Source organism: Podarcis tiliguerta (assembly GCF_965153285.1).
Source record: "Podarcis tiliguerta genome assembly, chromosome: 1".
Classification (NCBI taxonomy): domain Eukaryota; kingdom Metazoa; phylum Chordata; class Lepidosauria; order Squamata; family Lacertidae; genus Podarcis; species Podarcis tiliguerta.
Window position 1 is genome coordinate 90,758,033 of NC_139534.1, and position 209,158 is coordinate 90,967,190.

General features: G+C 42.2%; 5 protein-coding genes across 13 annotated transcripts; 2 read left to right on the plus strand and 3 right to left on the minus strand.

Annotated features, from left to right (window-relative positions):
* Positions 1-934: 934 nt before the first annotated feature.
* Positions 935-75,259, minus strand: MIDEAS (mitotic deacetylase associated SANT domain protein). 5 transcript variants are annotated; one of them, XM_083398144.1, is made up of 14 exons: positions 74,957-75,259; positions 34,973-35,133; positions 31,216-32,964; positions 27,892-28,203; positions 25,614-25,959; positions 24,839-24,905; positions 21,086-21,228; positions 20,742-20,845; positions 18,315-18,390; positions 15,020-15,108; positions 12,884-13,033; positions 11,853-12,047; positions 11,353-11,570; positions 935-8,285 (listed from the first exon to the last, which is right to left on the minus strand). In XM_083398144.1, exons 3-14 carry the CDS (start codon positions 32,755-32,757, stop codon positions 8,057-8,059), a joined length of 3,471 nt encoding a protein of 1,156 aa, XP_083254270.1. In that variant the 5' UTR covers positions 32,758-32,964; positions 34,973-35,133; positions 74,957-75,259; the 3' UTR covers positions 935-8,056. The 5 variants fall into 5 exon arrangements, with proteins under 5 accessions (XP_083254270.1, XP_083254272.1, XP_083254269.1 ...); XM_083398146.1 differs by having other exon boundaries at positions 34,973-40,001; positions 74,957-75,141; XM_083398143.1 differs by lacking the exon at positions 74,957-75,259 and adding an exon at positions 54,817-55,479.
* A 4,198-nt stretch (positions 75,260-79,457) lies between these two features.
* Positions 79,458-99,800, plus strand: PTGR2 (prostaglandin reductase 2). 3 transcript variants are annotated; one of them, XM_083398952.1, is made up of 10 exons: positions 79,458-79,564; positions 84,879-84,958; positions 87,751-87,869; positions 89,337-89,528; positions 89,629-89,799; positions 91,237-91,446; positions 95,275-95,396; positions 96,255-96,342; positions 96,860-96,899; positions 97,677-99,800. In XM_083398952.1, the coding sequence occupies exons 2-10, from the start codon at positions 84,922-84,924 to the stop codon at positions 97,739-97,741; spliced, it is 1,044 nt and encodes a 347-aa protein (XP_083255078.1). In that variant the 5' UTR covers positions 79,458-79,564; positions 84,879-84,921; the 3' UTR covers positions 97,742-99,800. The 3 variants fall into 3 exon arrangements, with proteins under 3 accessions (XP_083255078.1, XP_083255080.1, XP_083255079.1); XM_083398953.1 differs by lacking the exon at positions 79,458-79,564 and adding an exon at positions 79,802-79,821; XM_083398954.1 differs by lacking the exon at positions 89,629-89,799.
* TMEM62 (transmembrane protein 62) lies at positions 98,175-119,918 on the minus strand. The gene is made up of 15 exons (XM_083398759.1): positions 119,365-119,918; positions 118,088-118,199; positions 114,299-114,436; positions 113,260-113,305; positions 112,065-112,206; positions 109,497-109,621; positions 109,254-109,376; positions 108,583-108,738; positions 107,922-108,081; positions 106,522-106,635; positions 105,922-106,006; positions 105,378-105,482; positions 103,855-103,973; positions 102,432-102,753; positions 98,175-102,169 (listed from the first exon to the last, which is right to left on the minus strand). The coding sequence occupies exons 1-14, from the start codon at positions 119,545-119,547 to the stop codon at positions 102,436-102,438; spliced, it is 1,926 nt and encodes a 641-aa protein (XP_083254885.1). The 5' UTR covers positions 119,548-119,918; the 3' UTR covers positions 98,175-102,169; positions 102,432-102,435.
* A 2,162-nt stretch (positions 119,919-122,080) lies between these two features.
* Positions 122,081-181,552, plus strand: UBR1 (ubiquitin protein ligase E3 component n-recognin 1). 2 transcript variants are annotated; one of them, XM_083432755.1, is made up of 47 exons: positions 122,081-122,329; positions 128,928-129,184; positions 131,006-131,084; positions 135,054-135,164; positions 135,471-135,601; positions 136,229-136,370; positions 137,642-137,704; positions 137,998-138,121; positions 138,980-139,087; positions 139,454-139,542; positions 140,574-140,672; positions 141,981-142,138; positions 142,961-143,060; positions 143,799-143,927; positions 145,239-145,419; positions 146,075-146,136; positions 147,196-147,306; positions 148,664-148,729; positions 148,832-148,933; positions 149,910-149,973; positions 151,356-151,480; positions 152,102-152,154; positions 153,648-153,750; positions 155,162-155,210; positions 156,354-156,508; positions 157,283-157,382; positions 158,084-158,193; positions 159,782-159,871; positions 160,555-160,736; positions 161,036-161,238; positions 161,655-161,748; positions 162,294-162,446; positions 163,141-163,238; positions 164,820-164,913; positions 165,360-165,508; positions 166,216-166,271; positions 167,874-167,970; positions 168,240-168,307; positions 168,593-168,743; positions 170,160-170,247; positions 171,811-171,944; positions 172,705-172,813; positions 173,892-173,948; positions 174,893-174,970; positions 176,269-176,439; positions 177,501-177,602; positions 178,046-181,552. In XM_083432755.1, exons 1-47 carry the CDS (start codon positions 122,246-122,248, stop codon positions 178,185-178,187), a joined length of 5,271 nt encoding a protein of 1,756 aa, XP_083288881.1. In that variant the 5' UTR covers positions 122,081-122,245; the 3' UTR covers positions 178,188-181,552. The 2 variants fall into 2 exon arrangements, with proteins under 2 accessions (XP_083288881.1, XP_083288882.1); XM_083432756.1 differs by having other exon boundaries at positions 122,089-122,329; positions 136,232-136,370.
* Positions 181,553-185,106: 3,554 nt separating this feature from the next.
* Positions 185,107-193,437, minus strand: LOC310657830 (photoreceptor outer segment membrane glycoprotein 2). 2 transcript variants are annotated; one of them, XM_083398912.1, is made up of 4 exons: positions 193,123-193,437; positions 192,687-192,924; positions 190,404-190,650; positions 186,736-187,507 (listed from the first exon to the last, which is right to left on the minus strand). In XM_083398912.1, the coding sequence occupies exons 1-4, from the start codon at positions 193,265-193,267 to the stop codon at positions 187,247-187,249; spliced, it is 891 nt and encodes a 296-aa protein (XP_083255038.1). In that variant the 5' UTR covers positions 193,268-193,437; the 3' UTR covers positions 186,736-187,246. The 2 variants fall into 2 exon arrangements, with proteins under 2 accessions (XP_083255037.1, XP_083255038.1); XM_083398911.1 differs by having other exon boundaries at positions 185,107-187,507; positions 192,687-193,437.
* Between the last annotated feature and the right edge of the window lie 15,721 nt (positions 193,438-209,158).

Sequence of the window (209,158 nt, forward strand, 5' to 3'; positions counted from 1 at the left end):
ATCTTTGGGTTCATACTGTGGCACTCCAAGCTTGAGCAGAAGCTGCGCAATATCTGCACAGTACACCAAGTCCTTCTCTTCCGAGAAAAAACGGAGGTACTCTTGATGCCTGTTGCGGAGGAAGCTGATGCGAGCACTGTCAGAGAGGAGGGTTTTTTCCTTCAATCTGGATGCCAACAGTTTGGCAGAGTGCTTTGACAAGCTGAGGTCGCGAACTAGATCATTCAACTCCTTTTGGGAAAATGGACGTCGAGCATCATCTTCAAGAACTACTTCTTCTTCTTCATGTCCTTCAACACTGGAGGCATCTTCGTCACTAATGTCAGGAAGTTCTCCGAAGATAGGCACTGGAATTTCATCACAATGAGCTACAGGACGATGTGCTGATTGAAGATCAGGATACTTGAGGCTGCTCTGGTTCTTTCTGTTGATCCCACCAATTTATGAAGCCGCACCAATTTATGGAAGATTTTGAGGTTTTATGACATAATCACCCAGAACTATCAGACCTGAATACTTCTTGTCATTAAAACAATCATTTCCAATCAAAACAATTATTCGACATGGCATTTTACCTCCACCAACTTCTTCTAAAATGCTCCACACAAGCGTACATGTGAACAAAAACGACATGTGCCCATAGCTCAAAAACTTGACCTGATTGAGCAAAACCAATGTGATTTTTGGATTTAGCGCATCAGATTCGTCCTAAATCAACTGAAAAAACGCAGACAACAAATTTGTTGTTGACCAGTGTAATCATACACAAAAATCAAAACTGCCAGCAGGAAAACAACACCTACTCCTTGGCGCACACGGATCATATTTAATGATGTTAAAACAAACCAAAAGCACCTTAGTAGATGGAGAGAGAGAGCTTACCACCCTCTCTCAGATCATTTAATAATAATTTTAAAAACTTGGGTTACAAAAGTTGCTTTTAAACCTTATTTAATAAAAGGTTTGAAAAGATACAATGGAACATTCAGAAGTAAATAAGTTACATGAGTACATTAAATCACATCAGCAAGACTTCTTAGTGTATTAATGTTTTGTAAAAAAACAAAAGCACAAAAATAAATTGTCTATCACATCTGTACATAAGAGGTATATAATATTTTTGTATGTACAATATTTTAATATGTAACAGTCTTTTAAAAGGTGCAGTAAATACACAAAAGGCAGTTCCTGCATGTTTGTTAAAATAAAAGCTCTATATTTTTTTGATAAAAAGCATTTATACAATAATTACACAAAGACAGACTATTTCTGTACACCACAAAAACTCTAGCATTACGAATTAAAACATAGACTCAGGAAAGCCAATTTGTACCAAATCTGAGCTTCAGAACAACCATAAAACTTGGAAGATGCAAAAAAAAGAGGTGGTATTAAAAACAAAAGCCACAATTATATTTTACAAAAATATATATTCACCTCTTTCTCATGATAAGCAGCTGGGCATCTTTATAGGTTCAGCTGTTGATATAAATCCCATATTCCAGAAAGGGGGTGGGTCGGGGCAGAAGAGAAGGGAAATGTAAGCAGCTGGAGATTAGAGCCATAGCCTATCATGCCAGTCGCGCAACCTTCACTCATTTCAACGCAGCTTGGGGCAGGAATTCTGAGCAGCCCCTCTGAAATGAATGAAGTTGCACAGTCACTGTTCTGGGGGCATTTCAGCTCCAGCATAGCGGCATATAGAAGGGATTAAAGGAACAGCTGAACCCAGTGGATGGGTTTAAGATCTGGGGTTCTTGGGGGGGGGGTGCAGGGGGAAGAGACATAGCCAAGGAAGCAGAAGCATTTGTGCTGTTTCCCTATCCTCCAAAAATACTGAATTAACTCCTATGAAAGTGCTCACTAGAAGACCATTTGTGTGAACTTGCAGTAGAGGAAGGAAGCGCATGGGCAAGTCTTGGGACACAAGTATTGACTGACAAACAGAAAAAGCCTTAAAAATATACCCTTTGAGATACACTTTTAAGAACCCTTGCTAGCAGGTGGGGAAATGGAAGCAAAGCCAGGTGAACACAGATAAACACCCCACCACCTCTTCACTGTCTTAAATGCAAGAGATAACTGAAATATGGTTCTCTACACCGGTGATTTGCTTGGTTATGCTACCACAAAACATGGGCACGGACTGGCAAGCTGCTGTTTTCCCAGCGACTGAGAGGGCATTAATTTGAAGCGTCAACCATCTTACGTTAATTTGGATATGCAGCATGTTTTCTAAAAATGCCACAAAACCCAGTGGGTCTTACTCTCTAGTAACTGGGCGTAGACTTGCAGCCTTAAGCACACTTATCTGCTCTTCAGTAAGGCTGGCTACTGAGTAGACATGCATATTTTGACCAAAGTGGTATTACAGGAATGCAGTTCAGCCAGGAAACTATTTGCCTGTCCAGTTCCTTTTCAATTAAAGAAGGATGCACAGCAATCAGAAATTAATGTCTGCTGCAGGACCGAGCCAGTTTCCCAAATTCGCTAACCGCCTTGAAAATAACTTTTTAAAGTGCTGTGCTGAATGTGAAACTGCATCATACTGTAGAGCTGCAGCTAATCCTCAAGAGAGCGTCTTCACAAACATCCTCTCTCACAGGATGTTGACTATTACTCAACAGAAAGGCACCAAATGGGGAGTCTGCCAGATTCTCCACATACCACTGGCAGCTCAATAGCAGGAGTGGTTATCATCAAGAGCCATACATCCAGGTTTGTAGATAGCCACACACTTGATTGTCTGTGGTGAAGGGAAACAGCTGCAAGGTAGCCAGCCAGGGAAGTATCTAGAAACAGGAAGATTTCCCATATCCCTTCAGGTCATTAAAAGGAACCACAAATTATTAACGAAGATGGCTGGGTAAGTGGACTGGTCAAAAATTGTGGGCTACAACATTTTGTGAACTTACCTGTAAGGATTTTCTCATTTATTAGGACCCGACTATAAAATATTTCCACTGACCAGGCTAAGACATAAAACAGAGATATTGCTAGTTTCTAAAATAACCTCAAACTCCAAATGAAGACCACTGGCCATAAAATAATGTCAATTATAGATGCACTGTAATATGGGAAAAATCAAGATAATGGAAGTAGGTATCCAAGGCGAGTAACAGTTGCAACGATTTAAAGATGGCGTTGAGCATTTTAGAACCAAGCACGCTAAACCCAGCATTTATACCACTGATTTCCCACCCAGTGTTGAAGCAAATTCATTTTCAGACAGCAATTAGCAACCTTTTGGGATTTGGGACACACTAGTTAATTTGGGGGAGCCGTATTTGGGGAACAACTACTTAATTTTTAGTGTGTATTTTGATTTATGGAAGTGGTGCTGTTTAGACCCACCTTAGGCTAGACTGTGACCCAATACTTGAAATCCAGTGTTATAGAACACAAGAACTTTGTTCTCGCCTCTGTTTCATAAAGGAGGGGCCAGCATTTGCTAACTCCTCCCACAATTTGCATGTGTGGATCTCTGATCACACTAAAGATGCCTCTGCACATACTTCTCCTGGATACATACATTTGTACATCCACTGTTTTCATTTTAAGATGCTCCCACAGGATTGAGGCAAAAAAATGCAGAGTTCAGCATCAGTCAGCATAATTGTGCTCTGCCCCTCCATGTACATCAAAAGGAAGCTAAGAACAGGGGATAAAGACAATTCAGTTCTGCTTTTGCTTAAAGGAGCACAGTCAATATTAATTTGTTGAATTGCATCCATAGCCAAATCAGGGGTCAGCAACCTTTTTCAGCTGTGGACCAGTCCACCATCCCTCAGACCATGTGGTGGGCCGGACTATATGGGGGGGGGGAATGAACAAATTCCTATGCCCCACAAATAACCCAGAGATGCATTTTAAATAAAAGCACACATTCTACTCATGTAAAAACATACTGATTCCCGGACTGTCTGTGGGCCGGATTTAGAAAGCGATTGGGCCGAGCCTTAGGTTGCCTACCCCTGGCCTAAGGCCATCCAAAAACAGTGGAATGGGAAATAAAAATCAGAGCTTGCTATGAATTCCCATTTATTTCAATTGGATTAAGTCGTGGCTAATCTACTGGATTATGTCCCATGCCTTTGAAACAGACATGACGCAGAATCTACTCCCATATAAACGTGTTTTCCATTTTGTTACAATAAAAAATAGACCATTAAAATTTATCTCTTGCAAAGTTTAACAGATGGGGATAATTAACTTTTTTCCAGACTGACTCGTGATCTTTCTTATTCATATACTATAAATAAGATTTTGAAGTCATATCTGTGGAGCCTCTTCTTTCATAGCTACAAGACAGGACACAAGGAAGTCCGAACTGCTCTGTACTAGATTGTGCAAATTGTATTTGGGAAGGAAGCAGATCAATCACATCTACATTCCCCACCCCAAAGAAGAGAGATTTGCTACTTAGATTCACACACACCACCTTTTTCTTTCAAGTAAATGCCCAGTGGTTACTTTGTTCACTTCTATAAAATATAGTCTCTCTCAGCATAAAACATTGTTTTAATTTCATTCCCACATTTAAGGCAGACCTTTTTTTAAAAAAAATTAAAAATATCAGTTTCTTATCTAGACCTCTTTTTCAGATCATTAATGCATGGCCAGGGGGCAGATGACAGAAATCAGTTTTCTAGTGAATATCTTAACAAAGCTTTTTGCGCAGGAATAAGTCTTAGGTTAAGTGCAGAAAGAAAAGAAAATAAGAGTTGAGACAAGAAATTTCTAGAAGATGCAATTAAAAGCTACACACTCCAGAATGAGCAGGTTTAAAAGGGGGGAAATATACTTCTTTACTATGATGTATCAAAAATGATTGTGCAATTTTTTATCATCTGAATGCCAAAGGTTCAAATCAAAACAAAGGAGTGAAGAAAATAGTCTGATTGCATTGACAAATTTCTGAAACTGCCCCCCCCCAAAAAAGAGTAAAAAGAAAAAGCACAAAACTTGGCCCATCTCATTGAAGACTGTTTTTATGATGTGCTGGAAGGACTCCTATAAGCAATCTAGTGGAATTTGCATTATACTAGTTGAAAAATGTTCAGACAGTAATTTTTTATGTGTATGCGAGTTTTTCCATTATGAAGCACTAAACACATTTTAACTTGCCTTATACAGAATCAAGCCTATTGGTCCATCTAGCGCACTACTGTATCTTTTGACTAGCAGCAGTTCTCAAAAATCCTTAGGCAGATGCATTTCTTAGGTCTGCCTTCGTAAACTCTTAAATGCAGACACCAGGGGTTAAAGCTGGAAGCTCCTGCTTGCAAAACCATGTGCTCCGTTACCAAGGCCACCACTTTCCAAGTTGGAAGTAAAGGGTATTTGCTCTGTCTGTGCATTTTTTAAAAAATATGGATGACAGCATTAAAATATGCAATCATGAGGCTACACTTTTAATCCAGTAAAAACTACAAAAATACGATTCTTCTGGTCATGCAGCTCAACTCTCAGAATGTCAACAGCAATCTAGCTGAGTTAGATTGAACCTTATTACGCTTTACTCAAATTAACCAATTTCTTCAGAGGGATGAAGTATTTCAATAATCACTTGTGAATCAGATTGCCACTGGCAATGGGAAATGATTTAAAGCTGAAGTTTACAGCAACCTTTTCCATCACTTCTATGTACACTTCTAGAGAGTTGTGATTTCAGCAGTTTTCAGGAGATCCAGAAAACCACAAAGACACATTCCCATTGTGACACACTCAAAACTTCCGATGCACAATGTTAATAATGCAGTTTACAAAATTCTCAACATCTTAGCTTTCACTTTCCTCACAGTTTTAGAGGGCTAAAAAAAACCTACTCATGGGGCTTGCATCTGCTAACAGCTAATGAAGATTTACTTCCTCCTCCTCCACAGTTAACAGCCCTTTATTTTGGATCAACAGTATTTTAGGAGCAAATAAAACACCAAGTTTGACAATCAAAACTGGCAAATAAATTAATTCATATTTGCATAACTAGGAGGTGTGATCTGTGAAGTCAGGAATTTTAGTGCCGAGTCCTAGACCTTCCAGAATATAATTTACAGATATAGTCACTAAAAAGTCATAATCCTCGGGCTACCCAGTGGCCACACATCATTGCTGTCCCTCAGCATTATAATAAATAAACCAGCCTTACTACTGACAGCAACATTTCAGTTTAAGTGTTCTTAAACACTTTCAGTTAAAGTGCTCTATGTATATCTATACCAATTCTTGACAGGGCATCTTTTTGGTGGACAGAAATGCCTTCCACTTTGCTTCTCCCTCCACTGCAAGATGGAAAACTAGTACACTTTCACCTGCTGATATGTGGCGATAGCTCTCTACACAGTGTAAGATGACAACTGCAAACACTGCAGTCAATGATAGCACAGGTGCCAATTAAAGTACAGCGGTACCTGGAGTTACAAACACCTCAGGTTACAAACTACGCTAACCTGGAAGAGTTACCTCAAGTTGAGACATTTGCCCCAGGATGAGAACGGAAATCGTGTGCTGGCGGCGCAGCGGCAGCAAGAGGCCCCATTAGCAAAAGTACGCCTCTACTTAAGAACAGTTTCAGGTTAACAACGGACCTCTGGAACGAATTAAGTTCATAACTAGATGTACCACTGTACTAATGCTTTCTTCCAAAGAGAGAGATCCTGGATCGCTATCACTGCAAGTCTAGTTTCCCCCCTCCCAATATTTTTTTTTTTAAAAAAAATCTATTGGGTCCATGGAGTGCTAGTTGTGCAAGTTCTGAATGAAGGTTCTTCTTTGGTTGGCAAATGATAAGCACAGCAGTGTGGGTTGCAAAATGCTTAGGAATGAATGAATATATCAGTCAAGTGTTCTCATAAGGGTATTTTGAAAGCCTTTTTTGGAAGAAGGAAGGAAGGGAAGAAGGAAGGAAGGAAAACATACAATGCTTAATCTTTTTCTTTTAGTAGCTTTTCTTTTGTGGAGGTATTGAAAAAGGACTGAACAGGTGAATCAACAACATGATCCCCAATCTAATTAGGCAGCTTCAGGGTGAAATCCAAAGGCTTCCTCTCTGCCACTTTTTGCCAAAAATACCACAGTAGCTGCAATGTATGAATATTTACCTGCCTTATACCAAATCAGACCATTGGTTCATCTAATTCAATCTCATCTATTCAGACTGTCAGTGGTTCTCTAAGATTCTCTATCCCCAATCCTATTAACCTGAGCTCCTTTTATTCATAATCCCAGGGACAGAAGCTGTAAGAAAAGCCTGTGTTCTGCACTCAAAGCTATTGACCATTCCAATAGTTTAGGTGTCAGCAACAGTCCCTGCCTCCAGTAGGCAGAAGTGTGTGCAAGATATATGGTCATCCCTGCATGGCATTTCTAAATTCAACAGCCAAGGGGGAGGCTGAATTAATGCTAGCAACATATGTGGCTTCCTGTGCTTGAAAAGACAAGCCTTTTACTCTCAAAGGTCATCCCACAGAGGCTGCTCCCTACCAGATTTTTCTGGACATCTTTTTCCTTTGGAAAATAAATTCTTGTAACAAAGGGTGGAGGAGGTAAAACATGTATTGGCTGGAGCCCTAACCAAGTAGACGAAAAAAGTTAATGAGTGTGGAACTGCAGGTAAAACTTGGAGGTTGGAAAAGGACGAAACAGTATGGGAACAAGAACTGATGCCCAGCAGATTTCTCACCCTGACGCCCCACCCTCAGCCCGGCACTGCTCTCATGACTCCCAGAGATCCCATGGAAGGGCAATTTGAACTGAAGGAAAGCTGAATTCCATGCCATGATCATTTGTTCAAATAGGTACCGAAACAGTTAATTTATAAATAAAGCGATTCATAAAATTTTGGTTTTCTTTAAAAAGTAGAAACTTCCAAGGTGATGGTTTTTTCTTTTCTTTTCAAAATCCACCAGTCTGTGCTAGTGAGGCGAGGAAGGAAGTGGAAGCAAGAGGGCTGCGCGTCTGTTCAGATGTGGAGCTACACAGCTGCAGCAAGTGGAAAAGATCTTCCCAGGTTCAAAGGGCCAGCCCAGCTCTAGCATCCTCCTCCCGTGTCCCTCTGCTACACCTCTCCGTCTTCATCTGAGCTGCTGCTGCCGCTGCTACTACTGCCACTGCTGCTCCCGCTGTCGCTGCTTTCCACCTGCTGAGCTCGGCTGCGAGCCGCCGCCTCAGCCGCTGCCACTGCCTCGGCTTCTTCCTTCTCTCGCTGCTTCTGGGCCGCCGCCTTTTTCTCCTGCTCAGCGTGACTTTTCATGTGAGCGCTGCGGCTTTTCACCTTGTAGAAGATTCTGGAGGAAAACACATAACAGCGCCGTTACTTACTCTAGCTCACCTTGGTTTCTTTCGTTAATCTGAGAGATTCAACATCCTCCCCAAAAGATGCTAACTTGCCCGGGCAAGGTCACCAGTGAAAACTGCACTGCAGTAAACAAAACTGCTCCCGTGTTTTTCTTAATGTATGCTCAGTGTTGGCCATTGGGAAGGATAAGTGAAATGGGAGGCCTAGATAAAAACTTGAGTCTTCCATGATTATGTGCTGCAATATCTGTAGCAAACCATGTTGTGCTTGTGGCGCAGATTCTGTGAAGTGATTGTGGACTCAACCCTTGTGATTTCCTTTAGCTATGTATTTGTACTTAGCCAACATACTAACTTAATCTGAGGTACAGGCAGCTGTGGACACAGATTAATGGTGAGTCTAGTCCAGCATTCTGTCTCCAGCAGGGGCTGGTCAGATGCCCCTAAAAGGATAACAAAAAAACAGGGCCTGGTGGAGAGAGCTTTCCCGTTTGTCCCTGGCACCTGCTGATCAACGAACATGGTTGTTTCCAATCTTAGCTTTATGCTAATAGCCACTATTGATGTATCTTTGTTACAGTAAGCTGCCTTTAAAGAGAAAAAGGCACAACTTAAGACCTAAAACAAACCCTGAATAAGATGCACAGTTACCGAAATACAATAAGGGGAGAAATCACTCAAGGTATATCATATCCAATAATAGTACACCCAGTTGCTTCTGTGATTATCCTGGCTTGACTGACATGCCTCCTGTCATTCTGCAAAGCCTGAACTCCATTCCAAGACCAAGCAAAATAAATATATATGCATGTTGCACTCTCCTTGTTTAATCCTGTCTGCTGAACAGGGCCTGTCTCTTGTCCAGGGCTTCCTAGGAAAGAGGTAAGTGTGTTGGGGGGGCATATGCATGTGAGTTCTGGTCTGGATCCAAACAACCACATAATTAGCTCCATATGCCCAAGGAAACTTTGGACTTGCATTAAAAAAAATAAAAAATCTTTTGCACAGCAACTTCCTCCTGCCTAACACCAAATGAAGTTTCAAAAGCAATTTATGCAATGGCATAGGCATCTTGAATAATTCCATGGTGCATGTTTAAGACACTGACTCTACCTATAGTAGCTCTTTAACTGTCTAGTCAGCCTAACCCTCCTGTCACCTGGGACCAGTGTACATCATCATCCATGACTGGCCTAGGTTTAACAGGCCCACAAAACAGACTATGATCTTATTTGTCTATGAAAGCATTTTCTATGCCACCATAGCAAATAGCAAGGTGGGGTACAGTATGAAACATCATTACAGAAATATAAAAAGTCATGAAGGTGACTAACCAAAATTTAATCTTATAAGCAAGGTGAGACATGCCAGCTGTCTCTCATAAAGCATGGCACTTAGTAAGAGTTCTGTGGAACTGTTACGATTTTCACTCTGGTTTTACACCAAACATTGTCTAGATTGTGTGGCTGCCTGCTTTCTAGAAATGAGCTCTATGCCAAAAACAGAAATGGGAACCTAGCTGGGACACAGAAAGGGTCAGGCGCCTTTGTATAGGTATTCCCCACGGGTCAAATGTTTTTTTGAAACATCCAACTGGTCCTTAACTTGATATGAGCAGCTATTTAAAAAAAAGAAAATCTCTTGCTAGCAGATTAACGCACTGAATAGGCTTCAGCTAGATGCTTTACTCCTATTCAAATGTGCCTGGAAGTTTACAAGCAACAAAAAAGTGAAAGTGTAACACCATTACTCCAATGTAGGAAGAAATCATCTGCACCTTGTTCCCTATCTCCAGCAATTGTAATTTGATCCTAAAATCAGATTTCGCATCCTTCCATTTCTGATCTAGTTACTTACTTGATGCTCATTTTCTTAGCAAGCTTCAACAAGAGATTTGGCTAACACTTTTTGAAAATCCAAGTATCATGACTATCTTCTATCCACATCAGGGTTGGGGAACCTCCAGCTGTTGCAGAGTCCCAGCCAGCACGGTCCCTAACCAGGGATGATGAGAACTGCAGTCCAACAACATCTGGAAGGTATCATCCTTAAAACAGATCCAGCTGACCCTCAATATTATGTCTACGGCACTTTCAGAAACAAGTGCAAGAAGACAGAACTTGGAATGCTAGTGAGCCTTCACCTCTTTTGCATCTGGGGAAGTGACTGGAAAACAGTGTTGACTACCAGTCAACACAATTGTGAACACAACAGATAGTGATCGCCAAAGAAGGATAGTGATTTCACTCACTTCATTTCATCATTTTAAGTACTAGGTAAGGCTCACAGTTCACTGGGTTTATGCAAACCTGGCAGAGAACAACACTTTCTAGCACAACGGACCCTGCAGGCAACACACATTCTCTTAGTCTACCTTCAGTAGAAGCCTACATGTTCAATCCTGAACTAGTATCTGTTGTTACAGGAAAATATGACGACTTCAGTGTCGACTGAAAGACTCCTCTAAAACACTCCCTGAAGCATCACATCTCTGCAGGAATCATACCATTCATATCGGCAAAATGTACATACTTCTGAAATGGACCATGACATTTTTCTGGCAAGATGCACATGTACACTAGAATCATAGAATCATAGAGTTGGAAGAGACCACAAGGGCCATCAAGTCCAACCCCCTGCCAAGCAGGAAACACCATCAGAGCACTCCTGACATATGGTTGTCAAGCCTCTGCTTAAAGACCTCCAAAGAAGGAGACTCCACCACACTCCTTGGCAGCAAATTCCACTGTCGAACAGCTCTTACTGTCAGGAAGTTCTTCCTAATAGTAATTTTAATAGTAATATTAAGAAATCTCTACAACTGCAGGAAGCACCTTTTGTTTTTTTTAAAGAAAAGTTATTTTATTTCAAAAGTTAACAAGACTGAATGAAAAACTACAACAACATAATTATCGGAGCTGTTAAAACACCGATTAACAGCGCCTCCACCCAGCAAAATAGGCTACCACGTCTTTAGTTCTACATTTCTTTTACTCCCTCCTGTACAAAAGATACAATGGAACCCTTGTTTTCGTTTCTGAGTTTTCCCACTCTTACCTTCCGCATTTTTTACATGGAAATTCCTCCTCTTGGTTCTGGGCTTTGTTGACGGTGTCCTGTTTGGGCTTTGGTTTTCTTTTTCTCTTTTGGGCAGGTGGAGAAGTCTTCCGATATTTAATGGGCGTCTCCTTTGTCCTCCTTGAAGTTCTGCCTCTGGCTTCTGCGGCTCTTGGAGCACCAGGTTCCTGCTGTTTTTCCACGAGGAGACTTCCAACCTTCGGAGGAAGGAAAAACTATTGCAAGAAGGAACAACTAGGAATCCTATGGGAGTGGATGCTGGACAATGGCCAGAGATGAGGATTTTACCAATCAAATCTATATGACGGTGGGATGAATCCAGTGACTAAAGCAAGGGGATTAAATATGTAAATATATAAATTAACAGTTTGGGGTTTTTAAAAACAAATTACAAAATAGAAAGTTTCAAATAATACAGGAAAACATGTTGTAACACAGGATCCCTCTAGATGTCATTGCACAAGTCATTCTACACTTACCTGGTCCTCAGTGTGTAGCGTCTGTGTGGGTTTGGGGTATGCAGTGTTGCTGTTCTTGTCATGAAACTCATATGCGTCTACTTCTTCCTCTTTTATAACCAACCGATCCTCTACTTCCTCGTCCTCTTCATCAGTGTTTTCATAGTCTTCGTTGTACGTTCTGGGAGGAAGAGTTCGCGTAAGCCTATGGGAGCTCTTCATAAGAGTAAAAAAAAAAAAAGCGGAGAAGGGAAGCAAGTCAGTTTTTTAAAAGAAAAATTAATGCAAAGGCAGAATCCAGGAAGGGGACCTTAAGAAGTCCAATGGAATCCAGTCAGCACCATTCCAACAGAACCTCCTCAAGTTTTAATAAATGTGTTGGGAAACTTGAAAAGGCTCCTCCTTAGACTTGATTTGTATAAAAGTACATTAAATTTGTTGATGCTGTATATTTTACTTGTACTACATTGTATTCTTACGTGCAATGCTCATTTGAAAGCGGGGTAATACATGAGGCAAAGGATCATTATGATGATTGTCCAGTAGCACCTTAGAGACTAACTTTGTTTTGGGTATAAGCTTTCATGCGCATGCACACTTCTTCAGACACACTTCTTCAGATATGCACACTTCTTCAGATATTTTGGGTGCATGAACACAAACGCTTACACCCAGAACAAACTTAGTTGGTCTCTAAGGTGCTACTGGACAATTTTAAAATTTATTTATTTCAACTGCATCAGACCAACACGGCCACCTACCTGAAGATAAAATGAACGTACAAGACAGGAGTGCTCATAAATTACATTGTTGGATACCATCCTTGCTTCTCTACTGTGCTTTGCGAAGCAGAAGCTTGTGACTGACATGATTTTTGTGGTTATATTTGTTGTTTGCAAAGTTTAATGAAAATAATAAAAATTATGAACAAAAGAACCTAATGGACTACTTGTGTGCTCAGGCTGCATAGTCGTCTCGTGCAATTTTACACAAAATGTTACAGCTGTAGGCAGCGTAATTTTGTGGGGTGAAGCTGACATTCTGAACATTACCTTGATATCGACTTCCACTTCATCTTTAACCGCTTTTTCGCTGGCTCCATCAACATCCCCAAAGATCAACGCCCCGTTCCGGCCTATTTTTACTTGCTTTTTGTATGTATAATAGAACTCCACACACTGAGCCACAGTCTTTGTTTTAATCTGTAGAATTTATTGAGAGGAGGCGGGGAAGAGACAAGGGAGGAAATGGGAGGAAAATGAAAATAATAATAATCAATAAACATGTCTGTCGCTCACACTCATACACCCCCACACCTATTGTGCTTCAAAGCCACAGGCCACAAGGCTAAGAGCTCATTCATGTCTATCCTTTCTGAAGGCTGGCATGATTTGACTTTTCCTTTTGTTTCCTGGCTTGCAGAGCTTGCTTGCAACATGGGAGCTGGAAGGGGGATAGGTTGTTGCAAGTGAAGGAAGAGATTCATAAATTCTACTGGGAACATGCAATAATAGTGTATCCTGGCTTGCAGTCAACTGTCTGGTGCTTTGCTTGATCAACATCAATCACAGACTTACAGTGCAATTCTAACCACGTCTACTGAGACGAAAGCCCTGCCAAATAAAACAAGGCTTACTCCCAGATGATGTGAAGATTTCAGACGTAGGTATAAAAGTAAAAATTATGGTTGGTCTTCAACTTCGCTGACTACCACCCTTTATTGATATAGATTTTAATTCTAGCGCATTCCAAAGACTCAGAAAGCTAACAATATGAGGTGGGGGGGGGGGAGGAATCTAAAGTTGGAACGTGTGAAGAAGAAGAAGGAGGAGGAGGAGGAGGAGGAGGAGGAGGAGGAGGAGGAGTTTGGATTTGATATCCCACTTTATCACTACCCTAAGGAGTCTCAAAGCGGCTAACATTCTCCTTTCCCTTCCTCCCCCACAACAAACACTCTGTGAGGTGAGTGGGGCTGAGAGACTTCAGAGAAGTGTGACTGGCCCAAGGTCACCCAGCAGCTGCATATGGAGGAGCGGGGACGCGAACCCAGTTCCCCAGATTACGAGTCCACAGCTCTTAACCACTACACCACACTGGCTCTCACCACTGTGAAGAGGAGGGCAACCAAGATGATCTGCAGATCAAGCCTTATGAGGAACAGTTGAGGGAGTTGGGTAGGTTTAGCTTGGAAAAGAGGATACTGAAAGAAAATACGACAACCATCTTCAAATATCTAAAGGGCTGCCACAGGCAAGATGGAGCAGGCTTGTTCTTCTGCTCCAGAGGCTAGGGCCTGAACCAATGGCTTCAAGTTGCAAGAAAGGAGATTCCAACTAAGCATCAGGATTGTTGACAGAAAGAGCTCTTGACAGTGAAATGGACTCCCTTGGCAGGTGGTGGACTCCCCTTCCTTGGAGGTTTTTAAGTAGAGGCTGGATGGCCACCTGCCATGTATGATCTAGTTGAGATTCCTGCATTGCAGGGGGTTGGACTAGATGACCCGGAGGTCCCTTCCAACTCTACAATTCTGTAATTCTATGACTACAATTCTTCCAATGTTTCATAATTTTGGAAGAAAAAAATGCGTAAGGGGGGAAAAATACCCAAAACTTCAAGTCTCCCCAACGTGAATTCCCACAACCACCTTCCTATCACTGGTCCAGTCCATCTTTCACATAATGGTGTAAAACACCCTGAGAATTAGATGAATATCAGGCAATGTAGATACTGACAAAACTACACCTTCAGCACCCTTCATCTTTCAATTTCCCTTATTAATATTTTAAGATGTGTTTTGCAGGTCTCACACTGGTTTTTTTGATTTTTTTTTGTTTGTTTTTTTGTTCAGAACTGATGCTCCTTCTGTTTCATTTGTAGTTTTTTCCCTCCACAGGTATAATCTCCAGAAAACTACGTTTTAAAGTATGTTGTGACTATATTTTGTTGTTACAGAGATCGGAGCAAATAAAAACTTGTCACACTGCACTATGGATGCAAAAGCATAAAGGCTTCTACTGAGGAGAGAAAAATACAGAAAAATCTCACTTCCAAAGTGGCAGTGAGAACACAAGTTCCCAGCTAGAGGATGAAGCAATCCCCAAGGTTAATGATCCGGTGACACTTGAATATTTCCTGCAACCACAGATCAATAATTTTGCAATGCACTCAGGAAGCAACAAGCAACTCACAAGTTTCTGAACCAGGAAGAAGTCTTTCTTGTAGATGGCAATCCCCTTATTGAAGAGCTTTTTCTCTAGTGTGCTCCACTTATCTGATCCTGAAAAGAAAGAGTGGAACACAACTTCATTACCTTTTCAAGATTATTTCCAGACATTTAAACGTTTTATTGTTAAGGTGTGTATCTCTTGCATATCTCTGCTGCCCTGTCTGGATTGTACTGATGTTATTGTTCTTATGTGAGCACCTGTTTTTCAAAAACCTTTTTGTAGGAAACTGCTATGACAAGCATATTTGAAGCTATACATTGGGGGGGGGGGGAATCCTAATCTTGTGTTCTTTTTAGCTAACTCTTTAGTATTAAGTAATCTACCTCTATTAACTAGCCCACTCACCATAAAATTATTGTGCATTTATACAGAACCCTCCTTTTTAGTTTACTTTAAACAAATTATACCACTGCATACCCAAAATACTTTAGTGAGTCTCACTACTGGTGTGTTCCAAACTGGAACGTTCCAAACTGGAACGTGTCCAGAGGAGACGTTCCAAACTGCGTTAAAACATTTTTTCTCCTGCGTTTAAAACGTTCCAAACTGGAACGTGTCCAGAGGAGGGCAACCAAAATGGTCAAAGGCCTGGAAACGATGCCTTATGAGGAACGGCTAAGGGAGCTGGGCATGTTTAGCCTGGAGAAGAGGAGGTTAAGGGGGGATATGATAGCCATGTTCAAATATATAAAAGGATGTCACATAGAGGAGGGAGAAAGGTTGTTTTCTGCTGCTCCAGAGAAGCGGACACGGAGCAATGGATCCAAACTACAAGAAAGAAGATTCCACCTAAACATTAGGAAGAGCTTCCTGACAGTAAGAGCTGTTTGACAGTGGAATTTGCTGCCAAGGAGTGTGGTGGAGTCTCCTTCTTTGGAGGTCTTTAAGCAGAGGCTTGACAACCATATGTCAGGAGTGCTCTGATGGTGTTTCCTGCTAGGCAGGGGGTTGGACTCGATGGCCCTTGTGGTCTCTTCCAACTCTATGATTCTATGTGTCTCAAATGATAGCATACTCCCGCAACATACAAAACTGAACCATATACACATAGACTTGAATGCCATCTAACCCTTAACAAACAGAAGGGCTCCTTCCATTCACTAAGGGAACTGGGATCCAGTGGAGCGTCCCAATGGAGTAAGGGTTGGGGTGATATTCTGCACCAATCTCCCCCATGCAGCCTCCTGCACTGCCTCCCATGCTGTTCCCCCAATCGTCTGCCATAAATTTTCAAAGAGCAAAGGCACTGCTGGGGGAAAGTAGAGACTGGTGAAAATCACCTCCCTCTCCTTCTGCTGGCAGAAGCATCCCCATGAATGAAACCTCTTCTCACTGGGTGTTCCTACCAGTATAACCTAACTTAGGATCAAACCCAAAGTCCAAAACTCTTTGATTACTAGAGAAGTGTTTAGTGTTACTTTCTCCTTCACAGCGTTACAGGGCAAGAGTGAATGTGAACCCCAAAACACTTTCTCCTTTCATGAAAGGGGAGATATCCAATATTAGTCAGAATAAATGCACTGAAATCAATGGACTTAAGTCTACGGATTTCAGTAGATTTAGTCTAAGTATGGCTTAGTTAGATGTCACCCAAGGTTCAAAAATGAACATATTGATGATGACCTTAGAAATAACTTCCATTTTCTAACACAGAAGTAAAGCTTGCAGTAGGAGCTGATTTCTGTCTATGAGTGATAGATAACTTTGACACTAATGAGGCAGACAATACCCATACAATGATTCATTTAAATTGTACCTAGGACTCTTAAGATTTTAGTTGTCCGTTTCCTTTATTCCATGTCTCTATTCATCATTTTCACAAGTTCACACGCACCACATTAGATACAAAAGGGTATTTTTAGCATCTTTTCTAAAAAGCAGCCTATATTGAAATCAGCCACGCGTTGTCATAGATACTCCAGGATCTAGATGAAAGCATTTTGGTTCCACAGGAAAAACAACAAGTACCAAGAAGCAACTGATGATCCGGAATGGTGCTTGTGGATGTTCTACACCATTTGTATCTTCACAGCAAAATGCAGAAAAATAACTTGACAAATAACATAATTCAATTTTGCTCCGTGTCTCCCTGCTGTCCAAATATCTAGCAGGGTGGGTGTTCAAAATGTTTACCATTCTCTCTCTCACACACACACAGCTTGCACGCTGCACCTGTCCTTGAACTGCTTCTTCCTTTAGCTTTGCTCTACAGATGACTGTGCAACGAGTACAGACTCTTTGCCAGTGTACACACCCTAACATATAGGCTGGCTGCCCTCACTGAAAGGCAATTACATGTTCTCATGAGACTGTAATACAATACCATTGTATTTATCGCATTTCAAATTACGCACGTGATCTATTGCATTGCACACATAAGCCTCTGTTTGACCTTGATTAGTCTTGGTGAGAACAAAACCTTCCTTCCAACTGGCCCTGTCCAATTGATAACCTGATCAATAGCCATTTGCCTCTCCAAAGGTTGATGTCAGACACAGGTAACAATTACTTGGAAGAGATAATTGTAAGTGATTCATTCATTCCATTTCCGTCCTAACTCTTGCTGTCTTGTCTGCCCTTGAGTGGGTCATATTTGTGTCATTTATATTCTACTATCCCCCCGCTATATCGAAATTTCAGTGCAGCCCACTGGATCCTCAGCGCCACTATCACAGCAATGATAAGTGTATCCGCCATAGCAAAGATAAGTATTGTATAGTTAATTGTAAGCTGTTAGCCCAGGGTTTGGGCAGCCTGTGTACAGTTTTATTCTATCCATTTCACTCTTCCATAAATATAGCATTTGGTGATTCCAGATGCAAAACCAGTTTTACTCTCAAATGCCATTTTGGTGCCGTTAAGGAAATAAATGTTTTCTCCTCAAACCTGTAATAGGGATTCAGTGGTTCCTGCTAATTACCCCAGCTAAGTAATCCCAACTAAGTTATCCCATGGCAAGCAACAACTCTGAATAAACAATCCTAATATACCACACCTCCATGGTTATACGCGTTTGTTTAATGTGCAGTTTGGGATACGTGAAGGTGAGCTTTGCACCGATCTCATTATGAGCTGAGGCAAAAGCAGGGCAGTAATATCACCACCCAATGCTGCTAATTCCCAAATACATATTTAAGGCTCTCCCAGTATTAATCAAATTATATTCCCCCCCCCCAATGCATTAACAGTAATTATCAGAGTTAGAAAATGGAGGGTAGAGAAGCAGCTGTCCCCACTGCCTTGCTCCCAGGCATACCTGTGTAGTGATAGTCGGCCAACGTGTGGTTTGCAGGCCACAAAGACCTCCTCAGCAGCAATTTGGTCAGCGCAGCCTGAGGTGTGGGGGAGCACACACACAAAAAGCCTTATCAATAACAGTAAAACCAAACAAGTGCATTTACATCAAGAAGTCACAACCCTTGTTGTTTACTGCAGGGATGTATTTAGAGCCCACCTGAGGTTCAACGTGACCCATGTCTCCTTATTCATCCTTGTAATTAACCTTTTGAAGTAGGTGGCATGGGAGCTGTTAAGTCTTTTTAGCAATAACAAGGATTGGGGGCACCTTAAAAAGGCTAACAAATACAGTGGTACCTCGGGTTACATATGCTTCAGGTTATATACGCTTCAGGTTACAGGCTCCGCTAACCCAGAAATATTACCTAGGGTTAAGAACTTTGCTTCAGGATATGAATAGAAATCGTGCTCCGGCGGCATAGCGGCAGCGGGAGGTCCCATTAGCTAAAGTGGTGCTTCAGGTTAAGAACAGTTTCAGGTTAAGAACAGACCTCCGGAACGAATTAAGTTCTTAACCCGAGGTACCACTGTACACAGTAACATAATGTTTTGTGAGCCAAAGCCTGTTTTGCCACATACATCCCTTTTCATTGTTGTTTGGAGTTGTTTTCCTCAACCTGGGGACCTCCAGGTGTTTTGGACTACAACTCCCATCAGTCCCAGTCAGCATGACTTTGCCAGTTGAGGCTGATGGGAATTGTAGTCCCAAACCCCTGGAGGGGAAGACTGATTTGGGCTGAAAAGCAGCGTATTCTAAAAAGGACAGCCAGAATAGTTAGCCTGTCTCTCTTTAAAACAGAATTTCAAATAATCCAATCACAATCAAAGGATTACATTTTGTCTTATTTTAAAAAGATCCCTCTCCCGCATGGTTTTAGCACTTCATGCCTACCCACGAAGGTATTTGAGGCACAATTAATTACATTTCTTCGCCAACACAGCAGTGTTACCTCAGCTGATAATGGTACCTGTCAGCACGTGTCCAATTACAGAAGAATTCCCACCCAGGGAATGAGTCATCTGAGAGCCCATTAACGCCCGTGTTTAATCAAGTAAACAATACTCCAAAGAAAGGAGATAACTGGAGTCCAAAACCATTCTCAGCCCTCCAAGAAATCAGCTGCTGTGACTAGAGCTCAGGCAAAATGTAGGGAAGAGATACTATTAAAGTTGTATCTGTACTCTGAAGAGACTTACCAAGAAACCTGTAAGCACTTGTGCTGGTATTACTGAAGCAGTTTCATTACGCAGCGATAGGTGGACTTTAAAATTAAGTCTCCCTAAGGTGGCAGGAGATGCTAAAGTACTTATTTAATTCTTAAATTTATATTCATCTTTCCATTGGTAACAGTCAACAGAGCCAATTAATAAATAGGAATCTGATCCAATACTATACAGGGGAAACTTTCCTATTAGATACAGCTTCCAACAAGTGAAAAAGTGAAATTTTACTTTAATAATAACAATAATAAAATATTAATTATTATTATTATTATTCCCTACCCATGAAGTTTCCAACACACATAAACACATTTCCTGGGATGGAATGGGAGTGAGGATGGCAGTGAGGACATAGTGGTTCAGGCCCACTGGCAGAGCTAATCTGGAGCTTCTAGCTGTGCACCTGCACTTTTATTTTTGGACCCTTCTTCTCAAACAGCTAAAAAAAATGTTTTCTAACAGAACCAGACATTTGCAGTTCACATGAAGCTGTCTTATACTTTGCATCTTTGGGTAAGTCTGGGAAATGCTCCTGCCTGAAACCCCCGAGAGCTGCTGCCAGACAGTGTAGACCAGGCATCCCCAAACTCGGCCCTCCAGATGTTTTGGGACTACAACTCCCATTATCCCTAGCTAACAGGACCATTGGTCAGGGGTGATGGGAGCTGTAGTCCCAAAAATCTGGAGGGCCGAGTTTGGGGATGCCTGGTGTAGACAGAGGTGAGCTAGATCAACCAGTTTAAGGCAGCTTCCTATTTTTTATATACTGAGTAAGGCCATTGCTCTCAAGCTCAGAAACATTTGCTCTGACAGGCAGTGTTTCCCAAGGTCTCAAGCAGGAGGCCTTCTCAGACAGACCTGGAGATGCCAGATGTTGATCCCACCCCCTTACGCATGCAAAACAGATGCTCTACCACTTGGCTAAGAGGAAGATGCACCATTAGCAGTGAAACCAGGAGGCATGAGTGAAGAAAGGAAGGAGACTGCCAAAAGGCACATTCTTCAAAAGGCAGGATTCTAACATAGACACTCCTTGTAGAAGGTGAAAGTGTGCAGAGTGCATAAGTTTGGCAAGTACTTGGCTAGTACTTCCCTCACTGAGACCAATACAAACAGCCTTCCTGCCAAATCCAATTAGACGCACTGACGATTGCTGGAGACTTACCAGAACATTTCCTTTCGTTTCATGTAAGCAGTGAAATGCCAGCTCTTGGTTGGTGCCACCTCCAGGAAAGATACTTGAGCAGGCAGCAGTTAGCAGGTTCTCCACTGTCACAGAACAAAACAAGACAAGCAGTAGGTGCAGGTCGGAGCGGAGGGGAGAGAGAAAACCAAAAGGTCATCTTATACATCCCTTCACACCAATTTCCTACCTAGATTTCCCTTCATATTTGGCAAGCCTCAACCTTTACAGTGGCTCAATGGTCAACAGAAATTAGTGGCTGACCACACAGCAATTTTAAAGACTTAAACCATCACAGACAGTAGTTCAGTTTCCAAGCTCCTTACCATTCTCTTGAGTAGATACATCCGTTTCAAGCTCTTCCCATGGCTGCCACACCAATTCAGCCTTGGCCTTGTCAGAGGCTGCCAGAGATCGATCTCTAAGAGGTGGGATTTCTGCTTGAAACCGGGAGCCCACATTGATCCGTCTATCAAAATAAATGCACATTTAAAAACGACTCACCCTGCAAGTTCTAATACGATAATTTGCTAAAGTTAAAAGCTTGCCTCCGCAAAACAAGCTAAACTCCAACTGGCGCAACAGGCAGTACGCAATTCCATGGCTGCTGCTTCTTCCAGTTTAAACCAACACTAGGTTTCAGTTTCAAAATACAAGTTTTTTGTCTTTGTCTTTTGGGCCCCTCCCCCACTACTGTATAGGATATCTAGGAGCATGGATGCTAAAAACGGAAAAGCAAGATTCGGAAGCCGCCCACAAGCAGCACAACTGTAAGTTCCTTTACTTACATGTAACAGCATGTGAGAGCCAAATATGGCAAATTTCTTCGCCTACTCTTCACACATTCCATGCATGCATCCTGCTAAATGATAGCCATGGAAGACTCAAAGGTCCAGTTCAAATCTACAAATGCAGTCATACCTTGGTTGACAAACGACTTGCGAGCCAAACGTTTTGGCTCCCGAACGCCACAAACCCGGAAGTGAGTATTCAGGTTTGCAAACGTTATTTGGAACCTGAACGTCCGGTGCGGCTTCCAATTGGCTGCAGGAGCCTTCTGCAGCCTGGAAGCTGCGCCTTGGTTTCTGAACGTTTTGAAAGTCGAACGGACTGTATGACTATATTTTCATGGCAAGGGTGGGAGAATCACTACAGCATGGATGGCTAATGGATGACCATCCAGATGTTTGTTCAACTCCAGCTCCCCTCTAGCCAGTATGACCAACAGTCAGGGATGGTGGGAGTTTTTGTCCAAGGTCTGGAAGGCCACAGGTCAGACTAGAAGTTGCCAATGTGGCAACCTCCAGATGTTGGACTGCAACCCTCATCATCCCTGACTACGGACCATACTGGCTGAGGACGATAGCAACTGCACTCCACACCATCTGAAGGCAACCCCTGGTTTAGCCATCCCCAAGCCTGGAATGTGGGAACTTGAGGTTCAAAATCCTGCTAACCTGCAAAGCTTTCTTTGAAGTCTTCAGCTAATATCAATATAAGCTACTTCACAAGATTGGTGGGAGCGCAAGATGGCACTCAAAGCTCCTTGAACAAGCATCAGGATACAAATTATATAAACAGACAGAAACTTTTAAACAAACAGAAATATCATGGTAACGGGGGGAAATGGGCTTTATTGTTCTGGTATTGAGATATATATATATATGTGCGCAGCAGGCCTGAAGCCTGCCAGTATGGCTGAACGACATTTACTCACATGTTATGCTGGAAAAGAATGCTTTATAAGGAATGCTGTGAGATGCCAGTTTGTTTTATTTTGAAAGTGGGGCGAATAAATCTGTTAACTTGGAGACTGGCTAAGGTTCAGATTTCAACTGCTGTTGCTGAAGAATTAAAACACAAATTGTTCTCTTGCATGTTGCTTATTTAAGCCTTGAAACTATTTTTTTTTCTTATCAAGCACAGGAAGGCCCTGAAATGATCCAAGGGACAACTCCTGGACTCAAAGACATAGGATCAAATTCAAGTGCTACCTCCCCATAGTTTTGGTGCCACATCTTGAAAAAGTCACCCACCACCGCAGGCATGTGGAAGGGAGCTCACAGAAGCAACTTCCATTCACAGATATTCTTGCAGGTTTAGGAGCTGCACTTGCAGCTTACATGTTCACATCTGCACTGCACTGTAATATAAGCATGCTTTGCCCTTAACTTCTGGGGGAATCCCAGGCTGCACCGGGCAGCAGAGGTGTGAACCCCTTTCCTGGAAACAACTGGGATTGAGGGCTGTCAGTCAGCTCTCTGCCTGTTTAGCACATGTGATGTCCTGCCAGTCTAAGAACTGTGCTTCTCACTGAAACTACCACCAGCTGGATTACAGCACATTCTATAGGCCAAGGGAGATCATGTCAGTGCAACGAAAGGGAGAGCCTTGTTTCTGCACTCTCTGCCTGCATGTTCCTTAGCACGAGCACTAAGCTCTGATAATCTCTTGGAGAAGGAGAACTTCTGAGCACAGCATTTTTATAGCCAGTTTCCTCCTATGCTTCAAGCTCTTCCAAGGGGGCAAAGGAAAGAGAACTTAAGGCAACAGTCCTCTGCACATGAAACAGAGTAAAACCCATGGAACAGAATGGGTGTTTGTTTTTTGAGTGAATTTGTACAGAATCAGGCTACAATGCACCAGGTAGTAAGCCCCCATAAAACTCAGTGGGACATACTTCTGCATAGTCTTGTTTAGGACTATGCTAAAATAACATGTAGGTATTACTCTGTGACCTCCAGGATGCAATTGCCGTTATGGGGAAAAAAATAAAATCAGGTAGCAGGCGTTTGTTTCCTGTCTGGTAGCTCTCAAACATCATCATTAATCAGTTCCCTGTTTAGGGAAGCTTTTAATGTTTGATGTACTATTGTATTTTAATATTTTGTTAGAAGCTGCCCAGAGTGGCTGGGGAAACCCAGCCAGATGGGCGGAGTATAAATAACATTTTTAAAAAATTATTATTATTATTATTTGATTGTTGTTAGCCGCCCTGAGCCCGGCTTCGGCTGGGGAGGGCGGGATATAAATAAAATTTATTATTATTATTATTATTACCAACGTCTGCTATTCAGAGCTACAGAACCTCTGCACACAGAGGTTGGTTAAAGTGCTTAAGCTTCAAATACAGCAAATCCCTATATTCCTGTAATTGGAATGTTGTGTGTTCCCATTAAAACACACACATAAAATTGTCAACTCATTACAAGTTTCAGAGACCAGATGGTGGAAACAAATTGCTTCTATAAAGACACAGTGTTTTGGGGGTTGTTCTTTTTTTGGCTTGAATTGTCTTGAGCCCAGTAGCTGCTGCCAGAGAGAGCAGAGTGAGAACTGAACGACTGAGGAACCACAGGGCTGTAGCAAGAACAAGACTGAAGTCCTCCCACCTTCCAAGCCAAATATTTCAATTCATGTTGCAGTATGGATGGAGATGTGCTGCATGCAACTGCATCTGGGATCTAGCTGCTTGGAGGATGAATGCAATACAGTGGTACCTCGCAAGACGAATGCCTCGCAAGATGAAAAACTCGCAAGACGAAAGAGTTTTTCGTTTTTTGAGTTGCTTCGCAAGACGAATTTCCCTATGGGCTTGCTTCGCAAGACGAAACGTCTTGCGCCTTTTTTAAAAAACCGCCAATGCATTCCTATGGGAAACCGTCAATGCACAGTGGTGCTTCGCAAGACAAAAAAATTCACAAGACGAAAAAACTCGCAGAACGAATTAATTTCAACTTGTGAGGCACCACTGTATATATGATTGCACACTTTTGCAGAATGCTATATATTAACAGCAAGGGAGTCATTAGAATAATGTCAAAGGAAATATGCAGAAAGAGCTTTTTATGTTTCAAAGGAGAAAACACTGGATAAATTCATGGAGGCTATCAAAGGCTACCAGCTGTTGACTAGGACTGGTTATAGGCAGGGCTCTGTTTCAGCCAGAACTCGCTGGAACTCAGTTCTGGCACATCTCAGGTGGGTGCCATTGCCATTCTAAGAGAACTTCTTTTTTGGAAAAATAACACTGGAGCTCAGTGGATGCACTGTGCTCCCCCCCACAACTGAGTACTTACGGTTCAATGCTGACAGGAGTACACTCTCCCATTACTGAAAGGACAGGAGGGGTGACTTCTGCGCTATCTGCAAGTCAAGATGACACAATTAATTCATGGCCCTGCTTCTACTTAAGGATGCTCTGATATCAGCCTTGCATTTAACAACTCGTGAGGTAGCCATCAGTAACTCAGAACCACATACAGGTGAGTGGGTGAGCTAGTAGAGGAGGGATGGATCACTCCATTTCTCCTTGGTCTCCTGGGTTTCCACACTTGGTGTGTGGAAGGAAAGCACAGAAACTCAGCAGGCATGGAGGACTGATTGCTCTATCCCATCAGACCACTTAGCAACACCCCTTACTTTTTTAAGGTAGTCTGCTAGGAGGCAAGTAACCTGTGCTGGCAACAGAAAAAGGGCTTCTCCCTACTTCACAGTCAGCATGGAAAAGTAGCTTATTAGCAGGCTAGTAAACTTCTTGGCTTATTTATAAGGTCAACTAAATTTTTTTGTTTGACAAAGTTACATATGGCTATAAGAAGGGTGGGTCTTAATCTTTAGCATGCAATCTTTTTGTTATCTAGCATTCTTTCAAATGCAGCAACGATACTGTTCCAATACCATTTTCTAACTTAAGAAGTCATCACGGTGCATGCAGTCCAACCTTCCACAAACAAACAAAAACCCCAACATGTGAGGGGCCATCTATCTACAATTGCCGAGTTATAATTTATTTCCTCCAGCTGTGATCCTCCTCCCATTTTACCCTCAAAAGGACAATACATGGGAACTTACTGGATCTGAGCAGCGTCCTGTGTGCACTTTTAGGAGTCATAGGAGGTGGAACTGAGTTACCACTAGCAGAAAGGATGGCGTTGAAATAAAGTCCGGAACCCTCTCGTACTGGGCTAAGTATTGGCGGGGGAGTGTAAGGAGGTAGCTCAAAGTTCCTGTCGGAAGGGTGATCTGCCAAACGGACAGGTGAGCGCAAGTGGCTCTGGTAGGGTGTGATATTGGAATAGACAGGCGGAGCAATGAAGGTGCCAGCTTTCGGCGGTATGAAGAGAGGCTCTGGCCTGGGCCGCTGTTTCGGTTTCCGTGCAAAGCCTTCCACTTCTTCTTTTGGAGCAGGGCCTTCATGCTATGAAAAGGAAACAAGTTTTGGTTCACACAGCTCAAAGTACTTCAGTCTAACACACACACCCCACAAACATCAATACGGTGGACGCTTGGGCTGCGAACATGATCCGTGCAGGATGCACGTTTGCAACCTGCGTCTGTGCACACGCGGGTTGTAATTTGGCATTTCTGCGCATGTGCGACCGCCAAAACCCGGAAGTAACCCATTCCGGTACTTCTGGTTTCGGCAATCTGTAACCTGAAAAAACGCAACCTGAAGCGTCTGTAACCCAAGGTATGACTGCATCAACCAAATGGAAATAACATGGCTGCTCCACCAGCAAATTCCATGAACTGGTATGTGCTTGTTTTAACTTATGTGGGTATTGTTGTTATGTATATAGCACCATCAACTCATGGTGCTTTAAAGCAGGAAAAGGAAGCTCTCTGTCCTGAAAAAACACAAGCTCTAATTAGGACTACCACAAAAGTATTGCATTCAATCCAAGAATGACACACCATCAATTAACAACCAGTTGTACTTCTTGGCTTTTGCCAATCCAGAGTGAAGTTGAAGTGGGACTGGCAAATCCAATGTTCAAATTCCCACTCAGCCACAACTGGCTGACCTGAGCCAGTTACTTTTTCTTAGCCTAACCTACCTTAAACAAATACAATGGTACCTTGGTTCTCAAACTTAATCCGTTCCGCGAGTCCATTCGACTCCCGGAACTGTTCGAAAACCAAGGCACGATTTCCGATTGGCTGCAGGAGCTTCCTGCACTCAAGTGGAAGCTGTGTTGGACATTTGTCTTCCGAAAAATGTTTGCAAACCAGAACACTTACTTCCGGGTTTACGGCGTAAGAGTACCAAACGTAAGAGTACCAAGGTGTTTGAGAACCAAGGTACAACTGTAAATTGTAGTTATCTCCCCCTTTTCCTCACAAGAGCCCAAAGTGGCATGCATAGCTCCTCCCTGCTCTTATTTTATCCTCTCAACAAACTGGAAGGAAACATGCATGTCACCTTGAACTCCTGGCGGGTGAGGAGATAAATGTAATAGTAAAATTTGTTGGAGCTGTGAGAAACACAATGTGGCCTTATAAAGACATCAGGCTTGGACGATGTAGCACAGATAAGCCTCTCTCAGAAAACCTTTTCTTCGTGGAAGATTGTATTCTGCCAGTCATTTATGAGGCCAACAAAACCATAATTTTCCCCATCAAGACCTAGGTAAATAAGATGGGGAAATGCCAGCTGTGACTTCTTAGTGACCACATAATGCTTATAGGCACAGTGAAAGTTTTATGCAAGATCACCATGCCCGACTTACATTTAGGAAAATCACTTGCGTAGGAAGAAACGTAGAAAAACAAGATGTAAAGTCCTCATATTCAATTATTTACATTTGCTTTCTATGGTCTCTTCCGACACATAAGTGCTTTCACAGTCTCTCAAAAAAGATTAATTTCTATACAATTCAAAAACAGTCCACATACTTGACATGATAAAACCTCCTTGAAATCACTCTCATTCAAATGAAAGCTATTTATTCAACCTATCCAATTCCTACCACCAAAGATGACTTGGCTTTCATATCCTTTGCTTCTCCTTTCTATCGTCAAAGCAGCCGGAGAGGTTTCACCATTTTAATAACAGATACAGCCAGAATTGATTTATTCTTTTTAACAAGTCTGCTTCACCTATTTTCTCCAAGGAGAAAATAGCCCCTTTTCCCTGGCACCGTGGAGGGTGCCATTTTGTGGTTCACCTCAGGTGCCAAAAAGTCTTGGGCCAGCCCAATGAGAACCAGAGAAGAAGAGGGATGACCTGAACCAATAAGCTGCAGCCTGTTCTGTGGGAAAGGTGCCACAAATAACCAACAAGAAAAGACCCAGTAAGATTCACTTTACTGCCCCATAACCACAGTCAGGATCCCAAACACAAACCTACCTGAGTTGGCACGTCCATGTTCAAATTGCGGTTCGACCTCCTCCGGGTGACAATTACGGAAGGTTTGCTTTCAGCGAAGCTTCGGTCGTTTGCCACGAACCGCTGTGGCTTCCCTTCCTCTCCCTTCTCACTACCGATATCATGAGAGTCCAGCCTCCTCACAGGCACAGACACGGGCATGATGAGAGGCACAAGGCTGCTGTCTTCCCGGGCTCTCTTGGGGGCTGGCGAAGAACCGGCAAACTCTACAACACTCCTGGGTGCAGTGACTGCTGCCTCACTCCTGTTCCTTTCTTCTGAAGTTTCTGGCTCCTTAGAACAAAAAGGTCACGTGAGCATTAAGGTATCTGAATAAGCTAACAAGAAGCTATGGTCAAAGGATTTCTCTGTGGTGGTGACCCATATGTGGAACTTCCTGCCCCAAGAGGTTAGGTTACATAAGAGATTTTGATTCTACCCACGTACCTACAGGACCGCCTCTCCTGGTACGCCCTGAGGAGGACCTTAAGGTCCACAAATGACAACACCTTGGAGGTCCCAATTCGCAAGGTGGTTAGATTGGTTGCAACTAGGGCCGGGGCCTTTTCAGTACTGGCCCCAACTTGGTGGAATGCTCTGTCACAAGAGACTAGGCCCTGTGGGACTTGATATCTTTCCGCAGGCCCTGCAAGACAGCACTGTTCCACCTGGCCTTTGGTTTGGACTCAGTCTGACCCTTATGTTTCCCTCCCCTTATGGTTTTGATTTATGGGCTACTATTAAAATGAGGCTGCATTTTAAATTATATTTTAACCTGTATTTTAAATTCGTGTTTTGTTTTGTTTTTTAAAAAAGTAATTTTACTGGTGTTAGCTGCCCTGAGCCCGGCTCTGGCCGGGGAGGGCGGGATATAAATAAAAAATTATTATTATTATTATTTGCTCATTTTTTAAGAATTTGATTTATTGCTTTTTATTTTTATTTTTTTGCCTTTTTATATGTAAGCCATTTCAGGCAACTCCTTTGGCGGAGGATAAATTTTGAAAACAAACAAACTTGCTACCCTGCTAAACCCTTTGAATTCAAATGTGATTTACCACACATGCATCCAACTGCCCCCAGGTTAAAAGTGGTACTGCCAGTACAGACAAGTGTGGTAATTTTCTTGACTTGGGAGAGATGATGCATGAAAGTTTATGAGTCTGGAACTACAGCAAGGGAAAGTAGTAAATAATGGCAGCATCTTCTACCAAGGACACCAAGGCATGCAATGAAGAAGAAAAAGGAGCCAGCTGTCTCTCTCTTGCGTACACAATCCAGGAGTCCAATGCATTTATCCTCCTAGAACTTCGGGTTGATTGTTTTGCATACTCAAACAGATGTTTTTATAAGGATACTGAGTGTAATCCAAATGTTGTGTGAGCAGACTTCTGGTCACACAATGGGATTCCACCTTCCTGTGTTTCCCTGTGCAGCCAAAATTTGCTCCCAAGTCACCTACCCACCCACCTTCCAGAGCAGATTTTGAGAGTCTGCAAGGGCCTGCAGGGAGAATGTCAAGTCCTATTGCTTAAGTGGAAGTCTGTTTTGCTTGTGCATGGGCAGCACTGGATACTGCGCCCATTACCAACTATCAGATCTGATTTCCTGTTGCCTTCTTTGGATTCATGCCCTTTTACCAGGGTGAAATTATCTCTCCTGATACAATCTTCTTGGTGAAATGGGGCCTATCAGAGGACATGATTGCTTGACTGTATTTGTTCTAAAGGTGAAGGGACCCCTGACCATTAGGTCCAGTTGCGGACGACTCTGGGGTTGCGGCGCTCATCTTCCAGGTCATGTGGCCAGCATGACAAAACCGCTTCTGGGGAACCAGAGCAGCGCACGGAAACGCCGTTTACTTTCCTGCCGGAGTGGTACCTATTTATCTACTTGTACTGTGTGCTTTCGAACTGCTAGGTGGGCAGGAGCTGGGACCATTGCGGGGATTCGAGCCACCAACCTTCTGATCGGGAAGCCCTAGGCTCTGTGGTTTAACCCACAGCGCCACCCGCATCCCTGTATTTGCTCTAGCCAGATATTTAAAAACACACACAAACATACCTACACCACTATGTAGGTGGTCCATCCGGATAGTGAATATTCTGTGGCAAGAGGGTAGAAGGCAAGCTTGGCTGTATTACTGTTTCAGATTCCTGCATACTACCAAGTCTCGAACTCCCATGTCCAAATCTAACACACTAGTAATTACACCATCCAGGCCAAGCATCCTATTGCTTCCTCCCAATCCTTTACTAATCTATGGGACTAATTCACAATGACTATTAGCATGGGGAGGATGCAAGACTACTTTGAATCCACACTTCAAAGTTAACTGATTGTCATATGATAGCTAAAGGTCACATTCAAACCCTCTCAGTTAACTAAAGTTATTAGCTGAAACTCCCCACAGGTTTCCAGTTTCAGCAGGCTATACACTTGATGAATTCCCATCTTTAAAAAAATGTAAGCTCAGACATTACAAAAGTTTGGCTGAAAACTCCCAAGTGTTTATGCTGGAGACTTCCTTAAGTACTGTGGCAGGAGGAGGGGAAAGAGAGAGATAAGTGTTCTGTCACACAGCAGTTCCTTCTCTTCATTTTACAGCCTTATCCCATTCCACGGAAGGGAGTGGCAAAGCTAGCCTGGCTACTGGGAGATGGAGCTAGCTAGCATTTGCTCTCTCTTTATTCAGTTGTCGGAGATATTTGCTAGAGAGGAAGAGGGAACCAAAAATAAGGCGAAAAGCTTAGCACATGCAGAGACACAAACAAACAAACACACACACACACACACAGAGAGAGAGAGAGAGAGAGAGAGAGAGAGAAGGTGCTTTGTGTTTGTTTTCCAAATGGTGCAGTTAAGTGTAGAAAGCCTTGTACCTGGCTATGATGTTAACAATTGGTAAACTTGGTTCCATGACATTAGAGACGTTAACAGGTGGTATTCAGCTACATTTCACTCAGAGCAGATGTACTGAAATTAATTGTCCTAGCTTAAGTCATGTTCATAGTTTTCAATGGATTTACTTCAGGTAAAACATCCTTGAGTACCACCCAACATCTTCAGAGCAAAATGCAACGGACAGGGTAAAAATCACCTGTTCCCCAGAAACTACACTTGTAAGTCCTATGCTCTTCAAAAAATATGATGAAGCAATTTGCTGACTATTATTATTATTGTTATTTACAAGCTCTTGCTGGGATTATGCTTTCTAAGTGGACAAATGTCTGCTAACATTTTTAAGGTGTTGCACCCCGTGAAGTGAGGCAATAGTCACGGTGCGAGTCGGGAAATGCCACTTACTTTGAGATTCTGAAGAGAAGCCAACTCCACAGCCTTCTGAGCCAGGGTTAGCAAATTGGCTTCCTGAGAAACACGCCGCCTCCTCCGCGTGCTCTGGATGACGCCGCCTCTGACCCCACCAAAGTCGTTGGCTCTCTGGCCGAGGCCCTCCGTGGCACCCACTGGCTTTTCTGCCTGGCTGGCGTTCTCATACACGCCCGCTTTCTCCGCTTCGGGCTGGGCGCCAGCTGGCATCTCCCCATGCTCCAGCTCCGCTCTGCCAGGTTGCAAATAGATCTCCTTGTTGTGACTGAACGCTTCGGGCTGGTGTCGAAACTGGACTTCTGGGTGCTGCTGCGGTTGCCAGTGATGGGGCAACACACCGCCAGAATACTCCTCAGCTGGCTTGGATGCCAAAGCTTCCTCCGCGGAAGACGCTGGCAGGACACCTTCCTTGGAAAGCCTCCGTGATCTCCTTGGGAGAGGGATCTGGGCCTGGGGAAGGACAGTCTGTGGATTTGGCTCCGTCAGCGCCTTCAGCAGCTCCTGGTTCCGCTCGGTAACCGGGTGGAACTGATGGGAAACCATATGATGCTGAGGAGGCTGGGGTGGCCCTGCCCCATGAGGCTGCGTGACAGAGGCAGGTTGCTGCATGCCAAAGCCTTGCACAGCCGCCTGCTGCTGCTGCTGCTGATGGTGCTGCTGCTGCTGCTGCGGATAAAAGTTTTCAAACAGCTGCAACTGTGGAAGAGCTTGTTGCTTCTGCTGGGCGGTAAAGGCTGGGCTGGAAGTAGGAGGAGCTTGCTGAAAGACATGCAACAGTTCAGGGAGACCCTGCTTCTGGCCCTGGTGGCCAAAGGCAAGCTGGAAAGGTTGCAACGGGAGGGTCTGATTCTGCTGCTGCTGTTGTTGCTGCTGCTGCTGCTGCTTCTGCATTTGCTGAAAAGAGTTAATCTGGGCTTGCTGCCTGACCAGGGCTTGCTGTTCTAACTGGGCTTTATGAGACATCATCTGTTGCACAGCATCTCCATACAAGTCCAGGTGAGACACCACCACACCTTTCTCCCGGTTCCTCTTCAGGGGATCTTGGTGGCTGAAGAAACCTGGGATGTTGGCATTGGGGTGCCCCCCTTTCTGGGCACCCCCATACACCATCCCGTGATTCCAGCCTCCAGGTTGAGGCTGCCAGCTGGCATCGCTGCGCTCTGGTAACCGGTTCCCCACCAGAGAGTTCTGCCACTTGGCAGCAGCCAGCTGCTGGGGGATCATCCTCGCATCGCCTCTATCCTGATAAAGAGAGTTCAGCAAAGCAGCATTGCCGTGGACGCCCCCGTATACACCTGGCTTGGATAGCTCCATGCCCTGGGAAGAAGGCACATTCCCCCCATGGTTGAAGTACTGCCCTTCTTTAAGCAACTGCTGCTGCTGCTGCTGTTGTTGCTGTTGTTGCTGTTGTTGCTGCTGCTGCTGTTGCTGCTGCTGCTGAACTTCTTCCTCATTGAAAAAGGCAATCCGCTTCCCAGTCCTCTTGCTTGAAGACTTTGGATGGGCCTGCAGACTCATGGTTCAGTCTATCCTCCCGGGGATAAGGAAGAGACAAGATATCTCAGATTAACAGCCAACCCATTGCTAGTGCTTGTGCACAAAGGAGAGGGTAAGTATAAAGACAGCAAAAAAGAAATTCTCCTCTCTTCAAGTCTAGTCCATGCAGAGAGGTAAGAGGCACGTTTCAGTCCTCTTTCTATTCGGCGGTCCACTTAGCTTCAGCGCCTGAAAAAGAAAAGAAATAAGCAGAAAATTAAACACCTGCAACTCAGGTCAGGACAACCAGTTATCTCAACACTGTTGCGTGAAGCTTTCAAAAACTCAGCCAGTCGATCTATCCCCGTCAGGGACTTGGAGCCACATTCCCCTTCTTCAAGGGGACTCCAAATCCAAAGCGGACAAGAAGGCAGGACCAGATCTAGAAGTGCTTCCACAAGACAGGAGATAATGCCCCTCTGGCCCAAGGATGTGGAACTGCCAACCTCAGACTTGGAGCACTCCATTGCAGAAGCTCCAGTGAGATCAGAGGGGAATTGAGAGTGCCTGGTTTTGCTGCTCCTGCCTTTAGTTTTCATTGCAAATTAACTTGTTTATGTTGTAGTTTGTTTAGTTTTAGATTATTAATTCTTGGTTTTAAATGTATATGTTTTCCCCCAGGACATTTGGGTGAAGGGCAGATTATAAATGGCCATAATAAAAGCAAATTGTGCTGTATTATTAAAACTGCGGTCCCTGGGCTGGGGCCTTGCTTGCCTCTTTGATAATCTAACCCTGGCCTCAATCCCCATTGTTGGAAAAAATAAAAATAGTGTGCAAAGCTAAGTGCAGATATATCTGGCTGTTCTGCAATTCTTTTGTAGACCAGCTGATTTGAGCTCATGGATAAGGAGTCTACAGTTCACGATATGAACACTCTGCAGTCCTTTCACTAGCCTAAGGTGGAGGAGCATCATTTTTTAAAAAACTTGTTTAAAAGTCTGACAAATCAACGTACCAAATAAGTGTTCCATAGCGTATCTTAAGCCTGTTCCCATATACTGTAAGCCAGGCACCATCAACCCTGCCCAAATGGAATTACCCTGTTTGAAACTAGAGACAAATGTTTGCTTTGTAGAAAGAAGCACTAGCTGCATTCCGTGCCTCTGCTGCAAGCAGAATGTTCTCTTCTCCAGTGACTCAGTAGAGTGCATTGTCGCATTACACAGATAGCCCAACTTCATTTGCTGGCTACTACTAGCAATGAACCTTTCTTGACCCGTACTTAAATAGCATGGTTCAGTTTGCCAAGGCATGTCTAGGTCTGGTATGACCAGAGAACCAGAGGCGAGCCTAACAATGGATTGCTTTTAAACAGAAAATGTAATAATTGATCTAAATAATAGCTTGGGTAGAGACTAAGGTTAAGTATAAATAACTCGCCGCACAGAAACACTATATAAACGCACAGTACGAAAAATATCAGGAGGTTACCAAGGAGCCTTTTTCAGAGCCTGCACAGATGTGGGGGTTTTTTGCACCAAAATCTCCTAGCTCCCAATTAAGATCCTACTTCAGGATGTGATGGAGTGTTCTGCTCCTCCCTCCTGCAACAAACGCTACTGTGCACCCACTGGCAGTTCTTCTGCTCCAAAACAGACCGCCTTGAGCATTGTCAGGCAAATGAGTTTGCAAGAAAGGTTGCTCTAGTCTTACAATCTGCAATGCTAAAGCAGCAGCAGCAGAATCCCCTGAACATAAAGAAAGGCACTAACAGGTTGGTTCCAGAGTGTCCCTTCAGCAAATGGAAGAACTGCTTCGATCTGTAGAAGGGACTGAGATCGAAAAGAGGATGGGGAAGGAGGTAATTTCCACCATATTCTCCTTCCTCCTGCATGCCCATTGCCCCACCAACTGCTCTGGAGGGTCACCCAAGCGGCTGCAGCAACTTTTCATATGGCACAGGGTAGGAGTGGGGAGAAGAGCTGCAGGAATCTGCAAAGATCACCTCCTCCCTTTCCTTCCAGCAGATGCCTCCCATAAGGGGGGCTCAACTCGCAGGGATTCTGAATCCAACCCAGCATGCTTTACACACAAGGGCTGATAGATATCCAGCTGACAGATATCCAGTGAATGATCCACTGTTATGAACTATGTCTCTGAGAGCAGAAGATGATGCAGCCAGAAACTTCTGCAGGGACTGTCAAACTGCACTTGAGAACAGAGCTTTCTAGAGAGCAAGGCCACATCTGCTCACTTTTTTCAAAGGGGCTTTCATAGAAATTTGATGCTGTCATTTCTGCTCAGGAATTTCCCAGTTTCACTGCTTCCCATTCTTCGAGTAGCTGCTTAAAGGCTTGCTATATTTTCTTTCAGCATCGAGCAATATACAGTAAATAGGAGGGTGAAGGAAAGTACCTAAATGCAGACAGAAAAAAGGATCAGTCCCTTTATTTGCTCCCCAAAATATCACAACCAGAAATGCCAAACAGAGTTTTGTCACAGACACAGTTTGCCGTACCCTCAAACCACCAAAAAACTCAAGTGCCAAGTGCAGCGCACAAAAACTGTTGTAAAATTGGGCAAAGATATAATGAAACAATATTCACAATTTTAAAAGTAAAAAAAAAAGAAGCTCTCTGATGGATTGTGATGTTACAAAGTCAAGGCAATTAAAAAGAGCATGATGAATCATACCAGGAAGCTTACCAGCTAAGACACAAGAATACTAAATACCATTGCTAGATAACATAAACAAGCAGCTTGCTTGATAAAGAACAGAGAAGATAGGGATAGAAAAATTCTTTTCTGTGGGATAGAAATACATTCTGGTGCCTGGTGGGTTTGACTTCCAAAGACTGATAATAAAGCAGAGGTAATAGTCAATCAGCTATTTCCCGCCTTATGAATTGTCTCCACTCTCATAGCAATAACTGACACTTAGCCAAACATCTTGCACGCACATTAAGATTAATTAAGATTAAAGCCAACCCTAGTCACCAATGACTTGTCACCAATTAACAACCTGGATTTTAACATTATTTCCAACACCTGCAGGGCTACATGAGGAAACGGAAATATCACCCTTCGCTTTTCTGCAGTACAAGTGAAGTAACATATAAAAAGTATTCCTATCTGAAGGCAAATAAAATAACTGGTTGCGCAGAGAGGAGACTAGATAATGCACTTGGAAAAGCTGAAATCAACATTAGCTAGGAAACCACCTGAGAACATAGTGATGATTCAGAATTCTACACCTAACACAATCTCAATACAGAACTCATAGTTGACATCAGCTCCTCCAATAATACATCCTGAGGATTCGGAGAGATGCAGAAACTACTGGGAAACAATGCAAATGTCAGTATCTGGCACACAACTGTAATGTCAGTATTTGGCATTTATTATGTGGCACAAGTTTATCGTACTGCATTTTGTTTTATCTGATCAGCAGATCCCCAATGTGGACTGTTGGCTGACTTGTATTCATCTGCACTTGCAAATACGTCAGCAGAAGTTATTTGTCCGTATATATTTTCAGGAGTTCACCTAGCCACACACACGTAGCCATTTGTGTGCATCAGTGAAGAGTAAGAACCATTAGCCCTTCACCCCGACTTCCCTGCCTGGTTAAGTGGCTGGTGGGGAGAGTCTTGCTCCTCAAAAGTGTCTATCTGCTTAGTGTCTGTTCATAGGCCTGCATTCAACTCCACCAGTGCCTCTCTGCACAATTAATTTACTTTTACATATTTGAAAAATAATGTGCATTTCTGTCTTAAACTCCTGTTGGCAGAGCCTTGTCAAAAACCGTAAGACAGCTTAAAAGGTAGAGATGTGAAGAAGGGAAAGTAGCATGCAAATAGGGTTGTTAAAAAGAAAGGGGGGGGAGGATGTGGCAAGCACTGGCGGGGGAGGGGGGGGTTGATCTGCAACTTTTACCTTATAGGCCGACTTTACTTCCTTGCATGTGGATCATGGGCCTGCATTTTACTGACTCATTTCCTCATCCATTCACGCTTACTGTTCTCCCTCCCTCCCTCCCCAACACGGCTGCCAGCAGTGGAATCCTGCAATCCAGCATTACAGAGCCAGGGCGTTCCTTCAACAAGTATAAAATGCTCTCAGCTCATTTTTCCACTCCCCTCCAGACAGCACAAAAATATCTCCGGGAGAGAAACGGGACCCCGAGAGATGGAAAAAATTCTGCTTTTAAAAATGCATCTGATACACAACCTACTTATGTTTATGAAACCCTAGCAAGAGAAAGAACCACAAGAGAACAATTCTTCTTTTACAGGACTTAAAACAAATGCCACTGGGACTCATGTAAGAGGCCTGCGAAAGGTTCTATCCTTCCGTACATGCCCCTTTCACTTCTTGCTTTTTGTGGCGTTGCTAAAAGCAGTAAACAAGGCTGCATGTGACGCTGGAGCAGAAAGCAACATGCTGGCAATAACTGATTGCAAAACAAAGAAGGGGTTTGATTTCTCAAAAGGGTGGCAAGCCAACCCCGCAGTATCATAGAAAAATTAGGCATAATCATTAGTCATCTGCAAACTCATCTTCTGTTTCCTCCACCGAACATATTGACCTCAGACTCTGCACTCCATTAATTCCCTCACTTGAACATTTCAATACAAAATCCATCCTCCTTGCACTGACCTGAAATTACTCCCCCCGCCCCCTAGGGCAAGCAATGGAATATGTTTTGGTGCTTCATGTTCTCCTCTCCTGTCCTCAGGAGACAGCTTTGTTTTTTATGATGACAGAATTCAGTTTCTAAGAATTACAGCTTTGGCCAAACCAGAAACTTTGTGGTCAATCATCCAACCTTAATGCTTAGCCAAGTCTCCTAGAAATCAGTCTTCCATTTTCATTTAGCCTCTACTAAGGACTCAGTTATCCTCTTTGAAGTCTGGGCAACTCCTGATGTCATCACTGCCATCATTAGACCAACTTATCATTATTTTTTTAAGTATTTAACACAAGAGTCATCCTGCTGTCAAAAGAGTAAGCAATCTTAGGTCAGCCAATGATATCATACATTACTGAAATTGCTCATTCTCTCCCCGAGGTACTTTAAGTTTCATATAAAAAAAATATTGTTTGCAAGATTTGTGAGTGGAGTGGGGATACCAAGGGTGAAGGTTCCTTTATGTACACACAATTACACTCATACACAAGCCAGAACAACAGTTTGGGTCATATAAGAAAACGTTAAGGAAACTGATTGGGAAAATATATTCTGGGAGGGGTGGAATCCTTTCTTCCCTCCAAGTGTCCAGAATGATAACATTCATTTTGTTCCTCAAATAAATAGGTTGAGCATTATGGACGGAGGACAATTTATTAATCTCAAGAGGTAGCAACTCATGTTAATGTGATTGCTTCCTCTGGACATAAAGGACTAATGAGAGTTCATGTGGGTCAGAGGAGTGTTTTACTTTGGATCAAAGTTCAATTCATGCTCTGTGCTCAGTTTAGTATGACCTGAATGAGCAGCAATGAGCCTTGGGCTCACCCACTCCTTCCTACTCGCTTGCTCCTCTTCCCACATTGTCAAGGAATAATTCGGAAGATACCACTTTTGATGAAGCACATATTGCTATTCCTTCCAGACATGGAACTGTGGTTAATCTTTTCCATGGTTAGTTTAAACAAGCCAGCTTCAGTAACTTTAGTCTGAAGTTGGCTTGTTTGAATCCAATCATAGTCCAGGCAACACAACAAACTGTGGTTAAACACAACCGTAAGCTTTTGATCACCCCCTTGCAAAAGAGGAGAAAGAAAGTGGGTAGCGTGGGAGACCAGGGCTCACTGTGACTCATTTATGTCTTTGCAAATTGTGATAGCCTAAAAGAAATTATTGTTTCCCCAGTTGTAAAATAGGTTCCACCAATCTACAGAACTCTGATATCTCATCAACTGTGTCCTCATATTTGCACATTAAAAATAATACTTTTGTAAGTGTGTTCCAAATTTCCAGTCCAACTTGATGCCTTCATTCTGGTTCATACAAAAAATAATAATAATTTTAATTTGTGCTGCCATGTTTTCAGCCTTTTCAAAACACTTTGCACTATGGCACCAGAGCAACAGATGTTCAAAGCAAAAAATCCCCCTGGGGTTGCGCAAGTCCTTCAGAAGTAAATCAAAATCATCTCTTTGGAAACAAACTTTTATAACTAATATACAAAGAAAAAAATTGCTTCTTGCCCACATATTTTTTTAAAAAATTGGTAGAAAATGATATCTGCCTCATTTTAGGCCAAGGAAATTGTGGCATCTCTCCAAGGTAGTTCCCTGAGTGACAACCCCCCCCCCCCAAACCAAAAACCTAGTATAAGAGCTTCAAAAGCACAAACCAAAGGGTCCCTGATGCAACATCTTTTTAGAAAATACAGTAAAATTAAAACAGGAACTTAAAAAAAATAATGTGACGACCATCTCTAAACATTTTTAGAAGTTCAATGAGCTACTGTAACATAGCCACAGACAGCCAAGTGGATGCAAATGCTGGATCAGACAGGATAGATCTGGCTTCAAATAATCCACGAAGCTCACCGGGTCACCCTATACAATCATCTTCCTTACATACCTCTTAAATTTGCTGTACACTCTTCCGATTGCCTTATTCCTGACTGATGTTTTATGGCCTGGACTGTGGTATCTCATTGCTGTGGCTAATGCTTTAATTGGCTGGCTGAATATTTTATGGACTGTTCTCAGAGTGGAGGGAAGGAATTTGATGGTTTGATGGTTGTTGCACTGTTGCAATTTTTTAATTTTTGCAAACTGCCTCGGACAGGCATTGCCCAGAAAGACAGCCTAGAAATATTTTAAACAGTTAAAAATAAATACACCATCCTTAGCTCCTTGGAAGAAGGGTAGGACTACAACATATTAAATAAAAGAATGAGCTGTAAATCAGGAAGTTCCTGGTTCACCTCTCATCAGATATGCGCTGGGTGGAATTAGGCAAGCCACTGCCACCCAACCTTAATCTGTCATATCGGGAAAATCCTGACCTGCCTCAATGGGTTGCTGTTAAGGATTTATTGAGATAAATGCAGATGAATTGCTTTCCTACAGAGTTCAATGGACTTAGTCACAAGAAAAACTGTAGTCCTGTACACAAGCTAGCCAGTTTCTGCAACTGTGATCATGAACCACATGGCAAGAACAAAGTGCTCCTCACCTGACACAACTGCTGTGACCTGAAGGAGCTTCTTTCACACAAGTTTATTTGTTCCCTCAGGTCACCTGGACAGGTACTGCTACATGCCCTATGTACCAAAACACAAAGTGGAGACTTTTCAGAAGTGGCCCCTATGTTGTGAAATAGTCTCTGGAATAAGCCCACCAGACACCTTCATTTCCAGTCTTCAGCTTAGACCTCTGCCTGAGTAGCGTATTTACCTGTGGCTTGCTGCTATATTATTATTATTATTATTATTATTATTATTATTATTTTAAAGCACACCCCACTTTCCCCCACACCTGGGTCTAAAAGCGGTTCACAAACAAGCAAGCATGTAATATACAAAACCTCAAACATTTATTAAAATATACAAGAGCAAAACATTTACGATGTATAGGCCTCCTGAAATAAAGCCACTTTAACCTGGCATCTGAAACTTAGCCTGCCCGATTTCCCAATTTTCATCAGAATCTGTGTGAGAAGTTGACAATTTCAACAGCATTCCCTTCACATTAATTGCCTTGTACAATACTTCTTTAAAGATCTTTAAAGGATTGTTCTGAAAAATTAACTATTCCTCTTCCTTTCAAATATCACTTTCTATTTAGCAGGCATATCTGTTCTACTGCAAATGCCAAGTTCATGACCTCACATCTAGTAACATTAAACTCCCATTTGCCTACCCATCTGTTGAGAGCCTCGTGCACGAGTTCTGCCTTCTACTCAACGGCATCTGCTATCTCACTTATATCTGGAATCACAAGCAGGCACATAGCTATGCAGACCTTTGCAGTGCAATTCTATGCATATTTCCACAGTGTTCAACTGAGCTAACTCACAGGAAACTGAACAGCACTGCAACCCTCATACCGGGTTCTTTGATAAGGCATAGGGCCTTTTCCTTTAAGAACACTTTATCAAAAGCAGTGTGCTAGAGTAAGGCTGCAATCCTGTATCCACTTATCCGGAGCAAGACCCTTTACACTCAACGTGCCTTAATTTTGGGTAGATGCAGACAGGAACATGCTGCAAGTATCATGCATTGCTGCTCCATCTATCTCAACACTTTGACACTGAATAAAACTCTCTAGGCAAGATCACAGGAGACTGTCTCTGTTTTCAGCTCTCCCCGTCCCCAAAAGACTGTGGTAGCATCTGAAATAGCATCTGAAATCAGTCGAGCAGGTAAAGGGTCACTCACTTATTTGTGGCCTAGTAAGAACCACTGCCAGGAAGCATTCATGAGCTAGAGAAGAGTCTGCTTTTGATTTTCAGAGCAATGAAGTGCCCTAAACAGTATGCGCGGCTAGGGAGGATAATAAAAAGTAATCCCTGGGATAATAACCTTTGTGACTTATTTACAAGACTGTAATAAAATTCACATGCAGCTATTAGTTTTGCCTTCAAGTTCCGTTTTGTTTTTGTTTGTTAGATAATCTACATCAGGATTTGGTTAAAATATCTGTACCGCTTTAAACCTGAGCAATGTGCTCTGTCCACCATTCCAATGAATGGATTCTTCCCAGGAGGTTGTCTTCTCCCAAGAGATTCCACTCTCTTGACTTCCAGTTTTAGAGACCACTCTCTTCTATCTGCTCCCTCTTCAAGAAGCTGGTGCCTTTACATCCAATCCCTTTTCCTACACCTGCTTAGGCAGCTGGCTATTTCCAGATCACTTCCACCAATTTTTCTGGGCCTTAAAAACTATTCTAAGATCCGCTTTAGCTTCAGTAGGTTGTTTTAAATTCAAGGTTCACACAGCAATGCCAGCAGCACACAGTGAGTGCCACGTTCACACATTAACAGTAAGCCAGACTTATTGTGAATGAGAAGCACGCTCCCCAATGACTCCTGTTTTGCTGCTTCCCCGGGAAGAGCTGGATAAACAAACCAGAAAGCTGCAATTAAGCTGGACTTCCTGTTACATGTGCAAGTTACAATCACTTGTCAGTCTTGAACCATGTCTCATCTTTGGCTTGCAGATTATGGCTTGCTACAGAGCAACAAACTACGAACCCCAGTTGGGACAAAATGGTTGGTTTATCCCAGTTGTACCAGGGGAGGAGCAAAGCAAGAGTGATGGGGCAGAACATTCATAGTAAAGCACATTAAGACCAAAAACCGGGCTTCTATATTGTTGGATAGGGGGCCATAGTTTGTCAGGCGAGTACAGTTGTACCCTGGTTCTCAGTCAGTATAGCATGAGACTCTTAATTTCAGGGTCATGGTTTCAAGCGCCACATTGGGCAAAACATTCCTGCATTGCAGGTGGTTGGACTAGATGACCCTTTCAAACTCTACAACTCTACAATTCTATGATAACCCTGGCATGTCTAGTTCAAACAATTTCAGAAATCAGGAATAAGCAAGATCTCTGCCTCAGGGACTCTGAAGAACTGCTGCCAAACAGTATACAGATGATTCAATAATGGCCTGATCAAGGACAAGGCAGATTCATGTACTAGCAGGTTCAAAAGTTGGAAGAAAAAAACCCCCACAGTTACTAATAGTTAAGAATTTAGGTGCAGTCTTGCTGGATCAGACCAAAAACCAATCTAGCCCAGCACCCTGGACCAACCAGAAGCCTATGGAAGATCTGCAGGCAAGGCAACAGGTCAACAGCCTGCCTCCATTGTTATTCCACAGAAAGTGGTATTCAAAGGTACGGCACCTCTGATCCTGGAGGTAAAACAAAGCCATCATGCCCAGAAGCCATGGATAGACACATTTATTTGGTGGCGGAGATATAAAGCTAATTCTCTTTTAAAGCCATCTAAGTTGATGGTCATCACTACATTATGTGGCATTCCATAGTTTTAACTATGCATTGTGATGAACTAGTATTTCTTTTTCTCAGTACTGAACCTTCCACCATTTAGCTTTATTGGATGGCCTTGGGTTCCAGAATTATGAGAAAGGCAGAACAAAAAAAGCACTTTCCTGAGTCTGGGATCTGCATATAATCTGAAGGCACAGTACCACCTTCCTGAAGCTAAGCAGTTCAGAGCCTGATCAGTGTCTGGATGGGTGACTCCTTGAAAAGCAGATGTGTACAGCCTTGGGTTCCATGATGTCAGAAAAGTGGGCTATGAAATATAAGAAAATGAAATAAACGGAACAAATAACAAACACACACAGTTTTGTACACCTCTTTATAGATAATTATCTCACATTTGTATGCACTAACATTTCCCAAAGGTCCGGAATTTCCTGGACATAGCCAGGAAACACTGTTCAGATTTTGCCGAATTTCCTTAAAAATAACTTTTACAATTGTTTTTTGAGATTTTGCAAAAAAAAGCTCAGTAACTTTTGTGTCTGGATTTTCACTTTTTGAAATATGGCAACCCTACCATACTGTATATCTTTCTTAAAGTATCCTTATTTAATGCACAATGTGGGAACTTGTTATGTGGAGTCAGTTTTTCTATCTGCCCTAAGGTACCACCCGAGCCTTGAAAAATAAAGAAGAAAAATGGATCCCCACAAGCTTCCATGGAAGCATTTCTACGGGTGGCACCATGTAAAAGGCATCTACCTGAACTTCTAAGCCAAATTGTAGGGGAAATAAAAAAAGTCAAGTTCACCTACGTCTGAATATGCTGCATATTTTACCTTCTAGCTTCCTTCTTGTCTCAAACATAACTAATTTTGCAGCATAAAACCTATCGGTGTGATCTAGATTTGGTACGTGGCTTTAACAAAATGGCCTTAGGAAAGGTCAGGCGCAAGGAGGTTGCCATCCTTGTCTTGTTGAGGTTCATGCACACCACGAAACTGCCATCGATAGCGACAGATACTGCTGAGAGCCAGGCAAGCCAGTTAAGGTAAGCAGTGCTCACGCATGTATGGATTAATTATAACTTGGCCAAAATCAGTGCATACCCCTCTTGTCTCTAAAGCCAGCCTCCAGCCACATGGTCACATCAACCCAATTAATGAAAACCACCCAGTTCAAGCTTTGTGAATAGCAGGCACAATTAACATTCCTGCAGGCTGCCTTGCAAACCAGCCTTTTCCCTCCCACTCACCACCCACTGCTCCCTGAAGTGGGAAATGACAGCAGAACAGCCCTCCTACACACTGGTGGTTTGAGTGAGGAATAAAAACTGCCTTCTGTGTGGCAAGAGTCCCCCAAAGAAAAAATCCAGCATTTCTGCAGAAAAGGGGTAGGGGAACCAAACAGGAAGGGGAGAGAGGGGAAAGAAGAAATAATATTTAATCACGAAGGAGGAAAGAAAATGGTTTCTAAAGAGAGAGGGTTAAGCAGTTCCACCATACCAGCAGTGTCCTTCTATCTTCCCATAAGCATTTAGAAAGTCTTAAGATGCAAAGGGAACAGAGGAAGGAAATGCACCCACTGAGCACGTAGGAAAGTGGGTCAGAGGCCACCCCCATTGTAAGGGACTAGAGCAATCTGCAGCCCCTCCAAGCCCTGATCTGGTTTTTCCTGCCATGCACTGTGTCAGGGAAAGCAGCACAGGGCTGTGGAGATAGGCATCAGTACAGGCTACACGAGCCTTCACCCACCTGGGGCCTTCCAGATGTTTGGGAGATGGTAATCCAAAACATCTGGAGGGCCCCAGGCTGGCGAAGGCTATGCTGCACAACAGCTAGACCTACAGGCACTCCTGTCCTTATTCAGAAGTGACACAAACCCTGATGGCTTGTGCCACTTGTGGAAGCATGCATAGGCTGCCCAGTTTGTGGACAGAGAAGCTAAGGTCAAATATTCAGTGGCTTTGCACAGCAAGTAATGCTTGCTTTTAGAAAAAAAATTGCTAAATATTTCGATTTAGAATTTGTGAAGGCTGGCAAGCCTCATTACAGAACTGACGCACCACCTAAACCTTCAGGCAATCACTGCTAACTGAACTAATCTACTTGTGCTCTGGCTTCTGGGCCTAGGTAGGCCTTAGTTTTCACACATGCTCCCTCCAATTTCCCTTTCAGCGAGGACAGAATGAACTCACGAGTCACTCATTTTCCTTGTCTCGGTCACCCTGGGTGCCTTGAGTGGGATTTCCCCTTATCGAAAGCCCCCAAACAGTATTGTTACTAAACCACACCGACTTTTACAAGTATGACAAACTTGGATCGAACTATGCTGCCACAAGACTTGTTTACCCCAGTGTTACAAAACCAGATTGCTCTTTAGTTGTTTCGGCAAATGTCACAGCTTTAGAAAGAAGAGTGTAACCGCTCCACCCGCAGTATCATCTACTCTTCTGGTCTCTTAACACAAAACGTATGGGCTTCGCCTTTATTTATTCTTCACTTCAACAGCACCGCTGCCATTCCTTTCAACTGCTTTAATATGCTCCAGCAACTGGCATGTATTACAGTGGTATCAGAGGGTCAAAGGAGCAACATATGTGACTCAGAGGGTGGCTTTCAGCCAAGTACTTTCACAGAAGGGCCCTGTGCTTTTAAAGTGACATGTCAGTGCAAACTTTGGTCTCCTGCTTCCCCATTTCCTTGTAATAACTGCTTGCAAACCTTAGTGCAACTGTTGGTTGTTTATTGCAAACTTGGCCTGCGGCTCTTATTTGTTTCTACTGGAAGAATTGCTAATGGACAGTGTTCTTCAACAATAGACAATAGAAGACCCTGCACTTGGCAGTAATCCCTGCAAGAAAAACAACACTGGAGTGTGTGTGTTTTTAAGGTGTCACTGCAGAGAGGGGGAGGGAGTACTTATTACAATGTCTAGGTGCTGTTTTGTAGTTTGGAAAGATATTTTGGGAATGGCCATGATAAAAAAAATTAATCCTGATAAATCTCACCATTAATCCCTACTTAATAACCAAATCAAACTCTGTTTGTGTTGCATAAACAGGAAGGTGGTGAGACTTCTCAAACCAGCAGCTGCAAAGAGAGTTTGTTAGGGTGTGTAGCAAAGAAAGCGGCATGCAGAATACAGTGGTGCCCCGCAAGACGAATGCCTCGCAAGACGGAAAACCCGCAAGACGAAAGGGTTTTCCGTTTTGGAGGTGCTTCGCAGGACGAATTTCTCTATGGGCTTGCTTCGCAAGACGAAAATGTCTTGCGATTCCTGGGGTTTTTTTCTGCTCCCCACCCCCTTTTTCTAAGGCACTAAGCTGCTAATAGCCTTTTAGCAGCTAATCCGCTAATCCCTTAAACCTTTAATAGCCGTTAATAGCCGCTAAACCGCTAATAGCGCTAATCCGCTAATGGGCTTGCTTCGCAAGACGAAAAAACCGCTAGACGAAGAGACTCACGGAACAGATTCTTTTCATCTTGCGAGGCACCACTGTACAATGGAAAAGGGAAACTGCACACACCTGGAATAGGGCAGGTAGGCTGGAGATGAGGCCTCCTACAGAAAGGGGAAGCAGCACCGCAGATTTTATTTCAGCAGAACTCAATTTGTTGCATTTGTTTTGTCTATCTACTTGATGGTTTAGAAATCGCTCTGACAAATGAGATAGGGCTCACTTTAGCTTAAGTATTGCTTACTGTTGTGAGAAATACTAGTAATTTGAGCTGGCTGGTGCATGGTCCAGCAAGACCCAGAGAAAGTAATCTATACAATCATGACACAAAAGTACACATTTGTTCCTTTTGGAAACAAGTTAGTTGCTAACGATTAACAGAGCTGTTAACTAGGCTATTTCTGGCTCTTCTCTTTGGAACTGCCAAGAAGGTAGTTGCTACCAACAGAAAGCAGTGTTTACGTCAGCCATGCAGGAACTGCAGCCGGCCCTGGAGTTGGAACAACTAAACATGGAGTTGGCCAGAAGTTCTCCTCGTTCTTGTGTTCCCAGAGCCAAGACAATGCTGTTGCTGCTTGCACCAAGAACAAAATAAACTGGCATAAACAAGCTAAACTATGGAAACTAGAGACAATTCCCAAGCTTAAATTTGCTTTGTTTCTGCATGGTGGTAGTAGGGAGGGAGAGGCAGGAGAATGCAGCCTTTGCAGGAATGCAGGAGAGTATTTGCACGGCAAAGGTAATCTTTGCTCCCTCTTGGACTTTCCACTTCAGTACAAATCAGTATCTAGGCCAAGAGTGAGAAGCAAGGCAGCTTTAAAGCTTTTACACTGTACGGTGGGTCAGAATGTGAAGGCTATGCAGAATCGCTACTGACACAGGGTCCCTCAAAGGGGTAACAAAGCTGTAACAGGAGGTGAGAAGGGGGTGCAGAGATCCGAATCTGGGGTTTGGGGTAGGGTTGATCAGCAACTTTGCTCATTTGCACATGCTTTGCATGCATAACATCCCAGGTTCAATCCCAGGCACTTCCAGGTAGGACAAGAAACAGAAGGAAACTCTCGTTATTGCCTGTCCACACAGATAATGCAGAGCCAGATGGACCACTGCTCTGGTTCAGTATCAGACAAATTCTTATGTTTCTGTCTCCTCCACTGCAACCAGGAGTCGTGGTGAATAAAATCAGAAAGACACAAGTCAGGACTGCCATCATCTGAATCTTAACCCAGCCAATATTTTTCATGTTATTAATATTCTGAATAAGAAAAATGATAAAGGATAAATGTATCTGGTCACTTTAATTAAATTAAAGAAGCAGTTTAGGGTTGATTCAGCCAGACACTCTTATAGACATATATGCCTCTCTGGATACATCAGCCACGAAATCCAAAACTGTTTTTTTTTTTAATACATGGCTACTGATTTAAATTCACAGGGGACCTGAAACTGAAAGGAGGCTTGGTAATGAGAAGCTTGGAACTTATTGCAGAGATTTGACTTCCTCAGAGAAGACACAGTTCACACCATTACTTGCACCAAAGAAAGGCAAAGAAATGGCTGAATGCTTCCGATGGCTCACTGCCATCCTACATCTCATTGTCAAGCCATATTCTCAAACGCAGAGGTTCTGCAAGCTTAGCTTCTGCCCCTTATGACTGAACACGATGACAAAAGCTTACACATTCCCAGCGCTATAATTCTGCTCCACAAGTTCTGTGTTGCAAGCTGGAGGTAGGCAGAAGATGAGGAAGAGGATGTTTCAACACTTCAGGAAGTGACAGCTACAACTGCAGCCAAAGTTCCCGTGCCATTTTTCTGGGTGGTTGTTGTTGTTTTATCCAGAGAAATAAGTTTTCAGCCTTGCTCTTGACCAAATCTAAACAAACCTATAGCATCTCACTTGACACCAGGAGCGATTGCCTACTGGGGGACTATTATTACCAATAACTTAAACTCTCATCAAGATGCACAGAGGAGAAAGTCTCACAAGTGGATATATTTCAAACCCTAAAACACCTTGTAAACTGCATACCTTGGTAAAAAACCGGACATAAAGTATGTATACCAGAGACAATGTACTACATCTAATAAATACAGTATTTCCTTGGTAATCCAGAGTCCAACTAGTCACATTCTGCACACACTGGCATTTTGGAAACTTTTCCAAGGATAGGAACGCCCTATATGGATTTCACTCTAGTAGTCCAGTCAGGAGTCAAAATGACACTGTAAATGGAGCAAGTTTCACAAAGATACTGTTATCTGCCATATCAAGGTGGGGGGAAATGCTTCTGGCCACAGCTGTCACAAGGCAATCAACAGTAGCCCAAAGTCACACATCTCCAACAAATGAAGGAGCCGAAAGCTTGGCGGTTAACATCTTCCAGCTGCTTCTCCTGTTACCGCAGCTTCTTTGGATTCAACTCCAAGTCAGTTCACTTTCATCCAAGCACTTAACAGCCACAGATTTAGCAGAGTGCAGTTCATAAGAACTGGCCACCAAGAGAGGTGAATTAATACAGGTTTCATCCACCCAAACTAAGCAGTTTTGACTTCCACCATTTTCAGTGGAAAAGGACATACACAGATCTCAGAGAAAAAAGCAGGACCTAAAAGTGGTTCAGCTGGATTGTAACTATAATATGCTTTATTAAAAATGAAGTCTTGAGGCACCTTAAAGACTAATAAATTTATAGTGTCAAACTTCCAAGGACTAGAATCCACTTCATCAGTAGCATTTAGTATCGCTCTAAATTGGAAGGTATATTAGGGGTGGAAAAATGTGAAGAGTAGGGTCAGAGGGAAATGAAATGCCAAAATTTTAATACAGTATAAGGTTTTGTGAATGGTAAAAGATAAAGGACTCCTGACAGTTAAGTCCAGCTGCAGATGATTCTGGGGTTGCAGCGCTCATCTCGCTTTACAGGCTGAAGGAGCCGGTGTTTGTCCGCAGACAGTTTCCCCGGGTCATGTGGACAGCATGACTAAGCCACTTCTGGCGCAACAGAACACCAAAACCAGAGCAGCGCACGGAAACACCGTTTACCTTCCTGCCAGAGCAGTACTTATTTATCTACTTGCACTTTTTGGCATGCTTTCGAACTGCTAGGTTGGCAGGAGCTGGGACCAAGCAACTGGAGCTCACCCTGTCACAGAGATTCAAACCGCTGACCTTATGATCTGCAAGCTCAAGAGACTCAGTGGTTTAGACCACAGCGCCACCCGCGTTCCTTTTTTGAATGGTAGCTAAACATTATTTTACATATGCTTAAGCTATAATGTACCTGCCACACTCTGTATTAGTTCTCCTCTGCAAAGTGTCAGTGTGGGGTCTTGCTGAACACTGTACCAAAAGCACCATTGATCAGCAACAATTGTAAACCCCCGTTCAGTGCAGCCCCTGACCAACATAATGCCATCAGGTGTATGACAGGTGGGCATGGCAAGGCTGAGACAACCTCAAGGGTCAAATGTCCTAATGTACCTTATTAGGCCCACACGCCAGAGCTTCCCCAGCACTGTCATAATAAATGTCTTTGTCATTAAGGTGCCCAAGACTTTCTTGTTATTATTGAGACAATAAACTTACACAGCTACCCCTCTGAAAAATGTTGCATTAGGAGTCAGCTGCAAAAGCACTACATCCAAATGTTAAGTACTTCACTTTTGCAACCCGAAAGTGTTTAAGACAAAACAAAATTATCCCCATCTTCATAAAATAAGAGGAATAAAGTGCATTGGAAGGATAAACCCATGGTTATATAATGATGTAGTGGCAGGGATATGTTATATAATCTAAGAATAGCACTCATATGAATCCTAACTGATAAAGGTCAAAGAGAGGGTAAACACCTACTTTCTAGTTACCTATATAAATTTCCCCCTTTTACTTTAGGCATTCACTACCTGTTCTGACAGGCTGTGCAATGACAGAACAATACAAAGGTTTTGTAATTTGTACTTTATAGATCTGTCCTTCAACATTCTACTTGGCCCCATGCAAGTGACCAAATTTTACAATGTTCATCTGCATGGCCGATAGGCCAGGAATAGGGTAAATGATTTTGAAAGTTGCCAGCATCATAAAAATCTGAAAATTACGTTTCCACACTGAAAGCCTGATGAGTGCATTCTTGTTCAGAGCCTTCATCGATGCAGGTTTTTGTTTTTTTTGTTAAATTCTAGTCTTTGTTATTTTTAACTATCAGCACCAATTACAGCTCCTATGTGCTCAAGGTCAACAGTCTTTCTGTGTATAACTGCATCAACTATGAGATGACTTGCACAGCAAGCCAGGCCACAGTGCTACAGGTGAGCACTCCCACCTCTGCACCTGATTCACAGTTCCACCAATGCCCAACAACTGTGGCCTTCAGAAATTATTCTTATCCGGGAATGGATATTCCCCTCATGAGAAACTAGGAACATTCACACCACATTCCTGACCATTTTGAGATTATATACTAAGAGCTCTCTTCATGAGATCTACTGCAGGGTATCCAAATACAACCAAGGTTAAGAAATAATTTATTTAATTTTTAGAAGTCACTTGTTAAATAATACTTTAATGTGTTTTTACATTTCAGTTATGATAAGTATTTTTTTATGGTTCCATTTTAAACAAAGCCCATACAAATGTTAAATTTGAATCTTATCATTCAACTTATGCTCCTTTAATCAAACAGATTTGCAGTTTGCTTTTCTATGGAAAAAATTAAAAATAATGGAGAAAAATAACTGATTTTCAAGCCAGGAATTGTAAATATAATGAAACAATTCATGCATTACAGTAGTACCTCCGGTTGCGGACAGGATCTGTTCCAGAGGTCCAGTTGGATCCTGAGGTTTCCACAACCTGAGGACCGCTTCTGCGCATGCGCACATGGCGAAACCCAGTCAAATACTTCTGGGTTTCGCATCCTGAAGTTTACATAACCAGAGGTACTACTGTATATCAATTATTACAGCAAATTATTAGTATTTAGGACACCAAGCAGTGCAAACATTTACTTTCCATCTCATGGAGAAACACTGTTTTGTCCAATCATTACCAGCCTTTCCTTGCAACATTACCCACAATCCTGCACACGTAACTTTGCACTGGCTTGTGACTTCTCTTCAGTCTTGCATCCTTGCAACTGTACAGACACTTGAACAAAAATCTAATAATTTCACAGTGATCCCCCCCCTCCTTATCTCTAAACAGAAAAAATTGTGCAGCACAAAAGACATGTGGGTTGCATGACCGGACATTTCAGATGATGCTCGTATAAACTGGAAGTATAAAACTCTTTACCAAGTTGCAAACCAATATGCTTTCATTGTTACAGTAAACCAATTAGTATGCATTCTTGGGCAGGAAATGCACAAATTAGAAAAACCATACACTTTGATTTAAATCCACAACAAAATACAAGAACAAGGTTAGAGAATACTGCAGGGCCAGACCTAAAAGTCATGCAGACATGTAGAGAGCAACGGTCACCAAAAAAAGAACCCAGGACAGCACATTCAGATAGATCCTGGAAGTGTGCAGGGAGAAGAGACAGTGTTGTTGCACCCAAATCAATTCCACCGACTCCAAATTTATAGAGATGCAAGACTTGTGTTAACAGCCCACTATACTCCTTCATCAAAAGTTACCCTAATGTCTCAGCATCTGGAGACTTCTATGCCATAGAAAGGTTCCCACAATTAGTGCCAAAGCACTCTACCAGTACATACATAGTTGCATGCCTTCTGCCATTCAGGCCCCTTCCCATCATCCACATAATAAGGAATCCTGTCATCAAGTTCATTCTTTAGTAACCCAAAGCCTCAAGCCAGCATAGTTTGCATAATTTCTGAAGACAAAGGAACAGACTAAAAAGTCATTGCAATCACACCCATGGAGGGATAAAGGATCTCTTTCTCAATCCCAACAAGTTCAATATAAAAGGTTCAGCAAGTTACTAAGCGTGCAAGAAGTAAATGGTTCACCTCAGTCTGCCCACAGCCTTCATCAACATGGCCCCCTCCAGGTTCTACGGACTACAACTCTGTGCTGGCTGGGACCAATGGGAATTGTAGTCGAAACTATCTGGAGATCACCATGTTGGCAAAGGTTGAATTAACTTATACTAAGCTTGGAGACACTTTAAGATTTTAGCAAAGCCACTAGTAGTCTTTTAAACAGATTTCTGCATTTGATTACATTGCCCTGGCAGTCCCAACAAGGTGATAAAAGTTCTTAAGAACAGTGTGCGCATATCTTAAGCCTAGACAAGAGTTAATGTACTTGAAGGCCATTCTTCAGGCATATTCTTGGCTTCCTAGTGTTCCTATTTCTGGAAAATAAGGGGTGTTGACTTATTTCTTTAATGTAGTATTTTTCCAAATTTCTACCTTCAAGAAACCCTTACATTTCCACTGCAACATGTGTACAAAGGATCCTCTGCAATTTTGGCATGGAGTGTGGCCAAATCACTTGGGCTAACCCATCGCAGAGGAAGTCAAACCATGTGTAGTTCCTGTATTGCTTCAGCCTAAACTCTTCTATTTACAGCAGCCTGGAAGCAATCAATGAACTTATCTGTGATTCTGAAGTCAGCCCTAGGCAAAAGCAAACTTTATCGACACATCTGCACACATGAGAGACATTGCACAGGAACAGGCAGTACAACCACCGGGCAAGGCATGAAACCCAAAGCTTTTTTTTTTTAAAAAAAGGTGCATTTAATTCTGTGTATCAGAAGACAATACCTCTCCTGTATAAACATGCAGATTCTCTTGAGATAAGACCATCTAAATGAGCCTTTACACAAATGTCCCCAAGAAACATACTTTTGCTGAAAGCTGCCCATCTCAGAGCCAAAACACAACTACTAGAAGTTGTGGGCTTCCGATTAAACTGCATGTTGGAAGATGCAGGACAGATTTTATTATTTTGAAGTGCTTGTTCACACAGTGCATATCAAGAACTACTAGCCAGGATAGCTATGTTCCACCTCTGCTGTTGTCAGAGGCGTTATGCCTCTGAATACCAGTTGCTGGGAACTGAAGATGGGCAGAGTTGCTTGGGGGTTTCCCACAGGCACCTGGCTGGCCACTATGAGAACAGAATGCTGCACTAAATAGGCAATTGGCCTGATCCAGCAGGCTCCTCTTATGTAGGATGCAGCACTTGTCAAGTACAAGGACCTATTATGCTCCTCTAGTTAATAGCAAATCTCTCTCATTGATTTCTACAGGAACTAGAACAGCTTCGATGATGTCACCTGCCAGAACTATGGCCATACGCCCTGGCAAGTCACCACGACTGTGATTACACATATCTTTCAACATTGCTGCCACTTTTGCTCCAGCGGCTGGTGGATTGCAGGATGAGATCACAGTTCTGGGACCCAGGAGTCACCTGGACTTTAAACCACCACCTTGACTCCCTTCACATCCCTTATCTCATTCTCTAAAAATTTATGAGCACACTGGGACTTAGCTGCCCGTAGGAGCACATTCTACAGGTTTGCTAGCCGTATGCTCCTATGGGCTGAAACAAGTGGGCAATTTAGGAACTAAACCACCCTGTATTTTAAAAAAGAGTATCTCATTCTGCAACCCCAATGCTTGCAAAAAGCATGAGATGCAGGAACCACTTTACACAAGCACAACTTTTAAGCTTCCGGACAGGAATGAACGGCTGCTCTGAAACTCGCAGCCCTCCCCCCCCCCAAACTAGTAAATAAAGACTTGCGGCCCATCTCTGCACGCGCGGGGCGGTGCATGTTGCTCTTAACAAAATGGAAAATCTGCACAAGAGAGTTCCAAGATTTTGTGTGTGTTTGGGGGAGGGGGGAAGTTGGCATTGCAATTCCCCATTAAAATACTGTGGTAACCAGGGGTAAGAGAAGGGAAATCGGAGTGGAGGGGGGGAAAGAGCAGATAGGGGAATCTTGCACGACTTCCACCCTCAGACACAAAGCATTGCTTAAATTCCACTTCGGGATTTACCCATTAATCAGGAGCAAAGGATTAGGGTGAATTATATGCGGCGGCGACCGGGAGGGTGGGGAGTGCATGGAGGCAGCGTCGTTTTGAAAGCGCGACGTCTTTGGTCAGAAATATGTCCATCTCATGGCCAAGAGAGCGAGCGAGCAAAGGCCATTCCAAATCACCTCTTTCCACTTCTTACTCCCGTTTAGAAGCTGCTCCCATCTGACAAAGGGAACGTTTTGCAAAACACACAAACACGAGAGAGAGAGAGAGCACTCCGCCTGCGTCTCATTTCCCGGTTCTGAAGGGAGGAAACCTCCTTTCCGCGGCCGCCCCTGAGCAGCGCCGAACTGCGTAGCTGCACAAACAAGAGTGAGGCAAAACGCAGGGCTCGCAGGAGGCAGACTGGCAGGCTTTAAAGAAAACAGGAAAGGCAAGCCAAAAAGTTCCCCCCAAAGCCCTCGATTCGCCCTCCCCACTCTAACTCTTCCATCCACTCCTTGCAATATATATATATTGCAACAAATCTAAATATATATTCCACGGCTGCAAGCACACAAGCACCCTTTCTTCCCCACACGCTGCGGCTTCTTCTGGTTTCCAGCACCAGCTCTGCGCTGCAAAGAACAAGCGGAAGAAAAGCAGAGGCCCTGCTCCGGACCGTGCAGACGTCCCCCCTCTCGCTTTCAAACTTACCTCCTTGTTCTCAAGCGCCAAATAAAAGCCAGGCGAGTTCCCATCGCTCTTCTTCGCTCCAGTGCTTCTCTGCTGACGGTTTAAGTGCCAAATCCAAAAAGCAACAAGCGACTGAGGAGGAACAGACCTTCCCGCTACCCCCCCCCCCCGTCAAGGCTCTCTTGGAAAGAATGCAGGAAGTTTCCTTGCAAAGATCCCGTGCACAAGTTGTCAGCCTGCTCGGTTGCTCGCTCTCTGCGCACAAAGTCCTGCAGTATTTGCTCGCTGCCGCCCGGGATGTGGAGAGCCCCGGTTTGCTGTTGCTGCTGCTGCCCTCACCGCCGCCAACCGCACGTTGCAGTGTCAGGATTGCAAGTCTCTGAGTCACAGGATTTGAGATCACAGCTTGGGGAGCAGAGCGGTGGGGAGGGGAGAGGAGGAGGAGGAGGAGGGAAGAGAAGCTCCTTAGCTACGAAGGAGGCAGCAACTGCAGCAGCAGCAGCCACAGCAGAGAGCGCTGGCTTCCCACCCACCCGTCTCCCCGCCTCCTTCTGAGAACCAAGAGATTGCACAACTCTCAGGAAAGGAAATTAGGAGCAGCCACCTCCTGCAAAACACATATGCCCTGCTGCAACAGAAGTAAAACCAGCTCTTCCACTTCATCAGCACAACTGGCTCCCGCTCAGGCTCCCCCACCCGGCAGCAGGCCTAAGCCACGCCTATTTCCTGTGGCCATATAAGGCAAATAAAGTTGTTGTTTTTTTAATGTATCATATAATAACCACCCCATGTAACTCAACACTTTCGTTCGTGCGTGCCCGTCTGTGGCTATGAGATGGAGACAGTGGGCCCGTCCGTCCAAAAGGTTCGGTTGCCAGGAAGATCCAGTTGCTCTGGCACGCATTGCTAGCATCTCGATGCAGCTACAAGGTCAGGGGGAAAGAGCCTGATCACGTTACTGGAAACGCTGTTTTGCCAGGAATAGTGCTGACTTTTTCCCGTTTGGAGGGACGTTTACTTTTGCTCTCTCCTTGCTTTTATAGGCTAAGCCCGTAAATCAGGCTTGTGCGTGATTTTTGCATGGGGGGGGGGAGAGACACATCAAAACAAAAGCCCCAGTCAAAGCGCTGGAAACTCACATTTGGGCGCAGGAAATGGAACGGGGCGCGGGGGGCGAAAATGGTGTAGGAGGGCCACCAATATGATTAGAAGCGCAAATTTCCCGGCTGCATCCTGAAGGGGTGCAGGCCGATACCAGGCAAGCACGTGCCACTTCGTTCACGGGGGGGGGTGTTAAGCCCAAGTAAATCTGCGCAGGATTTCCCCCCCCCCCGACGTTATTGCATGGGAATAAAATCCCCACGAAATGTCTTGCGCCCGATCCAGATTAAAAAGGCGTATAGGATTGGGCTGTCAGGACTTTCACAACGAGGCACTCACGCGCCCCTACTTGAACCAGCTACTCTAGTAAGTGCCACGACATTTCCTGCCGTTTGCACAAATGCAAACCAAAAACAAAATTCAGACGGGAAGGTGGGGGTGGGAATTGTCACCAAAAATGTGGGAAGCAGGAAGGGTGAGCAGCCCAGAGTAAAACACATCGCTGGATTCGAGTATCGAGAGGCCTCTGAGTTGCTTTGCTGTGACTCATCGCTTGTTCTTGTGCAACAGCTCCAGCTCCTTTATGTATGTGAAAGAAGGCTATTGATAAGCCCTCCCTCGGAGAGTTGTGAGTTCCGCAACTGTGTGGCCGTCTTCCTTTGGCGCCTCCCACAAATAATCTGCATCTCCTCCTCCACCACCACCACCGCATTTTCAGTTTTTATTTGCATCTTGCACAGCGCGCGGGATATCCATGCAACAGCAGCTTCCGTTTACTACTACAGCAGGAAAGAAACGTGCATTGCAAATGAGTGCAAGAGGAAGGGACAGTGCTGTGGCAGAACAGGAAGGAATCGAAGCCCTGGTAGCGTGCTGGTTTCTGCAGCCGAAAAGGAAAAAGAAGAAGAGGAACAGCAGCCTCATAACAGCTGGGCAAGAGTTCTGTCATGTACCATCTTGCAGAGGCATTCACCGCATTCCTCTTCCCGGGAAGAGCCAAATGGGACAGCCCAACACTTGCTAGACAGATGCCTCTAGTCAGGAGGAGATTTGGAAAATTCAAATCATCCAGCTACAAGCAGTGGTGCAAAGTAGCAGAGTTTAGGCAGGCCTAGGACTTGCGATCGGCGGTTCGAATCCCCGCAACGGGGTGAGCTCCTGTTGCTCGGTCCCTGCTCCTGCCAACCTAGCAGTTCGAAAGCACGTCAAAGTGCAAGTAGATAAAATAGGTACCACTCCGACGGGAAGGTAAACGGTGTTTCCGTGCGCTGCTCTGGTTCGCCAGAAGCGGCTTAGTCATGCTGGCCACATGACCCGGAAGCTGTCTGCGGACAAGCACCAGCTCCCTCGGCCTATGGAGCGAGATGAGCGTGCAACCCCAGAGTCGACCACAACTGGACCTAATGGTCAGGGGTCCCTTTACCTTTAAGTGTGAATTTGCCATAAGGCGACATATAAGGAGATGCCAGAACACAATAAGAAGCTGATGGATCAGGCGAAAAGGACTATCCATTCTTGCACTCTTATGGTCAACCAGATACCCATGCAAAGCAACTGGTATTCATAGACCTACTGTCTCTGATAGAGGAGGTAGAACAACAGCCTGTCTCTAGGGTGGATAGACCTAACAGATAGACCGCAATCCACCAGTGGGCCATTGATCAATTTCTGGTGGATTGCACAGTGTCTGTTGATAAGTTGGAGTCCTGGAAATAACTTTGATTGGATATAGAAAAAAATACTTTTTTATTATTTAAGCTTTTATTGAACTTATTCAAGTAATACTTTTTGCTTTCCCTGACCACCACCCCCTGCTTACAGATAGATAAGCCTGCCAACTGAGGATAACCATTCATGCATCTGATACAGTGGCCTCTATTGGCCTTATGCCATAATAAATTTGTTAGAAATTGCTTAAGTAAATAAATGACTTACACTGCCATCACAATTTCAAAACACACAAATGCAGCAGGAATAAAACACCCCGCTAATTTATAAGCAGCAGCAATGATGTTTCAAAGCACAGCATATGATAATTAACCAAAACAGACTTTGATAAAAAAATGTCTGTTAACTTCTGTTCCCTAGGAAGGGAATTCCAAAGATTAAGAGAAATCAGTAAAAAGTCCCTGTCTCTTTAATATGCCACAAGACTGTTATTTCTGTATAGCACACTAATGTAATTATCCCTCTAGAAGTCATTTAGCACAAATGCATACTCAGGGTTGCCAAACACAGTTCAATTATGCTGTAATTGTTTAAAGATCCTGTATCTGCATCCTTGCTATGTAAATTTAAAACACCTCAATGGACTGGGTATTCAAGTACCAAAAGAAAAAGGGGGGAAAGCAGGCTGCATACAAGACTGAAGTCAGCCTATGGTACAGGGATGAAAAATCTGTGCCTATCCAGACATTGTGGAACTCAACTCCCACCAGTCCCAGCTACCAAAGCCAATAGTCGGGGATGATGGGAGTTGTAGCCCAACAACATCTGGAGGGCAACCCATTCTCCAGCCCTGCTGTATAACCCAGTCCTGTCTTCTCTGACAAATGGTTCCTAGGCAGAGGAGCTTCCCAATCCTGTAATCTGAGGTCCTCTAACTGGTGATACTAGAGACTGAACATGGCATGAAGTACAACACAGACAAAGCATGTGCTATACCCCCATCACTCTTTTCTTGTTGCACACACCATGTTTGCTTCTGGTAGCAACCTATGAGTTCACTGGTTCTTCATTAGACTTGCACGTCCTCTGCCTTTATGTAATCCACTGTCACATCATCATCATACTGCATAGCTTTCAGATCTCAGAGTAAGGCATTTATATGTAAAAGCCTTTGATCGACTAGACTCTGGCTTCAAACACACCATACATTGAAAGCACACATCCACAAATAATCTGGGAACTGTAGCTCTGTGAAGGGTAAACAAGAGTTCCCAGGATTCTTGCAGGGTGTGTGTTTTCAGTGTATGGTGTGTGTGTTATGCAGCCTCTGCAGCCACTGCTTATAACCTCCCACAAAGTGAAATCAAACAGCCTAGCGGCTCACATTCCAAACCAATGGAAAAACCCCAGGTTCCTGGAAAGGATGCCAAGGGTTTTTTGCTCTGTGCACATCTGGGATCAAGTGTTCAGTGTCAAATGAAAATATGAGACTCGTAGCATGATTCGACATTAATTCAAAGGGACTCTGAATGTTGTTAAAGACAATATGCATTTGGTGAAAACAGCAACATTGACAAATTACTAGCTATAATGTCTCCAGCTCTACCATAATTCACAGTATCACTTCTGTTCCCATGGGCTCTTTTATTCAGTATGCAAAAGTGTCAAGTTTGAACACATGCAAACAGGATCCGCAGAAAAGGCCTGTGAAACCACCAGCAGCCTTCTAAAGATACAATTAAGAGTAATTATAAGTCCTTTCTCTAGATAAAGCTCACATTTGCATGTAAGCTTTGTTCTTCTCATTGCTTCAATGCAGGCTTTATCATCAAAATATCCTCACGTTTTGGATAAGTGATATGAGGTAAGTGAGATATGACTGCAGTTCCCACTTAAAGCAGTGTTTCAGATACATTTGTGGAAGGCCTCATTACACCATAATCCTATTTATACACTCAGAAGTAAGGCTTAAATGGGGCTTGTTGGCTTTTTGCAGTATGGTAGCGCTGCAGAGAGCTTGCTGGGGAGACCATGCATTAAAAAGGGACTCAAAAATAACTTAAACAAGGCTTTAATGACAAAGACAAAAACTCCTTTTACACTAAATACATTAACAAACAAACCAGACCCAACCACCAACCCATCCCCCAGGGTAATGGCAGAGCTAGGTGCTGCTCCTTATATACTACACCCAATTCCTGACACGGCTAAATCAATGCAACTCAGCAGCACCTGCTATGTTTCACAGCTGTAAAGCTGGATCTCGTTATTTTGCTTTGGCGTTGCTCTGGCCCCTTAAAGATATACACATCGGGTGAAACAATGATGAACCTTTACATTTAAATAAACAATTCAACAGGGCTTACTCCCAGGCATCCTCAGAGTGTATAAGCAGATTCCACATTTTTCACTGTGCAATTTTTAAAATCTTGAAATGAAGAGAGACATACTTTTGAGAGAGCACATGGCTATTTCTTTAGAAGATGCACAATATATGCATCACCCTCCTAACACCACACGCACAGAGAGAGAGAACAAGCACACTCTCCTTGTAACATCCTCTCATTTATTTGATCAGCAATTCCATATAACACACTTTAATGCCATACCCTCCAACATTTCTCCAAAGAAAATAGGGGCGTCCAAAATGTTCCACGGGTGATTTGGAGTACTTTTTATGTAACATCTTGTGATCTCTGTACAACCCCACAAACAGGCTCCATGTCTGCATATAGCCATCTTCTAGGGGTGCAAAGAAATCACTAGATGTTTGCTGCTCTGAGGGACACCTTCCGACTCAGGTCTTTTGGGACCTTTGTGACAGTGGCAGCTCAGGGGAGCAGGATATGCTTTAAACATTCAGGATACCGGAGCGATTACCTGTAATGGTTCTATGGGTTGCTCGTGCGTAAGCCGGCGCAAACACCTGGCTGTATTGCCTGAGTGAACCTTTTCTGTCCGGACAGCCACTCACCCGTGGCTGTCTCAATCGCTGGCAGAATCCGTCAGTGGGCGTTTCTTAAACTTCTTCCAGCAAAGAAGCTCTTTGACGCCTAGTCTCCTTCTACTCTCTCTGTGCGGAAGCCTTCTGTGCAAGGAGGGCATAGGCAGCGGAGGACCTCTACTCTCCCCGCTGATCCCCGGCAAGGAGTCATGGGACCGCCTCGCCGCTTCCCCCATCTGCCCCCCTTCTCCACTGGTGCTACGCTGATTCTCTTCCCCAGAAGATGAGCTGCCTCTCCCAATCCCGGGACGCTCTCTGGAATCCCTCTGGATTTTGCTCTCTCCCTCCGGCACTGATGGCAGTTCCCTGACATTACCGTACTGTGTATCTTTCCTTGCCAACCAATTCAAGGAGAGTAGTGACAATATATGTACAATAAATCACCCTACGAGGAGGGGAAAAGAAAGGAACACGCACGGTAACATTTTGCTGCTCATTGCTATCACTTTCAGCTATGCCGTAATTCAAATCTTTGGCTCTAGGCACAGAGTACAAAGCATGCAGTCCTGAGCCAGAAGAACATCAATGACATGGATATTTCTCTTTTTTTGTGGGGTTATATGTTGATGATGCTTTCCAGAAAGCTCTCACACAAATTTGTCTTCAGCTTTTCATGACTATCAAAACTTCTCGAAACAAGAGCTCAAAGGTTTAACTTCAGCAAAAGCTTGCTTCAAGTACTGGTGATAGCAGGTTTGCAGCCCAGTTATATATACTTTTACTCAGAATTTCCCAGTTAAAGCAAGATACACCACCAAACAAGTCTGAGTAGGACTTCACCATTATCACTGGTGCCAAGAGACTACCACTCCATATTCACCAAACATTAATCAGTTTGTTGCACTGACAACAATGTTCATTTTCTATTTCCATGCAATTAAATGTTTTTTGTTTGTTTGGCAACAAACCCATGGACCTCTGCAATAGTTTTCAGGAATTACCCACTTCTGCTTTGTTCACACTGTCACCCTTTAATAATTTTGTGTTCATCACATGAAAATTTTAAGCAACTCATGGTGACTTTCCCACTCAATACTTCTTGTGCAGTGTACTCCTCATAAAGCACTGAATAGCAACACATTAAAGCTACTGCCCTGCAGGCCAAAAATTGTCTGGTTAGTTCAAATAAATTAACCATAGCACTTTTGTCTTGGGTGTTTACTGTGGTTTGTCAGATCACAATGCTATGATGACAGGAGAAGCTACATCTGGCAGAATTGTCTTTTCTGTTAAATTCTGAAAGGTAAATAAACACTTTCCTGACAGCACAGATACAATAGCAGAGTATTCTACGTTGAGGCCAAGAATATCCTGAATAGCAAAAATCTAAAGCTCCAGGATTTTGATAAAAGAGAGGCAGTGACATTTCAGTTTTCAAAGCCTTCACACTGTGCCTGACTTGATAAAGTTTCATTGAAATATCTGCATTAAAAAGTCACTTTGGAGTAGGTCACTATGTCCTGCCAATTTATTAGCTCCCCAAAATAGACATGTTGAGTAACTAACCATGCCACTAGACTTTCAGATCCCTTCTGTTTAAGCAACAACATATGACTGGAAAGTGACTTCAATTATACTAAGCCTGCAGGCATGGCCAAACTTGGCCCTCCAGCTGTTTTGGGACTACAGTTCCCATCATCCCTGACCACTGGTCCTGTTAGCTAGGGATGATGGGAGTTGTAGTCCCAAAACAGTTGGAGGGCCAAGTTTGGCCATGCCTGTTCCACAATGCTCTTAAGAAGTGGCACATCACCCCCAAAAAGTTGCGTCATGTAATGTCCAAGTTGCTCCTATATAAAAACTTAATTCAAATATTGATTTTTCCCCCTCCCCACTCTTTAAATACTTAGAATACATCATATTACTTTGTTAATACAGTTGTACCTTAGTTGGCAAACAGAATCCGTTCCGGAAGTCCGTTCAACTTCCGAAAACATTCAACAACCAAGGAGCTTCCTGTACTCAATTGGAAGCCACGGAAGCCACGTCAGACGTTCAGCTTCCAAAGAACATTCACAAACTGGAACACTCAGTTCCGGGTTTGCGGCATTCGGAAGCCAAAACGTTTGAGTCGCAAGGCATTCATCAACCAAGGTACGACTGTATTGCTATTAATGACTTGGCCATGAAACCTGCAGCCTAGAAAGCAGGTGATCCTCTGACCGGGTTAAAGCTAAGCTGATCAGTGCCTGAATCACAGGGCCACATAAGCTGCTCAGTGGCTTCAGATGTTATAGAGAAAAGCTGCCAGCACAGTCTCCTCTCACAATTATTAAGAGGTAACATCTACATGATAAGCAAATGCTTTGTAAGTGAGTTTCACAACAGTTTATTAAAAAAAATATAGAGTGGAGAAGGTGGCAAGACAAAGGCAATTCTTATTTATCCTACAGTCACTAGTCTGTTCTAAATTACCCAGAGTAACTTTCCTCTCCACAGAGGTCCAGCTACATGTTTGCAAGGGTAAATGTGGCACAAACCCCATAAGGAAGCTTGTGGGAAGAGTGGAGAGAATTTAGACAGGGATATGGTAATAGGTGGAGAAAGAATTAATTGCTGCTTCTGTCCTGCAACTTCTCTTATCCTTCAGTTCTCTTTTTCTTTCTTTCTTATTGGGGCTCTCTTACACAGATTTACATCTAATGCGCATGGAGCCCTTTCACGTAGCATTGTTTGCTTAGAGAGTCCAAAGAGGCTCCTGCACAGGAAGTATTATAGAATGCAGCCTATTCTCCTCTCCTACCCAAGATACATTTTGAACATTATGGTCCATCGTCAGCAGATAATGGAGGAAGAGACTGCATAGGGAGCTGCAGGTCCACGTTTGTAATATCTGAAGCTGCTATGAGTTCCTGAAAGGAGGGATAGGATGCAAATGTAGAAGAACCGCGAAGTCTTCCAGTTTTTATTAATGTCAAATATTGATCAAGAATGAACAAGAAGACCACTGAGTCTCTCTCCAAATCACATTACAATTTTGCTTTTCTGTATTTTCTTGTATAAAACTTAGTTATTTTAACACTTCTCCTCCTCAGCTGTTTTAACACCTAGGAAAAGAAACAAGTGCAACAGCTTGAGGACTTTTATACGTAAGATAAAATATGAATGCAAAATGCCCAGTCAATACATAATCAGCATACATTAGTCTTAAGATTAGGACATTGTGTACTTAACAACTCTAATGCACTCTGTCATACAGGAGAAAAACTGTAGCTCAGTAACAGAGCGTCTGCTTTGCACACAGAAACTCCCAGGATCAACACCCAGCATCTTCAGGCATGGCCTTGAGAGATCCTGCCTGAAACCCTGCACAGCTGCTGCCAGTCAGTGCAGGCAGTATTGAGCTAAATGGACCAATGGTCTAACTCAGTGAAAGGCAGATTCCTATAGAGGGTATGCCACTAAGTTGTCCTTGGCGTAAACCCATTCAAACTAATAGATCTAAATTAGTTGTGTTTATTAATTTCAGCAGGTCTACTCTCAGCTGAAAAATGATCTATATTCTATAACATAAGAAGAGCCTGCTGGATCAGGCCCAACAGCACATCTAGTCCACCATCCTGTTCTTGCAGTGGCTGAACAGCTGCCTCTGGCAAACCCCCAGCAGAACCCAATCTGAAGAGCACTCTCCCTTCCTGTGGTTTCTAGCAACTGATATTCAGAAACACCACGATAAGATTATTATTTTACAAGGTAGTGGTAAGATAAAGGAGACTATGGGTTGTGGCGCTCATCTCACTTTCAGGCCGAGGGAGACGGCGTTTGTCCACAGACAGCTTTCTGAATCATGTGGCCAGCATGACTAAACCGCGCTGGCGCAACAGGACACCATGATGGAAACCAGAGCGCATGGAAACTCCATTTATCTTCCTGCTACAGCGGTACCTATTTATCTACTTGCACTGGCGTGCTTTCGAACTGCTAGGTAGGCAGGAGCTGGGACAGAGCAACGGGAACTCACCCTGTTACAGGGATTCGAACCGCTGACCTTCTAATCAGCAAGCTCAAGAGGCTCAGTGGCTTAGACCACAGCGCCACCCACATCCCAAGGTAGTGGTGACCTATGATGGCACTGGAGAGACAGTGATGGAAAATGTATTTTCCATGTTGCTGCCACCACTGGTGGGTATGTTTAAACTAAAAGGTATCATGCACACCATATAATAGCCCTCCCCCTCGCCGCATGGGTGCTATCTAGCAGTCCAGGGCCATGCTATACGAGATGCTTTGATTCCTAGAATTAGGCGTCTCCTCATATGGGCAGCTGGACAGTCTGAAGCTCTGATGAGAGGGAATCTTAACGAGTGCTCTAGAGAGAGGATGACAGAGAGGACCTCCTCCCCAAGCTTCGGATGTTGCTGTTGCCGCCACTCACACAGCTGCTTCTGTGCACAATTGAAAGCCAACCATTAAAACCCTGGAAGATTTGAGACTGTAGAAGCTAATGTAAACACCTGTTTCCATATGAACCTTTCCTGCACACTTAGGTCATTGGGAGAGAGGCCTCTGCTTCAAGTGCCTTAGGCAGCCAAACTCAAGAGGCTTATTAACCTCTTTCTTCCAGGGGCAACCTGCTCTGTCCATTACTTTTTTATTCCCTCAGCTTTTAGTTAGTATTAATACTGCTGACTAATGGGCTGTATGGAAGTGAGAGCTGGACCATATAAAGAAGGCTGATCTCCGAAGAATTGATGCCTTTGAACTATGGTGCTGGAGGAAACTCTTGAGAGTCCCATGGACTGCAAGAAGATCAAACACATCCATTCTTAAGGAAATCAGCCCTGAGTGCTCACTGGAAGGACAGATCGTGAAGCTGAGGCTCCAATACTTTGGCCACCTCATAAGAAGAGAAGACTCCCTGGAAAAGACTCTGATGTTGGGAAAGATAGAGGGCACAAGAAGAAGGGGACGACAGAGGATGAGATGGTTGGACAGTGTTCTCGAAGCTACAAACATGAGTCTGACCAAACTGCGGGAGGCAGTGGAAGACAGAAGTGCCTGGCGTGCTCTGGTCCATGGGGTCATGAAGAGTCGGACACGACTAAACGACTAAACAACAACAACGGGCTATAATTCTTGGCTTGTTTTGAATAGCTGGATAGAAGCCAACTATTTTGCTATTAGCTTAACCTGTATTTTAAGTATTTTACCTGAACCATCTCAAGAGCCCATTCAAAGCACAGGTGCAGGGTATACATTGAACTAAATAAAGACGACACCAAAACGTTCCTTGTTCTTTCTGCTTTAAGTTTAGTTACATGGGGATTTTAACACTCAAATTAGTTAACGCCCCATAGTAGAAGCATATGTACCAATCTGAGCTGGAATTTGAAATGCACACCTCCGCATAGGTATTTTTCCTGTTCTCTTCCAACTCTGTTAGGCCACAGATGTTTATATTGGTTCTAGCCATGATACAGAACTAAGTCACAGAAGTTGCGCAAGTGGAATTGTTTGAGAAACGGAACAGTAGGCTCCCTGAAGGAAGTACCTAAACCTGCCAAGAAGGCAGACAGCAAGACATGCAATTCTGGGGAATACCTGCCTGGAAAATAGGGTTTCTGAAGCAATCTAGTTGCCAGAACAAATAACGCATCTGTATCACTGTTGCTAAAATTCCATAATTCAATTGCACTGCACTGCAGATGTTCAACCAACCTGCTTCTGTGTCTAGATTTTGTGGGTGTGGGGATCAACTATGTGCAGATTATTACATGCACCTTAGTCCCAGGCAGTACAAAAATGTAGCTCTATGTTCTGGTGCAGAATTTATTTATTTAGGACCTATTCATGCCTCCTTCCCCAAACAGCATTAATTTACACCCACATTAAATACAGCAAGATTCACACTGCCCCCTCAGTGGGGTTTAATATTACTGTTCTTTCTCCGTGCTTTTTATGCAAATAAAAGAAAACAGTGACTATTCCATAATTTCTTGCACTGAGCAATTGGCAAACTACATGTAACATATATACACATAACAAAACCTTGATTTCCGTTTTTTAAAAAATGAGAAGCAACCTTGGCAGAGGCGGATTTAGGGGAGCGCAACTGATGGGCCCACACTGGGCACTGAGCCAAGAGGGCGCTGCAACAAGGATCTGGATGGAAGGCGAGGGGCAGGGGGGGCGCCAAATGTTGGAGTCCCCCAGGGCACCACTGAAATTTGAAGGCCCGAAGTCCACCACTGGCCTTGGGAGGCTTTGATTTTGTGCAGAAGGATGGCAAACAGACACCTGGCTGGAGTTGATGGGACTTGTGGCTGAAAACACCTTGAGGGCACCAAATTGGCCAAAGCTGTTCTAAAGAGTCCAGGGAGCCTTCCCATTCTGTCCTCTGCGGTATGCCAGGCTGGGAAATAATGACTGCCCATTACATTGCCAGCCCAGACTTCTTATCTGAATCATGCCGCCACCCCCACAAATAAAGCAACCCCCAAAGTTGCTGTAATTACAGCTCCTGAAAGGGGGGGGGAACATTGCAATCCACCAGAAGCAATATTTTCATGTATCTGTGGCTGCTTTCACGTGGTAGTTTATTCCATTTCCCTAACTGTAATTTTTTGCAATATATTTCAGCTTTCACATGACATAAAAAGTCACTTCTGGAAAATTAATTCAATATATTGTGTGTTTAGCGCTGATTTCTGTGCCATTTTATATCGAGGGAAAAATCCATTTGCAGCCCCCTTAACTAAGAAAATTGTGGGAGTAAAGTGATTAAAATTGTGGCAGTAGACCAGCATACAGTTCTTTTTTGTTATTTCCATGGAAGAATCATGGGGTGAAAAAAGTACGTATGTGAAGATGGGGGGTTAGTGATGTTGTCCAATACTGTTTGTTGTTGTGTCACACTGTGCCCACTGGCCTGGTTTAAATTTAGTTTAACATGCTGGCATATTGATCAGAAATCCACAGCTACGATAAAGGGTCTGAAAGCCACATCTTATGAGGAACAGCTGCGGGAATTGGGTATGCTTAGCCTGGAGACTGAAAAGAGATGTGATAGCCATCTTCAAATATCTTAAGGGCCGCCACATGGAGGATGGAGCTTGTTTTCTCCTGCTCCAGAGGCTAGGACCCAAACCAATGGATTCAAGTTACAAGAAAGGAGATTCCAGCTAAGCATCAGGAAGATCTTTCTGTCAGTAAGAGCTGTTTGACAGTGGAACAAACTCCCACGAGAGGTGGTGGACTCTCCTTCCTTGGAGGTTTTTAAAGAAGAGGTTGGATGGCCATGTGTCATAGCTGAACCATGGTCTAGTTGAAATTCCTGCATTGCAGAGGGTTGGACTAGATGACTTTGGGGTCCCTTCCAACTCTACAATTCTATCATTCTAATGCAATATCTCCTATATCTGTGTAAAATATCAACTTGTATTATTTGTACAGGCCTGCAGATTGGGAGGGTTATTATGGTCCTATTCCTTGGATTTGAGAGTCAAAATATAAGACATAATAGATTTAAGATATAATATATCTTATAAGATATATAGATTTAAAGGTGTTTAAAATTCATTTTAAATATATGGCTAAATACTAGCTCACCTTGATAACTGGCATTTTAAAGCACATCAAAGCATGCTGGCCCTTTATTTATTAGCAAATATGAGTGGGTCAGCATGTGCCAATATTAACAAGTGTTTGGGTCATTGCCTTCAGCCTCAACTGCATCTGTTTCGTAATGCCTTTCAACAGAAGCAGCATGTAGTAAAGCAATTTCCAAACTCACTTTGTACAACAACAACAACAACAACAACAACATACTGCTGTTACAACTGCTGTGCAACTGAAGACCAAATAAGAAGTTTAAATGCTCTCCAATTATATTGACTAGATAGCCCCCCCCCCCCATATAAAGCAACATTATTTATTTAAGACTGATCCAACTATACTCTATTCTAGGAATGGCAAATGTTACTAAAATTCATAATGATTTATAAGAGTATTGACAATCTAATGGCCTGTGGACACAATTGGTTACACTAATTTTGCCAGGGATGGATGAAATGTTTTCCATTTACTTCGATCTCCGATGTGCTCCAAAAGTAAGCCTGAAGCATAAGTAAGCTGAAAGTGAGCCAGGAATCCATCGAGATGAGGAGCTCCTGACTCACCTCTTTAGCATTTTGAGAAATGTCATGATCCCATACTTCATGTAATTGTACACGGTAGCCATAAAGCAGTACTGTAACAGGAAACCCATACCTGTGGACCAGGAGTGTCCCCCTCTTATACAACAACACAAATGGCCCATCAGATTCCTACGCAATGTCCTAAATACATCAGGGGAAGCCAACGTTTTTGGGCCACATTTGCAAACCCAAGCAACTGTCATGGACGTCGTTTCACACCACAACTATCTTGGCAACCCCTGAGTTACATCTTTACAGCTGGATTCAGTGGAAACAAAGAGAAAGAAGGCCTGACCCATCACAATTCACCATAATTTAGCAGTCTAAAAACTGGACAATTTTTGTACATAATATACACCCATTAGATCCAACCTCAACGGCTCCCAATCCTCCAACATCACACCAACATCACATTTGGTGCTGGTTCCCCACCAGGCAGTTGCTCCCGAGTAGTGTCACAATGCATGTGTGTGGTGTGTGAGCAAGAAAGAGAGGGGGAGAGGGAGAAGGAAGGAAGGAAGGAAGGAAGGAAGGAAGGAAGGAAGGAAAGAAAGGTACTTGGGAAGCAGGCTTAGCAGGCCTCCCTACTTAAAGGTTTCTCACAGTTCATCCCCAAAGACAAGCAACCCACTTGCCTACAGCTTTCAGCATGTTGGTAGCAGCAATTGAATAAGGGTTGGCATCAACCCTTTGAGCTCAGCCCTGGAGCAGTGGGGGCGCAGCATTTTTCTTGAGCACTGCCTCACACCAGTGACTTGTGGATGAGCCTAAACAGGCAGGCAGCAAAAGGGTGTGTCTGAAGCTTCCTGTTACAGAATGGCAAGCTCCAAAAAAATATGAAACAAGCCCTAAGATGCATTTGAACACAGGTTATTATCCCATTTAACCACCACGTCCCTGCTTTTGACATGGAGAGATCTGAAGGCAAGGAGCACCAAGCAGGGAAACCTGATCTTCACACTGCACTACAGCATAGCTGTCAATTTTCCCTTTTCTTGCGAGGAATCCTATTCAGAATAAGGGAATTTTCTTTTAAAAAAGGAAAACATTGACAGCTATGTACTACAGTGGTACCTCAGGTTACAAACACCTCAGGCTACAGACTCTGCTAACCCGGAAGTAGTATCTTGGGTTAAGAACTTTACCTCAGGATAAGAACAGAAATTGTCTGCCGGCGGCAGCAGGAGGCCCCATTAGCTAAAGTGGTACCTCAGGTTAAGAACGTTTTCAGGTTAAGAACGGACCTCCGGAATGAATTAAGTTCATAACCAGAGGTACCACTGTATGGAAGAATGGAACAATTAATTGAAGTTTGAGCCTGGGCTCCTCTGGTTTAAACCTCCAGGAATACAGACCTCCCCCCCCCCCCCAAGGCAGATTGTCTATGAGTCTTGGTTTTAAAATTATTTAGACACATGCAGGGGGACTTAAAAGATTTAAGATCAGCATACAAATACCCAGTCAGACAGTTCACCTAGATAACGAATTCATTATTTTTAAAAGAAAAAAAATAGTTTCTAGTCCATGCTAGTGAAACCAGAGGAAATACTGGAAATATGTGGCCAGCATGTTAAGCCCTCAAATGCATCTGAAACACAATAACTGTAACTGTATCTGACTCTCTTGGGTGGAGAGCAGGCACTCCCACAGTTATACAGCATTACTCAGCAAACACTGCACTCCCAGTCTAGTTTAGGAAGCCTGGCAAAATTTACAACACAGGAGTCAAGCGCATCTAGGGCACTGGTTAACTTCGTAACTTTTTTTTAAGGAGGTACCTTTGCACTTAAGCTTTTTATGAAAATGGCACCCTCCAACCTGAGGGTCTTTTCTGTAACACCCGGAGATGTTAGTGGCTGGCAGTAATCACACAAAGTTCATGGAAACCTTCTATATTTCCAACAGCAAAGGTGTGCAGATTACTTGTTTAGTGGGTCAGCCCTGTTAGCTCTGAATATATTACCTGTAGTTTCCCGGCTGAATTTCGTTAAGATGTCCAACAGTCCTGCTCCTGGAGTGAAATTTTATTCCAGTGTGTTTCACAATCAATGTGTTTTGCAACTCTTGAACACACCTGCCCTTTCAAAGTCCCACCAGGGCTGAAGCAACTCAAGGTCTCAGAATTCAAAAGGCGCTGTGCTCCTCTTCGAAATGAAAAGATGCAAACGATGGGACAGCAGTTCAGATGTATCCCCCCTCCCCCAGTTTTCCCAATAGAAGCTTCTAAACCTTCATTTGATTGTTTCTGGGCTGGGGAAGATCCCTGAATGGGAGACTATTGTCCTCCCCACTCCCAGCACGCATCAGGATACAGAGCGGGAACAGAATCATTTGCCTTCAGATCAACAATGTAACTTGAGCCATTCCTGCCTCTCTGCCTTGAAACCTTTGTTCATTCAGTGTGGTGTAGTGGTTGGAGTGTTCAACTAGGACCTAGGAGACCAGGGTTCACATCCCCACTTAGCCATGAAGCTCATTGTGTGACCTTGGGCCAGGCACTGCCTCTTAGCTAACCTACCTCACAGGGTTGTTGTAATGGAAACAGGGGGGGGGGGAAACAGGGGGGGGGGACTCTGTATGTCACTTTGAGTTCCTTAGCAAAGGTGAATCCAATACAGGGGTCAGAAACCTTTTTCAGCCGTGGGCCGGTCCACTGTCCCTCAGACCTTGGGGGGGGCTGGACTATATTTTTTGGGGGGGGGGGATGAATGAATTCCTATGCCTCTCAAATAACCCAGAGATGCATTTTAAATAAAAGCACATATTCTACTCATGTAAAAACACACTGATTCCCAAACCATCCGCGGGCCGGATTGAGAAGGCGAGTAGGCCACATCTGGCCCACAGGCCTTAGGTTGCCTACCCCCCCCCCCCCCGATCCAATACATAAATAGGGGCACAACCACCAGCTCTTGAACTCATTCCTCTAGCTCTCCTTTTAACAGCACTGTGATTTGCAGCAGTTAGCAGGCAATCAACCATGTCATTAAAAACTCCTGATTATTTCTGCCAAAGAGAGAAAGAAAAAGGCTATGCAAGGGGTTTTCTAGAGAGCTTGAAACCTTTACTGCAGTACGTGCTGCCATGCTTGGCAAATATACTAAACTACATGAAGAAGCCCAAAGTGTCGCCACACCACTACAACCCCAATTGAAATGTGTAGCAGTGACATGATCAAAAGGAGGGATCTCTGCATAGCAATTTGCTCCCTTGGTTAGCACCTCAGCACACAGAAGCAGCTGCCACATGTAGCAAGGCAAAGCATCCTCTATGAAGCAGATCTGTGGTGCTGATCTGTATCCACTCTCAGGGCACCTTTCACACTTCAGGGCTGCCGAATGCACCAAAAGTTTGTGTGGTCAAAAATAAATTGGTAAAAGGATTAAATGTGCATGCAGCACATTTCAAACGTTAAGAAACAAAAATCAAAAACGTAATTTCAACAACTTTCATAACAGTCCTGGAAGGACCTGCATCTTGGAATAATGGCTTGCCTATGGCCAAGTAATTAGTATGTGGCGAAGACAGCATTAGAACCCAGGACTTGCCAGCTGCTGCTTAAGAGTCATAGAATTGTAGAGTTCGAAGGGACCCCAAGGGTCATCTAGTCCAACCCAACCTCTCTATTAGGACTCTCCGGGCCACCGCCACCTACCCAGCCACCCATTACTAGCTGTTTTCCACTCTCGTTGGGTATTTTTGCCTGTCTAGAATGTGTTGTTGAACTAAAAAAAAAAGTCTCTTGCTTCCAATTGCTCTATTCAGTTTTGCCTGTGGTCCCTCCCAGCACTGCCATTGCAGCCTCCAGAAGGTTGCTTAGAAGGGAATGTAGCCCTAGGCAAGTTTCCCTACCCCTGGCTTATGCAAACAAAAACTACAGCCACAATATTAACACATGCTTTACCATATTACAATTCGCCATTCCTCCATGCACATGCACCCTGCAGCAAAGCAAGCCCGTCTCAAAGTTCCTATTTTATTTCCCAAGGCTATGCCAATTTCACAGAGGGTGGCAGTGGAGCAGAGCAGAGAATCATTTTTAATCTTCACTATGCAATCGCTTTGAGCACTCTGCTTTCAAAGCTTCCTGAAATGTTAAGATTTTCTTCCTGGACTGCGTTGTCTTTTTTCCTCTAGGGCTTTTATAGGCATATAATTTTCTTGCACCATTCTCTCTCCTCCTTTCCTTTTTTGTAAGTGCAAGTACAACCTTAAATGCACATCTTCCACCTATTATTGGGAAGACTCCAAGGAGGATCATATACTTGAGGTCAAGCAGGAACTTGGCAGCTACCTAAGGAGCAATTTATCAGTTCTTTATTTGCAGCGCAAATCTGCCCCCCTAGTAGAGACAGGGTTTTGCACAACCCTCTTCATGTACTCACCCCCGGAATATTAAAAGATACATGTCAGCTATGCTTGTGAGATCCTCATGGTTTTTATATGATGCAACCAGATAAAACTTTTGATCAGACTCCACGTAATACCCAGAAACCATATCTGCAATAAAGTGCTGAGTGCACTTTGATTGCAGGCACTTATACACCAGCAGCAATTTTTATTTTCAAAAGTGAGAGGCATACGGATCAGCTGGTGCGTCACTTGATCTATAATGTAGATCCGAAACATGCAGTGACTAAGTTTCTGTTGCACATTCTGTCTTGCATTGAAAGTACTGTGGAGCTGACTGAAAGATACCCAGACGCACTGTTAAGGTAGCAGTTGCAGTAACAAAAACTTAGAAGCAACTTCCCACGATACAGAGGTAAACAGTCATGTGTGTCTGAACAGCTTGTTCAGATTGCAGTTATCATTTTTGTTTTGCTTTTCTTTCCCCAACACCAACACCTCTTTGCAGAAAACACAGGAAACTGCCTTATACTTAATCAAGCCATTAGTCCACTGAGCTCTGTACTGTGTGGCTCATCAGTATTTCAGATTGGAGTCTCTTCTAGCTGTACCTGGAAATACCAGGGACTGAATCTGGGGCCTTTGCATTGAAAGCAGATGCCCTTCTGCTGAGAAACAGCAGCTCCCTTCATCTGTCTCAAACCTCAGTAAAACTTTTGTTTTATCCATGCTGATAATACGTATCAATAATACATATAATACAATACAATAATACGTATGCAATATCACAGCAAGCAAGAGCTCAGGGCAGAATTCAACAGAAAAGCAAAGCAAAAAACATGTCCAATGTGCAGCCTGCAAGCCTAATACATCTAAAATAAACCTTCATCCAGGCTTATCATAAGACTTGGATTGTGCAAGGCACAGTCACATATGCATGTGGGTGTTTGGACAGCTTTGTCGACAAACTGCCAAAGTACCCGTCCTTTACAGTTACTGCATGATTAACAGCACACAACATCTGCCAGAAGTGCCGTGCAACAAGCTTTTGTCCTAAAGGTGTCTTTCTGTTTTGTTTTGTTTTGTTTTGTTTTACATTAAAAAAAAACCAGGCCACGACGGGTGGGGGTAGCTCGTTTAAATCCCAAAAGATCCTTTGCAGCCTGATGAGACGTCATCATTTGTTGCAAGAAGGCGGGCAAGGCTGCTTCTGTTTCCTCAGCACAGGCTCGTCCCATATTTGGAAGAGCCACTTCGACTCTCTCTCTCTTTCTCCCACCCCCCACCCCCGCCCCCGGTGCGAAGTCATCAGCAAGGGCTCGTCCAACAGGACTCTTTTGTCTGCGGAATAAACTTGAGCCACCAGCGCCGGAGTAAACAAACGAACGAAAATGCAAAACGTGGATTGTTGTTGTTTTTTAAATGCACGGGCGGATTTGATCCGAGACGAAATACTACTCGCTAAAAGCCTCTTTTGCAGAGACGCTCGCAGGTTCCGGAGAGGAGAAGCGACAGAACCGAGTTAGTCCGAAGAGGGTGGACTTCAGATCCTCCCCCCCCAACTCCACACACACACACACACACACACACACACACAAAGTTCAGTCGGCTGCTGCTGCAGCTGCTGTCACTTTTGCCCCAGCAACGCCAAGCCGTTTTCTCCGCCATCCCAGAAAAACTCCGGATCCCCATTCTGTCTGCTCCACTTCACATCTACCCGAGCCAAACCCAATAATCCACTTGCATCTCTCTCTCTCTCTTTTGGAAGTAGGAAGCGGAGCGGGTTGGAAGTAGCAAGAAAACGAGATCTCCTGCTACACCACCCAGACTATATTAATCCAGGCACCAAAGGACAAGGAAACAAACACGCAGCGTCCAAACCGAGCGCGAAAGTTTTGCTCACCTTCAGTCGCTGCAACAAGTCCTGTCCTGAGTCCAGTCCGGGGCAGAGGAATCCACTGCCAACAAGAAGCCCAAGAAGAAACGGGGGCGGGGGGGGGGGAATCCCGCAGGCAACCAAACCCCAACTTTTGAGTGCCTTTCGCTAGGATTGTGGGAAGGCGTCACTTCCTAGCGCGGTAAGTAGCCGAGGGGTGGATGCCAGAGCAGGCCCTTTAAAAGGCAGCTCCTCCCTCTGCTTGCTTCACCCGCCCTGTGCAGCCTCAGCCACAGAGAGGGCTGCTGCTGCTGCTCCCCCCTCCCAAGTATCGTCTGAGACTCAGGCCCCCTTTAGCCTTCAGGGCCAGGCTCTTGATTCGAACCCACGACATGTTAAGACGAAAGAGAGAACGCAGCTTCAGATTCCTATTGCACGCATTTGTAAAAAGTAAAGTGAGATAATGGAGAAACCCCGGGTGTTTCAGCCAGATTCCCCTGGAAAGCTTGCAGGAGCATGGTGGAAACAGGAATCCTGTTGATGGCTTTTTGGGGGGGGGGGGGTCCTGGTACAGTGGTACCTCTGGTTAAGTACTTAATTCGTTCCGGAGGTCCGTACTTAACCTGAAACTGTTGTTAACCTAAAGCACCACTTTAGCTAATGGGGCATCCTGCTGCCACTGTGCCACCAGAGCACAATTTCTGTTCTCACCCTGAAGCAAAGTTCTTAACCTGAAGCACCATTTCTGGGTTAGCAGAGTCTGTAACCTGAAGCATATGTAACCTGAAGCGTATGTAACCCGAGGTACCACTGTACTGTCATCACCTTCCAATAGATGTCCCGCTGTGCTTCTGTCATCCCCATCAAAAATGCTTGGCCTGCCTAGGGCCATAGCCTTTAAGAACTAGGAGGGATAGTTGGTGTGGATTGCGGTTAATATTGTGTGTACATTGCTTCTCAAATGTGCAATCCCTTGGCAGATCAAAGTGCTCCCCAGCCTCCACTGAGGCTCTCCACTCTGCAGGAAGGTTGGCGGGGAAAGCCAGCATCTCTCTCCTACAACCCAGTTTCCCCAGTTCAGCATCCTGCTCATTTCTCCTTCCTCTGCCAGAGCCAGCCAATCCAGCCCCAGTCTCGACAGCACTGCAAGGGCTCATGACTACTGCCTCCTATAACAACAATTATTTTGATGCAGCTGTTTTGTGCAAGAGCAGTTCTGCACAAGGGAGTTGCTGCTGCTTTTCTTTTAAGCACCATGCACGATGTGCCTGCACGATGTGCAGCAACCAGTGGCTGCATCCTTTTCTTTGGACTGATGGAAACAATGTGGAAGTAGGGATGTGGCAACAGATGGCACCCAGTAAAATCTTGCCGTGTGTGTAAAAAAGGCCAACCTGCATAATGCACATTAGTGCATGCATAGTCAAGTAATATGCAGTTTTTATTGGCTCCTTCCTTTTACTGGATTATCTGTGGGATGGGGAAATCTGCATTTAGTGGGCAGAAATGTGGGATGCCTCTTGGATGAGGATGACGATGACATTGTGTGGATACTGAAAGAAAAAGAAATGATGGGGAGCAGCTTCAAATCCACATTAAACTTCAGTGTATGATTGACCTCCAACTCTAACCCTGTCTTGGAAGTCCCAATTACTTAATATACACTCGGTGAAATAACCTCAGCATAGCTATACTTATACTAACACATATATTTTTATTTATTATTAAGAGTAACTGAATACCTTCTTTCCTACTACAAATCATGTTACCAGCATTTATTCTTGCACAGCTCCCTTGCAGACAGTCTCTCCATGCTTTACATTTCCCCCTTTAAACCCAACATCAGATTTTTCTTTTCTTTTCATTGCAGCAGCTGTTGTTGCCAGGCTGTCCTCACTGTTGCTATGATTTGCAAGGCTTGTGTATTTTCCAGTTCATGATTGTCTTGGATGAACATTGTTCATTCCACACGTACACCCCACCTTCAAGTAATACCTTCCATTTTTGAAATAAACAAGAACAGTTTAACAAACAAAAAGCAGTTTCTGGAAACACAGAATAGTCTGTTCTGGGAGTTAGCATTTGTATCCTCATATAACCTCTCTAAAATGTTTGGATGGAGCAAACTGAAAATTAAAGTGCCGTACAATGTGATAATGTCACAGCTGTTAAAACTATTTGAGAAAGACACAGGTGAGGCTGAGAATCCGAGAACAGGTCAGCACCACTCCTTTCTGCAACTTTATACTCTGCTGGTGGTACCAACTCCTTTGTTTTTAATTCAGGGAAATAACCCTGCTGAAGGCAATGGCGCAGATGGGTAATTTTAGACTGTGACCTTAATAGTCTTTTACACACACACATACACACAAAACCCCTGCTATAATGGTCAAGTGTTGTAATGTATATAAATGAAAACTATCATTTTTTAAAAAAACAACAATTATTTAACCATAATGTTAACATTTTCAGCTTTGACTCCTTTCCTCCTCCTCCTTACATTTGTTTTCGTCCTTTCCTGCATACTTCAACTTGCCTTAACTTATTCTTTTGATCATCTATTCACACACACACACACACACACACACTGCAGGTTTTTACAATAAAATGTGTAAAATGTCTCGATCTGTTTACAATTTGTTTGTAAATACTCAATAAACCATTTCCATTCCTTTCTAAAAAGTTTGTTGTCTTGATTTCTTATTCTTCCGGTGAGTTTTGCCATTTCTGCATACACCATTAGTTTCTGTATCCATTCTTTGTTGGGATCTCTTCATCCTTTAACTTTGGGGCAAATACATAATGGTCAAGGGTTTTAGCTGAGTTGTGAAGCACACAATTAACATACCACTTCTCCTGCTATTCCATGCTTTGCAACTGCTTCCATATTCCTGATATGTAAGAAGAGGAAAACAAACCACTATTTACCAGCTTTGATTTTTATTTTAAATCACTATCATGATTAAAGGGATAAAGTGGAGTTTGCTTCTGCTGTCCTGATACTAAACACGTCCAATCTGCAACTATGTACTGCGTGTGCCATGTCCAGCCAATTTCTGACCAAGGCCGGATTAAGGTGGTTGGCAACTCTGATGCAATCCCCAAAATAAAGCCTCCTACTTCCCAAAAAAGTACCACAAAATAAGTATTGTTGTATCATGAAGCTAGAAGGGGCCATGAGGATAATCTAGTCCAACCCCCTGCAATGCAGGAATATGCAGCTGTCCCATATGGGGATTGAAACTGCAACCTTGGCATAATCAGCACCATGCTCTAACCAACTGAGCTATCCACTGGGCATCTAAAGCTTAACGAATTTATTATCACATAAGCCCTTCCAACCCTGCAATTCTGATTCTGTCACTGCGAAAAGTATTCTGAGCTTCTAAAGTTTCACAGCCACAGCCACAGCACCACACCAAATTAATATTATGAATTAACGGTAAAGGGACCACTGAACATTAGGTCCAGTCGTGGCCGACTCTGGGGTTGCGGCGCTCATCTCGCTTTATTGGCCGAGGGAGCCGGTGTACAGCTTCCAGGTCTTGTGGCCAGAATGACGAAGCTGCTTCTGGCGAACCAGAGCAGTGCACAGAAACGCCATTTACCTTCCTGCCGGAGTGGCACCGGTACCTATTTATCTACTTGCACTTTGACGTGCTTTCCAGCTGCTAGGTTGGCAGGAGCAGGGACCAAGCAACGGGAGCTCACCCCATCGCAGGGATTCAAACCGCCGACCTTCTGATCGGCAAGTCCTAGGCTCTGTGGTTTAACCCACAGCGCCACCCACGTCCCAATAGTATGAATTATGTGTTGGTAATGATACAGTGGAAGCAGAGACAAAAATGCATGCAGCAGCAGTTGGAGCAAAAAAATAATAAAATAAAATAAAAATCCAGTGCCTATTCATACATCAAATTAATACAGTGAGCATGGATTCAACGACACACTCCTATTACACATCCCAGAGGTCAAAGTTCCCAGGTCAGAAGACCTGTCATTCAAACAGAAGAAGAAGAAGAAGAGTTTGGATTTGATATCCCGCTTTATCACTACCCGAAGGAGTCTCAAAGCGGCTAACATTCTCCTTTCCCTTCCTCCCCCACAACAAACACTCTGTGAGGTGAGTGGGGCTGAGAGACTTCAGAGAAGTGTGACTAGCCCAAGGTCACCCAGAAGCTGCATGTGGAGGAGCGGAGACACAAACCCAGTTCACCAGATTATGAGTCTACCGCTCTTAACCACTATACCACACTGGCTGCACCTCTCCTCTTCCCCGATTACAGGCATGCGGCTTTGGGAGTCAAATCCCACCCTGATACATGGAGCTTACTCTCAGATAAGCTTACCTAGGACTGCAGTTTTAAAAGCAGAACAACAAACACGAAAGTGCCTCTGCTCCAAAGCAATGCAAGGCTGCAATTTCGACTGCTCTTTATCCATGGAGCGACCATACCTAAGTGGGAAGGCTTGCCCTTTTTAAGTGGGCCCGCGGTTCCCTGCATTACCCTTTTAAGAGGCAGGCTAGGCACATGCTGGGAAGGTCTTCTCCGGAGGGCTAGTTGCCCTTCGCGCGATTTCTTGGCGATCCGGAGCGCAAAGGACTGGCTCGGGCCTGCGTGCATTACCGACAAGGTGATCGGCCGGTTTCTGCCTCGGGGGGAGAAACGGGAGGAGGAGGAACCCAGCCCCCCTGCAAAGGGCTTTTCCTTTTCTCCTCTCCAGCAAGAAGCATTTGCATTGCAGGGACTAGCAGTTACTAGCTTCTTTGGGGAACGGTAAAATGGCAGTAAAATGTTTGCTTTGCATGCAAAAGGTCCAAGGTTCATTGCAAGGCGTCTCCAGGCAGGCGGGAGCCCCGTCTGAAGTCCCGGGATTCGCTGCTAGTCGAGGTACACAATACTCAGCTAGCATGGTGGACCAGTGTTCCGACTCGGTGCAAGGCGCCTTCTAAAGCTGCCTATGGGACAAACTTTAAATAAGTTTCCTTGCAAAACTGTTGAGTCCCTTGCCTCGCCTTCTGTGCAGCCTGCTCACGCCCACCTCCTGACCACCGAAGCAGCTTTCCTGCCTCTTTTTAGCAGATGCATGACAAGAGCTGCATGCCAGGCGGAAGTTCAGCAGGTGAAGTCCCCCCCCCCCTTGCACGGTGGTGCGGTGACTGAACAGTTTCCTTGCCTAAACTTTCCTTTGTGCAGCTATTAAGTTAGTAGGAACCAGCAAGAAATGAAATGAAAACCTAGATGTGAGCTGCCGCCTCTGGTGCGGTTGACACTTTGGAAAGTGTTACCAATTCTTGCGTAGGTGATCAGCGAGGACGAGGGGAGGCATATAGAAATCAAAGGGCGACATGTTTTGTCTGCAAAATAGAAGAATCATAGAATTGGAAGCGACCATCCAGCCTTCTGCAATGCAGGAATCTTTTGCCCAATGTGGGGTTCAAACTCACATTCCTGAAATTGAGTCACTTGCTCTACCAACGGATCCATCAGAGATTCTCTTGTTGTTGTTCTTCTTGCACATATAAGTCAGGAAATTAGATTATAGGTTTTGGTGGGACCTATCCTGATATTGGGACGCAGGTGGCACTGTGGGTTAAACCACAGAGCCTAGGACTTGCTGATCAGAAGGTCGGCGGTTTGAATCCCTGCGACGGGGTGAGCTCCCATTGCTTGGTCCCAGCTCCTGCCAGCCTAGCAGTTCGAAACCACACAGTGCAAGTAGATAAATAGGTACTGCTCAGGCGGGAAGGTAAATGGCGTTTCCGTGCACTGCTCTGGTTTGCTAGAAGCAGCTTAGTCATGCTGGCCACATGACCCGGAAGCTGTACTCCAGCTCCCTCGGCCAATAAAGTGAGATGAGCGCCGTGACCCCAGAGTCGGCTACGACTGGACCTAATGGTCAGGGGTCCCTTTACCTTTTATCCTAATGTTATATAGGAACTTGGCTCAAAGATGAAAAGTGAATGCCCCTCCTTGGCCCTGCTTCATGTTTTCCTTGAGTTGTCCCCCTGGCCAGAATGTGGCCTTGATCTCTACCTCCTGAGTGGATAGAGACGGCTGTGTGGGGTGTTATAGAAACTAGCCTGCTCAACTAAGGACAAAAAGCTTTGTGCTGCCCACATTTGCCTCTGGCCCTGCTATCACTGGCATGTGGCCCCTGGAAGGGTCACCAGAGGGCAATGTGGCCCTTGGGCGGAAAAATATATTCACCCACCCAAGTAATATCTGATGGTTATATGTCACCAGATAGCATTTTCCAGCTTTGTTATCTGCAAAGCCTGTCGAGCAAAGGGCATTCACCTACAGCTTCTCTTACTAATTACAGTATTTTATTATTATTCATTCAATTTCTATCCTGCCTTTCCTCTCGTAGGAGCTCACCATGTCAAACAGATCTGCAGTTTAAAAGTGAAAGAAAACAAAAGTGTTCTAAAAGAGTTTAAACATTGTAAAGACGATTACTGTTAGAAACATCTAAAAGCAGTGCCAGTTGAAAACATTATTCCACCCAGTGACCTCACGGTTGCCAGGAACAGTTTACTTTCTTTTTTTCTTTTAATGCCTAGGTCTGCAGCAATTCAGAATGTAGTTCCAGTAACATGTCTGCAAGGTCAAGGACCAACCAGAATGTCACAAAATTGTGGCAAGCTTTGAATGCTCCAGATCTCTTCATAAGGCGGGATGGGGTGTGGGGGAGAGAACCTAAAACAAGAAATGTGAGATTTAGGCTGGCTGTTGTAGCTTGTAGATTTAGATCCAAGATAGTCACTCCCTGAAGTTTAACTATCATGATGCATACCTAGAATTCGGGGATAAAAAAGTAATGGCTGATCCCCATCTCTGGCTTGTAAACCACATGCAAGGGTTCTCCCATAGCTTTTTAAAAAAATGGTTTGTGCATCTTGCTTTTCCTTTGCACTTTTAAAAATTGTTATTATAGAATAAAACAAAGCATGACAAATTACAAACAACTGGACCCCCCACCCCGTCACTTTTCATAATATATACATTCAGGCTTGTTGTTTTTTTCCTTTAAAAAACTGGGGTGCCAGTTCTCAAGTGATGTGGGTGCCAGCACAAAATGGCTGCCCTGTGGAGCAGAACAAGAGTTTATATACCTTTGTATGCATTAGTCATAACAACAAGTAATAATCCAGCATGTTTTCTGAGTCTATGCACTACTAGGATTTGGAGGCACGGATAAATAAACTACCCTTCCCTTATGCAAGCTAAAGGAAGTGCCTGAAATTACAAGCTGAAGCTCTTTTCAAGGGCTGCCTCTTGTGCCCTGGGCACTCAGGGAAAGTTCAGAAAATCACAGCGTTTTTCTCAGTATGCACATCCCTTTTGCTTATGGAAGTTTTCCATAAGCTATAGTTTTCCATTTGGTCAGAAATGGGAAACGATGATTAACAGCTTTGAAAACAACCCAGGATATTAATTCACAATTTATTCATTTGAAGTTGGTTTAATATCATGGCTTGCTCCAGAATTGCTAACCATTGTTTCCCAGTTCAGACAAAATGGGAAAGTATAGACTTGGTTTGCTTGCTGGCTCTGAAAGGCAGGGGCATGTGGGTAGTGTGTGCTTCAAAATTAAGCCAAGATCTGATCAAACACTGTCTCGCTCTGTAGGACAGGCATGAAGATGAGAGGATTTCCCCTCTGTGATCCTTGAATTCCATCCCTGTATTTTTGAATCCCACTCCCATGTTGCATTATAATTATTTTGTCCACCTCCTGCTCTGAAATAAGTGTGCATCTGTTTTAATGTGATGACTGAACATTCAATGGAATAAAATGTCAGCTTTAAAAATGCATTCAAAAACATACGAAGACCTTCTATAAATAGTGTAATTATTTGCTAATGCTGTCCACAAAGTAAAATCTCAGTTTGCCTTGATAATTCACCATTCTTCTTTCAATATCAGCAAAGTTTGTCCTTTGCATTTGATTCTGAAGTGTACTTAAGTGTAATGTACATACTACCTGTTGCTCAGTCCAGCTTATCATAATGTGCAACTGTTATTAGAATTGTGAAAACTGCTATTAGAAATGGGCAGGTGTTTCAACATAATGTAGGGCTGCCATATATCTTGATTTTCCAGGACGTGTTCTGGAATTTGCCCCTGGAAATGGTGTCCTGGATCATTTCTGAAATCTGGCCATTGTGTGTGGGGGGGGGGGGGTAAAATTGGGCCAAACATGTCCCAAACATGCCTCCAAAAGCTCAACAACTCTGTCCTGATTTTCACTTCTGGAGATATGGCAACCCTAAGTCTGGTTTTTACTTTTAGAAATATGGCAGCCCTAACATAATGGGTAGTGTGTATGCCATGGTGTTCTAATTTTAGCATTATGTATCTGCAAAAATAGAGCTTGCATAATCCAAAGGTGAGTGCCCAATCTTTACATAACAACATATTACTTTCAAAGGTTGTGTGGTCTAAATGCTTCATGACACTTTGTATCACTAATGTGATATTTGACTTCACAGTCACCTCTACTCCTCTTTCAAGCGGCTAAGGACTGCAAACGTTTGGAAGGATGTACATGCTGTGCAGCTATACAGACATTTCAATTTTCGTTTCTTAAAAACTGAAGATTTCAGCAGTGCCATTGTTTCCCCAAAATGGCAGGTCTTCTAATAAATATAATAAAATAGCATGACTGTCACAGGAATTAGGGTGGGTGTGATCTTTCTTCTACCTGGAACAAGACTGCTAGTTAAACCAATCCAGATCCATAATTTAACAGCAAGAAGACTTTTACCTTCTTCAATTCAGCAGGAAAGTTCACAGGAAAGGATTGTGCTGTTAATGGTGCAGTATCTCTGATGATGATAAAGCCATGCCATTAGTAAGAGTTTGTAGGTGCAGTTCCTCAATCGTATTTATGTTGTTATGGTTAGTTATGTTAATGGTTATTATTATGGATTTACTTGTAATTAAGTCTGCTTAGGATTGCGGCTTTTGTACTTGAAGATCTACCAACCAACGTTGGTTCTTCTCTGGTGTTGATGCTGGAAAATGCATTGTCCTTGGCAGAAGCTTTGACTTAATGCCCATTGAAATCCAGCTGCATAGAAAAGCCAGGTTGCAAATGCTTTTCAACGGCTGAGCTTTGGGTTCCTGCCCATTGCCAGAACAGTTTCTGAAGCATATTAAGACGAAGTGCTAGTGTTTATATTAATGTTATTTTTAAAATGGCTTTTGTTTGCATGGTTCTTGCATATTTTAGCAAGCCTAGCTTTTTCCCTCTTTGTTCTTTACACCATGCTTTTGCAATCTGTTCTTCACCTTCTGTGCCTGCTAACATTGTTTCCCATCAACATACTTGCAAGTCCTAGAGGCCGAGAAGAAAGCACAGCACTTTGCTGGATTTTCGTACCTAAAACTCTGATAGATGCTTAGTTGTTTGTATTTTCTGTGTCTGTGGGAAGCCAATTAATGTCCAAAGTGATAAATCTAATCCCTCTCTTTGACTTCTTGCGTTGGCTTAGTTAGCCCACAACTCTAAGCCATGGTTTGTCTAGCCCAAGTGTGGTTTGTTTGATCCTCCAAAACCTGCCCAACATACTCACCATGGCGTATTTTCTGTCTACAAACTATGATATGAAGCTGTGCCTTGTTTTTGGATTATGAACCTTAGCTTGATTGGATGATGGTTTGGTGTTTTATCTGCTCTCAACAGCCTTGTTTAACTAAATGCTTGCCAAGTTACAAAAGCACAATGCAAGGGCAGCTGGAAAACAAAACAAGCCTTGGTGGAACAAGCCATAGCTTGTTTGCATCTCTGTGAGACAACTCATGATTTGCTGAGCAGACCATGGTTAAAAGAAACCATGGTCTAGTGTTATGTGTGAACACAACCAAAGTCCTCTCGTTTATTACCCTAAAACAGAAGTCCTGTAACCTTATCTGTGTTGAATATCTTTTGCTTTGCAGTGAAACCTACTTCCAACTGTGCAGGATTTTGGCAAGAGGACTGATGATTATACAAAGAGTTGTGTTGAGCTCACGCCCTGGTATGTTTCTACTTGTCGGAGAACGATAATGAGTTTGGTGTGCTTGCATAATGTGGAAGCTAGGCAGGAAAAATGCAACTACCAGCCAGATTTCTGCAGAAAGCTTTTGACAGTCATGCTAAAAAGCCTGTGGTGAAACCTTTTAGCGGCTTATGTAAAATCTTCAGAGAGGCATTCACAGCAGGCATTCTTTTTATACCAGAAGTGTTTTTGAAAATTATCTTTGCTGTTGTTGTAAGAATGCAACAGTGTAAGCAATAGGCTTACTAAGAATAGTATCATCTTACAAAGCGTGGTGTGAACTTAAGACCATATGTTGTAAGTAGCAAGAGCTGCACATGCATTAGTGATTCATACCAATAACAATAGGGAACAATTTAGTACCAGTAACTAGGTATGGGAAAGAAATCCAGTTCAGTCCACCTTTAAAGGCAAACCTGCTTAATTCATGCTTTCTGAAAGGATACGTTAACTGAAACCACAGTCATCCTCTGAAATCTGCAGGTCTCCAAATGTTACAATTCGCATGCACAAAAACACATACAAAAGTGCACATACTAGGGTAAAGCATGCATAAAAATGCACCTATCCATCAAAATAACCTGCAAAATGCATGGTAGGAAAACTTGATTTGTAAACATATGTATCATAGGCTAAACCTGCATATAAAAATGTGTAAATTAGTATAAGTTATCACTAAAATGCTAATGAATTTTCATGAGGACTTTCAAAACAAAAATCATAAGCTGATTTCAAAATGTGGAGAACTGAATATTGGAAAATGGGGAGGAAGAGAATGATTGTACACCACCTTGAGATCCTTGGAAGATAAAATGTGTTTATAAATCTAATAAATGAAATGAAATGAAAATGAAAAATTAAAAGTTAAGATTTGAAAAATGACAGAGAATCTGAAATTGGCAAATTGGCCAATCCCTACAAAGAAGTAATTGATGAATGGCTAAGATGGCTGCATATATCCTTCTAGCCAGTTGTTCATTTCTCTTTCCTCTCAAGTTTATTAAGCATCCTTGCTCTTAAGTTTTCATTATCTTTTCCCAACTTTTTCCATTTATGTCGCTGGCATATTGGAAAGATACCTTTAAGTAGTTCCCAAGCTCCTGAAATCCTGTATCTAATTCAGATAAGTCCCAGAGTTTTTTCCAGAGCTTGCTTTATTTATTTATTTATTTATTTATTTATTTAAAAAAATTCCATAACACTGTTCATTTAAAGAAAAGAAAAAATCAGAGGGCTTTACAACAATTACACATAAAACCAAATATGATTAAAAACCATGCACGGAAATCAGGAATCGATTAACTATTGAGGAAATAAGCATTCTTAATTGCCTGCATAATTCTGACAGAATAGAAAAGTTTGCAGCAGGCGATTTGAAAGCTGAAACAGACGGTACCTGCTGAAACTCATGTAAGCATAGTTAGAATATCATTGAACTAAATATGCTTTGTCAGGCCTGGAGTCAGCAGACAGCAATGGCAGGCGGGTGCTGGGGGCCCCGGAGGGCCGACTTCAGCTGATGCTGGCTCAGACGGATCTTCATTGTCCTTTTTTTTTTTTAAGTAGGCCTCAATGCTTAGAGGAAAACACAGGCGGCTACAGTTGCCTCAAGGCCCAGAGAAATTTTTTGGGGGGGAATGAAGATAGTGGTGATTGCAGCTATCTGGGCTGGTGCAGTGCTTCTGCTCGGTGGATTGTGGGTAATGCTAAGAGGAGTACTTGGCAGCTGTGGAGCACTTTTGGGGCACCTCCTGCTCCTCTAATCCAGGGCTCCCCAAACTAAGGCCCGCAGGTTGGATAAGGCCTGAGGGACTCGTTTATCTGGCCCACGGCGAATGCCGCCGCCACCCGCTCTTACTGGCACTGCGCTGCGCTGCGCGGCTGCCCACTTCCGGGTTGGAGGAGCACTGGAAATAGTTTGTGCACATGCGCAAGCGTTATTTCCGGTGCACATCTGGGTCGGAGGAGGCCTGTGCACATGCACACAAGCTATTTCTGGTGCTCCTCCAACCCGGAAGTGCGCTGGAAATAGCGTGTGCGCATGTGTATGGCCATGTGCTCCCCCGCCCTCTGGCCTGCCACATGGTCAGTGCTGGAGGCACTGGCCCGAGGCGTGGTAGGTTTGCTGACCCCTGCGCTTCTTACTGCCTACCCAGTCAGCTCTCTGGTGCTGCCAGGAGGGGGGGGGTACTTGGGGGAGGACCTCAAAGGGCTCAGGGCCTCCTCAGATCTGTTCCTGGCATATGTATCACACTCAATTCACAAGTTTTAGAAATAATGGAGGACTGCCTGGAGGAAGCAAGCAGGGCAGGCAGGAATAGCAGCGAGATGGAGAAATATACAGTACTAGGAGGAAGGGAAGTCAGAGTTGAAACATAAGGAGACAGGGAGGAACTGATAGGGAGATGCCTGGGGTAGGAGTTCACAGGATGAGGCAATAAAGTTTACTGGAGTTCAGTTATTGGTTTGTTTTGAGTCATCTGAGCCCAGATGTAGATTTAAAACTCTTATTTAGCTGCTCTAGCCGCCCTCCGCAGCTGTTCTGACAACTGCCTAAACCAATATGTGACGGACGGGGAACAAGCTTGCTGGGCTTTTCCCTCATTCCCATCCCGCCCCATGCAAGGAAAGGTGCCTGCTTGCTGTCTGAAGTTAGAAATATAACCCTGCTTTCCCCTGGCGCTTGCCCAGTTGCTGGAACGCTTGAGGAGGGTGAGCATCTGGCCAAGAGAGAAATTTTGCCATTCAACTTGTAACCTAACCCATTCTAGGTGTCAATGGAGAGCCAGTTGCAGGAAACTTTCGTATGGAGGAAGCTACCCTACCGGATAAAGTTGCTGAGGGTCAAGTCAAAGTTCGTACACATTATCTGTCTGTTGACCCGTATATGGTAAGTATGTGTGGCAGGTGTGATAAGCATGCAATAAAATTTGGAGCTCACAGAAGCTCAGTTTGCCAGTTGTAGCATTTAATGTGATCAAAATTATTCATATTGGCTTATGTACAGTTTTGATTTGGCGGTCTTTTGGCCAGCATAGATAGCTATAAACTGAGGTCCTGAGCATGCATGTGCAAGATATGTATACACATACTTGTCTTTGTTTTCCTTGGTGTGGCCCATATAAATTGCCTGAGTGTTTAAAACAGTTAGGTGATCACAGTAGTCAGGATTGAAAGTAACATAACTTAGGGTTCCCATATTTCTAAAAGTGAAAATCTGGACACAAAAGCTTGGCAAGGTTCTGAGATTATTATTTTTTTGTAAAATCTAAATAATAATAATAAATGTTTTTGAGCTATTCTTAAGGAAATTCACCAAAATCTACACTTCTGACATGGATTGCCATACGTCCGGACGCCATATAACCAGACCCTAACATAACTGCTATCTGTGTATGTGTGTGTGTGTGTGTGTGTGAGAGAGAGAGAGAGAGAGAGAGAGAGAGAGAAGACTATCGGGATCTTGCTTTGCTTCTGTCATGAGAATGTGGACATCCCATAGTGTTACATGTATGAGCCAACCATGCAATCTCCCAAGTGTTGTTCATAGCTAGATAGCTTTTCTTTGAAGCCTGCTTGAGTGCTTCCAGTTCTCTTAAAATTCCTTCACTGCTCTACATCACAAATATAGAATTATGAGGGAACAAGGCAGGAAATAAATAAATAGATGATAATCAGTATTAAAAATCGAGATATGGAATCTAGGAGCTAAATCACACTTTAAACTTAGGTTATGGGTGCAACAAGGGAATATCTAGGCTCGCTTTTTTATAACCAGAGTACAAAGCTGAAAGTGAATGAACTGCAGCTAAAATCTTATGTTCATTTTTCACATGGTCTGATCCTTATCTGAAGACTGCAAAAACAAAGCCATGCTTCCCCTGCCCACTCACCCTAATATTCTTAAGAGGGTCTCTTCTCCAGTCTTCAGAGAGTGGCTGGAAGTGGGGAGGCAGAAAAAGGTCCTCCTTTCTTTCCACTATACAGTTTTAATCTGAAATTTTAGGCACAGTATTGCACCCAGAGCTCAGAAACTGCTCGCGCTAATGAAATTCCCTGTCGCAAAACGCGCCTAGAACAATGGGAGTTTTGAACGCTGATGAAAATAATAATAGCATAGCCCTTTAGTCAAGCAGAACTGAATAGGATTTCCTTCAGTGTTACTGTGCATTGCCATGCTGTTAATACAGGAAAAATTAAAACACCCTGTTGTGAAGAGGAATGGATGAAGATAGAAGCAAAAAGCTCCAAAGATAAGACAGGGTTTTAGTTGTTGGTAATGTTAAGAGAGGTTCAGAATAACTATACATGGTTGTATTTTAAAGGATTATCTCATGGCAAACATTTTGTCTTTCAGCGATGTCGTATGAATGAAAACTCTGGATCTGAGTACCTCCAGTCCTGGAAGTTGTCTGAAGTCACTGATGGTGGGGGAATTGGTTCTGTGGAGGAAAGCAAAGATGCCCGTTTTGCTGCAGGAGACTTTGTAACTTCCTTCTACTGGCCCTGGCAGACGAAGGCCATCCTAGATGGGAAGCAGCTTGAGAAGGTAGAGTTCTTGCATAGAGGAAAGGCAGCTGATTGTTCCATTTAATTCAGGGGGTTGGGGTGCTATAACTATGCCTTTTAAACAACTTGTCTCTGTTCAGATTGATCCACAGCTTGTAGACGGTCATCTTTCCCATTTTCTGGGTGCAGCTGGCTTGACTGGGCTGACATCTTTGCTAGGAATAAGGGAGAAAGGACATGTGTCTCCAGGTGCCAATCAAACTATGGTGGTCAGTGGGGCTGCTGGTGCCTGTGGTTCATTGGCTGGGCAGGTAAGCTGGTTTAAGACTAGTATTTGCATCTTAAGAGGAGATTTTTGCGTTTTCGCATATTTTGAGGTAAAGTGTATTAGCTGCAGATGTAATTGTGTTCATGTTATCCCAGTGATGTCGGAGCCACCAGATGAGAAACCATGGACCATGTAGTGAGGATGCTGAGGCTCCTTCCCATGCCAATGTCCACCCTTGAGAAATGGAGTTGGTACTGATGTGTGGAAGAGCTACAGCAGGGCTCCTCCTTGTGGTTCCAGACTTCTCACGTTACCCCAGTGGTGAAGGATGGAATAGTGCTGTAGTGACTCCAACGTCACAGGAATAGCAACAACAACAACAACAAAAAACAAGCATAAGATTTGGACCAACCAACATATTCAAATCTCCTTCATCTCCTCAACACCCCAATGGAAACCACTTCTAATCACTCACCAGAAGCTGGCTGAGCTTTCACCTTGGTGGGGATAGAAGGTGAAATTGAGGGCCTTTGATTAAATCAGTTTTGCATAGAGGGGGCCAAGGCTGAGAAACAGTGGCCCAGGAGAGATAGCCAGGGATGTGTGGAAGGCCACAGACTCATGATATGGTTGGCATTTCATAGACCTGCTGGCTGTGTGAACCAGCACCTCCAAGTGGACACATTTGGTGGTGTGATTTTTGTGATTGTAGCAGCTTTTTTTCAAGCAAATCACTGTGGCTGTGAGTCTGCTGCACGAGACAGAGTCCTGTCCACATTTCATAATTAGTTAGCTGTTAATCCACTCCCCCGCTCCACATTTGAATTAGATTGAAGTAGTCTACAGCAACTTTGGTCTTTTCTATTCATACCACATGGCCCTTTCTATTGTGCTTTTCCCCTCTTCTGATTTGTTGATTCTATTATGCTGATTAAGTACCAAGAGGGCATGTCCACAGAGGGCATGCACACCTTGTTGTTGTTGATGTTGTTTTTGTTGTTGTTTTTAAAAAAACCTTTCCTCGCCCAAGAAGTGCATAAAAGCACAAAGTCAGGCAATTGTCCATTTACTTGTGCAGTTTTTCTGATTTTGTGGATACCTGAGGGATCAACAGGTGGAGGAAATACTCTATGCATAGGAAATAGTTGCAAGCAGTGCCAGAAGACCATTGAGTGCCAGAAACCATTGAGTGCCAGAAACCATTGAGGAAGTAGTGGACATGGTAAAAGGAGTAGCAGAAAGTGACAATCGATCCACTCATTCATCCCAAAGCACCAAAACAAATTATCTGCAATCCCAAGTGGAGTGAATTGGAACCAATTTTGTGGACAATCTCTTATGCACTGACTTCAGACCCTCACTCTTGTGTTTCCACTGTATCCTGGTTTTTTTCTTAGAATTCGTCATGATGCATGACAAATTGTTGCATAGTGCTAGAAGTTGATGAACTGCAGTGATTGTGGTTATGATGCTTCCTAAGATAGGTTCCCTGGAGGGCTGTTCCAGAGTGGTTGGTATCTGTGGCACCGACGAAAAATGCTCTATCCTGGTGTCAGAAATGGGGTTTGATGCGGCTATCAACTATAAGAAAGAGGATGTGGCACAACGGCTGCACGAGCTCTGCCCGGCGGGAGTGGATGTGTACTTTGACAATGTTGGTGGAGACATCAGTGATACAGTGATCAGTCAAGTGAGCATGCATGTTACCCGTTTTGTGCTGTCCCATAAATTACTCTGGATTTCATGCAAACTGGTAGAATTTTACTGTAAATCTGTCTGACTGATGAAAGACAAGATTATCACAATAACCTTGCCCAGCTATGCTGCTAGGACCTTTGTGAGGCTTCTTATGAACCCTCTTTAGGCATTTAAAGAGGTTAAAAGTGCATAGACGGGGCAGGTAGTGCATATACAAGTCTCTGCCCATGGTGTCCCTCCCCCCCCCCCACATGTGCTCATCTCTGACTTTTGCATGCTGACTTAAATGGCTTAAAAGAGGTTTTTGCATCTGTTTAGCTGATTGCAGGTGGGAGCGAGCAGCTGAGTACACTTGCCCCAGGCGTTGGAGGGTTAAGTTGGTTGGGGGGCCCCACTAGGGATGGCTGCTTTTTTGTTTGTGTTTATAACTTTATTCTAAGGGATGGCGCTGTAGGTTAAACCACAGAGTCTAGGACTTGCCGATCAGAAGGTCGGCGGTTCGAATCCCCGCGACGGGGTGAGCTCCCGTTGCTCGGTCCCTGCTCCTGCCAACCTAGCAATTCAAAAGCACGTCAAAGTGCAAGTAGATAAATGGGTACCGCTCCAGCGGGAAGGTAAACGGCGTTTCCGTGTGCTGCTCTGATTCGCCAGAAGCAGCTTAGTCATGCTGGCCACATGACTTGGAAGTTGTACGCTGGCTCCCTTGGCCAATAAAGTGAGACGAGCGCCGCAACCCCAGAGTTGGCCACGACTGAACCTAATGGTCAGGTGTCCCTTTACCTTTACCTTATAACTTTATTCTAAGAAGACTCCTCCCCTGGGCCTCAGACAAGCTCCACACAGGCCTGGCTGAATGTGCCTAGAAGTCTCCAAGTGACTGGGAGCCCTGCTCCATCTGGATTCCCAATCACACAAAGGCTTCTAAGGATCTTTGGTTGAGTGCAACTAGAAGTCCCTTTAGACCTTCACACTCAGCATGCAGAGGCCTGAGAGGAGCTCCCACCTGTTGGGACATTGAAGGTGGAACTTCTGTGTGCCTCCCTTTCCCTCTACAAACTTTTAAGCCTGGTCCGTTCAGGCAAATGTCCAAAGACAGCTACAGGGCCACAACTTATAAAGAGTTTTTAAAAGAACAGTTGCGCTGGGAGTTTAGTGGTTCTGAGGCAGGGGCAGGAAGGAGATCTTTCCAGTTATTGCGCTGGCTTGTACTTTGGTCTCTGGAGATTACACTGTTCGCTTCACTCCACTGTGCAGTTTCCAATAGACATTTTTTTTAAATGGACGCTGCAATCCTATGCACGCTTACTTGTGAGTTCCGTTCAGGGCAGTGTGACTTAGGTGTAAGTAAAAGGATTGCACTGTAAAAGTGGCTAATAGCCTTTCTGAATCTTTCGTTTTAAATTCATTTTTTTGTTTAATTAATTGGAGTCTGTGTGCTGCCCTTCTGTTCAGCTGTGGACACCTGAAACAATTCAGAATGAAGCAGCCAGAGATCTAGAGCACATTCCATCTTTAAGAGTTAAACTAGCTCCCTGCTCCGGAGTCAATTCAAAATGCCAGTACTGACATCCACAGTGCTATCCTTAGTATGTCTACTCAGAAGTGATCCCCATTAAGTTCAATGGGATTGACTCCCAGGTAGGTGCATATAGGATTGCAGACTTTACAAAAGTATAGCTATCAGAAGGAGCAATTCCTCTCATATGTACCTTTTTAAATGCTCAACCGGGCTCTGAATCAAAGCTGAAGAACATTCAGTTCATCTGGCCTACATTCTGCTACAACAACCAGAAATATAGTCTTTTCATGTACTCTTCTTTTATATGAAAAACAAGAGTAAATATATGTCAACGTACCCTCCATCTCATTCAATGGTAAGACATGGAGCAGAAAGAGTGTTGTAAGAACTCTTTGCCTTCGAGCCTGACTTGACCACCCTTGCTGTGGACTTCTAGACAGGTTGTTATCATTTGAGACAACCTTCTCACCTGCCAGATGTGGTCTGTGGGAGGTGAGAGAGATGATAATCTGGCCTGCCATCCTGATCCAGTCCCCTGCTCCTGGTGTAAAGTGTTCTTGTGGCACATTTCAGCTGGATGGGAGAAAGCTTTCTCCATTTCACTGCTATTGTTCATGTTGCTTGGCATGGTGACAAGTTAAATTTGTTCCCCTGTAATGCACCATTGACTGAGATGGAGGGTATGTTGACATATATTTACTCTTGTTTTTCATATAAAAGAGTACATGAAAAGACTATATTTCTGGTTGTTGTAGCAGCATGTAGGCCAGATGAACTGAATGTTCTTCAGCTCTGATTCATACTGCATAGTAAACACACACTGTTTCTTTGGGCTGTTCTCTTAATTGGCATAAACCAGTTAACAACATTTAAACATTTTAACACTTGCCATTTAGCAAGTGTTTTCAGACTGCATACTGGGGTCTCTCAGAAGCCAATTGGGGTTCCCCTATGAGAATATTGGTAGTGGCAAACACATTTCTCCACCAGACAGTTCTGGTTTGCTGGTGGGGGGAGTGCGGGTTGACCCACCTTTGTTGTGCAAAGTTGCCCCTCCAGATAGCAACAATTCAGTAACACTCGGGAAGCATTGCAGAACAACTGTTTAAGTAGACTGGTGTGTGGACAGACCAGTATAAACTACCATCAATGCACTGCTATTGTGTCAACATGTTGCAACATACACCCACAAAAAGGCCCGCCAGTCTGAAGGGCCTCCCAGTCTTTATTGAGCATTAGTTCTTATTTGTTAATGGGACAGTTATATGACAATGAGCATTCATGCTCGTTTGTATGCATGGTGTTTACAGTCACGTCTTCCCATTAATTATTTGTTCATCTTTTACTTTTCAGTGCATTTCCCTGTCACTTTCCTAATTGCAAACAGTTGCTGTTTTAAAGTGGATTTGTTGTGCCACTGCAATTTAGGGTTCACCTACAGTGGTGCCTCGGGTTAAGAACTTACTTCGTTCTGGAGGTCCGTTCTTAACCTGAAACTGTTCTTAACCTGAAGCACCACTTTAGCTAATGGGGCCTCCTGCTGCTGCTGTGCCGCCGGAGCACAATTTCTGTTCTCATCCTGAAGCAAAGTTCTTAACCCGAGGTACTATTTCTGGGTTAGTGGAGTCTGTAACCTGAAGCGTATGTAACCCGAGGTACCACTGTATACTGTTGTTTAATGTGAATAGTAGGCCCCTGTACCTCCATTAATTCTCCTTCGCCCATATGATGTTCTCTTTTAAATCACGACCTTCCCATACATTCTGCTCCTTCAATGTGGATCTCCTCATACCCTCTCCTTTTCAGCATATATCTGGTATGAGAAAATTCAGATTGAGGAATGAGAAAGTGTAGGAAGGTGATGATTTGGAGGAAACGATCGTATGGAAAAGGGAGACTTAATGGTGGTCCAGGAATCTTACTATCCACATTAAACACAGTATGGATTACCCAATTTTAATAAACTTTAATTGTGCAAATTTGGACTTCTGATATGTGTTTGAATTCCTCCCACGAAATAGTGACAGTCTGTAGGGGGAAGCTTTAGAGCTCCATGATACTTCCACTTCCTTGTCCTTTTATCACAGAAGCTGAGACTTTACTGTTTTCTGTTTCCACCAACCGCTGCTCGCAGAATCTGGGGCAGATCTTATTCCTTGAAGGAAATCAAGCACTCAGCAATGCAGCCCTAGATCCCTTCTTGAGGAACAGAGCAATGGAAACAGAATGTACTTTATGTATGTTTACAGCTTAGTCTTTATGGCAAGGCAGTAAAGTACTCTCTCATTTTGTCTCCAACAGATGAATCCAAACAGCCATATCATTTTATGTGGCCAGATCTCCCAGTACAACAAGGATGTACCTTACCCCCCTCCTCTGCCTCCTGCAATAGAAGAAATAAGGAAAGTGCGAAATATCACAAGGTATTTCTCCTTTGTTGGCCTAGCCACCTCCTGGGCTGAACACATTAGTATTAATTATCATTATTATTTATTAAATCTCTATACCTCCCTGTATCTGAGGATCACAAGGAAGTTTACAATATCAAAACACAAAAATACACAACCCAGTAACAAAGAGCAACAACCGCACAGTTTAAAAGGCCATGTTAATATTTTTTTTGTCACAAGGGCAGACTTACTAGATCTTTGGATTGCAGCACCTTTATGGAAAGTTGTCCCCCTAAATGTTTATTTGAAAATAGAGATCAATCAGATATTTACTGAAACCGGTATCCATGTTGCTTACCATCAGTGAGGAAGCCACTTGACAGAAAACAAGCTGGGAAGAAAAGCTTCCATTCACTCTTGAGGGACATGCGCCTAGTGCTTGAAGCACATGGACAAATGTGCAGCTAATAAACTGCTCGTTGGATAAATGTATGTGAAGTAGGGAAATGTTTTCTTTTGCAATATCGCTTAATATTGTCAGATGTTTGGTACGCTGAGGATGCACACTAACCTGGGAATAATCCCCACTGAACTCAGTGATACTTTCTTTGGAACAGGCTTGCCTAGGGTTTCCCTGTCACTTTCCTAATTGCAAACAGTTGCTGTTTTAAAGTGGATTTGTTGTGCCACGGCAATTTAGGGTTCATCTATACTGTTGTTTCTGCAGAAGATGGATCTGTTGGGCTAGAAAATCTAATTACTGCTTTCAATTGGTAACTGCTGTAGTAATCCCCTCTTGCACGCAGAATTAAATCCAAAATGAGCCTTCTGGAATGTTTTCAGCTAACATCACTACCTAATGAATGAAACACCCACTCTCCTGTTTCATAGGGAAAGATTTCTAGTTCTGAACTATGTGGAGAAATTTGCAGCTAGTACTATGCAGCTCTGCCAATGGATCAAAGAGGGGAAACTGAAGGTATGACACAAATCTGAAGGTAATTGCATACGGGTTGCAGCTCTGGCTTTTAATTGTGAAAACCAGCTTTTCTCATTTGTCCTGGTCATTGTATAGTGCCTCGAATATCCTATTTCATCCAATGAGCATAGAAGCTTTTTTAGAAAAACAAAAAATTATTAATCTAGACTGCTTTCAGCTTCCAAAATGAGAGCTCAAAAGGAACAATATGGAGTGGCTTGCAAAGCACTGAGGTTCAAAGCTTGGGAACCCTGCACATGGGGTTTTGAAAGGTTGGTGGGGCAACCCACCTGTCAATCGTGTAACTGGCAAGCGGATTGGCTGGCTGGGTTGGGGCTGGCTGAAGATCTGACCCCCAGAGCAAAAAACGGTTCCTCATCTTTGACTCTAGTGAATTAAATGAGGTAAATCTAACTTCTTTTGATATATATTTTTTATTCCCCAGTGTTTGCTTTTAGGAAACAAAACCAGAGTAGAAAACAAACGCCTTATACTTTCTTATTTTCTACTTTTACAGGCTAAAGAGACTGTAGTAAAAGGCTTAGAAAACATTGGAGGTAAGGTATTTGTTCTTCACAGTTACCTGTCCTTAAGTACAAGGCAGGGATGAACTATAGTCTAGTGGTAGAGCAGGTAGACAGCCCCAGGCTTTCCAGCTCCAGTTGAAAAGATCTGGTAACAGGTGTTGTAAAGCATGTTCTTCAACCTTTCCCCACCCCCAACCCCACGGAGGATGTTGGACTACATATCCCATCATTCCTGGCCATTGGGTAAACTGGCAAGTGATGATTGGAGTTGGCTGCATGAGGGCCCCTGTCAGCAGTGCTGTTTTTCTAGAAATCAAAGTGCTAGAACTCACCATGAACATCTCCCTCACTCTCTTAGAATATGGTGGAACTGAGTTCCTGTGAGTGCCCCCTTAAAGAAAACAGCCCTGAGTGTAGGCATTATAAATATGGCTTCCTATGAACACTAAAGCTATGGGATGCTAACTTTATCCCTTACACAGTTTAGGAGTTTGATTTAAACTGAATTTACTTCAGTTTAAAAGCATTTGACTATAAATCTATACAGGAATAAAATCTAAGAACTGTGTTAAATAGTTGGGCATTAAAAAAATCTCAGGTAGCCATTGTTCCTTTTTAACAATGCATTAATGCTTAACCTTACAAAAATTGTCAGAAGAAAAATCATTTTATAGGCACGAAACTGATCTTTGCATTATGATTGTTTTGGTACATTTAGAAACCAAGTACATTTAAGTCCAGTAAGAAGTGATTCTTAAAAAAAAAAGGAACAATGCTCTTTTACTAATTATTTTCTTTTTATTGTAGCTGCTTTCCAGTCTATGATGAGCGGGGGCAACATCGGAAAACAAATAGTGCTTGTTTCTGAGTAAATAAGACATCGTACTGTTTCCTGAGGGTCAACTATGAAGAAAAAGCATCTTTTATTTGCAAAAGTTTGGCACGATAATCTCCTTGGATAGGTTCTCCCGTTGCATAACCAGAAACAGATTTCTAGTTTCGTATTCTCATTTAATAGCTGACATTCTTATCTCACTGTTGTGACACTAACAGAAGGCCAGTCCAAGTTTTGATTCCAGGTCCCCTTATCTGATGTTCCATGTGTATTTCTGTACACATTGCCTTAAGACAGGAATTTTGTAAAAGTAAGAATATTATCTGTGCTGCCCTTGAATCTCAAGTGTCTGAATACTACTATTTAGCAATAATTGTGCCACACTGTTATAGTATACCTTGGTTGTTACTAGATGTGAGAGGACAAAGATAAATGCTTCTGATACTACAGCTGTTAAAGCTGTTTAAAAAAAGAAAAGTTCTAACTTGGCTTCTTGATTAATGTGATCAAGTGTCCTTCTAGGTACAGTAACCCGATTCCTTCAGTTCTTCATAATCCTGCCCACAATAGAGTATACATATCATTTATTGTATGCAACAAAAGAAATCAAATTTTGTAAGAACAGGCCACACCACAAATTTTATTATCACATTGTATGTATTTGGGTTAAAGATAGGGGAAAGTGTGTGGCTAGGTGCATGAGAGTTGTGTAGTGTTATAACTAATGCAATGAATTTGGGAGGTGCCTGGTTTGAATCTTGAAGCTGTCATGAACTTGCCAGGTAAGCATAGGCAAGCTCAGCCTCACCTGCCCCATCTACAATGTGAAGGATAATAATACTAACTTAGCTTACAGGTTTGTTTTAAGAATAATGAGATTTTATATATGAAATGCTTTGAACACACAAGAGCTACACAAATGTTAATTACCAGCACTGCAATTAAGGTATATGTTCATCTACTTGCTCAGTGATGAAATTCTGCAGGAGCTTATTAGTGGGATAGGAGAGCTGGGGAAAAAAATTCACATCTGGCAATCAATGCGCCCCCTTGGTTTCAGATAGTACATGGGTAGATGAGTCTAAAAAGTCCGGGACACAATTTTCACAACTCTCTCGCGTCTATGGTGGCTCATTTACCTGAAGGAATATATTTAGCATTAAGTCTGGAAGTGTATACCTGATTCCGCCAGATGTGAAATATGTTGACATTATTTTCAGCTCTCCTATCCCACTAGATCTCTTACAGCATTATTGGAGTACACTACTACGTAACCCTAAATTCATGCATCTGAATCAATTACACCATTTCTGAATTGGAATTGGTAGCTGGTGCATGATGACTCTGTGCCTGATCATACCAAAGGAAGCCCATGTTTCTCCTGTGAGATAGATCTCTCTTATATTCAAAAGAAAACTGGCAAACAGAAGCCATTACTTGCAACTCCAAGAATGGGTTTAATACGCCTTAGCATGTGGGTGGCGCTGTGGTCTAAACCACAGAGCCTAGGGCTTGCTGATCAGAAGGTTGGCGGTTTGAATCCCCGCGACGGGGTGAGCTCCCGTTGTTCAGTCCCTGCTCCTGCCAACCTAGCAGTTCGAAAGCACGTCAAAGTGCAAGTAGAAAAATAGGTACTGCTCCGGCAGGAAGGTAAATGGCGTTTCTGTGCGCTGCTCTGGTTCGCCAGAAGTGGCTTAGTCATGCTGGCCACATGACCCGGAAGCTGTCTGCGGACAAACGCCGGCTCCCTCGGCCTATAGAGCAAGATGAGCGCGCAACCCCAGTGTTGTCTGCAACTGGACCTAACAGTCAGGGGTACCTTTACCTTTAGGTTCTTTCTATGGGTATTAATACTGTGCCAAAGTATATATAAATGTAACAGGAATACAGCTGTGCAATTTAGTCTCTACTATGGGGCTCATCTTTCGGTGGGATAGGACTTAACTTTCTTGGTGTATTCCTGGATGAGCTTGTTAGAAATTTTGTATTATGGTTTTAAATTTTTTGCTTTTCAACGGTGTCTGTATTCTATCTTGCATTGCTTTGGCCCTTTTTTTGGTAGAAATCAACTAACATAATAAATTGTAATAAAATAACTGCTGATATCATCTTCAAAAACAAGACAACTTTCAGAGGTTGCCCACTTGTGGGGGGTGGGCAGTAGGCAGAGTGGGAATTTTGAGAAAGTGCTGTAGGGGCATAACACAAAATGGCTGCCACATGCAAAAAGACAAGGAAAAAAAGTCAGTGTCACCATATGGTGCAGGCATTCCTCCCCCACCAATGGGAAACAGCTACTTACATCAGCTGCTATCACACCTGTGTACCTCTCCTCTGTTCAGAACATATGGCGGATGGGTGTCTACTCTTGTCATCCAGTGGAATATGGAAACATTTAAGGGAGAGGCTGAGCCACTACAAACAAACTCAGTAAGAAGAGCAAACAGCCTTTATGTGCATCGTGAATTTTTGAAAGGATTCTTACTCTTGAGGCCTTTTGCAGGCACACCAGTGCCCCATACTATAGTAGTGGCAGCCTAAACAACCATTTGAGTAGTAGGGATGGAACTAAATAACACACATTGATATTTGCTTATAGCGAGGGTAGCCTGATTCAAACCAGCCAAGCCTCCCCTGCAACTTTATCTCCTGCTTTGATCGGGTGATAAAAACTCTGTCTGTTCTGTAGTGTGATCTTTAAAGAGCAGACAAAGTGCTTTATCTTCTGCTCAGGAGATAAAACATCCCTCTGACTGCCTCATAAGAGTGGATTTTGATGGAGCAGTCAAGACTGATAATATATTTCTAATCTCAGCAGAGAGCGGAGAGATAAAAGGCAGCATTTCCCCCCTAACCTCATTCCAGAGCTATGGGAGGGGAGCTGTCATTTACTCTTAAGGAGAAAGCAGGGGAGAGGCAGAGTGGTGGTGCTTAGCACTGCGACTGGAGCTGTCACATCTCTGAATGCTGTGTTTCATTTTGAGAAAGATGTTTTATAAAGGGCAACCAGAGGGATGTTTTGCATAGACTGATCTGTACAAAATAAAAGGTGCAATTTCCAGCTACTCTTACCCCACTCCTGGAGGGTTGGAAATGTGGCAAGAGAACATATATATGAGTGTTTATATATGAATTGAGACTGCATGTCTAGTGTGCTGCATGTACATGTGTGGAGAGTAGGGGTGTATGAAGTTTGCATTTTTTCAAAATTGCGTACGAAATACCACTTGATTCACTATTTCATGTACTCCTTGAAGTGAGCATGCATTAAGATTCCGCCAGTGTTCACAGGATTAACCCCCTCCCCCAATATAGCAACTCCCAAGGCTTTTTAACTTCAATAGGAAGCTGCTTGAAGAGGTCATTCAGTGATTTGGTTTGAAGGGTCACCAGCATGCAGATGACCTCTAACTCTAGTTTTCATTCTCAGCTTATTAAAGTGAGGTAGCAGAAGTGCAAAATCAGTGATGAGCTGGATCAGGGCCAACACACAAACTTAATGTTAGCAAGACAGAAGTGCTACGGATAGGTGATGCATTTGCTCAGGGAAGTGGAGTTCAGTCTATTCTCGATGGCGACATGCTGCCCTTAAAGAATCAGGTTGTATGTAGATCTGGCTTTGTCACTAAATATCCAAATAAAAGTTGTGGCAGCATGAAGAAATCTTGTTTGTATTGTTGCACGTTCTAGGAGCTTACCGAGGAGTTCATGTTTCCTTTCGGAATGAGGCACAGCAGAGACTGTGGTGTCTTTATGATATATGGTTTATTTACAACCTGAGCCTATGATGGAGGGCTTCACAGCATGAACACCCCAAGAGGGCCTTACTTCCCCCTTAGCAGCAGCCTTGGATTAAAACAGAAATCAAATATCCTTCTTGCTATCTGGCTTCCCAGCCTGAAGCTTTGCTCACATCTTTCTGTTAAAAAAATAAATTAAAAAATCATTGAAAATTTCAGTGGGGAAGTAAAAGTGCAGAAGGTGAAGAAAACCAAAACAAAACCAAAACAAAAAAGTGCTTTAAACTGTGGTCAATACAATATATGGGTATATAAGTAATATGATTGTTCTGTTATGGCCAAATCCATAACAGCGTGTGCTTCCAGAGCACCTTATATAAACACAGGTATCGTGCGCCTGATATAAACGAAAAGTAGAAGCAATTGTATTCCATTACAATATTCCATTTGAGAACTTCATTCAACATGAAGGTGACAGCAATTCAAAACAAAATTACAAATGTAATAAGGAAGCAGCTCCTGGGAAAGACATTACGGATCCCTTTACAGCTTTGTGTAACTGAACACCCTATTATGCCGCAGTTTGGAAATAAATTAGGGACAGCTCCAAGCCTCCACATTCAGTTGTTCAGGCTGCAGAGATAGCATCTACACAGACCTGCAGTTCACAGCTTCACCACTTAACAATTCAAGTGAAATGGTACTTCAGTTGCCCGAAAAGCAGCCTACAGTGGTACCCCGCAAGACGAATGCCTCGCAAGACGAAAAACTCGCAAGACGAAAGGGTTTTCCGTTTTCTGAGTTGCTTCGCAAGACGGATTTCCCTATGGGCTTGCTTCGCAAGACGGAACGTCTTGCGCCTTTTTTTAAGCCGCCAATGCATTCCTATGGGAAACCGTCAATACGCAGCGGTGCTTCGCAAGACAAAAAAACTCGTAGAACGAAAAAACTCGCAGAACGAATTAATTTCGTCTTGCGAGGCACCACTGTATTAAGAACTTTGTGCATTCTTCATTTCAACAATAAAGCTTCTCAGCATAGAAGACTGCAATGTCCAGGTTCTGTAGACCAGAAAGAGGGTTAGGCCCACAGTCCACAATCTCAGTGGAGATAAGAAGAAAGCCACAGTTCCATATGTCTTCAACAGGAAAAAGCAGGAATAGACCTGCCACAAAAACAGGAGTGCCATGCTGAGGTGGATGGGCCACTGTTTGGCATGACGCAGATAGTAGCCAAAGCCGTATCCTTGGCAACGCAGCAGTAGACACCAACATGTATATGCCATCAATGGTACGTTAAAGAATGCCACCTGCAAGACAAAATAGATATAGGTCCATAGATTCATACAGCTGGAAGGGACTCCAAGAGCCGTCTAGTCCAATCCCCTGCAATGCAGGAATCTCAACACATGGCCCCCCATTCCATTTGAAAGCATTCCAGACTCTGCTTAGTTGTCTCTAGACAATACCACCATCATTTTGCCTTGCATTTTGTGCAATTCTGTGATCCCCCAAAGACACACACAGGACAGCTGAGTGGGTGCTTTCCTGCAGAATGCAGCAGTTCCATCAAGAAGGGATGCAAAGACATTTTGAAAAACATGTTAAGAGATGATTGCCTTGTATCCTTACAGTACTCCCTTCTCCAGGAAAAGGCAGATCAGGCTACAGTTGTACATGCCTAGTTTGCATCCAGGCTGGATGATGATGATGATGATGATAACAGTAATGGATTGCTGCAATGTGCTTTACATGAGGCTGCCCTTAAAGAAATGTTTGGAAACTTCAGCTGGGATCCAATTCATGGAGCATGTTACAGTGGTGCCCCGCAAGACGAATGCCTCGCAAGACGGAAAACCCGCTAGACGAAAGGGTTTTCCATTTTGGAGGTGCTTCGCAGGACAAATTTCTCTATGGGCTTGCTTCGCAAGACGAAAATGTCTTGCGATTCCTGGGGTTTTTTCCGCTCCCCACCCCCTTTTTCTAAGGCACTAAGCTGCTAATAGCCTTTTAGCAGCTAATCTGCTAATCCCTTAAGCCTTTAATAGCCGCTAATAGCCGCTAAACCGCTAAGAGCGCTAATCCGCTAATGGGCTTGCTTCGCAAGACGAAAAAACCTCTAGACGAAGAGACTCACGGAACGGATTCTTTTCGTCTTGCGAGGCACCACTGTACTTTGATGTTTGCAAGCTACACTGGCTTCCTATTAGTTTCCAGGAACAACTCCATGATAATAACACATAAAATGCCCTAGAGTCTATTAGATTTATTGCTTAAAACATATCATAATCATTTCCCCCTCAAAACAAATATTTAGGTTGACCACCCTCACTACAATTTCTTTCAAATGAGATGTTTCAAAAAACATCAAACGAGAGGCAAATTGTTAACCAGTTTACTAAGAATCCTACCTGCATAATTCCAACAAGGAAGGTTGTACTGCCTTCAAAGAAATGGCCATCAACAACGACTCCAAAGGAAAAGCAGACGCCCAGATGTCCATCTATAATATCACCAATAAACCAGGGCCCTATAGAGAAGAAAAGTGCATTACACTGAAAATGACAAGAACAACTTGTAATCTAGCCTACCTAGCCCCCAAATCACTGTCTTAAGGAAAACAACATTTTGTCCAATATCCATTAAAACAAGTCATGACAACAAAACCCAGGTAAGGTATGAGTGTAAATAATGCAACTGATAAGCAGTGACATATTGTTAAAGGTTAGATTTTGTTGGATTTATAATTTAGGCAGAAAATAGAACCCTTAATTTTATTGCATTGCATGATTTGGGTGAGCTTCCTTGACCTGCACAAGGAAAGGTGGGAGATGAGTATTTTTTCAGACATTTCCTAAGTGCGACCGTGATCAAGTAGCTAGAAAGCTGGACTTGGATCTAGGAAACCTGGGTTGTGCCCCACCTCTGTCATAGACTGTAGGCAAGTCACTCAGAGTGGCCGAATCTGTAAACTACTTTGCGAAATTAGAAGTGCTAAATCTTAAAACAGTACACTGTAGCAATAAGGGCTGAAATGTGCACATTTTTAAAAGCACTGCTCAACTTGCACTGCATTCTTTAATTTCTAAGAATTAGCGTTGTTTTGGGCAGCACTGGTGCTTACATGGTAGCACAATGTCAGGGAACTGCCATTGGAGCTGGAGGCGGAGAGGAGGCTCCAGAGGGATGGCGGAGAGGGTCCCAGTAGGGAGAGAGGTAGCCCATCCGCTGGGGAAGGAAATCAGCGTAACACCAGTGGAGAAGGGGGGCAGATGGGGGAATCGGAGAGGTGGCTCCAGGACTCCTCGCCGGAGACCAGCGGAGAGGGCACGGGTACTCCACTGCCCACACCCACTTTGCGCAGAAGACTTCCGCGCAGGCAGAGTAGGAGGAGACTGGGCGTCAAACAGCTTCTATGCTGGAAGAGGTTCAAGAAATGCCCACTGACGGATTCTGCCAGCGACTGAGGCAGCCACGGAACTTGAGGCTGTCCAGACAAAAAGGGTTCAACCAGGCAACCTAGCCAGGAGTAACGGCAACTTACGCACGAGCAACCCCTAGAACCATTACACACAAGGACTTGCTGGGTGCCTCTCAGCAGCCTTATTCGGGTATCTTGGGATTGTTATTCAATGCCTCTTACACAAACCTGTAGCTTGCCAAATATGAAAACATTCCTACGTGGTATATGATGTCTAACAAATTATCTCCTGAAATTTACAAGTTATTTGTAATCACTATTCAGGCAAGCTTGGGTACCCTACAGATGTTTTCTGCCCCATGTTAAGAGTTGAATTATAAATTTTACAGAATGCAAATACATGTTTTTTTAAAAAACAAGCCGTTATTTAGTTAAACACAACATAATTGAGGCTTTTGAGCTAGAAGCTCTATTGGCATGTCCATGAACTCGCTGTGCCTGTTTGCATCTTACCCAGAAGAGTATAGAAGCTCAACAGGAGAAATGAGTGGTAGAAAAAGTTGATTTTGCTCAAGATGTGAAGAGAAAAAGAAGCCCGCATTGCTCTGCCCAGAGGTCCTAAAATGGAAACAAACTTTTAATTTGAAGTCCCTACTTTTAAAAACAGAAATACAGTAACTTTTTACAAAATGATACATTTACAGCACCATCAAAGGACAGATTCATTCACTGAAATCAATGGGATGTTGTGCGAGAAAACTTCCCGGTGGATTGTGCCCAAAATCCACCCAAGATGCATGGACACGTATTCCTGAAGTCTTTGAGACATTTGACATTTTCAAACCAAACCAAAATTTAGCTGTTCATTAGTACCTATCTTTTGAAGAATAGAATACTCAGCCTACAGAGGCTATTACGTAGATTCTTTTTAAAGGGGCAGGGGTAGAATCAATCTGAAAATCACACTGGTGCATTTGCTTAATTTAAAGTACTGGTACTTAAAGAAAAAAGGTAAGGAAGGATCAAAATTGTGTTCAAGAAAAAGAATTTCTCTTACTTTTAAGTGTAGGATTTCCTCGATACCGGAAAATAACCAATAAGGCAATTTGAACTACAACCATTAGTACAAACACTACTCGAACCTGAAAAAGAAAGAATACAATTATATATATATATATATATATATATATATATATATATATATATTTAGTAAGCCAAACACAGCCCCCACAATATTGATCTCTCATAATGTGGTGGGAGAATAAAATTTATTTACCACCATTTGGGAATCATTGAAGGCAACAGACCAAAAAAACACTAAAGGATCAAGAGGGAAAGGAGATCACACCCACCCACAGCAAAAGTCAAATCAAGCATGATGATGTTTTCCATGAGTTTTAATCTTTTCTTCTTTTAAAATAGTGCCACAAGGACTCTGGAAAGGATGCAAAACTTTTCTTATCCAAAACACTTTTGGATGCATGCTGTGTATTTGACAACCTTTTATTTTCTACACTGTTTTAGCTGATTTTGTTACCTTTATTTTTTATTGCCATCTGTTGCGAACTGCCAAAAAAAGCAGTTGCTGGCGAAGTGTGCTAAAGAAACTTCTGCCCCCACACAACTCACTCACTCTTTCCTCCTCTGGAATACTCACCAATACATAGAGGTCAGTAAGAAGCACCCAAGATGCCAGAAGGTTAAATGGGAGGGAGAGGTTTTCCTCCATAGCAAAGGTATGAAGCCGAGTGGCATTCCTATTACTGGCATCCTAAATATGGGAACACAAAGAAATGAACAAGACTTTCAAATGTGTGATAATAAAACAACTCAAAATCTTTACTAGTGAAAAGCCCATCATTCTGTGGTGCGGTGTGTGTGTAAACGTGCACATGTGAGTGGGAGGGCAGGTATGCATATTGCAGGGAACCTGGGATCACAGCCAGTGATGGTTTGGGCATCCCATGTCGTGGGCAGTGGATAGATTTCGCCTTCACTGCAAAGTATTCCCAAGCGCAGTTTTTTTATTTTCTCACCAGATAAGGGGATCGTTGTGGTTTACTCTTGTAGAAGAAAGTTGAAAGGAGTCTATATGAAGCAGGGATGACATCAGCGTTCTTGAGCAAGTACCAACACCCAAGGACTCAAGAGTGCCCACCATTGCCAACATTGGCACCTGTTAATAATATCTCATTATTTTAGGGCTGGTACTGAGAGGGGCACTGGGCCACATGGCTGAAGTGGCCACCATCTTACCTCAGCCAGAATGCCTCTGGGTCTGGCCACAAAAGCAATATCACTCAACAGTGCTGCGTTTGGCTCTGAGCGTAGGAGCCAATTCCTAAGGGCCGAGGTTATTTTGCCCCCCCCCAAATAAAATATTTGAGGGGGCTCCCCCCCCCCAGTTGATGGGCATTGCCATTTAAATGGTGCACGTGTCTTGTGATCGATTATGTTGGGTGGGGTTTACCTGCCCCCCCCGTATTTTATTGTACGCTGCCTTGATATTTTATGGTTCTGCATTTATTTTAAAAATGAATAAATAAACAAGCACAATCTCCAGATCATAAGAATTACCTCTTGCATAAAAGGACTCTAAACAGCTCATGACCCTAACCAATAATTAGTAAGATGGGCTGGGCCCAGGGGTTCTTCAAACTTAACATTAGCATTATGGGGGAGGTCTAAATCCACTTCCAACCTCTGCAACATTAGACATAACCCTGCTTCTATTTGCATGGCCTCACCTTCCATTTCTTTGGTTACACTACCAGGGAGAGTCATAAATACTGGAAAAGCAAGCATAAAATACACAAAAACCATTATATATTCTCGCTCTCTGTCATCCAGAACAACTCTGTGGTATTTCTACTGCTTTCATTTTAATGAGGATGAGAAATAATAATTTGCCCGGCATCAATCAATAAGTAAGCATGGATGAACAGGGATTGACCTTGCTCTTCCAAGCAAAAACTTGCTCTTAAATACATTTCCCCCCCAGTAGTTTGAATGCTATAAAATGTGTGTTAGATTTATAAGCATCAGCAGAGAACTCACCTGAACTGCCACTTTGATCTGATGAAACCCTTCACTGTAGTTTTGAGGGGCCCATTTCAGTACATAGAGAGGTCCGGACACATGAACAGCATTCCCCAGATGAATGCCATCAACACTGACCTTGACAAACTTGATAGGAGAAGGAGAGAATGCCAAAATTCTAAGTGAAAGAAATAAACCAGCATATCATGGAACTTGTTAAGATATAGCACTTGTAAGCGTAAAATAAAAAAATACCATGTACTGTATAAATCAGGCATCTCCAACCCGTGGTCCTCCAGATGTTTTGGCCTACAACTCCCATGATCCCTAGCTAACAGGACCAGTGGTCAGGGGTGATAGGAATTGTAGTCCAAAACATCTGGAGGGCCGGAGGTTGGGGATGCCTGGTATAAATGATTCCTCAGTCAAGGCATACTATAGAGGGTGAGGCAGAAATTACTGGAAGAATTGCAGTAGAACGGGATGTTCCTTTTAAAAATTATTGTTAACGTAAGAGATTGTTAACCCATTTAACAGCACACACAATGTGGCTGTTGAACATCTTTAACAATGCATTCAAAATTGACAGCATTTGCCATGTTAATGTCTGTATATGTCACATTTGCACAAGAAAATGTTTTTTAAAAAGTTTAGAAGTAGCAAAGATACATCAGATTACCGGATGTGGGTGGAGTGAAGGATTCTCTGCAGTGGTTCATGAGCAGCACTACTATAAAGGAATGATTTGGGATTGGTGATAAGAACCACAGGCCATTCTTCAAACTTCAGGTCAGCAAAGCTGAAGAGATCGTGATCAAAAGCAAGGATCCTGTACCTGATGTTCAGCAATCAAAACAGTACACTTTTGGTTAACAAATAACATCCCAAGGACAGAAGATTTATACTGCCTGGTGGTACGTTTTACTGATTTTTCCAATTTCCTCTGCTTCCACTTAATCCATTTTTGATGAAAAGCTGATGACTTGAGTAGATACCTTGCACCAGCCAGAATTTTTTAAATTTTTTTTTTTTAAAAAGTGATAACAATATAGAGCAGTGTGACAACTCTAAACACAAAGTACTGCTTTTGTCACAGTTGCATCACAGATGGGTGAGGAAAAACAAGCTGAGCTTGAATCCTGGCAATATTAAGGTACTGTGGCCTCCCTGAATTGCTCTGCACTAACAATGCCTGGTTCTCCTTCACCCACATTGGAATCGTCATCCATTTTTACCACCGTCATCCCAGTGGGGAGATTCATTCTGAACCAGCTAAAATGACATTTGCACTGATTTTACATTGCTATAAGAACAGTACTATAAAAAAGGCCAAAGCACAAATTTTCTTACTTCCTGTTATCTTTCCAGTCTCCCAGTTCCAGCTCTAGAGTTCCGTGACGATGGCGAGTATATAGAGCTGGCATCAGACCACCCAGCGTATGGAAATGCCCACACAAATATGCTGTGGCAGAGCTAACGGAAACATAAATGATTCTTGTTGATTTTGGAGAAGAAATACTAACTTGTAGCCAATTAATAAGAACAGCTGAAAAACATTAATACATTTGCACCAGAAAGGAAAAGAAATATTACCGCATTGCTGTTCGTATTCCTGGGGATGTAGAGACGATTGCTGAGGTGGGATAATGGCCAAACCAAATGGAATGGTTACTGCCGCTACTTTCTGCAGCCAGTGAAGACAGTTCTTGCATTTTATTCTGAAATGAAAGAGCAACTACAAGAGCTTTAGTAGCATGTTGTAATTTTATTATAATTATCATGTTATAATTTTATTATAATAGTAATAATTTATTATTATTATTATTATTAATAATAATAATACTACCCCACCCATCTGGCTGGGTTTTCCCAGACACTCCGTTGGCTACCAGGTCTTAAACATAATGCAAAGTTTAGGGGATATTAAGGCTGTAGTCCTAGGTACACACACTAGGGTATTAAGTCTTATTTAACTCAGCGGAACTTGCTTTTGAGTGAATCATTCATCAGGCTGGGCTGCAAGAGGCATTTATCAATGGCTGCTCTAAAAAGCATGGATACTGTGAGCAGATATTTCTCAAAGTTCTTTTTGTCATTAAAATGCCAATATGCACGTTTGAGGAAATAAGCCTGCGTATCATGTAAGCCACATTCCACATACCAGTGGGGGTGGGGAAGCAGATTAGTATAGGCACTAGGGACCTGATCTTGAGGAGGACCCGAGACACAAGGGTACCGGGGACATAAGTCTTTGCTCCCTGCTGTGGTCCCAATCTGGCCCACCACACCTACAATTGGCCTTACCAAAATATTGATCTTTTCTTGCCAATGTAAGAAAGGATCAAAGGGTCAAAGCTCCTCTACTGCCTTGCCTCATGACACGATCCAATCCAGATCAGGTTCCTATAGCCCATGGGCATAGCCAGGATTCTTGTTGGGGGGGCAGGACCTTTGTTAGGGGGCAGAACCAATGTGATTGGTCAGTTTGTTAAGTATTTCTATTGTTTTACTTGATCGAGGGGGGGGGGAGCTGCTCCTCTGCCTATGCCCAGGCTAGTGCCTGTTATTTTAATGTGGGGTGGGGAGAACTGCCACTGGAAACTCTCAGAATGCTTCCCCTAGTACTGACTTCCACCACAATATTCTTCATATAAAGCAAAACTATGATTTAAACATAGCAGTTTGTGCAGGCAAATGGAAATAATTGACAATGACCATTCCAGTCTGCAGCCGAAATGTAAAAAAACAGAGGAAAAATATATGAAAACTATCATTACCAGATCCAATAGATTAATATGGATATGTGTTTTGCTATCAGTTTACTGCAAATCACTTGTGGGTTTCAGTCTTGGCCCGCAAGGGGTCCAATTTGGTACACGATGTCATTTTTCCCAAGTCACTCTGTCCATCAGTTAATATCACCAGTAAGTGGGGTGAACAGGCTTAAATCCTGCAGTGGCAGCCCAAGCAGCAGGATTTAATCTCTACTCATCGGTGGGAGTTAAATCCTGCTCCGTTTAAGCAGCCCAGCTTTCCAAACCTGCATTGAATCCCCTGCCGAACAACAGGAAAATAACTCCTGTTGCTACCAACACCTTGCAAGGTGTCTGAACCCATGACGTCTAAGCACTTTGCACAATGCCATTGCAACACCCATGCCATTGATAGGACTGATGGCCCCATCTACCTGTCAGATTTTGCCTGCATGCCTAATCTTGATAAGGATGTGGCTCATGGGGCAAGAACAGTTCCCTATTCCTGCCTTAAGGCAACACTTGTCCAGGAATGTTAATAGCCTGAGATAGCGGGTGTTTCCTTACTGGAGCCCAACTATTAGAACAGGGGTGGGGAACTAGATCTGGCCAGTGGGTTGGATCCTTAATTCCTACAACCCCAATCAGCACTTACTGCAACCTTGTTTTAAATCAGGGGTAGGCAACCTAAGGCCCGGGGGCCGGATGCGGCCTCACTGCCTTCTCAAATCCTGCCCGCAGACGGTCCAGGAATCAGCATGTTTTTACATGAGTATAATGTGTGCTTTTATTTAAAATGCATCTCTGGGTTATTTATAGGGCATAGGAATTTGTTCCTCCCCCCCCCAAAATATAGTCCAGCCCACCACATGGTCTGAGGGGCGGTGGACCGGCTCACGGCTGAAAAAGGTTGCTGACCCCTGTTTTAAATGCATGCTGATTTTTCAAAGTGGGCCGTACCACTTCCCGGGGGGGGGGGGTTACTTAGGGGGGCTTTAAGAGGCAAGGGGGGCACAGGGGGGCACTGGAAGTGCAAATCAGATTTTGAAATGACGGTAACACTGGATTAAGTTCATCAGTTTGGTTGGATTACTAAACTAAATAGTTTTAATTGGATTTCGAATAAATGTGCAATTAATTGTTGCTGTTTTGAATTTTATTGTGTTATTATCTTCCCTAGTGGGTCATGCAAACGGCTATTCTGAATAATGCTTTTTATAGGGGTAGGGTAGAGGGCACTGGGAATGAGTTCATGAAATCACACAGGCCCGAGAAAGTTTGAGAATTACTGCTCTAAAGGCTTCCTGCAGACTTTGGACTTCAGGCAGGTGTAACACACAGGCTTAGGATTTTATTAGCCAGAGAAGAAAGACAAGCTAAGGCTGCAGTGCATGGTGTTTTACATTACCGCTTTCAATATCCCAAAGAAATTGTAGGGTCTCTTGGGGCCTGGATTGAGAGTCGCATCCACACAGATGAAAGAATATTTGCCAAAAGGTGTGCTGTGGATGTAATGGAAGGAGCCGTCCTTTTTCCAAGCAGAATATTTCCTACCAAAATGAGATGGGAATACTGTAGTCAGAAAAATCTGGAAGAAAGAGAAATGTAAAAAGGAATAAATGCACACATTGCCTAGTGCTCAACTAAGCTTTACTCAGAGCAGACCCACTGAAATTAATGGACCTAGTTTAGTCCTATTCATTACTTTCAGTGGGTCTACTCTGAGTAAAGCTTAGTTGACTACTGGCCAGTAAGACTAAGGGAGGGAGAAACAAAACTGCATTTGACTCAGTTCATCACCTATGCCATCTTTTAACACAGAAAAGTACAAAATAGTGGCTAGGAGAGAGAGAATCTGAGGGCAAAAACAGAGGAATAGAGCTGCACAGAAATCCTAACAGCGGCAGCAGGGAAGGAGGAACAACACAGGCAAGCCAAAGACTGGGGCAGATGACTACTTCCTAAATAATTATTTTCTAGGCTACTTTAATGAAGTCATTCTTCCTAACACTTATATACCTTGTTTAAACAGAATCTCTCTGTCGCCCACACAATCGACTCTCCTTCTGGATTCCTGAATGCAGTATGTGTCACAGCGCTGTCAGACAAGAACGTCCAGAGGGAGGAATCAACTCTTCATTGTCAAAAGCACTCTTACAAGTTAGGGAAAGGTATGTCCATCAGCCCTATGTGTCTCAGCTACTTCTGAGAGTGCATCTGATGAGGCAGATACCCCCAACCTTGGCTTATGTATCTCCCCTATCCAAGCTGCGCACAAGCAGGTGCAGACTCCGCCTGTGTTTCACCTTCTGCTCCTCCCTCTTCAACCCTCTTTTGGTCCTGGGAGACAGTGGAGCAGGAGAGGTGAGGGCAGGAAGAGGAGGTGTGGAAGTCCTCTCCCTCCTCCTGCATCCGTTCCTTCACTCTCGAGTCCTGCAGCTTCTCCTGCCTCTGACTCTGGTCTCCTGGCTGTTACAGGTTCACCTATTTCACTGATACCTTCTTCCAAGTCAGTCTCCAATCCCCCTTCTCCCACTCATCAGAATCCAGTCACCACACCTCAGAGTCCAGCCAGTCTCTGACATCATGGTACACTGACATACCTGTAGTAGTTCCGGACATTCTCCAGACCTGGAATGTTGAATGTATCTGCAATGAAAGTGGTAAACAACGTTTCAAAACAAATTTAGAATTGAGCAAGAGACTGCGGAAAAAATAATAAGTTAAGACAAGCCCAATAATAATAAGTTAAATAATAAAAAATAAATAAATAATAAGTTAAGACAAGCCCAGTGTACTATGAATCTTGAGATTGCAGCAGGATATCCAGGGAGCTATCAAAGCTTTAATTCCAGTTTGTCCAGGACAGCAAGATTTGCTCTACAATGCATATGCTGAGACAGCCTTTATTTTGGAATAATAATTATAGATAATAGGGCACTGGATAATGCCCAAACTGCTATAGAACAAAACCAAAAACTAATTGATTTCATTTATTTTATAATTATATTTTATCCTGCTCTCCAGCCAAAGAGGCATGCAATTAAAGTACTCATAAAGATACAATTTATAGTAACATGACATGGGAGTTTGTATTGCCATCTCTTTGGGTCTCTGGGAGTTGCTGATACTGTCCAGGATCCAGATTCTATTTTTTCAGAAAGAACTGCAGAAGAACTTGGGGGCTGGCCAATGCCAAAGATGACAGACTACAAATGGACCCACAGAAATATTCTAGAAAGACTTTTTTCAGGACTGACAACAAACAGGTCTTACTGGCCATATGTGTGTGTGTGTGTATGTATGTGTGTGTGTGTATGTGTATATATATATATATATGACATTGGTAAATATGATAAACACTATTTCTAAAAAAGAATAATATTTCCATGATAAGTTTTTGATAGCTGCCACTCAAGACAATGTTTGTCCATATACAGAAGAATTGTTCAAGGCCACTGCCGATGGAGGAGAACAAAATTGGGGGCTAAAATTGGTGGTTACTCTTCCAGTTGAGATGAGGATTCTACTGCATTAAGACTTCCTGGAGCAAAAAGAATGAGTAACCCGCATCTTCCTACCGTCCTTCACATGTGGAGAATAAATGGGAATCCCACCTCTAGAGTCTCACATCTTTCTTACCATGATTCCCTTTTATGTCTATCCATTTGGTTTTTTCCATGACTTTAGATCTTTTTAAGATTGTCTGGTAAGTTTGCCATTCCACCTCAAACTGATCAGACCCAATTTTATCTTTTGTTTTGGCATCAGTCAAATCACCTGTTAATGAAAGAAAAGAGACACAGAACATTAAACATATAAAAACATCACAGATAAACGAAAGTACTGTTATTAAATAGGTCATCTAAGGTCATACTATGTAAGTAAGCTGTGCTCAATTTAAAATTGTTCACGTTAATTCTGTATGGCGAGAGGCATAATTCTGTCTCTCCAATCTCCCTGGATCCTACTGGCATCTAAACAAAAAGTTTTATACAGCAAGGTTAGTTCTTCAGGAATAAATAGAGCCCTGTCTGAGGCTTCAGAGGATGCATGGCCAAAGGTAAGGTCCCCAAACAGAGGACAGTATCTACCACAATGGAGGAGGACAGAGACTCGGAGGAATACTGGCCTTGGACTGGGGAACAGCTCTAGCTCCACTTGAGCAGAACTTTGATATGCTGTCAGATATTCCTAAAACAGCAAATGATGCGCACAGTGTTGCTCTAACCAACTTGTCTGAGATCCAACTCTTACAAATGACTGAAGATTTAGCTATAAAGCTGGAGGAACAAACGGACAAGGATAGGAGGTGGGGAAATTGTCTATGAGGCCTACTGGAGAACCAGAAAGTGGGGGAGGGGGGAGGGACATGGTTCATTTCATTACTGACGGTTACTCTCCCTGAATTTAAACATACCACTGTCCCCCAATGACATAGTTCCATATGGCAAAACAAGGAGGCCGAAATATGGAATACGGTCAGGTGTGCATGTACTAAATTATCCAGCCTTATATTCTGGAGTTGCTAGTGTCTGCAGTAGCAGGCACACCCCCCTGCATATCACAGCTCACTTTTGCACCACTGCCCAGGGAATGAAAGGTTCCATTTTACTTACAGGACATAAAAATGAATTGGCTCAAATTAAAAACTGAACGTAATGGTTTACGAGGGAAACTGCCCAGAGACGGTGGAGCCAGCAGAACAGGAAGAAATCAGCTGCCATTCCAAATATACCTATGAGTGTACTTTATTTTTAACTTTACTGGCAGCCATGGGGAAAAGAAGGGCTGCACCTGGAGACACCTTGGAAGTTGGATCAAAACTGACCATCAGCCCAAGAGCAGACAGTCAAAGTAAAAATTAGGACTTTCTGGGAGGAGTCTAAGACATCCTTCACAGACCTCCCACACATGGCAGAGGCAGTACCATTCTAATTACTGTGTTTTCACTAGTACGTAATCTTTATAATTCTGAAGTTAGCAAGGGTGGTAAGAAAATAACCTTTATCTCTAGAACTCTTCCTGTAAGTCCTATGCTATCCAGTAATTACAGGAAGCTACTAGCCAAGATTTCAAGGGCAGTGCCATTGCTACCTTTAGAAACAATCCATCCTGACCTTGCATTCTCATTAGTCAAATGTTTGTGTTTTTTTTCATCATCCTGCTGCCCGGCCAAAGCAATTTTCAGGATAGGGTTATACATATATAATTATATGCAAACAAAACACAATATTGTTTTTCGTTTGCTCCTCTTTGTTTCCCCTTAGTATCCAGATTAAGGTTGCAACCCTAACCCCACCTATCTGGGAGTAAGCCGCATTTATTTTAATTGGATTTTCTTCTGAATAAACGTGGTTAGGATTGCACTGGTAAAACTGTTGAGGGACAGAAATGGATACCAATGAAATTGTTCTAACCTAAACACACATGATGGGGTGGAATATAAATAGAATAACCAACAAAGAATGAAACAACGTAATGATTTAAAACAGGAAGTCCTGGGTCATACTTCTAAATATGCATAGGGAGGGAGCCAGCCTTGCCTTTGTAGGGGTTCTCAAGAAGGTGTCACAACAGAGGAAACACTGGTTTAGTTTATATTATTATTATTATTATTATTGCCTAAATATATGTAATGAAGGCGCCAGGCAAGCCTCCCTGGGGAGAGCATTCCATAAATGAGGAGCCACCACACAAAAGGCCCTCTCTTGTGTTGCCACCCTCCTGACCGCTCATGGAGGCGGCACACAAAGAAGGACCTCAGATGATGATCACAGGGTCTGGGTTGGTTCATATGGGGAGAGGTGGTCCTTGAGGTATTGGAGTCCTGAGCCGTCTCAGGCTTTATAGGTCAAAACCAGCACTTTGAGTTGGACCTGGAAACTAACTGGCAGTCAGTGCTGTCAGGCCAGGATTAGTGTTATGTGCTCAAACTGTCTTGTCCCAGTGAGCAGCCTGGCTGCCAAATTCTGCAGCAGCTGAAGTTTCCAAACTATCACCAAAGTCAGCCGTATGTATAACACTTTGAAGTAGTCTAACCTAACAGTTACCAGAAGCTAGGCTATCCCTGTCCAGAGGTGCAGCTGGGCCACCAGCCAAAGCTGATGAAGGGCAATCTACCCTACTGAGGCCACCTGAGCCTCAAGTGACATCAAAGGATCCAGGAGTACCCCCAAGCTACGTACCTGCCCCTTCAGAGGGAGTGTAACCCCATCAAGAGCAGGCAACCTCCCAGCCATCTGGTCTAGGGAACCACCCACTAACAGTGCCTCAATCTTATCTGGATTGAGCTTCAGTTTGTTGGCTCTGATCCAGGCCACGCCTGCAGATGTAAAGGAGAAGTAGAGCTCTGTGTCATCAGCATATTCCTGACAACCTACAGTACTCCCGATAATCCCACTCAGTGGTTTCATGTAGATGTTAAACAGCCTAGGGGATAAAACTGAACTCTGAGGAATACCACACTGAAGGCTGCACTGCAAAGTGGTGCCACCTACCCCTAACTCCAGAAGGATACCATGGTCAATGGTATTGAAAGCCATTGACAGGTCGAGAAGAATTAACAGGGGCACATTTCCCCTGTCTCTTTCTCTAAAGCAGCCATACATACGACTTCGAAAGACTGCTGACTCATAAAAGGGCCTCTGAGGCAAAAAAAGAACAAGTAGTATAAGCTGGAAGACCTGGTGCTCCCAAACAAACCGAAGCTGAATTCTTACAAGATCAAAGCAATCATATGATGGAACTGGTAAAGTAATGGAGGGTGGAGGAGCACAGGAACTGTTATTCCCATATAAGGAAAGGCTACAACATTTGGGGCTTTTCAGTTTGGAGAAAAGGTGAGTAAGAGAATTGTATAAAATTATGAATGGTGTAAGTTTTTCTCCCTCTCATGGGCATCTAATGTTGGAAGAATCAGGACGGACGAAAGAAAGTACTTCTTCACACAATGCATAGTTATACAGTATTATGCAATCCACTCTCACAAGAGGCCACCAACCTGATGGCTTTAAAAGTGTGTTAGAAAGTAGCTATTGATAGCCTCAACATAATTTCTCTATCTCCACTTTCTGAGGCAGTATGCTTTTGAATACCAGATGCTGGAAACCACATTTGGGAAGAGTGCTGTGGTTTTCCCGCTTGTGGTTTTCCCATAGTCATCTGATTGCTCACTATAAAAACAGGATGCTGGACTAGATAGGCCACTGGTCCAATCCAACAGCCTCTTATTAGGTTACAACTCCCCTGCTCCACTATTCATCTCTGTGGTTACACTTCCCTAGTCACACATCTGATGACAATGCTACCACTTTTTACTTCAGATCCAGACCAACATTCATGACCTCAGAAACCCAAACCTCAAGTACAATAATGCATTCTACAAAGTAATTAGAGTGGGAGGTTGGGGATGAGGAGACGATGTCTCACCTGTTGCTAAAGTAAGGGCAGGTTGAATGACAGGAACCGTTTCCGCACAGAATTTTTCAAAATCAGAAGCTCGTTCGGGACTCTGAAACTTACTGATGTGTAGATCTGATACCTACAAGGGGGGAAAAAAAGGAGACTGGCAAAATGCCCACAGAATAGCATATTTAGGAAATGGTGTATAGAAACAGTTCCAAATATTGCCTACACTGAACAAGGGTTAAAACACTGACAGCTTAATTTCACAACGAGCACTTTTGGGTTTTTTTTATTCATCTCCATTAGCTATGTAAATTATCAATAGCCTTTTACAGTTTTTATTTCCAGCAAAACTGGCTGTCCTAGCACCATGTGAACATATAACAGAGGTTCACCTGACATATCCTCACCAGAGCAAGGTCTACCCATGCAACATACCTATCTAACAGCATACTATTTCATACATATTGCAAACATAGGACTTCTCAACACTTCTGTTTGTCCTGCCCCTGTTCCCAGGGGAAACCTGCAGTTTATCACTGAATCAGAACAAATGGCAATCAGGTTTTCTACTTATTGCCATTTGTTCTGATTTAGCACTAAAGAACAGGTTTTCTGGGGGAAAGTGGCGGGGCAAAGGGAAAACTGCTCAGACCTGTGTTTTTAAGCATGGGACAACATGGACATAGCCAGGCGGTTGCTCTCCATCAAGTAAATAAATAGAAATAATTAACTGGTTGTGTTGCGGATATTTCGGTTCTCCCCCCCCCCCCCAGCATAAAGCCTGCGCCTCCTAAAATAAATCCTGGCTATGTCCATATGGGACAAGCAAAAGTGTGGACAAACCCACAAGTCAGACCTTTCAATGCATTGCCAGTTTCTGATATCACTTATCAGAACTTGGCAAGCCTTGTGCCTGTTACAAAGCATATCCATGCCAAGGCAACTCTAACCTCTCTGCGCATTAATGTAGTTTCCTGATCTCAGTCATCAGAATAACTATTTGCCATTCATTAGTGGCCTCACAGCAACAGCCTGCATTCCCCCCCCCCCATCCAATACACCAGTTTATTTGTGCCTTTAACCCCTTCGATTCTGAACAGAGGAAAACAATAGGTGAAAAACACAGTGCGACCGTTGGATAGTTATCATCTATAACAGGTATGATCATGATTTGCCTTAAGAATTAAACCCCAAGTGCTGCCGCGGTTTCCCCGCAGGGCACCCTTCTCACGGGGCGCTGGGGCCGCGTGTCTGTCTCCCCGGAGTTCACGAAAGGGTCACAAGGCGGCTCGACTCGCCTGAATTATCCAGAAGAGGTTGTTGGCCTCGGCTCCGGGCGCCGGCTGTGAGGAGAAGGAGCGAGGCTGGCGCCGCAACTGCTCGGGCCCCGAAGGGCTGTGCCAGCCCACCAGCACCGCAGCGAGGGCGGCCGCCAAGAGCCCGGCAGCTAAGCGCAGCATTTTCCACCAGCTCGCTGTCATGCACGCGAGAGCAAGCCTCCGCCGGTCCCTGCTGGGGCGAAGCGCGGCGTGGAAAGCCGTCCGCTTCCGCCTCGGCCCACTTGAAGGCTAGGGCGGCCGCCCACCCGCCGTGTTCTGTTAGGCCCTCCCTTCCTCGGCTCCATTGGAGAACCGCTTCCGCCGTCAGAGCTCGTGAGGTGAAGCAACAAGCGCCCGTCCCGGCCGTGCAGAAGCTGCTTAGGCTGCGAGCCGCGGTGGACCGGTCCAAACGGCTGCGTGCGGCATGGATGGATGGGCGCGCCTCCCGCACGGCCGCCTTCTTTCCCAAGCCAAGTGTCTCCCGTACCCGACTTCAGGACTCAACCCTCGCTTGGGGACCTGCTGCTGCTGCTTTTGCAGCGACATACAGCAGGGGCGGAGCGAGGATTTGGGGAGGGGGCAGGACACCCACCTGCCATCATCCTGTGCAAATTCAGAATGAAGTGCCTCAGCAACAGTTGTTTAAAATTACTTCCTTTTGACCCTCAGTGTTCAGACAAATCTGTCAAAATCTTCCTACAATTTCTTTTAGTTAAATATTTGTATTTATTTACTTGATTTAGGGTTTGGCTTAGTCATGCTGGCCACATGATGAGCACCGCAACCCCAGAGTCATTCGAGGCTGGACTCAACTGTCAGGCGTCCCTTTACCTTACTTGATTTAGGGTTAGGCAGCTGCTAAGCCCATGAGCAGGAGCATACTCCTGAAAAGCAAGGAGGAAAAAACATTTTCTGTTGTAGAAACGGTTTGCTCCCTTTTTTATTATCACACTGTACACTGCTTTGATGGCTTCAGGCTGTGAATCAGTTTAAATTAAAGGAATAGCAGTAAATGTCGCAAGAGGAGAAGGCTTGAGGATATGGTGCCAAAGCAGCTGGAATCTGGAAAGCTTCTTGAAGGATGCCTGGTATTTTAATTTGAATAGCAGACCTCATCACAAATTAGTTTTGAAATCTGTGAGCTTCAAGACCAGGGAGGTGGGCGAAGTTCTCATTGCCCCTAGATTGTAGCTGGTAACTTCAATTTGAGTTGCTGGATAGACCAGTCACAAAACGATTGACAGCACAATCTGGTCTATCATAGTTAAGATTTATTTGGCAGAAAGTCCCATTAAGAGCAATAAAGCCTACTTCTGTGTAAATGGGTATAGGATTGCAGCTTCCAAGCTGAAGCCTCCAGAAGGGCACCATTGAGGTTCCCAGTCTGTACGTGTACGGGCGTACAAATGTGAATAATAATAATAATTTATTTATACCCTGCTCATCTGGCTGGGTTTCCCAGCCACTCTGGGCAGCTCCCAAGAGAAGATTAAAAACACGATAAAACATCAGACATTAAAAACTTCCCTAAACTGGGTTGCCTTCAGATTTCTTCTAAAAGTCGAGTTTATTTCTTTGACATCTGATGGGAGGGCATTCCACAGAGTGAGCACCACTACAGAGAAGGCCCTCTGCCTGGTTCCCTATAACCTCACTTCTAATAATATGCATAATAATAATAATAATAATAATAATATTTATACCCACCCATCTGGCTGGGTTTCCCCAGCCACTCTGGGCAGCTTCCAACCAAATATTAAAAACACAATACAGCTTTAAACATTTAAAACTTCCCTAAACAGGGCTGTCTTTTAAAAGTAAGACATGGGGGGGGGGGGCAAACTGGGTCTTTGCCCCAGGTGAAAAAAAGGCTAGTTTCACTCCTGGGTTGGAGTAGGTGGCCCTTGAGGTCACTCCCAACGCTGCGAATTCTATGATTCTAAGTTCAGTTGACCTTTTCCCTTCAAACATAGGCAACTCCTAGGGACACTGGCCCCCTACCAGGGCTGGATTCAGGTTTGATGAGGCCCTAAGCTACTGAAGGTAATGGGGCCCTTTCTATGTCCAGCTGTCCTTCGTCAACAACAAATTGTTGCTTTTTTGTGTTGAATATATGCTATATGGTAATTTATGGACCTAATAAGTATCTAGTATATGTGCTGCTGAAGTGAGCACTTCAGATAATAGGTATCTAAAGCCATTTGCATGCAACAAAATATGTATTTTATCAAAGTAGTTGTTGAACTGAAATACAATTAATAGGTTTATTTTCCTTTAAAATTTTTGGGGCCCCCAAGAGAGTGGGGCCCTAAGCTATACAGTAGCTTGTTTAGCTTCTACGTAAATCCGGCACTGCCCCCTACCCCAATAAAATATTTGAGGGGGTCGCCCGCCCCCAAGTGAATGGTGCGAGTGCGCCGCGTCTTGCGATTAATTATGGAGAAGGGGCTTTATGTGGGGCCCCCCATATTTTATTCAAGTTGTCTCCTTTGCCTCCAAATATGTGCGTGCCGGAGGGAAGCTTATGCAGGTCGTAGAAAAGCTCCCCCTAATGAAACACAGAGCTAAAAAGCGCCACTTCCTCGCGCTCTGCATCTCCCGCCCGCTTAACCAGCCGTGGCTGCACCGGCGCCCTCCTCTCCCGGCAGTGGAGGAGCGTTCTCCTGAGCATGCGTGAGCGATCTCCCGCGCATGCTCAGTGTCGGCCAGGACCAAATTCGCCTCGGTTTCCAGCGCTGGGCGTCGGGTCAAGTTTTTTGGGCGAATCTCCCCCTCCGCCGCTCCTCCCCCCTCCCCCCCGCAGCTGGTTTCCGGTGGGGCCGCGGCGGGGCTCGGCTTGGAGATTGGCAGGTCTCTTAAGATGGCGGACGCAAGCGACGGAGCCGGAGGGATGGCTGGAGCGGGAGGCGCTGCCCCCGCTGCGAAACCCTCGGAGTTGGCCAGGGTGAGATGCCGCCGCCGCCGCGTGGGCTTGGCAGCCCTGTGGGCTGGGCGCTGGGAGCCTCCCCGTCAGCTTGTGCCGTAGGAAGGGGGGAGTCTGTTCCCCGCGGGTAACAACGCCCCACGTCGCCCGCATTCACGGGGCTGCCGGCTGCTTGCTTGCATGTCTGGAAGGGGCTCTTCTCCAGAAGTGCTCGGGGTCTGGCTCCTGCCAATCCCCAATTGCCCGCTGCTCTGCAAACGGTTAATCTCTGCCCCTCTGTCAGGTGTTGGAAGTGGGCACCTGCACGGTGTGCCACACAGCATGCATGCTCCCGTTTAAATGACCGGCAAGAATTAGGACCTTTGCTTCGCGATCCTTATGGTGTCTAAAACAGGCGACTTGCTATGAGCCGCAGCTGTTGTCTTAAATGTGAGCGTCCTCTTAGCTGCGAAAAGGCAGGGCACTACCAGTTAAAATGAGGATTTTAATCTAGGGCAGTGGTTGTGATCAGACAGAAGATTTTGTTATTGTAAAGTTGGAGAGAGGAAAGGAAGAGGGCTGAGTCCAAAGATCTTACCTTCTTCCTCCTAATTGTGGTTGGGCTTAGTGGATTGTTTTGTTTTTTTCTTTTTAGGCCACAATAACACCAAGAAAAGATTAATTCACATCAAACTCACTGGGTCTGATATGACATAGTTCTTTTAAATATGTTTATGATCGTGTGTGTTTATTTACAAATGGCTCCTGTGCTGTGACCAGCAATGCCATTCCCCCCTCCACCAGTTCTCTAGTTAATGTTTTAGTAAGGCACCTAACCCTTTCCAAATATATTAATTTAATCTCATAAACACATTCAAGGTGTAATAAACAAATGCAATGCTCAGACTGTTCTTTTTTTTTTTTAGTTAATTTTGGTTTTATTCTGTCTACTGTCATTCTAAAAGTTCAGCAGTTTAATACATGTTGAAGCTGATGCTATTGACACGTAAACAGGCAAAATACATAGACAACCCAAGGACTTGCTGCTTAACAGTATGAAATAACAGTTCAAGGAAATAGTGGGTTTTCAGGAAGTGCATATGCTGTTCTGAGTAAAAGGAACAGCGTAGCCAGAATTTATATGTCGTGTTCCTAGGCAAGACATTCTTGGAAATAGTGTGAAACAAATTTGACAGAATTTTTCATTAAATGATTTCTTCATGGAAAGGAGTTAATGTGTAAAAGCCAGAAATAGAAAAAGAAAGTGGACTGATAATAACCAAATGTGCAGAATGATAGGCAGACCTAAATATGCAGAAAGAGAAGTGAAATGATAGCATGAGGAAACTGGAAAGTGTAAAATAGGAGGACTGGAAGCCTGAAGTGAAAAGGAATAGAGAAATAAGCAGAAGGTACCTAAAATGGATCATTATTATTTGAGGTATAGTGCATATACTTCTTGTTTAGCATTGACTTTTCATTTTCAAAATTGGTTTCAGTTTCTATTTAAACAAAACAAGCTGCATTCCAGTTCCAGCCATTTCTTTCTCTTTTGAGCTGTCTGAACTTCCAGAGCAACTAAACTTAGTGAATACCATGTCAAAATGTTTTCCTCTTTATCAACAGGAAAGGTGGCAGTATCATAACCTAATTTATTGGCATAAAGGGAGATGGGTTGCAGGCAGCCAGGGACATGTGTTGTCCAACTTACCATGTCAAATAAGAAGAGCACACACACATATATTCTGTTTATTTCTTTAAAGTGCATGTGAGCGGGAGATGATTGGACACGGATTCATGTATTTTTGAAGGGCACTGTAACTTTATCAATGGACTATCATTATGTATCAGATATGGGAAAGGAAAACATCAATAGAAAGACACTCAAAGTGGTCTGGGGTGATATTAATTATTTGAATCCATTCCAGTCTGGGTTAAGGCCTGTGTTTAGAATAGAAACGGCCTTGGTTGCCTTGGCAGATGTCTTATGCTGGAGAATGGATATGGGAAGTGCAAGCTGATTGGTTCTCTTGTTGCGTTGAGCTCAGGCAGCTCTGAGTTAGCGTAGCTCTGCTCCTTCTGGAGGACTCATCCTGGCAGATGATGCTGGAGACTTCTATACCTATGGCTCAGAAGGTACCTCAAAGTATCCTCTTGTACCCTGCATTATTTACATACATGCAAAATTTTGGTTTTATGCCGCCTTTCCATAGTTCAAACCATGCTCAAGGCATGAGATTGCTAAAAGAATACTGGTTGGGTTGCATGCAGTGTCATCAGTACGCAGAAGGCATGCATGTCTAATCCACGCTTCCCTCTATCCTGATGAGCCTATGGACTTATTGAACTGGTATTTGAAGAAAGTTTTAGGGTACATGAGAAGAACAAGCTGAAGCTTAATTCAGACAAGATGTGGGCTGCTCTGGATAAGGAAATGGATTGATCCAGATGGGGTTATGCAACCAGCTCTGAACTATCCCTGAAGGACAAAATTCACAACTAGGGACTTTCTTCTTATTTAAATAATTCTGAATAATTATAATTCACAACAGCTGCGAATAAATAAACATTCCCCAGGGGGCTTACAACAAAGTATCAAAACAGAATATACCATAATAATTAAAACCCAACAATGTATAATTATTGTTCCATTTAGAGACTGCATAAAGCAGTTTACAGTCCAGATTTAAAACAGTTTTAAAACCTGGGTGAATTAAAAGGTCTTCATCTGGTGCTGAAAAAAACCACAAAGAAGTTTCCAGATAAGCTTGTCTAGTGAGGGTTCTCCTGGACTTGGCATTGTAGATGGAACCACATCTTGCAGTGATGGTGACAGTGGCTAGGAGTTCAGATTGCCAGTTTAGGCTTGTGTGCAACCATATCTAGAGAGGATGGACACAGTCCTGGCTTCTCATGTGGTAGTGATGGTCAATACTGTAATTCACTCCGGGGGGGGGGGGGGCTGCCTGTAAAATCCAGAAACCTTTGTAGTATTATTGGTATGAATTTGATGCTAAAGTGGTATTAAGTATTTTAGCTGGTTTTGATAGTTTTATGCTTCTCTGGTATTGCTATTTATACTCCTACAGTTATTTTATTGTTGTGGGATTTTATCTTGTTGCCTATGTGTATTGTGGTTTTGGTTTTTATGGAAGCTACTTTGTGAGAGGACTTAAAAAAACAACAACTGTTTTATTGGTTTTCCATAGTGGAACAGTAAACAGAAATAAAACAAAACTTGGAGTACAGTTTGCCAATATGTCAGTTTCAGTTGGTAAAATTAAGGTATATATGATGCTATTTTAAGGTTAAATTAAGCTTCTCCATAACAATACGGGTGCCACAGGCGGTTGTAGTAGCAGTACTGCCTTGTTAATGTAATCTGTAAACAATGACTACGTACTGAAGAACTTATCCTTCTTACATTGTCCATTTATCACATTGTCCATTTATCACTCTGCCACGCTGAGGCAAGCATTCAGAAAGTGCTGTTTTCCACCTGACAGCTTTTCCATTCTGACAGCAGCTATTGGCTAGGAAACCAAAGCCCAAGAAGTAATCTCATAATTGATATTGCCCTCTGATATCAGTTTATGATAAATTATAATAGAAATTTCAGAAAAGACATTTTGCCAAAATTATTGTGCAGTCCTACAACATACAGATCTGGGATCCCAAAGCATCACACACCCTTCAGCATTTTGGGGATTGATTATGGGTGATTTGAAAAAGTTTGGGTGGGGTCCAATGCCAATTAAGTATAGTTTTCAGGTGAGAGGACCTTTGTCCTAAAAGATGGCCAACCTCCTCTAACTTTAATTAACTAATTAATCCCATGTGAAGAACAATTCTGTAATATGCAGTGGCAAGAGAGATGTTGGAACCACTAATGACCCTTACAGAGCATCTTAACCATGTCTACTTAATTAAATGGGATTTACTCCCAGGTAAGTAGGTTTAGGATTGCAGCCTTACTAATAATCTTGAAACATGGGTCTGAAGAACAGCAGATTCTGCAATTTATAGCAGCTTTATTTTTTATGTGCTATACTAGGAATCTAGTGTTGGAAATAATAACAAGTTAAATGTGAAATTAAAATGAACTGTCTTAATAAAATGTTTCCTGTATTGATAGGATATTGAAATAAGAAGTACTAATGCCTTAAATTGCTTTAGTTTTTCAAAGAAAGACTAGTATGGGGACAGTGGTAAGAGATCAGTTCAAACTTTATTTTGTCTGTAGCATCTTATTTGGTAAGGAGGACTTTCAATGCATCTGCAAATATGTAGTATGACTTTGTTTTGCATTTCCTCATGGGATTTAAAAAGGATCGTGTGGACTTGCACAATATTTAAATAAAGTACTAGCGTGTTCATTGACTTTGTTTTGAATTTCCTCATGGGATTTAGCATGTTAATATTGATTCTGCTGAAGGCACATTATAAGAGTATAGTTATTTTTAAAATACAGAAGTTAATAAGGAAGATACTTATTGTCTTTACTGATGCAAATCTTGAGTAAAATTGAAGGGGTTCAGAGAAACTACATTGAAATTAGACTTTTTCAATGTTTCTACTTTGCATTTCCACATAATTCAATATCAGAAGCTTTTGTAAGAAGCAGAGAACATGTATCTAAATGAAGAGGGGAGGACTTTGCCCTGTCTTTGCTAGTGAGCTTTTCAGTGAGCTTTTAAAATAAAAAATATTACAAGGTGTAACTCGTGTAATTTATTTTCTTGCTGATTTTGGAATTGTGTCCTCTTCCCTTTTTCAAGTACTGATTGTACTGTGCAGTGTGCCAGATAATTCAGTGAAGATGGCAGGGTGTTAATCAGAGATGACTTTATGAGCTAGGATTCATTATAGGCTATTATTTAGCTATTAGGAAAAGGTGCTTCCTTTTCATTTTGGCCTTTGATGTTCCACACATGACTAATATGCCTGCAGGTGGCCTAGCAACTTTTGTTGACTAATTTTCAAGACTATTTTAAACCCTAAAAAACCAAGGGCAGACTATCGAACAAAATGCGTTTGTCCAATGATGAGCCTTTTGTTTGAAATCTGATGTGGAGGCCTTGCTCCCAAGTGTTCACTCCAGTATGTTAGCCTGGAATCATTATGAGATGTGAGGTAGAATAGTGCAGTGGACTTAGACTGGGAAGAGCCAGATTTAAATCTTTGCTCAGCCACAAAGCCAACTGGGTAACTTTGGGATGGTCAGTCTCCCTCTCAACCCAACCTTACAAGGTGGGTAAAATGGGAATAGAACCACCATATGGACAGGATAAAAAAATATCAGCAAGCAGTACTTAAAATTGTAATTTGTTGGCTGTTTTAAATGATGTAATTATTATTGTTTTACTGCTGTAACATAGTACTTCAAATGTTAACCTCTTTATGAAAGAAAAGTTGTATAAAATATATAAAAACAAATACAAACACTGTGGATTTCCACATGTGATCTCTGGGCTTGATGGAAGTTCTGTGGAACAGGAAATATATAGCACCTTTCCCTTGATAGCAGGTCATGAGAACGTAAGTGTTCTCCTGGATCACATCAGCGGTTTATTTACTCTAACCCACTCTCAGATGCCTCAGATATACTTAACAACCAAGCATGAACAAAATATTATTTCCTTATTGTTTGCCTTCAGCACTTGGTATTCAGAGTGGCTGAGTGGGGAATTGAACCCTTGTCTACCCTGACCCAGTCTGGCACACTATACCATCCTTGCTATGGTGATGTATATATATAAACCAATACTTTATCTGTTGTTCTTGTCTTTTAACAACTGATATATTGGGATCAGCCGTATTCTTTTGACTGTGTTGTAACCAGCTCTGGCACCTTCTGGTGAAGTGTGGGTGAGAAATGCATCATCATCGTTATTGTCATCATCATAATCAGAAACTATTCGTTGGTGCCTTTGGGGAAAATGTTGGTTGAATGGCACATGGGACTATGTTTGTAAATCAGGTATACATGCTGGCATCTAATTTTATTAACTTTTTGTAGCCACAAATGTGGCTTAAGCTAACATTTCTGCAATGGTAGAGCACGAGACTCTTAATCTCAGGGTTGTGGGTTTTGTTGGGAAATGGGGTTGGACTAGATGACCCTATGATTTACAAGTGGAGCATTTTCCCACTTGTTATATTGCATGCCAGTTGTAATCCTGTTATGAACAGTTATAGCCCGCTATTAGGAAAGAGTGGTTATGCTGATGAAGTTGATTGTAATGGGAGAAATGCTTCTAGAGTATTGTATCATGTGAGTCATCCCTCTTGTAGCTTCTCCTGATGCTTCATAGCTATAAAAATCCAAGGGTGGGGGAAGAAAAGGAGGAGCTGAGGACAGCTAACTCATGCCTGTAGCTCCTGAAGGCTTTTGGAAATGGCAGCTTCAGAGCTTTTGTCCAGGACTGAAAAATGGAAACATATCTCGCCAGTTCTTAAGCATCTTCATTGATTAGCGGCCTCTTTCCAAGTACAGTTCAAAGCAGTTGTTTTTCTCTTTAAAGTCCTGTATAGCTTAGCTTGAGATCACGATACATGAAAGAATGCCTGTTCATGTGCTCCGATTATCCAGCCCCCCCCCCCCGGCCAATGTCTAAGTATACTTTTGTGTTTCTTGCAGTGGTGGGACGAGAAGCTTGACTTTCATACTGCCTTTCTTCAGCATCTGGCAAAAGTTGTTCCGGACATTTATTTTGATGAAATGGATCCCTTGCCAGAGAAGGAGGAAGAAATAGCTCAGATGACCATACTTTACCCTCTGGAGTGGTATCTGTTCGGTGAAGATCCAGATATCTGTCTAGAGAAGCTACGGCAGAGTGGCACTCCTCAGCTCTGTGGAAAGGTGTTCAAAGGTGGAGAGACAACATATTCATGCAGGTGAATAATTACACTCTTGCTCTGCAGTATTTCCTACTGTTATGTGACACAGCAACATGCAGATTGCAAAATAGATTTGGTGCATCACGTATTTCTAACACGTTTGCACTTTCTGAGGATACTAGTACAAGGTGATAGTCATATAAGGGCAAGCGATAACAGGGATAGGGGAAGAGGGGAGTCTTGCAACTTAAAATAAAAGGGAAAACAATGGTAAAAGCAGATGAACTTCCATTTAAAAGACATGGGCACAGCAGCTGGGCCTGGGACATGGGGAGTTGAGAAAACCCTTGTTACTTACCGTATTTTGCGCACCATAGGACGCACCGGCCCATAGGACGCACCTAGTTTTTTTTTGGGGGGGGGGAATAAAGAAAAAATATTTTATTTCTCCCCCCCCCCCAGGTGCAGGGCTGGAAGAACCAGGTCCGGGAACAGCGGGAAGGCGTGCTCCGCCTCCCCGCTGTCCCCCGAGCTTGTGGGGCTGGCGATGGGGAGAAGTGCGCTGAGCCTGGGACTGGAGGCAGCTCTGCGCAGCCACTGGGAGCCGGGCGGGACTTCGCGCCTCACTCCCAATGGCCGCGCAGAGCTGCGCTGAGCCCGGGACTGCAGGCAGCTCTGCGCAGCCAGCGGGAGCCGGGCGGGACTTCGCGCCCCGCTCCCGATGGCCACGCAGAGCTGCGCTGAGCCCGGGACTGGAGGCAGCTCTGCGCGGCCATTGGAACCGGTCTCCCGAGGGTTGCGCAGAGCTTCCTGAAGCCTGCATTCGCCCCATAGGACGCACACACATTTCCCCTTCATTTTTGGAGGGGGAAAAGTGTGTCCTATAGGGCGAAAAATACGGTACATCTAGTCCCCCAGCTCCCAATCTTGTTTCTGTGTGAGGTGTAGCACTGCAGCTGTCTGTTGCTGTTGTAATGCATTTGTAGGTGGGGCTGCCCTTGAAGACAACCTGGAAACTTCAGTTAGCGCAGAATGTGGCTGCCAGATTTTTAACTAGTGTAACTAGGCTAAATCACATTATATTTATTTTGCAAAAACTGCATTGATTACCTACTTGCTTCTAAGCCCTATTCAGGATACTGGTATTTAACTCTAAGGCTGGAGGTTCAACTACCTGAAGGAGTGCCTCTCTTTATATCAACCTACTGGAGTCTTAAGATCTTCAGTTAAGGCTTTTCTCTGTGTACTCTTGCTAGGGGAAGTACATTATATAACAAAAAGGGAGAGAGCCTACTCTGTGCTGCTCTGAGTTTGCAGTACTCTCCCTATAGAGGCATGGCTAGCACTGACTTCACGATTTTTAGGCACTAGGTCAAACCTTTATGCATTTTAAGTTGCAGTTTGTGTAGTTCATGTTGGTTAGTCTGCTATGTTGTTTTAACTGCTTCTAAATAGTTTGTATACCACCTGGTATCTGTGAGCATGAAGGGTCTAAATATTTTTTAAATAATAAATATTTTTACAATAACTTGACCACTGTTATAACATGGTGACTCAGTTTCGATAGAGAACTGAACCGTAGTTCAGGTGCATGGAGACAAGTCTTGGTGAGCCTTGGGGTTGCACATCTCCTCTTCTTCATGAACAAGAGGGTGAAAGCTTCTGCCTTTACTTCTGAACAAACTGCAGTTCTGTGTTACATAGTTGCACCTAATATTGAAGCCAAAATATTAATTTAATATTGAATTTGTAATGTTCATACTTTGACTGAAAATGAATAGAATGTCTAAAACTTTGCTACCAGCGCTGCTGGAATATGGGAGGTTTGTGGTGTTTTGGAGTGGGTGGTTATACAGTGGTTTCTTACTTTCGTTGCAGAGACTGTGCAATTGATCCAACTTGTGTACTCTGCATGGATTGTTTCCAGAACAGCATTCACAAAAACCACCGTTACAAGGTAATAAAATGTATGCTTCACAATAATTTGCTAGAGCATTTTCTTTTCTTTTGTAAACTTACTTTTATTATTTTATTAAATATATAATAAGCAAGACTATTAGATTATTTCAAGAATTCAACAAAAGGTAAAGAGACAAAAAATATAAAGAAACATATTTTTTAAAAACTTGTACAAAAGAAGCTGTGTGACAGTATTCTAAGGTAAGATGTAAACAGCGAATCAAAAACTAATCTAATCAAAAACAGCACCAGGTGAAATCAAACATAGATGGAATTTCTCATTTATGTGACTGTGTTGTTAAACAAGCTACAAAAAACCACCAGACAGCTGCAAAGTCCAATGGGTCCACTTCCCCTCTGAGAACCTGGAGTTGGTGGGTCAATTTCTCTGTTGTGGCTATAAGTAAAGCTTTTTATAACCAGTTTGTAATAGACAACATAGAAGGGTCTTTCCAGCCTTGACTCACGACTGAAGGGGCAGCTGTTAGCAAATGAGTTATCAGTATCTTGCTATGTAAATTGGGATTATCTCCCACAAACGTGGAAAGTAAGCACAACCTGGATATGTTGAATGGTCACTTTAAAATGTGAAGGTTCATTCTTATTTCACAAGTTGTGTATGTCTTTAAGAGCCAGGGCCAAGGCAAATAACGAGGCCCAGTCTTGCAGCTGTGAAACATAGCAGGTGCTGCTGAGTTGTGTTAATCAAGCTGTGTCAGCAATTGGGTATAGTATATAAGGAGCAGCACCTAGCTCTCCCATTACCCTGGGGGATGGGTCGGTGGTTGGGTCTGGTTTGTTGTTGATGTATTTAGTGTATAAGGAGTTTTTGTTTTTGTTATTAAAACCTTGTTTAAGTTATTTTTGAGTCCCTTTTTAATGCATGGTCTCCCCAGCAAGCTCTCTGCAGCGCTGCTAAACTGCAAATAGCCAACCGGATAGACCTATAGATCTTTGGTCTAGTGATGGTGCTAAGTTCAAAAACCACTGAGCCTTTCACATTGCAACTCCACCAACAAAATGGGAAGCACCCTTTTAGCACGTGGCTTAAACGTACGGGATTAAAAACCATTTCTGTATTTAATGAATTTTCCCTACCAGAGCTGAAACTGAAATGAAAGGTTTAGAGGACCACATTCTAGACTACTGTGAGGGATCTATTTCTAAGGCTACATCAGCCTCCCCATGCTAATCAAAGGTTTTTAAAGGGAGAAAATTAAAAGTCTTGAAGCCAGAGCATAAAGTGTTGAAACAAGTCCCTTCCAAGAACCCTTGGAACCCTGAGATTCAAATCTCTTCAAAGATCTGCCTCCAGTCTGTAATTCCTCGTCTTTAATAAAATGAGAGATACGTTTGATGCTCAACTAACCTACATTTTGCTCTTGCAACTTGTTGCGCAAGGCTAGTTTGTCTACTTCATTATAATGATGAAGAAAAGGCGAGGGAGTCAGTGGAGATGGAGAGGAAACCAACTTCCCTCTCCATCTACACCAGACACTCAGCATACAACTAGTTTCCCAGGTTTCGCAATAACAGCCACAATCCTGGTTGGCAAGGGAGAGCAGCCAGCCAGGAAGTTGATTCCTGGCTCTTGATGGCAATCCAGCATTTAATGTCATCAGTGGTCAACTGTGGGATCATCTGGCATAACTGCAGCACATCAAAATAAGTTTGTAGGTTGGGGAAGCCACATCCTCCTGCTCTTGACTTGGCAAATGAGAGACGTAGCAAGTTTTGCTTTATGCGCCTGCAAGATGAACATGTTGAGAGCTGATTGCCAGCCTTTAATATTTTTACTTGGAATTAAAATAAGGAGCACTTGGGAAATGAACAGGAGCCTGGGCACAGCAACCATTTTAACTTTGGCTGCCCTGCCCTGGGTCAAGAGGTTTAAATTCCTTCAGGCTCCAAGGTATTATTTAATCTGTTTAAGCATCGGTAAAAAATAAATTTAGGCAAATCATCCAAATAATCCCTTGTGCTTTCTAATAAGGTATATGCATAGTGAAATAAGGTTATGCAAAGGCAACTCAAATTCATAGATTTGTTTTCAGGCTCTGAATATGTTTTTAGTTACTAGTTTATGACTTGGGGAGAACTAGTCTAATTGCTTTCCTAAATTCCAGACTTCTAATAAACTTTGACTAGGTGTCTTAGCAGTTGAATTCTTAACATACAGACTGAGCTCTAAAGAACACTGCAACTTTTTCCACTATTGAGAAGGGGTTGGGGGCTTGTTTTTCTTGAACAGCGGGTTCCATGCCACATACCAAACCATTTTTGTGATTGAAGACTTACCAAATCAATTTGTGAGATGGCGTGGGGATTTGTTGAAAGAAAAAAGTAAAGTGATATACCCAAGCCCTTGTACACACCTGCAGTAGCTTTGTAGATCACAGCGGTTGCTCAAACTGCATTGAAGGTTTGCCTAGCTGGTGACATCTCAGTCTATGTCTACCACTGCCTCTCAATTCACCTAACCTCTGAACAAAAGGAATTTTGAGAGTTTGATGCAAATTTCAACTCCTATCTCCCCGGTTACTGCTGAATGAGTTCAGCCTGTTTTCTCTTGGTCAAAGCGTTTAGTTAGCATGAAAGTGTGGTGCATCATAAAAGTATACAGTCAAACCCAAGAAGCTTTATTGCAATTAAGGAAGGAAATAGAAGGGATACGAAAAACCCCCCGAGTAGAATACAAAAGGGGGGGATCCTTTGTATTCCTTAGATCTGCATCATCCATGATGTTTAGTAGATGGTAGTTTTTTCATAGAGAGCAGTCCCCATTTTTACTGCTGTAGGATCAGGGAGTGGGTTGATGGGAGCAGGAGAATTGTTCAGTCAAGTATGGTCATATGGAATCTAATGCAAGAGTATGGAATCTGCAGCCTCCACCTAATTTCACACTGGTGAGGAAAGCTAAAATGGAGGGAGTGGTGGAAGGAGTCATATGGGGCAAAGTTTCAGTGCTTGCACCATGGCATGTCAAACATATAGTCAGAAGAGCACCTGGGAAAATGGGATGCTGAGTTATGATTTTGGCTTCTTTCAAATAAACCGTAGTTTAAACTAAGCAGAGTTTCCTTAGGTTTCTAAAACACAAGTGAAAACTTACGATCTCTTTGTGGCCCTGCCAGAGGAGGAGAGTGAGCACCCAAGCCTGAGGCTCGTTATTGCTCTCACACATAATGCTAATACATAGTTGAGCATAGTATTCTAAAAGGGCTTTGGGTGCAAAATTTTATTTTTATTTATTTATTTAATATTTATTTGTTTAATAAAATTTATGTTTTACGGTGTAACAAAACCAACACCCCAAACCTCAAAGAGGTTTACGAAAAGGATAAAACAATACAGTTACTAGTAAAAACAGCTATTTAAAACATTCAGATAATAAATAAAATCAGTGATAAGCAAAAGACTGATGAAAATACATGGAAACATTCTACATATCTGAGTAGACTTGCCGGTTTTTAGCAGGTTTGAAATGAGTACAATGAAGAGGCCTGCCTTACATCAGTAGGCAGGGAATTCCAAATTGTGAGAATGCCACAGAGATTCATTTCTTACAAATGTGGAGCGAGTATTATGTGGCACCTGTAACAGTGCCAGTTCCACAGAATGAAGTGGTTGAGTGGGAATGTATGGGGGAAGGCGACCCCTCAGGTAAACTGATTCCAAATCATGTAGGGATTTTTGTACTACAGTGGTACCTCGGGTTACATATGCTTCAGGTTACAGACTCCCTAACCTAGAAATAATACCTCGGGTTAAGAACTTTGCCTCAGGATGAGAACAGAAAACGTGCGGTGGTGGTGCAGCAGCAGCGGGAGGCCCCATCACCTAAAGTGGTGCTTCAGGTTAAGAACAGTTTCAGGTTAAGAACGGACCTCCGGAACGAATTAAGTACGTAACCAGAGGTACCACTGTAATAGTAACACCTTGTATCTGATGGCCTTAATTGTTTCAGATGCACACTTCTACTGGAGGAGGTTTTTGTGATTGTGGAGATACAGAAGCATGGAAGACTGGACCGCTGTGTACAAATCATGAGCCTGGAGCAGCAGGAAGCAAGGAAGAGGTAACACACCTGCCTGTAATATATTGGAAAACAAATATTGTAAGCCCTCACATTTCATGATGTACTTGTTGCTGTTATCGGAGTGTATGTTAAAATGAGAGGCAGTATAAAAATATTTTTTAATAAATAAATAACCGCTCACTTATTTTCAGAGTGCTGCATTTACTATATATTTGTAAGCTTTTTAATAAATTCCCATTATTCAGATTATTGTAACAACAGTTGGAGGAAGAGTGTTCCTTATGTTCATCAGATTAATATTGCACAACATTTCTTAATTCATATTGGCGTTTCCCCCCCCTGTAGAACGTGGAATGCCAGTTGAATGAAGAGCTAATAGCGCAAGCAAGAAAAATGTTCCCTTCAGTGATAAAATATATTGTAGATATGACTGTTTGGGACGAAGAGAAGGAGTTGCCTCCAGAGCTTATAACTAGGTAAGTGATGTGCTGGAGTTGGTGGCAAGTGTTTTACTTGCCTATAAGTGGTAAAACCTTAGAAAATAAAGCAGAGTCATTCAGTTACTTAGTAAGGAAAGCCAAAAGGACTAGTCAGACTAGTGAGAAGCATGACTGCATTTGAAAACAACAATGATAAGGCACAGGAAGGTAGGAAAGTGACAGTCTGCTGGCATTATCTCTGATTATCTGCTGAATTATCTCTGATACTACCAAGGACCGTCTTGAACCATAATTCAATAATGTTAACTTTACATCGGGAGGTGAGCTCACATCGTGGATGGGAAATTAAATGAAGAACTATTAATATAGAAATAAGAGAGAAAGGTAAAAAAAATAATGAAAGAATATTTTGAAGTCAACCTCAACCAAGGGGTAGATGAGAAAGTGGTCTGGGATGCAAGTAAGACATTCCTTACTTCGGGATCAGTAGCTATTCTAATGTAAACAAGCACATTTATGTAAATCAGAGCTTAAGCAATTCCTCCAATTTGATTGCTTGTCCCTATTTTACTTAATGGCTTACATTTGTTTTGTTGCCCAATATGTATGTTGGAGTTTATTTTAGTATTCTCTTGTTAGAATGACATTTTGGTTTCCTCCCAGTAGAGAGAAGCTGGACAAATACTACTGTGTCCTTTTCAATGATGAGCATCATTCTTATGACCATGTTATCTATAGCCTACAAAGAACTCTTGGCTGTGAGCTTGGAGAAGCCCAGATATATACTGCTGCTATAGATAAAGAGGTTGGTAGTATGCACCATTCCGGTTACAACTGTACCATATTGTAGCCCAGTTGAGAGAGAGCCAATCGTACAGTTGTGGTCCATAATTTGCTTCCATTACTTAGCAAGGAAAGCCAAAATGCTTCATAAGTGGTAGGTGAGAAAACAGTAAGAGTTATCAGCTAATAAAGTCAAACCTTGGTTTTTGAACGTAATTTCTTCTTGAAGACCATTCGACTTCCGAAACATTCGACAACCGAGGCGCGGCTTCCGATTGGTTTGAAAGAGCTTCTTTCATTCAAGTGGAAGCTACATTGGACGTTTAAGTTCCGAGGAACGTTCGAAAACCGGAGCATTTACTTCCGGGTTTTCAGCGTTCAGGAACTGAAACGTTTGAAAATGGAGCCGTTCGACAACCAAGGTTTGACTGTACCCTGTGGTTGTGGGTTTGCCACATTCCTGCCACCGTGTTCTGTAACAATTGTGTTTTGGAGATAAGGGATTATTTCCACGGAAGAGAAGAGAGAGGAACAGAACGTCACCATTTCCCAACAGTATTGGCATTGCACTGCCTCTTGGTGGAGCATGACAGCATTTTCCTCTCTCCGAAGCAATATCACATGGTGTGCAATGTTGCTTGTGGCACTCCATATCGTGATCCTACTTTTCCAGGCAGTTATATTGAAAGGAGTGTCTTTTATCAAGGGAAATCTCAGCAGGAATATGTATATGTATAGCTGTGTCATCTACAACTATCTATGTGTAGATTTGGGCAATGACTCATGAGGGAAGGATTCATTGGAATGAATTGGGCCATGCAGTAACACTCTTCAGGGTTAGGGCCTGTTTTGAGAGACATGAAGCTGCCTTACACTAAGCTAAGGCATCCCATTGGTCCATCTTGCTCAGTATTGTCTGCACTGTTTAGGGACGGCTCTCTTGGGTTTAAGACAGGCGTCTTTTTCAACCTTACCTGGAAATTCCAGGAATTGAATCTGGGACCTTTGGCAAATGCTCTGACACTGAGCCCTTACCCTTCCATGGAAATTGAGCTACACACCACAACATTACAACTGGGTCAGTACAAACAATATTCTAAATGCGCCCACACCATAGGGTGCATCAGTCTAGTGAAATCTCCAAAGGTAAAGAGTTGAAACCATGCATTATCATTAGCTGCTTATGAAACAGTTGAACATCCTTAGTTCAGTCTTGCCTTTGTTTACATATTGTTATAAGATCAAGTTCTGCCATTACCTGACCTAAATATGTCACTTCTTCTAATTATTCAGGGCCGGAAGGCTGTCAAGGCAGGATCATATGCTGTTTGCCAGGAAGCAAAAGAAGAGATTAAGGTAACTTCCTGAAATGTGTCAAATATACCTAGTTAATACTGAATAATTGTTCTGTTCCTTTACAGATGCAAAGACTTCGAATCATTCTTGACCTTTTCAGGTTTTTCTTATCCTGCATCTTTTGTAACGTTTAATCAATTAAGACACTGCACTCCAACTGTTCCAGCTGTCCTCTCTTTTCCTTAGTTGGAAGTACAAATGGCATGATAGAGAAGATGACAGGAAAAAAGTAGGCAAGATCAAAGAATCAGTTAATATCCTCTAATTCTAATGTCTTTTTTTTAATCTTCTAGAAACATTCGAACAACGTTTCCCAAGGTCCCCTAAATGTTAAGGTTCTTCATGCTGATATTATGGCTCACCAGAAATTTGCTCTGCGTCTTGGTTCCTGGTTAAACAAACTTATGAGCTACTCAAGTAAGCGCCTTAAATTGCTCTGTATCATAATCAAATGCCGAAACATTGACAAGAGAATTCTTTCCTTAGCAGTATATGTAATTGCAGGACCAGTCTTTCTTAAATGTCCAAAGCTATTATTGATACTAAAAATCATTTTTCATGTGCAAACATTTTATACTAAGGATTTGCATCTTACAAAATGTCCAGATATAAAACTCACAGATGTGTTTGGGAAATATTCCCATTCACTTGAATTCAAGCCTCAATTTCCTTGTGTTTTTCTGAGGTACCAAAAGAAATGCTATTCTGGTCTTCTTGTCCCTGGCTGACCCAGAAATAAATATTCAATTATATGGTGATGGCTAGCTGGGGATGTTCTTGTAGGCCATGTTCCTAATTATCAATTCATGTGCTCCTCATGGCTGCTTTTAATTCAGAATAAAAGTGGCTAGCATAAATACCATGAGTTTGCTTAAACTTGTTTTAATATTATATTTTAAAATTGTTGTAAGCTGCCCTGGGACCTAACGATGGAGGCAGGGCTGGAAATTGAATAAGTAGTCATAAGTTATTGGTGGTGTTTGTTCAAAGCTGGTCCAGAATAACATCTCAAATATGCAAGGCAATAGTAGTTCTAGAAACTTTACACTCTTATTTCAAAAGAAATAATATTGATTGAAAGATAAACATGGCAATACAGGGTCAGCGATGAGGTGGGGTCCTTGCAAATGTAAGGAATTTATTTCAGAATAGAGATACTATTGTGTTACATCTGAAGATATATTGGCAAAAGTTTTTTTTAATCAAAAGAATACAACTTTTAAGCAGGCCACAATCATTCCAATAACCCATCCAGATTATGTTACTCTATTTTAGGTGACTTTCGTCAGATCTTTTGTCAAATATGTCTAAAAGAAGAAATTGATTCAGAGAAACCTTGTCTTATAAGCACATTGATGCTTTGGGATGCAAAACTTTACAAAGGTAAGTTGAATTGATGTTAATTGAGCTTCTTTACAAGCTGTGATGTATTAAACCTTCAGTGTCTGCCACTCAGTTTAAGATGAGTGATACTTTGATATTTTGAAATAGTCTGACAGCTACTTTTTAAATTTTAAGGAAAGATTGATGTCCAGGCTTTCAAACAAATATTGTATCCCAACTGGACTATACTTGGGAATTGTATATTTGGCGATTGTGTATATTTCGAAATGTAAGCACTTACTGCTGTTACTTACTCCGTTATTGAGATAAACATTGCATTTTGTAAAATGGAACAAAATATTCTTATAATTAGATATTCATTCTCTTTTTCTTATGGGAGTAAACATGAACCGTTGAATTTTTCAGGAGCCAGGAAGATCTTGCATGAACTAATCTTCAGCAGTTTTTTCATGGAAATGGAGTACAAAAAAAGGTTTGCCATGGAATTTGTTAAGGTAATTTATCTCTCCTGTTACTTTTCACCCTTATAATAGCAAGGTATGTTTTGCAAAGCCTTTTAAAAAAATTATTGACTGCAGCTTGCCCAGTGGAGCAGAGCCACAGCAATATGGCAGCAGCATCACTGCCACTCACTAGGAGGCAGAGGTGAGAGAGGGTGGGGCAAGGTGGTAGACTGGCAAAAGCATCAAACTGACTGTGCTGATACACCATGCAGCCCCAGCTTTGCCGCCACGTTGACCTCTGGCTATCTTGGCTGGGGCTGACGGGAGTTGGGCATCCAACTCTATATCCAGTTCTGTAAACTGCCATCTTCAGATGAAGGACAATATATAAATTTAATAAATGATGATGATAATGTTGTTAAACCCTTTGTTTACTTCTTATTTATTTTAAGCATTTGTAAGTTTTTTGGCACGTGTTCAAAACTGGTAATAGAATAATAAACATGCAGTAGAGATTAAATTCTTCATTAAATGAGTTCATTAAAGGTCCTCCGCAAAGAGAAAATTCAGTGAGGTTCAAACAGTGGATGAGGTTCAGCGATCATTAGCATCACTCAAAGTTGAATTTTTTTGGGGGGGGGGGAGGCTTTTACAACAAACTTCATCAAAGTCCTGAGGTAGAAACAGTGTTCATCTCAATGACTGCCATTTAATTACTGTGCTCAAAGCATCTACAGAGAAGATTTCCCCATTCTTTGGCCGATAAGATCACTCTGTTACCTTGTGCCAAAGATGACTTGCCTGTGCTGTATGTTGAAAGTGTGGGGGTGTCCAACTGCCTACTGCAGTCATGGAAGACACGAGCAGAACCATGCTGCCCAGTGGTCCAAACAGAGTCCTTCTTTGTCTTAAATTTTAAAAAGGAAAGAACATTGGTCCATCACAGTTGGGTTGTCTGGTGAAATAGTGTGTGTTCCTGTTGGAAGGCAGGGAATTCACTTACCGTATGCTCGCCTCATGATGCCTCTGGCCTTAAGTTCCTGCCAGGCAATCACCTTTTTTGCATATTCTTCTCTTCACAGCATTACAAAAAACTACAGAGCGAATACATCAGTGATGATCATGAAAGGCAAATTTCTGTGACAGCACTTTCGGTTCAGATGTTCACCGTTCCTACATTGGTACGTACAGCCAATCGTCTGAGTATATAAAGAACATTTCATATTGTGTTAGTCACAATACTTGTAGGTAACTTGGACACTGCAAGAAATTTTCCAAAGAAAGACTTGGTTGAATTCTGCTTAAGATACAGTGGTACCTCGGGTTACATACTCTCCAGGTTACATACTCTTCAGGTTACAGACTCTGCTAACCCAGAAATAGTGCTTCAGGTTAAGAACTTTGCTTCAGGATGAGAACAGAAATTGTGCTCCTGCGGCGTTGCAGCAGCAAGAGGCCCCATTAGCTAAAGTAGTGCTTCAGGTTAAGAATAGTTTCAAGTTAAGAACAGACGTCCAGAACGAATTAAGTACTTAACCTGAGGTACCACTGTACATTGCTTATTTGTATTCCTATCTGACTTGGTCTGGCATCATACAGTGGAAACAATAAACAATATGTGAGAAGAAATCTTGCAAATAACCTTTGTAGTAGTTTATGCATTCATTTTTTAAATAAGCAAACATATTTAATTTTTGTTTCAGTCACTATAACCAAAGGGGCAACCATATCTCTATATTCTACTATTTTCCTTTTGTCAAGAGCCTACAACCAGCCTTCAGGACAGCATTATTATAGTATGGATCCCATGAACCACAAGCAGTGTCCTACTTACAAAACAAGGCCTTAATTGCCCTCTCTTCTGTGCTGAAACCCACCCCAAAAGCCAAATTTTTGGTGGTGTGCTGACTCTGTGTAATTCTTTATTTATATGCTGCTTGATGGTAGAAAACAAACAAACAAACAAACAAACAAACTCAAAACAGTTTAATTATTTAAGCCTCGCTGGCAAATTTGATTTGCAAAGACAGATGACAGTGATATGATAAAATATGCTCTGTAACCCATCATCCCTGTCCAAGCTGGCTGGGACTGGTGAGAGGTAGAGTCCAACAAATCCGGAGGGCCAGTGGTTCCCTGCGCCTACACTGTACTTCTGTAGTACAGTGGTACCTCGGGTTACATACGCTTCAGGTTACAGACTCCACTAACCCAGAAATAGTGCTTCAGGTTAAGAACTTTGCTTCAGGATGAGAACAGAAATCATGCTCCGGCAGTGCAGCAGCAGCAGGAAGGCCTACTAGCTTAAGTGGTGCTTCAGGTTAAGAACAGTTTCAGGTTAAGTACGGACCTCCAGAACAAATTAAGTACTTAACCTGAGGTACCACTGTACTGCCTACATAAAGCAGCAATACACCTGAAGGTTTTACCTTTTTTGAATAAAATAGAAAATGAAATACAAACAACAATTGTTACTGCTTCCCTCGCAGGCCCGCCATCTCATTGAAGAGCAAAATGTAATCTCTGTCATAACAGAGACGCTGCTTGAAGAGCTCCCCAAATATCTGGATAAAAATGGCAAATTCAACTTCCAGGATTACAGCCAAGAGAAAATGGGTCGAGTATATGCAGTCATATATGACCTCAAGTAAGTGTTCCTGTTTGTGGAGATGAGTACGTGCTTCATTAGGCAATAATATTTGTTTTATTCTACCTCGCTCTTTACATGTTGCAGAAAAGTGTTTGTGTCTTGGATAAGCATTGCAAAACATGCCACATTAGAACTGAATCATATTGTGGATATGCAACTACAACCTTAGGCAAATGAATATAAATGAAGCATTGCCTGGTCACACATAGCCCACTATTGAGTGTCTCACCCAAAATTTAGAATCATGGTCAGAAATTAGATTGGCCATTCTAGAACCAATTACTGGCACAATTCACTGGCAGTGGAGAATAATAATTTATGTGTTTGTCATCACCACTGTCAGGGCATACTTCCTTACTATATGTTGCAAACTGATCAATATCTATTAAAAAAACAATCTATCTCTTGTGTTGTGTTTTATGTCACCCTTTTCTGGGTAGAGCTAGTGCAGACACAGTTGTGCAAGAGGATATCAGTGATCAAGGTCAGCTTGTTCCTCCACATTTCAGCCAGGCTGTCACTATTTCCAAGAGAGAGAAATCATAGAAATTCTAGAGTTGGAAGGGATCCCGAGGGTCATCTAGTCTAACCCCCTACAACGCAGGAATCTCAGCGCACAGTCCCCCATCCAGTTTGAATCCATCCTGGACCCTGCTTAGCTTTGCAAATGTGTTAGCCATTTTATTGCTGCACCAGTGGGTATTTCCTCAAAGGAGTTTCAAAATCTTTCCCAGCCACATACCATTCCAGCCCCATACCCCAATTTAAAGCCTGCTTTGTCTGGAAAAGACTTCTGAAATTCAACTTTTTTTGCAACAGGTATATTTTAATCAGTAAGCCTACAGTGTGGACAGACAAACTGCGAGAGCAGTTTTTGGAAGGGTTCCGTTCTTTCCTGAAGATTCTTATTTGCATGCAGGTACAGTATATAATATATACATTTCTAATTTGCTATTTGCTACATATATATGGCTGCTCTATTATGAACCTGCCCATATGCCCAAAACAATATTAATGTGCTGTCCTAATATGATTCATAAGCGTTCTTCTCAGATGTTTTAAAGAAAATCAGTTTCTTTCAGGTGAGTATGAATTAACTTTATTCAGCAGAGCTCTGGATTTTACAAGCACAATTACATATGTATATAATTTGGGATGCTATTAAAACACACACCATAACTGCTTAGAGTTTACCTGTTGATTAATCAGTAAATAAACCTTATTAATTAATTATCCACACTGTAGAAATATAAATGGCCTTGTTTTAGTTAGAATCATAGAGTTGGAAGAGACCACAAGGGCCATCGAGTCCAACCCCCTGCCAAGCAGGAACCACCATCAGACCACTCCTGACATATGGTTGTCAAGCCTCTGCTTAAAGACCTCCAAAGAAGGAGACTCCACCACACTCCTTGGCAGCAAATTCCACTGTCGAACAGCTCTTACTGTCAGGAAGTTCTTCCTAATGTTTAGGTGGAATCTTCTTTCTTGTAGTTTGGATCCATTGCTCCAAACTACAAGAAAGAAGATTCCACCTAAACATTACGAAGCATTAGTTGGCGCTTACTTCTGTTTGCTTAGAATCATGGTTTGAACATCTGTCTGATACAAGCCTCAGTTTAGTCACATACTGTTTGGGGCGGGGATTTCATTCCAGGGCATGGAGGAAATAAAAAGGCAAGTTGGTCAGCACATTGAGGTGGATCCAGATTGGGAAGCAGCCATTGTCATCCAGATGCAACTGAAGATTATTCTCCTGATGTTTCAGGAGTGGTGCGCCTGCGACGTAAGCCTGTTTCAATAAAATTGCAGCATTATCTGTAGAAACAAATACTTGTTTATTGAGCAAAGTCAAATCTTTGGAGGTGCCTTGTGAGCATACCACTCCCCATGACCTTGACAAGCCTGGTGCTTCAACTTTAACCCATGAATGTTTTTTACCTTGAACGCTTACAAGTTCACATAGCAAAATTTTGCTATGATTATTTCGATTGATATTTACTCGGAAGGCTCTGTGGAAGTATTTGTATTTAGCAAAAAAGAGAAAGAAAGAATATTTCCCTCCTAATTGAAGCTGGATGCGATACAGTTGGCCCATCCCCATACACAAGGGTTTGGTTCTGGGGGGTCTGCAAAATTGCAGAGAGTCAGGAACCCCTGGAACTGCCCTCCTGCAAGGTGGAGGGTTGTTTACCAGGCTCTGGAAAGGTCATAGGAGGTCCAGTATGCGAGGCAGACTTTCCATACCAGCCTCTGGGATGCTTCCAGAGCCCTCACATCTCATTACCAGAGGCTGGTAAGGAAGGCGCCACCTTGCTTGCCAGACATTGGGAAGACTGCTTTGGGAGCATCCCAGAGGCTGGTAAGCATGGAAAACCCACTGGGTGTGCAGGGAAGGGAATAATAAATGGGGGGGCAGGAAATGGCGGGTTTCCCCCATTCATTCATTCATTCATTCATTTATTTACCTACCAACCACCAACCCCACCCCTTAGTGTAAAGTTGCAATTGCATATGTAAAGTGAGTATAAGTTCTGGGCCCGCTGTATATGATAAACAACACTGAATAGTGAGAAGATACAGATTCTGGATTTGGCTGATGATCTGAATCTTTGCTAAGCTTGTTGTTTCAAAATCTGTTTTGAAAGTCTCCTACTTATTTTCACACTCCTCTATATAGAAAGCTGAAAAGTGGCTTCTGGAGATGCAGGTCATTCATTAAGCTATGGAGTTGAAAACTTATAGTTAGGCAGCAAAGTATCTGAAAGTCATCTGGAAAAGACAGTTCTGTTTTTATATTTACGTGTGGTTGACCAGAATTGTGACAGAAGAAATGACTAGAAAGTTGTTCCTAAGAGATGCAACTGAACAATCCATATTCTCACAGGATGATTAGTAACCAAATTTCTTAGGAATTAGGTTTATTTTAAACACATAGCAATGCACAATTCCATTGCCGCTGATCAAAAATAAAATGCATGACCCGTATTAAAACATAGAAATGGGACAGCAGGATTTTTTATAGCACAGTTAAATTGAAGTAGAAAAAATAAGGCTGTATATTTAAATATAATTATAAAAATATTGTCCATTCTAGGAAGCACTGTTGGTGACTGCTTACAAGGAATGCCATGCAACAGTATTGAGATGTAGTGCAAGTAATTATTCATGGGACAAGACAGTGATTCATTTATGTGGCCATACTTTGGAAAGCAAGCGCTTCAGGGTGTCTGCAGATCCTGTCAGCATACATCTACCATTGTCCAGGATGCTTGCTGGTGAGTGTCCTGTGCTTGCAGCTTATGAGAATTGCAGTCAGTTCCTGCTCACATTTTGAGAAGCATTCTGAACCTGGAGGTTGTTTTTAACTATCATGGATAACAATAGCTACTGTAATATCTCTCCTGTGTGAATTTTTCAAATCATCTTTACAATCTAAGCTCATAACACCATTTTGAATTCCTGTTCTTGTAAAGGGGAAAAAAAAATATTTTGCTGTTCTGAATCTACTTGCCAGTCAGTTTGATTGGGTGACTGGCTTCTAATACAGCAGAGAGCAGAAATTATCTCTTCACAGCATGTATAAATTTATTAGGGCTTGGTGCATATGGCATAGTAAGCCAAACTATGACTGTGAAAACTATTACCTGGACTGTGAAAATGTGTAGGCTCCCAGAGAGGATCTTGCAGCTGCTTAGTTCCTCCTGAGTCCATTTTCTCCCACACTTCACTGAGCTAAGCCAAAGTTGTACTTCGTATTCTCTTTGAAACTTGGCTTGTGATTAAGCTCTCTGGCCAATGTTGGTTCTTGGCTACAGATCGTAGTTAGTGAGGGGAGAGCTTAATTGTAAGCCTGTATTTAGACAACAAGCATACAAATGCATCTTGTAATTTACAAATTGATACAAACATTACTGTTAATGTATTTCCTAGGTCTGCACATACAGTTGAGCAAAACAAATGTAATCTCCAGACTCCAAGAATTCATAACATCTGTAAGTATCTCCACTGGATAAAGGTAAAGGTACCCCTACCCGTGTGGGCCAGTCTTGACAGACTCTAGGGTTGTGCTCTCATCTCACTCTAGAGGCTGGGAGCCAGCGCTGTCCGCAGACACTTCTGGGTCACGTGGCCAGCGTGACGAAGCTGCTCTGGCGAACCGGCACCAGAGCAGCACACGGAACGCTGTTTACCTTCCCGCTATAAAGCAGTACCTATTTATCTACTTGCACTTAAGGGTGCTTTCGAACTGCTAGGTGGGCAGGAGCTGGGACCGAATGACGGGAGCTCACCCCGCCGCGGGGATTCGAACCGCCGACCATGCGATTGGCAAGTCCTAGGCGCTGAGGTTTTACCCACAGCGCCACCCGCGTCCATACTCAATAGTATTTGAAAGTTCAGCCGGTTATGAGAGGAATTGTGGTGTAGTGGTTAACTTGTTGGGTCTCCCTGACCCAGTTCCAGGCTCAGTTTCCTATCCAGTGATGAAGATCACTAAGTGAGCTTCAGCCAGCCCAGCCATTCCCTCTAAACCCAACTTTCCTCAAAAAGTTATTCTGAGGATAAAATGGGAAGGGGAAGAACCAGGTATGGCGTCTTGAGTTCCATAGAAAGAAGGTGGGATGTAAATGTAGCAGAGAACTAATAAAGGATACAAATAAGCTCTTAATGGCAGGAGATCTTAAACTGCAGTACCCTGCTGTGGGTAGTTACTGGCTGCTAAATATAAATAATTATTCTGCAAAAAAGATTGATGCTGTCAATAATTGACAATACAGAATCATTAGTCATTTTCCTTAGGGAAGGATATAAGTCTGTAGTGGCTGAACACTGAATGAATACTGACTTGACTTGGCTGAAACCACACAGTACAGTGTTAGAGCCTAGCATAGTAAAGTGAAGTTTAATTCTGCCTCTAACCTTTTGTTGTATTTTTCTTTTAATGATAGCAGAGAAAACCCCACCCCTTTTTTTACTAACTTATCTGTAGTAATTGATTTCCTTGTGCAAATGCCGATTGTTTTAACACAATCAATTTTTGAAAAAACCCTTAGGAAGAATTCCAGGTGCAGATGTTGGTGGAATATCCTTTGCGTTGTCTGGTATTGGTTGCTCAGGTTGCTGCCGAAATGTGGAGAAGGAACGGGCTGTCTCTGATAAGCCAGGTACCAAACCAAATTTCACTACAAATATATTCTTGCATGTAGTGCTATATATCTCACAGAGGCTAAGTTGCCAGTATAAGTATTGCAAGCAAATTAGTGGACAAAAAACCTACTCCAAGGCTTATTCAGGAGGTAGAAAGGGTACATTAGGTACCTTGGGCCAGTCACCAACTCTTAATAGAGTTGTTATGAGAGTTGTTTTGAGAGTACAAGCAGGGGATTATTTATGCTTCTTTGAGTTCCTTGGAGGAAGGACAGGATAAAAATCTGATAGATAATACTCTAGATATTATATTTGACTGTCCCTGAAGTACAAGACAGAAACATTAAAATCAAGATTTGTAAGCCTTGAACAAGGATTTTCCAGATAGCTCTAATTTTGAATACGTAAGATTATTTTCACTGTGTGTCATGTAACAATGAAGGGTCATATACCTGATCCTAAAATTTGTGGTACAAAGCCCATGTAATGCCCATTAGCTATAAAAATAAAATAAAATAAAATCTGTCTAGTGCAAAGTCCAGGTAAAGTAGTTAATGGAAGAAATAGATAGAAATAATCAAACTTGATTTTGTTAGTTAGTAATGTATGAATGCAGTCTTTCCTATCCTATGTTCTTAGATACAATTAATGAGTGTGAGTGTGGGAAAATATTTTGTGACAAATGCACAACTTTAAGGGAAGGCATGTGGATTGTGTCCAACAAACAGGAAGTAAATAGAAAGGCATGAGGTACATATAATGTTATATTTTGAAATTACAATAAATATATATGCTGATGTTTAATCCTTCTGTTGGCCATGTTTCCATGTAACGCTAACCACTAAAACTTAGTTCACAATTCTGAACTGAAAATGGAAGCAGCCTCTGTCACTAAATGTTTTTTAAGTTGTGATTATGAGCTTAAATAAACAAAGGCTTGGATCCAAAGGAGGCCTGTTAGAAAGGGACTCAGTGAAACGAGACGTCCTGCCTGATTTTGGGTGATTCGTCTCATTCCTCTGGCAGTTTCCTAGAAAACCTCTCTTGGGAATTGAAGGATGATCCTGAATGGTGGGGGCTGTAATTCAAGAGGAAATAAGGGATCTCCTAAAATTAAGAAAATCTTCTGTGAGTGAGAGCTTCTTTCAGTGAGGAGTCACCTTTTGGCCACCTTCTGCTGGTCTTTCTCTGGATTGAAGCCAAGAGGTTTTGTCATAGGCAGTTTTAGGGGATATTGCCAGTATCAGAAATGTGCTAGCTGAAAACTTTTTATAACAAAGTTAAGGGTAGGAAGGAGTAGTGTTTTGCTGAATTGAATGCCTATGCCAAAGAGCTTTGTATATGAAGCTTTATATACGTTTTATTTTCTTTCAGATGTTTTATTATCAGGATGTTAAATGTCGAGAAGAAATGTATGATAAGGATATAATTTTCCTTCAGGTGAGTATGTTTGCAATTTCTCTGGTCTAATAGTAACAGTGTGTTGTTTGTTGCCTAAATTCTCTGTTCTCTAATGCTATTGAATGTGTATATTTCTGATAGATTGGCGCATCACTTATGGATCCAAACAGTTTCCTCTTGCTTGTACTCCAACGATATGAACTGCTTGATGCCTTTAAGAGAATTGTGCCAACCAAAGACCAGGTACAGAGCTATATGCTGTTAATTTTTGCCCTTGAAATCATAAGCATGTGGAAACCCACTGTTTCTATCTCCTTCAATGAAATTGCAATATTTTGCTAAAAACAGTAATTTCCACTGAAGAGACTTTCTTAAATCACATAGACTTTCTGTACCATAAGTTATTGCAGCTTTACAACTTAAAAATGGAATTTACCCTTCCCTTCTCTTTGATTCTCTTCTTTAGATTATTTGCATCCAGCGTGTAGGCTTAATTTACTGACATGAGTGCTGGTGGGGGAACTTTTAAATACTGGGTGGGATTCAGTTGCTGCCCTTGTGGTCATGGAGGGACCTTTGACCCAACTGATGCATTCACACAAACAGGAGAGGGATTCTTGGCAGTTTGCCCTTTCTACTGCTTCCCTGCTCTGTAGGTTTCCCTAGAAGAAGAAGAGAAGAAGAAGAGTTTGGATTTGATATCCCGCCTTTCACTCCCTTTAAGGAGTCTCAAAGCGGCTAACATTCTCCTTTCCCTTCCTCCCCCATAACAAACACTCTGTGAGGTGAGTGGGGCTGAGAGACTTCAAAGAAGTGTGACTGGCCCAAGGTCACCCAGCAGCTGCATGTGGAGGAGCGGAGACGCGAACCCGGTTCCCCAGATTACAAGACTACCGCTCTCAACCACTACACCACACTGGCCCTAACACTCTGGAGCTGATTTTTGGGTGGCAGTTGGGGCTGCAGGGGGAAGCAGGAATTGGCAAAAATTACCTCCCTACTTGTCCTGTTTGCAGAAACATGTGGTGCATCAAAAGCCCTTCTGTGAATTCACAGGCACCAACTAGTTCCACCCTCTATTTTTCCAGTTATTTTTCTGTTCATAAAGCTTTGGGTCAGCTTAATATGTTTTCAAGTGCTTCAGAAAACCTCAGGCTTCAGTATTTCACATAATTATATTTTCCAAGGACTTCATTTGTGCTTTCTTGAAATATTACAGGATTTGAATAAGCAGTGTAACACATTAATAGAAGAGATGCTTCAAGTTCTTATCTACGTGGTGGGTAAGGAAAATTGCTTTTTTAGAAAAGATGGAGGTTGTTTAGAATATGTAATAGGTTCTCCAGTAATGGAAACTTTAATATCTGAAACCATCACACTTAACACAAGTGTGTTATGTGGCATATTAATTACATATCTAATCTGGGTTAATTATCAGCCACCTTTTAATATTGTCCCTTTTTCCTCCTTCTTCCACCATCAGCTGGTTCTTTAGGCCCTTAAAAAGGTTCATTTCCTTTGCAAACATATGTAGATTTACCTTCAGCTATTCAGTGTGGTTATGTATCTCCAAGGAATAGCCTAGCTGTGATGTGTGCACAGGCAGCTCATTGAATAGTCTGCACATGCCATTGTGAAAAGTTGGGTTTCCAGTGGCTGTTGACTGATTTGGCAGCACTGCACTTCTTTAAACAGTACATGTGAATACTGTATACATGGGCTTCTGGAAGAGGCTGATGGAAGACAATGGCAGACAGAGCATTTGTATAGTGAATGAAAAGTATTTTCTTTCAATAAAACCTGAAAATCATGTGTACAGATACGATTGTGGTTAGGTGGGGTGCACTGTACTAAATGCCTCTTTGGGTAATACATTTTTTATATTGATCCAGTGCTGGGGTTTCAAAACTAGCTTGGACAGAAGGCAGTTATCCATCTGTAATTAGAGCAAAATCAAGAAGGAATGGAAGGAAAATTAACTGTGGGACTATTAGAAGCAACAGGAAATAGAGAGAAGACTGAAAAAATGCAAAACAAACAAAAACCCAAACCAAAATAAAAGCAGCTGGCTCATTATCAATCTAAGGGATAGGCTGTGCTTTGGAAGGGGCTTTTGAAGACTCCATATGTGAAAAAGGTGATTTGGCCCATGAGGGTTCGTGGAGAAAACTATCTGTCCTACTGACTTAGATCCAGTTCCCCACCCATGGGATAGGACATAGAACAGGGGTGGGGAACCTCCAGCCCATGGACTAAATGCTTCCAGGCATCTTTGTCTTATCCTCCGGCTTCTCTCCATGCCATGATCATTGGCTCTGCTCCCAAGTGCTTTTCCTGGCTGAAATGTGTTCTTGCTGTGATGATATATTTTGCTTGTGTGGATGGAGAGAGGGTTGGTGTGTGTGTGCATATGTGTGTGTGTGTATGTATGTGTAGGAGCCCTCAGATTTTGTATGACTGTAACCTCACTTTAGTATTCTCGGCCTTCTTATCTAACCTACTATATATTCAGCCCTGCCCATGCATCCCCTTGCAGCGCTCCATGCCACTTTCAAGGAATTTTTAGTCTAGGAACCATCATCATAACAGTATGATCTCTTGCATGCGTGAAAATGTATTTCACTGTATATATGTGAGATTACTTTCTTCTTCTTCTTGCTTCCAGGGGAAAGATATGTGCCAGGAGTCAGTAATGTGACAAAAGATGACGTCACTATGCGGGAAATTATTCATCTGCTTTGCATTGAACCAATGGCTCACAGTGCTATCGCAAAATCTTTGCCCAAGGATGTGAGTGATTTCTTCCTTTGATTCCTATTAATCTAGGAAGGTTCACAGATTGCTTTACCACAGAACTCTTTAGGGGCGTATATGATAAAATTATCAATGATAATTGTACTTGATGTTTCCTCTATCTTGTGTTCCTCTTTCAGCAGAAATGTTTAACATCCTTTTCTTAGACAATCCAGACTCCTTGTAGCACCAGAACACCCACACACCCCATTCTATACACAGAATATCTTTAATATTACTGTGATTGCAAAAAACAACAACCATGCACACTAGGAGCTCCATGTGTCCATGTCATTTTGGATAAATCAGCTTAAAAGTACATGATTATACTTTAACTATTTGCTAAGACACAGTGGCCTTCATAATAACATTTCGATTTTGAAAATTTTGATTGTTTTTAATAACAATCTGCTTTACAGCTCCCCAGGCCCTTGCTCTCACTTGAATTGTTGCTGCATTAATAGCATGGTGACAAATGCCTACATTCAGTCTTATCTGGGTATTTGTAGATGTTTATTGGCTACTGATTCTTAGGTAGCTTGATTTGCTTTTAATTTACTGTTTTTCACCACATATATTTTGTTCTTACTACTTTACCATATCAAATGTTTTTAACAGGAAAACAATGAGACTGGATTGGAGAAGGTCATCCACAAAGTGGCCATATTCAAGTAAGCTCTTGTTCCTTTTAAATCAGTAGTTAAAGCATAGTGATAGCATATTAATAATTAATTAATTAATTAAAATTGTATACCGTCCTTCATCCGAAGATCATAGGACAGTTCACAACAGAAAAATACAAAATGAGAACACAAAATGCATACAGTGGTACCTTGGTTCCCGAAAGGCTTAGTTGATGAACAAATCGGCTTCCAAACGCCCCACACCTGGAAGGAAGTGTTCTGGTTTGCGAACGTTTTTCGGAAGCCGAACATGTGTTTTGGCTGTCAGCATTGTTTCTGGTGCCATTCAGCCAGTCAGAAGCCGTGCCTTGGTTTGTGAACGTTTTGGAAGTCGAACAGACCTCCAGAACAGCTTGAGTTCAAGAACCAAGGTACCATTGTTCTAAAACAAAAACAAACCCAATAGTCCTCTTCCCACAAACACATTTGAAAGGTATAGAATGTTAATCAGCCAAATGCCTGGTTGAAGAGGAACATTCTCATCTGTTTGCCACACATAAATAAACCAGACATTTGAAATATATATGCTTTCAGAGTTTTACAGAAAGAAATAAAAACTGTGTTGAAGCAGTGATCCATTTGATTCCAAAAGCATTCGCTATGTTTCAGTAGTGGTTTTTCATATTTGTTTACCTTGAGAGGGAAGGGTTTTACAAATCAGCTTGTCGAAGAACTGTGTGTCTGTGGAAGGGACTTGCATGTTACAGAGGATTCTGTGGCCTGTTCAAAGGAACACCCTAAATTAAACTGGCTAGATGCCACTGTGCTGTTCTGTGCACACTCAGTTTGTCCTTCAAAATTCCTAACATGTCCTGTGGCTTTGAATTGTGAGGATATTCAGGATAGAGGCAGCATGCCTCTGAGTAATGGTTGCTATTGCCCTCATTTCTTGCTTACTCATTTCTCTTAGGCATCTAGTTAGCCACTGTGGGAAGCAGGATGGTGGACAAGATGTAATAATAATAATAATAATAATAATTTATTTATTTATTTATACATACATACATACATACATACCCAGCCAGATTTATACATTTCCCCAGCCACTCTGGGCGGCTTCCAACAGAATATTAAAATACAATAGTCTATTAAACATTAAAAGCTTCCCTAAACAGGGCTGCCTTCAGATGTCTTCTAAAAGTCTGGTAGTTGTTTTCTCTTTGACATCTGGTGGGAGGGCGTTCCACAGGGCAGGTGCCACTACCGAGAAGGCCCTCTGCCTGGTTCCCTGTAACTTGGCTTCTCGTAGCGAGGGAACCGCCAGAAGGCCCTCAGCGCTGGACCTCAGTATCCAGGCAGAACGCTGGGGGTGGAGACGCTCCTTCAGGTATACTGGACCGAGGCCATTTAGGGCTTTAAAGGTCAGGCCCTTGGTTGGAGTCAGCAGGATTCTTTGTATGTTGTGTGTATGAAACGATTGCGTGTTCTCCTTAATGATTTGCTGAAAATAATTGCATCGTTTGTATGCTTTTCAAATAAAGGAAACCAGGCGTATCAGGCCATGGAGTCTATGAACTGAAGGAAGAATGCCGCAGAGAGTACAATATATTCTTCTACCATTACACCAAAACACAGCACAGCAAGGTAAGGAAATCATGATGTGACCATGTTGCTTGCATGCCTGTTGCAAACCTAGCTGTCTATGTCCCTTATGATCAAATCGCCTAGTACTCAGAGGCCCCTGCCCCTTGGATATTATCCATAGTGCCGAACCCCTAGAGGACAGGAAGACAGACAAACCACTTTCCAAAATACATAGTAGATTGCAAGCCACTGTGGATAGCCAATTATTAGTGTGATTATATCTTTTGAAGAAACAATATTAACCAGGAGTTTGCATACCGGGTCTCAGACCCAGGTTTCCTGTCCTTTCCCCTTTTTTATAATTTGTGTTTTTACTTTGGTTGTAGGGCATCTGGGTACATTACAAAGCCCTGTGCTGGTGAGATCCCAGCCACCTACCGTGTCAATTTGCATAGAGGCACTTGTTTTAGTTTTAATGTACATATGCAGCATTTCTTGCTAGTAGATTGTGGATGGAGCAGAGGGCTCAAGCCACATAAAGTGTACTGAGCCTAGAAAATCCTGTTGGCATCCCATAGCTTAGAGATCCCTGATACCCAGAATTTGTTTTTCCCCCTCCAAAAGCCGGACTAAATTTGCAACTATACATTTTTATGCATATTTATGTCATGGGCCTGTACCCTGAGTCTTTTAAGATGAGGGTATAAGTTGTGGAGGTAAGAAAAACCCTGCTTGACTCACGGGTCTCTCTTACTCATTTTTGTTTATTTCTCCCCTGTATTATTCTTGTTCAAGGAATAACTAATTGCGTATATATTTTGTTGCTTTAGATTAATTCATATTTATTGAGTCTAGATTGACTTTGATGTGCCACACGGATTCTCAGATTTCATGTTCTTCATATATATTCTTTATCTAGAGTGCAGGTGTCCTAATGTGTTCGTTCATTACATAGTAGCATAAGGTATTTTACAAGTGAAAATTATACATTTACAGAACTTTGAAACAATGCTGCTAAAAACCCTTTTCTTTCTTTCTAGATAAGGGTCAGATTAAATTTAGTAAAGCATCTTTTTGGAATCCTATTGGCATCCTGTCGCTCAGCAAAAAGGCTGACACTCAGAAGTTCCTCACCCTTGCACTATCTCACTAATTTTGTTAGCTTAAATGCCTGTCTGTACTGAAAAGAAAAAGATTTAGTTTATGCTCATAGATAGATACAAAAAGGAAAGGGGAGCAATTGCTTTATTCAAGCAATTGCGTTACTCCCAGTGCCTTTTTAACAAGTATGTGCTTTCAGGGATATGTGTGTGTTCTCTTCTCTAGGTTCTCTTTTTTGTGCCTTCAGAGAATTCCTAGTACTTGATCGTTAATTGCTTTTGATGGAATCTAATCTAAGCTCTTTGTCTATACATTCAGTCAAAAAACCTCATTGGTATCTTGAGAGTAAAAATGTTGACTCTTCTTACAGGCTGAGCATATGGAAAAGAAAAGAAGAGTGCAAGAAAACAGAGATGAAGGTAAAAAGTTGGAACAATGAACAAAATAAGTGCAAGGAAGTGATGGTGAAGTGTTTTTTAAAAAATAAAAACAGCGTTGATCATAATGATTCATCCTAATTCCTCATAAAGATCAGAGAATGTAAACATATTACTGATTGCCAAGTCATTTATTTGCAAATGTACAATATATGGTGACTTCCATTGAGAGAACTAATTGCACTTTGTGCCACTTGTGTGTGCTACTATTTTGATGAAGAAACTAATTACATCTGCTTTAGAGGTTGGGATCACCTATCCATTTTTGTCACAGTTAGGACTGCTTCTTAAGATTGGCTTGGCTGTTGCTATAGATGCTGTGGTATTGGCAGTGCGCCCTAGGCTGTGAGATTGCATATAGATATTCTCCATCAGTACTAATGTCCCACTCCAGCATGGGGGAGGTGGAGACCCTTCCTGCACTCTTGTCCACTGCTACAAATGGGGGTCAGAGCCATTTCTGTTTACCTTGTTTCACTTATTCATGCTTCAGCTCTTAAGTTATTGCTTGGTCCTTGTAGTTTTTCTTTACAAATATTGTGATTTGCATAGAGGAGCTGACGTGTAGTGCTACGTTAAACAATAACATACAAGTTTCCAGGAATGCCAATCAGTTACTCTAAGGTTATACTGAAATGCCTGTGATTTACAGTAGTACAAAACATTTTGAATCCAAAAAGGGCATTATAAAATTGTTAAACAGCATCAGTGTGCTTAGGAAAATGCTGTTACTTTGTAGTTGGCATGTTCAGATGTAAATGTTTCTAATTGAGCAATTGCATTGCTCAGTGCTAGAACACATGCTTTGCATCCATTAGGTCCCAGATTCAGTCCCCAAGCATTGCCACTTAGAGTTCTCTGAGTAGAAATTCTGCCTCAAACATTGGAGAGAGAGGCAATACTAAACCCAAAGTGTATGTTCATATATCTGCTGCAGTTAGTTGAGAGTTCTACCAGAGCACTTTACAGGAGGCCGTATATATGGCAGGACTTTATTTCATACAAGTATGATACATTAAAGTAGCATCCACTGCTTATAGCCAAATATCAACGTCTATGCTCCTTGCTTTCATAAGACTGCCGGGAAGTTAGTAATGCATGAGTATTTGTTTACTTTTTTTATAGCACTGCCACCGCCTCCTCCGCCTGAATTCAGTGCTGCTTTCAGAAATGTGGTGAACGTTCTGAATTCTGATGTCATGATGCATATTCTCAGAACTGTGTTGCAAAGAGCACTAGAGCTAGAAAGCCACTTGTGGACAGAAGCCATGATCCAGATGGTATGCTTGTTGACTGTATCTTCTGAGATTTCTGCTTTGGGGTTTAGGTTGCTTTTGCAATGCTCTTACCTAGAGCGATGTGTCATAAAATGGTGAATATTGCAGGCTGTAATTGCTTGGATTGAGCTGTGGGCGAATAGTCTAGCAACTGAGTGAGGTGTAGAGGGAGAGGTTTTTTGGGTCAAGTGTGTGGGAAAGGTGGCTGGGAAAGGAGAGCAAAGAAGGGCAGCAGCCCCTAGTAAATAAATAAAAATTAGTCTCTGCAGGACAGCTCAACAGCACCTCGATGATCAACAGTTCATTTGTCTGTTGCTGCAGCACACTGCCCTTAGGTTTACTATCATGTGCTAGACATCTAGGTATCAAGATCATGGCCACGTTACCTTGGGTACCTTGCTAACCCAGGGATGGGGAGCCTCAGGGCCAAATGCTTGCTGTCCTAGTCTCTGTGCGGCCCTCAGGACTCCCCAGGCAACACCCCTCTCCACCCTATTCCACACCCTCCTTTGGGGGTTTTGCCTGCTTAGAATGTGTCTTCAAGCTCATCATGCTACTTGCCTGCCTGGATGGAGAGAGATATGTGAATAAATTAGCATTTGTTGTTCCACCCAATTTTGCTTCTGGCCCTGCCCGCTGCTGGCAAGTGGCCCCTGGAAAGGTTGCCTAGAAGGGAATGTGGCCATTTGGGCTGAAAAATGGTCCCCAGCCCTATGCTAACCAGAGGGTGTTTCATTCTAAGCAGCCTAGGTTTAGTACGTGTTTACATTTCTCTAGGTTCTTCACCTTCTTGCTTTGGGTCTACTTGAAGAAAAGCAGCAGTTAGAGAAGGTTCCAGAGGAAGAAGTGGCCTTTGACTTCTACCACAAAGCATCAAGTAAGTGTGCCATCTTGTAAAACACGAATCTTAATTTTAAAGTTATTTCTGAAGTGCAATGTGAACTCACGGGCAGACATTTGAAGCAGAATTGCTACCCTTGATCTTAGATATGAAAAGCCACCAAGAGTTTATTTCCAGCAGAAAAATGCTTACTTAGAGAAATATTTTGAAATAAACACCATTTTAAAACAAGGAAGGAGAAAACTATTCAGTCTTAATTTGTCTACAGATACTACATTAATGCAGGGAAAATATATCTTACCAGGTTTAATCTGTAGATACCACTTGAGATACCAGCTTGTGCTGAATTTCATTTGATGGTGAATACTTGTTCAAAAGAACTACAACTACAATGTAAACTAATTGCTTGCAGTTATTACCTGCATGCTATAATGGAAATTATTATTTATTAAATTTATATACCGCCCTTCATCTGAAGATGCATAGTCAAACATTTGGATTATGTTACATTTGATAATGCTTGGTACCACCATCATTTTGTAAAGTAGTGAAAAGCGATAATTGACAAAGAAGTCATGCATCATCTGTGATATAAGGAGGTGTTGTAACAATAAAATATCCCATGTCTAGTCTTTTAAGTCATTATGATGATTAGTAAAAGGGAGAAATGATGATCTTTTACGAGAGAACGTGTGCGGCTGTGTTTTTTTAAAAAAATCTTCCATCTGTTTGCAAAGGAATGGGGAGCTCTGCTTTGAATGCAATGAACATACTAATGATTTTGGAAAAACTAAAAGGAATTCAACCTTTGGAATCGCAAAAAGACATGATCAACTGGGTATTACAGGTAAAAACAACAACCCCAAAATGTCCCGTGTTAAATTTAAAAAAAAAAAAAAAGAACTTGACACATTTACTCCACAGAATGTTGCTGGTGCATAAACTAATCTCTTTAAAAAATAGCATATACAGATAATGTTCTTACTATCATTGTTTTTTGCAGAAAACTCATAATGAATTAATGCTTGTTTATCCATGTGATAGAACTGGTTGGTGGGAGGGGGGATTTTAACAAAAACTACCTTAGTGGAATAAGACAGTATCTCTGTTCTGGTTCAAATGAGATATGCAACAGTTGCTACTGAAATGTTGCTCTTTATTGGCTTTTCGAAAGGCTATATGAAAGGAACGATCTGTTCCTCGTGTAAAGGATTGTGTGACAAAACATGATCCCCTGTAAATACAGCAGATTTGAGATGACCGGGTTCCTGCTTTGCCACAACCGTGGACTACTATGAATGTTTTGTTGCTGATATTTAAAGTCCTTAATGACTTATAACCAGGATACTCAGCAGACCGCCTCTCGCAATCTTTAGGATCTTCCGAGAAGACTCTACTGGTTGTCACCTGGTAGAAATGCAGAAATGGGCCTTCTTGGTGATAGTACACAGCCTCCAAAATGTGCTCCCTTGGATAATTTATGAGGCAGTGTTCGTAATAACTTTTAAGTGTCTCATAAGCTTACATATTTGTAAGCAGGGGGCGCTGTGGTCTAAATCACTGAGCCTCTTGGGCTTGCCGATCAGTTGCCGATCAGTGGTTCGAATCCCCATGACGGGGTGAGCTCCCGTTGCTCTGTCCCAGCTCCTGCCAACCTAGCAGTTTGAAAGCATACCAGTGCAAGTTTCCGTGCACTCTGGCTTCTGTCACGGTGTCCTGTTGTGCCAGAAGCAGTTCAGTCATGCTGGCCACATAACCTGGAAAGCTGTCTGTGGACTAACGCCTGCTCCCTTGGCCTGAAGTGAGATGAGCACCGCAACCCCATAGTCGCCTTTGACTGGACTTAACCATCCAGGGGTCCTTTACCATTATCTTTACCTACATATTTACCAAAGCTTTCCTGGACCGTGACTCTTATTTTTTAATTTTTTTGTTTTGTGTACTGCTTAGTTTTATTTGTGACATACTGTTTTGTTTTGTTTTCAGGAAATTTTAATGCACATTGCATTTTTATTGTTTCTATGTAAATGCTTTAGATTTTTTTTTATTATATAAGCAGTATACATTAATAATAAATACCACAGGCAATAAATACCACAGACATTTTTGAATAGCCTATACAAAAAAGTACATAATTGTTAAAGCCATTTTATAACTATGTATACTTTTTTGTACACTGAGCAGCTCCATTTGTACACACCATTATTACCTGTAGTCTTTGTAGAGACTGAATAGAGAAAAGTGAATAAAGGTATTCTTTTCCAAACGTAAAGATGGTAACAAATGGTATTGATTGTGCTTAATACTGGTGCTGCTGCTAATGGGGTATATCTTGTCCAGCATGCTTTCTTTCATGGGGCAAACCATAATGTGGCTTGGAAATATAGAAATATCACAGTCTGTTAGTATTGTAACTATTAAATCTCTGTTCCCAGATGTTTGACACAATAAAACGGCTGAGAGAGAAGTCATCTTTTCCCACAGCTGCCGTTGCGTCTGGGCCAGAATCTGCAAAAGCCAATGAGGTAACTATAAAATAGGAAAGAAATAATGTATTCACAAGAAGATTTGGCTGTTTCTACATTCGGAATTCTAGCCCCTGGGCTCACAGCTCCATGCTTTTAAATGCAAGGTTAAATATTCCATTCTGATTAACAAAATTATAAATTTTACAAGTGGGAACTGATTTGGAATGGCAAACTTCCTGGCTCCTTGATTTTTTTTCTTCCCCCAATATTCCTTGCTGGCAGAACCCTCTGTAACCAATCTCTCTGGAGGCTATTCTCTCTAGGAAGCTGTTCTTAGTGGACCCAGCCACAACTCCGTTGGACGTGAAATTGTAATCTCTCTTGCCCTGAGAATCTTTAGACACTGGAACTTTAGGTTTAAGATGAAGGGCAGCATTATGGTGCCTGTGTCTAAAACCTCTTATTAGCCCTGTACAGCATTGCACTGATAAGAAATTCTCATTACCTTTTGGGGACAGAGTCTGTTCACAGGTTAGCTGTGAGAGGCTTGGGATATGGAGGTGAAGTAGCGTCACATTATTTTTTGTTAAGCAGAGTTTCACAATTGCTAAACAAACGCCATTGTTACGTTATTGAAAAGAGATTCTATTTTAAAGATTTATTCCAGTTATCTTTTTTGTAAATAAATAGCTTGCCTGGGTGTTTTTGTTTGTTTGTTTTTTGCTTTGCCGCTAAATAAGATGCAAAGAACTCAGGACAAGGAAAAGGCTGAGAGGAAGAGAAAGGCCGAAGCAGCCAGGCTTCATCGCCAGAAGATCATGGCCCAGATGTCTGCTTTGCAGAAGAACTTCATTGAAACTCACAAGCTCTTATATGAAAATACTCAAGAAACACAGGGGAGGGATGTTATGGAAGAGGAGAGGTAGGAAAATAACAATTAGTAATAGATTTTGGAGCAGCTTTTGATAATATAAAACAGTACAAAATTAGAAATCATTGGACAGTTTGATTGGCTCTCATGGTGTTGGGATATAATCGACATCTATTCAGCATGTGGCTAAATATTGGTTGCAGTCCTGTTTTTCTGTGGAGGGTGAGGTAAAACTACAGTATTCATGTATAAATTTTAAATCATATGTGATTTTATTTAAATGTAAGTCACAAATTATTGTTTGCTGACAGGAATATGTTAGTTTGACTTTTGTTGTGTCTTTATAACAGCCCACCAATTATAGATTATACCAGAATTGCCTTGGGACCCAAGCAAGGGCCATCTGTCGCAGAAAAGGAAGTGCTGACATGTATTCTGTGTCAGGAAGAGCAGGAAGTGAGGTTAGAGTGTGCTGCCATGGTTTTATCTGCCTGTGTCCAGAGATCCACTGCCTTAACCCAACATAGAGGGAAAATGCTTGAACTTTCTGGGGGTATGTATCCTGTCTTCAAGTCACCTGCTTGCATAAGCAGTAATATTGCTTCAGGTTTCGTTTTGTTAGCTCAAGTTACAGAACTGAAAGTCATGTTACGAAACATTGATGTGAATTGTTTTAGGAGCCATCTCAAATGCAGTTGAGAAATCAACCGTTTTATCCATTCTAATTGAAAGAAAAATCCCCCAAACCTGAACTATATTGAATGTATGAGCAAAGCTCAAAATCTCATTTGATGGTCCGTTTCTTAGTTGGTGTTAATAAAGAAGATCAATAATTATTTCTTCAGTGAGTACTGTATAAGATGTACAAGATGCTCCTCTGGCAGAATTTTTGCTTGAATAGTCTTTGCAAAATCTTTCATTTGACACTAAATGATGTAATCATCCTTCATACCATTTTTTCTTCAATAGATAAAATAGATCCTCTTTTCATGGATCCTGACTTGTCATGTGGAACTCATACAGGAAGTTGTGGTCATGTGATGCATGCTGCCTGCTGGCAGAAGTAAGTAGATACATTTAGTAAACTTTATTATTATTATTATTTTGTTTTAGTTATAGTCAATTTTGAAACTATCTCTTCCAGCATATCTCAAGACATATTTAATGTCCAACAGATTCAAGTATCTCAGCAAAATAAATGAAACCAGGCTAGCATAAGTGTAATCAAAAGACAAATATGGGCAAAAATATTGGCTGTTTTGCCTGGGGCTGGGGAGAGTTGTGGTCCAAAATATCTGGAGGGCACATTAACCTGGAGCTCTTGAAATTCTGCTTCCAGAACTGCCTATTGGGGCTTGATCCTGAGTTCTCTCACTGCCCTCTACTTCTTGATATCTCCCACAATACCCCATAGTTCATTTACATGGTACAAAGTTTTGTATGATGGGTACAAAGTTCTGATCATTGTCCCTCTTTTCGCTTATGCTCAACAACAAAGTTATAACAGTAAGCCAAGTGTGTAACAACAAAGGGTATCATAACTCTGCTTTTCCTTGTTCACACTCAACACTAAAGACTTTCTTTTGGTTGTTTGTTTCAATATTGCAGGTACTTTGAAGCCATTCAGTTAAACTCTCGGCAGCGACATCATGTCGAACAAGTTTTTGACTTGGAGAATGGAGAGTACCTCTGCCCACTTTGCAAATCTCTGTGCAACACTGTGATACCCATTCTTCCTTTGCAAATGCACAAGATAAACAGGTAAGTTTAAACATTTAAAGAGCCCGTTAATTAATTTTGTATACCGCTCTATACCTGGGCATTTCACAGGATAAAAGCAAAATATAAAAACACTAAATACATAATCAAAATAAAAACAAAAGGAACCTAATCACCCACACCCACACCCAACACATTTTTAAAGGCACTGGATGTCAATTTTAGTCTGATAGCAGTTTTCTTGTTGCATGTATGGGGAAAATACATGACGATGATGAAGGTGATGACGAATTACATTTCTATACCACCCTTCAACTGAGGATCACAAGGAAGTTTACAATATAAAAACACAAAAATGCACAGCATAGTAACAAACAAAAGCACTACCCTCCCCTGCAGTTTAAAAGGCCATAAATTGTTTAAATAGCCAAAGGCCTGTGAGAAGAGGAATTTTTTTGCCTGGCATTGTAACAAAGGCACCAGGGGAGCCTCCCTGGCAGAGCATTCCACAAGTGAGGAGCCACCACAGAAAAGGCCCATTCTGTTATTTTATTTACCCATCAATTTTGAGTGTCTAGAAGAAGTTTTCTAAAATGAAGTTATTCACATATGAACCAAACAACTAAGTAGCTGTTTAAATTCTCTTGTGTAAGACACGAGCATCTCAGACTGGGCTCCAGGGGTTATATTTTTTGCTATACTTGTGAAAACTACAACTACCTTTTTGTATTGTCAGTGAGGATGCCGAGGTGGTGGTTCAGCTTCTATCTTTGAAAAAATGGATAGAGATTGTTATGGCCAGGATATCTGGTTACAACAAGAAAAACACTGAAGGTCTGTATATGTTACACTTAACATTTTTAAAATGTTTTTAGGAGGTTGCCAGATCTTTATAAAACACTTTATTTTGCTATTGGCTACAGGTACCATTTTGAGGATCATTGCAATCCTATTGTCTGCCCTAAAAATAAGTAATTGAAATATCTTCTAAAGTTGTGCATCTCTAACAGAGTGTGGAAAGTTATGAATGCAAATTGAAGGGCTTATAATTCCATTGTTTTGTGTTGCTGGATAGCACTGAAGTCTGGTGCAGACTTTTATTGAATTTTTATTTAGGTATATACTAATCATGAAGTCATTTAAGATATAGGCTCCATTTTTCTTATATTAGGTTGGTTACCCCAGCCCCACCTTAAAATGTTGTGTTCTATTAGCTTTTTGACTGTTCTGCAAATGAAGCTCACAGACTTAGACTGAAAATTGATATTCAAAGATTAATCCATTTGCATATTAATAGAGTCAGCTGCACATAGCACTTACCACCTAATGACATGTAATAGGTTGTTATGTAAGAATTATTATGTCTTAATCCATGGGTAGGCAAACTACGGCCCGGGGGCCGGATCCGGCCCAACCACCTTCTAAATCCGGCCCCGGGATGGTCCGGGAATCAGTGTGTTTTTACATGAGTAGAATGTGTCTTTTTATTTAAAATGCATCTCTGGGTTATTTGTGGGGCCTGCCTGCTGTTTTTACATGAGTAGAATGTGTCCTTTTATTTAAAATGCATCTCTGGGTTATTTGTGGGGCATAGGAATTTGTTCATCACCCCCCCCCCAAAAAAAATATAGTCCGGCCCCCCACAAGGTCTGAGGGATAGTGGACCAACCCCCTGCTGGAAAAGTTTGCTGACCCCAATCTATCATTCATGACTTAAGAATTTTTACCATAGTAAGGACTGCTGCCCCTGCTTGCCAACCCCTTTCCAAACCTCTCCTCCCTTTATACCTGACCAACTCCCCCTCTCTTTATACAGTGGTACCTCGGGTTACATACGCTTCAGGTTACATACATTTCAGGTTACAGACTCCGCTAACCCAGAAATAGTTCTTCAGGTTAAGAACAGAAATCGTGTTCCGGCGGCGCGGCGGCAGCAGGAGGCCCCATTAGCTAAAGTGGTGCTTCAGGTTAAGAACAGTTTCAGGTTAAGTACGGACCTCCGGAACGAATTAAGTACTTAACCTGAGGTACCACTGTACCTCACACATCTCCTTGCCCATCCCTGCGTAGCTCACCCCATTCCTTCTCCTCACAGCTCATCCCAAGCTCCACTCACTCCAGGCTTGCCCCAGGCCCCTCCCTCTCTCCTCATGGCTTGTCCCAACATCCTGCCCCTTTTAAAGGAGGGGAGAGGCACTTCAGAGAGCACTTTGCCAAACCGCACTGTGAAGCTTCGCCTCCCCTCTGTTAAACAGCTTGCCTCGGCTGCCTGCCGCCCTGTCAGCACACAGGGTGGCTACATGAACTGCACCGTGACAACAGCCTTATGTTTTTAAGTATATAAGAGAAAATAAATAATTTTATTTCATTTAGTTGAACTGCAGTCTCACATGAATTTATTTCTCTTTTTAAAAGAAGGAAAACAGATTGCTCCATCTTTACGTGACATAGAAATGGAAGAGACTTCATCTGATTTCCATTCCATTCTTAGCTTTGGAGTAGATCCTTTGTAAGTGTTAAGAATCACATTTCTACTTTAGACTATTTAAAAAAAATAAAAATAAAAATCTGGAATCAATACAGTGGGCATTATTTCAGCTTAGGGGAAAATAATATTTTCATTAAAATATCTACATTCTACAACATTTATATGGGCCATTATGATTATTATCTCTGATCAAGCAAACCTCTGCCTGAGTTTTATCTAATTATTGGTCACCGTTATCTCAGGATATAACTTGGAAAGCTTGTGTTTTTTACCTTAAGGATATAAGCACTTAAGAGAAGTCTATAATAACAAGCAAAAGCTGAAAGATGATTTCCTGTTACCGGGAACTGCTGATTTAAAGATAATTATGAAATGCAAATAAGTGCAAATATTCTCATAATCAGTTCTTTGAACTTTATCCAGCCTCACTTATTCACAATCTGACATTCTCCTGGCTTCCTCCACAGAGTTAAGTATTCTAATAGTATCAAGGAGATGGTGGTTCTATTTGCCACTGCAATTTACAGAATTGGATTAAAAGTTGCACCCAATGAAACTGATCCACGCATTCCTATGATGACTTGGAGCACATGTGCGTTTACTATCCAGTGTTTAGGTAAATCAAAAATAGAATTCCTTTCACAATTGGATTTCAGCTTTTATTATGTTAGACATGAAAATAGCCAGGGTTTTAAACTTGAAAATATAAGACAGCTACTACAACGCAGTTTCTAAAGTACTGTTATAGGGCAAATCCTATATAACATGTACAAATACTGTACAAAAATCAGACTTTTACAGTCCCCATTATCAAGCTGTCCCATTTAAAATTGACAGCAAAATGCTGGGGTCCCCAAAATGGCAAAAGGTTGGAATGCTTTGTTTTAATTTGAGGAAGTGTTTTCAAGATCTGCTTCTTGTACTTATTTGACTAATGCTATGGGCATTTGACTACTTAACAAGTCACTTCAAAATCTATTTTAGTTGGGAATGCTCAATTCCCACAGACTGCAAAAGGGCACAGTAGCCTATATTTTATTTGCTCTAGAATTGATATGAACACTATGTTCAGACTTGGAAGCAAGCATACAGATGTGTATGTGTTCCCTGAAATAGTAAAAATTAGATACTTTCATTCAAAGACATTGCTCCAGTTTGTTACCTCTTTCCATAGATCAAATGTTAATTAAAATGAACAGTAAGCTAAAAAGAGATTGAAAGCCACAACAAGCAGGTTCCTTAACTTACTGGAAAACTGAAATGCAAAACATTTTGACTGCTTGTAGAGTACATGACTCACTACCAGCTTTGTTTCTTTTTCAGAGAATCTTCTGGAAGACGAGGGCAAGCCTTTATTTGGTTCTCTGCAAAACCGTCAGGTAGGAACAATAAAGGATGTAATTGTTAAGGTAAAGGTAAAAGGACCCCTGACCATTAGGTCCAGTCATGGCCGACTCTGGGGTTGCAGTGCTCATCTGGCTTTATTGGCCAAGGGAGCCAGTGTACAGCTTCTGGGTCATGTGGCCAGCATGACTAAGCCGCTTCTGGCGAACCAGAGCAGCACACGGAAACGCCGTTTACCTTCCTGCCAGAGTGGTACCTATTTATCTACTTGCACTTTGACGTGCTTTCAAACTGCTAGGTGGGCAGGAGCTGGGACCGAGCAACGGGAGCTCACCCCGTTGCGTGGATTCAAACCACCAACCTTCTGATCGGCAAGTCCTAGGCTCTGTGGTTTAACTCACAGTGCCACCCACGTCCCACATCAGTTATTTATTTAATGGATTTATTTATTGAATTTATTTATTGAATTTATATGCTGACCCATACCCAGAGGTCTCAGTGTCGTTCACAGAAAAGATCACAATATATAAAATCAGAGCAAGAACAATAACCCAATAACATGCCCCGCCCCCAAAGAGCCACATTTTAAAAGGGTATAGGATGTCCATCAGGTCAACCAAAGGCCTGGTTAAAAAGGAACGTTTTTGCGTGGTGCCTAAAGATGTACAATGCAGGCGCCAGGCGAACTTCCCTGGGGAGAGCATTCCACAGACACGGAGCCACTGCAGAGAAGGCCCTGTTCTCGTGTTGCCATGAGGTAAGGTCCTAATGTGCCGCTATAGGTAGACTATTGAGCACAGCAACTACATTTATTACACTTCTTTCATAAACTAGTTATTCACATAACACGCTTCCAAATGTAGGGGTGTTGCAGGGTAGGACTTGTGTTTAATGAGTGCGTTTTATAGAAATACAGAAATACTTTATTATCACTGTACCACAAGTAGAAAGTTCAGACAAAAAAATTAAGGAATACTTCGGTTCCAGTGCTGGGGAACCTATGATTGGCATCCAGTGGTATCCTGCTGGCACAGTGGACTTTGGTTTGTGCAGTAGGATTTCCCCTTCCTCTCAAATGCTGCCTTAACCACATGGAGCAGGTTTTGGGGGGTTGCTCAGGGGGTTCAGGAAAGGAGAGAAAGGGGGACTTCTTTGCATTTGCTCGCTTGACATTGGATATTGCCTGATGTATTGTCTTATTCATGTGCTCAGCAAGGCTTTGAACTTTGATTATCCCAAGTCAACAGTCGGCCTAGCGACACAATTAAACAAAACAAGTTTGAAAACTCTGGGCTAAGGATTCTGTTCCAGGGGATTGGCGAGGGCAGGGTGTGTGTGTGTGTGTGGAGATCAGGTATATGTAACCACTGGACCATTGCTTAAGTAGTTGCTCAGGCTATGTCATATATAATTTTCCAACTGACATTTCTTTTGGCATTTGTTAATTGCTATGCAGGAGTTTGCAATCCAAATGCCATCTTCTTTACTTGCCTTTTTCCTTCCTTTCTGCCTGTAAGGAGCCCAGGTCCTGGCTGCTATCTCCAGCCACTAGAATCCAAATATTTTTAGAGAATAGTGATGGGGAAGCACAGCCCTCGTCTAACCAAACCTTTCTCCTTTATCTCCTCACCCTCTAGCACAGTGGTCTTAAAGCATTGCTGCAGTTTGCAGTTGCTCAGAGGATTACATTGCCACAAAGCCTAATCCAGCAACATCTTGTACGTCTCCTAGGAGGTAACATAGTGTTTTTTACCCCCATTATAAGTTTTGGAAATAAGTAAAGTCTTCTTGGAAAGAGTCCTTCTCTGAAACAGTAACATAATTCAGATAAGAGGCATAAGCTTTTATGGGTTTTTATTTTTCGCCTAGTAAGCTTGAAGAAACAAGAATTGACAAAGGGGGGAGCAGGGAATCTCACATCATTGCAAACCCTTTCTTTGCAATCTGTTTTACTGAAAGCAGACAGTCAGAATTTCCATTTAATATATATTTTGCTCTTGTAGTTCTTCTGCCCAGTTTAAAAGTGGAAGACACACCATCCCTTCTAGACGTGGATCTGTTTCATGTTTTGGTAAGTGTGTGTAGGCTTCTCTTGGCAATGATGCTCTTAAAAGTTTGAGATTGTGTGCAGATATTAGTTCCATGGCTTGTACAGTCTGGAGTCGTGTCTGTAACAGTTCCTGGGGGGTGGGCAGTCCTTTGTGGGAATTACCTTGAGAGTGCCTTCGATTCATTTTGGATTTGACTTGTGTTTGTTTCCTAAGCCTCGAGTCTGTCATGTAAAAAATGCCCCTGCAAATGGACAGTTTAATTTGTGATGAGTGCCAGGCCTATCAGAGTCTTATTTCCTTTTTAGGTTGGTGCTGTGTTATCATTTCCATCTTTGTATTGGGAGGATACTGTGGACTTACAACCTTCATCGATCAGCTCTGCCTGTAACAATCTCTACCTCTTCCACTTGGTCACTATGGCACACATAACCCAAATTATTCTCACTACAACTACAGGTAATGGTATCTTTTGTGTTTAGGTTTTTTTAGATAACATAATAAAGTACTTTTAGTTGTTTCGGCAGGAGGTTTTTATGCCTTCCAGTTCTCAAAAGTAGTTCCACATATTTGTAAGGTAGAGTGTTCACTTGCTGACATTCAAGATCTAAGTGGCAAGGAAAAAGATCTGCCGACAGTAGAAGTTTCCTTAATGGGTCTTAAAATTATCCCTTGCCTCCATCCAGCTACGAAATCCAAGCATGGTTGCACACACCTAACTCTTTCCTATCCTAGCAACTGTGTGGAGCATATAGGTGCTATCCCTGGACTGGTGATTTGTGTCTCTCCAAACAAATCAGGCCCAGTAAGCCAAAAAGAAACCTTGGTTATAGCTTTTGGCTTGCTTGGAGAGACACAAACCATGAGCCTGGATTTGAATATAATGCTAAGCTAAGCCTAGCAGCATGGCAGGAGTGATAGAGGCTCAAACCAGCCACAGGTTTTGCTCCATGCCGTAGCATGCTGCATGTTTATCTTTAAACCATAGTTAACCTTAACCATGTTACAAAGGGATGTGTGAACCGGACCATTGGCCCCTGGTTTACATTGTATCTGTTTAGAGCAGCTACTGTGTTCATTGACTAGGGCAGCTGTATAAGAGTGTCAACAACTTGCTGGAAACTCCCATACTGGTGAACTTCATGCTGAAAAGATATGTGCCTAAATAAGGGAAACAGAATACAGCTTTTGATTTCCCATCTGTCATTGCACATGTGTATATTAGTGCTTTTAAAGTTCCTCTTTTTTCATACGGAACTTTTCCTCTTGTTTATAGTCTGAGATTAACCATTGTGATTTAGAAGACTGGGTCTTATATCTCCAAAATTCCACTTGCTTGGTTCCATAATTTTAACCTGGTATCTCTGGTAAAGTAGTGATTAAATAAAGGGCCTGAAAAGAGACAGTATGAAAGCCACTCCATCTCCCTACTTTTGTGTGTTAGATGTCCGCAAGCTGAAGTTGGTAAGCGTGTTGTTCCAACAAAATGAGCCCATGTCTACACCACTACCACTCTGTGTTTCACGCTAGTCAACAGCATCAGGACATCTGCCCCAACAATATTATCAAGGCGGTGACCACAAGTTCCAGCCTGCCTTTTGATTTGCATGGATATCTTCTGGACTTTAAGGTTAATTTCCCCCCTGGCCTGGCATTGTGGAGTTGAGGCAAATTATAGTCCACTTCTATGCTTGTCCAGGATTTAGAAGTGACTTGGGACATGCTGTTTCTCCCATGCACATTGATGGCATTACATAAATAAGTGAACAATAATATAAAAAGAGTGGATTGTTATAAAAGAGAAAAAGTACATGAAAATTTGTAAATACTATTAAGGGAAAAGACCAAGTATTTTTAAAATTATTTTTTGCACAGAGTGCCTGTCTGCACAAGTACAGCATGACAGTGAGGAAGCACGAGCAGCTGATTCTTTCTGTAAAGAAATTTGCAGGTACACAAGTGGGTAAGTAGCTTCTCTGCAACGTTTTGATGGATAAGGAGTGCATTGTGTTGAATCCAGCTCCTTTATTGGGACAAACAAAATGTCACAAAATAGTGTGCCAGCTTTAAGGTTCTCTAGAACTCTTCACCAGGGTAGATGGTAAACAAAGCTTAGGGGGGGAGTTTAAAATGTGGCTGGTTGTGAAACAATGGAGTCTGCATCTGGACAGAGTCTTAAAATGGAATATGGGAGGGAAGTATCAAGTATTCCAGTGAGGTTGTGAGAGGTGCTGTGCAGGTTTGAAGTTGCACCTAAGGCTTCTGAAAGACACAATACATTCACCACCAGCCAAGTATCCCACTCCCATCCCCAAATCTTGCTTTGTTTATAATATAGACCAGCTTTTCTCAACTTTAGGTGCCTAGATGTTTTTGGACTACAACTCCCATCATTCCTAGCCATCATAGCCAGTAGTCATGAGTTGTAGTTGTAGTTCTAGCCTGATGAAGTGTCATGGAGAATTCAAAAGCTTGCACACATTTTGTAACATTTTTCATTGGCTTAATAAAAGTATTGCCCTAATACGATTTGGGGTTTCTTTCTTTCTTATGGAGTAGCATTGCTGCCTTACTGTACTGATGTTTCACATTCCCCAGGAAAGAAGGGAGAAAGGTTGATTATCAAATCAGGATCTGACATAGTTGTAATACTATGTGCAAAGTTCCTGTAACATTTTTTTACTTCTACATTTTTAAAAAACTGCCTTCAAGCTCTTGGGCAGGGGTAGAGAAACCTTTCTGGCAAGAGGACCTGATCTTTACCTTCCCCACCCCTGATGGGCCAAAGTTGACAGTCAGGCTGGGCCACTCACCTGTCAGTCACCTGATTGTTGAACTTCAGGTTTTCAAACAGTACCTTGTAAACAACATTGAGCAGGGATGTTTACAAATGGCTTTCAGACTACCATCCCATTTCTCCTTCGAACCACAGAGGTTTGAAGAAGAAGTGGGGAGGATTAGAAGTGTGCTGTAATCACGTCTCTGCAAAGCATTCAAGTGTGTATATATACATTTGTGTGTGACAGAAATATTGGTATTTTATTAAAAAGCAGCTTAAAAAGTATCTCTCTTTCAGTGAGGGACCTTTTTAATCTTCACCATTAAACCATTTGTATTTAATCAGTCAGGAATTTATATCATGTTTTAAAACCTGACCCATGGCAAGACCTCCTTGGTGGTGGCTCTCCATTTGTGGAATTTGTGGTTCTCCCTCCATGGTGAGGTGTGTCTGTCTCCTTCGTTAGTAACATTCAGAGGGGATTTTAAAATATTCCAGGCAATTGATAGCTGAAAGATGCTTGCCTGGCAACCTTGAAAACATTAGTTAGGAAGAATATGTGACTCTGTTTCTATGTTTTTAGATGTACTTAATGTTTTTCACTTTGTTTTTTAATTGTATTGTTTTTCTGCTTAGTTGCCACCCTGCACTCCTTTGGGAGGAAGTGCGGATAGAATTTTAATGAATAAATTAAATGTTGTTGACAACCTAAGATACTAAATACACATATTCAAATCTTTATTGCAGTTGTTATAGCCAAACAGTTGCAGGCTGGTATTTGTGGGATTGCATTAAAAAGGGCATCATGCCCTACCTCCGTTGTGCTGCTTTGTTTTTCCACTATTTGCTGGGAGTGCCTCCACCAGAAGAACTTTCATCAGGTAAGTAGCAGAGCATGGTAATCTCAGCATGCCAAGGTAATGCCAGATTAAAAATGTGCTGAACAGTATCAACCATTACAAAATGGTTTTCAGAAAGTTCTTTTGGTATATATTGAAAAATCCTTCTCCATAAATAATCTCTAGTTTAACATTGCTCACCGGGGCAACACTGTTTGAGCATACAACACCAATCCTGACTGCCACTTAGTTTCCAGGCCCAATTCAAAGGGTTGGGGTTGACCTATAAAGCCTTAAATGCTCTGGACTGCAATACCTTTAACCCCAGTGGTACAAGATTGTCCTGGCCACACTCCCACTCCTGGCCTCTCTCATACGAAGTGCTTTCTTCCCAGACCTTCAGTCTAAATCTGCTCTTCCATAACTGGCACATCAGCACTAAGAAATTCACACCCGACAAAGAGTAGGGGGTACCACCAAAATAATTTGCTCCCACAGAGGCAGCTGTAGTCTTCCTTAACATGGGGAGGTTACAATTTGTGCATTCACAACAACGGTTCACATTGACTTACGGATAAAAATAACTGACAGATTTCAATGTGACTACGGACATTCCCTCCACAGCAGCAAGAGTCTTATCCAAAGTAGTTCCTGGCTGTCATTCCAAACTGGATATTGTCTTCATCTGATACATTTTTACTTTCTAAATCTGCACCGAGTATTCACTTTTAACAGAAAAAATGGTTTTTTTTATGTTAGTTGCTGCACTTGAAGGTACGTCTAACATCTTTTTCCTTTGCAGTTTCAGAAGAAGGCCAATTCAAGGCTCTTTGTGGATACTTGTCTCTACCCACCAATCTGTTCTTGCTTTTCCAAGAATATTGGGATACTATAGAGCCCTTGCTCCAGAGGTATGACTGCTGTTGGGAGAAAAATCTGCGTGTTTTTTCAAGTTCTCACATAGAGCATATGATTGTCCCAACATCCAGAAACTGTTGGCTGGGTGAGAAAGAGTGGGCTGGGAACCATAGAGTGCAGTGGAATTGAGACTGTCTAGTCTAGCCTTTGTCAACTTGGTGCCCTCTGGATGTCTTGGACTACAATTCCCACCAGTCTTGGACCTCACAGTTGGCTAGGGGTGGTGGGAGTTATAGTTCAGGATGTCCAGTGAGGAACCAGGTTGGCAAAGGCTGATCTAATCTAACCCCTGCCTCAAAGTGGAATCATTTAGCCACCATCATTGCACAACTTAGGCCACTGTGTGTTGTGACCATAGGTAAGCCATATGAAGGTGTCTGTTGATCCAGAAGACTTGGAACAAGTTTGCAAAGTTGCACTGGGGTAAAAGGGCAGGCCCAGAAATGTGATGGGGATGGGCTGTGAGGATACAGAGTGTGTTGATGTGTCTTTCTGGGTAGAACAGGCATAACATGAATACAGGCAGCATAACATATTTCAGTTTACTTAACTGTGTTGAATATGAGATTTATATTATATTATATTATATTATATTATATTATATTATATTATATTATATTATAAAAACGTAGTTTTCTAAAAATTAAGTGCCTGGTTCTCATTTGTTATCTGAGCACCTTTGTATCAAGGGAGATGGTTCTGCCTTTGTTTATGGCCTTAGGAAAAGCAAACACCTTTTGGGGGTTGCTGGCCAGTCATACCGACCCAAAATCTTTGTGGGCATCCAGTGTGCCAAACTGAAAATCAAAGTTGAAATATATAAGAAAATAAAAAAATTGTCCAGTAGCACCTTAGAGACCAACTAAGTTTGTTTTTGGTATAAGCTTTTGTGTGCATGCACACTTCTAATCTGTGACAGGATTTATTCACCACTTCAGGGCAGGAGAGCGAATGATTCCAGTTATGAGTAAGAGTAGCAAAACACTAATTAAACTGGTAGTTTTGGGGACCAAGCTAGCGATGGACAGTACTACAATATATTATTGTCCTGATGGAGAATTTCACATGCAGGTGGTGTGCGGATCCAGCTGTACTCAGCTTTCTGAAGGGGAAAAGCATTGGAATAAGGTCAGTTTTACCTCTTCTGTTTTCCTGAAACAGCAGTCTTGGTTGTATTTTAATATTTAGCAGTGTGTTTTCATCAGTGCCACTTGCCCCATTGCTTTTAGATATATTGCTCCCCCAAACGTCTGCTCTTGGGTAAATACAGAAATGTCAGGAGAGTAGATAACCAAACTCCCACAATATTTCTGTTCTGATAAGAACAGTAGTGCACATGGCGCCAGCTGCATTGTGTGGAGAAGGTGGGTGCTCAGGACAGCCTTTCACACCACCTTCCTTGCCCAGCAGCTGCACAACATCCCTGCAGTGCTGCCAGTTGGTTCTTGTTATCTGGTAGTTGCTGCCACCAGCCTGTTTTTAAGTCATGTACAGCCCTAGAAACAAGGGGAAAATGTGGAACCCCCAGTGAACTTAAAGCTTGCACCAGTATGCCTTGTGCCTCCAGCCAATTTCTTGCAGTTACGCAGAGCGTAACGCCTGCTTTCTAGCCTTCTGTTTCTCCTTGGGAATATGGCAAATTCCTGGCTTTACCACTCTGGCCCTAGACATCTAATAGCATGTGACCCAAAGTGATCTAGGCACGTGGCAGTCACACACTGATCTGACCAGCCCAATTGTGAAACTTTTATTAAAATAAAGGGGAAAGCAAGCAACAGGTCAAACAGAACACACAGTGAACCAGAGTGCTAATCCTAGCCTGTCCTCTGCAATATAATTTCCCTAGACTGCTTACTCATAGGCTGAATTCCCTATAGCAAGGTTCTAATGTATAACTATCACTTGCAAGCTCCTACTGCAGAGATCATAGCTGTCTTTGTGTCATCAGCCTTTGCAAATTTTGGATGAAATGTGAACGTTTTAAAGTTCAGCAGAAGAGTACTTGGTAGCTGTTTCTTTGATGTGCTTTTGTATCCTGGAGTATCGTAATTCTTCTTACTTGAATTAACTAGGTACCCAAGAAAAAGAAATAAATTGGTAGAGCTTCCAGAAGACTACAGTTGCCTTCTCAATAAAGGCTCTCAGTTTAGGTGAGAATTAGAAGTTTCTTTTGTGACTTTTTACAGATTTGTTCTTCATAAAACTGCGTTCTGTCTAAGCAATCAAGATATGTTGCATAGTTGTGCCAAGAGAATAATTTTAAGGTAGACACAGTGCTTTTTTTCTGGGTGGGTGCAAGGATACGTATACCCCTAAACATTTTGTAAATCTAAGTTTGGCCTCATTGATGATAATAATAATAATAATAATAATAATAATAATAATAATAATAATAATTTATTATTTGTACCCTGCCCATCTGGTTTCCCCAGCCACTCTGAGCGGCTTCCACAAATACCACAAATACACTAATAATTGAGGGGCAGTATTTCAATATGAGTAGGAAAACGAGAGTACCCCTAAACATTTTTTTAGAAAACAAGCACTGGGTAGACATATATAGCCTTTTTTAAAAAAATTGAAAAAGCAGCACAGTTTGATTGTGCAAATGGTATTGCAAAAAAAATTAAAAGTTGTAAATGGACTTGGTTCAAATATCAGGTTCCCCCCCTTGCAGTTTAAGTTTATAAAAGCTAAAGTGGTCTTTAAATTTTGTATATATGGAGAAATTTGTCTGAAATTGTGTATAAAACCAATGGTTTGGAAGCACTGATTCCTTTTAGCTGTATATTATACAATTTTCATTTTAGGATAAGGATATATTATTACCACTGGAGCAGTAACAGGTCATACTGACTAATAAAATGGTTAAACTTGTGCAATATTGTTATTTTATCATGTTCAGAATTTGCAAAGTGCATTGGAAATCTTGCTTGCCCATCACAACATTTCTGAAGTGAATTATTTATTTTATTTAAAATAATTTATAAGCCCCTTAATATATTTAAAATCTCTAGGTGGTGTACAGTGTAAGAACAATCAACAATATGATTACAACTTCCATTCCCATTGGGCTCAGACATTAGAACGATATATGGTTTTGCATTCCGTCGGAACCTAAGCCACGCCGCCTCAGTCTGCATTCAGAACCCTGGAAGTAACTTTGAAGCATAAAATTCTATTTTAATTTGAATGGCATGCTAGTTTCAGAATTATTCTAGCTATTTTTTCTGTACATCAGCTGGTGTACATTTGGAGGCATCCTATTAAAAAAAAAGGGATATTTTATCATCAAGTTTCCAAAGAAGGCCTGATAAAATGAAAGTTAGCAATGAAACAGGTTTTTGTTCACAAGCCGTCTTGGCAAATAATGTCCTTCTCACATTTTTGTTTTCTAATCTCCCTCTTGGTTCCAAATGTCATTCTCCAGTTAACTTTACCTTTCCAGATGCCCTCGATCCTCTGATGATGAAACCAAGCACCCCGTGTTGTGCTTGTTCTGTGGGGCTATGCTATGCTCTGAAAATACCTGCTGTCAGGAGCTGGTGAACGGGGAGGAGCTGGGAGCCTGCACTTCGCATGCTGTCCACTGTGGTGCTGGAGTGTGCATTTTTCTCAAGTAGGTAACAGAGTAGAGTGTCAAGCCCATTGAAATTAATCGGAAGGGTGGGGTGTTGATGTGCCAAATGCCACGCTGATTTTTCTTTTAGGCCATTACAAGACCATAACAGTCGTACCTTGGTTGTCGAACTTAATCTGTTCGGGGAACCGTTCAAAAACCAAGGCACGGCTTCTGATGGGCTGCAGGAGCTTCCTGCACTCAATTTGAAGTTGCGGAAGCTGCGCCGTTGGCTTCCAAAGAACGTTCAAAAACTGCAACACTTATGTCCGGGTTTTCGGCATTCGGTAGCCAAAACATACAAGTACCAAGGCGTAGACTGTACATAGATACATAGATGTACATAGATTAACATTGGTTTTAGCTTGTTCATTTCCCATAATACAATTTAAAATACTAGAGCTTGTGATACTTGGGAATTTCTTTATCTTTAGGATCAGATCATCTTAACCTAAATCATAAAATGGGGCTGACTACAGAGGTCTCGTGTTTCTTTTTAATTCCTTACACTATAGCCCAGAGTTGCTCATTAAGGGCAGAAATGTTTCTTGTGCTATAATTACCCATACAGTACCCTGATCTGGTCATAGTAACTCAGCATTCTACCATTCACACATATGAATTCAGGGAGTTGAGTAGCTTGTTCATTTTCTCACCTTCCCAGAAAGTCTGCATACAAAAGGATATTGGAAATTGTTGTTGTCTGTCTCAGGATACAGTGGAGGATACAGTGGAGGAGTGCGCCTTTGGGGGTGAAGTCAAGCTTTTGGAAGGTTGCAGTGCTTGCTGTGTAGAGACCGATGCAGGAGAGACATGTTTTGTTGCAGCTGGGGCAAATGAAAGTGTGCTGCTGCAGATGTATCATGGCGTTTCTTCTCTTCGCTCATACCAGTGGTCATTCCTCCTCTGGTCACTGCCAAGGATACTGCTATGTTAGAAATATTAGGCTTTAAATAGGCAACACTGTTTACTGTGTTTACATATTCTTCAAAGTGAATGGTGTACTGAGACCACTGCCATCTTTGGGGACTTTCTCTTTAACATAACTGTTTCTGCTTCAGAATCAGGGACTGCAAAGTTATCTTAATAGGAGGGAAAACCAGAGGCTCTTTCTATCCTGCACCATATCTAGATGAATATGGAGAAACAGACCCAAATCTGGCGTAAGTAGATGCTTTGCTCTGTTGCCTAGGAAATTTCACTTTGCTGCTTTTTAATGTTATCTTCTTATGCTTTTTTACTACAATTATCTGATGCCAAAAATCTGGCAAATAACCTTCTCTTGGTATTTTAAAGTAACTGTTTGGATGCCTTCTGACTGTTCTTACCCTTTTCAACATAAACATGCATTTACAATGCCAGTAACTTGTTGTTTGACTGCTTAACAACAGAGGCTTTTGTTGCTAGCAAAAGTTCTTTGGTGAGACTGGTGGTTAGCCATAAATGCATTTCTTTGCGAGTTAACTTTGATTATTCCCTGTTAGTAGCTAGCATGTTGTACATACACCAACCTAAAGATGTCAGAATAAAGCAAAGTTAAAAGTACTTGCCACTTACAGTTTTCTCAAACCCTAATGCGTATATTCTTCTTGTTTCTCTTCCAAAGGCGAGGCAATCCTCTGCATTTGTGTCATGAAAGGTACAGGAAACTCCACTTGCTCTGGCAGCAACACTGCATCATAGAAGAGATTGCTCGAAGCCAGGAAACTAATCAGATCTTCTTTGGATTCAACTGGCACCTGCTCTGAGTGTCAGACTCTTCTAGCTTACTATGACTGAGTCTCTTAAAAATTTACACATGAAATAATAAGATGCTTATTTTAAGGAGAAATCCCTAGCCCACTAAACTAAACAGTTTTGGGTGGGTCAACTTTGCTTAGAGAAATATGCATGCACACAACCTCTCAGTGTGATTATTGATTGATCAGAACCAGAAATTGCTGGGTTCTGTAGAAACAGGTTGGTCAGTGGATGTCTTTGGGGAATTACTTTTCCGCCAGAGTCTGCTTTTCTTAGGACTAATTTAGGTGCTTCAATTTTCCGCCTGTCATCTTTCGATGAAAGGATCAGATAATATTTCCCTTCATGTATATCAGCAGCAGTTCAGAACAGAACTGCTATTACTTAAATGGCTCCAGTGCATCTGAATATGAGAACAATGTATTAAACCTATTTAATCCTTCCTCCCACAACTCTGCATCTGGCTTCTTCCTCCAGTTTAGCAACACTCAGAGTAGCCACACCCTGTGACTGGCTACTGGCTGGTCTGTGACTTATTCTTAGGGGAAGTAGTCTTACCAGGCATCTAGTAATCCATAGGAACAGTGTGAGGATGGAGCACAGAGAGAATTTTAGAAGTTACTGAAAATGCTTTGAGGCTTGTGAGCACCCATTCACTCATTAAGTCACCACAAAAGCTTCCAGTTAGCTTTAATGCAACAGAAAGTCAATGTTTTGCTTTTGGCATAGCCAGATGAGCACCTTGTAACTGTAGTTGTTGTGCTCTCCAGCATTGCAGCCCAGGAGTTTCGCTACCTGCTTCTATGGGTAGCCAGATGTTCCCCATAGCAATCTTTCTTACTGTGGACCATCATAGGCCCCAGACTGCAGCAAAAGAAGCCATTTAAATGAGCACCTGCTCTCAAGCAGCTACTAACACCACCTTAGAGGTTAATAGGAACAATAAAACAAAAATGGAAATTAGTTCAGTGTATGTACAAAGGGCTTTTCATTCAATTTTATGTTTTTGGTTTTGTGGGAGACTTCAGTGACTGCATGTTGTCTGGTTTCATCATGCTGATTCCACAAACAAGTTGTTTTCAATAGCTCTCGAGGCTGCCCCATTTATAGAAGTTGATATTGAAATGTTGTAGTCACATCTTCCTTGTATATTGATTATAGCCATAACTATGTCAGAGGGACATAGTGATGAGAGAGGAAAAACTTTCCCAATAAGCCTTTTGTAACTATTCCCTTCAAGGAAACATCCCCTTTTTTGTCTTAAAAGTTAAATTATCCTGATGGTGCATTTTATTTGTGTACTCTAGCCTTCCTACTTTCTTTTTGGAGTCTTTTGTGTATATTTAAGATTTTAAGAGTGAGGATAAGAAAATGTGTGGGTTTGTGTGCGAGAAAATAAATGTTCTGAGTATTTGGGAAAAACCCCGTTTCCATTTGGCAAAGAAAGAAGACATGACAGACAGTGAAATCCAAAGATAGGATTTCACATTTCATATTGTATAAATCCTAATTAGTGCACTGATGAGTTATCACTGTTCATAGGATAGTGGGTGGTGGAGCCAAGGCAGCCACACTTACCTGATATCCTGGCAGTGGAGTCTCTGCTGCCTCCCCAGGAGTGGGAGGGGCAAGGCAACATGGAGGTCAGCACTATGCAAATGCACTGGCAGAGCCACTATGGCATTTACACAGCACTAGTTTTCCTGTTTCCTTGCCCTTCCCAATTTCCCTCCTGGTCAGCAGCAGAGACTTCACTGCCGAGTGGTAAATTAAGCACCACTGCTCCACCCCACTGTCTGCTTCTGAACTACAATGAGTTATACTTTTTAATTATGTTTTGGTACCTAGATAATTTCTTCAAAATCTTTGTTTGCTTATCCACTTAAGTTTCCTTGTGCATTTCAAATAGCGTTTAGAATATTGCCATGAAGATTTTGTTTTCTTGGATAGTTTTCTGGGTATGAAAAAAACTGCACATAAACATCATTTTTGAAAATTCCAAACAGAGGTTTACGCTGGTTATAGAGGGGGGAAACAGTCGTTGCAAAAACATGCGTGCTGAGATTACTGCAAAATGTTCCAGAAGCACTGCATGGTAAGAAGAGATTAGATAGTGTTCATGGTGTCTTGGTCATGTTCACTCTACTGTGATATGTTTTGATTATATATCCATTTGCTCATACTATTATACTTTGGATTTAAAAGGGGAACTATGCTTGGATTTGCCTTGCCACTGTAGATTTAGCATGTCCTCAGTGGTAGCTCTGTGTTAGTGCAGGCGGATCTCACCCTGATTTGGACATCCTGCTCTATTTTTCTGGGGTGAGTGGTTCTCACACATGGAAGAATCACTTCTCTTCTCCCAATCAAAAATAGTGATGTAGGAAGATCCCTCATTCAGCATGGTAACTGCAAAGAGAGGCTTGTAAACAGATGCCTAATGAGGAGAATGTGAGAGCTAATTTCACTGCGAAGTTCTCAAACAATGGATTGGTTCTTGAAAACAATGAGCATGATTCAGGCAGCACCTGAGTTCCATTGGTTCAGTTAGAAAGTTAGGTGCATTCTTGATTTTGAAATAGGAAATCACACTTCAAAATGCTTAACATTGGCTGGATTGTACTCAGCAAGATTAGTTTTTAATTCAGTTGCATGTGAACACTGCTTTTTGCTGAATTCAACAGTGTACAACCACAGCAGCTAGAGGTGAACATCCCTAGTCCCTTAAAGGAAGCTAAACATTCACCCATAAGCAGAGGGGAGAGGAACGTAGGAAATCCAAAATGTGTGACTCCTTTTCTTGCTGATCAGCCAGTAACTAGGATTCTCTCTTTCTTGAATGGGTGGATCCTGTGCAGTCAAGCCCTGCTGTCTGATCAGATTGAGGAATAATGCAGGCAGTTTATGTTTGTGTGCAGTTTCCTACCCAGCTAAGGATACACATATAGGAATATAGCTGAACAGTGTTTACTCCAGTGATCAGGTTTTTTGTTCCGTTTACTCTGATTTTTTTTTAATAACCTGACTTGAGAAAAATCAGAGGCAAAATGAACAAACTAACTTCTGTTCTTACGTGTTTTTACATTTCTAGCAAATAAGCTCATGCACGGATGAGAGTGAATGGTCATTTTTAGTTTCATTAATTACTATGCAGTTTATCTCACTGTGAGGATTATTTGTATTTAGTGAACACACAGTGCTAATGCCACTGACAGAAATCATAAGGAAGATGAATGGAATTTTATTTACATACATGCATATATTGTTATCCTTTAATTGCAAAAATGTAAATTTGAGCCTTGTATAATGTTCTTGTCCTTTTAAAATATCTTGTATCTGTATATTTAAAAAGGAAATAAAGTAACTTCTCATACTTTGTGGACTTCCATTTCAAAATGTTACGTTTCTAGACAACTGTAATGGATAATATCCGGTAAGGAAAATGAAGAGACAAGAGCTAAGAAATTATCAGCCAATATTTTAATGCCACTTTTGCCACAATACTGAAGTATATCAACCAGGCAGAGAGATATGGCCAACATTTAAACCAGAAATTACACCTATGTGTCTTCCTTAAAAAACAAACAAACCCTAATCTGTCATATAAACAGCTATGTCAGTAATAACTGTGACTGGTACATACTGGTTGCCTGTTATAACAAGAGTTATAAGCACAAACTCGGTGTTTCCCAAATGGCTGATATGTGAACTCTTCCCCCCCCCCCCAAAAAAAATATTGATGTAACATTTTCATTGCTTAGTGCCACAAGAAGTTATGAAACTCTGTGTGTGAAACTGCCATAACATAAAACATAACATAACAAAAACTACAGAGAGGCATTAGCTAATCACAGGTCACAATATTTTAAGAGGAGGCAGCGGTTCACATTTCAGCTATATATCATCAAGGCGGGGTATACAGTGGTATCTCGGGTTAAGAACTTAATTCGTTCTGGAGGTCCGTTCTTAACCTGAAACTGTTCTTAACCTGAGGTACCACTTTAGCTAATGGGGCCTCCTGCTGCTGCTGCACCGCTGGAACACAATTTCTGTTCTCATCCTGAAACAAGGTTCTTAACCCTAGGTACTATTTCTGGGTTAGCGGAGTCTGTAACCTGAAGCGTCTGTAACCCGAGGTACCACTGTACTAGTGTAAGTATATGTGATGTATATACCTGTCAAATGAGGGAATCTTGCGTTGGTTCTTATATAGGTGCCTTAAGACCAGTGTCTTAAACTGTCTGAATGCAGTGGATCTATTTCCATGTATGGCAAGGTGTTTTTTTTTAAAAAAACACGTTGCTCTCCTATTTCTGATTGGCTTACACATTGATGATAAATAGGAGCAGAAGTCTACAACAAATCGTATTTATTTCTGTATCTGAGCAGATGCTGCAGCTTAGAGACTTGCCTTGCTAATGCCATCTGTGTCTCCTCTAATGAGAATTCGAATAAGGACTATGCTGCTATTTGAGCTAGTTTTCCTTGGTTGGAACACAAATATTTCTAAACTCTGGAAAATGTTGGAAGTATCATTGTACTGGTGCACTAGGAAAGGTTGGCTTGCTCATTTTACATTTAAAAAAAGAAAATGAGAGATTACTTAACAGTTAAAGCTTAATTAATCCGCGTTAAGTGATCCTGGCTATATACTCTTACTTAAGTGATATGCCTTGCTGGGTCAACCTTATTTGTGAGAATTCCAACAAGCTCTAGGGTAATAGACCAACAGAAAACTGGCTATGGGCTGCGCTCGTGTCTACCCTGGGGCTAGATGCTTACTTACATCCATGATTTCCAACCTGTCATGATAATCTTGGTGGTACATGAGCACTTAGGAGATACTAAACAAAAGTGTATGAGAAAGAAGAAAGAGAAATCACCCTTAGAGGTGTCATCCAACAAGCAGTGCTGAGACTATTCTGGGTTAGAATCTTTTCTGCCAAAGATTCTAAGGAAAATGCCTGCCACATCTCTCCAAGTTACTAGTCCCCTCAATTTTAAACAAGTGTTGCTGCTTGAGTGTCCACTTTTTCTAAACACGAAACCTTTTTGAAAGCCTTGCCACATCTCTGCCTGTCTAGTTTAATTTCTGGGTGACTAATGCTTACTTCACATTTATAACAAGAACTGGCTGGTTGTCCTCCTTTTAAGAGCTTGAGAACATGTGAGGCTTGCATGACTTTCTATGGATGACTTGAATGGAAATGCAGAGGAATATTGACTTAAGCTGGCTGGGGATGATTTGTGTTGTAGTCTAACAACATTTGGGGGTCCCAGGATGGAAGAGACCATTTTCAATCAGTGTTTCGTCCCGCTTTTGGCACAGAAACTGCTTTGGTTACCCTGTATGATTACCTCTGTTGGGAGAGAGACCGGGGAAATCTATCCCTGTTCATTCTCCTCAACCTCTCAGCAGCTTTTGTTTCCATCGGCTATGGTCTCCTTCTGGAGCAGCTGTCAGAGTTAGGGGTGGGTGGTACCGCTTTGCCTTGGTTCCAGTCATACTTGGATGGACATTTCCAGAGGGTGTTGCTTGGAGAATGTTCTTCAGCCCAGTGGAGCCTTCAATGTGGGGTTCATCAGGGTTCGATTTTATCCCCTATGTTGTTTTAACATCTACATGAAACCGCTGAGTGGAGTTATCCAGAGGTTTGGAATATGTTGTCAGCAATATGTTGATGACACCCAGCTCTTCTTGACCTTTATCTCTGCAGGAGAGGCAGTGGACCGCTTCACCCTCTGTGAACCAACCCAGACCCTCTGAGGCCCTTCTTCATGTTCCCACTCCATGAGAGGTCCAGAGGGCAGCGACATGAGTGGCTTCCTGCGTGTGGAATGCTCACCCCAAGGAGGTTTATCTGGTGTCTTTATTACAGATCTTTAGGTGCCTGGTGAAAACGTTTTTCTATAACAGAGTTGTGTGATTAAACTCTGTGTGACCTTTTAAATGTGTTGTGGGAGGGGAGTTGGTGCTTTGTTTTTGCTTTATGTATTTTATGTTATTATTTTTATGTTGTGAACTGCCCTATGATCTTCAGATGAAGGCAGTATACAAATTGGATAGATGGGTAGATGATAGATAGATAGATAGATAGATAGATAGATAGATAGATGATAAAGAGAATGGTCCTAAAGAAGGATGCTGGCCCACAAAATCTCTGTCTAGGTAACTTGACCAACCCACCCATCCACCAGAGAAAGAATAGGAAGAGGACTTGGCTGTTTCCAAATGAATGATGCAGTCAAAGCTACAAAAAGGGTCTCTGTAAGTCTGCAACTGGGCTCATGAAAGAAAATCTGACATTCATGCTGATGAATTTGAAGGGTTGGTGCCAACCTAGCAGTTCAAAAGCATGCCAGTGCAAGTAGATAAATAGGTACCACTGTGGTGCATAGCATGGGGGCTGTGGCCCCAGGCACAATTTTGAAAGGGCGCAAACAGGCACCCCCACAGCAGGCTCCTTCATCAGAGCCTGGCACCATGCCAGAAGGAGCTGCGCTTAGTCACTTGATTTGTGTAATCATGTATGTAGCATTAAGCACAATTAAGTTACCATAAAAAGATTGGTTCACCATCAACTGAAATGGTGATGTCTGAGTTCAGTTTTCTGAGGTGACTACTAGTAATCCAAATATGTCCAGAGAAACTTCTCTTTCCCCCAACTCTCCTCCATAGAGCTTGTGATTTGCAAAAGGGGTTGAGGCGCAGCTGCCATTCTTCAACAAATTACAGGTAGGTCACATGTCTAATAAGGAATAATTTTCTCCTTACTGCACAATCTGCTACTGAGAAAATTGAGAGAAAATCAGACTAAATGATCATAATGGCCCCTTGTGCAGGCGGAAGCAGGGTGGAATTTCTCCTAGTATCCTTATAGAAGAATGAATGGACACACACACATGTACACTTTCATGTAATTTAAATGGATTGATTTTATTTGGACATTTTCACCCTTTGCAAGTGCAAACCAAACATTATATTTACAAAAACTATACTAATATAGTTTTTGATAATATAGAGAGCATAATCTCTTTCAGTCTGTAACTTCTGGGATTTTTTGAAAAAGAGCAGAGTGAAATATTAATGCATTTTCATATTTTCAAAATTTAAATTATGAGCTACTGGTACCTAGCAGCATAACCAGTGCTTTCCCTTAGGGGTATTCAAGGGTACGCAGTACCGGCACCTCTTTTTGTTGTTAAAAAGTGTGGCACTTACCGTAACAACTTCATGGTGAGTACCGGCACCTATTTTTCTAGGAAAAAAGCATTGAATTTTTTATTCACTTAGTCACCATTGCTAATAAATATCTATAAAGACTTGAAAGTGTTTTTATTTGATGCCTAGTTCTGAATTACATACTGCAAAGTTGCTATCTGCTAGTTGTTACTCACAACATGCACATATTTTAGTGTATGCTAAATTCTATATTGTAAGGTCCACTGTGGTTTCATTTCTGTTCCTGGAACCTTCTTTCTCTCTCTCTCTAACTTCATTATTCGTTTGGGATTTGAGGCCAACCTTTATTCACTTTAGCACCTTTATGAGGGAGCCCTATTTCAGAATGCAAATCTATAACAGCCCTGAATGATTTGCTTTCAAATTACAAGTTAATAATAAAAAAAATTATTTATACCCTGCCCTCCCCAGCCAGATAAAAATTTATTTATACCCCGCCCTCAGGGCAGTTAACAGCAGTAAAATTACAATAAAAACATAAGGGGGGGGAGCAATTTAAAATACAGGTTAAAATGCAATTTTAAATGCAGCCTCATTTTAAAAGTAGCCCATGGATCAAAACCGTAAGGGGAGGGAAACATAAGGGTCAGACTGAGTCCAAACCAAAGGCCAGGCGGAACAGCTCTGTCTTGCAGGCCCTGTGGTAAGATGTCAAGTCCCGCAGAGCCCTAGTCTCTTGTGACAGAGCGTTCCACCAAGTCGGGGCCAGAACTGAAAGGATCCTGGCCTTAGTTGAGACTAATCTAACCACCTTGCGGCTTGGGACCTCCAAAGTGTTGTCATTTGTGGACCTTAAGGTCCTCCATGGGGCATACCAGGAGAGACGGGCTCGTAGGTATGTGGGTCCTAGGCCGAGTAGGGCTTTAAAGGTCAAAACCAGCACCTTAAACTTGAACCTGTACTCCGCCGGGAGCCAATGCAGTTGGTAAAGCACTGGATGAATGTGATCCCGTGGCAAGGACCCCATAAGGAGTTTCGCTGCAGCATTCTGCACCCGCTGGAGTTTCTGGGTCAGCTTCAAAGGCAGCCCCGCGTAGAGCGAGTTACAATAATCATGCCTGGAGGTGACCGTCGCATGGATCACTGTGGCCAGATCAGGGCGAGAAAGGTAAGGGGCCAACTGCTTAATACGGCAGAGATGGAAAAACCTGTTAAAGAAACAGGTTTGAAGCGTTGTAAGTTCAAAACTTACAGTGACAATAAATTGCATTCAGTTAAGGCAGCCTTACAGCAGTTAAGTGAATAAAGATACTTCTGTCACATTAAGATAAAATATATTCAGATGATATAACAAGCTTTTTTTGTGACGAGAGTGCAGAAAGTGGACTTGGGAATTTTAGAAAGCTGTGCTTTAGGCAGGTACAGTCACTGCAAAATATAGGAACAACTTGACCTACAAAAAGACTGAGCAATAAATGATTAAAAAACCCACCACTCCTAAAGCTATATAGTGTTCAGTGTGTTTCATACAGCAATGCAGTTATCTTCCTGGTGTTCACATTTCATAAACACTGGGCATAACATATTTAGAGTAAAAGAAGGGGGGAAACATTGCAAATTCCAAACCAGCATTCTATGTGCATTGTAAAAGAGAGAGAGAAGAGTGGTGTAGAACTAGGTAACACTGTAAATTCAGAAACTGGTTAAGTACATTGAAGTTCTATCCTTTGCCAGAAGTCCTCGTGTTTTGTCCTGTTACCAGGATGTGATTTACTGATTCCATTCTTTGGATTCTGGTTTCCTGTGGGGAAAAACACACAGCAAAAATGCACAGTAGTGACTGTGATGCCAAACCATATTAGAAGTCTTGAGTGCTGCATCCAGTTAAGCTGTGGGGATTGATTTTGTTGGAACATTCTCTGGACCGTGGTTTGCAGTTTTAACGTCCATGTTAGGGTCATTCCCTGAAACCGTTGATATCTGATTAGCCTTGCCAAGATTCTTAATGATGTTGATGTTGTTTTTGGCAGTTTCTACAAAGCTGTTCTCAAGCAACCAACCATCTGAGTCACACTCCGGATCACCCAGGAGGAGAACATTCCTCATTGCTGTTTGAAGGTAACGAACTCCAGTAAGCACAGACAGCTAGAGAGAGAAAAAGAACCAAATTAACATTACAAACCATTAACCAATGAAAAGAAAGAAGAAAGAAACACTTATTAAGAATACAGTTATGACCACTGGGAACTGGAATTGCTTAGTGTTGCAATTCTGTTCTTTGTATTTAAATTATTTACTATTAATGTTTTAATGTTAGGCTTAATGGAATATTTTAGCAATGAATTTCTTGGCTTTCTCAAATTTTATTATACACTAAAAGATGAGGATTTCCAAGTGAAGCATGCTACCAGCGCAGCTAGGTGGTGTCATGCTTTATCTTACATAAAGGGTGGGATATGGCTCACTGAGGGACACGGGTGGTGCTGTGGTCTAAACCACAGAGCCTAGGGCTTGCCGATCAGAAGGTTGGCGGTTCAAATCCCTGCGACGAGGTGAGCTCCCGTTGTTCGGTCCCAGCTCCTGCCCACCTGGCAGTTCAAAAGCATGTCAAGTGCAAGTAGATAAATAGGTACCACTCCGGCAGGAAGGTAAATGGCGTTTCCATGCACTGCTCTGTTTCGCAAGAAGCAGCTTAGTCATGCTGGCCACATGACCCGGAAGCTGTCTGCGGACAAACGCAGAACGAGATGAGCACCGCAACTTCAGAGTCTTCCGCAACTGGACCTAATGGTCAGGGGTACCTTTACCTTTACCTTTATGGCTCATTGACAGAGCATCTACTTTGCATGCAGAAGATACCAGGTTCAATCCCCAACATGTCCAGATAGAGCCAGAAAGGAACACTTTGAAATCCTAGAGATCCACAACCAAGTCAGTGTAGACAATACTGAGCTAGATGAAGCATATGGTATGAAGCAGCTTCTTATACTCCATTCTCTCCCAGGACCTCCACAATGGCCCTCCTATATTCCTCCTCTTTCTTTCTTTCTCACTCTCTCTCTCTCCTTCTCCTCCCTCCCTCTCAAAAGACAAACTAGCCAATTGAGAACTAGCAAAACATAACACAACACTGATTTTGAGTATTTTCTGCCTCAATCCCTTTCATACAATTTCGGCCCTGCATACCTGAAGGAGTGTCTCCACCCTCATTGCTCAGCCCAAACATTGAGGTCCAGCTCCATGAGCCTTCTCGTGATTCCCTCACTGCGAGAAGTGAGGTTACAGGGAACCAGGCAGAGGGCCTTCTCGGTAGTGGCACCCTTCCTGTGGAACACCCTCCCATTTGATGTCAAGGAAATAAACAACTATCTGACTTTTAGAAGACATTAAGCATAAAAAAAACTTCCCTATACAGGGCTGCCTTCAGATGTTTGATGTCTTACTATGTTTTAATTTGTTGGAAGCTGCCCAGAGTGGCTGGGGCAACCCAGTCAGATGGGTGACATATAAATAAATAATTCTTCTTCTTCTTCTTCTTCTTCTTCTTCTTATTCTTATTCTTCTTATTCTTATAATAATATCTCCTTTGGTTCACCTTTCTGTGCATTATCTGAATGTATTAACCCCAGGTACACACATTTGAGACCCTTAATTGTTTTTAGAATGTTAAGTCTGAGGTAATTTAGACTTTGTCCCAATGCCAATTGAAAATTTTAGGAATTATCTAGTGGCGAGGCTACTGTTATTGTGCTTTTAGTCTTCAGCTAGAACCTTTTCTGCCTTGATGTAGCTTTGCAGCAAGCAATACTAAGGGATAAAATTGCTGATATTTTTGGATGCCCCAGACTCAAAAGGTCACTGTTACTTGTGAGCATCATCAGACATAAGAAGCTTTTATTTGTCACAGTCTTGTTATTTGCCCTACATTAAAGGAGACCGTGAAAAGGAGAGGTGTGCTGTTGGAACGTCCTGTTCCCTCCCCCCCAAAAAGAACAAGCTGATGAATTTTAAGAAATCTTATTCTTATCTACTTTAAAGCCTGATGTATATTTTATACTGCATGTTATTTCCTCCATAAACAGTGATACACACACACACACACACACATATATATACCAACAATTCAATAATATATATATATATTTAAAACCAACAATTCAATTTATATATATATATATTAAAAAGCCAACCAACAATTCAAATCTATTCATATTGATTTAGTGAAGGCAACGTAGATTGAGCAAGGATATTGTTGTGTATTTACCAAAATTCTGGATAATGCAGACATCTTCAACTATTTGTTCTCTGCAGTGCTTTTTTCTTAAAAAATGTTTAGGGATACTCTCATTTTGACTCAAGAAAAATCACCATGTTATAGTTCATATCAGGGAAAATAAATACAGTAAATGGACAAAAGTACAAAGATTCACAAAATGTTTAGGGGTATGTGTACCCTTGCATCCCCCCAGAAAAAAACACTTGTTCTTTGTATTGGGGATTAAACAATTATGACCTTTTGGGGGTTGTTCAACTCCCATCAGCTCCTGGAAGCACAGTCAGAGGTGAAAGATGATGAGAGTTGTAGTCTAGATTTGAGTGGGGGCACAGGTTCCTGATTCTTGCACTGTACAGTATAACACTATATAATATATAACATGGATGGGGCACCTTTTTTCAGCCTGAGAACTACATTCTCTCAAGGGCAGTCTTCTGGGGTTGCATGAAAATGGTGGATGTGGCCAGACAGAGCCAAAAATGTATACGACTCCTATCTTGGAGGCTATATTCAAGATATGTGTGAATACCAGAGGTTTCTACATATGCACACACACATACCTCTGTCCAGCCAAATAAGAGGCACCACAGCTCAAGGGCACATTCCAGTCAGCCCAAAGCATTTATGGTGCTTAAACCCCACAGGTCCGGTGAGGGCCATTGCCTATGGAGAGCCTCAAGGGTCAGACAGAAAGGCCTGGAGGACTCCATTCATCATAGTACTTGCGACACAAGAAGCTCTGAAAGTTGTGCTGTAATATTTTACCTCAAACAACCAGATGAGGAGCACAGTGATACCGATGGATCTCATGATGTCAGTGTAATAATCCAGTAGGGCTTCCCTGCATCCTCTCATCCAAATATTAAGTTCTTCTGTCATAAAATCATAGTTGTAGTGAGCTGTATTGTTTGTTAGCTGATACTGGATGCAGGGCCGGGGTGAGATTGGGTTGCAACAACTGAAGGGGACTCCATCCACCAAGAACTTCCCATCGACGTTGCTTTTTAGGCGGCTGCAACAAAGATGTGGAAAATAGACACTGTGAGAGTAGTAAATAGGTCAGCTTGCTAGTGTGGACATACTCCTTAAAGCCCATTCAGGGCACATTTCCTCCCCTCAGAGAATTCTGGGCCCTTACAATGCCCAGCAATCCTTAACAAACTACAGTGGCCAGAATTCTTTGAGGGGGGACAATGTGTTTAAAAATGTGCTTAAAGGTGTCGCCTTTGACAGGATTTAACCATCCAGATGCATTCAGTCTTCTCCTGTGTTACAGATACAGATTTCATGCATCTGATGAAGTGGACTGTAGTCCACAAAAACCGATGCCGTAATACATTTGTTAGTCTTTAAGTGGCCACAGTACTTGGTTGATGTTGCTGTAACAAACTAGCTTAGCTATTCCTCTGGAAACTGGAAAGTTCACTTGGTGCAAAATAGAACGGCAAGATCCCTAACTAGGCAACTAGTAGAACAGATCATAAACATATCACTTTTGGAAACAGCTGAATTGGCTGCTGGTTTGTTTCCAATAAGTTTATTTCCTTTCAATTTGCAAGCAGTGAGGACCTGGGTTTCTGAAGGACCCTCTTATTCTGCATGAAATTGCCCAGCTGTTAAGCTCTTCCTCATATATCTTTCACTGAAATCCCCCACCTTCTTCTACATCCCCATTGCAGCAGCCTGGATGTAGAATAGTCCCCCCCCCAGTGGGGCTAGCCTGGTGCTGACCATAATGTCTCTTTGACACAACTGAAGTCCTTTTTATTTGCCCAGGCCTTTGAGTTATCTTTTAGGTCTTTTGCTCTTGAGCTGAATGTGGTTTTTCCTTGTTTGTGATGCTGCTTCTGAATGTTTATTGTGTGTGTTTTGATTTATTTTTAGCACTGTTTTAAAATCGAAAGCAGCCATGTAAGTCTTTGGACTAATAGAGTGGGATAATTAAATAGTTTACAATGGTTTTGTTTATTTCTATATGTCAACAGACTAGGCGCTTCTCTTTAAAATTATATTTGTCCTATTTAAATACATTTGCTTTATTAGTTTAACAGCATCACTGTGTGCCATGAGTAATTATGCCTCTACTTCACTCCTGCCTGGTTACCGTCTTGGATGGTTCCCTTCAAAAATGATATTATAGAGCTGGGAAAGGGCAACTAAACGATCAAGGACTGGGGCACCTCCCCTATGAGGAAAGCTTATAACATTTGGGGCTTTTTAGTTTAGAGAAAAGGTGACTAAGGAGGGCATGGCAGAGTGTTTAACAGTATGCATGGCATAGAGAGGGAGAAGTCATTATCTCTCTTATAGTACTAGAACTCATAGCCATCCAATGTAGCTGAATGGTAGGAGATTCAGGACAGACCCAAAAAAAAGAGCTTCTTCACAGGGCATATATTTAAACTATGGAATTTGCTTCCAGAAGATGGATTGATGAACACAAATTTGGATGGTTTTTTAAAGAAGATTAAGCAAAACAATGACAGATAAGGCTAGCCACTGTCAGCATGCCTCTGAATATCAGTCGCTGAGAACCATAAGTGGAAGGACTGCTGTTCCAGTCAGGTCTTACTTGTGAGATTCCCATAGGCATCTGGTTGGCCACTCTAAGAACAGGATGCTGAACTAGATGAGCCTTTGGCCTGATTCAGTTGGGTTGCTCTTAAATTCATCACTTTCTCTAGGCTACCATGGCATTCCCTAGTGTTTCCCGGTTGGGAGCCAGTGTGGTGTAGTGGTTAAGAGCGGTAGTAGTTTCATGATCTGGGGAACCGGGTTCGAGTCTCCGCTCCTCCACATGCAGCTGCTGGGTGACCTTGGGCCAGTCACACTTCTTTGAAGTCTCTCAGCCCCACTCACCTCAAAGAGTGTTTGTTGTGGGGGAGGAAGGGAAAGGAGAATGTTAGCCGCTTTGAGACTCCTTAAAGGGAGTGAAAGGCGGGATATCAAATCCAAACTCTTCTTCTTCTTATATACTCAGATTCATTTGCTCAACCAAAACTGATTTTGTGAGCCAACATCAAAAAATATTATACATTTAATACTTACTCTTGAACATCCTTTGAAGCCATATCCAGATAGCGAACTGAGACCCACTGAATTTCGAACCAATCCCTGAAACCGTTGTTTCCACAGCATTGGAATCTAATTTGTAATATGTCAATGGTTTTCTTTAAAAAGCACCTTCCAGGAATGTCTGTGTCCTTGTAGAACTTAATAGCGTCCCTCAGCCCCAGATACAGAGATTCCTCCAGTTCATTTCTCATGGTATAACACATGACAGCACCTACCAAAATGCAGAAGGTGAAGCAGAACGTGCAAACAATATAAGGGAGCATAAACAACTTCCATCGGTTGAATTTGTTGGAGTCTGTGCAGTCATAGCAGATTTTACCTCCAAGAAAGTTGATGACGCATGCTACAACCCCTACAGATATTAGCATGTTGGGGACAGAGTTAATATCCCCTTTGCCCATCAACTCACTTCGCTTTCTGAGTTCGATCTTCAGGAAAAGTCCCAGGCTGAACAGAATTACACCAGACACCACAGAAATCCAGTTGAGGATCCACAGGATTTGAGCCAATTTGTCTCTCTTGGTTTTGGTGAATTTTACTCTCAGGACAGCCATGGTCACAGTGTTAGGAAAAGAAGTGTTGCTTGACAAAATCTCCTAATCAGATTATCAGGATGGACGGGCAAAGGCCTATAGCAGAAGCCTGTGGAACAGAAAGAGAGAGAGAGATTACTGCCTTTCTCCTGTGTATTAATATAACGTGCATTCTAGCATCCTGTATAGTCTCTTAAGATGTTATCCAAGACTTGCAAGAACTTGCAAGTTCTCACGCCAGTCTCACAGTGGGGCTATGTCTTCTGAGATATATATGCATTATTTGGAAGTAAGTCCCACTGATTTCCATGGAGAATGCTGGTTAGTTCAGGGATGGGGGCCAGTGGCCTTTCAGATGTTGTCACACTCCACTTCTCATCAGCCCTGTTAGAATGGCCAATGGCCAGCGTGGTTGCTGTTGTAGACTCCAATAGCATTTGGGGGGGATTGATTTGCGGCCGATCCAGTAGGGTAGAAACATATTTCTTTGGGCTCATATGGGCTTCCCAAATGAGATAAGGGGGTTAAAACCAGAAACATAAATCCCATTGGTTTTAACTCCTCACATAAATGTGAAAATTATTTAGCTTTCAATGTGATTTGGGAAGTTTCTTCTGAATTGTGCTAATGAGTCCATGGTTCTGAAACTGATTGAAAGGTGGCAATGTTCTAAGCTTTTATTTTTCTCCTCTATTCAATGTTTTGAAAAAGCACATAATCCAGGGGTAGGCAACCTAAGGCCCATGGCCCGGATGCGGCCCAATCGCCTTCTCAATCCAGCCCGTGGATGGTCCAGGAATCGGTGTGTTTTTTACATGAGTAGAATGTGTGCTTTTATTTAAAATGCATCTCTGGGTTATTTGTGGGGCCTGCATGGTGTTTTTACTTGAGTAGAATGTGTGCTTTTATTTAAAATGCATCTCTGGGTTATTTATGGGGCATAGGAATTTGTTCTTTTTTTTCTTCCAAAATATAGTCTGGCCCACCACATGGTCTGAGGGACAGTGGACCAGCCCACAGCTGAAAAAGGTTGCTGACCCCTGACATAATCTCTACAAAAATCCATGGAGCTCTCAGACAAGGAATGTACAGAGTGAGGAATTAACACTTTATTGTCAAAAGTACACTTACAAGTTAGGGAAAGGTATGTCCAACAGTCCTACATCCTTCAGTTACTTCTAAGTGTGCACCCAATTAGACAGTTACAGCCACAGGGAGGCTCTGTCCCTGACCTCAGTTTACACTATGTATCTTCCCCACCTGAGCTGCGCACAAACAGGCAAAGACTCCGCCTCCAAGTAACCTGCTTTTTTTCCTTCTGCTTCAATCCTCTTCTCGTCCTGGGAGACAGTGAGGCAGGAGAGATGGGGGCAGGAGGAGGAGGAGGCATGGAAGCCGTGACTCTATACCAGCCTGACCTATCTCTCCCTCTGCACCTGTTCTTCCCTCTCCAATCCTGCAGCTTCTCCTGCCTCTAACTCTCACCTCCCGGTTGTAATAGGCTCCCCAAGATTACTGATCCCTTCTTCCAAGTCAGTCTCCAACTTCCTTTCTCCTGGTGCCCACACATCAGTATCCAGCACCCCTCCTCAGTGTCCAGCCAATCTCTGACACAAAAGTAGAATTTCAGAACATGCACCAAGAAACTTCAGATGGAAAAAGGGACGTGGCTGCAGGAGCCCAATTCTCTCATATTGACCTCCCTCAACTATTTCATATTGCTGGAGACTCTTCTTCAGGCATAGGATACTCTGTTTACTTTTCAGCAAGGCTTTGCCTTGACTGCATTTTAAAGGTAAATTAAGTCATATTTTTGGTGGAAGATGTATTAGAAAGCATAATTGCCAACTGTTTAAAACATGTATCAGCAGCCAGTTGTACTTTAAAATGAAAAGCTGTATATAGGCTATGAGGCCTTAAAAGAAATATGCTACTTTAAATTGCTTAATTCCATATCTCTAACAAGTTGCAGTGGATTGCAATATGAGACATGATTTTGTTTCCCATGACATTAATGTACTGCCTTTGAAAACGAGTTAACCTGCTTCAACTTTTTAATGTTATTTTTGGTAAATATCTACTGCAATGTTACGAATATAAGAAGAGCCTAGATCACACCAAAGGCCTATCTAGTCCACATGCTGTTTTCACAGTGAGTGACCAGATGCCTAAGGAAAGCCTGAAAGCATGACTTGAGCACAATAGCACTTTCCCCACGGGTTTACCCAGCTGCTAGGACACAGGCAACTCTCAATTTGTGCATGTACCATGCAAACACGACTGTGGGCCGTGTTCGGCACTGGAAGAAGGTGGAATGGGTTTATGCATGCTCTGCGTGATGACCCGGAATGTAATCCCTACGTAAATAGGATGTTGCCAGATAGTGGAGGCAGAGCATAGACACCATGGCTAGTAGCAATTGATAGACCATTAATTTGTCTAATTCTCCTTTAAAACAATCCAAATTGGTGGTCCTCACCACTACATCCAATGGAAGCAAGTTCCATAGTTTAACGATGTACTGCGTGAAGAAATTCTTCCTTTTGTTTGTTCTGAATCTTCCAACACTCAGCTCATAGTGTTATGAGAGAAGAGGAAAACTTATCCCACTTCACTTTCTTTGCAGCATACAAAACCTTACATACCTCTATCATATTCCCTGTTAGTTGCCTTTTTACTAAACCACTTGATAATTTGGGTTGCCCTTTTCCGGCCCTCTTCCAGTATCCTTTTTAAAATAAGGCAACTAGAACTATACACAGCATCCCAAGTGTTTTCACACCATAGATTTTTTTGTAATGGGATTATCTTGGCGGCGTTATCTTCAGTTCCTTTCCTAATGGCCCCTCACATGGAATTCTGATTAAAGCTCTGCTTGATTTAAGCAATTTATTGGTTTCTTACTCGAGACACTGTAAAATAAGAAAAGTAAGTCTGATGATGACAGTTTTATTTTGAATCCTTTCCCCAATGATCCCAAACATGGAATTTGCTTTCTTCGCAGTTGCTGCACACTGTTATAATTAACGATAGTTCACCCTGGGTAGGAACTGTATGATCAGGCTAATCAAGGGTTGGGGGCAATAACATGCAGCACAACCACATCCCACCAAGCAGAGCTAGTGTGGATGGGAAACATCAAGATAGATTTCATAGGCATAAAATTGAAAGGGCTGATGTGTGAACAAAGGCACATAAATGTGCACACAGAGGAAACAGTGAGCTGCATATGCACAAACAATGGCAAAAGATGTGAGGGGAAAAGTGCTTTTTAAGGGGCTCATACAAAACTGACAACAAAATAGATTGCTGTTATCCTTTGAGGAGTAAGGCATGGAGGATAAGAATTCACAAGCACAAGATAATTTACCTTATACAGTGAAATGTGCAGGTTTTGTTGCTGTTTGTTGACCGCAGAATTAAATATTTTGCAGTTGCTATAAAAATTATTTGAACTCCAAGATTGTATTTTATCTTTCACATACAGTACTTCTGATTTATATTTCACCATCTTTTTTAAAAATAGCAAACAATTTATTAACTGTGTGTATATATATATATTTATGCGTCATTTAAAAACGAGTGCTCTTTATAGGCACACCGGGAATGGCATTTTTTGAGCAATCAAGCTGCAATTGTGTAACAATGCTCTCTAGTTGAAGCAATTGATTCATGTCATTTGGAATAACTATTCACAGCATTGGGTGCTTATGGAAACTCATGGCCTCCAGCGTTTGTCCTTGAGAGCTCTTCCCTGTCTTCCGTCTGCTTTATGTAATTTAGTTATCATTATTAATCCATTTGCAAAAGCTATTTTCGAAGTATGGACGAACCGGGCACAAAAGCTAGCCCCTCCAATTTTCCCTTTAATCCCAGCTTTAAAATCATTTGTTATTCTTTGACAAGGAAAAATGTCATCAATTTGCAACATGGGAAAATAGAGGTCTACATGCAATTATGGACTTATTAGATAAAGGTCAGCTTCTCTCAGGGGAGCAACATTTTGCTAAATGTAATAATGCACATATAAAATGGTTCTGCCAGATATTTCAGGTGCACCACCTAACTACTAATTCTATCATACAAGCTACTCACATTCTTACACAATTGGATTATCTTATTTATTCCAATTTAGACAGAACAGGAGCCTTTGTCCCAGGCAAAAAAGTATGGAGTACAATTATTCTAGGCAAGGTAAGTGCAATTGTACACTATGATCCAGGGGGAAAGTATGTTATGTCTACCTTTATCAGTAACCAGGAACATTTTACTTTTTATTGCAACATCAAATGTAAACCAAGTAACACCAATACCCAATTGCCAAATTTATGGTAAATTAATTTAAGCATTGTAAAATACTTTATCCATTATGTATTAATTGCGAATTAATTATATCCACTGGAAATGTTGATTTATAAAATTGTTCTTAAGGAAAATATTATTCTTTGTCGAGTTCATTTTGATTTGTTGCCTTGTCAGTTGAAAATCGCTTTAGAATTGCATATATAACATAAGGTACTTTTTGATTTTCCTAATTTTCTTTTCTTTTATTATTTGTGTGCTGTTATATGTAATCAAAGAAAAATTGGGTATGGGCTCAAGTATTGATTCTTTGGGTCCTTCAGGAAGACCAATAAGATATATATTTAATAAACAAACTAAAATATATATTTATTAAATGGTCTTTGAGAGAAACAGAGGGTGTATGTACAACTTGGTAGATCGTGAGACTCTTAATCTGCATGGCAGAAGGTTGGACTTGATGATCCTTGTGATTCCTTCCAACTCTACAAGTCTATGACTCTAACTTGGGAGGCTTGCTTCTGCTCCAAAAGCCCATTCAATAGGCCCATATTGAGGGGAGTAAAATTGGGGTATTGCCCCAGGCGGCAGGTTAGGAGGGCAGCATGGTTTGTTCTCTGCTAGGAGAAAGGAAGGAGGGAAGCAGATAGGTAAGGAATGCATAGGAAGAGGGGTGAAGCTGGCCAGGGGCAGCAGCAGCAGAAAGAACAGTGAGCAAAATAACACGAAGCGGAGGAACTATTTGGAAAATCCTGCACTCTTAACCATGTCTTCTTAGAAGGACTGGCGGAGAAAGGGGGGTGCAGGGGTGCGATCCGCCCCGAGTGTCATCCCTGAGGGGAGGTGACATTGCCGCCCCGACCCCCTGGGACGCAGCTAGCTTCGCATCTGCTTAGAAGCATGCCTTATTAAATTAAGTGGGGCTTACTCCCAGGTAAATGGAGTTAGGCAAACTGCCTCCTCTATTTGTGCTAGGGAAAGGCATTGTAATACAATGCATTGTCCTGCCCAAGTGCAGTGTGTATAACATTGATGAAAAGTATTATATGTCGAAGTGTGCTGTTTACACGCTTGCGTGCGCACACATATTGGACTGTTTCTCAACCAGGCACATGCCTGTAGGAGACATATGTTATTGCCAGCCTGGTGGCTTGAGAGATTTCCAGGAGCCCTAAATATTTAGAAACAGTCGGGTATATTCCAGTGCTGGTGCTCACTCTATATACAGCTCATCCAAATGGGAATTTGGAGACTGAAATCTACAAGAGACTTGTTTACAAAGATTCAAAATGTTATTTCACAGAATTAGAAAGTGTGCCCCCCCCCCACTACATTGTAATCAATCACAGACACTATTGGATATGTTTCTTTTTTCTTTTTTAGAGATAAGTCAGTTGTAAAAGTATTGCATTTAGTATCCCTCAAAACTGAACTTCAAATGTGAAAGGATCAAATTCTTAAGTTTTATCTCTAAAACCAGGTACAAATGAGGCTGGAGATCTTATGTGGACTTTAAAAAGAAGTTAATATCACTTGAAGGAGACCTGAATCAGATCAGGACTAGAGTTCTATGGGTGGTGGAAGAGATCTTTGTCATTTTCCTGTTAAAACCACCCCATTATCTGATAAACCACAGATAATTAATGATAACCAAGCAGGTGAGGAGGGGGGAAGTTAGCCCTTTACTTCTCTGCTGCCACCCTGGAGAAAATATTTAATTTGGAGGTGTGGTTGCACTGGGAATTTATCATTGGTGCCAATTGCGAGATTTCTTCCCAAAGTCAATGCAAGTTTCAGAAGGGGTAAGCACCTTAGCTCAGTGGGAGAACAATTGGTTTGTTGGGCTAGGAGAAAACCCTGGAGATCTCCTCCCAGTCTGTATTGGCAATACTGAGCTAAATGACAATGTGTTAATTAATTATTTGCCAAACTTTATCCAGCTTTTCTTCAAAGAAAGCTTGGGTTAGACTTCCCTGGAAGTCTCCCATCTAAGTATTAGATGCAGATTTGCTTAACTTGATTAAAAGAGTGAGGGGAAATCCACCCTGATCATTACTGTACTTAAAAACCTGTTAAGATGCAACCAAGCCATAAGCATTGTAAAAGGCTTCCTGCAGGAATATTGCAGGACCTGTGGCTTCCTACAGGAGTTCTCAGTTAGGGAGAGGTGGAGAGCAATGCAGACTTTTGCCCCAGACGGCAAAATCTATAGATCGGGCACTGCCATTCAAACTGTTTTGGCCAAACTGTAAGCAGGCACTGCTGAAATGCTTCCATTGCTGGGTTTTTTCCACAAACTTGTCATATACATAAATTAATATCAGCGCAGTAATAGAGGGGCTGTGATGTCATAGGTATCTGTAATGGTTGCATAGTTTATTTACATTTCCTTTTTAAAAAAAGGATTTTAACGAATATTATCTATCACTCTGGAACGATGATTGTGTTTGTCAAGTAGAGATTGCAGAGGAAAGCCTTGCTGTTCATCGTAAAGGCCTTTGGCTATACATAGGTAAAGTGATTGACGAAGATGAAGATTAAATACTTTTTATTTTGACAACTGGAGTTATCAAAATAATGGACACTTTCTATTTATTCTACAATTGCCATTGGGTACTGTCCATCACAATCCTGACCATATCTACTCAGAAGGAAGTCCTATTGAGTATTCCTCACATCATTGCCCCCTACCCACGAGAGTGAAGCTCCTCTCACTGTAGAAAATGGACTAAATAATGAGGAGCTGCAAAAGGACACCTTAAGTGTTTGAAAGCAGAAACAAACAACGGGCTGCTAAAGATGTGGCTGTCTTGATGTAAAACAAATAGGTACCCAAGACAGCAGCAATGATTTTGTGTAAGTGGGCAAACATTTCACTTATGTTTTGACTAATGGCAGATACTGTTTTATGTAATCATCCGGATGGGAATCATTTAAGGGGACAGTTTTGTAGAGCAAGAAAAACATTTATTGGTGCTAGAGTTATTGATGGTTCATCATTCCAGAGAAAGAGAAATACCTTTGTAAATAGCTGACCATTCATCACCTTGCCAGTTCATAAGGTTTTGCAGCTAGCTTGTACATCTATTTTATCTTCCAGGAAGAGCTGTGGGCTAAATAGAAAACTCTTGGTTGCTGCAACAAGGTTTCACAGGCAGATTTCCCTCATGACGCCTTTACCAGTGCTTGTATATATGTAAGCAAAACAAAGACTACAAAGCCACTGTAAGCTCTCACCGTAAGTTCATTCAAAGAAATTAAACACTGTAGTGCTCTTCCTAGACCTCTTGCCACTCAGGGAAGTGGCAGGTTCATAACAATTTGGTGAAGTGGCATGGTAACATGGTAATATGGCGGAGGTTATGGACCACCGGTTTGTAATTCCGAACTTTGCTTTGTAATTGCTGGTGCATAGAGGTTGTGTCTGTACATCAAACCAAACCATCATTTAGAGTAGTGTGCAAGAACTAAAATGAACCTGAGTGAGCTGCAACCCACAATCCACACACCCACCTGCACAAGTGGGAGGACGCCTCAGTAGTGTTTACTGTCATTTCATCCGAATTTTGGCATGCTATGACATCTGGACAAGGGATTGAAGTATATTTTAAAAAATCCTGGTTAGTTTCAGCCGGCCTATTGAATTGAAGTTGGGTTCTTTGGAAACTGACTAGAGTTTGTTATAACCCATTATCCCTGGTGTGATCAACACAACAAGCCAAAATTTGGGGGAGATGAAAGTAAATGCTGCTGAGGTCCTCCTCCCTGCAGGAAGAGGAGAGGGGTCATGCTTGAACCACTAATAGGGCTATGGACGTAGCCAGGATTTTTGTTTGGGGGGCGGGCCTTTTGTTAGGGGGGCAGAACCTCAGTTAGCTATGTGTTTTTATTGATTTGGGAGGGGTAGCTGCCCTTCCTGGCCCCCCTGGCTAAGCCCATGAATAGGGCCCTAAAGAAGATGAATTATTTTACCCATAAGGTGTCCTAAGTGTAATGTTCCCATTGGATCTGCAGGTCTTTCAGTCATGTTGACATGTAATATATATTTGAAATATGAAGAGACCACGATAGTTTCTTAAAGATAATTGAGATTATACTTTTGAAAACCACTAAAATTGCCTTATGCCTGAGATATTGCTTAGAAACAGTCGACCTACATGGAAGTATTGTTATAAATTAATCTTAAAGTTTGGGATTGTAAACCTGATACGTAAAATTGGGCTTGTAAATCTGATAATAAACAACCTGATCCCATAAATTCACTATTCAAGGATGGCTGTCTGCAGTGCTATGATTTTGATTCCCCAGGAGGAGCAAAGGTACTGTAAATGGTTTGCAAATTTGTGCTGTATGAGAGTACATAGTTAGATAACATTAAGTATTGCAAATCCACTTTTGTGAATAGGTCTTCAAATAAATGTATTTCTATTACTAGCCTTCTTATCATTCCAGATAAACTTTATAGATTACAAGTGCATCACAATTAAAGTCTGTTTGAAGACAATCAAAGCACAAACATTAGATTGCCTTTGCAGTCTACTGTTTGTGCTTTGCAGTAAAAACTAAACCAAAACAACATTGCAGTGTCCTATATTGTCTGCATATAATGCTATCCTTTAAGTCTGTAATCCTATACACACCTGGGAAGTTCCCTTGAATAAATGTGGCTTACTTCCAAGTAGACATGGATAGGATTATGCTGCACGTATTAGGTTCTACCTGGAAAATAGAAATAATTGAGCTTTTATTTCTATTGACCCTTTGGAGGCAACACTTGTCTGTTTAAATTGCTAGGGAGTATTAGCAACCACATATTTTTTATTACCCCTATGTTCAATAATCACAAATCCCTTTCCCCCCCCCCCCCTCTCTCTCTCTCTCTCTCTCTCTCTCTGGAATACCTATATTCTGTTAATGAAGAAAAACTGAGAAATACATTTTTTCTTTTTTAAAAAGCAAAGCTGGCATACAACCAGTATGGACCTTCTTCTTTTTTCCATTGTTGATACTTTCCCTCATCCAGACTGCAATTCTATATGCACTTATCATGGAAGGAGCTTCATTGAAATGCATAGGAACTGTTCTGTTGTTAAACATGCACTTCGAAAACGGTATCAAATGCAACATGTTGCAGCATTTTCATACTTCTCCTATTCCTATATTAAATCACACTCCAGACAGTTTCTTTTAGACAGAGCTACATCGGACACAAATTTACCAGCAAAACGGAAAGTAAAAAGGCTGCTTCAAAATACAGTATAGCAATGAGGCACAGATTAGATTTAGTAAGGGTAGAGAGAAAAGGCTTTTTTCACATATATGTGCTTCTTCAAAACGAACAGTTGATGGGAATAAAGCCACTAACCTGTTTTAGTGCTCTGAGCATCTTCTCAGAGTGGGCACTTGGTGCACTGTGGCCAGTTTTGGAGGGGAGGCTGAATCCCCCAGCCTCAGGACGGTTTGGCTCCTGTCACGTCAGTCTAGGAGTGCTGCACTTGAGAGGACAGACAGAGAAAATGGTTTCTCTCTGCCAGCCCTTGCTAATCCCTGCTGCATCCCTAATCATGCCTAAGAGATTTATTGTAGGAGACTTATGTCTTCATGTTAAACCCTGCAAAACATGCCACTTAACCAAATGTAATTTGAAACCCCTGTGACTGGCTGCTCTCAGGGCACCCACTTTCACCCGTTTCCCCACCACCACCAGTCTTCACAGAGTCATTGGCTGCCCTTAGATTTCTGTATTAAAGACCTCATAAGAAAAAGTTGATTTAGCTTAGGCTGCATTCACTCTCCCGTTTACTGTACATTGACTGTGTTTTCAGTGCTGTTTTTAATCCATGTTACATGACATTATCCAAAAAATTGTATGTTTCCTGTGCTTTGTTATAAGATACTGCCGTTTGATGAGTTGTTTCTCAAAAGCATCACGCTGAAGTGAACACCTTTGCATAGGGTAAGGAGACATGCCTGCCCTGTCCTCTCATTTGATCTTTTTTTTCCCTCCAAAGGGAATAATTTTTGGGCAAAACCATCCCATGTGTATTAGGGAGCCAGTCCAGTTTTACGGCTTGTGCTCTTGGTAGCCTTTGCTCGCCTCCAATAAAATAACAAAACCTGGGCATAAGGATAGTGAAGTAGAGAGACTGGAGACAAAGCTGGGGCTCAAAACAACACAAAGTGTTTCCTTTCAGAAACATGAATTTGCTGTATTTGTAGACTGGCGGGGGGGTATCAGCTTGCTTCTCCATTTGGGTTGCCTAATCTAATGGCGGACATTTTGCTGGAAACCGCTGTAATGGAAGTGGAGCCTGCAAGTTACACCAAAAGGAATCTAGACAGATTGCTGTTCAGAAAGGGACAATTCCTTCTTTTGGAAAACCATTCAGAAACCTGAACTCAGTATAGCACTTGAAACATTTGTCTACCAAAATACCCCACTCAGGAATCAGGGCTAAGAAGGGCTTCAAATGCCTTAAGGCAAATAATGAATAATGTATGTGCTCCTGTTTTGTTGACTCCTGTCCTTCTTAGCAGTGAAAGACACAAAACAATAGATGGCAGTATTGGCATGAATATCCACTAGTGTGTTTTATTTTAAAAATTCTTCCCCAGCCTTGTCCAAATTCTCTCTGCTGGTAGCCCTGCCATTTGTCTCTACTTCCCTGCTTCTCACCTGCCATCTAACTGTATTGTTGTTGCTGTTTAGTCGTTTAGTCGTGTCTGACTCTTCGTGACCCCATGGACCAGAGCAGGCCAGGCACTCCTGCCTCCCACTGCCTCCCACAGTTTGGTCAAACTCATGCTGGTAGCTTCGAGAACACTGTCCAACCATCTCATCTTCTGTCGTCCCCTTCTCCTTGTACCCTCCATCTTTCTCAACATCAAGGTCTTTTCCAAGGAGTCTTCTCTTCTCATGAGGTGGCTAAAGTATTGGAACCTCAGGATCTGTCCTTCCAGTGAGCACTCAGGGCTGATTTCCTTAAGAATAGAGAGGTTTGATCTTCATGTATTCCATGGGACTCTCAAGAGTCTCCTCCAGCACCATAATTCAAAAACATCAATTCTTTGGTGATCAGCCTTCTTTATGGTCCAACTCTCACTTCTATACATCACTACTGGTCTAACTGTATACTCTCCTCCATTCTCCTTCTTCATCCTCTTTTTGGCTATGTAAAAGAATGTCTTTAAATACAGGAAGGTTGTCCCCCAACACAGCTGCATTTCAAGTAACATTTGCATTTTCTGTACACACCAGAGAGAGGGTAGGGGAGTCTTCACCCAATGAACATTACTGATGGGTCAGGCCAAAGGTCCATATCTACTCCCACATCCTGTTCTCATAGTGGCAACCAGAGGATCTAACGGGAAGCCTGCAAGCAGGACCCAAATGCAACTGTACTCTGCGGGTGGCTCTGTGGGTTAAAACACAGAGCCTAGGACTTGACAATCAGAAGGTTGGCAGTTCGAATCCCTGCGACAGGGTGAGTTCCTGTTGCTCGGTCCCTGCTCCTGCCAACCTAGCAGTTTGAAAGCACGTCAAAGTGCAAGTAGATAAATAGGTACCACTCCAGCAGGAAGGTAAACGGCATTTCCGTGCTTCTCTGGTTCCCCAGAAGCGGCTTAGCCATGCTGGCCACATGAACTGGAAGCTGTACGCTGGCTCCCTCGGCCAATAAAGCGAGATGAGCGCTGCAACCCCAGAGTCGGTCACGACTGGACCTAATGGTCAGGGGTCCCTTTACCTTTTTATGACAACCAGAACTTGCTGCTTTCTTGTAGTTAAGAAACTGGGGACGAGTGACTGCAATTTGATACTCTTAACTTGGAGAACAGTTATCCCTTGCTGTGATTCCTACATCGAAGGAGTTGGGCTGGATGATGCTTGGGATCCCTTAAAACTCTACAATGTTATGATTCTAAGTAATACCTGAATAGGCTCTGGGCACCTGCATGGATTTTTCTTTGTCTATAGTGGCTTATCCTTAAAAACAACAACACATACCTGCATTTATGCATTTTATAACTATTGTACATACATCATATACTGTCCATCACACAATGCTTTTCTCCTAAAAAATGTTTAGGGGTGCTCTCATTTTCCTACTCATATTGAAATACTGCACCTCAATGAGGCCAAACTTAGATTCACAAAATGTTAAGGGGTATGCGTACCCCAGTGTCCCCCCAGAAAAAAGCACTGCCATCACATATCCATTTCCTAAGGACTTCCCAGTCCACCTCTCCATAGCATTCTATCAGCTGCATATCCTGATCTTCTACCCATTATTATCTCAAATCTTCCTTTGTTTGATATTATTTGCTGCTCACATGTTTACTTCCACTTGCAGGTTGGATTGAATATTATACTCTCTAAGATATTCTCCAAAACACTTCCACTCTTCTCTTAACTTTGTCTCATCTTAACCTGTAAGCCTTTTACTTCCTTTTGCACTGCGTTTGCTCCAATTTGGTGGTAAAACACAAGTTTTCCCAGGACAAAAAATACCATCACTTGGACACAGAGCTTTAAAGCTCAGACCTGCGCCTAGAAATATGGCACAAAAGGAAGTCTGGATGAGCCCTAGGACACACACATGAGAATAAACATGGTAAAATAAATGTCCTAAATTATTTACAGTATAAACTGAACTGAAAGCTATATTGTCCTTGTCTTCCACTATACTCTATTTCTTACTACATTTAAAAAATGTATTTGTTCATATCTTCCAGGCAATCTTTCTAACGAACAATTTTGTCATTTAATGGAAGAGACTTGAAGGCTTAGCATAATTAATGGGGCCACTTTCTTTGTTCCTCCCTGTGCTGTTCCCATCTGCAGCACTTACTTTCCTTCCTCTTTCAGTCTGGAGACACATGAGTCCTGTAGCACAACATTAATACTCGACAAGGTCTGTTTTATTGGTTTACATGCCCTCTTTGGCCGCTTGAGACATTTATTAGCCTTTAGCTAATGTATATGGGACTTTCTGTCTTTTGAACATTAATTAAGAAAGCATTCCCAACTGGACATTGATGTTATTATGAAGCAGGCTATGCTATGCTGTGTTTAAGAATATGTTGCACAACTGCATGGTTTAAATAGAGTCCCTTAAGACAGACAAAAGCTTTTTAACATTTATAAAGCGATGACACCGTGGCTTTCTAACTTTTTGTAAAGCAAAGACTACTCAGTGTAGGTATACTGATATTTTGAATGCTTGTTCCATCTTACAAATAGTCAGCTGATGATCTCATGGCCAAGCCAAGTTAGATTCAGTTATGCTAAGAATTTAGCACACTTATAAAGTTGTTATCTATGTTGTCCTAGGATTCTGTCTTAAATTTGAACCAAGCTGAGAGAATTTGTTTCCTCACTTCATTTTTTCTTTTAAAAAACAATTTATTACTGTATTGCTGCAGATTCTGATATTAGTGACATAAATGGACACTACAGCCAAACTTTTCCAGATGACACAAGAAAGGAGTTTGTCCGTTTACCTTGCCATGCTGAATAATGCTTGCAATAAGCTATGCTTTGATATAATGGGTTAGGTGTCTCATATCTGTAGAATTCCACTCTTGTTTCAGTAGGTCTTATTAAAGGCTAAAGCCTATGATTAGTAAGGAGATTTATCCTACACTATATTGTGACATAAGGCAAGACACCTTTTCCCTTTCATTTGCTCTACACTTCTGCGGTTACTGCTCCCCTTCCCACAACCACTTTCTCAACTCCCATAGTCCATCAAGAAAAATCCCTTTGGAATCTCCTTTATACCTCTGTTCACATGTATCTGTACCTTTCTTACAGAGGTGGCACTCACGACCATTTATCTTATGCCTTAATATAGCCTTCTACAACTTGTTGTCTTCCAGATGTTGCTAAACTTCAACTCTCCTCATCCCTGCCCATTGACAACAATGGCTAGAGTTGATGGAATTTGGAGTCCAATGACATGGGGGTGGGCAGGCACCAAGTTGTGGGGTCAGACTGCCTTAATATACAGTTCCCATGCTCCTATAGGCCCAACTCTAAGTGAGATGTTAACTTTTTGACACTTAATATGGTGTAAACCACCCTGAAGGGCAGTATAGAAATTTAATAAATAATAATAATGCCCACTCCTCCCTAATCTCAACAGAATGAAGGCATTCAGGGGGCAGGGGAGAAGGCAGCGTACAGTTCAAACAATATTTTGTTTCAGCTTATTTATTTAAACTATTTCTTAATCATCCTTCATCAAAAGATTCCAGGGTATTGTACATAATCCACACAACATATAAAATATAATTTAAAACCAACACATTACCATAACAAAATAAATGAAAAACAAAGCTACAAATAATAATAATAATAATAATAATAATAATAATAATAATAATAATAGTTTATTTATACCCCGCCCACCTGGCTGGGTTTCCCCAGCCACTCTGGGCAGCTTCCAACATAATATTAAAAATACATTAAAACATCAGTCATTAAAAACTTCCCTAAACAGAGCTGGCACAACTGGCACCTTAAGTGGTTTACCATGCATGATATAAGAATATCTAGTGATCTTGTCAAGTTTCTAGCTAAGTACTTATCAGTCAAGACACTAAATCCAGGGGTCAGTGTATGATGAGAATAGTGCTATCCTGGACTATAAGAGTCTCTCCTACCCCCTCAAAAATTATTAAGAGCAGAGGTCTATACTGTTGATCAGTCTTCACCCACCTAGTGCCCTCCAGATGTTTGGGACTACAGCTCCCATCACCATGGCCCTGCTGGCTCGAAGTTGTGATCAAACGCTGGAGGGTACCCGGTTGGTAAACATTCATCTAGATCTTCTGACAAGGGGCTATAGGAGTCAGTAGAAACTCTGCTACACCAGCAGAACATAAGCTACGCATACACCTCAGATAACAACAGCAGAGCATGCTGCTGGCAGAGCTGTTCCATTATTTATTTTAAGTATTTATATACCACTGTTAATCAGAAAAGACCACAAAGTGTTTTATGTGATATACAGCTGCTCTTGGGAGGGGTGTATGTGAAATAACCAACACAGCTGGCTAGATTTTAAGACTCTACTTGGATGTAGTTCAAAATTTACTGCCACGCTGCTGGATTGCATCTTCTTTTTTCACCTTCCCTGACCTTTCCTCCTTTCCTTATATATGGTAAAAAACCATGGATGTAATATCTTACGGCACTAGAAATTTGCGGCATCCATCACTGCACATGTGGCAGGAGGAATCAAGTACACTATATACCATTTTTTAAAATCATGGGATCAAAATTCTTATTGATGTGTTAAACTGTAAGGTTCTGGAATAATTTTTTTGGCTACCAGTTTAAATATGGAAATAAACGAGAGTAACAACAAATTACATTTTGAAATTGTGTTCTGTGTAATGATAATCTATGACTTAAGGCAATCAGTCCTAAGTCTGCTTTCTGACCTCTAGAATTACTAGCAAAGCTATTTGACCTAAATACAATCTTCCAAAGCAGAGTATGCAAGATATTGTTTTACAGGAAGCGGTAAGCAATGACAAAGAATTTCCCCAAGGCTTTATTTTATTCCGAAATGAATTTGGGTATAATGCATTACAATTCTGTCT

Bases quoted from the DNA above. Each gene is read 5' to 3' on its own strand.
- MIDEAS (XM_083398144.1), bottom strand. From the start codon at position 32,757: ATGAGTCTGCAGGCCCATCCAAAGTCTTCAAGCAAGAGGACTGGGAAG. The intron at 28,204-31,215 runs GTAAGTGGCATT...TTTTGTTCTAAG, and splicing joins CTTCTCTTCAGAATCTCAAA to GAGCCAGAAACTTCAGAAGA. The intron at 13,034-15,019 runs GTGAGTTGCTTG...TAAATTCTACAG, and splicing joins TCTTCCTGGTTCAGAAACTT to ATTAAAACAAAGACTGTGGC.
- PTGR2 (XM_083398952.1), top strand. From the start codon at position 84,922: ATGATTATACAAAGAGTTGTGTTGAGCTCACGCCCTG. The intron at 84,959-87,750 runs GTATGTTTCTAC...AACCCATTCTAG, and splicing joins TGTGTTGAGCTCACGCCCTG to GTGTCAATGGAGAGCCAGTT. The intron at 96,343-96,859 runs GTATGACACAAA...CTACTTTTACAG, and splicing joins TCAAAGAGGGGAAACTGAAG to GCTAAAGAGACTGTAGTAAA.
- TMEM62 (XM_083398759.1), bottom strand. From the start codon at position 119,547: ATGACAGCGAGCTGGTGGAAAATGCTGCGCTTAGCTGCCGGGCTCTTG. The intron at 114,437-118,087 runs GTGAGACATCGT...TTTCATTAACAG, and splicing joins TGCCCTTACTTTAGCAACAG to GTGATTTGACTGATGCCAAA. The intron at 109,622-112,064 runs GTAATGTAAAAC...CTTTCATTTCAG, and splicing joins TCTTTGGGATATTGAAAGCG to AATAAAATGCAAGAACTGTC.
- UBR1 (XM_083432755.1), top strand. From the start codon at position 122,246: ATGGCGGACGCAAGCGACGGAGCCGGAGGGATGGCTGGAGCGGGAGGC. The intron at 143,928-145,238 runs GTAAGCCTGTTT...TGTCCATTCTAG, and splicing joins AGGAGTGGTGCGCCTGCGAC to GAAGCACTGTTGGTGACTGC. The intron at 152,155-153,647 runs GTAAGCTCTTGT...TTTCAAATAAAG, and splicing joins CACAAAGTGGCCATATTCAA to GAAACCAGGCGTATCAGGCC.
- LOC310657830 (XM_083398911.1), bottom strand. From the start codon at position 193,267: ATGGCTGTCCTGAGAGTAAAATTCACCAAAACCAAGAGAGACAAATTG. The intron at 190,651-192,686 runs GTAAGTATTAAA...TCTTTGTTGCAG, and splicing joins GCTTCAAAGGATGTTCAAGA to CCGCCTAAAAAGCAACGTCG. The intron at 187,508-190,403 runs GTAAAATATTAC...TTCTCTCTCTAG, and splicing joins TCCTCATCTGGTTGTTTGAG to CTGTCTGTGCTTACTGGAGT.